At 43.7% G+C, this 288,358-nt stretch overlaps 5 protein-coding genes and 7 long non-coding RNA genes across 27 annotated transcripts in view; 10 read left to right on the top strand and 2 right to left on the bottom strand.

Moving 5' to 3' along the window:
* Window positions 1–6,067: 6,067 nt before the first annotated feature.
* On the top strand, window positions 6,068–7,354 carry LOC111835637 (uncharacterized). The gene is made up of 2 exons (XR_011985029.1): window positions 6,068–6,796; window positions 7,014–7,354. It is a non-coding gene; the product is annotated as an uncharacterized lncRNA (long non-coding RNA).
* Window positions 7,210–11,966, bottom strand: LOC111841092 (uncharacterized). The gene is made up of 11 exons (XR_011985030.1): window positions 11,822–11,966; window positions 10,937–11,243; window positions 10,772–10,851; window positions 10,631–10,677; window positions 10,408–10,440; window positions 10,179–10,242; window positions 9,975–10,085; window positions 9,236–9,867; window positions 8,934–9,106; window positions 8,636–8,850; window positions 7,210–7,649 (listed from the first exon to the last, which is right to left on the bottom strand). It is a non-coding gene; the product is annotated as an uncharacterized lncRNA (long non-coding RNA).
* A 19,595-nt stretch (window positions 11,967–31,561) lies between these two features.
* LOC140581953 (uncharacterized) lies at window positions 31,562–33,730 on the top strand. The gene is made up of 3 exons (XR_011985010.1): window positions 31,562–31,591; window positions 31,718–31,745; window positions 32,781–33,730. It is a non-coding gene; the product is annotated as an uncharacterized lncRNA (long non-coding RNA).
* A 9,549-nt stretch (window positions 33,731–43,279) lies between these two features.
* hcn3 (hyperpolarization activated cyclic nucleotide-gated potassium channel 3) lies at window positions 43,280–99,774 on the top strand. 9 transcript variants are annotated; one of them, XM_023831163.2, is made up of 13 exons: window positions 74,619–75,712; window positions 82,907–83,033; window positions 87,393–87,573; window positions 87,810–87,968; window positions 88,108–88,174; window positions 88,350–88,566; window positions 90,804–91,236; window positions 92,024–92,185; window positions 93,510–93,728; window positions 93,891–94,037; window positions 97,866–98,106; window positions 98,788–98,958; window positions 99,047–99,774. In XM_023831163.2, exons 5-13 carry the CDS (start codon window positions 88,144–88,146, stop codon window positions 99,157–99,159), a joined length of 1,734 nt encoding a protein of 577 aa, XP_023686931.1. In that variant the 5' UTR covers window positions 74,619–75,712; window positions 82,907–83,033; window positions 87,393–87,573; window positions 87,810–87,968; window positions 88,108–88,143; the 3' UTR covers window positions 99,160–99,774. The 9 variants fall into 9 exon arrangements, with proteins under 9 accessions (XP_072562222.1, XP_023686931.1, XP_023686913.1 ...); XM_072706121.1 differs by lacking the exon at window positions 74,619–75,712 and adding an exon at window positions 43,280–43,548 and having other exon boundaries at window positions 88,108–88,613; XM_023831145.2 differs by lacking the exon at window positions 88,108–88,174 and having other exon boundaries at window positions 88,175–88,613.
* LOC140581982 (uncharacterized) lies at window positions 43,544–52,184 on the top strand. Its single transcript, XM_072705999.1, has 3 exons — window positions 43,544–44,331; window positions 45,273–46,510; window positions 52,109–52,184. Exons 2-3 carry the CDS (start codon window positions 45,570–45,572, stop codon window positions 52,182–52,184), a joined length of 1,017 nt encoding a protein of 338 aa, XP_072562100.1. The 5' UTR covers window positions 43,544–44,331; window positions 45,273–45,569.
* A 56,171-nt stretch (window positions 99,775–155,945) lies between the features above and the next one.
* On the top strand, window positions 155,946–157,299 carry LOC140581941 (uncharacterized). Its single transcript, XR_011984996.1, has 3 exons — window positions 155,946–156,205; window positions 156,341–156,424; window positions 156,545–157,299. It is a non-coding gene; the product is annotated as an uncharacterized lncRNA (long non-coding RNA).
* A 5,713-nt stretch (window positions 157,300–163,012) lies between these two features.
* Window positions 163,013–164,226, top strand: LOC140581994 (uncharacterized). The gene is made up of 3 exons (XR_011985039.1): window positions 163,013–163,184; window positions 163,790–163,892; window positions 164,064–164,226. It is a non-coding gene; the product is annotated as an uncharacterized lncRNA (long non-coding RNA).
* An 18-nt stretch (window positions 164,227–164,244) lies between these two features.
* LOC140581993 (uncharacterized) lies at window positions 164,245–166,921 on the top strand. Its single transcript, XR_011985038.1, has 5 exons — window positions 164,245–164,359; window positions 164,461–164,514; window positions 164,988–165,184; window positions 166,405–166,564; window positions 166,677–166,921. It is a non-coding gene; the product is annotated as an uncharacterized lncRNA (long non-coding RNA).
* Window positions 166,922–168,164: 1,243 nt separating this feature from the next.
* On the top strand, window positions 168,165–235,168 carry LOC111837918 (uncharacterized). 4 transcript variants are annotated; one of them, XM_072706005.1, is made up of 28 exons: window positions 168,165–168,865; window positions 183,272–183,557; window positions 184,013–184,108; window positions 187,045–187,253; window positions 190,861–190,935; window positions 191,357–191,407; window positions 191,685–191,735; window positions 191,970–192,065; window positions 192,248–192,361; window positions 192,482–192,661; window positions 192,887–193,100; window positions 198,524–198,625; window positions 201,646–201,686; window positions 201,797–201,915; window positions 216,158–216,350; window positions 216,429–216,515; window positions 216,618–216,792; window positions 217,956–218,106; window positions 223,452–223,602; window positions 223,772–223,888; window positions 224,043–225,707; window positions 227,523–227,819; window positions 228,735–228,842; window positions 231,341–231,559; window positions 231,948–232,050; window positions 233,029–233,230; window positions 233,659–233,761; window positions 234,447–235,168. In XM_072706005.1, exons 1-28 carry the CDS (start codon window positions 168,728–168,730, stop codon window positions 234,555–234,557), a joined length of 5,454 nt encoding a protein of 1,817 aa, XP_072562106.1. In that variant the 5' UTR covers window positions 168,165–168,727; the 3' UTR covers window positions 234,558–235,168. The 4 variants fall into 4 exon arrangements, with proteins under 4 accessions (XP_072562106.1, XP_023656151.1, XP_023656149.1 ...); XM_023800383.2 differs by having other exon boundaries at window positions 168,166–168,662; window positions 183,307–183,557; window positions 231,948–232,059; XM_023800381.2 differs by having other exon boundaries at window positions 168,167–168,702; window positions 183,307–183,557; window positions 231,948–232,059.
* A 133-nt stretch (window positions 235,169–235,301) lies between these two features.
* On the top strand, window positions 235,302–272,027 carry LOC111837920 (protein disulfide-isomerase A3-like). 3 transcript variants are annotated; one of them, XM_023800386.2, is made up of 13 exons: window positions 235,302–235,483; window positions 235,851–235,929; window positions 241,018–241,135; window positions 241,231–241,338; window positions 242,853–242,982; window positions 243,658–243,771; window positions 243,970–244,095; window positions 245,432–245,614; window positions 245,812–245,920; window positions 252,654–252,782; window positions 252,955–253,034; window positions 253,483–253,540; window positions 271,479–272,027. In XM_023800386.2, exons 1-13 carry the CDS (start codon window positions 235,338–235,340, stop codon window positions 271,566–271,568), a joined length of 1,470 nt encoding a protein of 489 aa, XP_023656154.1. In that variant the 5' UTR covers window positions 235,302–235,337; the 3' UTR covers window positions 271,569–272,027. The 3 variants fall into 3 exon arrangements, with proteins under 3 accessions (XP_023656154.1, XP_023656153.1, XP_023656155.1); XM_023800385.2 differs by having other exon boundaries at window positions 241,216–241,338; XM_023800387.2 differs by lacking the exons at window positions 252,955–253,034; window positions 253,483–253,540; window positions 271,479–272,027 and adding an exon at window positions 251,459–251,518 and having other exon boundaries at window positions 241,216–241,338.
* LOC111837921 (uncharacterized) lies at window positions 235,945–239,212 on the top strand. Its single transcript, XR_002836764.2, has 2 exons — window positions 235,945–238,237; window positions 238,476–239,212. It is a non-coding gene; the product is annotated as an uncharacterized lncRNA (long non-coding RNA).
* A 14,841-nt stretch (window positions 272,028–286,868) lies between the features above and the next one.
* Window positions 286,869–288,358, bottom strand: part of LOC111837916 (misato mitochondrial distribution and morphology regulator 1) — a 13,324-nt gene continuing 11,834 nt past the window's right edge. For all 3 annotated transcript variants that reach the window (XM_072705513.1, XM_023800377.2, XM_072705514.1), the window contains 2 exons: window positions 287,667–287,782; window positions 286,869–287,351 (listed from right to left, as the gene is read on the bottom strand). In XM_072705513.1, coding sequence (XP_072561614.1) covers window positions 287,116–287,351; window positions 287,667–287,782 — 352 coding nt within the window. In that variant the 3' untranslated portion in view covers window positions 286,869–287,115. The remainder of the gene's footprint in view (window positions 287,352–287,666; window positions 287,783–288,358) is intronic.

Below are 288,358 nucleotides of genomic sequence, written 5' to 3'. Positions count from 1 at the left end.
CTTTATCCGAGCTTTGGACCGGTGTTCTGACGAGTTGAGCTACCTATGGAGACGTGCTATCGAGCCTTTCTGCGCATGTGCAGTTCCACTGTTTTAGGGGTTAGGGCAGGGGTGTCAAACTGCAGTCCTGGGGGGCCGGAGCCCTGTGTAGCTTAGTTCTTTCCCTGTTCCACCACAAATGATTCAGCTCAACAGCTATGTGGTAATTAGCACAAGAAGTTGAATCAGGTGTGTTAAACGAGGGGAAACCCAAAAATGTGCAGGGCTCCGGCCCTCCAGGACTGGAGTCTGACACCTGTGGGTTAGGGTTAGGGTTAAGGTAAGGGTTTTAGGGGGGTTAAGGTTAGGGTTATGGCTATCGATTAGCACTACGGTAGACTAACTCGACAAAGTATCTGAACTCGTCAGAACACCGGCAAAAGTGACCCCAAAGAGACACTCTGGCACAGTTACTTATTCTTGAAAACTGTCATTTAACTGTTTACTTGGTGGAGTTTTTGGCAATAAGCCAGGGCAGGATCAGCCAGTGGTGGCTTCGCGCGATTCAATTTGCAGTCTGGACGCGGAAAGGTCAACATCTCCTACTCCAGACATCCCAACCTGCAAAAACTAATTTCAGGGAGGTCCCCCCCGCCAAGAAGGGAAATGACTTTATTTCACACAAGAGAATTTCTACATTGGCCATATGTATAATTTTTTGTTAATTCATTTTTTCTAGTCAGCACACTAAATTTCGAAGGCTCCACTGAACCGATAACTTCGGTCCTCGAGAAGTTAAATAAAAGCCCGCCCGCACTGAAATCTGATTGGCTTATTTTGCTAAGTAGACCAATCAGGATGCTGTCTGTCTAGCACGGGCTACATGAACAGGCACACACGCAGGGATCCATACATACGCACGCTCTCTCTCTCTCTCTCTCTCTCTCTCTCTCATTCCGTCGTGCGCGCGATTTTCTCAAGTGCGCGATGGACACGTTACTGTCTGGCGCGCAAGCTCTTGTGTGCTTGCTCTAGTTTCCGGGACATTTTATTCAATTTGCAGGCATCAAGGAGTGTCACTACCGAAAATGTTACACCTACCGAAAATGTTACACCTACCGAAAATGTAACTTCCGCTACTACGCATGCGCACATTCATCACGCATGCGTCCACGAAACCACATTTTCTGGCACTTCTTTATTACGCATGCGTAATGTACACTTCCACAGGCCCGATACTGCGCATGTATTCACATTTTGTGGCAGACCGAGATTGCGTGATTCAGGCACAAGAGTGTCCAGCTGCAGACGCCTGTAGAGTGGAGCTCCACCGGAAATACGTGATTTTAAGGGGCGTAAAGTGGAGCTCCACAGGAAACACGTGACATGGAATTATTTTTACATGCCTGTGTTGACCAGCGGGGCCTCCGGGTTAATGCTGTCTGTTATGAGAAAGATTAAATTACTGGCACATGAGTGTGTTGATTGATTTTTTTTTTTAATTTAATTCTGTTTGTTGTTGCTGTCTAAATAAATTTAGCAGTTGATTGAATATAATTGTTACATGTTGATCATCATTTATACAACACATACAGTGCTGCATATAACTGGTACGCAAGTACGCATTCACCTTTAAAAGCGATACGTGCGGCAATCGATTGCTGTGACAGTGTAAATGCGTACGTATTTTATGTGCATTTGCGCTGATATGACAAGAAAATACCGTGCATTTCAACCTATATACCGCAAATGAAGTACGAATTAGCATATACAGGTTAAAATGCACAATAATTTCTTGTCATATCAGCGCAAATGCACATAAAATACGTACGCATTTGCGCTGTTCCAGCAATCGTATATAGTATATGTTTATAACAGTTAAGGCAAGACCAATATATATATTAGTAATGTGTATGGAAAGTAACATAATAGCAATTGCGTATGTATGGCATGTTTATAACTGCTCATCTTATGACCAATATATATATTCCACAAACTAGATCAGACCAGATATATATATATATATGTGTGTGTATATATATATATATAATAATTTCTCTAGCGTATAAATGAACAAAAACATACTTTTTTTACATTTTATAACTGAAATTCCGCTGTAACACACAGTTTGGTCACGTGTTTCCTGTGGAGCTCCACTTTACGCCCCTTAAAATCACGTATTTCCTGTGGAGGTGACATATTTCCGGTGGAGCTCCACTCTACAGGCGTCTGCAGCTGGACCCTTCTCGATTCAGGGCATGAACGTCGTGTATCATCATTCATTAGTCACGTACTGTATTGTGAGATGGGTCATTGATGTTTATATTTGTAGTTCAGCCGTCACTTTAGTGTGGTATTTAAACCATATTGCTTTGCCGATTGTAATATTTGCATCTGTGTGCGCGTTGTTTGTAGTGCCTGACAGTAATCTTACATAAGGTTTTTCCCAAGGGTATTGCTGAATAGATGCCTTTTCTTTAGAAAACGTAATAAAATTGGGGTGTATATCAATCTTGTGTACCCATATTGCTTATCAGGGGGCTGTGATATATGTACAGCATTTTCTAAAAAAAAAAAAAATCACACCAAAATAATAGTTAAGAACTTTTATTTGCACAACATAAACAATGTTTATGTTGTGCGGTTTGGCCCAAGAAAAAACAATCGGTCGTCTGTCAGAAACAAATATAATTTGCTTTATTTAGCACCACAAGACACAGCTGCCATAACTGACACGAGTGTGTGGTAATTACACTGATACAATTAAGAAATGAAATGACTAAGGAGAAAAAAAGCAGGCTTAGTTTAAGTAACTTCACAGCACATCGAACTGGGAGTAGTACATAATGGTAACATTAAAGTAATGTCACCTTTGACTGTAAAATTGATGGCCATACCCTGTATTTTACGTTGCTCCTTCTGAAGCACATTGGGCATTAAAGGCCTATGCGAAATAAAATCTTTTAAAGTCGAAGGACTCCATCATTATCCGGTTAAATCTTCTCTTTCTTCTCGCTGTCGACATTCTTATCAAAAATCAACAGACGATGAAATGTGACGCGATGCCGTAAAAATAGCATGCCTCCTTCCAGAAGTCGCAAGCGTGCGCATGCGTAGTAGCGGAAGTTACATGTTCGGTAGGTGTAACATTTTCGGTAGTGACAGGGACTGAGTCTGGGAGCCGCTATCAATATGCGGCAGACTCCCGGAACTTCCGGGAGACTTGGGATGTCTGCTACTCTGACTGCAGCTGGGCGGGGCTGCTGCGTGAGGACTGCCCGCCTGTGAATGCTTTGGGACGTAAGGGGAGCCCACGGCAGCACCCGCTGCTCGGTGAGAAGAGTATTAAGAACGATACGTGCTTCCACGTCAGAGTCTCCAATAACACTAGAAAAAGTCACTAGATTTGTCGCTAGTCGCTTTTTTGAAAACGAGTCGCCAGAGAGGTCTAAAAACTCGCTAAATATAGCGACAAAATCACTAAGTTGGCAACACTGCTGCAGCCATACCCTTATTTGCGCTTTCAGTTGACAGTCTCGGAAATCAGCTACCACGCCTTGAATCTCTGACTATAATTTCCTGTTTTAATTACAAAACGAGCAGAAAATTGCGAAGCGTGCAGGGATTTCAGAAGTGAGCAGAGAACTAAGAAGCGCGCAAGAAACGGTGAATCGAGCGCTCTTATCTGCGTTTCAAAGGCGCAGTGCGCGCTCGTACTGTCTGTTTTGCTTGGTTTATCTATGCGTCTGCGTTCTTGTATATTTGGCAGTGATCTCACTCCATAAGCCTGGCGTTCGCTGTGATAGCATCCTGCATGTTTACACTAACTGAATACATATATTTAGACAGTAAAAATACATTTAGACAATGATAGACAGTAACAGTAATTATTATTATATAATAAAATACATTTAAAAATAAAGATTTCTTATTCATTATTTTAATATTAATAATAAACCATTAATACATTTAATTATAATAATATTGGGACGGGACGGAGTCAAAGACGCAGACGTCAGGGTATCGGGGAATACGGGATTTAATTACAGGTAAGGCAGGCAAAACGCAGACGGACAATACAATGACCGGACTGGGGAAACAAACTTAAACGCGGACGAAATACAGAGGACTAATGAAAACAACCAGAAACAGCTGATCACACGGGGTTAACGAGGGGGCGTGGCACACGGAAGGAGCGGATAATCGGGGCAGGACACATTGTTTGGATACATTTATTTTCTTTACAAATTACTGTTTTGATAAATGTGCTTAGATGTGTTTAGTACAGTATATGCTGTTCTTGTTTTATCCGGTTCATTTTGTGTTTAAATGCTTAAAAAACATATTTAGGTGTAATTTTTTGGAACAGCTGTTGTGCCCTAATCTGCCCCCCTGCCACAGATTGCCTCCCCTGACGTCATCGTTCCATTTAAAGGCAAAGTCGCTTCTCCAGCGCAGCAGAAGCGAACGCTCGCTGTAAATTAATTTTCTTGCCCTAAACCGACTGAATAAACTCAAATTAGTTGTTTATTATGCCATTTTACAATCAAACCTCAATTCACAACCTCCTGTAATTCGTCACAAATGTGACGGTAACTTTTTCATTAAGATGCTACAGTAATGCTTTTCTTCTCGACAATGCTCGTCTGTGCAAATACAGTCTCTTTCAATCGCAAGAAAGGACTGATTTAGTTGAAAGATATTCTTGACACTTTGTTGAATCTGTTCTGCTGAAATTTTTCTTCTATTCTGTCGTCATATAATATAATACGGCGTTTAACTTCATACTCAGCACTGTCACGCCTGGAAATGATCTAACATCGATCCACAGAACAAAAGTAATCAAAAGTCACCAAAATTTCACCACTCACTCTAAACCCCGTGTGTACATTACAGCTAACAAGTCGTATTGCAAATCGTCCATCCATAAGGAAAAGATTCTAGCAGGGGGGGCATTTTATAGCAGGCCACCCTGCCACTGAATGCCCACTAATCTAACTGATCTAACATCCATCTACAGAACAAAAGTAATCAAAAGTCACCAAAATTTCACCACTCACTCTAAACCCCATGTGTACATTACAGCTAACAAGTCGTATTGCAAATCATCCATCCATAAGGAAAAGATTCTAGCTGGGGGGGCGTTTTATAGCAAGCCACCCTGCCACAGAATGCCCCCCCTGTCTAACTCTGGCTGGGAAAATGCTAAATGCACCAAACTTGCACCAGTTACTCATATGTATCCCTTATACACTCACCTAAAGGATTATTAGGAACACCATACTAATACGGTGTTTGACCCCCTTTCGCCTTCAGAACTGCCTTAATTCTACGTGGCATTGATTCAACAAGGTGCTGAAAGCATTCTTTAGAAATGTTGGCCCATATTGATAGGATAGCATCTTGCAGTTGACGGAGATTTGTGGGATGCACATCCAGGGCACGAAGCTCCCGTTCCACCACATCCCAAAGATGCTCTATTGGGTTGAGATCTGGTGAATGTGGGGGCCATTTTAGTACAGTGAACTCATTGTCATGTTCAAGAAACCAATTTGTAATGATTCGAGCTTTGTGACATGGTGCATTATCCTGCTGGAAGTAGCCATCAGAGGATGGGTACATGGTGGTCATAAAGGGATGGACATGGTCAGAAACAATGCTCAGGTAGGCCGTGGCATTTAAACGATGCCCAATTGGCACTAAGGGGCCTAAAGTGTGCCAAGAAAACATCCCCCACACCATTACACCACCACCACCAGCCTGCACAGTGGTAACAAGGCATGATGGATCCATGTTCTCATCTCTTTACGCCAAATTCTGACTCTACCATTTGAATGTCTCAACAGAAATCATCAGAGACTCATCAGACCAGGCAACATTTTTCCAGTCTTCAACTGTCCAATTTTGGTGAGCTCGTGCAAATTGTAGCCTCTTTTTCCTATTTGTAGTGGAGATGAGTGGTACCCGGTGGGGTCTTCTGCTGTTGTAGCCCATCCGCCTCAAGGTTGTGCGTGTTGTGGCTTCACAAATGCTTTGCTGCATACCTCGGTTGTAACGAATGGTTATTTCAGTCAAAGTTGCTCTTCTATCAGCTTGAATCAGTCGGCCCATTCTCCTCTGACCTCTAGCATCAACAAGGCATTTTCGCCCACAGGACTGCCGCATACTGGATGTTTTTCCCTTTGCACACCATTCTTTGTAAACCCTAGAAATGGTTGTGCGTGAAAATCCCAGTAACTGAGCAGATTGTGAAATACTCAAACCGGCCCGTCTGGCACCAACAACCATGCCACGCTCAAAATTGCTTAAATCACCTTTCTTTCCCATTCTGACATTCAGTTTGGAGTTCAGGAGATTGTCTTGATCAGGACCACACCCCTAAATGCATTGAAGCAACTGCCATGTGATTGGTTGATTAGATAATTGCATTAATGAGAAATTGAACAGGTGTTCCTAATAATCCTTTAGGTGAGTGTATATGTAGACTGCGTCATGAGCAATCTACCTGTCGGTTCATTATTCATGGAAACACTTAAAGAACAGTTGGTGGCTGACAGCGTTTGCTCTCATGTCATGGAATTGTGTGCAGAGGGATGGCCAGAGCATGCAAAGCTGGAACCTTTGCTGAGACACTTCTGGCCAGAACGAGCCATGCTGACTGTGATGGATGGATTGTTGCTGAAAGGCACTCACTTAGTTATCCCTTCAACATTGCGGAATGATGTGCTGGCCAAACTTCATGAGGGCCATCAAGGCATTGTGAAATGTAAGGCACGTGCCCTTACAGTCTGTGTGGTGGCCGGGTCTCAGTCAACAAGTGAGTGAAATGGTCTTAAAATGCAGAACATGCCTGCAGGAGCGCCACAATCACAGCGAGCCACTAACTATTCACCTGCCATGTTCTAATGTAGTTAAAATGATCAGGGAAAAAATTGCTAATCAAACTCTTCCTGACAGTTGATCTAAGAGTAAGGGGAAATGGGTATAAAATAGGAACTCGATACATTTAACACTAATTGTTATTTTTCCTCTAGATTTGGATCAAGGGATTGTGGATTTCCCATTGGAGATGAACTACAGGCTTTTTCTGTGACCAAAATGACAATTAATCCCTGTGGCAATCCAGACATGCAAGAATATTTAGAATTGGTTGTAGAAGAAAATGCACTACAATGGCCAGGAGACTGGGAGACAGCTACAGACCTATACATTACTCTTAAAGGAATTGCATGACTATAGATGTTATTTTTATTCAAGTTAAATCAAATGCTTCAGAACAGAAAAGGAAGTCACTCAGATATCACTGGAACAACTCTGTATACAGTACAATATTTGAAGAGTTTTTAACTTTAATAAAATTAGAAACTTGCATTGATTTGAAAATCTTATTTACATACGAACTCCTACAAGTCATTGATAATTTTTATATTTCAAATGCATCCAAAGCCTGGGGAATTCTGAATCCCAAAGTCCATGCGGGCCTTAAAAAGATTGTAGGAATCCAGAAGGGGCAATTTTAGAGTATTCGCACAAGTGTTAGCCATTGGAAATGGTGAGCTTGGTAGGAACTCTATATGTGGTGCTGGTGTTATTCCAGCAGGTGGAATTGTCATCAATCCCATGGCAAACATCAACACTTCTTCTAGGGAAACTCTTCTAGGGAGTTTTTTCTGTAGAGGAAAAAAACTTGCATAACGTCAGGCTGTATGACAAAATCTATTAAATATTAAAATTAGGGCTGTCAAAATTAACGCGTTAACGCGGATTAATCCATCATCATGATTAATCTGATTAAAATTTTTAACGCAATTAACCCATGTGCAGCACAGAATGATTAAAAATCCCTGAAATGTCTCTGTTAACCCATTTCGGGCAGTTTTAGTGCGTTCCATTTGCCCTCGGAACTCGTATTCCGAGTCGGATTCCGGAGTTTTGAAGCCGGAAGTGACGACATGCGCTCCAGTTTCTCGGAGATCCGAGAAATATTTCGGAGCAGCACAGAGGATCCCGAGTTCAGAATCCTAGATGGCTGCGCCCTTTATCAACAGAAGGGAAAGTTTTAGTTCTATACTGTTTAAGCACTACTTTCAACATTTGTGGCTCATTAAATCGGTCGCACACGCTATACCGTCCAAGTTATCTGTGGATGTATTGCTACGGAGTTTTATATGTAAAGCACCGCATGTAATGTGTTATCAACTGATATTGCTAACAATGGCAATTAACCAGGCTAGAATTGGACTTCATGGTTAGTTGGATTATTTGTCGGATTTACGGTAGTTCGTGCTAATTGTAAGCGAACGAAGATAAAGACCATTTAAACTGAGGTACTGTACCTTAAATCCGACAAGTTGTCCGGCTAAGCAAAAAATCTTGCTTTTTGATATGGGTACATGGTATTGCACTTCTGTGGCAGATGGAATGCATCCGACTCATGTTCAAGATGTTCAATAAACATGTTAAGTGCATATATATTCCCTTTTTTCTTGAGTGTGTTTGCTCATGCAAAATTAAATGTGATTAATATAGATTAAAAATGAATGATATTTAATCGTGATTAATCGAAATTAATCCACAGCAACCCTGTGATTAATCAGATTAAAAATTTTAATCGTTTGACAGCACTAATTAAAATGAATAATTTTAAATGACCAACCTTCACAGTCAAGAAGGTAGTCTGCCCAGAAGGACAATATTCTGTTTTCCTCCTGTTTTCTGTTGCTTCCTGGGGGGCTGAGGTCTGGCTTAAACAGATCTTCAACATATGAGGCGGTAAGTTTCTTGTTGGAGTGAAACAAAATGGAAGACAGCACATTTGGATGCTGCTGAAATGCCGTCAAGAACTGCAGGGTTGCAAGTCCATCTTTGAATCTAAAGACAAATCAAAGAATTGTTGCAAAATAAATGCATAAAAGCTTTGATAACATGTATTATACGTAGCAGGTTCAGATTACCTTTCAATAACTCCATGGTTTCTGTGGATGACATACCATTTCAGGTACTCCTGTATGACTGCATCCTTCTCTGCAAAGGTTTTAATGTGCCTAAAACATCCAGCAGTTTGGAACATACTGCTGTTTTCCAAAATACAATCTTGCACAGACTGCAAAGAAGTTGCATTTTGAATCTTTAAAAGAAAAAAAATAAAGTCACAAAACATTAAACACCCATATCCAACTTCATAAACTTGACACGTCATCTTAAATTACTACCAAAACAATAAAACTTGTTTCTTTTCTGTAATTACTTTTCCTACCTCACGTAGAACTTTCCCAATCTCTTCATCTGTAATATCATCTACAGTTGGACTGAAACAAGGCTGGCCTACAATGTGTTTCACCAAGTCCTTGGAAAGGAAATGGGGCCCAGGTCCTCCATGCACTATTGATACCGCAATTATTCTCCCTGCCAAGAAATACTCATCGTCCCTGACAGCTGTTACAAAATACAACACAAATGTCTCAATGTCACCTTGGTTTTAGAATACAGGTATCTTAAAGCAAGGCTTGATTGTTAAACCCTAATTTTTGCAACCTTGTAGTATTGATTAAAATGAAAGTGACTGCATACACACTGGCAGAATTGTATACAAGGTAACGGCTCAGTGGAGGGCCATCAAAAATTGGACGTTCCTTTAAATGACCCATCAATATTGTAAGAAATTCCCTCCTTGGTCCACCTGTATCGATACCATCTTCAAACTGTCCAGCATCGTCTGTGAACTTCACAAACATGTCATTGTTTGGCGAGTAGGAGCTGCAGTTGAATCCTCTGACAGCTCCATCCCAAACATTTGATCTGGTGATGTTAAATCTGCTGACATTTGTGTGATTTATGCCAAGTGATAAGTTCCCAATTACTTCAGCAGCTGTCACACAATTTGTCTCCCTGTAACAAGAGAAATGCATCAGTTTGTCTTATTTTTGAATGTTACAATTAAACTTCAATTACAGTATACTATTATATTCAGCTAAGCCCATGGTTTTAAGACTTACTCTACATTCCCTAAAAATTCATGACTTCCGCCAGCAGCAATGTCTTCATTCTCATTATCATCATCATCGTCGTCCTGACCATCCACAGGAGCATACAAATTTGTGTACATCCTGCAGAAGATTGTAAGAAACTATAAATACAGGCACACACAGGGCGAGGTGGGGGTGGGGCGTGAAATGAAAAGTAAAACACCACATACACACCTGTAGATGCTACTCTGATTAACACCACACCCAGAAACACTTGGGATAGCAGCATCATCTGAATCTGAAACAATTATGTGGGAAGAAAAGTAATAAATAGTGGTGCATAACACGGTAGAAAAACTACAGCCATGTAAAGGATGATACTACGGTGGATGTAACAGACTGGGAATTGAAATAATTTAAACAGACTGTGCCAATTTATATTTATTAAAAAGTTGAATACTACCTCTTGTTCTTCAGCTACAAAAGAACGCCATCACTGAAAATAAGACAATACATTTTGTAAATAAGAGTTCTAAATGACATTTTCAAGTTAAGAATTCCGTGAAATATGTACAGTACCATACAATTATGAACATACCATTGTCAAATAAATAAATTGTAGACTTCATATCTACTGAACTACACGTTACGCATTAACAATAATTAAGACAGGAAAGAATATTTACTTCGTTCTGCCTTTCGGAGTTGAACTCTCGTGATGTGGTTGCCATGGCTTAATATATTAAAGAAGAGACATTAAATCAAATTAGATGACCTTTATGATGCCAGAGATTTATTTCTTTGGGGGGGGGGGTAAATTGACTTACTAGTGTGTCAGCCAAGGAAAACTCATCTCGTGTGGCAATCACAACTTCAGTGTCAGACTCTGAACTGGAATCTTGACTACCTAAACACATTTCACATACCTGTAGTTACATTCATAACAAATCCCCCAAGAAAGAATTGTGTTAAAGGTATAAAGTTAAACTAACGTTTCTGAAATTCATCCTTGTGGCATATGTACAGAGTAATTCTGGCATATGACTTTCCTATTTCTTCTTTGTACTCTTTTAGTACAAAAAGCTTCTCTGTTCCTGGAATATTGACTATTTCTGAGCCATCTGGATACAGAAGCACATATGGGCCTTCCTTCATGTCTTTATTGAAGGTCTTCATCTTGGTTACAGCCAATATACACAGATCCCCTGCTGAGATATGAGGATCAGTGGCCAAAGGAAGGGTTTTCCCTCGAACCGGTCTCAAACTTCCACTGCTCAGTGACATCAAACCAATGTTAATCTGTAAAATGGATACAAAATAAGGTCCAAATGCTTAGATAAGGCAATCAAAATTCTCAGTTGTACGTTCCAAAATAAAAAAACCAACACAAGATTTGAAGGTTTGAATTTTTTAAGGCACTGCTGAAGTTGTATCAGGCTATACTATTCAGCGTCTCCTGGAGAACTGGCATCGTGTTTACATTTAATGAATTTCATATGGTCATACGTTGCGAAAATGTTTTGCTACATGAAGGGAAAAAAAACATCACAAATTGCGTTGCAGTACGTCCATTGTGCATTATGTAGTTTAGTACTGCGATCAGATTACACTGTGTATACATTCAAAAACTAACATGATCCCCGATTGCAGAAGGAAAATTTTCCAAAAAATAAAAAAAAGACTCCGGGATAAAGCACACATCTTGTTAAGTAAAGGACGGGAAGACCCGAGTAATCACCGCCAACGTGCAGTATCAGAGCACAAAACTGAACCGTTGAGTCCACGCCATGGGAAACGAAACACCCATCATGGTCACCATCGTTATAATGATCCGCTACAAGCTGCACCTTCAACACAAAAAACCTAAACCAACTTACCTGTACTTTCTTTTCTACCTTCTTTCCTCTTTGTCCTCCCTTACTGAATGTAAAGCTGGCTCTCTCATTACATTTCATTTTGCGGTATTCCAAAAACTGCTTGAACGTTTTAGTGCGGTCTAGAAAAGTGCACATTTTTATTATGTAAGTCATTTGCTCAGACGTACATTTTGAGTGAGTTACTCAATTCTTGAGTCACATTTTCCTTCCATTGGAATTCAGTCATTTTCAAAACCAGCAGATTTACCCTGCCTTTGAATTGATATATGAACGTTTTCGTTTAGCATATTTGTTGAATACTGTAACTTGTAAGCACTTCTGATGCTAACGTCTTAAATTTGTGGGTTTCTAACTGATAAGGTTAACGCTCGTTGGAGAAGACGGTATACGTTACAGTTCCTTTCAACATTCACATTAAACTACACAGTGTTTGTTAAAAAAGACATTTTAGAGAGATAAACATTAAAAGAAACCCAAAATATTGAACACGAAAGATCAAAAGCTATATATTATTAAGTCTGCAAGTAACGGTAGAATGCAGTTTGGGGATAGCCCGCTCTATGAGATACATACTGTAGGTATACTGTCCAATCAGTAACAAAACATTGAGATCGAATGAGTACCTACCTTTTCCGTTTTGAGTTAATGTTAAAGTGTTTTCTGATTTGTAAATTTGTTTTCTGATTTGTTAATTTGTTTTCAGTTTTTTAAGTTGTTTTCTGATTTGTAAATTTGTTTTCTGATTTGTTAATTTGTTTTCTGATTTGTAAATTTGTTTTCAGTTTGTTAATTTTGTTTTCTGATTTGTAAATTTGTTTTGCACTTCAGGGCTTCCGTACTTTATAGTTAAATACACTATATAAATTTACTGGGCTGGGAGTACGGGGTCATAGTGAGTTACTTAATTATGGGGCCGGCTCAGTGTTGCGTTTGCAAGATGTTTGCCCTTCTGGACGTTAGTGTCCAGTCGGACTTCATCTGCGAGCGATGTAAGCTAGTGGACTCACTCATGGTCAAGGTTCGCGACCTTGAGGAGCAACTGGCTCTCATCCAATGCAACAGTGAGTTAGATGAGCTAGTTGATACGCCTTTTAGGGAGATGGTGTGTACGCCACTAGCGGGGGGAGGGAGAATGAAGAGCAGATAGAGAGAGCTGGGTGACCGTAGGTCGTAGACGCAGGAAAAGGCGTACACACGTTACAGAGGCGGCATCACCTGAGGTGTCTGTGTCTAACAGGTTTCAGGTGCTTCCAGCTTTAGAGCCAGAAGGGACTGGGGAGGCAGGTGGGCCCTTGGGCACTGAGGAGCCCCTCTCCCCAGGAAGAGGGAGGTTGTGGTAGTGGGGGATTCAATTATTAGGGGAGTAGACAGTTATGTGTGCACACGTGATAGAGGGTCCCATACGGTGTCTTGCCTGCCTGGTGCCCAGGTAGGAGGCCTTCCAGATCGTGTGGACAAGCTTTTGGCCCCAGCTGGGGTGGATTCAGTTGTCGTGGTGCATGTTGGCACCAACGACATAGGCAAATTTATCCTGTTCTGCAGGATAAATTTATAGAAGTCGCCAATAAGCTTAGAAGCAGAACGTCCATGGTGGTATTTTCTGAAATACTCCCCGTGCCACGCGCAAGTCAGGCTAAGTTAGCTGAGATAAGGAGATTAAATGCGTGGCTAAAAGGATGGTGTAGGAAAGAGGGATTTAGGTTTATGGGGCACTGGAGGACCTTCTGGAACAGGTGGGACCTGTTCAAGCCGGATGGGTTGCATCTGAACCGGAGGGGAACCAGTGTACTGGGAAAGCGTATTTGTAGAGTAGTTGAGGAATGTTTAAACTAGGGACTGGGGGGGCAGGGAGGTTAGTTAAGTATGTAACTGGGGGGAAACGGAAAGCCCCAAAAAATCATATTATAAGTAGGCACTGTAATAGGCCTACCCTTTGTTGTCTGTATTTAAATGCCAGGAGTATTAGGAATAAAATTCATGATTTAGAGGCTCTTATCTCATCAGACTCTTATGATATTATAGCAATAACTGAAATGTGGTTGAGTGAAAAGGATGGACAAGAATATAATATGGATGGTTACACGTTGTTCCGTAAAGACCGTATAGGTAAGAAGGGAGGTGGTGTTCCAGTATATGTAAAGGAAAACTTGCAGGCAAGGGAGCTTACTGATATAAGTAAAAGTACGGAAGCTATATGGGTAAAATTAGATGCTAAAAACTCAAATAGCCTAATTGTCAGTGTTTGTTACAGAGCACCTAATATAGCTGCCGAGGAAAGCAGATTGTTATACAGTGATATTAGGATTATGAGCAATAAAAATGATGTGGTAGTTATGGGTGATTTTAATCTACCGGGGATGCAGTGGGACATTGTTGCTGGCTCTTCTGAAAATGAACTTGAGATGGTGGAATTAGTACAGGATTGTTTTTTTACTCAGTTTGTTAACACCCCTACCAGGGGAGATGCCATTCTTGATCTTGTTTCCTCTAATAACCAGGACAGGATTGGTAAATGAGACGTTTTAGAACCACTTGACAATAGCGATCATAACATGGTTAAATTTGAGGTTAAGTTTAGTGCCCGAAGAGCAAAGTCCAAATAAAAAATATATAATGTTTGGAAGGCTAACTTCAATTGTATGAGATTAAAACTAGAAACTGTGAACTGGATGGAGTTAAATAACAAAACTGTTGAAGAGGCATGGGAATTTTTTAAAAGCACATTATTGCAAGTGCAAGAGGACTTCATACCTGTTTCCAGCAAGAATAAATCTAGGAAATTGCAACCTAGGTGATTTACTAGGGAAATAAAGTATAAAGTAAGGAGGAAAAGGGCTTTGTTCCAGAAATGGAAAATAACTGATGATGACAGAATAAAGCAAGAGTATCTAAATCTACAGGCTGAATTAAAAAATTACATTAGACGAGCTAAAAGGAATGTCGAAAAGGAAGATCGCATTGGAGGCTAAGGATGACGTTAAAAGTTTCTTCCAGTATTTTAACTCTAAAAGAGCTCTAAAGGCTGAAATTACTAATCTGCAGGATAGTAAGGGTCTTATAATTGAAAATGACATTGATATAGTAAATGAGTTCAATGACAGTTTTGCACGGGTATTCACTGTTGAGGACACTAGTAACTTACCAGTTCTTATTACTACTACAACATCGTCTATAACTAATATATACACTCACCAGAGCATGTGAGCGGAGCGGTGAGAATTTCCGCTCCTCGCTCACGAGGCTGTTGGCTCCGCCCGCTCCTCCGCTCTAATTCGCACTAAGCCGCTCCGCTCAACACCGCTCCTCGCTCCACTAAAATGTCCTCCCGCTCCAGTCAAATCGCTCCACGCTCGCTCCAATTTAAAAGAGGAACAAATGATCTGCATGCCTAACAAATGTCACCTTAAACCGAAGCCTTATGTCATAAAGAAATATGAGCAACGGCAACATTGCCAGTCAGAACAAAAATATTTATTTTTAAGCAACCTATCGGCAACAACGGACAGGTTTGGAAATGGCATTCCACACAAAAATAGGCTTAAAAATAAAGGAATCAGTGGGTTTAATAGCCTAAAGAATATACAGACACGTTTTAAATTCCTCAATTTTTTTCTGTTGATGCAGCACGTCTCTAAAATAAAATTTGCGAATTCCATCTCGGCCAATTTGTGTAACAGTCTTGATAATTGTACAGGTGAATTCTGGGTAGATTTGGGCACGCCTCAGAATTGTAGTGTGAGCGGTATTGGAGCGAAATTGGAGCGAGACAAAGCGACCGCTCCAGCCTTAATTAGAAAACCTGCTCCGCGCTCTGACCAAATTCCGCCCGCTCCGCTCCTCACTCACGCTCCGCTCCGCTCGGCTCCGCTCACATGCTCTGACACTCACCTAAAGGATTATTAGGAACACCATACTAATACGGTGTTTGACCCCATTTCGCCTTCAGAACTGCCTTAATTCTACGTGGCATTGATTCAACAAGGTGCTGAAAGCATTCTTTAGAAATGTTGGCCCATATTGATAGGATAACATCTTGCAGTTGATGGAGATTTGTGGGATGCACATCCAGGGCACGAAGCTCCCGTTCCACCACATCCCAAAGATGCTCTATTGGGTTGAGATCTGGTGACTGTGGGGGCCATTTTAGTACAGTGAACTCATTGTCATGTTCAAGAAACCAATTTGAAATGATTCGAGCTTTATGACATGGTGCATTATCCTGCTGGAAGTAGCCATCAGAGGATGGGTACATGGTGGTCATAAAGGGATGGACATGGTCAGAAACAATGCTCAGGTAGGCCGTGGCATTTAAACGATGCCCAATTGGCACTAAGGGGCCTAAAGTGTGCCAAGAAAACATCCCCCACACCATTACACCACCACCACCAGCCTGCACAGTGGTAACAAGGCATGATGGATCCAAGTTCTCATCTCTTTACGCCAAATTCTGACTCTACCATTTGAATGTCTCAACAGAAATCATCAGAGACTCATCAGACCAGGCAACATTTTTCCAGTCTTCAACTGTCCAATTTTGGTGAGCTCGTGCAAATTGTAGCCTCTTTTTCCTATTTGTAGTGGAGATGAGTGGTACCCGGTGGGGTCTTCTGCTGTTGTAGCCCATCCGCCTCAAGGTTGTGCGTGTTGTGGCTTCACAAATGCTTTGCTGCATACCTCGGTTGTAACGAGTGGTTATTTCAGTCAAAGTTGCTCTTCTATCAGCTTGAATCAGTCGGCCCATTCTCCTCTGACCTTTAGCATCAACAAGGCATTTTCGCCCACAGGACTGCCGCATACTGGATGTTTTTCCCTTTGCACACCATTCTTTGTAAACCCTAGAAATGGTTGTGCGTGAAAATCCCAGTAACTGAGCAGAATGTGAAATACTCAGACCGGCCCGTCTGGCACCAACAACCATGCCACGCTCAAAATTGCTTAAATCACCTTTCTTTCCCATTCTGACATTCAGTTTGGAGTTCAGGAGATTGTCTTGACCAGGACCACACCCCTAAATGCATTGAAGCAACTGCTATGTGATTGGTTGATTAGATAATTGCATTAATGAGAAATTGAACAGTAATAGTCCTTTAGGTGAGTGTATATAACTGAAGCTGATGTTTTGCAAAGCCTAGCTAAGCTCAAAATAAATAAATCACAGGGCCCTGATGGCATCTTACCTATAGTGTTAAAAGAGATGAGGGATATTATTTGCCGACCCTTAACATTACTGTTTCAAAAATCCTTATCTGAAGGTGTGGTACCTTCTGATTGGAAGCATGCCAACATAACGCCCATTTTCAAAAAAGGGGATAGAAGTAATTTGTCAAACTATAGGCCAATCAGTCTAACTTGTATAACTGGTAAAGTTATGGAGGCTATAATCAAAGAGAAAATGGTAGATTACCTGGACTCAAATAACATTTTGAGGGATAGCCAGCATGGATTTAGGAGAGGTAGATTCTGTTTAACAAATCTGTTGGGTTTTTTGAGGAAGCTACTCAGGAAGTTGATGATAAGAAGGCCTATGATGTCATCTACTTAGATTTCCAAAAGGCTTTTGATGTTGTCCCCCACAAGAGGCTCTCACTTGAACTCAAAGCAACAGGTATTTTAGGAACTGTAGTGACCTGGATTGATAACTGGTTAACGGATAGGAAGCAGCGAGTAGTTATAAGCGGCTCAATGTCACAGTGGGCCTGCGTTTATAATGGGGTACCGCAGGGTTCAATTTTAGGACCACTATTGTTCCTAATTTACATAAATGATATAGATACCAATATATACAGTAAACTAGTGAAATTTGCAGATGACACCAAGGTGGGTGGTGTAGCAGATACTGAACTAGCGGCTCAGCAGCTACAGCAGGATCTTAATTTAATTAGTGACTGGGCCGACACCTGGCAGATGAAATTTAACATAGACAAATGTAAGGTACTCCATGTAGGGAGCAGAAATATAAAGTACATGTATTTTATGGGACCTACTGAAATAAAGGTAGCTGATTATGAGAAAGACCTTGGTGTGTATGTTGATGCTTCCATGTCTCATTGTCGCCAGTGAAATTGGGAAGCAATAACAAAAGCCAATAGGATGTTGGGGTATATCTCCAGGTGTGTGGAGTTTAAGTCAAGGGAGGTAATGCTAAGATTATACATTTCCTTGGTGAGACCTCACCTAGAATATTGTGTGCAGGTTTGGTCACCATATCTTAAAAAGGACATTGCGGCCTTAGAAAAGGTGCAGAGTAGGGCCACAAGAATGATTCCTGGTCTTAGAGGAATGTCATACGAGGAAAGGTTATTTGAGCTAAATCTGTTCAGCCTCAAGCAAAGGAGACTGAGGGGGGACATGATCCAGGTCTATAAGATTCTAACAGGTTTGGATGCTGTTCAACCGAATAGTTACTTCAGCATTAGTTCAAATACAAGAACTCGTGGCCATAGGTGGAAATTAGCGGGAGAACATTTCAAACTGGATTTAAGGAAGCACTTCTTTACACAGCGTGTAGTCAGAGTATGGAATAGTCTTCCTGATAACGTAGTGCAAGCTGAATCCTTGGGTTCCTTTAAATCAGAGCTAGATAAGATTTTAACAACTCTGAGCTATTAGTTAAGTTCTCCCCAAGCGAGCTCGATGGGCCGAATGGCCTCCTCTCGTTTGTATAGTTCTTATGTTCTTATGTTCTTATGTTCTTACATCTTACTTTGAAGAACTTTCATGTTACATTTTAAAACATCTTTATGTCTTACTCTGAAAAACATTCATGTTACATTTTAAAATATCTGTACATCTTACTTTGAAAAACTTTCATGTTCCATTTAAAAACATCTGTACATCTTACTTTGAAGAACTTTCATGTTACATTTTAAAACATCTTTATGTCTTACTCTGAAAAACTTTCATGTTACATTTTAAAATATCTGTACATCTTACTTTGAAGAACTTTCATGTTACATTTTAAAACATCTGATCACCTGTGTCCTGTTATTTCTGGCTGGTCTTGTGTATTTAGTCCGCGTCTGAGTACGTCTCGTCAGATCCGTCATTGTCGTGTTGTAATGTTTAGTCGCCGTCAGTCTTGTGTTCTGAATAAACCCCGTTTGCCCGTCTTACCGGCTTGACTCACCTGCTTCCCCGTTCGCCTGCCAGCAGATACAACATAATGACGGATCTCTCCAACGCACCTAAGGAGATTGCAGACCAGCGTCTCAATCTCCTTCAAGAGGTAATATACTGGCTAAACCTGCCAGAGGTCCGTGAGGACCCTGGATTACGGGACTTAGCCAGCCGGAGCGGGACACTCTTAAGTGAGATGTCGCCGTCCGGGAACGCGCACGTAATGGCGGAAGTGCGCGAAAACCTCCGGCAACCCCGCCTCAACCGACCTGCCCCAGTCGGAGAAAAAAGAAGAGGCGCAAGCGGAAAGGACCGGAGGAGACCCCGACCGTTTACCTGAGGGCTTGCTCTCTCCGTTCTGCCTCTCTCCCCACTGAATATCGGGAGGAGCCCCTCCCAACACAGAAGCCAGCTGGGATCACAGCAGCCGCGCAACCGCTGTCACCAGCGGCTTCCATATTCCAGGGTGGCCACCTGGAATATGAGGGGATCAGGGCCGTCTGGGATGCGATTCCCCAGATCCCCAAGGCCCTTAAAGGGGCAGCGCCTGCATACCCGGCGCCACTCCTGTACGTCGCGGTGTTTTTCTTTTAACTCATATTTGTACTTATGCGCAGACAATACGCTCGACCCGGGATGACCTACCGGGGTGTAAATAAAGGCTGTATCAGAAAAACCAAAACTTCAAACAAAAAAAAAAAACATGTTACATACTGTAAGACAAAATGTCCAATTTGATATGTGGCTCAATTACAGTTTGACCCGGGGGTTACCTACGGGGATGTAAATAACAGGTGCATGAGAAAAACCCAAACTTCAAACAAGAAAAAAAGGGGGGACACCCTCACTCCCTACCACTTTCACACGCACACACGGCCAAACTGCTGCTGCGGGGGAGGTGGGGGGTCAGCTTTCACAGACACACGGCCAAACTGCTGCTGCTAAGCGTTTATTGGAGGATAGCATCAGACCCACCTCCTCCTCCTCTCATTCTTAGCTCCAACTTTCTCATTTTCACACAGTTTCTTTCAGACTCGCGCAACACAGGGATTGTCACGTTCGGTGGGGAGGCGAGCAGGGAAGCAGGCGAAAGCAGCCAGGAAGTCAGGTAAATGGGGTTTATTCCACGACAGACGGACATCCACGGACAATACAATGACGGATCTGGCATACATGGGGAGACGCGGACTCATATACACAAGACTAGGCAAACGAAACAGGAAACAGCTGGGCACAATCGGGGAAGCACACGTGGATAATGAGGGGGCGTGGCACACACTAGGAGCGGACGGAGCGGGGCGTGACAGGGATAAGCTCCAACATCGCTCTCACAATCTCCGAGTCCTTTGCAGAATCTACAAGTACAACATTTACATGCTCCGGACCGACCGAGACCTTCCCACAGTACCGCACCACAGGCAGACCTGGCGTAGGCTCACGCTCCATCAGGTAACCGACCCGCTCAGCTCCGCGCTCAGCTCCGTGCTCAGCACCGTCACCCTCATAGCACGGGGCTATTCGGACAAACCACTGAAACTTCATTTCACTCTCCCCCACTAGTCAAAATAAAATAAATAATTAATAATAATAATAATAAATAAATAAATTTTAAAAACCACCTCGCAATAAACCCCCTCTCGCAACAACACTAGTCGTGACGTCACCTGAACCCAACCACGCCCACCCAGTGAACTCTTGAACCGTAACCTTTTGACCTTTAGGTCATAAATCTTTTTGAAAGAAGCGGCATTATCCATCTCTCTAGTACACTACATGGAAAATCAAGCACCTAGGCATGCAGTCAGGTTTACAAACATTTGTGAAAGAATTGGTCATTCTGAAGAGCTCAGTGAATTTAAGCATGACACTGTCATAGGATTCTATCTTTGCAATAAGTCAGTTTGTGAAATTTCTTCCCTGCTAGATATTCCACAGTCAGCTGTAAGTGGTATAATGACAAAGTGGAAGCGGTTATGAACAGAAGAAATTCAGCCACATAATGGCAGACCATGTAAGGTAACAGAGCAGGGTTGCCAAATGCTGAGGTGCATTATGCGTAAAAGTCACTAGCACTCTGTTGACTCAATAACTGCAGAGTTACATACTTCCTCTGGTCTTAAACTCAGCACAAGACTGTGTATTGGGTGCTTCGTGAAATGGGCTTCCATGGCTGAAGAGATGCATGCGACTTTCACATCACCAAGCACGATGCCAAGCACCGGTTGGAGTAGCGCAAGGCCACTAGGCTGTAGAGCAGTTGAAATGTGTTTTGTGGCATGACGAATCATGGTTCTCTGTCTGATGGAAGAGTCTGGATTTTGGCGGATGCCAGGAGAACATACTCTGCCTGATCGCATCGTGCCAACTGTAAAGATTAGAGAAGGATGGATTATGGTATAGGTTTGTTTTTAAAGGGTTGGGCTAGGTTCCAGTGAAGGGATATTTTAATGCTTTAGCATACTAAGTGTCCCAATACTTTTGTCCATATAATGTATCTATGTTATTTTTTAAGTAACTATATGTCAAATATCACCGGAATCCCATCATCATGCACGGAGAATCTTGCTCCTCGGATGCCATGCTTTGTGGGAGCATCATCTCGACACGCATCTGGGAATTCAGCTCAATGCCGTGAGTCACTCGGCCTGTGCACATCACAAAGGGTTTTGTCTTAAAGTTTCATCTGGACAAAGTTGTGTTTAATTGAACTTATGCTTATAGTCACTGAACTGAAGTGTTAGGTAAACTGTGTAATCCTTTGCTGTGTTGCTGATTAGGTCAGCTGGTTAAGCAAAGAGATCTCAGCGTTCTTATATGCATAGACACGCGAGTTATTGCATGCGATTTCCTAAATTATCTCTTTCCTTCTCTTTCTCACGTACTACACAATCTGTTTCATAGTGATTTCCAGTCAGTGCAAGTGAGCCTGAGTTAAAATAACATTTCAACTCCGATAAAGTTGATCTTAACCTCAGGTGATCTTATACAACGCTATTCCTGCAATTAGGTTGGGTAGAGTAATTTTGCTGTTTTGTCATGAAATCTTGTGCAATGGGTAAATTCAAATCTCCCTCCAGGAGACTATTTTTCCGGATAAATTCAAATTCCCCTCCAAAGTTTAGCTGCTTTGTTCTCCACCACCTGGGGAGAACAAAGAGGCTGTAAATTCCAAAGTTAATTGCGGAGACACAGATATCGGAGTTACAAAATCCAGTCACGCTGATAAGTGCTTCCTCTCCCCACGAGCACACGCATTCACATTCAGACTTACACAGATGCAGACACACCAACAGACAGCTTCAAAGACACACACACACACCTACACAGATACGCCCTACAGATACACGCACCCTCTCACATACTTAGACTGCTAATTTAATCAAGAACCAGACGGCATTGTTCAGTTGATTGTTTTTGCTCATCACTGATGGCAGCCAAGACAGTGCTCTGTGTGGATGTCAGCATTTGAAATTTGATTTTTATATTTTCTGTGTGGGTTACTCTTTGTTATTTAAGCCTGAATGAGTGATTTTGTACAATACCAACAAATTCCACGCAGTATTTGATATCTGGATGACTTTATTTTAACTCCATTTGTTATTGGATTGAGTCATAACTTCTTAAGTCTGGATTGAGAACTCAGACACTGCTAGCCTCCAGCTATCAGCCCTGCCTGCTAGCGCCCAACTATCGGCCCTGCCTGCTAGCCTCCAGCTATCAGCCCTGCCAGCTAGCCTCCAGATTTCGGCCCAGCCTGCTAGCCTCCAGATTTCGGCCCTGCCTGCTAGCCTCCAGCTATCGGCCTTGCCTGCTAGCCTCCAGATTTCGGCCCTGCCTGCTAGCCTCTATCTATCGGCCCTGCCAGCTAGCCTCCAGATTTCGGCCCAGCCTGCTAGCCTCCAGCTATCGGCCCTGCCAGCTAGCCTCCAGATTTCGGCCCAGCCTGCTAGCCTCCAGCTATCGGCCATGCCAGCTAGCCTCCAGATTTCGGCCCAGCCTGCTAGCCTCCAGCTATCCGCCCTGCCTGCAAGCCTCCAGCTAGAGGCCCTGGCTGCTAACCTCTAGCTATTGGCTTTGGCTGCTATCCCTTAGCTTTTGGTCCTACGGCACTTGATCCAGACTGCTAACCTCCTTCTCTAGGACTTGCTTTCTAGCTACATCACATGTGTTAAAGTGGGTTATCTTAATTTATTATGTCACTAATTGTTGTATTATGTTTTATATCTTTGTGAGGCTTTGCTAGAAGCCCACATGGGCCTAGTATTACTTTTTTTCTTTTTCCAGTTACTCCGTTTGAAGATACACGGTATGACAGCTTTGTCAATTTAACTTTTTTTCACTGTTGGCTGTAGACGGACCCTATCTTATCCATCTCAGTTAACAGTTATAGTGTCTATGAACATATCAAAATGGTTGCTTTTGACTAAGGAGTCTCTTCATTTTTACTGTTTATTGATTTTGAGAGAACATTTTACTACTGTTGAAACTTCCCCCTCTATGAGTATAATCTCTACCAGTGTGATGACTAATTTAAAATGCTGTAATATTAAGTTTAAATATCTAGTTTTGTTATTGCTTTTAATAATGGGAAATGTTTAAACCAATCCAGGCCCTGGTACTCCAGTACGATGTTTTACACCTGAAGATTTTAAATCTCGATCTGGTCTTGGGATTATTCACATCAATGTTAGGAGTTTACTTCCAAAATTAGATCTGATAAAGATTTGGATAAATTCAATAAATGCTGATATCGTGGTGTTATCGGAAACATGGCTTAAAAAAATCTGTGCTTAATAAGTATATTACCATTAGCGCTTGCAATGTTTATCGTACTGATCGACAAAAAAAAGGTGGTGGAGTGGCTATAAATATAAAGCAGAAATTTGATACTAAAATAGTGCTCTCTGAGTCGGTAAGTAAGGAACTTGAATTGTTGGCTCTTGAAATTGAATTATCTAAAAATCATATAATTACATTAGTGGGATGTTATAGGCCCCCATCTGCTCATAGTAAAGCATTGTCAATGCTTCTGAACATTTTATTGCAACTGAAATATAAAGAATTAATCTTGGTTGGTGATTTGAACTTGGACTGGCTTACACCTGTATCAGACGCACTGAAAGCACAGTGTAATTTTCTAAATCTTACTCAATTAATTAAATCACCCACAAGACCCAGTGTCAAATGTTTACAAAAATCTATACTCATTGACTTGATTTTAACAAATATTTAAAATATGTGACTTCAGGTGTTTTCCCTAATGATGTGAGTGATCATTGTGTGATAGCAGCAGTGAGAGACACAAGGATCCCTAAAAGTAAGCCGCGTTTTGTTGTAAAACGCTATATGAAGTTATTTCATGAGCAAGCCTTTTTGCATGATTTATATCATTTTAATTGGGATAGAATTGTTCTTTTTGATGACGTTAATCTTTCATAAAAACTTCAGTTGTTTTGCAAATAAACATGCCCCTTTTCGTAAATTTAGAATCAAAGGCCGTGAGAATCCATGGTTTACAACAGACCTGGCAGATCTACTGTATGAACGTAATGCCACTTGGGCCAGGGCTTGTAAGTCTAAAGGCTTAGCTTTTCACAACTTAGAAATAAAGTTACTCTTTTGCTTAGAAAAACTAAAGCTTGAATTTTACTTTGGAAAGTCTCAATAACCCAAAGAAATTTTGGAGAACTGTCAAGTCATTGTCCGCTAGCAATAACTAAATTAATCTTCCACCCAGTATATAAATAGAATTGGTATCTAGTTTTAAATATCTAGGATGTATAATTGATGACCACCTGTCTTGTAAGGAACACATTGTGACGCCCGGCGATCACAGACCCCAATATGCGGGAACACACTGGTTTATTTGGAGACTCGAGTACAGACAAATCCAGGGGGGCAATCCAGACGGGTGGTCGGGTCACTGGCAATGGTCGGGTTCCGGTAATGTCAGTCCTACACAAATGGACGAAACGAGTAGACGAGAGGAAGGAAGGACCAGGATCAGCCGGGCAGGGGAGCAGGACGGAGCGGGTTGGCAGGCAGGACACAGCAGGCAGGACGAACCGGGCAAATGGGAGACACACAGAATGCTTAGTAAGGCTCATTACATAATGGCAACAATACTTCGCAAAGTCTTAAGTAGCGGAGTGATCAGCTGTGGATCGCCTCCTGGTGCTCGGTCCCGCCCGCGTGGGTGTGACATTACCCCCTCCCCCGGACGGCCACCTCCCAGAGGCCGAAAGGTGCGACGGGGACGCCCCCGCGGTCGCGGAGCAGGTTTAGAAGGATGGGTAGCGTGGAAATCGGCCACCAGGCTGGGGTCCAGGATATCAGCTGCAGGCACCCAGGACTGTTCTTCCGGGCCAAAGCCGTCCCAGTCTACCAGGTAGTAGAGGCGTCCAGCACGGCGGCGTGAGTCCAGCAGAGCCCAAACCCGAAACACTGTAGATCCATCCTGTAAGGGGCTGGGAGGAGGGGTTGGCACAGTAGCAGGGGAATGCGCCATGCTATACTTCACGGGTTTCAGGAGCGAAGCATGGAAGGTAGGGCAGATTCGGTATACCCTCGGCAAGTGCAGACGAAAAGAGAAAGGACCCACCCGCTTAGCAATCCGAAAAGGTCCAATAAAACAAGCCGATAATTTATGGCAGGATGGGAGCTTCAGATTCCGTGGTTGACAACCAGACTAGCTGACCCACTCGATAGTGAGGGGTGGCGTGGCGATGCTTATCTGCCTGTACTTTCTGCCGTGAGGAGTGAGCGGAGAGGGCTAGTTGAGTCTGGCGCCACACTTCTCGGCCACCCTGGAACCACTCCTCGACTTGAGGTACGTCGCTGGTGGAGGCATCCCAAGGGAAGATCTGTGGATGATATCCCACCACACACTGGAAAGGAGATATGTGAGTAACTGGGTTCATGCGAGTGTTCAAGGCGTACTCAGCCCATATCAAGTGGGTAGCCCAATCTGCAGGCTTATCCTTACATAACAACCGCAAGGCCTTGGATATTTCCTGGTTCATTCTCTCAGCCAGGCCATTGGACTGGGGGTGATAGGCTGAGGACAGACTAAGGGAGATGTTCAGTTTAGCACAAAAGGCGCGGAACACCTGTGAGAAGAACTGTGGGCCTCGATCAGAGACTATATCTTCGGGGATACCGTAATAATGGCAGACCTAGGTGAGTAACACATCAGCCAGGTCTGTCACGGTTGGAAGCTTAGGGAGAGCAATGAGTAGACACATTTTGGAAAAACGATCGACCATATTGCCTTTGGAGAGGGGAAGATCCGTGATATAGTCCATTACAATATGTGACCAGGGGCGCCGTGCAGGAATTGGTAGTGGGTGAAGCAGGCCGGTCGGAGGCAAGTGCGAAGTCTTCATCTGGGCACATTCAGGACAAGCAGCTACATACTGTTCAACATCCCGCCTCAATCCTGTCCACCAGTATCTTCGTGTCACCAACTGTTGTGTTGCAGAAACTCCTGGGTACCCAGAACCCCGGGACGTATGCACCCACCTGAGGACCGCTGGTCGAAGTTGGGAGGGGACATATAACCTTCCTGGAGGGCAGTCGGCAGGTGGTGTTGAACGGTCGTTAGCCGCTCGCAGGGTGTCTTCTAGAGACCAGGAGATGGCGGCAGCAAAGCATGAAGGGTTCAGGATGGGGACGGTTTGATCCCTTTCAGCGGGAAGATCATATTGCCAGGAAAGGGCATCAGCTTTGCCGTTCTTTGACCCTGGAAGGTAAGACACTACAAAGTTGAACCGAGCGAAAAACATTGCCCAACGGGCCTGGCGGGGATTCAACTTCTGTAGGGGATCCCTGGCGAAGATCCACCAGACGTTCCCCCAGGCTGCGACACACGGCTGGATGATTGAATATTTATTTGAATGCCGCTTAGAAATCCCGGGCGGAATCCAGGAGAGGACTGTCATCGGATCACAAAGCCGTGGCCCACTCGCGTGCCCTCCCAGTAATCAGCAAGATGACAAAACGCACTCGCGCAGTTTCCTCAACGAAACGCTCCGGGTGTTCTTCGATATATAGTCCACACTGCATAAGAAAGGCTTTGCAGTGGTCAGGGTTGCCATCATATTTTTCTGGCATAGCCACCGGTACCGATGTGGAGGTTTGTAGGGTAGTATCCGGGAGACAGGTTCGGGCTGCTTGATTCTCCAGAAGTTGTGAGACCAGCGTGGTGAGCTGGTCGACCTGTTGCTGTAGGCGCTGGTTCTCCGCGGGGTCCATTTCATGCCGGCAAAGAATTCTGTCACGCCCCGCGATCAGGAAGAAGGCAGACCCCAATATGCGGGAACATACTGGTTTATTTGGAGACTCGAGTACAGACAAATCCAGGGGGGCAATCCAGACGGGTGGTCGGGTCACTGGCAATGGTTGGGTTCCAGGAATGTCAAACGGACGAGACGAGTAGATGAGAGGAAGGAAGGACCAGGATCAGCCGGGCAGGGGAGCAGGACGCAGCGGGTTGGCAGGCAGGACACAGCAGGCAGGAAGAACCCGGCAAACGGGATCGCCTCCCGGTGCTCGGTCCCGCCCGCGTGGATGTGACACACATTAAGTATGTAGCAAAAAAGCTGAAGTCCCTTTTAGGATTTTATTATAGAAATAAATCTTGCTTTTCTCTTTATGTAAAATTAAAACTGGTTGAATCGATGTTTTTGCCTGTTATTGACTATGGTGATGTACTGTATATGCACGCATCTGCTCATTGTTTACGCATGTTGGATAGTGTGTATCATGGAGCACTGAGATTTATTTCAAACAGTGCTTCTCTTACTCATAAGAACATAAGAACATAAGAAATTTACAAACGAGAGGAGGCCATTCGGCCCATCAAGCTCGTTTGGGGAGAACTTAACTAATAGCTCAGAGTTGTTAAAATCTTATCTAGCTCTGATTTAAAGGAACCCATGGTTTTAGCTTCCACTACACTAGCAGGAAGACTATTCCATACTCTAACTACACGCTGTGTAAAGAAGTGCTTCCTCAAATTTGTTTTAAAATGTTCACCCGCTAATTTCCACTTATGGCCACGAGTTCTAGTATTTAGACTAATATTGAAATAGTCATTTGGCTGAACAGCATCCAGACCCGTTAGAATCTTATAGACCTGAATCATATCCCCCCTTAGTCTCCTTTGCTCAAGGCTAAACAGATTCAGTTCCGCTAACCTCTCCTCATAAGACATTCCTCTAAGACCAGGAATCATTCTCGTAGCTCTTCGTTGCACCTTTTCTAAGGCAGCAATGTCCTTCTTGAGGTATGGTGACCAAACCTGCACACAGTATTCTAGGTGGGGTCTTACCAAGGAATTATATAAGTGTAACATCACCTCCCTTGACTTAAACTCCACACTTCTAGAGATATAACCCAACATTCTGTTCGCCTTTTTTATTGCTTCCCCACACTGGCGAGAGTGGGACATGGAAGCATCAACATACATACCGAGATCTTTCTCGTAATCAGCTACCTTTATTTCAGTGGAACCCATAAAATATCTGTACTTTATATTTCTGCACCCTGCATGGATTACCTTGCATTTATCTGTGTTAAATTTCATCTGCCAAGTATCAGCCCATTCGCTAATTAAATCCAGATCCCGTTGAAGCCTCTCTGCTGCTAGATCAGTATCTGCTACACCGCCCACCTTGGTGTCATCTGCAAATTTAACCAGTTTACTGTATGTATTTGTGTCAATATCATTAATGTAAATTAGGAACAATAGTGGTCCTAAAATTGAACCCTGCGGTACCCCACTATGAACGGAGGCCCACTGTGACATTGTGCCTCTAATAACTACTCGCTGCTTCCTGTCAGTTAGCCAGTTTTTGATCCAAGCTGCCACAGTTCCTAAAATCCCTGCAGCTTTAAGCTTTAGTAAGAGCCGTTTGTGGGGGACAACATCATTGTGTGCTTTATGCTAAAGTAAATTGGTCATCTTTACAAGCTCGTCGGCTTAGTCACTGGTATGTGTTTATATATAAAGCCATTCTGGGTAAAATTTCTTCTTATTTATCATCATTCCTGATCTGGATGCAAGGAGGTTGTAATCTTCGCTCGATGGACTTTTTAAAACTGGTTGTTCCAAAAGTAAGAACTGAATTGGGAAAGAAAGCTTTTAGATTCTCTGCACCTGAGGCGTGGAACACTCTTCAAGCTGAACTTCGTCTGCAAAATTTAATACCCTTGAATGAATTTAAAGCTAAAAACTCTGGAGTCTAGGTTGTCCGTGTCTAAGGCTACGTTCACACTGCCAGCCACATCGTTCAGTTCCGATTTTTTGCTCAGATCGGATTTGTCTGTCTTGACAGTTCACATTCATAAGCACAAGTGACCTGTATCTGACTGTAATGTGAACGCATCGGTCCTCTGAAACGTCACGCATGCGCACATTGATACGTTTTTACACGGGTAAAAAGCTGGTCGTAAAATTCCCCCTTCAAAAAAGAAGTCAGCTCTGGATTTTTTGTGGACAGCCTCAGTGTTCCTAGCCCAATCCAGCTTGCTGTCCAGGTGCACTCCCAGGTACCTCTAGTCCTGTACTATCGCAACTTCTGTTCCATTGATGGAGATTGGTGTCTTGAGGGATTTACATTTCCTAAAATCCACCACCAGTTCCTTTGTTTTGAGATGTTGAGCTGTGAGTATATGTAGTAAGAATGGAAGGTAAATGCTGCACAACACGTGTTATCCTGTAAACAAACTGCTCTGATTATTGCTGCTGAATAATAGTCTGGTGAAGCCCCTGCAGGGCCCCAGATCTGCTCCTCTGCTCCTACAGGAAGTGCTGATGCTGGCAGTGTCGGCTGCTAATGTGACACTGCTGTGTGTCCTGCAAGGCCCAGGTGGACAGCTTTGAATGAGGTACTACATCCACACACACAATGTACTTATCCCAAAGACTACTGGTGAAGGGTGAAGACTACTGGGCAGCAGGAATGTATTGGAAGAAGGCAGTAAACCAGGTCCTACAGTTCACACTGGGGCTTGTTATGTGAGGAAATTTTTATTTATTCCTGGAAGGATATTATAGGCTGTTAGAACAGCTCACATTTTGATAGCATGTCACACCTGTGTTTGTGATCTTTTTAATCCTGTTTAGACTGAGCAGAGAACATTGCGTGGTCATGACTGCTCTCAGAGTGTAAGATTTAGATTCAAATCTAGGATTGGTTTGGAGTTTAGTGTCTTCATTTGTGTGGCTGGATTTAGTTTTTTTTTTTTTTTTTTTAGGTTGCCAGCATTTTCATCAGCTGTATTTTTTTGTATACCGGTGTCTAATTTCTGATTATGAGGTTCTAGCTTAACAAGCATCTTATCTCAAGTTTCATGGTTGCTGTTTAGCCAGCACCTTGTTTCCATGTTTGTGGTCTTGATTACACAAACTTCCAGCATTGGTGAATTGCTAAAAGCTGATTGGTTCTTTTGCTTTTGTCTTTATTTTAAGGATCATTTCCAGGATTTCAGAATTTGGTTTTCAGAATTCGGGTTAATTTTTATTGGTTTATTAATTGATATTAATTCTTATAGAATTAATGCTTTTTCCAGTGTTTTGATAAGTTAAAAATAAATTAAATGCACAAGATCTGTCAGTTATCCAGACTGTTCCATCAAAGCAGTTAAATTAAACATAATATCCAAACATAACACCACATGCAGAATTATTATGCAGGTTTGTATTTTGCTTATATCCTATCTACTGACCAATACTTTCTGTCCAGATTAATCTCCAATTGGGCAAGGAAAGGCAGGACTCAGAGGTTGTGAGTTCCAGAGCAACCCCCTGAGGGGATTTTATTGCAGACAAAACAAAGAGTTGGGATCAGTGACACACAACAATGACCAGACTGACGAGCAACAAATGAAGATGCATCTAAATACCACAGCTAACGAGACCAAACAGGAGACAGCTGGAGACATTATACACGAGGGCAGGAATGAGCGATAAGCCAGGGAAGGGAGAGGGTATGACCGGTCAGGAGTGGAGCACAGGAGAAGCAAGACAAACAAGAAGGTATTGAGCACCAAAAAGGTGATGGAGGACTGATGACGTGGGCTGCAGTTATCAGTGATAAATTTGTAAGACCTTTCTGACTTGCTATTGGTGAAAAAATAAACTTCTAGATGTACTACCAATTTCTAGAAGATACCATATTCAAACACTAGTACAAGAAGAAGTCAGCAGCTTTCAAAAAGGTTATGATATTCATGCAGAACAATACATTTTCCCATGCATCAAAGTATTCCATAGATTAAACATAAAAAATGAGTAAGGAGAGGAGGTCATTCAGCCCATTGGCTAAGGCTTGAAAGGTGATTGAATTAGGACCAGGCCCCCATCATCACCTGACTTAACCCCCACTGAGAACTACTGGGCCTTACTAAAGTATGAGATTGAACAAGGTGGCAAGCATCACTGTATAACTAAATATTATTCAAATTTAATGTTGATGGTGAAGAGAGAAAAATCTACTTAGTACTCACCTAATAATTCTGCATGCAGTGTAGTGTATGCGTATAATACTAACAGCAGATGCTCAAAGTAGTACTTTTGAATAATATGTACTTTATCATAAGGCTTACAGAAATAAAACTGCCACATTGCACCATGATGCTGTTCTGAAGAAGGTAACTGATTTCCTTATTTTTTGTATATGTTAAGTATTTCTGTAAAATATCCATTAAACTCATTTGAGGATCCCCCTCCATCACTCATTTTCCTGTCATTGTTTTGTTCTTGTTTGTTCTTTCCAGCACATCACACCACAGCTGGAACCTGACCGTAAGTAGCTTTTGATATAACTCCGCTTTCGTACTGAATGCCTGTTTCAAATTTCATTTTACTGAAACCCATCCATCATGATCAGTCCATTTCCCAACCACTTATGTAGTGCAGTGTTTTAGTGGGACTGCAGGAGGAAGCTAGAATATCTAGGAACAACTGCATATACTCTGCATGCACAGATTGTGACAGGATTTAAACCCCAACTTGACTGAAATCTAGCACTGTGATATACCCCTATAGCAGGGCTTGTTGTTTGCTGTTGTGGTGATTAACAATTACCCTGCATCGATGATCTTGCCTTAAGCCAGGTATGGATGCCTTTGCTGACATCTTCATGCCTTAAAACTTATGTAAAAGTACAGATACCACACCAAACTGTTAGTCAAGTAAAAGTCATTCGGTAAAATACCTGGTTTTAAAAGTTCTCAAGTAAAATGTATTACACATTCGAATCTACGGAGCTTACAAAGAGCAATCTACATTTTCAAATTCACTTACAGTTTTTTACAATCACTTTTGCACTAATAACAGAACCTTCATGTCATTTTTCAAAATTCTAGACACAAAACTCAAAACAGTCATTATTTTTAACACAGGCTGTCCAGTATTCAAAACTTGGCATATTGCATTTGTATCTTTAGAGAAGCCTTGCTTTTGCAGAAGCATTGTTTCTAAAAATCAAATTTATAATGAAATATCATAGGAACATTACTTTAGATCACCCTTACACAAGATACACAATGAAGCTATGGGTATTTGTTAGTACAATCATTAAATATAGGTGTACAAAATATGTGATTCAGGTTTCATTATTTTATTGGAGACTAGAGAGAATAGTACAGACACAGTGGCATCATTGAAATCCTGTAATGTGGAATTTACTGATGAAATCAAATCACAACATAAGATTTGTAGATTACTTAAAAAACCAAAAACAACAAAAAACAATACAGTATACTGTAAACGGAAGTGTTCTTCACTGCACTATGGATCTATGTTTCCATCAACCCGGTCTTGTGGATTTGGCCACAGGTTCTCATCTACATCACAGTGGATGTTTTCATTCGCCAAACATCTGGGAAAGAATCTTCTGGCATGGCGAATCCAGGCCTGACACTGATCTGCTGTGATGTCATTGCATGCATCATCCATGGCCTGGAGAAGAGTGACTTGTTCGTGAGGGTAGACCTTTCAACTGCATGTGGAGAAAAACTCCTCAATTGGGTTAAGGAAAGGGGAGTATGGAGGTAAATGCAGGGCGAGAAACTGTGGATGGGCCTGAAACCATGCTTGGACCTTTCGAGAACGATGAAACTGAACATTATCCCAAACTATTACGTAGGTCACACCATCAGCTCTACAGACCTGATTTAGCTCATCAAGGAAGGCTATGGTGAGAGCTGCATTATATGACCCAACACAAGGTCTGCGTCCAACCACTCCATCTTCTGATATAGCTGCACACATGGTTATATTGGCTCCAGGAACTTCAACGGTTGCCCGCTGGCCAATTAAACTCCGACCTCTCCTCCTTGTCTTAGCTAGGTTGAAGCCTGCCTCATCCAAAAACAATTTTTTCACCCCCTAAAACAAGCAAATTGATCATACCTGAACATACTCAGACCTCAGTTGCTTCACTTGATCTGTATTTCGTTCAAAAGGCACACAATATAGTTGTTTTAAAGACTCCTGATGTCTTTTCAGCACCCGTGCAATAGTGGGCAAACTTATGGCATTCACATTGATGAATAAGTCATCATTGTCCAAGATGTGCTGCTGGATCTCTCTAAGGCGAATATCATTTCTGACCCGAACTATATTGACCACAGCCTGCTCTTGTTGGTCAGTCAGAATTTTGCTTCTGCCTCCCCTATTTGGCCTAATCTCTATTCTGCAGGGAGAAAGTCATAGTAAGAACAAATTTACAAAAAAAAAATCACATCACACTCTTTGGTACACACTGCCATGCTGTATATACTAATTCACTGCAACAGTTTGAAGTATCTTAAATTTGAGTAGATTCTGAAGATTTACTGGTTTTCATTGAGGAAAGTTCTGATAATGGAGGCCACAGAAGATCTTCTGAGGTTTGGTTGAAACATTGTAGCTGCTGCTGTCATCGTCATGCCATGATTTATGACATAGTCTACAACCATAGCCCTGATTTCATTTGACACCCTTTGCTGCTGCTGCCGGTGTCTAGGTCTATGGTCTTGTCCTCTACCACGTTCACCCACACCTCTCAAACGAGGTCCACGGCCAACTCTCTGGTGAGGCCTAAGCCCTCCTCTATGACGAGGCCCACGGCCACCTCTCAAAAGGGGTGCTTGTCCCCTTCTATTCCTTTGACCATTATGTATTTCTAGCCCTTCACCTTCCACTTCTGGCTCCATGTCCTCACTATGTTGAGTAGGCTACTACAGTGGGATACCACTCATCTTGCTTATATATACATACAAATATGTGAAATCAATCAGCAGTAATGAGTGGCCATTAACTCATTAAAAGCAATTATGTAAAAAAGTGACATCTTGCATACAGTAATGTTGAATATGAAAATGTGTTCTGTAAAAGTGGTACATGGGACCATAGACACTATATCTGGTAAAGAATGAAATATGACATTCATAGATAATGTAGTCCACCTGGGGTCATATTCTGTGCTAATTGGTATCCTTCCTGAAACTGTCATAATCTAAACATAAACTATTATTACAAAATTTTCATAAAAGCTATGCTTCAAGAGTAATGCAACAGTTACTTATCATTTTAAGCAGCTGTATCAATTGATAGTTGGATCTTTATAATGAAATTAATACACACCAAACTCAGATGTGATATGTGATTTGCATTTTGAAATAGTAATACTTTGATGTTAAGTTGTGTCATTTTGAACCAGTGATTTTAGTTCAATGAAAAAATTATCTTTGGCTTATATGTATTGTATCCAAGCATTTGAAAAAAAGAGTTAAGTGTTTTGAAAAATGTGCATTTTGATCATTGGTTGTGATTTATGTGTCTAAAGTTTTGAAAAATTACATGAAGGTTCTGTTATTAGTGCAAAAGTGATTGTAAAAAACTGTAAGAGGGGTCTGAATATTGTGAAACTTGCCGAGTTTATTTCTTTTTTTCCTGTGGAAAACGAAAGATTGATCTGCGGGCCAGATTTAATAATGATTGAAGCAATTCATTATGCTGTTAAAAAAACAGCAAACAGATTATGATGGGATATATATATATTATGGCATGCCAAACAGGAAATATTTAATCATCTTTGATATAGGCCTACTGTATATGGAATGAAACCCGATATATATGGAATGAATACCGATATGTATACAATGAAACTCAGAATATATTGAATGAAACCCGATATATATGGAATGAAACCTGATATATATACAATGAAACTCGGAATATATGGAATGAATGTTGATATATATACAATGAAACTCGGAATATATTGAATGAAACCCGATATATATGGAATGAAACCTGATATATATACAATGAAACTCGGAATATATTGAATGAATGTTGATATATATACAATGAAACTCGGAATATATGGAATGAAACCCGATGTATATGGAATGAAACCTGATATATATACAATGAAACTCGGAATATATTGAATGAAACCCGATATATATGGAATGAAACCTGATATATATACAATGAAATTAGATTATGATGGGATATATATATATATTATGGCATGCCAAACAGGAAATATTTAATCATCTTTGATATAGGCCTACTGTATATGGAATGAAACCCGATATATATGGAATGAAATCTGATATATATACAATGAAACTCGGAATATATGGAATGAAACCCGATATATATGGAATGAATGCCGATATATATAAAATGAAACTCAGAATATATGGAATGAAAGTCGATATATATGGAATGAAACCCAATATATATACAACGAAACTCGGAATATATGGAATGAATGTCGATATACTGTATAAATACAATGAAACCTGATATATATGGAATGAAACCTGATATATATATACAATGAAACCCGGAATATATGGAATGAAAGCTAATGGTATCGCCCTTGGTGAACAGATCGAGTGAACGCTGAAAACTGCCTAAAAAGTACTTTAAAAAAATATATATATATCTGTGTCGTTTATATGATGAACAATTTCTATCTTTACACCGAATGTCTGTAAAATTTACATTTTGAAGAACTGCTGTTCGTACGCTAAAAGCTAAGATGATATTGAATGAAAAGTATGATATATATACAATGAACGTGAAATTACAGATAGGCACTGCTTTAGTCAACTTCGTTGGGTCTTCCACTTCAAGGCGCACGATGAGGGGGGCGTGTCACTGTGATGCCTGAAGTCTAAAGTTCTAAACATAGCAGAAAGAGCGCGAGCTGTAGTGCAATGTCTTTTAAACAATTAAGGTTTTATAGAAACTGTTGCAAATGCATGCAGCAACAGCACTGTCATGCCCCGATCGTCCGCTCCTTCCGTGTGCCACGCCGCCTCGTTAACCCCGTGTGGAATCCCCATGTGATCAGTTGTTTCTTGTTGTAGTCATTAGTCTTTTGTATTTGTCTGCATTAGGTATGTTTTCCCCAGTCAGGTCATTGACGTCAGTTCTTGGTTTTGTCTTTGTTTGTGGATGTATTTCATTCAAAATCATCTTAGCTTTTAGCGTACGAACAACAGTTCTTCAAAATATAAATTTTACAGACATTCGGTGTAAAGACAGAAATTGTTCATCATATAAACGCCAAAGATAATAATAATTAAAAAAAACTTTCATTGTATACATATCGGTATTCATTCCATATATATCGGGTTTCATTCCATATATTCCGAGTTTCATTGTATATATATATCAGGTTTTATTCCATATATATCGGGTTTCATTCCATATATTCCGAGTTTCATTCCATATATATCGGGTTTCATTCAATATATTCCGAGCTTCATTGTATATATATTGGGTTTCATTCCATATATATCAAAGATGATTAAATATTTCCTGTTTGGCATGCCATTATATATATATATATATACAGTGCTTGAAGTGGGCCGGACCGCAGCGGAACGCAGTTCCGGAACTTCTGTATTTTCGTCTTTTGGGTTCCGCCACTTTTTTCTGCGTTCCGGTACTTACTGAAACTGATCCGACGCAGCGACAGTGCCCCGAGAATAGACAATATCACAAGACCGATAAAAGACTACATGTTGTTTTAATGGTTTTTCAGTATTCCATTTGTGAATTAGAAAAAAGTTGCCTATGCCTATAGGTTATTGCTTGGAAGAATGATTAAATTAAAATAGTTTTTGAACCAGCACATCCTAAAGACTTGATTTTTTTTTCACTGCACAAATGTCAAATGTCGGAAAATTAGAGTTCCTGCACTTATTTTTTCCCACTTCAAGCACTGTGTGTATATATATATATATATATATATATATATATATATAGTCATTGACAAAAGTCTTGTCACATAAGGACATAGTAACTTAAAAAGGCATATAGCTTTATTTCTAATCAATCAATTGCTACAATAAATGGATCAATTTAATGCCAAGGACAAAATGAAATAGTCAAAAAGTGTCCTGATGTTCACAGCTTGTTAAAGTCCATAAACACCTGTTTTTTGCAAGGACAAAAGTCTTGTCATGTCTTTTAATGATTCAACCAATCACAGATTAGAGGTTCACCTGTGACAAATACTGTAATTAACATAATCCCAGGTGTGTATAAAAAGATCCCCAGCACACCAGACCTTCACTTGAAGTGCAACCTGACTACTGACAACATGCCAAAGATTCAACCACATTCCAAGTCTGCTGATTTGTCAGACATCGTTAATGTATCCAAACGTGAAGTGGAGAGGATTAAAAAAAGATATGAAGAAACTGGTGATGTTCATGACAAGCTCAGGTCAGGCAGACCACGTAAGACAACTCTTCGAGAGGACCATTTGTTGCTTTGAAAGTCCAGGGCCAACCCTTTTTCAACTGCAGCAGAGCTACATCAGAACTGGTCATCAGAAACCGCTGTGTCTACAAGAACAGTTTCTCGAATTCTCGCACGCAGTGGTCTCCATGGCCGAATTAGTGCTCAGAAACCAGCATTAATGAGAACACAACAAAAAAAGCGTGTTGAATTTGCCAAGGCCCACAACTTGCAGCAAGGATGGACAGTGGCAAAGTGGCAGAAGGTTGATTTTTCTATCGAATCATCCATTGAACTGCATGCCAAATGCTGCAAATACTGCAGGAGACCTGTTGGAACCCGCATGGACCCAGGATTCACCCAGAAAACAGTCAAGTTTGGTGTAGGAAAAGTCATGGTTTGGGGTTACATCCAGTATGGGGGTGTTCGAGAGATCTGCAGAATGGATGGCAGCATCAACAGCCTGAAGTATCAAGACATTCTTGCTGCCCATTACATTCCAAACCATAAAAGGGGGCAAATTCTGCAGCAGGATGGCGCTCCTTGTCATACTTCAGCCTCCACATTGAAGTTCCTGAAACTGACGAGGATCAAGGTGCTGCAGGATTGGCCAGCCCAGTCACCAGCAGAGCATGTGAGCAGAGTGGAGCGGTGAGAATTTCCGCTCCTCGCTCACTAGGCTGTTGGCTCCGCCTGCTCCTCCGCTCTAATTCGCACTACGCTGCTCCGCTCAACACCGCTCCTCACTCCACTAAAATTTCCTCCCGCTCCAGTGAAATCGTTCCACGCTCGCTCCATTTTAAAAGAGGGACAAATAATCTGCATGCCTAGCAAATGTCACCTTAAACCGAAGCCTTATATCATAAAGAAATATGAGCAACGGCACCTCCCTCTCACCCGTTACCTCCTCCAGCTCCACCGGGGCAATACCAAGGTGTTCCCAGGCCAGATATTATCTCTCCAGCGTGTCCTGGGTCTGCCCCAGGGCTTCCTCCCAGTTGGACATGCCTGAAATACCTCCCCAGGTAGTCATCCAGGAGGCATCCTAGGCCTTCCATACTCCTGGAGCATCCCCCACAGGACCCCCAGAGGGACACAGTCATATGCCTATTCCAAATCTGTTTCAACTGGCTCTTTTTTGCCTTGTCTACCTTGACCCATGGCCGGATCTAGAAGTGTGCAATGCCCACCCAAAATACATGTAGACTGCTTGGGCAAACTCCCACAAACCCTCCAGTATCCTTGTGAGGGTGAGGTGATCCAGTGTTCGGCGACCAGGATGGAATCCGCATTGTTACTCCTGGTTCGACTGACAGATGGACCCTCCTCTCCAGTACCCTGGCATAGACCCTCCCAGGGAGGCTAGGGAGTGTGATCCCCCTAAAACTGGAACACATTTTCTGGTCCTATATCCTATATATAGCCTATTTGTTTGCAACCTTGTGACCAGGAAAGATTCTGAGCTATATTTAGCAACTTGGATTTACTTGGGAATGTAGCGTTAGCAATGTAGGTAACAGTGTAATTAGAACTATAGAAACATAATACCAAACAGTTTTCAAAAATGCTGTACTGCGGTACCTTTTCAGTACCGGCATCCTGTGCAACACTACTGCTAACTTTTAATATTGATAAAGTTTTAACAGAGCCTATCAGATGGCAATTACAGTATTTTAACTGATATAGTGTACATCTCTACATATTGTTTGTTCCATCTTCACAAAGATAATATGTAATGCAAATTAATAATGATAATAAAAAAGGAAGGTTACAACTTATGGCACAAATAATATTATTCAGTAATTCTTAACTAATTAATGACTCATGATGATTTAATGCATGATGAATACAACAGCCTTGTGTATAAGTGTCTTTTAATTCAGTATCCCTTGTCTGTTCATTGCTGACTGTTCATGTTTACTGTCTGTTTGTTAATTAATTGATTATGGTTAATTGAACATGCATGGAAAACATTGTTTAAACCCTTTACAATGAAGATCTGTAAAGTTATTTGGATTTTTACAACATTATTGTTGAAATACACAGTCCTGAAAAAGGGATGTTTCTTTTTTTGCTGAGTATATAATCTAATAAAACATTTTGGGTTTTCCTATCAAGCTAAATGTAAATTATTTTTAATAATTCATAAAAACACATCTTTTTTAAAAAAACAATTGTGAATGCCAGAGGCGAAGGACTTTGTAGGGAGGAAGACATTTCACATGACAGCTCTTTAAACTGAGTGCAAATAGACCAATGTGACTGGCTGAATACAGATCTTTGACCTTTTGTCTGAAATCCGAGAGCGGACCCATGTTATTTCTTCAGGCTTTGCCAGGCCAGGCCCCATGGGTGGAGGCCCAGCCACCAGGCGCTCGCCCACAAGCTCCTGCCCCAGACCTGGCTTCAGGCTTCCAGTCCAGGAGGGGAACCACGGTCCTTCATCGTAATCGTCATCGGTGTCTATTTGAACCACACTTAATCTGGCCAACCACCTAGGACCAATTTGACTTGGGAGACCCTACCAGGGGCAATTGCTCCTGACAACAAAGCTCCTAGGATCATAGAGGCACACAAGACACCTGTTCCGGAGGGTTTGGCCGGGGCCGCATATGTCTTTGTCCGCCATGATGCTCATCAGGGCCCACTGCGGCTGCCTTACGATGAACCCTTCCGTGTGCTACAATCTGGGGGCAAGCCGGACCGGGTTTTGGTGGACTGTCTGAAACCTGCCCATTTGGATGTGTTCTGTGACCGGGAGAACCCCTTAGATATGCATAATGATGAGCAATTGATTTTGCTTTATAAATTTGACCAGCAGTCAATTTATGATTTATCCGACTGTCTACAGTTGGATCACTCCACAATCCGAACTCTGCTCTCCCAACTGCGTTGCAGTTAATGATTGCTCTGTGGTTTTATGCTATGGGCTCGATCGTTTCGGGCTGTAATAGGCAATGAATCTCATGTCCACAAGTCAACGGTGTGCCGCGTCATTCACCGAATTCCAAACGCCATTGCCCATCTGTTGAACACCGTGGTGAAATTCCACTCTAAACAAGAAGAGGATGAAATAGCGACGCACGTCATTAATGTAGCCGGCTTCCCAAGAGTGTGCGGGGTGATAGATCATAGATGGGACCTTGTAATAACAAGGTCACGGGTTCAAACCCAGCCTCTGCATGTCTGTGGGTCCTTGAGCAAGGCCCTTAACACCCCCTCCCTGGTTGCCCTTCACAGACAACTTACTCTACAAAGAGCAAGTTGAAGGAGGTACAAAGACAATAATTATTAATGAAACATATTGAATCTTAAAGTTTGTACTCCAGTTTGTTCCTGTAGTACTATTTTCCCTTACAGCAGCGATGGCCAATCTTATCCGCAAAGGGCCGGTGTGTATGCAGGTTTTTGGGGTTACCTTTAGGTCAGCTGTTCAAGCCCAGGTGTGAGGACTCTTCAGCCAATCAGTCCTCTAATTAGTAATCTAATTAGGGAGCTGCAGCGAAAACCCGCACACACACCGGTCCTTTGTGGATAAGATTGGCCACCCCTGCCTTAGAGGGTCTTCAGATTTGACTGTGGCCACTGTAGCTCCTTTTTATCACTTTCCCTGAAAGTAGTTCAGTGGGTTATTTGTGGTCCATGGATTGTTACTGGAGGTGTTGTGTGGCTCAGCAGGCTAAACCTCTATGCTGATGAATCATATGGTTGCTGGTTCAGGCCCAGCTTCAGCAGACTAGTCACATGTCTGTGTGCCTTTGAGTAAGGGCTTTAACCCCAAACTCCCTGACCATCACAAGGTGACTGCCCCTTCACTGTATCCCCCAAGCTTGCTGTAGGGAGAGCAAGATGAGGCAAAGTGAAAAAAGAATTTCTCCATGGAGATTAATGAAGTATCACCATTTGGATTTAAAAAACTGACAGTCTCCATGGGTACTGTTATTCCCAGAAAACTGGGATACTCCATGATGGCTTGGAAGAAACAGCTTGCAGAACAGTTGAATGTAAACAGGAGGAGTTTGAGAAGAAATGCAGCTATTGAGCCCATTTGACACAGGTTACTGTGCTGGTCATCCGGGGTCTATGTATGCCTGTCCACTAGTAATCTTCTCAATATTGCAAACTATTGAGTGGACCTGTCTTTTGTGGTCTCTGAGATATCACAGTGTGTATATGCAGTTGATTTTTCAGGGATTAATGTTTGCGCACTGTTTCCTTGGTGCTACAGTCAGCCAAGTGATATAAAGAATATCAGGTATGTTTCATTTCAGTGTTACTTTGGTCTGCCTTGTTCCAGACAAGGCACACATTCACGCTCCTTACAAGTTGTGAGAATGTGATGCCAGAACCCAGGGTTTCAGTTTATAAGCACTCTCGATCCTGATATTCTCTCCCCGTTTTGTTTATCTAGACCAACGACAGTTGAGAGCTGTAATAGAGAGGAGTCTGGGACCTGTCCCTTCAAGCATGAGCAGAAGGATCAGGTGAGAGCTCATCTGTATACTGTGGACAGATGAAGTAATCAGGGCTGCTTCAGCCTTTCTCTGTGTGACTGAGTGGTTGTTGCCTGTGTGTATTACAAATATGTCTGAGTGCAAAGTTTTCATCTGTTTCAACTGGCTCTTTTTTGCCTTGTCTACCTTGACCCATGGCCGGATCTAGAAGTGTGCAATGCCCACCCAAATTTCTGCTCTGCCCATCCAATTGGTCAACTTTAGCCTGCGCCATCTGAATCTGCCAATCATGTTTATTTCATCCGTCCCCATCAGATATTGATTGCTGAACTTTTGTAATCGCCTGTGACAGTGGAGGAGAAATGTTACCTTATTAAAGCTCCTTCTTGTTAAAATATACCTTATGTTGCTGCAGTTTGCTGTAATGTTGTGTTGAATAAGGATCTTTGCTAGTAGTGGTTTAGTTAACACTTAGATAGTTAGCTAGCTAGCTAACATTACTGTTGGCTAGTAATCTCACTAGAATAATACAGTGGAACCCCTGTATCAGCTGATTTCGTAACCACAGTTTGAGTGTAATTTTTAAATTAAACATTTTCATAGGTATGTAAGTACAGGAGAACAAGTCATTTACAGTGTTCGCTACTATGCACAGTTTCGGATCTGTGCGGTAAGTCTTGGAACGTATCCCCCATGAATACGGGTGCACAACTGTATTTAACATTTGAATGTTTGCTAACGTTGATATCAGCGCAGTGTTGCCATCATTGGTCAGCTGGCTGGAGTGAGATTTTCAGTTTGAGATAAGTCTTGCACATACACACACATTTACATGTATGTAAGTTTTATTACCTTAATAAATAACAATAATAATAAATAATAGTCTGTAGGATTTGCAAACTACCCCAAAGCTTGTGATATAGCTAATTTTAGGTTTATAATGGAATAATATAGATTTGCCGTAAGACTTCTTGTGTGAGAACCTGGGGGGTATTCCACGAAGCAGGATTAAGGGAAAGTCTCGCTTATTTCGATAAGTCTGTCTTATTTAAGTGAGAGTTCCATTCCATCTGTAATGTAATAGGATTTGAGCCATGCGAGCATTCATAGTTGATGACGTAACGGGAAGGTTGCGGAGTGTATGGCTGGGTGTGGAGACATGCTAAAGTTGTAGGCACGAGCAAGTGTTCATTAAAAAAGCTTTAAAGCAACAACGGTCGTCCTGTTACCAATATATTACATGGTGTCAGAAGTGAAAGGCGGAAGAGGAGATGGCGCAGTTTCAGCCCCCTCCGAATTTGAGTTTGCAAGGCAATCTCGCAGAGAATTGGAGGAATTGGATTCAGCGCTTCGAGCTCTTCTGTACTGCCAGTGGCATCGCAGAGAAGTCCCAGAAGGTACAGTGTGCAACTTTTCTACATGTAGCGGGAGTAGAAGCGATTAAAGTATGTGATACGTTTGAATTCGGGGACGACGAAAGAGACAAAATAGACGTACTGAAGAAGAAGTTTCAGGATTACTGTGAACCGAGAAAAAAACCTACCTTACATAAAGGCACCTATTCTTTACACGAGCTCAGAATCCAACAGCGTCTTTTGAGGCATATGTCACAGATCTGAAAAACAAAGCTAAGGACTGTGAATTTGGATATTTACATGACTCCCTGGTACGTGACAGAATAGTATGTGGTATAACCAAAGACCAAGTGAAAGGCAGAGTGCTAAGAGAAGCTGATCTGACATTACAAAAGGCTACTGATATTTGCCGTGCAAGCGAGATTACAACTAACCAAGTCAAAATACTGACCGAAGAGGCAGTAGTAAACAGGATAATAACAGTGAGGCCAAAAGAGAACAGGTCTAAGACTAGTACAGAAAAGACTGAACAAAAGGAAATACGCTGCAACAGATGTGGTTTTAAACACATAACAAACAAATGTCCTACAGTGGGTTAAACATGTAGAGTTTGCCAAAAGAAAAATAATTTTGCTAAGATGTGTAAATCACGAGGACACCAGAACCAACAAGGAAAGAAAGTCCATACAGTCGAGCAGAATGAGGTTGAAAGGAACTTGTTTATTGGAACAGTCGACTTGGAGCATGAGAAACACACTGAAATGGTTGAGATACCAGTGGAAGAAACAGAGGAAAAAATGTGGACTGAAAAGCTGAGAATAACTGGTAAAGAGACAAACTTTAAACTAGATACAGGGGCAGACTGCAATGCAATGTCAGTTAAAACTCTGAAAGCATTCACAACTACAGGCAGACTCAGAGTTAGTCAAAGCAAACTTGTTGCATTCTTTGGCCAAAAGATAGCGCCATTGGGTAAGAAAACACTAAAGTGTGAGTACAAGAACAGAAAATACGACATTGAGTTTGAAATAATGAAAAAGACGTTCCAGCTATACTGGGAGGAAACACATGTGCACATCTGAGCTTAAGAAAGAGAATGCACGAGGTAGAGAAAGAATATGGATAATAGCTGCTGAAATATATATATATATACATACATACATATATATATACACACACACACACACACACATATACATATATACATATACTGTATATACACACATATGTACATATACAGGGATTATATATACTGATTATGTGGTCACTGCAGTGATGTGTTGTAAAGTCTAATAGCTGTGGGGAGGAATGATCGACGGAAGCGCTCCTTCTTGCACTGAGGGTGTAGCAGTCTTGTGCTGCTCAGAGCCTCCACAGTGTGGTGCAGGGGGTGGGAGGGGTTATCCATAATGGATGACAGTTTTAGTATCATCCTTCTGTCCGCCACCTCCTTGATGGTGTCCAGTGTGCAGCCCAGGACAGAGCCAGCTTTCTTAACAAGCTTGTTAAGTTTTTTCCTGTCTCTGTCCGAGCTACTCCCTGCCCAGCACACAACAGCGTAGAGAACTACTGAGGCCACTACCGTGTCATAAAAAGTCCGTAGGAGTTTTGTATATCCTAGCATTGTGTATATGTTTCTTTTTTTCTTACATTTTTACTTATATATTTTTACAGTTTTAGAATTTTTTTTCTATTGTTTTTATTATCTGTATTGTTATTTTTTTGCTGATCCTATGGATCCTGCTGCCGGCTCGGCTTGCTGCAAGAGGTGGTCTATTGGCTAAACCTGCCAGAGGTCCGTGAGGACCCTGGACTCCGGGACCTAGCCAGCAGAAGCGGGACCCTCCTTCAAGAGATGACCCCGCTCACGAGCGCGCACGTCGAACTTCTCCGGCAGCTTGGAGATGGAGTGACGGAGAGGCGGCTCCAGCCGCTTGTTCTCTCCGGGGCAACCCCGTCGCAACCACCCAGCCAACGCCGGAGAAAGAAGAGGCGCAAGGGGAAAGGAATGGAGGAGACCCAGACCGTCCTCCTGGGGGCCTTCTCATTACTCCCCGCCTGGGATGACACCGCCGCTGCACCGCCGGCAGCAACAGCGGCTGCTGACGCCGCACTGCCCGCGGTACCGCCTGCTGCAGCTTCGGCCGCTCTGCCCGCGGCACCGCTTGCTGCAGCTTCTGCCGCTTTGCCAGCGGCACCGCCTGCTGCAGCTACTGCCGTTTTGCCAGCGGCACCGCCTGACTCGCCTGTCCTGCCTGACTCGCCTGTCCTGCCTGACCCGCCTGTCCTGCCTGAACTGCCTGTCCTGCCTGCTGCAGCTTCGGCCGCTCTCCCCGCGGCACCGCTTGCTGCAGCTTCTGCCACTTTGCCAGCGGCACCGCCTGCTGCTGCCACCGCTCTGCCCGCGGCACCTCCTGCTGCTACTGCTGCCTCACTGCCCGTGGCGACGTCTGTCCAGCCTGACCCGCCTGTCCAGCCTGTCTGGCCTGTCGTGCCTGTGGTCCCTGCAGCTGATGGCATGCCCAAAGCGCCCTCCGGGGCGCCCCCTGCTGACCGCACGCCTGAAGAGGCCGCTCTGCCAGCGGCACAGCCTGCAGCTCCGGCCGTCGCCGCTCTGCCTGAGGTACCCGCTGGGGCGGCCCCTGCTGGTCACTCGCCTGTCTCGCCTGACCCGCCCGTCTCGCCTGACCTGCCCTGCTCGCCTGACCTGCCCGTCCTGCCCTGCTCGCTTGACCTGCCCGTCCTGCCCTGCTCGCCTGACCTGCCCGTCCTGTTCTGCTCGCCTGACCTGCCCGTCCTGCCCTGCTCACCAGCAGCCACCCCCGCGGCTCCCCCTGCTGATGCGGCCCCTGCGGACCGCTCGCTGGCCCTGCCCGTCTCGCCGGTCCAGCCCGGCTCGTCTGTCGGCACTGCAGCCACGCCCTCGACTGCCATCGCCGCTCTGCCTGCAGCTGCCGTCGCCGCTCTGCCTGCAGCACCGCCTGCAGCTGGCCGCTTGCCCGAGGTGCCCACGGAGGCGCCCCCTGCTGGCCACGTGAGGTCGGCGCCCGCTGCGGCGCCCCCTGCTGGCCACGTGATGGCGGCGCCCGCTGCGGCATCCCCTGCTGGCCACGTGATGGCGGCGCCCGCTGCGGCATCCCCTGCTGGCCACGTGATGGCGGCGCCTCCTGCTGGCCACGTGATGGCGGCGCCCGCTGCGGCATCCCCTGCTGGCCACGTGATGGCGGCGCCCGCTGCGGCATCCCCTGCTGGCCACGTGATGGCGGCGCCTCCTGCTGGCCACGTGATGGCGGCGCCCGCTGCGGCATCCCCTGCTGGCCACGTGATGGCGGCGCCCGCTGCGGCATCCCCTGCTGGCCACGTGATGGCGGCGCCTCCTGCTGGCCACGTGATGGCGGCGCCCGCTGCGGCGCCCCCTGCTGGCCGCGTGATGGTAGCGCCCGCTGCGGCGCCCCCTGCTGGCCACGTGATGGCGCCGCCCCCTGCAGTGCCGAGTGACTGCGGCGCCCGCTGAGGCGGTCCCTACTGGCCAAGTGACTGAGGCGCCCAAGGTGCCTGCAGAGGCGCCCCCTCCTCTTCTGCCTGTCTCGCCTGTCATGCCGGCGCCTGTTCTGCCTGTCTCGCCTGTCATGCCGGCGCCTGTTCTGCCTGTCATGCCGGCGCCTGTTCTGCCTGTCCGGCCGGCGCCTGAACTGTCTGTCTCGCCTGTCCGGCCGACGCCTGAACTGTCTGTCTCGCCTGTCCGGCCGACGCCTGAACTGCCCGTCTCGCCTGTCCTGCCGGCACCTGAACTGCCCGAGGTGTCCGCAGAGGCGCCCCCTGCTGGCCACGTGACGGCGGCGCCCGCTGAGGCGCCCCCTGCTGGCCGCACGACGAAGGTGCATCCTGAGGTGCCCCTTGCTGGCCACGTGACGGCCTGCCTGAGGCCGCCTCTCCCGTCATGCCCGCGGCCCTGCCTGAGGCCGCCTCTCCCGTCCTGCCCGCGGCCCTGCTTGAGGCCGCCTCTCCCGTCCAGCCTGACTCTCCTGTCCTGGCCGCAGCTTCAGCTGCACCGCCTGCGGCCACGCCCCCTGCTCTGCCCAAGCCTACACCCTCGGGCACCACCCTCTTGACTTCCTCGCCTTTACCCCAGCGAGGCCGACACCCCCCAGGACCCCGCCTTTCAGTGTCCCGTAAAGGACGGGGACACAGGCGTCGGGCCCGGGTCCCGCCCGCCCTGCCCCCTGGCTCGCCCGTGCGCCCCCTGGCCGTGGCTCGGTGGCTGCCTCCGGGTTCCCCTCCGGTGCCTCGTCGCCCACCTGCGGTCCCTCTGTCGGCGCCTCGTCGGCCGCCTCCGGGCCCCCCCGCTTTGGCTGGGTGTCGGACGGCGCCTCCCCTGGCTCCGGCTGCGCCTCCGCCTGTTGCGGCTTCCCCCTCCTGCCTGCCTGCACCGGTGTTCCCTTCTGCTCCCTCCTCGTTTCCTTTGTCGGTCCCTCCGTCTGTCTCCTTGTCCCCTGTGTGGTCCCCTCCAGCTCCGGCCTCCCATCCGCCTGTGGCCCCTGCGGCTGCCTTCCCTCGCCCGCCAGGGTTCCCTTGGGCTCCCCGTTGTCCTCCTCCCTTTGTTCCGTCTCCTCGTCCCTTTGTCCCTCCTCCGTTCCCGTCTGTCCCTCCTGCCTTTGTTCCTCGTCCCTCTCTGTCTCCTCTGTTCACTCCTCGCCCTGTTGTTCCTCCGTTCTCTGGTCCCCCTGTGTCTCCTGTTTTGGTCTGTTTGTCTGCTTTTCCTGTCCTGTGTCGTGTCTTGTCTTTCTTCTTGTCTCTTGGCCTGTTCTGTGTCTCTGTTCTGCTCCCTGTTTTTGGTTGATGGTCTTGCCTTTTGTCTTTCAGGTCCTGTTCCCTCGTCCCGTCCGTCGCCTCCTCTCAGGCGCGCTCGGAGTGCACCTTTGGGGGGGGGTCCTGTCACGCCCTGCTCCGTCCGCTCCCGATGTGTGCCACGCCCCCTCATTATCCACGTGTGCTTCCCCGATCGTGCCCAGCTGTTCCTTGTTAGTTTGGCTTGTCTTCTGTATTTAGTCCGCGTCTGAGTATGTTACCCCAGATCCGTCATTGATGTTGGTTGGTGTCTCTGTCCTGTTGTCCCGAATAAACCCCGTTTGCCTGCATTCTCGGCTTGCTTCGCCTGCTTCCCGGTTCGCTCGCTCACCCCATCACAACAATCTGCATATATATATATATATGCATATGAACCTAATTCAAAAAAGAATCCAAAGATCATTAGTGCCTTTTCCAGCCCTGCAATGAAAGTAACACAGGCAGTGATTGACAAGCTGCTGATCAGTTTTTTCTGTGAAGGAAGCCAGCCATTTTCTATTATAGAACTACCGTCATTTAGGAAAATTATAGAAACCTTGCAACCTCAGTGTACAGTCATGACAAGAAAAACACTGCGTCTCAAAGTGCAGGATACATTTGAAAACATGAAGAGTGCACTTATCCAAAAATTAAACCATGCTGATTACGTTGCTACAACTGCAAACTGCTGGTCAGCCAGGCAGCGCAGTTACTTGGGGGTCACCTGCCACTGGATAGACAGTACATCTTTAGAGAGATGTTCAGCAGCTTTGGCTTGCAGACGGATGACAGGATCACACACATTCGATGTAATTGCTGCTGCTTTAGAGGAAATACACGAAGAGTACAAAATCAGAAGAAAGATTACTAGGACAACTACAGATAGTGGCTCAAACTTCCTGAAGGCCTTTCGAATATATGGGGAGGAGAAAGAAGATGATGCTCAGGATGCACAGGAGGAGGGAGACTACATACTTGAGGATGAATCTGACGAAAGTGAATCGGAGGTGGAGTACCAAGACCTTTTTGGTATTTTAGATGAGGACTGTGGCCTGGACTACCAACTTCCCAGACATCAAAAATGTGCCTGCCATTTACTTAATCTTGTTGCTACTGTTGATGCTTCAGCAGCAGAAGCTGGAAGTGATACGTATAAGAGACTATCACGGTCAGCTTTTGCTAAATGCAGTGCACTTTGGAACAAAACCAGCAGGTCAACCTTGGCTTTTGAAACTGTGGACAGAAAAACATCTGGGTGTGTTTGAAATTTTATTGCAAATGACAGTTTATGTGTTAATGTGCCCATCACACACACATTATAAACAAAACAAAGAGACTTTCAAGGTGAGGTGTGTGGAAGCTTTCCAAACAGTTTGAAATTCAAGGTTTTCGCTTCATATCAATCAGATCAGAAGTAACTAGTAACTAGCTACTTGAGTAGTTTTTCCATCGGATACTTTTTTACTCTTACTCAAGTAACTATTGGGATTGTTACTTTTACTCTTACTTGAGTAAATATTTCCATAAGTACTTTTACTTTTACTTGAGTACAGATTTTGGGTACTCTACCCACCTCTGCATTTAACACACACATAGGAAGATACAGGTTCCTGCGGCTACCCTTCGGAATATCATCAGCACCAGAGGTGTTTCAGAGGGTAATGGCACAGATGATTGAGGACCTGGATGGCGTGGTCAACATTGTTGATGACTTGCTGGTGTGGGGAGAGTCCAAAGAGGAGCATGACAAGAAACTGAGAAGATTGTTAGACAGAGCAAGAGAATACAATCTGAAACTGAACAAAAGCAAGTGCTGTATCAGGACAACAGAAATCAAATATACAGTAAAACCGGTCTAAGTCGACACTCGCGGGACCAACTTAAAAGTGACGACTTTGAGAATTGACGAGATACACCTAAGTCGACACTTTGGCGACTTATGTCTATCTCGTCGTTTTGTCGACTAGTAAATATAACTCGCCGTTTTCCGACTTATAAAGTCGACACTTCAGCGACTTATGTCTATCTCGCCGTTTTTGCCGACTAGTAAATATAACACCATATACCTCTACTCATCACGGTAGAGGATTTTTCAGTCCCGCTCCTGCCCGCTCCCACAAGATTCTGTCCCGCTCCCGCCCGCAGTATTCAAGTTTTGTCCCGCTCCCGCCCGCAAAATACCGCAGGTAAACATATAAGTAGTTTTATTTTTACCGCTTCTTCCCGCTACTCTGTTATTTGTTTCACTTGCTTCCCTTTTGAGTATATATAAAAAAGAAATGGAAAATAAACAAATATGTTTTGTTTTATTTTAGTTTAATTAAATGGAATGATGAACATGGACACGAACGAGGAGCTTTTCAGAACATGCCATCCCGTCCAAGCACCAGGCTGATTACTTCTTGGGGTGTCCGGTTACGTCCCCCGGCACTCAGAGCGCGGCAATTGTAGTTTCTGTAGACGATTCGCCTGTAAATTGTTATTATTTTAATTTAGTCGTTCTTGTTGCTTTTGTGCAGTAGATAAATGAGTATTTGTTTTTAATAAATTAATTTTAAGATAATTACATTTTGCGGGAGTCCCGCGATTAATTCTATTCTCCCGCAACCCGCACATACATGAGGACCTTACCGCCCGCACCCGCATTCACCCATCAAATCTTGTCCCATGCCGCACTCGGTTTCTACATTGCCTTGGTGACAAGCAGGCGGCGAGAATGCAGTGATTGGGGTGTCGACTTACAGGAACGGAAATCCATTCATTTGTGTTGTTCGGGACCGGGATTTAGGTGACGACTAAGGGAATTTGACGACTTACAAGCGGCGACTTACACAAGGAATTTTAAAGGAAACATCATTAGGAAAAATCGGGACTTTTGCTTGAGCGTCGACTTGTGCACATTGACGAGTTACAAGTCGGCGACTTAGACCAGTTTTACTGTATTGGACACATACTCAGTTCAAGTGGACTCAGACCAGATGTGGAGAAAGTGAGATCAGTGACACAGCTTCCCTCACCTCAGAACAAACAGGAGCTACTGAGATTCCTGGGAATGATCCAGTATCTCAGCAAATTCATACCTAACCTCTCAAGCATCAGCGCTCCATTAAGAAAGCTGCTGGAGGGAAGTACAGAGTGGTGTTGAGAAGAAATACAGCAGAAAAGTTTTGAACAACTCAAACAATTAGTCACCAATGCCCTGACCTTAAAGTTTTATGATGCCAACAAGCCAATCACATTGTCAGTTGATGCAAGCTCAGAGGGTCTGGGAGCAGTCATACTACAGGATGGACAGCCAGTTGCTTATGGCTCAAGAGCCCTCACTGACTGTCAGCGCAGGTATGCACAGATAGAGAAAGAGTTACTAGCCATAGTCTACGGCTGTGAGAAATTTCACCAGTGTTTATGGGAAAAACATTCAGGTTGAAAGTGACCACAAGCCGTTGGAAAGCATCTTTAAAAAGCCTCTGCACCAAGCTCCAATGACGCTACAGTGGATGCTGCTGAGGCTACAAAAATTTTTTATTTTTTTTCCCAAGATGGCACCACGGTAGGCAGCTGGTTACCTCAGCTCCCAGCTCGTTTCTTTCTTTTTTTTTGTTTTAGTTTGTTTTAAGTCTTTTCTTCCCGACTATCGTGGTCGTGTTTACTTTCGATTGCAATCCGACATGGACCTACAAAATTTCTTGAGAGTAGTAGCATGCTTTCTACTTCTTTTGGGACTTTTTACCACCGCATCTGGAGAACCCGTGAGCCACCTCACTGTTTACTGCAGGGAGCAGCTATTAGCACTGCATAACAGCAGGGTACTCCCGGAGGAGCGCCCAGAGATTCCGAAGGAGGGGATGTAGGGCTGGAGCGAAGTACCGGGAGAGAAGGAGACGGTACAAACCGAGCATTCCATCTATTCTCATGGGTAATGTAAGATCTTTACTAGGGGTGCACCGATTGCAGTTTTCTGGCCGATCAACGATCACCGATCCTTAGGCAACCTTACCTGCCGATCTCGATTTTTTTTTGCCGATCTTGTTTCTTTCATAACTAAAAGACAGTTACTTCAATGTTTCCATTTTTATTGAGTAAATTGATATGAATACTCACAAAACATGAGGTAGTGTCCTCAAATATAAATGAACATATAAATGAGCATTGCTGTTTGAACTACAAAATCATATTTTTTCTTCCAGACTTTAATTTCTCTAATTTTGTAAAAAAAATATATATATATAGCTGTTATGACACACTTGTCCAAAAAATAGGGAGGGAGGCAGCCTGCACTGCACCTCTCTTGGGAATGGGAGAAAAGGCTGATTTAACCCTCTGGGGCCTAGGGGTAGGAAACACACTTTCACTGACTGGGGCATGATCACACATTTCATCACACTTAATTCATGGCAAATAAATTATTTCTTATATATTTGTTTTGCCATTACACTCATCTTTATTTTAATATATATTGTAAATATGTCAGATTTTTGTTAAGTTTGAAATTTGACATCAAAGTATAGACATTGCAAAATGCAGTTTGGAACACTTGCAGAAACATTATAAAAGTACATAGTAAGCAATGCTGGCAGTTTGTTTTGATCCCAGATATCTGATCACCAAAGTCTTGGCTACATGAAGATGACTAAATGGTGTAGATGCAACATTAATTTGGATAAATAAATAAGAAAAACCTAACTCATGTAACTATTTCTGGCTCCTTTCATTGAATATGTAGCAACTTTCATGTGTATGAATGAGCCATTGTCACCTGGCCACGTCCCCAACCCCCTTTTATGGCGCTGAAGGGGATGTATCTGGATCGCGTTTCACCGTTGCGCTGTTAATCAAATTACCATGCGAATGCGATTTGAATACGCGCTAATGCGGCTATTTAGAATGTGAATAGCGATCTTCGGGTGAGAGCGGTACTACACGCCCCCGATGCAGGTAAAACAAAGTAAGATGACATGGTTTACTTTTTTGCCGATTTAACCTAATTAAAAAAACTTTAATACTTCCGACAATGGACGTTTTGAAAAGAAGACAGATTACGGATTTAGCCAGCGTTTTTTTCATGATTATACATTAAGATTTCAGCGAGATATTTATAAACTGAAATAGACGCGAAAAGTACGCGAAAAGTACGCGATGTCGTCGACGACATACTCGATCCCAAAGAGTTAAAAGCATATAACTAAGATCGGTGGATCTCATGGGAATATGGTCGATTTCTGATCCCCTCAAATTAACGTGATCGAGGCCGATCGATCGGTGCGCCGATCGATCGGTGCACCCCTAATCTTTACTAAACAAGATGGAAGAGCTAACGGCGCTAACCAGACTGCAGTGGGAGTACCAGTAGAGCAGCCTCCTGCTGTTCACTGAGACCTGGCTCACGGACCACACACCGGACTCTGTCGTAACTTTGGATGGCTTTCAACTGGTGAGAGCGGACAGGAGCGCATGGGACAGTGGTAAGAGGAGGGGTGGGGGACTAGCCATGTACGTCAATGCGAGATGGTGTAATCCGGGACACATAACTGTGAGGGAGCAGCGCTGTACCAATGACATTGAACTGTTAGCGGTTAGCATTCGGCCATACCACCTGGCCCGAGAGTTTTCTCATGTTATTGTGCTGACTGTCTACATCCCTCCCTCGGCCGATGCTACGACAGCCTGTGAGCACATTCACTCCATGGTTTCACAGCTACAGACGGCACATCCGCAGTCCCTCATTATTATCTCTGGGGACTTCAATCATGCCTCACTACTGTTGGAGCACGGCGTCTCCACCGGGTCCGTGGATGAGAAGAGATTCACAGCTGACACGGGGAGAAGTTGCAAATCACTGGTTTATTGTCTTGACTGATTATAATCAGGGAGCGGCCGTCTGACATACATTCAGCATGTACAGGAGGAGGCTCTGCCATATGTATCAGTTGTATCCCTTTTAAAGCCCTTCGGGCATCCCCCCCCCTTTCTCGGTACCTTCCGTGTACGTAACAACCACATGTGTGGTTCCAGCCGGGTCGTACTGTTCTTGGCCTTCTGGAAGGCTAAAAGATAAGTAGGGGCCGCTGATGTTCTCTGTCGCCCCCCCTATCTGTTCCGATAGGTAGCCTTGGCTTGCCGGCGCGCCAGTCAGTTCTTGTTTTGATTAGTTACAGCCTTATAGAATCATTCCCTTTATTTTATTAATTATTCCCTCAATTCCCCCTTTTGATCTCCGCAAGGAGATCACCCTGATTATGCTGATTAGTAATATTTTCCCTTATTTATGAAATTTTGCATTCCCCCTTTTGGTCTCCGCAAAGAGATCACCCTATTGGCGGGGGAGTCGTAGGTCAAAACTGTCCAAATGACCTTTGCCCCTCTCCGGCCCGACAGGCAGGAGAGGCATCATCTGCGCATAGGTGCCATCCCGCTTCTCTATCACGGTAGTGATGAGACGAACTGACAGTGCGCGCAGGCAGGGAATACAACAACACCCGCATGTAACTAAAATCGCAGCAAAAGTAGCAAAGGATAATAAAAGCGAGCCCATCAAGCCTTTCCACTGTCCGAACGCTGAGGTCAGCCAAGCATCCCAGATGTTATTGATCCCGGAGTGTGCATGCATCGTTCTGGAGAGGGTCCGAAGACCCTCGAGTGCCCTGGTCACTGAGCCGTCTGGTGCTGTATTATTTGGAATGTAAGTACAGCATACTTCCCCGAACATAGCGCACACTCCCCCTTTTTCGGCTAGTAGCATATCTAGCGCCAGCCGGTTTTGGACCGCCATCAGAGAAGTAGGGCCTAATTGCTCAGCCAGGCCTGCCACTGCATCTCTAGTAAGGTTGGACAGGCGCAAAATGTTATAGTGCACATAGTTAATGCGGTCTACATTTTTATTGGGAGTGATGGGGAATATGGCCGCCACAACAGGGATGTTTTCAAATCCCGCAGCGACCTGGTCAGCCAATTTGAATTCATCTGGCACTCCTCTCGGGATCCCTATAGCGTCGATGTAGGTGGGTGAATCTACCGTGGGGTCAAAGTTGGGTGCCTCGCGTCTGCGTCTAATCAGTAGGCGTCCTCGTCGCCTCCCCACCAGTTTCCCACCTGGTGCACCAGTAGTGACCTGCTGTGTATTGGGACGTTCCCCTATCAGGACTAACGGTGCCATTAGCCTTACCATGGCGCATACCCCGTGACCGCTGAGAGGCATTCTAACTAGTAACTTATCCCGGCCACAGAACCAGTAGAGGCCAGAACGGGCCCAATGCCCTATGTAGTTGTTCCTGGAACCATTGTATATGATATCACGACACCACTCGCTGGGAATGTCCCCCACGCGGGGACCAGTACCCGCGAAGCTAAAGCAGAGGTATTCCGCTTTACCTGGACGGGGAGTGAATGGTCCTACTTTAGTCCTGTTATCTATGGGTGGAAATAGGGATGCCAAGGTGGTGCAGTCCCCCGGTGTGGCCTCCCTGGTCAAGGCTAACATGCAGGCATAGCCCCAGGCGTCCGAAGGATGCAATGGGGCTGGTTCCGTATAGAGCTGGGGTCTGGCTGAAGCACAGGCCACGCAGCCCTCCATCTGCTGTTCTCTGGCATTCTGCGCAATCCAGGCCAGCCAGATGTTGCCGTTCTTATACCCTGTGGCTAGTTCTAAAATGTCTAGGGGATTCAGTCTAGTGTAATCGACCTGGAGCACTATAGTATCGTTAGTGCCTTGGACCGGGGTGGTTACTTGAGCCATAGTGGGCCCTCTAGTGGGCTGTGGGGCAGTCTGAGGAGGGTCTACAAATAGGATACTCACCACGCCCCAGGGGTCCTTTCCAGACTGATCCACGCCCAGCAGGATATTCAAATCGTTTCCCTCATCCGGGGGGTGATAATACTTTCCTATCGACAACGCCAGCGGATTCAAACTGGGTTTTCCAGTATACCCTTCCCTGGAGAAGGTGATGTTAGTCCACCAGCTCCTTGCGGACCTTGGCCCATAGGGCTCCCAGGGTCCGGTGTACTTAGCAACCCTGTCCCAGCTTTCACACGGTCGGGCCACGGTCCAACCGGCGCGACACCCTAAATGATGTTGCTGGTCATAACAAAGCCATACGTCGTATCCTCGGTACGACGCGTTCTGGTACTGACAATTTATTACGTCACATAAGTCAAACAGGAAAGTGGTGGGGGTGCCTCTTATGTACTGGAGTTGCAGAGGTGCCTCTCCTCGGTAACCTACGCACATGGCCGCTCTTGTTTGGACAGTGGAAAGCAGTATTATCATATCCATAATCATTAACCCTTTAAACATTTTAAGCATCACACATAACACACTTGTTTCCCCCAACATTCCCCTTTTTATCTTGATCTCCATCCTGGTCCTAGTGTTGTCTGGCGGTGGATGAGGTGCTTTTGTTCTTTCTGGTCGTTGGAGCAGGGGTGGACTACCCTGCTCTGGTTGCTCAGGTCAGGGGATTATTCTGCCCCTTCTGTTGAGACCTGAGTTGCGTCTAGTTCAGCCGAACTGACGCACTGGATTCCTTCCCTAAGGGCCTCCTGGATCTCTGCCGTGGTTCTCCCTGGCTCCTCCGCAGCCGCGCACTGGCTCCAGTGAAACCACGTGTCGCCTTTGCCTTTCAGACGAACCGCGTGTGACGTCCTCTCAGTGACCTGGAAGGGGCCCGTCCACCTGGGCTCTGACCACTTCCGTTTGATGACTTTCAGGAGGACCCACTCCGCCGTGTGTGGTTTGGCTGGCTGGTTCTCTGGTCTCGCCTCCTGGATCTGTTTAGAGAAATCTGCAACGAGGCCTTGCAAACAATCATAATATGCCCTTGGATTTTGCTCCCCCTCCTCGTCGGGGGTCCAGGTTAACCCTTTCTGGGGTCCTGGGAACTGCCTGCCTGTCTGGAGCTCAAAGGGGGTGAACCCGGTCCCCCTGTTTATGGAACACCTCACTGACATCATTGCCAGTGGTAAAGCGTCAACCCAATTCATTTTGGTCTGCGCGCAGATTTTTGCCAATTTTTGTTTTATTGTTTGGTTCATTCTCTCCACTTTTCCCTGGGACTGCGGATGATACACAGTTCCAAACGCATGTCTCAATCCCAACGCTTTCTCTACCGTCCGGAGGTCCTCGTTCTTAAAGTGGGACCCATTGTCTGACCGAATCCTGTTGGGAAACCCGTGTCGTGGTATATACTGATTAATCAGAAACTTTATCACGGATACCCCATCCTCCTTCTTTGTGGGCCATGCTTCTGGCCACCCTGAGAATGCGTCCACACACATCAACACATATCTGAACCCTCTCACTGGAATCACCATGTCTGTATAATCTATAATGATTTCTTCCCCTGACCTGGTGCACGTTGGAAACTGCCCTTTCTCAGGCTTGACTGTGGGTCGCGAGTTATACAAGGTACAGGTAGCGCAACTCCGTACATACACCCCCACCGTCTCTTTCATAAATGGATGCCACCAGCTTGTCAGATTCTCTAACATTTGTCTCACCCCTGCATGACCCACCCCGTGGGCTTCTGCCAAGATTGTCTGGCGAAGACCTGGGGGAAGGGCTGGCTTCCCTTCCTTACTCTGCCATAGCCCCTCCTTCTTGTGCCCCCCTTTCTCTCTCCACATCGTTTTCTCCTCTGGGGAGGCCTTGTCCTGTTCGTGCTTAACTTTCTCTAGGGTCAGTCGGTAATTCTGGTGAACTTCCTCCTCTACCGTGATCATCTGTTTGGACACCACGTACCCTGCGACCCTCTTCGCTTCCTCATCTGCAGCCTGATTTCCTTTCGCTACCATTGTTCCTGACCCTTCATGTCCCTTGCACTTGACCACTGCCACTCTTTTGGGAAGCATCAAGGCCTTTGCCAATTCCCTCATTTCTGCTTCGTGTTTTATTGGCTTGTTCCCCGCGGTCAAGAATCCTGCCCTCAGCCATTGGCTGAGTTCCACATGCACTGCGCCTACAGCATATGCTGAGTCTGAGTATATGGTAACTTCTTTCCCTTCTGCTAATTTCAGGGCCTCGATAACCGCTATCACCTCGGCTCTCTGGGCTGACTGGGCTCCCCCCAGCCTGTCTGCCTTCAAGGTTACATAATCTTGGCCTTGTCTGGCCACCACTGCATACCCTGCCTGCAAACCTCCTGTGTCTGTTCTAAAACAACACCCATCTGTAAACCAATCGTCTGTCTTCTCTATCTTTTCTGCCCCTAAGTCTGGTCTGACTTTCTCCTCCTTCTGAACTCGGTACTCACACTCGTGTGGTTCTCCCCCGCTCATGTGGTCTGCCATGTTGATCCCTTCGTGAGAAAAATTCAGATTAGGTGCTTCTAGTATTTTACTAAGTCTCTGTTGCTTGAGTGACGTCATGGTAAACGTCTGTGAATTCACATAAGCCACCACACTGTGCGAGGTCAGAATGTGCAGCGGATGTCCCATCACTATGTGTGCTGTTTTCTGAATGATTTTGGCCACTCCCGCCACGTGCCTTGTGCATGCGGGGTGTCTTTTTTCTGTAGTATCGAGTTTTATGCTGACGTACATCAGCACTCTCCTCTCCCCCCCTTTTTTCTGAAACAGGATGCCGTTGACGACCTCTCCTGTTTCCGAAACATCCAAGTGAAACGGGAGAGAGTAATCTGGGAGGGCTAGGTCCGCGGCCTGTGCTAGCCTCTGCTTTAAGGTGATAAACGCCTCCTCAGATGCTTGGTCCCAGTTAAGGGGCATCCTGAGGTTACGTAGGCCATGTTCTCGGACAAGCGCCCTCAGGGGCTGTGTAAGTCCCGTGTAATCTGGAATGTAGGTGCGACTGTAACCTGTGAGCCCTAGGAAAGATAGCATGTCTTTTACTGTGATGGGCTTTGGGTAATGCAAGATAGCCGACCGATGAGCTGGGGAGAGGCCTGTTCCTGCCCCCGACAACACTCGTCCTAGGAAGGTCACTGCTGTCCTAGCAATCTGCAATTTGTCTTTACTGACCTTAAAGCCTTTTTCTGACAGAAGGCGCAGCACTTCCTGGGTGGCCTGTAGGGCCGCCTCCGCTGTTGGGGCCGCGATCAAAAGATCGTCCACGTATTGGACAAGGGTGACACCGTCCGGGAGAGGACACCCCTGCAAAGCCTGCTTCAGGACCTGGTTAAAGATACCTGGAGAAAGGGCAAACCCTTGAGGCAGGCGGGTGTACCGCAGCTGGCAGCCCCTGTAAGTGAATGAGAATATGTCCCTACACTCCTCTGCTAGGGGCAAACAGAAAAAAGCATTTGCTAGATCAATGCATGTGAACCATTTTTGTTGCGGGGTCAGATTAGTTAGGGCAACATATGGGTTTGGAACTGGAACAGTAGGGCTCAGCAGGAGGTTGTTTATGGCGCGTAAGTCGTGGGCCATCCGATATTTGCCTGTGCCGGGTTTTGCCACTGGGAGGATGGGGGTGTTCCACTGAGACGTGGAGGGCTCTAACACCCCCGCCCGCAAGAGGCCCTCTATAGTCTCCGCTATCCCTTCCTCCGCCGCCGGCTTGTGCGGGTACTGTTTGAGCCAGAGGGGACCCTCCCCTGATTGAAGTTGGAACTGCACTGGCGTGCAGGATATTAGACCTACATCTGTGGGGCTGGTGGACCACAGCGAATCTGGCAGAGACGCCAGAAGGGCCGCCGCCTTTGGGTGGTCCATCTTTTCACACCCGTGATCTCTAGCTATCTGCTCATGTTGCAGGAGGGCTGTGTCCTGTGTTGTGACCTGTATGCGATAGGTACTGCAGGAGGGCGAGAAGGAGACCTGTGGGATCTGGGTCTGTACCCAGTCCTCAGTTTCTCTGGCCCGTTTCACCATCGGGCCCAAATCCTTGGCCTGGTGTTTGGGATGGAGGGCCAGAGAGACATGTGGGACAGCTTCCTGTCCCATCATGTACCAGGGTAGCTGTTCTGGGGTGAGCAGAGTGGCTGAGGCTACTCCTTCGGGACCCACATATAAGTTCTCAGAGGTAACTTGCCACTGCCGGCCTTCTAGTTGCTCAACAAACAGTTCCTCATACCAATCAGTACTATCCCTATCGTAGGAAAGGGTCACATGAGGAGGGTCAGGTGGGGGCACATAGGGCTCTAGGAGCGAGATCCAGGGCCGCCACGTTGAGTAGGCCGCCAGGATGCCAGTCAGGTTGGGTTCCAGTAGGCCCCAATAGATGTCTGCTAGGGCCTGACTTTGGACCGGCTGTACCAGCCACTGTCCCGAGCCCGCGGTGCGGGCGTCGCACCGCAGGCGAGTGCCCTCCGGCAGGGTGACCACCAGTCCGTCTGCACTACACAGGATCGAGGCCCCCAGCTTCACCAGCATGTCCCGTCCCAGGAGGTTCACTGGAACGGAAGAAGACACCACGAACGGGTGGAGAAAGGTCTGTTTTCCCACCGCAACCTTCACCGGTTTAGTCACTGGCAGTCTCTGTTCTTCCCCCGAGAAGCCCACAACGGTCACTGTTGAGGTAGACAGATGATGTTTTTGTGGAACCACGTTAAGAGTGGAATACGTGGCTCCCGTATCTACCAGAAATGGCAGTTCTTTGTCCATGACCATAAGGGACAGCATAGGGTCTGCCTCCCCTGCGTCCCGGGCCGCTCGCGGGAACCGTCATGATGAGGAGGGGTACCAGTCCCACTCCACTGCCGGATATTGTCCTGCTGTGGGAGCCGCTTGGGGGTTGGGGGCCATCACCTGATTTCCAAGAGGGCCTCCCCTGCCGTGGACACCGGCTGGGACCGCCGCTGGGCAAGTCCTGGCCCAGTGTCCTTCCATCCCGCACCTGTAACAGACACCTGACGGCTGTCCCCCTCGCGGAGCACCCCTTCCCCAGCCCCGGCCCCTGTATCCCCGGCGCCAACCGCCTCGGCCCCTTCCCCATTGCTGGCCCCACCCTCCCTGTTGGGAGGTGGGTGGCCCGTACCAAGGGCCGGGCAGGTATATGGGTGGTCCCCCTGGGGACACCCCCGCCACCATCTGCTTTCCCTGCTCTTTCCTTTTAGCTTCATTAGCCTTTTGCCTCGCTTCGCCCACCTGCAGCTTCAGTAATTGTGTCTGTAGTTCCTTAAGGTCGCTCTTTTCCTTATCTGCCTCCTCTTGCGCCCTCTGCAAATGGTGTAGTACATGCCGGTCCCACACATGGGAGTCTGCTCCCGGGAGTTCCGGGCTGCCCAGTATAGCTGACCTAACTGCCTCTGGGACCCCCTCCATTACTGCCCGCCTAAACCACTCCCGCTGAACACCTTCCTGCCCCGGGTGGCACCCGGTTCGACGGGTCCAATCCTCTTTACATTTATCCAAATATTCTCTAGGGTGAACCTTAGGATCCCACGTAAATTTTGGGACGGCTGCTCCACTAGGGGCGGGGAACATCTCCCGCATGGCGTCACCCAAGCGCATCACCACCATCGTCAGACACATATTGTCTGCATATGTAATAGTCCCTGCTCTGTCTTCTACGCCCTGTAGGGAATGTTTAGTCAAGCAGCGGGCTGCCACCGCCCGGAAATCTCCCAGTGCAAGCGACATCCCCTGAGTGAGTTGGTCTAACTTCTCCATCCACTGTCCTCCCCCCTCTGCCGGGGGGGGCATTTTATCTGCCAAGGCCTGCACGTCTCCTATAGAGAAAGGTTTATACCTTTCCCTTCCACTGCCTGCTCCCCCCAATAGGGGGAGCTGCTTGCCTCTGGAGCGCAGGCCGTATCTATTCCCAGACGGGCCTGGCAGTCCATCTATGTATTCCTCGGTGAGTCCGTCTATCTGTAGGGCCACTTCTGTCTCCTCCTCCTCAAGTAACCCTAACAACTGGCCCAGCACCTCTACTTTCTTCTGCGTCCGGCCGCTGGGGCCTAGCTCTCTCCCTGGTGTGACGGGTTTAGCGCATCCCCCTCCCCCTAGGTTTTCTGCCTGTTCCCTCAATACTCTGTTACCAAATGCTGGCTGCTCTTGTGCCCCTGTATTTTCATGGCCATCTGACCTGTCTCTTTTCACTTGACTAGAGCACTCCAATCCTACGTCTGAGTCCCTGTCTGACTCCTCCTCTGTCTTCCTAGACCGGACACAGTCTGAAACTTCCTGAGTATCCTGTGTTCGAATGTGGAGGGTTCCTCCCGTCACATTGATCATGGGGCACATATGGGCCGGGGGCGCTGTTGAGAGCGCCTCCCTACCCTGATACGCTGAGGGAGGATCCCCATGTTTTACTTGTTTTTCTTTTACGGGAGGGAGTGACTTACCCTCCCCTTTTTTCTCACTATGGAGGTGGTCTGTCCCTTGCCAAAATATGGCTAATCTCGCCCACACTCTCCTTTCTTTCTCATGTCTCTCTGCCTCTTTCTTCCACTTCCCTTTCTGCACTATACTGGCTGTCGCCCTCTGCCTTGCTGCTTCGTCCCTTTGGCTAGCATGCTCTCTCTCCTTTTTCCACAGTAATTCTCCCAGTGAGCGCTCATCCTCTACTCGACACCCGGCGCTTCGAACCGCCCCACACATACGCTCCCCAGCATCAGCTACCTCCTTCTCTTTATCTCCTTCACCACTTGCCCTTTCTATAGCTTCCTTCACCACCTGGATCTGCTTTACTAGTGGCTTCCACACTGTATTTTCCGGGGGCGCCCATCCCCCGTCATCTAGCTCCCGATCAAACTCGCGGTCCATCTTTAATCAGTCCTGACTGTTTTGATCCCTTGTCTAACAGCCCTTCTGCCTCCGGATGTGGGTTCAGCCACCCACACTTAGTACACCTCCTTATCCTAGTCGAATGTCCTACCAACAAACACCACCAATACATAAATCAACAACTTCTAAAATACTAAGACTATATTCAAAGCAGGTTACCGCTGTGTCCCCCCCTGAACAGGGCACGTCACACAAGCCCAATCCCAGTCAAACAGGCCCGCTCCCAGCCGAAACCCCCCCGATCCCCAGCAATGTCAACTTGGAAGGGGGTGTTCTGTACGCACAACTGAGACTACCCAGGTGGGAGTCAGCTTATCGACCGCACTACCGGTGTTCTGATTCGACCAAGGCCGGCAAAATAACCTTCAGGCGTCACCCACCCTCCCGAGAGTCCAAGCTAGGGGTGTTCTTAGAACTCACCCTAGGCGAGGTCCTGCTCGGCAGTTGTAATGAACGCCCGAGGTACCTGTCGGCCCTGCCCGTACTGAGTCAGCGGGTGCGGCCGGGCTGGCCCGCTTTTGGGCGTCCAATTGCTGAGAACTCCCCTTCGGTTCTGACAAACTGTAAGACTGCAAGCAGTGACAGCAGAGCCACGGGCAAGTTCAACCAACAGAGAGCAAGCGACACGCACCCAGGACAGGAAGAACCCACAACACTGCTCACACACAAACCAGTACAACTGCACCCAAGCTGGTGCTTTGATTCACCCCTTCTTTTTTTTTTTTTTTTTTTTTTTTTTTTTTAGTTAGAGAGGGGGACCTTATTCCCTCCTCCCAATCTAGAATTCGGGGTCCTGAATTCCCTGGGTCTCCCACCCAGCTTTTCTACCGCTCGTAAAATTCTATTTCCCTGCGGGGGTTCCCGTACCCTCCGCTCCTTATAATTCTATTTCCCTGCGGGGGTTCCCGTACCCTCCGCTCCTTAAGGTTCTATTTCTCTGCGCACGATACCTAGACACAATGCATACACAATACATAGACATACCCAATATATAAACACAGTGCGTGCAACCTCTCCTCCGTCTTACTTTACCGACGGGCCACTGGACACTTCAAACTGCTCAATTTGATATATCCAATGTGCAGATTTTGATATAACAGGCTCTGCTTACCTCTTCTAGTCGGCGCCTCGCAGTTCTCTGTGTCCAAGTAGGCCGCGTCACCACTTAGCCGAATCCTGCGAATCTCCTGGGGATCCCGGACGAGCCCCCAAATTGTTGGAGCACGGCGTCTCCACCGGGTCCGTGGATGAGAAGAGATTCACAGCTGACACGGGGAGAAGTTGCAAATCACTGGTTTATTGTCTTGACTGATTATAATCAGGGAGCGGCCGTCTGACATACATTCAGCATGTACAGGAGGAGGCTCTGCCATATGTATCAGTTGTATCCCTTTTAAAGCCCTTCGGGCATCCCCCCCCCTTTCTCGGTACCTTCCGTGTACGTAACAACCACATGTGTGGTTCCAGCCGGGTCGTACTGTTCTTGGCCTTCTGGAAGGCTAAAAGATAAGTAGGGGCCGCTGATGTTCTCTGTCGCCCCCCCTATCTGTTCCGATAGGTAGCCTTGGCTTGCCGGCGCGCCAGTCAGTTCTTGTTTTGATTAGTTACAGCCTTATAGAATCATTCCCTTTATTTTATTAATTATTCCCTCACTACCTACCACTCTCCCTAACTTCTCCCAGTATGTGGACTGCCAGACAAGGAACAACAAAACCCTGGACCTATTGTTTGCCAACACAAAGCAGGTTTACAGCGCAGCTCCCCTCCCCCCGCTTGGCCACTCATATCACAACCTGGTCATCCTTCAATCTATTTACACCCCTATGGTGAAAAGGAAACTCCCCACTAGGAAGGTAATAAGGCTGTGGTCTGAGGAATGCAGTGAGGCCCTGAGAGACTGTTTTGAATGCACGGACTGGCAGGAACTCTGCAGGCCCCACGGTGAGGACATCGACACCCTCACCCACTGCGTCACGGACTACATAAATTTCTGTGTTGAGAATACTGTTCCTACCAAGAAGGTACGGTGTTTCTCTAACAATAAACCATGGGTGACCCCAGAACTGAAGGCTCTGCTGAATGAGAAGAAGAGAGCTTTCAGATCTGGAGACAAAGAAAAGCTGAGGAGAGTTCAAAAGGATCTCAAATATAAGATCCGAGGTGGCAAGAAGCACTTCAGGAAGAAGATGGAAAACCAACTCCAACAGAATAACGTCAGAGAAGTCTGGAGGAACATGAAAAAAATCTCTGGACACTTCAAAGACATTGGAGGAGCCACAGTGTCTGCTGACCAGGGGGAGGCCAACGACTCGGGGCCATCACCCACCTCCCCCACCCCCCAGCTTCCATCAACCCCCCTCGTTATGCTGCCCCCCCTTGGTCCTGGTGCAATCCCATTGTTACCTGAGCTCTCCTCACACCACCACCTAGTTTCACCCCCATCTACATATCTACCCACAAGATAGCCAGCCCCATCCCCCAACCCAGCCCAGCCTGATATCTGCCTCACAGTCGATCAGGTGAGAAGCCAGCTCAAGAGGACGAAGGCAAGGAAGGCAGCAGGTCTGGATGGAATCTGCGCCAGACTGCTCAGGGAATGTGCAGACCAGCTCTGTCAGGTGGTTCAGCATATCTTCAACCTGAGCCTGAATCTGGAGAGGACTCCTGAACTGTGGAAGACTTCCTGTGTCATCCTGGTGCCGAAAATTGCACACCCCAAGGAGCCCAACCATTTTAGACCTGTGGCCTTGACTTCTCATCTGATGAAGACCATGGAGAGGCTCATCCTGCACCACCTTCGCCCACTGATGAGCTCAGCGATTGACCCCCTGCAGTTCGCATACCGGTCTGGAATCGGGGTGGATGATGCTGTCATCTACATGTTGCACCGAGTCCTCTCTCACCTAGAGCAGGCAGGGAGCACTGTGAGGGTCATGTTTTTTTACTTCTCCAGTGCTTTCAACACTATCCAGCCTGCACTACTGAGAGGGAAGCTGGAGGGAGCCGGTGTGGGCAAGCAGCTGACTGCATGGACCATTGACTACCTAACCAACCGACCGCAGTATGTGAGGCTCCATGACTGTGTCCGAGACGGTAATCTGCAGCACTGGCGCGCCGCAGGGCACGGTTCTCTCACCTTTCCTGTTCAGCCTGTACACTTCTGACTTCCGTTATAATTCGGACCAGTGCCACCTACAAAAGTTCTTGGATGATACAGCCATCATCGGATGCGTATCAGACGGGAACGATCAGGAATACAGGGGGGTCATCAGTGACTTTGTCGGCTGGTGTGAGAAATCAACGCCAGCAAGACGAAGGAGATGGTCATAGATTTTAGGAGGAAGGCACCCCCTCCAACAGCGGTGAGCATCCAGGGAAAAGTCATTGAGGTAGTGGACTCTTACAAGTACCTGGGTGTTCACCTCAACAATAAACTGGACTGGTCTACAAATACAGATGTCCTGTATAAGAAGGACTCTACCTGCTGAGGAGACTGAGGTCCTTCGGAGTATGCAGGACCCTGTTAAGGACATTCTACGATTCTGTGGTAGCATCCGCCCTTTTCTATGCAGTGGCCTGCTGGGGGAGCGGATGCACGGAAAGGGACAGAAGCAGGATTGACAAATTGGTGCTGGGATGCCCTCTGGAGACTGTAGAGGTGGTGGGTGAGAGGAAGATGTTAGCTACTGTAAGCTGACATCCATCATGAACAACCCACATCACCCTCTGCATGAGACTGTGAGTGTGCTGAGCAGCTCCTTCAGTCAGAGACTGATACACCCTCGCTGCAGAAAGGAGCGCTTTCGCAGATCATTCATCCCGACAGCAGTTAGACTCTATAACACATCATGATGTCATGAGTCACCCAGATACTTACCTCTACGGTCACTACTACTTACCACTTCATACATAACACACCTTATAGAGGTAAATGCAGCTGTAGTAGTGAAATAGTTGTTATTTATTATTACTTGCACTTTTTCCCACAACCCACTATCCATATATTACATACTGTGTATGGGTGTACATAGGCACTACTACTGTATTTAGTGTTTTTATCTTATTTTATGTTTTATTAATTTTTTTTGTCTTGTATTCTTATTCTTGTATTACTCTTGTACTCTTTCAGGCTAACAGTCTAGAGCTGTGGTAACGCACAAATTTCCCCACTGTGGGATCAATAAAGTCCCACCTACCTACCTACCTACCTATCTACCTATCTATCTATCTAAATATAGTCTTAACGTTACCTATCTGCCAGGCAAACAGCTGCAAATAACAGACACATTAAGTCGAGCATTCCTAAATGAGCAGAAAGAAGATCTGCTGGGAACAGACTTGGAGGTGAACGCAGTTACATCTCAGCTTCCAATGTCAGATGAGAAACTGCAGAAGTTTAGAAAAGCTACAACAGAAGATCCTGAGCTACAGCAGTTGAAGGACATTACACTGAAAGGATGGCCAGATGAAAGAAGTGCTGTTCCGAAAGTCATTCAGCCCTACTGGACATTTAGGGAAGAAATCACACACATGTCTGGACTGATGTTTAAAGCAGCCAAAGTCATTGTTCCAAATCAGTTGAGGAATGAAATGCTTAACAAGATCCACGAGTCACACTTGGGAATTGTTAAATGCAAAGAAAGAGCCAGAGACGTGCTCTATTGGTCAAAAATGTGTACACACATTGAGGAAATGGTCTCTCAGTGTATCATTTGCAAAGAAAACATAAACAGTAACCTGAGAGAGCCATTAGTACTTTGTCCGATACCAGACAGACCGTGGCAGAAAGTAGGTACAGATCTCTTTCTTTACAGAAGAAGTGAGTTTCTACTGTGTGTACTTTTCAAAGTTTCAAGAAATAGTCAAACTGACAAGTACCACCAGTATCAATGTCATTGTAGCCTTGAAATCTGTATTTGCAAGGCATGGCATTCCAGATGTTGTCATTTCTGACAATGGTCCACAGTATGCCAGTTCAGAATTCAAAGACTTTGCATAGAGTTGGGAATTCAGGCACAATACGTCCAGTCCTGGTCACGCTCAGTCGAATGGTCAGGCTGAGAGGATGATACAGACTATTAAAAGTCTATTGAATAAATCCGAGGACCAGACTGGCGACCCCTACCTTTCCCTGCTGGAATATCGCAATACGCCATTGGAAGGTGTAGGATTATGTCCAGCACAGATGCTCATGGGACGGCGGCTGAAAGGGAAGCTACCTACCTCAAACATGTTGCTTACTCCTGATGGAACTGTTCAAGTGCGAGCGCCTGAGAGAGAAGCAGATGTAACAGAAACATTACTTTGACAGGCAAACATGGGAGCTGCCAGAATTACGGGCAGGAGAGAGAGTCAGGATGCAAAGAGGAGAGAGATGGGAGCCTGCGGTTGTCCTGCACAAGCATGAACAACCACGATCTTTTGTGGTACACACACCAGACGGGAGACTGTACAGAAGGAACAGAAAGTATCTGCGGAAAAGAAATGGAAAAGTCTTTACATCAACAGAAGAACAAGACACTTACAGGAAAATCGACGTGGAGATGAAAGACTTTGTCACAGACAACACACAAAAGGACAAAACACAGTCTACTGAGAGCACAGATGAGACAAAGCAAGACAGAACACCTGTTGAACAAACTGAAACATACACCTATCAAACTAGACACGGAAGACAGATTAGACCACCAATAAGATACAGAGAGTAGGTCACATGACCAAGATTGTTGTTGAATTTGTGTTTATTGATAATGCATGTTTAGGTTGCAGTAAGTACAGTAACTGAAGAATTACATGTTGTTTGTACAGAAGTTATTTCTTTGAACAATTGGTTCAGAGACATACACAATTGAATGTGCTGTAACTCCTTCATTTTTAAATGAAGTTAAACTAAACAAAAAAAGAAAATTGTTAAAAAGATTAGATTAGATTAGATTCAACTTTATTGTCATTACACATGTACAAGTACAAGGCAACGAAATGCAGTTTAGGTCTAACCAGGAGTGCAATAAGCAGTAAGTGCAGGATAAGGTATAAGTTATAAGTGCACTTAAATGGGATATGTGCAGGGAGAAAGTAAGGGTAATATTTACAGATGGATATACTGTGAGCATAATATACAGATTGCTAAGAACAGGAATTTACAAATAGACATTTACAGATATATATAATAAGAAATTTACAACTGTATTGTACAATGGATATTGCTTTCCGAATATGTATATACAGTGTAGTGCATTAAAAATTAAATAGTGCAATGATAATGGAGAGAGTATGGGAGTGTGTTAGAGGGGGCTGTAATGTAATAGGATTTGAGCCATGCGAGCATTCGTAGTTGATGACATAACCGGAAGGTTGCGGAGTGTATGGCTGGGTGTGGAGACATGCTAAAGTTGTAGGCACGAGCAAGTGTTCATTAAAAACGCTTTAAAGCAACAACGGTCGTCCTGTTACCAATATATTACACCATCAACGTGTCTTAAATGAATCCCGCTGAGTTACCATGGTAATTTACACCTGCGAACAACCAGGCTCCGGACCAGGTCAACTGTCTCGCTTAGTTAAGCATTGTCTCAAAGAACATCCGACGTGTGGGAACAGATTCCCAAAAGATAAACATAAGAACATAAGAACTATACAAACGAGAGGAGGCCATTCGGCCCATCGAGCTCGCTTGGGGAGAACTTAACTAATAGCTCAGAGTTGTTAAAATCTTATCTAGCTCTGATTTAAAGGAACCCAAGGATTCAGCTTGCACTACGTTATCAGGAAGACTATTCCATACTCTGACTACACGCTGTGTAAAGAAGTGCTTCCTTAAATCCAGTTTGAAATGTTCTCCCGCTAATTTCCACCTATGGCCACGAGTTTTTGTATTTGAACTAATGCTGAAGTAACTATTCGGTTGAACAGCATCCAAACCTGTTAGAATCTTACAGACCTGGATCATGTCCCCCCTCAGTCTCCTTTGCTTGAGGCTGAACAGATTTAGTTCAAATAACCTTTCCTCGTATGACATTCCTCTAAGACCAGTGTTACGACCCTAGTCTAGGGTTGGGGCGTAACAGAGGAAGGGAACGGGGAATGGGGAACAAGGGAAACACAGGGTGTGGTGCACAAGGGAACACACGTGGACAAAGGGGATATTTTTATAGTTTTTATATTTTATTCACGCAAGACAGACACAGAACAAATGGTCTAGGTGCAGAAAGACTCAGGAGTGATTATCGCCAAAATAAGAAACAAAAACCCACCTACCAAACACAACCCAATTCTAACTTAACTAAGTGCAAAACCAACTAACAAGTGCTACTCCTCACTCCCTATCCAAAAAGCATTCACAAAAAGTTCCAAACCAAAACCGGCAATCACTCCCAATCATTCACTGGCGAGAATGAGACATGGAAGCATCAACATACACACCAAGGTCTTTCTCATAATCAGCTACCTTTATTTCAGTAGGTCCCATAAAATACCTGTACTTTATATTTCTGCTCCCTACATGGAGTACCTTACATTTGTCTATGTTAAATTTCATCTGCCAGGTGTCAGCCCAGTCACTAATTAAATTAAGATCCCGCTGTAGCTGCTGAGCCGCTAGTTCAGTATCTGCTACACCACCCACCTTGGTGTCATCTGCAAATTTCACCAATTTACTGTATATATTGGTGTCTATATCATTTATGTAAATTAGGAACAAAAGTGGTCCTAAAATTGAACCCTGCGGTAGCCCACTATGAACGCAGGCCCACTGTGACATTGAGCCTCTTATAACTACTCGCTGCTTCCTATCCGTTAACCAGTTATCAATCCAGGTCGCTACAGTTCCTAAAATACCTGTCGCTTTGAGTTTAAGTGAGAGCCTCTTGTGGGGAACAACATCAAAAGCCTTTTGGAAATCTAAGTAGATGACATCATAGGCCTTCTTATCATCAACTTCCTGATCGTTCCGTCGGACGAAATTCTGTGATCTTACTACTCATGTAATCTGTTGAATTATTTGTCATCATCAGACATAATATTTTACATTATCTGATTGAATTATTTTGTTAATCTGTAAGGTGTACCAAAATGACATGATTTTGTTTGAGTTAGCGGGAGAGATTGTCTTGTATATACGTATATTAAAAAATGGAACCATGTATAGTCAGTGCTGTGAGTAAAAGCAAGACGAGAAAGCAGAGAATAAAAACCATCTTTTCTGAAGTAAAGCAAAGACAAGATACGGTTATTTGTGCAGAACATTTCACACGGATGTGATTTAAAGTATTTTACGGAGATCAAATAATATTATACAGTAATAATGACAGGTGAAATAAACCCAGAAGGGTCCCCGTTGGCTATGGCGATCGAACCAGCAACTTTCGCGTTATAAGGCGACAGCATAAACCACGGTATCACCGTGCCACTGACCGAGGTGATACCATGGTTTATGCTGTCGCCTTATAACGCGAAAGTTGCTGGTGTGAAATGTTCGGCACAAATAACCGGTCTTGTCTTTGCTATTTTAGTAATAAACTTTCAAAGTAGACAGTGACTAAACAAAATATAAAAATATCTTCCTGTTCATATTATTTTAACGGATTTTTTTTCCAAATACAGTCATTACATTTCATGTTTCACCTTTGTAATATGCGTACGCTTTTATTTTACAGTAAATTAACGTTATAATGGACTTCCGGGGACCTGGCAAAACAATCCGTTATATCCAGAGTTGCTGTTTGCCCAGAACACAACTACAGGACACCATTTACTCATGCCACACCTCAGCAGACACACTTGTGGTATAGATTATTATATTGTACATGTCTTAATCCAACTTTACCTGACTAGATGCGTGACTATTAATAATCCCGACTACGTCTGTATCGAGAAGGGTCTGGCTGCAGACATCCACTGAGGCTCACGTCCACTGAGACGCAGGAAGTCCACTGAGCGCCCGGAAATGACGTCACGCATAAAGTTTGGTGGATACTTTACTCACGAGCATTAGCAGCGCGTCCATTGTTTAGCAAGACATTGGCGAAGGAAAGTAGAACGGTAAGTTCAGTTTTAATTGTTTATATATGTTCAGTTATTAGTTATTCAGGAAGGATGGGAACTTTGTTTGCTATGTTTAGAAGTGGAATGGTTTTTGTTCGTTATGTTTAGAACGGTTGGAATTGTTTTTTTGTTCGCTATTGTTTGGCTGCTATAAAACACAATTCGTGCTTAGGTTGTTGCTACATTAACTTAATAACTTATTTTCATGCGTGGATTACTCTGATCAGTTGAATGGTGTTTTCATGCAACTGAAATGCATATATACAGTAAATGTAAGTTAGCCAGACTCAAATCGCTGTGTTGCTTAATTGCATTCAAGTACTCTAACTCCTTCAAAAGCCCATAAATGCATACACAATCGTTTTCACGGTGCTTTGTTTTTCATTTTGACCAACAGATGCACAGGTCAATTTGTCGAAGGAATGCCGTGCCTCAGTTAGCAAGATGTGCTAACTGTTGCAATAGTTTCCATTGCCCTTTGTGCCCAGTAACGATGTTTAAACCGACAACGTTACTGCGAGCCCAGGTGCATTTAGATTCACACGCAAAGAATGGAATTTCATTCCAAGGTATGTAATCTATAGGAATTTCTGGTTTGTAAAATCATATTAACATAACTGGATTTTCCTAAACTCTGGTGTATGAAGTAGATATGTTCTCAGAACAGTGTTTATTTAACTACATCTTACTAACATTTAGCATTCCTTGGTACCCATTTGTGTTGTACCATTTCATGCATCGTATGTTTCTATTGGAAACAACTGTCCTTAGTATCATGCATTGTATTTTGCAGGATGTTCCAAAACAGATTGGATCTGTGGACTGTGGTGTGTTCATGTTGATGGTAAGAAGGACCACCTTGAATTGTCGGGTGTAACACTTGTGATATACTTTCAATTGATGTTTTTGTCAGTATGCACTCTGCATGGCCTTGGGGGAACCATTCCACTTTACTGCTGTAAGTACGTCATTAAGAAGATATTCTTTGCGACGCTGTAGAATGTTGCATAGTTATCTATACGAGAAAAAGGTGCCCTTTCTAACATTCTGAATGCATGGTTTTTGTCTTTTTATATTCAGTCTAACATGCAAAGGATAAGGAAATGGTGGTGCCTAACAGTGGTCTGGAAAAGTATGTATGGAAAGCATCGTGTTTTACATTGAGATGCATTCAGATGCAGAATCACGTGCCCTTTCTTTGCAGTGAAGGAGGTTTGTCAGATACCAGGTAAAGCTCAGCAGGGAGGTTTTTTAAGGTGATATTCCATTAATTCATCAGTGGTAGTGCATTCAGCTAATGGAGAGGTTTTGCATATATGGGTAATTCACCATTGATACATTGAGATATTGAAACATTATGTCTTGGTAGTGTAAATGATGTGTACTTGTACTACTCAGACATGGACTGAGGAAGACTGAGGAAGCTTCACACCTGCTGAAAGCAAACTTGGAGCCTCTCTCGAGGGTGAGACTGCTCTACAAAGTGTAATAGAATAGAATGCTAGTGGTGTGTGTGTGTGTGTGTGTCCCTCATTTTTCTTAGGTGGTTTCCTGTTGATTACCAGCTGCACCTGATTAACTTATTCGATCCCTGATATTCACTTCCAATGTCATATAGGAGTCGTGCATCATGAGGGACCTCTGCAGTGCCGTGTGCTGGATTCGCAAGAGGTCCTGGAGGGTCAAAGTGACAACAGGAATGATCCATTCATGTTTATTTTTAATAATAAGGAGGACATGGAAACCTTGCTCTCCAATTGCGTTGATAGGATGGGTCTTAAAATTCATGCCATGTTTACATAAGGAAAAATTTGTATTCTTTTTATTCTGTTCCATATACTTTTTTTTTTTGCACGTTTGTTCAAATTTATATATAAATACACTACAAGAAATGTTTGCCAAATTATCTATGTATAGTGATTTATTTATGTAACACTTACATTATCTTCGAATAACAGAGGTATGGAGTAAAGCTCTGCGAGAAGCATAATTCTGCAGTCTTTAAGGCTTCAATATAATACTCTGAGGGGGGAAAAAATCTGGTCACCATTGACAGTCACAATCAGGACTACAGGTGATATAATTTGTTAAGTACACAATTTTATTAAATTTTAAGTTATGCAATTCTTAATTATACGTACAAACTACTTTTATAAATGTATAATTCAAATGTGATAAGCACAAACTATTTTTAAAATAATCTATGATTTAGTAATACAGTGGTCCCTCGTTAATCGCGGGAGTTACGTTCTAAAAATAACCCGCAATAGGCGAAATCCGCGAAATAGGATTCTTTAGAAATCGAATATTTTCGTAGTATGAGCATTGGAAACCTGTTTACGACCTTCTAAATACGGATTTTAACATTATTAGAGCCCTCTAGAGATGGAATAACATCCTTTAGTCACCAATAGTTTATGACTGCTGGACAGGGAAGCAGGAACGGGGACACGAGGAGTCAGGATTGAAGGATTTATTTGGAATCACTCCACATGCGGGACAGGAACATGTAACATCAAAACGTCAACGACAGACCTGGGGTTATAGACACTGACAGAAACAGAATCAAATTGACAGAAAACAACTGGTCACAATCAGGGCTGCATATGTGGTTAATAAGGGGCCGTGGCACACAAGAGGATCGGACAGGTAGGTCATGAAAATTACACTCGTATTACCCAAAATATTAGAAAAAATAATAGAAAATAAATATTAGACATTATAATTGTTATTATTATACATCTAATTACGAAGAGCAAAGATGCTTCCGGTGCGTAGCGATGTATCATTTTCATTGTCTCGATCAACTTTTTAATCAATAGACAAAAAACCGCGATGGAGTGAAGCCGCGAAGTGGCGAGGGACGACTGTATATGCATACAAACAAGTGATAACTGCGAACCATTTTTAAATTAACTAAAAGTAAGATGTATAATAGAAGATATCTATGGCTGCGTCTCAGTGGATTAGTGATGCCACTTCCTGCGTGTCAGTGGACGTGATGTCACTTCCTGCGTCTCAGTGGACATGAGTCTCAGTGGATCTGCAGCCAGACTCTATTGCGGGTGTAAATTACCATGGTAACTCAGCGGGGATTTAAGACACGTTGATGGAACGTAACTCTCACTTAAATAAGACAGACTTATCGAAATAAGCGAGACTTTCCCTTAATCCTGCTTCGTGGAATAGCCCCCAGATACTTGGACTTATACCAAACGTTTTGCGAAGGAACGCAAAATTATATCAAGAAATATTTTCCCTCCCTGACCTCTTAGGGGCTCCGTACATACGGAGCATACATTAACAGTACGTTGTACGTACTGTTAATAAAGGAATGGATTCTGTGTTGCGGTTTTTTTTGGGGGGGGGGGGGGTGTGGGCAGCTACAGATATTTTAATATGTCCCAGCGAATTGCGTGACATTTTAAATTCGTTCGAACTTGATTTTTTAAAAGAGTGATAGGCCTACGAAGACATTGGAAGCTGATGTACATTATATTGAAAGATTACGTTACATACAGTGGGGATTAAATACGAATTGCCGACTTGCATGTTGCACATGAATGACCCCTCATCTCGTACTTTTGAGTTGAAACTTTGGAAATACTTTTGATACCCGAGTTCCCGAGTTTGGAGAGGACACTTTCAGTTATAAATGGTATGTAATTATTTATTTTTAGCAATACACCAATCGTTATAGCTGCTGCTTGTGTACATCTGAAATCTGTGTACCCTTTATTGGTATGAAACAATGCTATTTATCATAATTTTTCTAATGTAGCATGTATGTTATGAAATCAACATAGGATTTTCCCAAGAAACAGGTGAGAAAAAAATGTATCCGTATTTTTTTCATTTTGCTTCAACCAACAAAGCACTTGAATAATATATGATATACTTGTAATTCCGATTTAACAATTCTATGGCGTGACACTATAATCAACTGGCTGATTGAAACCTAAATCTTGGTCTGGATTTTTACTTTCTGGACATTAAATGTCCACCTCTGAGTAGGACCCTCCAAGTAACACATGAAGGGAGTATAAGGCTTCAATTTTCACATGATATGACAAATTAATTATGATACCATTAATTATGAAATCACTGTTCACTGGTCAAGACAGGCTTGTTACATCAGCAGTGGGGCACAAAACAACAAAGAACATCATTCGGAATGTGAGGCTGCTGGGATTGCTGCACTATGAGGGAGTGGTGTAGACTATGGGCGTTGCCGCCATTACGTGTCCCACTCACGTTTCATAATTATTAATTTGGACATCCCCCCACCACCCCCACTTAACATAAAATATTAGTTCACCTAGCGCTGTTTTCCAGTGCGCCCCCCCCCCCCCCCCATTCAAAATGCTTCTGATACCCCTGGTGTAGACCAGGGTTCTTCAAATCTGGACCTCGATTCCTAATCCAGGCCATGTTTTCAGTTCTCCCAGGTAGTTATTTTAGGAATTACTGATTCTGATTGGTCAGAAGCTTCACACCTGACTGACAGGTAAAGGAAGCCTGGAAGACCAGCAGTACTCGGACCTCGAGGACCGAGATTTGAATAACCCTGGTGTAGACTCTGTGTCCACTTGTGTTGTGCACCTGTTGAAGCAGTTGATTGGAATTATTTGGAAGTATATTTGAGTGTTTGTGTGCCAGTACGGTTACGTGGGTGGTTGTTGCTTCATTTTTTATTTTTTTTCGGTCGGCGTGAGTGCTTGTCTGTCCTTGATAATAAACAGCGCGAGTGTTATTGATAGCTGCAGGTGTCGCGTGAGCGGCGTTTTTGTCCGCTTACCTTCGCAACAAACACCCGCGGGGTAATATTACCTAACGTCGGTAACATTAACTCTAAAGGGACAGTTGCTCCTGAGCTTTGCTCGGTCGCCGGTCTGGACCGGGAGGACATTTTCCACTTTTTTCCCCGCTCCGGCAGTAGCCTGCTTTGAGAGGGTTTTTTGTGGTTTATCGGCCTCCCAAGAGCAACTTCGCTTTATTTTAGTTAAACGTGGTTCAGCAGGAAGTTAGTCTCTGGTAGGTAATTGTTAATTTGGTTATTTTAAAAGTGTAATTTCAAAGGTTCTTATCTCTGACGCTATCAGATCATTTGAAAAGTTCCGTTTTAATACAAGTGTTAATTTAGTCTTTTATTGTACTCGGCACTTTATTGTTTTAACTATACGTTAATTAAATCAACTAAAAGTTAAATACGCTATATAAATATACTGGGCAGGGAGTAAAGGACGGGGTCATAGTGAGCTAGGTAAGTATGGGGCCAGCTCAGTGTTGTGTGTGCAGGATGTTTGCCCTTCTGGCTGTTTGCGTCCAGTCGGACTAAATCTGCGAGCGATGTAAGTTAGTGGACTTACTCGTGGTCAAGGTTCGTGACCTCGAGGAGCAACTGGCTCTCATCCGACACAACAAGGAGTTAGAGGAGAGAGTTAATATGCCTTTTAGGGAGATTGTGTGTACGTCACAAGTGGGGAGGGGGGAGAATGAAGAACATATGGGTCGAGAGAGCTGGGTGAACGTATGTCATAAACGTAGAAAAGGGCGTACACAGTTTACAGAGGCGGCATCACCTGAAGTGACGGTGTCTAACTGCTTTCAGGTGCTTCCAGCTTTAGAGCTGGAAGAGACTGGGGAGGCAGGTGGGCCGTTAGGCACCAAGGAGCCGCCTATACCCCCAGGGGGAGGGAGGCTGTAGTGGTAGGGGATTCAATTGTTAGAGGTGTAGATAGTTATGTGTGCACCCGTGATAGAGGGTCCCGTACGGTGTCTTGCCTGCCTGGTGCCCAGGTAGGGGACCTTCCGAATCGTGTGGACAGGCTTTTGGCCCCAATCGGGGTGGATCCAGTGGTCATGGTGCATGTTGGCACCAACGACATAGGCAAGGGCAGGAGGGCTGTTCTGCAGGATAAATTCGTGGACAAGCTTAGAAGCAGAACATCCACGGTGGTATTCTCTGGAATACTTCCCGTGCCATGTGCAAGGCTAAGTTAGCTGAGATAAGGAGATTAAATGCGTGGCTAAAAGGCTGGTGTAGGAAAGAGGGGTTTAGGTTTATGGGGCACTGGAAGACCTTCTGTAACAGGTGGCACCTGCTTAAGCTGGACAGGTTGCATCTGAACCAGAGGGGAACCAGTGTATTGGGGAGGCGTATGTGTAGAGTAGTTGTCTAATGTTTAAATGTTTAAACTAAGGACGGGGGGGCGGCAGAATATAGTTAAGAATATAGGTGGGGAGAGATGGAAAGCCCCAATTAATAATAAAAGTGGGCACTGTAAAAGGCCTACCCTTTGCAGTCTACATTTAAACGCTAGGAGTTTTAGAAACAAAATGCATGATTTAGAGGCTTTAATTTCATCAGACACTTACGACATTATAGGAATAACAGAAACATGGATGAGTGACAATGATGGAGAAGAATATAATATGGATGGTTACAAGTTGTTCCGTAGAAACCGGATAGACAAGAAGGGAGGTGGTGTAAAAGAAAACTTGCATGCAAGGGATCTCACTGATAAAAATAAAAGTACAGAAGCTATATGGGTAGAACTAGATGCTAAAAACTCAAATGGCCTAATTGTTGGTGTTTGTTATAGATCACCTAATGTAGCTGCAGAGGAAAGCAGAATGTTATATGACCATATCAGGATTATGAGTAATAAAAATGATGTGGTGGTTATGGGTGATTTTAATTTACCTGGGATACAGTGGGACACAGCCTCTGGCTCTTCTGTAAATGAACTTGAGATGGTGGAATTAGTACAGGATTGTTTTTTTGCTCAGTTTAATACCCCTACCAGGGGAGAAGCCCTTCTTGATCTTGTTTTCTCTAATAACCAGGATAGGATTGGAAATTTAGAACCATTGTACGGTAGTGATCATAACATGGTTAAATTTGAGGTTAATTTTAGTGCCTGTAGAGCAAAGTCCAGAACAAAAATGTACAATGATAGGAAGGCTAATTTTAATGGTATGAGACTGAAACTAGAAACTGTAAACTGGAAGGAGTTAAATAGCAAAACTCTTGATGAGGCATGGGAATTTTTTAAAAGCACATTGTTGCAAGTGCAAGAGGACTTCATACCTGTTTCCAGCAAAACTAAATCTAGGAAACTGCAACCAAGGTGGTTTACTACGGAAATTAAGAATAAAGTCAGGAGGAAAAGGGCTCTTTTCCAGAAATGGAACATAACTAATGATTTCAAAATAAATTAGGAGTAACATTAGACTATAGAAAGGAAGATTGCATTGGAGGCAAAGGATGACATTAAAAGTTTTTCCCAATTTTTTAACTCCAAAAGAGCTCTAAAAGCTGAAATCACTAATTTGCAGGATAGTAAGGGCCTAATAATTGAAAATGAAATTGATATAGTAAATGATTTTAATGATTATTTTACACAGGTGTTCACAGTAGAGAACACAAGTAATTTACCACCATTCAGTACGAATACAGCGTCATCTATGACCAATATATGTATATTGTTTATGAACTGTGTTCATAGTGGGGTACCGCAGGGTTCAATTTTAGGACCACATTAATGATATTGACACCAATACATACAGTAAACTGCTTAAATTTGCAGACAACACCAAGGTGGGTGGTGTAGCAGATACTGATCTAGCAGCACAGAGGCTAATCTTGATTTAATTAGCGACTGGGCTGATACCTGGCAGATGAAATTTAACATAGATAAATGTAAGGTAATCCATGCAGGGAGCAGAAATATAAAGTACAGATTTTTTTTGGGTTCCACTGAAATAAAGGTAGCTGATTATGAGAAAGACCTTGCTGTGTATGTTGATGCTTCCATGTCACACTCTCACCAGTGTGGGGAAGCAATAAAAAAGGCCAATAGGATGTTGGGTTACATCTCTAGGTGTGTGGAGTTTAAGTCAAGGGAGGTGATGCTACGATTATATAATTAATTGGTAAGACCCCACCTAGAATATTGTGTGCAGGTTTGGTCACCATACCTTAAAAAGGACATTGCTGCCTTGGAAAGGGTGCAACGTAGGGCTACAAGAATGATTCCTGGTCTTAGAGGAATGTCTTATGAAGTGAGGTTAGCGGAGCTGTATTTGTTTAGCCTCAAGCAAAGGAGACTAAGGGGGGACATGATCCAGGTATATAAGATTCTAACAGGTCTGGATGCTGTTCAATCAAATAGTTGCTTCAATATTAGTTCAAATACTAGAACTTGTGGCTATAGGTGGAAATTAGCAGGAAAACATTTTAAAATGGATTTGAGAAAGCACTTCTTTACACAGCATGTAGTTAGAGAGTGGAATAGTCTTCCTGCTAGTGTAGCGCAAGCTAGAACCCTGGATTTCTTTAAAACAGAGCTGGATAAGATTTTAACAACTCTGAGCTATTAGTTAAGTTCTCCCCAAATGAGCTTGATGGGCAGATTGGCCTTCTCTCGTTTGTAAATTTCTTATGTTCTTATATTCAGCCTTGATCATTGACATTGTCTCCATAAAGGTTCACTAGGAACCTTGGGATAATGATAGATATCCTTTGCTGATCATATTGCATCTCCTGGTCTTGTAGATTTGTTTTATATAACTTCAGGAAGGACACACCTTATTTATGAGAATGTAGTATGCTCCTGTAGCTGGATAAGCAACACATTTTTCTAACAATGCAAAAGTTTTGGGTTCTAATCTCTGGAGGCACATTTAAATCATTACCCTTTTCTCTTCTGTAAGTTGCTTTGAATAAAAGGTTCAGATGAATAAATTGTAAATGTAGAAAAGGCAGCTTAACTCCGAGTCTAGTCACTTATTAAAATTAAAATCTCTTTTTGCAATTAGACCATTAACTGTTTACTGACAGGGCTGCCAGGTTGTGCAGCAGCATGTCTGATATTCAAGCAGCCAAAACACACTCACGTCACACCTCACCTTGTCTGTCTTATTTGGATTCATTGGTGCTGGCTTTTAGAGCCATTAATGCAATGGCAGCTAATCTCATTTGAACCTGCATTCCATCTCACGTTCAGTCACCTGGTCATCCCACCACCATGATGCCTGATGCTGTGTTTCTCATGTGTGGTCCCTCAGTGATGGAATGAGTGACCCATCTACCTGCAGTCACCTGCAGTCCCTCCTTCATGAAATTCTTCAAGGCCCATTTTTGCAGCAACACATCAGAAAAACTCTTCCAACCACTGACCCATTGGCTATTCCTTAGTTATGGTCCCTTAGCAACACTGAATACTCTTCTAATTTTCTAGTGAAATTCCTTAGGGAATTATTTGTAAAATAATGTTTTGTATAGCTGTGTTCCAAAACTAAACGATACTTGTTGTGGGAAGACCAGCCTAGCAGAACTTATTTGCACTATATGACCAGAAGTATGGGGACACCTGGATGTCTCACTTTTGCGACATCCCATTCTAAATCCATAGGCATCAATATGGAGTTGGTGGTGTAGTGGTGTACTCTACACCAGGGTTTCTCAACCCAGTCCCCAGGGACCACCAAATGGTCCATGTTTTTGCTATCTTCCAATTCCCTGGCAATTGAAAAGTTCCGTTTTAACACAAGTGTTAATTTAGTGCTTCCCTTTCCGTCATGCTCTCCTACTGATGCTTGGCATTGCCCTTGGTGATAAGAGGCTTGAGTGCAGCTGCTTGGTCATGAAAGTCCATTCCATGAAACTCCTGCCACACAGTTTTTCTGCTGGGGTTAATGCTAGAGCAAGTTTGGAACTCTGCAGTTATTGAGTCAACAGAGCGTTGCAGACTTTCTGTTATTCCTTTGCAACAATACCACTTAAGTTAACTGTGGAATATCTATTATCAAATAAAAAACAGAAGTGGCACAGTCAAAAGGCTCAACACATTATACAAAATATATAAGATTATTACTGTATAGGTAATAAGGTTTTAGTGTAAGGCACTGATAACCCACATGACATGGAGCTCTGAATGCTATTCCACTTATAAACATACAAACACACAGAATCAGAACTATAGATAGAGCAGGCAGAGGTTAAGAAGCTCCAACAACAAACAGGTAAATCAATAACACGATAGGTAGATCAGCCATGAAGCAGAGAAAAACTGAAGCAGGGGGGTTAGGGTGGGGGTGTTCAGGAGACTTGGTGACTCAGCACACCTAGCACTCGATGTCAGAAGATAATGCCAAGGATGATGATCGCTGTAGTCATATACCGGATTAAATGGCCATGTTCGTCAGCCTGCATCTCAACCATTATAAGCCTCCCTGCTGAAGAGCCTTGCACAGATGACGTCAGCCACAGCACAACACTGCAAGGGTCCATCATAGATATGTGTCTTAAACACCAATTAATCATTTAACAGCATAATGAGCAGCTAATGTCACTGATACCTTGGCAGTTTGTGAGTTTGTTTATGCTTCCGGGCTTGGATTACTTTGAAAGCGTTGCCAAAAAAATCGCCTGACTCCAGTGTGCCTTGTCTCAGGCTTCAGCACACAGTGGATGTAAAAAGCACAGGCAGCCTGTCAAGATGGCAAGTTCCTGTGTAGTAAAAAAAGGAATCAAGATAATTAATGTCAGAACCTTTTCCACTTTTAAAATTGCAACCTATCCAAACAAGGTCAAAATAAAACAGAAACATTTTCCTGACATTATTTACCCCCTCTTCCTTGAAAAAATGTTTTAGATCCATCACATTGTGAGTGCACAGCACTCTTCAGATCACCTCATAAATCTTTAATTGGATTCGGGTCTTGGCTGTGGCTGTGGCCATTCCAAAATGTTGCTCTTCTTTTGGTGAAACCGTCCCTTTGGTGATTTGGATGCATGCTTTGGGTCATCATCATGCTGAATTGTGAAATTTCTCTTCATTTTCAGCTTTCAATCAACAGGTATTTAGAGGCATTCAGGACACTTTGCTAAACCTTCAATAAAGCTCCAGTTACCGCTGAAGAAAAGCAGCCTGCACCACATTTGGAGACAACTGCCTGCACCACACCTCACAGTGGGTATGCTGTTATTTTGGTGGTGTGCTGTGGTATTATCATGCTCAAAGGTTCATTTCAGAATCTTGGCCCAAACGTATGAAAATAATGGCAGATTGTTATCACATGTAAGAAGTAACCAGAACTTGCCAGCAATTCCTACAGCTCCTTAAATGTTGCCCTAGGCCCTTTGGCAGCCTCACTGAACAGTTTTCTCCTTATATTCTCATCAGTTTTGCAGGGATGTCCTATTCTTGGTAGTTTCACTGTGGTGCAGTGATTTCTCCACTTGTTGATGATCGTCCTCCCTGTGCGCAATGGTATATGTAATGCCTTTGATATTATTTAGTACTGCCCTCCAGATCAATACCTTACAAGAATGAGATCCAGTTCTTGCTGAAAGTTCTTTGCAGGCCATGACTTTTGCAGTAGGATGCAACCAAGAAGATATCAGGAAAATCTTAAAGGAACAGCAGAACTTTATTTGGACCTACTTTAATTGCAGAGTGGTGGCTTTGAGGCTAGGGATCTATGCCTGTCATTGGAAGGTTGCTGGTTTGAATCCTGTGAATGTCAGGAATGATTCTTCTCTGTTGGGCCCTTGAGCAAGGCCCTTAACCTGCAATTGCTTTGTCCTGGGTATGATGTTAATCTACATCCAGTCCTGCAAGCAGGTTGTCCAACTTCCAAGGAAAATTTGGGGGTTGGTAGCAGGATTGGTGCTCCAGCCCCCAGGAGAATCTTCACACTGTTCCATTCTGACTAGTGCAGTGCTGAGGTATCACCTGCTGCATGGCTGCACTCATGTTCTCATCCTTGAGGTGGATTGTCATGTGGTGGGTGTGGCAACACACTGTATCAGCATGTGCTCCTTACCTCCTTAACTGATGGCAGGTGTAGACTAACTAGTATTTCACATGAGACTGAATGTGATTGGTTGATTCTGAACACAGCCACATTTCAGTTATAAAAAGATGTATGCACCTATGCAACCAGGCTATTGTGAGTTTTTAATTTTAGTTTTTTTCCCTAAAAGGTTTCTGATTTTCCACCTTATTTGTATAGGCTGCAATTTTGCATTAAAGGTAGAACAAGATCTGACATGATTAATCTTAATTTTGTTTCTTTTCATTACAAAATCATTGTAGCCACGGTGTGTATAAATTTATATCTACTCTACTACATCTGTGCTGTTGTCTGTGCTGTTGGGTGTTATTTATTGTCCAGTTAATCCCTATTTCTCGAGTTGCAGAACTTTCACTCCAGTGTTCCCATTACAGTGTTCACACCAGTACTACAGCAGGCTTTGCCATGCATGTGCTACTAATGGACTGACTCATCCTACTGTGAGCATTCCTGCCACTTGCATAGGCCATCCCTATCTTTTATTTATCAGAAGAGTCCGCAAAATATATGGCATCAAAACTGAAATAAAATCCCCTTTTCACCAAAGCTGGGAAAATCTTTATGACATCAAGATATGATCCAAGAGTCAGACCCAGAGGACATGAGAAGTGTCTCTGTGACACGCACACGCGCACACACACACACATACACATGTTGGTGTACCTATCTAAATGGGGACCGTCCATTCATTTCTATGGGAAAAACCCTAATCCCAATCACAACACCCTTAACCTCCTCCCATCCCTAACCTTAACTACAAGTAATCAACCCAAATACAAGACTTTTGGCATTTTTACTTTTTTATTGTATTCACCGATTTTTATAAAATTGAGGTTATCCAATTGTATGGGGACAGTTTGGTCCTCATATATGATCTATGCAAATACACACACACACATATATGCTGATGCCATGCACACCTTATACCTTGCTTCCCTTTCAGTCATGCTCTCCTACTCTCTCTACCTAGACACTGCTGGATGACATTCTGGGACTCATCCCAGCAAATTCCCCAGGTTTCTCAGCTTCAGGCCCTCTTTCTGGCATCACTCAAAACAAGTAGACAGACAGAAGTACAGACATACAGATAGATAGATGGATAGATGGATAGATGGATGGATGGATGGATGATAGGTTGATAGATGTGTCTACTCACCCAGCTCTAACCCCACCCGGAACAAACCTGCATGTCTGTGGGCACAGTGCCTCCTCTGTCTACCCATCTAGCTCTAACCCCACCCAAACAGACCTGCCTGTCTATGGCACAGTGCCTCCTCTGTCCATCTATTCATCTCTAACCCCACCCGAGCAGACCTGCCAGTCTGTGGGCATGGTGCCTCCTCTGTCCACTCACCTTGCTCTAACCCCACCCGAACAGACCTGCCTGTCTGTGGCACAGTGCCTCCTCTGTCCACCCACCCAGCTCTAACCCCACCCAAGCAGACCTGCCTGTCTGTGGGCACAGTGCCTCCTCTGTCCATCCATTCAGTACACTCTCTGCCCTGTTGGCTGTGCAAACCAGCAGGCCTCAGGTCTCTGCATGCATGTCAGTGTGACAGCTTTTTTCAAATAATCTGCACAAGGGTGTAGGTAGGTAGATAGGTAGGGAGGTAAGACACAGACAGACAGACAGACAGATAGATAGATAGAATGTAGTAGTGTGAGCTGAAGACACTCTGCACACATATCACTTCTTTGACTCATGCTGAACAGTTCTTCCTCTAGTCTTGTCAGTAGCACATGCTGTCATTTCCCAGCTGTTAACTCGTGTGTACTGACACCACAGTAAAATGAGATCACTCCCATCATCCCATTCAATAACTCCGGCACATTAACTCTTTCTTGCTTATACAATGTAATCGGATCCACAACACTGACTGACAGAGTGAAACACCATAACCTGTGTAGTCACAGCTACTGCCTGACTGGAATTGAGAACTATGGCATCAAGCTTTTGTACAAAGTGTGCAGTGACCCTGACCATATAGCTTGTGAATTACTTATAGTGTGGAGGCATAAGAGAAAGGTTGTTACCTTAGATACACATCACTGTTGTCTTTTTGCATTATTCTGTCAGAACGTCTGGTTCATAACCCCTAATTCTAAATAATAAATATAATATCTAATTTTATTTACATCTTCCTGCTCTGTTTTCCATTTTTCCTTATCTTGTGCAAATATTCTCGCCTTTGTGATAACGTTTATCCCACAACACAGGTCATTTACAAGAGGGATGGATGATGACTTTGTCAAAACATAAGACTCTGGTCATTGTGCACATTCTTAGAGCTACTACTTAACAGCTACCAATCAACAGTCTCTCAAAACTTATCCAAAAAACTATGAAAACTATCAAAACATTTACCCACAACAGGAGTATTTATTAATTTATTTATTAATCTATAAAGCACCTTAATTACAGTACAGTCAAAGAAATTGATGTTTAAATGATGTTCAAGTTGAACTATGATATTGCCTGTCAAAGTGTGTCAGCTTAGCCATTTCATAACCTCTCCTAAAGTCACCCCAGTATCTGCAGTAACCATCCAATAAACTGTTGTATTTTTTTTTTTACTTTACCACTACCACACCATGTTTGGCGAATCAATACCTCACTGAGTTATTTAACCAGTTATGTTAATTAGTTAATTGAGCCAGTGATGAAATTAACCAAATACATGGAATGGCTGGGTGCCCCTGGGGAGAGGTTTGGGAAGTGAAGCAGTTCTTCCAGCCAGCTAAGACAATAGTATCTATATGGAGAAGAAATTCTAGTTAGTTTTTATTGTGTTACGTTTAATTTGCATATGTTATAATGTATTTTTTCTATAAATATATAGTTGCCACCTAGTTAAATAGCTTTAAGCATTTTCTTTCACTGCTTGAGACTTTTGCACAGTAATATATAGACCTCAGTACTTACAGGTATGTGATGTGTAAATGATTGGGGGTCCTGTTTCTCCCTACACTCGTCCACACAGCTCCCAGTTAGGAACACTGTATTTTAATATTTCAAAAACCTGAATTATAAGGTTCTGAATTATAACGGGCCCCTGACGTAAGTCATAATAGATCCAACTCAAGATAACTGATCCTGGAGTTGTTTTCCCATATTGCGAAAATTATGTCAAAATTGAGTGGTTATATCACGTTTTAAATTATATAAAGGCAGATGTTGTTTTATGTGTGAACATGGGGATAAATATAGGTTAGAAGGCAGGCTTTTAAAACATGCCAGCCTGGGTATCCTTCCCCATCCTACGTAGTTCACCCTTTACTTTTTCAGTTCCCTGCCTCCTCCCACTTTTACAAACGTGCCATAAGCGGTGCTCTAAATGGCACGACCTTAGGCTACGGAAGGTGGTGATACGGCAATACGCACCACGTATTTATCATATTACTATAATATTACTACCATTTTAGCATTTATTGCAGGTCTTCATATTTTTATTTTGTTTTTCATTTTTCTTCAGTCACTTTGGTGTTTTACTAAAAGCTTCCTAAAAGAAAGACTCAGGAGTTTGGGTGATTCAGCTGGAGGACTTCTTGAACATTCTGAGGGGTAATCAAAGAAATGAAGAGCAAAATAAAACAAGTACCAGAAGAGTTACACAGATTTTTTAGACTAAATTACCTCTTTTAATTTGACTTCTGGTGAGTCCCTGATCTTGGTTTCAGCAAATAATACATTACTTTACATTTGAAATGTAAGCTCATCTCAAGCTGGTGTCTCTCCTTAATTTCTTGATGTGCTTCGCCGACCACCTGTCTTTTTTCTTTCTTGGATGTGCATATGTGCTGTGGCCTTCGCATTTTTGTGATCTTTGATGCCTTTTTTACCTTTAATTGGATGCATAGGTTAAGTTTAATAGAAATATATCACCCATCAGACACACCGAGTGCTGCAGCGCAAGAGGCAACGGCTTAGAGTGTCGCTGTCTGGGGAACAATTTATTTTTGGCATTTTTTTGGAGGATATTTTTCTGCATCTTTAAGGAAATAACAACTACAAAACAGAAGTAGGACTTCCAGTAGGATTTCCTTCTGAGGTATGTTGAAACATGTTATTTAGGAAAGATCATATCTCTCCTATGAGAATAGTTTGCGTACGTTGTGTTGATGACTTCACTTGACGATAATCATCTAATATTGATGAATAATCATTTGCTTCCTGCTTCACTGTTCAAGGAAAGAAACCAGGTACAGCACCATTCTTGTGATGCTATGGACACCATGGTGACTGTTTCATCAACAGGTGAGGACAACTCCTCTACAAATGTGGCCTCCCACCGCAGATATGGCAATTCCCGCACAGCAAACGCAAACCACTTCCACTTGGACACCATGAGGAACTATTCTGAGCCAACTCGGAGGCTCTCAGGGAACTCTCTTGCTGCTGTCAAATCTGGTGAATCAATGGACTCTTCCAGAAAGGCAAGCAGTGCTACTAATGAGCCCCTGGCTGGAACCAGAGGCATCCCTGTGGCCTCCCAGGGTGATGTCACACAAGATGGGGAGGGACACACCTACGTCGACAACTCTGGCTGCATCTATAGGCGTATCTCACCCATGCTGGTGCCGTCGATCAACAAGTTCTCCCTGCGCATGTTTGGCAGCCAGAAGGGGGTGCTCATGGAGCAGGAGAGGGTGAGGTCCCTCGGCATATGGATCATCCACCCATTCAGTGAATTCAGGTATCTGGGGGTGGGGGCAGGGCTCAGCTGAAACACAAGGGATACCTTGCATGGGCAGCATGTGTCTCCCAAGCCACTTCTTTACCAGAGGCCATTGAGTACATCTGTTTGCTTACACGTTACTTTACAATGGTCTTTCACTTTTTGGGAAACTGAAATGTAGTAAAAGGTGCTGCTGTTCCTTTTGAAAATGGTCACAGAAAGTCTACCATCACTGACCCTGAATCGTTTAGTATAACAGAAAACATCTCCTTCATTGGTGAAATCTACTCAATTGGTCAGTCTCCAGAACCCTTGATCAACCCTTGATGATGCTGAGATCACAGCAGGTGAATGAATGACTAAGACTTGGCTCTGAGGGTGAGATAGAGCACCGCACAGTGTCATGCTTCCTCTTTGAGTACTACTTGTAAAAGCACACACAGCCTCTACATGGATGGCTGCCCTTCACTATGTTCCCCTGCATAACGGAATGTTAATGACCCTTTGGATTCATCTTAGTCTTTAGATGAGGAAGAAGGGATGAATTTGAGTCTTTTACATTCTGATATGTTTGAAATATAAGCTGTCATGTATTTCAGATATACTTCAGTTAAATTACCATCTTGAAGTATCCCAAAAAGCCATACATCCATAAAATTCAAACTGTTTTCCCTCTGTGGAGTTCTGATTCTTTTAATAAATACCCTCTGTTTTTCCAATAGTTTAACAACATGATGGGAACAAGATTTGGGTTTTAGGTTGTGTCCAGGGTTTCTCAGTCACTGGTCTGCGGCCCATAGTGGGGCCACCAGCACCCTGCAGTGGGCCGCACATCTATATTAGGTAAATGTAGTTTGACCTGTATTGGGCTGCCGCAGGGACCCAGTGGATTGTCGACACTTTGTAATAGTCAACAGCTGGGCCTTGAGGTTGATAATCCCTGCTTTAGAGTACCATTACATTGGTGCACTGTAAGACCAGCTCCGTCCAACAGAGGGCACTAAAGCCCATAATTGATGCATGCTTTTATTCTTTTTCTTCAATCCACCATTTCCATTCAAAGTTCATTTCCAAACATACATACAAAAATTAAACCAATAAAAAAATATTCTTCTGGACATAGCCTCAATTAGAACTACAACAGTTCACAGTCCAGAGTTGAAGCAGGCTTTGTGCTCTTTTTTGAACAGAAAGCACCATCTAATGGGGTAAAAAACATACAGCAAATGTTTCATGAAGTGTCATTTTGTTCACATCAAATTATGTTAGGGTTGGGCGATATGGCAAAATTTATTATGATAATTTAATACAATATATTTCTTTATTTCTTTACTTACATTTTTTGCTCCATTTTTGCTTAAAAATCCCTTAGAATTTCCCTTCAGATCCAGAACACAAAAAACAGATTGAATTGACTGTAAACTGAAATCTAATTATCATAAGTCACACAAAAAATATATATTTTTTTGTAGTAGAACATAAGACTAGAAAATTCCTACAGGACATTTCATTACTAGGTTTTTTCTCTGACTGCCACACTTTTTGTTCCAGAGAATGGAGTTGACTAAGGCTGGGCAATATGCCCTAAAAATGTCTTATAATATTTTCAGAGATTTTCACAATATTGATATTGTTCGCAATATTCTAAAATTCATAGAAAACAGTAAAATATAACAAACAGGTGGTTATATAGATGACCAAATTGTTTTACTAATAGATATGAAGTTTGTGAAAGGTATAATGATAAATTACACCAGCAAGAGACTCTTACCTCAATATAATTTGTGTAAAAATAGTGCATTAAAACTGAAATTATGCAAGGAAATTAGTGTTTAGAAATAACAATATTCAAATTGATAATAATATTAATAGTTCATCGTCACAATACAATATTTTCTCAATATATCACCCAGCCCTACATTACACTGATTTTTTTTAACTTGTGCTTTTGTCCAAAGTGATACAAGTGAAGAAAGCGTGGGATTAGAGAGCAGGATGAAATTGTGATTAAGGGCCTTGTTCAAGAGCACCAGTGGTGATGAGGTTATTCCTTTGGCCATGAGATTCAACCCAGTCTTCCAGACATGGGCACAGGGCTACACACCACTCATGAGGCTGTTATATATACTACTGTATAAAGGCTTAGACTCCTGTGAATATGTATTGCCAGTCAGGCACCCTCACTTTTTACCTATCCCATCTCACCAGGTTCTCCTGGGACTTCTTGATGCTGGTCCTGATGATTATAAACTTGATAACCTTGCCATTTGGAATCACATTCTTTGACGGTGATGACAGCTCATGGTTTGGAATCATTTTTGGTGTCATTAGTGACATTCTCTTCCTGTTTGACCTGATATTCAACTTCCGTACTGGCCTCCTGAAAGAGGATACCTCCGAGGTTGTGTTGGATCTAACTGCCATCCGCCAGAACTACTTCCAGACCTGGTTCGCTGTGGACCTTGTGTCTTCCATGCCTGTGGACTACATTTTCCTCTTTGTGGACTTGGACGACCATATGGACTCAGACATGTACAAAACAGCTCGTGCACTGCGCGCCATGCGTTTCACAAAGGTCCTCAGCCTGCTTCGTCTGCTGCGGCTGTCTCGACTGATCCGATACCTTCGCCAATGGGAGGAGGTGAGGGGTGTGCCTGAGGAAATGGGGGGGTGGGATCTCATGGCAGTGGATCAGCACCGCAGTTGATGGGAAGATGGTAAGAAGTGAGAGGGTAGACATAGTTCTGCTTATCCTGAGCAGGAGGTAGCATGTAATTTAGGGAAAGAAATCTTATTCTGTAGGGTCCCCAGTCCTGGTAGCTGGCATATATTCAGGATTTCAGCATTATATCCCTAAAGTGACCAAATGAAACTAGTTTATGTGCTTTTCTCTAAACAAAAGAAAACACAAATAATAAATCACTGTACTAGGGAACTAATAAGGTAGTAGCCACTACTGTACATGGTACACTGTACATGGTGTACTTCAGAATTATGAAGTCATGTGCACAGACTTAGTAAAAGATTGACTGATTCTCTATTTCTGTCTTCATAGCCATTGCCCATCCACTTTCATTTAAATGACAGAGTGATACTCAGCTCAGAAATGAAATTTGATTTCAAATAAAACCATTTTTACAGGCAGATGATATAAAAAATAAGAGATTCGAGTTTAAAGTCATTGTTTCCCTGGGATGTCTTTTGAGGTTTTAGCATTGTTATGGGGATGTGTGCTCATAACCTGTGCACATCTTTCTCTCTCGCTCCATCTCTACCTTCCTCTCTCTCCACTTCCCTCTCTCACTCTCTTACTCCTTCAATCTCTTGCTCTCTCCACTTTCCACTCCCTCACTCTATCTCTCTGTCTCCTTCCCTCTCTCTCGCTCTCCCTCCCTCTATCGCTTACTCTCCCTCTCTCACTCTTCCAGATCCTCAATACAAAGTATGACAAGGCCAGCGCACTGCTGCGCATCACCAACCTCATTGGCATGATGCTACTGCTGTGTCACTGGGATGGCTGTCTGCAGTTCCTGGTGCCCAGCATGCAGGACTTCCCGTCCCACTGCTGGGTGGTCAAGAATGACTTGGTGGTAAGGGGGCGTTGTCTCTACACACGTGTGGGTATGTAGTAAGGGGGCGCTGTCTCTGCACGTTTGTGTGGTAAGGAGGTGCTGCCTCTGCATATGTGTGTATGTGCATGGTAAAGAGGCGGTGTTTATTGCATGTGTGTGTGGGTGTGTGGTAAGGAGATGCTGTCTGTATATGTGTGTGGGTGTGTGGTAAGAAAGAACTGTCTCTGTACGTTTATGTGGTTGTGTGATAAGGGAGCACTATCTCTGCATGTGGGTGTGTGGTAAGGAGGTCCTGTCTCTGCGGGTGTGAGAGGGTGTGTGATAAGGAGGCGCTGTCTCTGCATATGTGTTTTGTTGTGTGGTCTGATGACACTGTCTCTGCATGTGTGTTTGAGTTTGTGGTAAGGAAGCATTGTCAGTGCATATGTGTGTGCGTGGGTGTGTGGTAAGGGGTGCTACTTCTCTATGTGTGTGTTGGTTTGTGCAAGGAAGCGTTGTCAGTGCACGTGTGTGTGTGGTGCTTGTGGAATGCTAATAACGCTGTTCCCAGAAAAGGGTTGCAAATGGGTGGAAAATTTCTGGATAGTTTCCATGGAAATTTTAACATGGGAAATTTGGGAATTGATAATGCATCGCCAACTGATGGTCATTTTGGAGAATGCCGTGTTATAGCTACTTTCGCTTTCTACTTTTACTGCTAACAAAGGCATTTGGTTGACATTTCTTTTTGTTATTGTTTTAAATGTAAAATTGAAAAACTGTAAAAGTGGATATATAGTGTTCAGGAAAAAAATCAGTTACTCCAAGTGATCCATCAAACAGGCTAGCTCATTTATGTTCCTTATATTTAATAACTTTTATTCTGATGTAACTCAGCATCAACCTGCTGGAAGGGTCTTTGCTCATCCAAGCCCCTGTTACCGACTGCAGAAAGGATCTCTCAACATCAGCTGCCTTTGAATGCAAATAGACAAATTAAATGTCTTCAATACCTCTCTTCTTATTATGAATATGCTTAATTTTTGTATGTATGACAAATGTTCATACACAGGAAAATACAAATTTCCCAAAAATCCCCATGGAAGATTTTCCTCTGAAAATCCCCAGCATTTTCATCCCTAACCCAGGGAAAATCGAGTTTCTCCGTCATCAGTGTGTGGTTTATAAAAATAAATACATGCAAGATCATAACAACCAGAGGAATATGCAATAATCTGCTCTTGTATTCTCTGATAATAAGCAAAAACCCTTTTGTCAAATACACTGCAGAGTCTGTTTCATGGCCCATGCTGAAGGCGGAATGCTAATTGTATAACTCCCTCTGTCACTGTCCCTGTCTCAGAACCAGACCTGGGTCGCACAATACTCATTTGCCCTGTTCAAGTCCATCAGCCACATGCTGTGTATTGGCTATGGTGTCCACGCTCCAGAGGGCTTAGTGGAGGTCTGGCTCACCATGCTCAGCATGATGGTGGGAGCGACCTGCTATGCTATGTTCCTGGGCCACGCCACCACACTCATTCAGTCACTAGACGCGTCCCGTCGGCAGTACGATGAGAAGGTATCAGCCTATGCCAGTGCCTCTGTCATGCCTTACATACTTAGCCTGCCAACCAAAATCAGTGACTACTTGTGCCCATTAATAAAAAGCTCAAAATCACTGTGTTGTTCCCTGAGCTTTGAGAATGAATTATTAATGGAATTTTCTGCAATTCTGTCCTAGTACAAGCAGGTGGAGCAGTACATGGCATATCATAAGCTGCCAGCAGACCTAAGACAAAGGATCCATGATTATTATGAGCACCGATTCCAGGGGAAGATGTTTGAAGAAAGCAGAATCCTACGGGAGCTGAGCGACCCACTTAGAGAGGTCTGTGTCACCCTCTATCTGTCAATCACCAACCTATCTGCACATTTCTGTGGTGAGGCTGCGCTGGCTGAGCCTGATCTGGAGCATGATTGGTATCTGTCTGTGTCCATGATACTCTGGCATTTGTTTTCTACTTGGTACCTTGTTTACTGTGAGTTTTAATATTGAGTATGGGTGAGTTGTCTACTGGTAGTGCTGGCCTCTAACTGGTTGAAATTATTATTATAAGCTCTTTTCTGGGCTGAGTTTTTGTGTGTTTAAGCTATTGTTTTGCATTCATTCACTGAATTTGGACTTGGCTGTAGGTGGTCATGGGGGTAGGTGGACCCTGTACAGTATGTAACTACCAAAGAGCAAGATTGGTTTGGACAGAACTGTTTTGTGGTGGCTTAATGGTTAGGGAAGTGCACTTGTAATTGAAAGATTGCAGGTTCAAATCCCTGACCAGCAAAGCACCACTGAGGTACCCTGAGCAAAGTACCGTCCCTGGGCACTGAATTAGCTGACCCCTGCTATGTCACATTTTGTCACATATGGGTTAAATGCAGAGAACACATTTCGCTGTTGTGCACTGTGTGCTGTGGTGTGTCAACAATGACAATTAATCACTAAATTCAAATTCAATTAATGTTCTTTTTCATTTACCATTTTTGTTTATTATTGTTCTGTCTGGGCCCCAGGCATTTTTATGCTACAGTGTGTTCAGTTTCTCTGTAAGTTTTCTCAGAGTAAATAGGTGGGTGGCTGGCCTGTGCTCTTATTTAATTCTACATTCAAATCTTTTAGAGTCTGAATTAATTTTCTGGTTGTTTTAGCATTTAGTTTTATTGTCTGAGATTTTTCTCATCATACCATATTTCTTTCCCATTAATCTTGGAATGGGTTCTTTTACATGTTACTTGGAATAAATGCTTTATACCTTGAATTTCCAGACTATACTCTCTGCAATCATCTGGTACTGTATTCATGTAAATATTAGCAATCCAGGTTTCAAAAGAATTTATTTTTCTGATAAAATGTGTGTTAAATGCCTGCATGTCTATTCAGTAGATCTGCTCCAGAAACTGCCCTTGAGTGCTTAAGTCTCCATAAAATAGCAAAATACCAAAATACCTTGTGCTGGGAAGCGGTTAATTTATGCAGCTAAAATATGCAGATTTTTATGGTAAGATATGGTAAGATTTTGAAGTTTCTAAATCCATTCTGAATGATGTGTGTTTGGCCTTCCATGGCAACACTGATGTGAATGATGCAGCAGTCACTGCCTTGTGTTTTCTCTGGGATGCTTCAGGACCTCATGGAATGCTTCACAGTCTTAGGGATGCTTCACAGTCTCTGAGATGATTCATGGCACTCAGTTTCACTTAGGACATAGTAACTTAAAAAGGCATATAACTTTATTTCAAATCAATCAATTGTTACAATGAATGGATCAATTTAATGCCAAGGGCTTTCACATTAATAACTGGGTGCAAAATGAAACAGTCAAAAAGTGTCCTGATGTTCACAGCTTGTTAAAGTCCATAACACCTGTTTTAGCAAGGACAAAAGTCTTGTCATGTCTCTTAATGATTCAACCAATCACAGATTAGAGGTTCACCTGTGACAAATATTGTAATGAACATAATCCCAGGTGTGTATAAAAAGAACCCCAAGAACACCAGACCTTCACTTGAAGTGCAACCTGACTTCTGACAACATGCCAAAGATTCAACCACAGACCAAGTCTGCTGCTGAGGTGGCAGACATCGTTAATGTATCCAAACGTCAAGTGGAGAGGATTAAAAAAAAGATATGAAGAAACTGGTGATGTTCATGACCAGCCCAGGTCAGGCAGACCCCGCAAGACAACTCTTTGAGAGGACCGTTTGTTGCTTTCGAAAGTCCAGGGCCAACCCTTTTTCAATTGCAGCAGAGCTACATCAGAACTGGTCACCAGAAACCGCTGTGTCTACAAGAACAGTTTCTTGAATTCTCGCACGCAGTGGTCTCCATGGCCAAATTAGTGCTCAGAAACCAGCATTAACGAGAACGCAACAAAAAAAGCATGTTGAATTTGCCAAGGCCCACAGCTTGCAGCAAGGATGGACAGTGGCAAAGTGGCAGAAGGTTGATTTTTCTGACGAATCATCCATTGAACTACATACCAAATGCCGCAAATACTGCAGGAGACCTGTTGGAACCCGTATGAACTCAAAATTCACCAGAAAACAGTCAAGTTTGGTGGAGGAAAAATCATGGTTTGGGGTTACATCCAGCATGGGGGTGTTTGAGAGATCTGCAGAGTGGATGGTAACATCAACAGCCTGAAGTATCAAGATATTCTTGCTGCCCATTACATTCCAAACCATAAGAGAGGGCAAATTCTGCAGAAGGATGGCGCTCCTTCTCATACTTCAGCCTCCACATTGAAGTTCCTGAAACTGAAGAGGATCAAGGTGCTCCAGGATTGGCCAGCCCAGTCACCAGACATGAACATTATTGAGCATGTCTGGGGTAAGATGAAGGAGGAGGCTTGGAAGACGAAACCAAAGAATCTAGGCGAACCCTGGGAGTCCTGCAAAACTGCTTTCTTTGCCATTCCAGATGACTTCATCAACAAGTTATTTCAGTCATTGCCAAGACGTATGGATGTGGTCCTCCAAGCTCATGGGAGTCATACACATTATTAATTTTTTTTCCAAGGCACCATGACTTTATGTTCTGATGTTATTGTACCATGTTTGTGTATTCTAAATGAAGTATATGTATAATTTCTACATTATATTTGTTTATGACAAGACTTTTGTCCAGGCAAAAGTTGACCTTTCTGTCCTAATTCCATGACAAAACTCAATGAATGATGCAAAGCTTTATTTTGGTATAATAAGCATAATCTAGAGGGCTTTGCCTTTTCTTATAAGCCATTTCTGATTCCAACTGATTAACTACAGGTCAAGTTGTTTGTTGTTCCTACAACTTGGTTAAGTGACAAGACTTTTGTCAGGCACTGTAGAATAGCCTATGGACACCATGTTGTTTGTTCATAGAGACTATTGCTGGCTCTTGCTACCAGTGGAGTTGGATGGACTGTTATGATTTTGACCAAGCAACATGTTATTCAAAGACCAAACACAGTGACAACTTTCATGCTTGAGATGGACCTGATACTAGAGATTGGCAGTGTGTGTAGTGCATGGTGGGCAGACTGGAGTATGACCTCCTGATCTTGTATGCTGTTGCTTTTTATGGTGAATATGTTGGTGTCAGCCCTGGATAACAGTGTACAGAAGACTCTCCAAGAGTCTCCAATGATGTTGTCACTGCTGCTCAGTTCAAAACCTTTCAAGTCGCTTAGTGCAGCACTGCTTTATGGTCAATGAACCCATACCCACCACGTTTCTGCTTACAGTTATGGCTATTCATTGCATTTATTTGTTCTAATTTGCACACTTGTTTTTCCACTGTTCCATATGACCATTTTAATGTATACTTCCTATTTGTGCTACTGTTTTTATTTCCACTACTTTGTTCCTGCTGTTGTGAAATTTTCACTAACCTGTACTTATCAACTGTTAAGCAATGAGATTTGATTTGATCTGATTTGGCATCCCAGTCAGGATGCTCCTTATGTTGTGCTTTGTGAAATAGGTTGCATGGTTTTTTTTGTTTTTCGCTCATTTACTTCTGCCACACATGAACAGGGATTATTCTAAAAATACAGCATGTCAGTTGCACTCTTAGTGCTTATGTCTCTCTCTAGTGGATGGACGGTGCACCATGCAGGGGACAGACATCCATTTGTCTTATCCCTGCCTTCCAAACCATCTCATCTCTTCCCTTCTCTAGGAGATTGTGAACCATAACTGCCGCCACTTGGTGACCAATGTGCCACTATTTGTTTCTGCGGACCCAAATTTCGTGTTTGCTGTGATGACCAAGCTCTGCCTCGAGATCTTCCTACCTGGGGATATCATCATACGCGAGAGTTCGGCGGCACGCAAAATGTACTTCATCCAGCATGGAACTATCAACGTGACCACCTCCGAGAATGAGGAGCTGAGCCTCACTGATGGGGCTTATTATGGCGGTAGGCTGCCAAGGGGAGCAATGCTCCTCACAATGGGGGGGGGGGGGGGGGGGGGTTGTGCAGTTAATACTGCAGTTTTTTGGCTCTGCTTCTAATTTTCTCTTATTTAATAAGGACAACAGGTAGCAAGGTAATTAAAGACACAAACTTCATTTAAAATTGCTGGTTTAGTTACTGGGAGGTGATTTACTCAAGTATTCTTAACTTGAAAATATCACAATTTTAATTGTGAATACTGTTTAAAAATACTGTTTAACTGTAATACTGTACCTGTTTTAACTGCTAAAAATTGGGTTTATTTTTATGGCTTTGACTAAATAACTAAGGGTTAATAACTGTTTGACTCATAACATAAAAGTGAGTGCTCCGCTGTTCCCATTCCCCATTCATGCCCATTTACTAGTAAGAACAGAAAGGAAGCTTGTAAATGCAGTTTTGTGGATTTAGCGCTCATCCAATCAGCTACTTCATTGCTTGTGATTGACAGAATACAGTGACCCCGGCCCACTGTTGTGACTGGCTTAAATGACTGACAGCAGTGACCCCTGCCCACTGTTGTGATTGGCATAAATGACCCTTGCCCACTGTTGCTTCCCAACCCTCGTTTCTTCCATCACTAACTTTTTAATGTGCCATTTTCTGTCTACCACACCTCCACCCTGACGTCTCATACTGCCCCAGAGATGTGTCTGCTGACCCGAGAAGACAGCACAGCCACTGTCCTGGCCGAGACCTACTGCCGCCTTTACTCCCTGTCAGCAGATCACTTCCATGAGGTGCTGGAAGAGTACCCCTTCATGAAACCGATCTATGGGATTGATGATGAGGATAACCCAAGGCACAATGATAAAAGTAGGATGTTAAGAAAGGAGGATGTGTGATTCTTTGTGCATGATGGAGTAGTGCTCTTCTGCTTTATTCTTACTATTTTTTCTCCCAGGAGAGGAGCAGTTGCTGCAGAAGAATAGCATGACAGGAGAAGGCACTATGACATCTCCAGACTCATCCCAGTGTGACACTGAGTTAGGTGGACAGGCCAGCAAATATGGTTAATGAATGTTATATTTCTAAATTAAAACTGACTCCAGCCAAACCAGTGGAGCACAAGGATTAGCATAAGCACCCCTAACCCAAACCCAACCTGCCTCCTGCCTGCAGTTCTCCTCCTCCAGACCTTTTCCAGAATGTATACAGTCCCACTCTCAGCCCCTCCTCTGTTAGGTCCAGGTCTCTTCCTAGACAGTTTTGTCCTTAAACCCCACTTATTTAATACCATGTTTTTGTGTTTAACACATTGACCTACGTTTCATTATCCTAACTTTTATATGCGAGCAAATTGCCTTTAGACACCATAATGACAACATGACACATGTTATTTCATTATATGTAACATAATATTAAAAATAAATATTTATACACCTTATAAGAAAGCAAGTGTTTCTGTCTTTCTTAATTTAAAGTTAGAATCAATTCTAAAATTGAAAGCATCTCTGCACATCCCTACTACCCTGTCTTAATTGATGACAAGAGACATGTTAAGCTGTTTGCAGCTATTCTGGTTGCTTGTGTTTATGTTGGTTTCCCTTAATTTTTGTAAGGTTTTGTAATATGCCTATTGGATTATATTAAACTGTGGCTATTTAATAATATTTTTTATTTTTGCTTGATTTATAGACCTATCTGTATAAAATCAAAATCCAATAAAAATCCATATAAAAAATCTGTTTTCTCTGTTACTTTAGATAATAGATGATGTTCTTAATATTAATTTTGCTTTTCCTGAAGCAGAGTCTGAAATGTCCCTGAAGGGACCTGTGCAAAAAAATAAAATGTTCTTACGTTCTCGTGCATACAATACTTTTGAAATTAAATTCTTCCGATGCTTGATAATGGTGATGTCATTTATAGGTCAGCTTGTAAAAGTCTGCTTCAGAAGCTTGATGTTCTTTATCAACCATTTTGCTATAAATACCCCTTTCAACAAGAGCCGGTTTTGCTGATTCAGTAATAGTAGAATGAATTCTATACAAAAAAATGAGTCTAACTTTGTACAGTAAACAGTTGATATGGTGTGAAAAGGATAGAGAGCGATCTAGCCAGATACCCAGGTATTTGTACTCTGTGACACAGTCTAGAAAAGCATCATAAATAACAGAAAATTTATGGGATTGGGGAGGAGGGACAACACCTTTTCTACAAAACCACATAGCCGTAGTCTTTATTATATTTAGCACAAGGTGAAGAGTAGAAACACCTGTTGGACCCTAAAAAAAACTTGAAGTGTTGTAAATACTGTATCAGGAGATGAACCAGAGGGATAAATGACAATATCATCAGCATAAAGATGAATAGATGAATCTCCAATAAAACTAGCAACTTCATTTATATAACTAGAAAAATAATGTGGGACTAGGACTGAACCCTGTGGAACCCCTTTAGTGACAAATAGGGTTTGGAGAGTGTTCAGATTTTACCTGTTGTACCCTGGCTTTAAAATAATCTGAGAACCATGTTAATGAAAGACCAGAGACTCCAAAGTTGCTCAATCTGTCAAGAAGAACAGCTTTGGCAAAATTTATAAAAATAGCTGCACAATATTCTTTAGAATCAAGAGCAGTAGTGATGTCATTTAAAACCTCAACGGTTGTTGAGACAACCAAAACCAGTTCGGAAACCAGACTGGACTCCAGACAAGATTTTATAAACAATCAGATAATCTGTAAGTTGCTTATTAACATCTTTGATACGCAGGGAAGAATAGAAATTGGTCTATAACAGCTTGGGTCAGCTTGATCTCCACTCTTAAAAAATGGATGTACTACAGCAGATTTCCATGACTGTGGTAATTCAGCTGTACAAAAACATAAATTAAAAACATTTGTGATAGGAGCAGCAATGATTGGGGCAGAAATCTTAAAGAATGGGTCCAACTCATCAGACCCAGCTGGTTTTTTAGTATCCAGCCTAAGCAGCTCATCCAAAACCTCACCTTTTGAAACCAGGCCAGGATCTAGACTGCTCAGGTTGGGGGTGCAATTAGAAATTTTGGGTGGGCAGCATTTCACACAATGGACTATACTGCAGTACAGTAGCGGCTTGTGAAATAGGTGGGGCACATGGACATTTTCTTATTTTATGTTTGAACTATTTATGAACTCTACATTATGCTTTCATGGTCAATTCTCTAATCAGGAAAGACATCATCATCATCATCATCATTATTATTATTAAGGGTCCAAAGGACGAAGTCCTTATGGACCATTATTGTTTTTCTTAGGATTTTTCTCTTTTATTATTATTTTTTTCCTGCCCTAAAACTGAATGTACAGCCTAAACTGTAAGAGCTAGACCAACCAAACTTGGTCAGATGATGTCAATTCCTACCCACTACTCAGGTTGTCCTACCCAGTCCTGCCAGCCAGATGGGACGTTTTGGTCGATATCTCCTGTCCTGTTAGTCCTACAATCGAAATTCTTTGTTCTACATATACAGACAGCAAAGCCCTACCAACTTGCCATTTGGACTATGAAGCTCCGCCTACTTAGATTTTTTGCTAATTTGCATAATTTGCAAATCCTACTTTTCCCTTCAAGTCCTAGCTTGTTCTACCAAATCAGACAAATGAGGTGTCAAACGAATCAGAACTCTGAGCTGATCAAGAATCATCAACAAAATTCAGACATTTTTATACCCTACGGCCATTAGCCACGCCCAAACAATGGCCAAATTTCGCCCATTTTGGTCTGACGGCTATAACTTGCCTATTCCTTGGCCTACCTTGACCAAATTTGAAATCCTACCTCGCAACACCATCCTGGGGACACGGTCCAAGGCGGGCCGCATTTCGTCAATAGGGGGCGCTACAACTAAAAACTGGCAGTATCTCCTGACTGCCTTGGCCAATCTAACTGAAATTTGGCAGATATGTACTAGGACGCAGCCTGTGGTCAGTCACATAAAATGGCAGTAATTCGTCCTTAAAGAGTGGCCGCCATCATCCAATCAAAATCAAGCAGTCATTTGACAGGCTTATCAATGACCAATCTAAATCAAATTTTTGGTGATACATTTGTGCTCTCACCCTCTGCCTACCCTGTAAAGGACACCTCACTCGGCCAGATGGGGGCGCTACAGTGACAACTTTTGCGTTTCTGCCTATTTCTCGAGAATGGTGAAGCCTACAATCAACATTTACTGCCAGGTCAATTCAGTACGACATGCCAAATCAAACAACATGTAGAACTTGCTTCTGCAACTTAGCATTTTTGCATAATTCATATTGGTCTGAAAACAAGACATTTCGTTAGCCTCCTAGGATTTTCACCAAACCTACACAAATCTGGTATCATTTAAATCAGGAGACAGTCATAATAAATAAATATTTAAAAAATCCTAAACTTTCCATGAGGTTCGGCCACCAGCCACATTTACTGGCACAATCTGGCCATTTACTATAGAATGTCAGTGTGTTTTTCCTTAAATGTTGCTTAGGACATTGTAATACTTTTTGTATGTATATTTCCTTTACTGCCTGTTTCACCTACCGTAATTGAAATTTATTCTGACATTTACATGTATATTTAACATGCTTAAGAATGATGACTGTATTAATGATTATAATATGTATTATTATTCATTAGAGACATAATAGAAAACACATTATACACATTGTAAAATTGTTATTACCTACATTTGTCTTAGCCAAACATTTAGGTTTGTGTCATTGTTTGAGGAGGCTGAAAAAGTAGATTGAGGCCACAATAATTGAGCTAGCACAATTGACATAATATTTTGCATATGATGTGCATACCATTCTTACATAAACAGTGTATAAAGACTACAAAGTGTGATAGTAGCACTGATATATATATACTACAAAACTCCCAACATGGCAATCTTCTTTTGAATATACAATTTAGTGTAAGTCAACACAGGCATCACAAACAAAGCTGGATCGTTATTTTGACATCAATTTAACCATGGCATCATGACTGTAAATTACATAACATATTATGTAGTACAGAACTGTTACAACACATCATTAATGTTTTGTTATTGCAGAGTAAAACTGAAAATAACTAAATAAATACTACAAAAAAAATTGTGAGACATCACAGCAAGAAATATCCACAAGCAACAGCACATTTTACTCAAAGTACCTTTGCTGTCAGACTATAGTGTGTGGAGATGATTTCTGGTGCATTTCACTTCAGGTATCTGTTTGTAGTTCATACTGTCTGTGTGCAGTCTCTGAGTTCTTTAGAGAACGCTTTGGTTGTCGAAAAAATTGGCGCAGGGAAACTTGATGTGGTGAGTATGGTGTCACTGATATGAAGATAAGGCACTGGAAAAGAGAGTAAAACCAGAAAGCTGCATGTTCATAGTAGCATTTCCTATTTTCTGACTATTTAAATGCATTGGCTATCAGTTACAGTCTGTACTTCATTTCCAATTTAGCCACTGTCCTAATATGTCTAAGACCAACCTTGGTTAATGCAGCTGACATCTCCTTATTGTTTATTTAAACATTTAAAAATTAATCACCTTTCCCTTCATCTAAGTCCATATTTTTAATCTGCTTATATATTTCTGCCATTTAATTTTTAGAAATCTATCAAACTTCAATGTTACTTCAGCCTGTGTACACTGCAGCAATTACAATATTTCTCCAACAGCTAGTCACCACATTTCCCTTCTGTTTCTCATCTACCTTTTTCCCTTTATCGTACCTTGATAAACATTTCTATAGAAATGATCAAATGTTAGCTATCATCTCATAGTAGCATTTCCTATTTTCTGACTATTTAAATGCATTGCTCATCAATTACAATCTGTACTTCATTTCAAAAATTTAGTGAACTTCTAATTTTATGCCATTCATTTCATTCCTCTTCATTGCTTCTGTCCATTAGCTTTGGACCCGATTGTCACTGCTTGCAGTTATCTTTATTATTGTTATTATTATTATTATTATTATTATTATTATTATTATGTGATTCCTGTAAGGTGTTTTGGATAGAAATGCCTGCTAACAAAACATAAACTTCAAATAAACATCAGCTTATCTACTGGCATATTAAAGGCAAATTTGGACCTCAAACTAAGCTTTGATTTGGGAACCAAAAATTGTTGCATGTTGGTTATAAGAACATAAGACATTTACAAACGAGAGGAAGCCATTCGTCCCATCAAGCTCATTTGGGGAGAACTTAACTAATAGCTTTTAAATGTTCTTCTGCTAATTTCCATCTATAGCCACGAGTTCTAGTATTTGAACTAATATTGAAGTAACTATTTGGTTGAACAGCATCCAGACCTGTTAGAATCTTATATATCTGGATCATGTCCCCCCTTAGTCTCCTTTGCTCGAGGCTAAACAAATACAGCTCCGCTAACCTCTCTTCCTCTCTTCTAAGACCAGGAATCATTCTTGTAGCCCTACGTTGCACCCTTTCCAAGGCAGCAATGTCCTTTTTAGGGTATGGTGACCAAACCTGCACACAATATTCTAGGTGGTGTCCAGTGATGGGAATAACGGCACTATAAATAAATGGCATTACTAACGTCGATACTTTTTTCAGTAACAAGTAATCAAACGAATTACTGTTTCCCCCGTTACAACGCCGTTACCGTTACTGACAATAAAATGCACGTTACTATAACTGAGAACACTGAAGTGGTTTTCATGCGAGCAGCGTCTCTCTCAGCCATAGGACCTCTCTTTCACTGGGGTGTGTGTGTTTGTGTGTGTTCGGGGCCAGGGCGGGACACATAACCAGTGATGATGATTGGTGTGTAAACGTGGTGTAACTGAGAACGCGATGATTGGCTTAGATTGAGTAAATTTCCATTGTTTGCCAATCAGAGGCAGAGTAGTGCGGGTGTTCACATACAAGCACACGCATGGTCAGTCGCATCCAGGAATCACAACGATGGCAAGTCCAACAAGTTCAAAGGTAGCTTTTGCAAACTGGAAGTATAAGCACTACTTTTCCCTCGCTGAGGTGAAAGGCAAAAATGTTTATGTAACGTGCAACTTATGCCCAGGAAAAAAGAGTCTCTCTGCGTCGGTGACAAGTAATTCTAATCTACTGAAGCACCTCACATCGTCACATGCCGCCACTAAATTAGTGGCTAAGAACGCAGGTGATAATGTGAGCTCTGCTTCCAAAGGAGGAGACGAAGCCACGACATCAAAGCAACTAAAACTTGATTTTTTTCCACCGCAAACACTTATTACTCAGACAGAATTAAACAAAATAATATCTACATACACTCACCTAAAGGATTATTAGGAACACCTGTTCAATTTCTCATTAATGCAATTTTCTAATCAACCAATCACATGGCAGTTGCTTCAATGCATTTAGGGGTGTGGTCCTGGTCAAGACAATATCCTGAACTCCAAACTGAATGTCAGAATGGGAAAGAAAGGTGATTTAAGCAATTTTGAGCGTGGCATGGTTGTTGGTGCCAGTTGGGGCCGGTCTGAGTATTTCACAATCTGCTCAGTTACTGGGATTTTCACGCACAACCATTTCTAGGGTTTACAAAGAATGGTGTGCAAAGGGAAAAACATCCAGTATGCGGCAGTCCTGTGGGCGAAAATGCCTTGTTGATGCTAGAGGTCAGAGGAGAATGGGCCGACTGATTCAAGCTGATAGAAGAGCAACTTTGACTGAAATAACCACTCCTTACAACCAAGGTATGCAGCAAAGCATTTGTGAAGCCACAACGCGCACAACCTTGAGGCGGATGGGCTACAACAGCAGAAGACCCCACCATGTACCACTCATCTCCACTACAAATAGGAAAAAGAGGCTACAATTTGCACAAGCTCACCAAAATTGGACAGTTGAAGACTGGAAAAATGTTGCCTGGTCTGATGAATCTCGATTTCTGTTGAGACATTCAAATGGTAGAGTCAGAATTTGGCGTAAACAGAATGAGAACATGGATCCATCATGCCTTGTTACCACTGTGCAGGCTGGTGGTGGTGGTGTAATGGTGTGGGGGATGTTTTCTTGGCACACTTTAGGCCCCTTAGTGCCAATTGGGCATCGTTTAAATGCCACGGCCTACCTGAGCATTGTTTCTGACCATGTCCATCCCTTTATGACCACCATGTACCCATCCTCTGATGGCTACTTCCAGCAGGATAATGCACCATGTCACAAAGCTCAAATCATTTCAAATTGGTTTCTTGAACATGACAATGAGTTCACTGTACTACAATGGCCCCCACAGTCACCAGATCTCAACCCAATAGAGCATCTTTGGGATGTGGTGGAACAGGAGCTTCGTGCCCTGGATGTGCATCCCACAAATCTCCATCAACTGCAAGATGCTATTCTATCAATATGGGCCAACATTTCTAAAGAATGCTTTCAGCACCTTGTTGAATCAATGCCACGTAGAATTAAGGCAGTTCTGAAGGTGAAAGGGGGTCAAACACCGTATTAGTATGGTGTTCCTAATAATCCTTTAGGTGAGTGTATATACCTCAGCCTTAATGTCAAAGTAGTATGCGGTAGCGTCCCTCACTCTGACTAACACAAAGGTTACTCCGCCAATCAAACACTGGAGATTTAATACATCATTACTTAAAGATCAAAATTTTATAAATTATTTCAAACAGGAGTGGGCACTATACTTGGAGGACAATGACACACCAGGAATCTCAGCTTGTGTTCTTTGGGAGGCAGGGAAAGCAGTCATGCGAGGTAAGATAATTTCTTATTCCTCACATAAGAAAAGAGCAGAGAATTCACTAATATTAGAACTAGAGCAAAAGATTAAAACTTTAGAAAGTGAATATGCTGCCGTATCTGTCATGATCCGCTCCGTCCGCTCCTGATGTGTGCCACGCCCACCTCGTTACCTCGTGTTCAGCCCTGATTGTGATCACCTGAGTCCTGTTATGTCTAGCTTGTCTTCTGTATTTAGTCCGTGTCTGAGTACGTTACCCCAGATCCGTCATTGTATTGTCCGTGGATGTCCGTGCCTGTTCGTCGTTCGTGCAATAAAACCCCTTTACCGGACTTCCTGGCTGCTCTCGTCAGCTTCCCTGCTCACCTGCCTGTCAGTACGTGACAGAATGACGGATCTCTCAAACGAAATACCGGAGCCGGACGAAGCTGAATACCTCGCCCTTGTGGATGAGGTTCTGTACTAGCTTCGTCAGCCCGAAGTCCAGGACGATCCCCTGCTTCTGGCTATGGTCAGCCGGAGCAGGGACGTGTTGGAGACGTCTCTCCCCGGAGACGCGCACCACGCAGGAAAGGTGCGCGAAGACTTGCGGCAGCTGAGACGAGGGGTGGCCGAAGCAAAAATGCGGAAGGTAGCCCTCGCCAGCGGACTGCCTTTCGGTCCGCTCTGTGAGCTGCCAGAGGCACCCCAAACGCCGCCGCCCGCTGCAGGAGGGCGGCAGAAGAAGAGGCGGAAGAAACGCAGGCAGGAGGAGGCGCAGGAGGTACGGCTGGGAGCCTGCTCTCTGCTTCCTGCCTGGGATGACACCGCCGCTACCCGCCTGGCCAGCTCCCATCCGGAGAAGCCACCTCCGATGGAAGCATACCATTACCGGCCAGCGCGCCTGGGTCATGGCGGGATACGCGCCGTTAGGAACGCTATTCCCCGGGTCCCTCGAGCCCTTAAAGGGGCAGCACCAGCTCACTCGGCGTTCCTCCTGGCGCCCGTTCCAGATCTGCCCGTCGTTCCGGACCTGCCAGCAGCGACTGCTGCTACTGCCGCCGCGCTGCCCGCGGCACCGCCTGTTCTGCCTGCAGCACCCCCTGTTGGCCCGGAGTCGGCGGCGCCCCCCGAGGTTCCAGTGGCGCCGGCAGCGCCCCCCGAGGCGCCCACGGCCCCTACTCAGCTCCCCGTGATTCCAGTGCCTTCCGCAGCGTTCCCCGAGGCCCCAGCCGAGGCGCCCCCTGCTGGCCGCGTGTCCGAGGTGCCAGCCGAGGCGCCCCCTGCTGGTCGCGCGTCCGAGGCCCCTGCTCCAGCGCCCCCTGTGGTTCCTGAGTCTGCAGCGCCCCCCGAGGTTCCTGTGCCGCTTGCAGCACCCCCCGAGGTTCCTGTGCCGCCTGCAGCGCCCCCGCTCCCAGCTCAGGTCCCTGCTGCTGCTGCTACGGCGCCCACGGCCCCTGCTGCTGCTGCTACGGCGCCCACGGCCCCTGCTGCTGCTGCTACGGCGCCCACGGCCCCTGCTCAGCTCCCCGTGACTCCCACGCTCCCCGTGACTCTCCTGCTCCCCGTGCTCCCAGTGACTCCCGTGCCGGCCGCTGGCCGCACGCCTGCCGAGGCGCCCCCTGCTGGCCGCACGCCTGCCGAGGCGCCCCCTGCTGGCCGCACGCCTGCCGAGGCACTCCCACCTGACCTGCCCGTCTCGCCTGTCCTGCCTGGCCAGCCCTGCTCAATTGCAGCCACACCGCTGGAGTAGGACGCCGCTTTGCCCGCGGCACCCCCTGCTGGCCGCGTGACGGCGGTGCCCCCTGCTGGCCGCGTGACGGCGGCGCCCGTTGCGGCGCCCCCTGCTGGTCGAACGCCCAAGGTGCCCGCCGAGGCGTCCCCTGCTGGCCAAGGGACTGAGGCGCCCAAGGTGCCTGCAGAGGCGCTCCCTCCTGTCTCGCCTGTCCAGCCGGCCCAGCCCTGCTCGCCTGTCCAGCCGGCCGCCGTTCCTGTCCTGCCCGCGGCCCCGCCTGAGGCCGCCGTTCCTGTCCTGCCCGTGGCCCCGCCTGAGGCCGCCGCTCTGGCTGTCCTGCCCGCGGCTCTGACTGCCCCGCCTGCGGCCACGCCCGCAGCTCTGACTGCCCCGCCTGCGGCCACGCCCGCAGCTCTGACTGCCACGCCCGCGGCTCTGACTGCCCCGCCTGCGGCCACGCCCGTGGCTCTGACTGCCCCGCCTGTTGCCTCTTTAGAGGCCTTGACTCCCTCACCCTTACCCCGGCAAAGCCGACGCCCCCCAGGACCCCGCCTTTCGGTGTCCCGTAAGGGACGGGGACACAGGCGTCGGGCCCGGGTCCCGCCCGCCCTGCCCCCTGGCTCGCCCGTTCGGCCCCTGGCTGTGGCTCGATGGCTGCCTGCGGGTCCTCCGGCTCGGGGTCGGCGGTCGCCTCCGGGTCCCCCCCTGGTTCCTCGGTGCCGGTCCTCAGTCCCGCCTCCGGCTCCGTGTCGGCCGCCTCCGGGCCCCCCTTGCTCCGGCTTGGCGGTGTGCGCCCGGTGTGCGCGCCTTTGGGGGGGGGTTCTGTCATGATCCGCTCCGTCCGCTCCTGATGTGTGCCACGCCCACCTCGTTACCTCGTGTTCAGCCCTGATTGTGATCACCTGAGTCCTGTTATGTCTAGCTTGTCTTCTGTATTTAGTCCGTGTCTGAGTACGTTACCCCAGATCCGTCATTGTATTGTCCGTGGATGTCCGTGCCTGTTCGTCGTTCGTGCAATAAAACCCCTTTACTGGACTTCCTGGCTGCTCTCGTCAGCTTCCCTGCTCACCTGCCTGTCAGTACGTGACAGTATCCCAGGATTGCATTCTGAATGAATTAAGGAGAACAAGACTTAAATTAAACGAGATTAACGATAAAGAAACACAGTTCTTGGTGCAAAGGCTTAGACTGGAAAATTTCGAACTAAGCAACAGATCAGGTAGATTTTTAGCCAACCAATTAAAACTGAACAAGGAAAAAACAACAATCTCTTCCGTAAAAGACCGATTAGGTAACATTACACATGACCCAAATGAAATAAACAACACCTTTAGAAATTTCTATGAAAATTTATATAAGTCACAGATTGATCCACCACAGGCTGATATTGATACATTCTTTAACAATATAAATCTTCCAAAATTACAGGAAGATCAGGTAATGGCACTGGAGGCACCCATTTCAGTAGCAGAACTCCATGATGCCCTTCAGCATATGGCCAACAATAAGGCTCCGGGACCAGATGGTTTTCCAGCAGAATTCTATAAAGAATTTTGGACTATGTTAGAGCCCACTTTCCATAGAATGGTATGTCATATTAGGGAAAGCGGCAAATTACCTTTAAATATGAACTCGGCCAATATTAGTTTACTCCTAAAACCAGGTAAGGACCCCACGCTCCCATCTAGTTATCGTCCCATATCACTAATAAACACAGATCTTAAATTAATATGTAAAGCTTTAGCAAAAAAACTGGAGAAAGTTACCCCTTTTATAATACACCCAGATCAAACAGGCTTCATCAAAGGTAGACAGTCGGCAGCCAACATACGCAGGTTAATTAACTTAATGGATTACTCTACCATCAACAAACTAGAAACTACAATTATTTCTTTAGATGCAGAAAAGGCTTTCGACAGGGTAAATTGGAAATTTCTTATAGCAGCACTAAATAAATTTGGGTTTGGATCATCTTTTATTAACTGGATTAAAATTCTATATAGCTCTCCTAATGCATCAGTCAGGACAAACGACCAAACTTCACCAAGCTTTCTTCTCCAGAGGGGTACTAGACAAGGATGCCCACTCTCCCCCTCTCTCTTCGCTATTTTTATTGAACCTCTAGCAGCCAATGTTATGCTTCATGCGTGCGGGCGAGCGGACGAGCGGGCAAACAGGCAAGCGAAGCCGGAAATGCAGGCAAACGGGTTTTACTGGGGAAGGGACAGATCCAACACAGCAAACAACACCAAGAAACATTAACGAACATTAATGACGGATCTGGGGAAGACTGACTCAGACACGGACTAAATACAGAAGACAAGCCGAAATAACAAGGAACAGCTGGGCACGATCGGGGAAGCACACGTGGATAATGAGGGGGCGTGGCACACATCGGGATCGAACGGAGCGGATCGTGACAGAACCCCCCCCAAAGGCGCGCACACTGGGCGCGCCCGAGAGGAGGCGACGGACGAGACCGGGGAACAGGACCTGGAAGACAAAAGCAAAACATCAACGAGACACCGGAAACAGGACAGAGACACAGAACAGGAACAAGGACCAGAAAAACGACAAGACCTGACAGAGGACAGGGAACGCGGACAGGCAGACAAAGAAAGGAGACAGAGAGGGGACAGAAAATGGAGGAACAAAAGGGACGGGAGTGAACACGGGAGGCACAGAGGGACGAGCAGCAAAAACCGGAGGGACAAAGGGACCAGGAGGGGACGGAGGAGACACAGAGGGACGAGGAACCGAGACAGGAGGAACAAAGGGACGAGGAGACGGAACAAAGGGAGGAGGAAGAACAGGGCGAGCTCGAGGGAACCCAGGCGGGCGAGGGAAGGCAGCCACAGGGGCCACAGGCAGAAGGGAGGCCGGAGCAGGAGGGGACCACACAGGGGACAAGGAGACAGACGTAGGGACTGACAAAGGAAACAAGGAGGGAGCAGGAGGGAACACTGGCGCAGGCAGGCAGGAGGGGGAAGCCGCAGCAGGCGGAGGCGCAGGACGGGAGAGGCGGCCTCGGACGGGGCCGCGGGCGTGTAGCCAGCAGGAGGCGCCTTGGCGGGCACCTCAGGAAGAGCGGAGGCAGCTGCAGGCGTGCGACCAGCAGGGGCCGCCTGGGCAGGCGCCTCGGGCATCCGGTCAGCAGGGGGCGCCGCCCGCACGCGACCAGCAGGGAGCGCCACAGCGGGCGCCGCCATCACACGGCCAACAGGGGGCGCAACCGCCGCCACCTCAGGCAGTTCGGGTGCCGGCAGGACAGGCCAGACAGGCAGTTCGGGTGCCGGCAGGACAGGCCAGACAGGCAGTTCGGGTGCCGGCAGGACAGGCGAGACAGGCAGGTCAAGAGCCGGCAGGACAGGCGAGACAGGCAGTTCAGGTGCCGGCAGGACAGGCGAGACAGGCAGTTCAGGTGCCGGCAGGACGGGCGCCGCCGTCACGTGGCCAGCAAGGGGCACCTCGGGATGCACCTTCGTCGTGCGGCCAGCAGGGGCGCCTCAGCGGGCACCTCCATCGTGCGGCCAGCAGGGGGCGCCTCGGCGTGCGCCTCCGTCACGCGGCCAGCAGGGGGCGCCGCCATCACGCGGCCAGCAGGGGGCGCCGCAGCGGGTGCCGCAGCCTGAGTGGTGGCAGCTGCAGGGACTGCAGGCAGAGCAGGAAGGACAGGCGGGTCAGGTCGGACAGGCGGGTCAGGCAGGACAGGCGGGTCAGGCGGTGCTGCTGGCAAAGCGGCAGCAGGCGGTGCCGCTGGCAAAGCGGCAGGAGCTGCAGCAGGCGGTGCCGCGGGCAGAGCGGCGACGGCAGCAGCAGCAGCAGCAGGCGGTGCCGCGGGCAGAGCGGCGGCAGCAGCAGCAGGCGGTGCCGCGGGCAGAGCGGCGGCAGCAGCAGCAGGCGGTGCCGCGGGCAGAGCAGCGGCGGCAGCAGCAGCAGGCGGTGCCGCTGGCAGAGCAGCGGCGGCAGCAGCAGCAGGCAGGACAGGCAGGACGGGCGGAGCAGGCAGGTCCGCGATAGGCGCCAGGATCGGCGCCGGGCGTACAGGCGCTGCCCCTTTAAGGGCCTTGGGGATCCGGGGAATAGCATCCCATACGGCCCTGATCCCCTCATATTCCTGGTGGCAACCCTCGAATACGGAGGCTGCTGGTGATGGCAGCTGCGCAGCTGCAGTGATCCCCGCTGAGTTCTGTGTCGGGAGGGGCTCCTCCCGATAATCAGCGGGGAGAGAGGCAAAACGGAGAGAACAAGCCCCCAGATAAACGGTCGGGGTCTCCTCCCGTTCTTTCCCCTTGCGCTTCTTTTTCCTCTGGCGGGTGGTTGTTGACGGGGGCTCGGAGAGGACGGTTGACGTGACCAGCTGGGTCCTCAACTCCGTTACCCTCTCCATCAGCCGCCGAAGGTTTTCGCGTACCTCCCGTAAAGGGTACGCGTCTCCGGGCGGGTTTATCTCACTCAGGAGGTTCCCACTCCGGCTGGCTAAATCCCGGGCGACAGGGTCCTCCTGGACCTCTGGTTGATTTAGCCAGTATAGCACCTCCTGCAGCAGACCGAGGCGTTGGTCCTCGATCTGCCGTGGTGCGTTTCGGAGATCCGTCATTCTGTTATGCTTCGTGCGTGCGGGCGAGCGGGCAAACAGGCAAGCGAAGCTGGAAATGCAGGCAAACGGATTTTAATGGGGAAGGGACAGATCCAACACAGCAAACAACACCAAGAAACATTAACGAACATTAATGACGGATCTGGGGAAGACTGACTCAGACACGGACTAAATACAGAAGACAAGCCGAAATAACAAGGAACAGCTGGGCACGATCGGGGAAGCACACGTGGATAATGAGGGGGCGTGGCACACATCGGGATCGAACGGAGCGGATCGTGACAGCCAAGATAAGACAAAATAGAGATATTACAGGTATTCAAATTAAAAATGAGCTTCATAAGATAAGTCTTTATGCAGATGATGTATTAATTTTCCTTCCAAACTCTCAATCCTCCCTATCTCACACAATTTCAGTCATAGAAAGATTTTCTTCAATCTCTGAGTATTCCATTAACTGGTCAAAATCCACAGTCCTGCCTATAAACTGCGATTTTCAAAATGCGGCAACTACTACATTACAATCAGGAAATATCAAATATTTAGGTATAAATATTTCCCCCAGGCTGTCAGACCTGCAAAAATTAAACTTTGCTCCACTTATTAAAACAATAGAAGACGATCTTATACAGTGGAAAACCCAGCCCATGTCACTCATGGGGAGGGTGGTCTCTATCAAAATGATGGTTCTACCCAAAATTAACTATTTGTTCTCAATGACCCCCTATAAACCCTCTTCTGCCTGGTTCAATTCATTAAATTCACACATTTCCAAATTTTTATGGCAGGATAAACCACCAAGAATTAGTATAAAAACCTTACAAAATACTAAACAATGCGGAGGTTTAGATTTGCCAAATTTTTACTACTACTTTCTTGCCAATAGATTACAATATGTTTTGAAATGGATTAATCCTAGCCCGCTAGACAGACTATGGCTAAATATAGAACAGGAGTTCTGTGATAATTTAGATATCTCCGATTTGCCATTTATCAGCTCTAGTATCAAACACCATAAATGTTTCCTAAGTACTAATATTAGAACATCTCTGACAGCCTGGTGGGACTTTCTTAAATTAAACAAATCCAGACATCCTACTGAACAAGAAAGTGTTAAATTTCACTGTATGGAGGGATAAAGGCATACGGTATCTAGAGCATATTATCCAAAATGGACAATTTATTCCATTTGAAGAACTTGTCTCAGAGTACAATATTCAGAGAAGCAAGTTTCTAGAGTATCAGCAACTTAAATCTATAATAAAGGGTAAATACAGACATGATGAATTAAATCTACAATTACCTACAAAGGTAACCCTACTACTCAGAATACATGCGCCTAAAACAATGTCAAAAATATATAGATCAGTGTCAGATTTAAACGACTCAATATCTCTTCCAACCTCAAAATGGGAAATTGATTTATCGATTAATATAGACCAGAACATCTGGACACAAATATGTTTAAATACTTTTAGAATGACCAAAAAACCCAATCTGCAACTCATACAATATAAGACTCTCCATAGAACACACTACACAGGACAAAGGATGTTCAAGATGGGCCTCATAGATTCCGACACCTGCCCTTACTGCACAAATAATACACCAGACAACTATATGCACGCTATGTGGGAATGCACAGCTGTTCACCCATTTTGGCAGAGGATATGCGAAGACTTATCTACGTATTTAGGGTATAATATTCCGGCCTCCCCGAGATTATGCTTGCTAGGCGATGTAAGTAATATGGATCTGGAGGGTAGTGCAACACAAATGGTTCTCACCGCCTTGTGCATCACCAAGAAAACTATTCTTGTGAATTGGAAATCAAAAAACAATCTGAGTATTAATCAGTACAAAGGTCTCTTGTTGGACCACATTAGTATGGAGCGAATGTCTGCTTCCTCCAAGAATCAATTGGCCAATTTCAACTCTGTCTGGTCCCCAATAATTGACTCCATCACTTAGTAGGTGTGTGGCGTCATGACTTTGTTGTTCCTTGTGTCCCTTGAGTGTTGGGGGGGGCTCGGGCTCCGGGGGGCCCGCTAGTGGGGTGGGGGCCTCGTCCGTGCCGGGGGGGGCGGTCTCCCCCTGGGCGCCCCTTCCCATGTGGGACTGATTAGGGTGTCGCTCTGGGAGCCTCTGGGCATGCTGGCGTCTGGGGGGAGGGCACTGGGGCAGGGTACAGAGGGTACAGGTCCCAGGTCAGTCTGTCTGGCGAGTGTAGGTGTTTGTATGAGAGCGGCTCGTCAACGAGGCCTTCGCAGATGAGGCTCCGGATACCCCCCTCAGGTTGGGGCAGGGGTGCTGCGGCGGCGGGGGGTAGCGCCCCGTGGGCGTTGGCGCCGCGCATCCGGGCGCGTCGTGCTGGATGCCCGCTGCCCTGCTGCATTACCACCTATTCCCCCACAGCCCCCTACAGCCCACACCCACCTACACCACACTCCATATAGGTACTGGGGGGTGATCAGCTAGTCACCCCCCATCTCTTTTAATTCCACTTTAGACACCACACCCACAACACCACACTGCATCACACATAGGAAAGGGGGGGGGTGACTAGCTCTGTATTATTTTAATTGCACTTTAGACATACATTTATGTCACACCACTCTTTCACATAGGGTATTGGAGGGTGGGGGGAGCTGTGCAGGTCCTGGGTCGGCTGCTTTAGCAGCCCACAGCTGGACAGCGCGACTCCCTTCCCCTCTATTTTAACTCCACTTTAGACATTGAGGGCCTGTGGGGGCTGGGGGGGGAGGCCCGCAGCTCTGGCTGGGGTATCCATCCCCCACTTGAGTCCCCCCACATTTTAACTGCACCCTAGCTCCACACACACCCATTCCCACTGACCAAGGGGGGTGGTGGGCGAACCAGGGGAGTTGGGGGATGGGGGGGGCGGCGGGCTTTGGCGTCCGCGAGGGGGCTGCCGGCCTTCGGCGGGGTGTCGCTAGCCTGCGACCTGGGGGGTAGGGGAACATCTTCTGGAGCCGACCACTGGACAATTCCAGGGCATCTGCTGTTGGGCCTCGAGATGAGTGTCTGCGTGTGGGCGTGCGTGTCTGTGCGTGTATCTGGTGAGTGTGTGCATGTGAGCGTGCGTGTCTGTGGGTGTATCTGGTGAGTGTGTGCGTGTGGACGTGCGTCTCTGTGTGTGTATCCGGTGAGTATGCATGCTCTGTTTGTCTGCATGTATGGCCTGGGACGGGGGAGCACGTCGGGGTTGGGGTGGTGCGGGTGTGGTGGGGTGCGACTGTTTGGTGAATGTGGGTATCTGGGTATGAACGGCTCGTCGGCGATGCCGGCGCAGATGAGGCCCCAGACACCTCCTTGGGTTGGGGCGGGGGGGCGCTGCGGCGGGGGGCGGTGGTGCCCCCTGGGTGTTGGCGGCGTGCGTCTGGGCGCGCCTTGCCTGGCACCCGCTGCCTTGCGGCACTGTCGACTATCACCGCGCGCCCCCCCTGCCGGCCCGCATCCACCTACACCACACATAGGTAATGGGGGGTGATCAGCTATTCACCCACCATCTCTCCTAATTACACGTTAGACGCCACACCTAGACATCACACCGCACCACACAGAGGGAAGGGGGGGCGATTAGCCACTCATCCCCCCCTCATTATCTTAACTGCATTTTAGACAATACATCCACGTCACACCACTAATCCACATAGGTCCTCCTGTGTGCCACGCCCCCCTCGTTACCTCGTGTTACTTCCCGATTGTTATCACCTGTTGCCTGTTATTTTCTGCCTATCCTGTGTATTTAGTCCGCGTCTGAGTCAGTGTTCCCCAGATCCGTCATTAATGTTTAGTAGTTGTTTTTCCCCGTGTGCTTCCTGTTCCTGGAATAAACCCCATTTTACCTTCATTCCTGGCTGGCTTCGCTTGTTCGTCTGCTCGCATGCATGCACAGCGCAACAGAATGATGGATCTTGCCAACGCACCTACACGGATCGAGGACCAACGTCTCTGTCTGCTACGCGAGGTGATATACTGGCTGAACCTGCCAGAGGTCTGTGAGGACCTCAGACTGTGGGATCTAGCCAGCAAGAGCGGGACCCTCCCTGAGGAGATGAACCCCACTCACGGGCGCGCACGTCATAGCCGACGTGCACGTAAACCTCCGGCAGCTTATGGAAGGTGTAACGGAGAAGTGGCTCCAGCTGTTCGTTTGCTCCGGAGCAACCCCGCTTCAACCAGCCAAAAAAAGCAGGAGAAAGAAGAAGTGCAGGGAGACCAAAGCAGAGGAAGACCCAACCATGTACCTGAGGGCTTGCTCTCTCCCTGCAGCCTCTCTCCCCACTGAATATCGGGAAGAGCCCCTCCCGATACAGACACTAGCAGGGATCAACGTAGCCTCGCAGCCGCCGTCACCAGTAGCCTCCATATTCCAAGGTGGCCACCTGGAATATGTGGGCATCAGGGCTGTTTGGGACGCTATCCCGCAGGTCCCGTGATCCCTTAAAGGGACCACGCATAACTGGGAAGCACCAACCCTGGACGCGCTGGCTGAGGTGCTCGACCTCCCGCCAGCTGCCGCTGCTCTTCCCGCGAACCTCCTGCTTGCTGCCGCCGTTCTGCCCGCGGCACCGCCTTCTGCTGCTGCTCGGCCCGCGCTCTGCCCGCGGCACTGCCTGCGGCCACCGCTACGCCCGTCCTGTCTGCCTCGCCCGTCCTGCCAGCCCGAGCCGCCTGCTGCACCGCCCGAGTTGCACCGCCTGCAGCCCAACCTCCGCCTGCAGCCACGCCCGGGGCTCCTGCGACGGCCCCGTCTCCTGCTGCGGCCGAGGTAGCTGCGCCTTCTCTGCCTGCCGCCACGCCCGAGGTAGCTGTGCCTTCTCCGCCTGCCGCCATGCCCGAGACTCCGGCTGCGCCTCCTGCTTCGCCAGAGGCCCCCCCTCTGGCTGCTGCTCCGCCCCCTGCAGCACCAGAGCTCTCGGTGCTGCCTGCAGCTCCGCCCGTGCCTGTAACTCCAACCCCTGTGACTCTTGCCCCGGTGTTCGTGACCTCAGTCCATGTCCCCGTGGAGGTCCCAGACCTCTCAGCCATTGCTCCCTTTCCCTTGGTGGAGGAGCTTGAGTGGGACCCATCGGGTACCTCCCTGATGACTCCTCTGCCCTCGCCCTGGCGAGGTCGATCCCGGCCCGAACCCCGCCTTTCGTTGTCCCACACCTCCGCAGGGGTCGAGTCCCGCCCGCCCTGCCCCCTGGCTCACCCTCGGTCGCCTTGGCTGGGGCTCAGGGGACGCCTGCAGGTGCTGTGGCTCCAGGTCGGTGGTCGCCTGCGGGTCCCCCTCCGACGCCTCGTCGCCTGGCCTTGGTCCTGCCTCCAACACCTCGTCGGTCGCCTGCGGGATCCACCGCTTCAGCTCTTCAGTCACCTGCGGGTCCCCCCGCTCCAGCGCGTTGTCGGATGGTGCCTTCCCCGGCTCTGGCTGCCCCATCACCTGCTGCGGCTTCCCCCTCCTCCTTGCCTTCGCCAGTGTCCCCTCCAGCTTCCTCGTTGCCTCCCCTGGTGCCCCCTCCTACTCCCTCCTCATCCTCTTCATCTGTCCCTTGGCTTGTCTTCTTGCCCCCTGTGTGGCCCCCTCCTGCTCCTGTCTCCCTGTTGCCTGCGGCCCCTCCGGCCGCCACCCGCCTTGACTCCCTCGGGCTCCCCTTTGTCCCCCATCCATTCCTGTCTGGCCTCCCTTGTCTGCTCCTTGTCCCTTTGTCCCTCCTGTCTCTGCTCCTCGTCCCCCTCTGGTTCCTCCGTTCCCTCCTGGTCCTATTGTTCCTCCGGTATTTGCTCCTCGTCCCTCAGTGTCTCCCGTGTTCACTCCTCGCCCTGTTGTTCCTCCATTTTCTGTTCCCTCTGTGTCTTCCTTCTTGGTTTGTCTGTCCGTGTTTCCCATTCTGTGTCAGGTCTTGTTTTGGTTTCTGCCCCTGTGCCTGTTCTGTGTTTCTGTCCTGTTCCCTGTGCCCCATTGATGTTTTGCCTTTTGTTTTCCAGGTCCCGTGTCCCCTGTCTCGTCTATCGTCCGGAGTGCGCGCCTTTAGTGGGGGGGAGGTTCTGTCATGACCTGCTCGTCCGATCCTCCTGTGTGCCACGCCCCCCTCGTTACTTCGTGTTACTTCCCAATTGTCATCACCTGTTGCTTCTTATTTTCTGCCTATTCTGTGTCTTTAGTCCGTGTCTTAGTCAGTGTTCCCCAGATCCGTCATTAATGTTTAGTTGTCGTTTTTCCCTGTGTGCTTCCTGTTCCTGGAATAAACCCCGTTTTTTACCTTCATTCCTGGCTGGCTTCGCTTGTTCGTCCGCTCGCATGCACGCACAGTGCAACACTATGCTGATCCATGATCAGATTACCCAGGCCAGTCTTAGAATTAACCTATATAAACCGATCTTGGGTCTGCAAATGCTTAGCACAAAACTAGCAAACACTCAACCAATCCAAAAATTACAGACGCTTAATTTAAAATGCACTGGCATATCCAAACAGATTTGTGCAATAGGCATTGATTGGCGTAAATTGCAGTGGACTGTGTGCTTGATCGTATCATTAAATTAACCTATACTTCATATGAGGTTGCGACTGAGCTGTCATGGTAAAAATTAGGTTGTGGTGCAAAAATACTGAGAACCACTGGGTTATGGTACTGTATGCGGAGGAGCACTGAAGACAACATGGCTACAAATAGTTTACGAAAAGCAAATGCAAGTTCATTTAAAAGCATGGTTCTGTTTTTATATGCCAAATTGTCAAATATTTTTAGTTTTTAGAATCCAAGACTTTGACCTGTGTAATATGTTGATGTACAAAAATCCAGTTATTTTAGATTTGAAAACCTGTTTGACTGATTCATTGAAAATAACCGGTTCAGAGGAACAATTCATTTATTAATTAGACATCACTGTTCTTCACTAGTACAGCTGTATTTGCATGCAAGGAGAATTTCTTCCTAAGACCATATTGTGTTGTAGTTGGCGTCGTGCTTTTCCCTCCAAATGAAAATCGTGTAAATATAAATGCGCTGTGACAGTTGTCACGTGTCGGCAGGAAGGTGAGCAGGGAAGCAGGAGAGCGAGCCGTACTCACGGGTAATCAGGGGTTTATTTGGCAAGAAACAAACACACAGAGACATTCACGGACACTACAATGACTAATCTGGGGAAGACTGACTGAGACTAGGACTAAATACATAAGACAAGGCTAACGGAATAGGGAACAGGTAACGACAATCAGGATTCGACAGGAGGTAATGAGGGGGCGTGGCACACAAGAGGAGCGTTCGGAGCTGAACGTGACAAAAGTGATATAATTCTTGTAGCAGGACTGACTGTACATGAGTAAATGTTTGTCTGTTGCTTTTTAAATTAAATTACACTGAAATTTACATCTAAAATCCATGTGTAAATTATTTAGTCTTGTTAACAATTATTCTGACCATGTGTTTTATCCATGAATGCAAATGTGTAGAATATAATGCTGGCTGGCATTTAAAAATTAACTGAAATTATGATTCAACTCCTTGATGTAGGCCTATAAGTAGTGGAGGAATGCAGACATTAATGTAACCTCTATCGATAGTTTATTTTCTCCCTGCTGTTTCCCCTTGTTATTTAACTTTTTAAATTTGTAAGTACAGTAAAACCTTGGATTGCGAGCATAATTCATTCCGGATACTCGTACATCAAAGCGAATTTTCCCATTAGATCAATGGAAACTCAGATGATTCGTTCCACAACCCAAGCATATTCATATAAAAATGATTAATACAAAATATAAAGTAAAAGTACATAAAACAAATTAATCTGCACTTTACCTTTGAAAAGAATCGTGGATGGTGTGAGGGAGACGAGAGAGAGAAGTGGAGGGTTATTTTGTAGGACGACTTTATAACTAACGGAATCACTGCTATCTGTTGGCTCACTGGAATCTTGTTCTTTTTGTGCAACTTTAACAAGGAACCTATCCAATGACAGCCGCTTTTGCCTCCTTTTCGATTTCGCAGAAATGTGGACATTGCATTGTCGTTAAACAGATTCATCACTCGCACTGCTACACCCTTATTCGGGTGGTGCTTTCCAAATTTTGACTATACGAGTGAGGCACACCGACTGAGACCAAGCATGGGAAAAGATTCTGCTGCATTCCATTTGCCTCGGGATCCGATTTTCGAATTCCGAGATTACATCACATCCGCAAAAAACTCGGGAAAACCGAGTCGGATGCATTCCATTTCCCACAGAAGTAGCAATACCATGGATCCATATGAAAAAGCAAGATTTTTTGCTTAGCCGGACAACTTGTCGGATTTAAGGTACCTCAGTTTAAATGGCCTTTATCTTCGTCCACTTACAATTAGCCCGAACTACGTTAATCTGACAAATAATCCAACTAATCATGAAATCCAATTCAAGCCCGGTTAATTGGTAGCCATTGTTAGCAATATCACTAATTGATAACACATTACGCGCGGTGCTTGATGTATAAAACTCCATAGCAACAAGTCCACAGATAATTTGGACGGTATAGTGTGTGCGACCGATTTAATGAGCCACAAATAAGAACATACAGGATAAAACTACAACTTTCCCTTCTGTTGATAAAGGACACAGTAGTGCTTTTCCCTCCAAATGAACATCGTGTAAATATAAATGCGATGTGAAAGTGATATAATTCTTGTAGCAGGACTGACTGTACATGAGTAAATAATGTTTGTCTGTCGCTTTTTAAATTATTCTGAACTTCTGTGTTATCCAAGATATTTCTCAGATCTCCGAGAAACGGGAGCGCGCATGTTGTCACTTCCGGCTTCAAAACTCGGAATCCGAGTTCCGAGGGCAAATGGAATGCAGCATTACCCACAATCCCACAGCATGAGAGAGAGAAGAACCATCGCTCAGTTGTGACGCTCGGGAGACAAAGCATATACATAATACTCGTATTGCAAGACCTCTTGTTTATAAAGTTAAAATTTATTTTAAAATTTTGCTCATCTTGCAAAACACTCGCAAACCAACTTACTCGCAATCCGAGGCTTGACTGTAACATGCATGCTCAGCCCTATTCGCTTCTTTCCCTTAAAGAGATTATATAAGTAAGTACTGTAACTAAGTGAGGCCTGTTATAGATTATCTACCAGGCAAAATAATGTAACTGTTGCCTTATTTGCTCGATAATTTATTAGTGGATCTGGCCAGCGATGATGTTTTTTTCCTATAGGTGAACATAATCACATGTATTTTCAACAGATAACATGCTTGAATATGCGATTAATTTCAATTAAGATAATTAATCAACCATGCAACCAACCCTTACTATGTATATTTAAATTTCTGGGCTGTCTGACCATACATTGTACCACGGTATTTTTCATGTTTCACTGTATATTAAGGTATTTTATTTTTTAAGTTTATCCATACTGCAGTAGCAAGTCATGACATCAAAAAAATACACTCACCAAAAGGATTATTAGGAACACCTGTTCAATTTCTCATTAATGCAATTATCTAATCAACCAATCACATGGCAGTTGCTTCAATGCATTTAGGGGTGTGGTCCTGGTCAAGACAATCTCCTGAACTCCAAACTGAATGTCAGAATGGGAAAGAAAGGTGATTTAAGCAATTTTGAGCGTGGCATGGTTGTTGGTGCCAGACGGGCCGGTCTGAGTATTTCACAATCTGCTCAGTTACTGGGATTTTCACACACAACCATTTCTAGGGTTTACAAAGAATGGTGTGCAAAGGGAAAAACATCCAGTATGCGGCAGTCCTGTGGGCGAAAATGCCTTGTTGATGCTAGAGGTCAGAGGAGAATGGGCCGACTGATTCAAGCTGATAGAAGAGCAACTTTGACTGAAATAACCACTCGTTACAACCGAGGTATGCAGCAAAGCATTTGTGAAGCCACAACACGCACAACCTTGAGGCGGATGGGCTACAACAGCAGAAGACCCCACCGGGTACCACTCATCTCCACTACAAATAGGAAAAAGAGGCTACAATTTGCACGAGCTCACTCAAATTCCAGTTGAAGACTGGAAAAATGTTGCCTGGTCTGATGAGTCTCGATTTCTGTTGAGACATTCAAATGGTAGAGTCAGAATTTGGCATAAACAGAATGAGAACATGGATCCATCATGCCTTGTTAGCACTGTGCAGGCTGGTGGTGGTGGTGTAATGGTGTGGGGGATGTTTTCTTGGCACACTTTAGGCCCCTTAGTGCCAATTGGGCATCGTTTAAATGCCACGGCCTACCTGAGCATTGTTTCTGACCATGTCCATCCCTTTATGACCACCATGTACCCATCCTCTGATGGCTACTTCCAGCAGGATAATGCACCATGTCACAAAGCTCGAATCATTTCAAATTGGTTTCTTGAACATGACAATGAGTTCACTGTACTACAATGGCCCCCACAGTCACCAGATCTCAACCCAATAGAGCATCTTTGGGATGTGGTGGAACGGGAGCTTCGTGCCCTGGATGTGCATCCCACAAATCTCCATCAACTGCAAGATGCTATCCTATCAATATGGGCCAACATTTCTAAAGAATGCTTTCAGCACCTTGTTGAATCAATGCCACATAGAATTAAGGCAGTTCTGAAGGCAAAAGGGGGTCAAACACCATATTAGTATGGTGTTCCTAATAATCCTTTAGGTGGCAAACCAATGGTTCAAAACAAGTTTTAGCTAAAGTGCAATCTGACAAGGCAAAAAAGATGCTTGTAAGTGAGATGGCAGACCACGCCATTGTAAACACTTTTAGAAACTTGTAAAAACTTTTAGCATGTTAATGAATCCCGGCTTTTCCACAGTATGTATGGGTACCATGTCTTTTGCAATATACATCGCGACAGCGTTTGTTATTGCCTTCCACCGTGCCCCATTCTTGTATGGCACACAGTTCGAAAACGTGTTAAGGATGGTTGCTTGCATAACTTTGGATGTTGTGCTGGTGCTGCGGGTATTTTCATTTCACTGGGAGCTGCACTTCTCCCACTATGCTGTGTGCCTCTGCTTTAGGTGCTGGAATAAATTTGTCGTGCTGCTTCCTTTGGTTGCAACAGTTTTTAAACAGACTTTGCAAGGAGGACTTGTTTGGTCTGTGTCCGATGGCGCAAAACCGAACCATTGCCATGTTGTTTGTGAATTCACTACAGTGTACCCGTGAAGAACGGTGCGTCGCATTAGTTCCGCTATTGGCGCTCACGTGTAAAATACACTACTCACATTAAGTTAGGGATATTGTGAGAGACTTAGTGGATGTCATACATACGGTGTTTGTTTCACTTCAGACATTTTTGGGATAGGGAGGCAATTGTATTTGGGTGATAGACACACCTCATTTTGTGTTTTCCATGTAATGGTCTCATTGTGTACAGGTGTGCCTTAAATTGGGGCCAATACCAAAAGACAACCCTTTTCAATGTGGCATCAATTTCAACATTCTGTGGGTGGACGCTCTTTTACTCTGGAGTTGCGGTGGGTGAGCGACGCTGGGCTGGGGTGGGGCTATTGGTGGCCGCACAGCTCGGTGCATTAACAACGGAGTTTACCCCGGTGAACGAGAGGGCTGTTTCCCTGCGCCTTCGGGTCAGGGATAGGTCTCTGACTGTCATCTGCGCTTATGCGCCGAATGTCAGTTCAGAGTACCTGGCCTTCTTGGATTCCCTTAGCGGTATGCTATTTGGCGTGCCGCGGGGGGATTCCATCGTTTTGCTGAGGGACTTCAACGCTCACGTGGGCAATGACAGTGTGACCTGGAAGGGGGTGATTGGGAGGAACGGCCTCCCTGATCTGAATCCGAGTGGTGTTCTGTTATTGGACTTCTGTGCAATGCATGGTTTGTCCATAACGAACACCATGTTCGAGCATAACGGTGTCCATAAGTGGACATGGTACGAACATGCCCGGGGCTACAGGTCGATGATCGATTTCATAATCGTATCATCTGATCTGCGGCCTTCTGTCTTGGACACTCGGGTAAAGAGAGGGGCAGAGCTGTCAAGTGATCACCACCTGGTGATGAGTTGGCTCAGGTGGCGGGGGAGGAAGCCGGTCAGACCTGATAGGCCCAAGCGCATAGTGAGGGTATGCTGGGAACGTCTGGCAGAGGCTCCTGTTCGCTGGAGCTTTAACTTGTGCCGCCGGCAGAATTCCAACTGCATGCCGGGGGAGGTTGGGGACATTGAGTCTGAATGGACACTGTTCCGGACCTCCATTGTGGAAGCGGCCGTACGGAGCTGTGGCTGCAGGGTGGTCGGTGCCAGTCGTGGCAGTAACCCCCGTACCCGATGGTGGACACCAGAGGTGAGGGGGGCCGTGAAGCTGAAGAAGGAGGCTTACCGGGAATTATTAGCCCGGGGGTCTCCGGAGGCAGCTGACGGGTACCGGCGGGCCAGGCGGAATGCAGGTTGGGCGGTCGCAGAAGCAAAAACCCGGGCGTGGGAGGAGTTCAGTGAGGCCATGGAAAGTGACTTTCGGTCGGCCTCAAAAAGGTTCTGGCAAACCATCCGGAGTATCAGGAGGGGGAAGCAGCTCCTGGTTACTACTATTTATAGTGGGGGGGAGGGGTGCTGTTCACCTCACCTGGGGACATCACCCGGAGGTGGAAGGAATACTTTGAGGACCTCCTCAACCCTGCCTCAGATACATCTACGCACACTGCCTTTGAGACATCTGAGGGCACAGAGCCCGAGGGTGCTGGGGGGGGCTTGCACATCACTGGGGCTGAAGTGGCCAGGGTGGTTAAAGAGCTCCGTGGTGGCCGGGCCCCGGGGGTGGACGAGATCCGCCCGGAGTACCTGAAGGCTCTGGATGTTGTGGGGCTGTCGTGGCTGACACGCCTTCTCAACAGTGCGTGGAGGTCAGGGACGGTGCCGCTGGATTGGGTGGTGGTCCCCTTATTTAAGAAAGGGGACCGGAGGGTGTGTTCCAACTACAGGGGGATCACACTTCTCAGCCTCCCTGGGAAAGTTTATTCCGGGGTACTGGAGAAGAGGGTGAGATCGATAGTCGAATCTCGGATTCAGGAGGAACAATGCGGTTTTCGTCCTGGCCGTGGAACACTGGACCAGCTTTATACCCTTGCAAGGGTACTGGAGGGGGCCTGGGAGTTTGCCTATCCAGTCTACATGTGCTTTGTGGATTTGGAAAAGGTTACGACTGGGTACCCCGAGGTGCTCTGTGGGGGGTGCTTCGAGAGTATGGGGTCCGTGGTCCGCTGTTGTGGGCGATTCGGTCCCTGTACGAACGGAGCAGAAGCTTGGCCCGCATTGCCGGTAATAAGAACATAAGAACATAAGAACTATACAAACGAGAGGAGGCCATTCGGCCCATCGAGCTCGCTTGGGGAGAACTTAACTAATAGCTCAGAGTTGTTAAAATCTTATCTAGCTCTGATTTAAAGGAACCCAAGGATTCAGCTTGCACTACGTTATCAGGAAGACTATTCCATACTCTGACTACACGCTGTGTAAAGAAGTGCTTCCTTAAATCCAGTTTGAAATGTTCTCCCGCTAATTTCCACCTATGGCCACGAGTTCTTGTATTTGAACTAATGCTGAAGTAACTATTCGGTTGAACAGCATCCAAACCTGTTAGAATCTTATAGACCTGGATCATGTCCCCCCTCAGTCTCCTTTGCTTGAGGCTGAACAGATTTAGCTCAAATAACCTTTCCTCGTATGACATTCCTCTAAGACCAGGAATCATTCTTGTGGCCCTACGCTGCACCTTTTCTAAGGCCGCTATGTCCTTTTTAAGATATGGTGACCAAACCTGTACACAATATTCTAGGTGAGGTCTCACCAAGGAATTGTATAATCTTAGCATTACCTCCCTTGACTTAAACTCCACACACCTGGAGATGTACCCCAACATCCTATTGGCCTTTTTTATTGCTTCCCCACACTGGCGAGAATGAGACATGGAAGCATCAACATACACACCAAGGTCTTTCTCATAATCAGCTACCTTTATTTCAGTAGGTCCCATAAAATACCTGTACTTTATATTTCTGCTCCCTACATGGAGTACCTTACATTTGTCTATGTTAAATTTCATCTGCCAGGTGTCAGCCCAGTCACTAATTAAATTAAGATCCCGCTGTAGCTGCTGAGCCGCTAGTTCAGTATCTGCTACACCACCCACCTTGGTGTCATCTGCAAATTTCACCAGTTTACTGTATATATTGGTGTCTATATCATTTATGTAAATTAGGAACAAAAGTGGTCCTAAAATTGAACCCTGCGGTACCCCACTATGAACGCAGGCCCACTGTGACATCGAGCCTCTTATAACTACTCGCTGCTTCCTATCCGTTAACCAGTTATCAATCCAAGTCGCTACAGTTCCTAAAATACCTGTCGCTTTGAGTTTAAGTGAGAGCCTCTTGTGGGGAACAACATCAAAAGCCTTTTGGAAATCTAAATAGATGACATCATAGGCCTTCTTATCATCAACTTCCTGAGTAGCTTCCTCAAAAAACTCCAACAGATTTGTTAAACAGGATCTACCTCTCCTAAATCCATGCTGGCTATCCCTCAAAATGTTATTTGAGTCCAGGTAATCTACCATTTTCTCTTTGATTATAGCCTCCATAACTTTACCAGTTATACAAGTTAGACTGATTGGCCTATAGTTTGACAAATTACTTCTATCCCCTTTTTTGAAAATGGGCGTTATGTTGGCATGCTTCCAATCAGAAGGTACCACACCTTCAGATAAGGATTTTTGAAACAGTAATGTTAAGGGTCGGCAAATAATATCCCTCATCTCTTTTAACACTATAGGTAAGATGCCATCAGGGCCCTGTGATTTATTTATTTTGAGCTTAGCTAGGCTTTGCAAAACATCAGCTTCAGTTATATATATATTAGTTATAGACGATGTTGAATTAGTAATAAGAACTGGTAAGTTACTAGTGTCCTCGACAGTGAATACCCGTGCAAAACTATCATTGAACTCATTTACTATGTCAATGTCGTTTTCAATTATAAGACCCTTACTATCCTGCAGATTAGTAATTTCAGCTTTTAGAGCTCTTTTAGAGTTAAAATACTGGAAGAAACTTTTAACGTCATCCTTAGCCTCCAATGCGATCTTCCTTTCGACATTCCTTTTAGCTCGTCTAATGTCATTTTTTAATTCAGCCTGTAGATTTAGATACTCTTGCTTTATTATGTCATCATCAGTTATTTTCCATCTCTGGAACAAAGCCCTTTTCCTCCTTACTTTATACTTTATGTCCCTATTAAACCACCTAGGTTGCAATTTCCTAGATTTATTCTTGCTAGAAACAGGTATGAAGTCCTCTTGTACTTGCAATAATGTGCTTTTAAAAAATTCCCATGCCTCTTCAACAGTTTTGTTATTTAACTCCATCCAGTTCACGGTTTCTAGTTTTAATCTCATACAATTGAAGTTAGCCTTCCTAACATTATATATTTTTGATTTGGACTTTGCTCTTCGGGCACTAAACTTAACCTCAAATTTAACCATGTTATGATCGCTACTGTCAAGTGGTTCTAAAACATCTAATTTACCAATCCTGTCCTGGTTATTAGACAAAACAAGATCAAGAATGGCATCTCCCCTGGTAGGGGTGTTAACAAACTGAGTAAAAAAACAATCCTGTACTAATTCCACCATCTCAAGTTCATTTTCAGAAGAGCCAGCAACAATGTCCCACTGTATCCCCGGTAGATTAAAATCACCCATAACTACCACATCATTTTTATTGCTCATAATCCTAATATCACTGTATAACAATCTGCTTTCCTCAGCAGCTACATTGGGTGCTCTGTAACAAACACCGACAATTAGGCTATTTGAGTTTGTAGCATCTAATTTTACCCATATAGCTTCCGTACTTTTACTTATATCAGTAAGCTCCCTTGCCTGCAAGATTTCCTTTACATATACTGCAACACCACCTCCCTTCTTACCTATACGGTCTTTACGGAACAATGTGTAACCATCCATATTATATTCTTGTCCATCCTTATCACTCAACCACGTTTCAGTTATTGCTATAATATCATAAGAGTCCAATGAGATAAGAGCCTCTAAATCATGAATTTTATTCCTAATACTCCTGGCGTTTAAATACAGACAACAAAGGGTAGGCTTATTACAGTGCCTACTTATAATATGATTTTTTTGGGCTTTCCGTTTCCCCCCAGTTACATACTTAACTAACCTCCCTGCCCCCCCAGTCCCTAGTTTAAACATTCCTCAACTACTCTACAAATACGCCTTCCCAGTACACTGGTTCCCCTCCGGTTCAGATGCAACCCATCCGGCTTGAACAGGTCCCACCTGTTCCAGAAGGTCCTCCAGTGCCCCATAAACCTAAACCCCTCTTTCCTACACCATCCTTTTAGCCACGCATTTAATCTCCTTATCTCAGCTAACTTAGCCTCACTTGCGCGTGGCACGGGGAGTATTTCGGAAAATACTACCATGGACGTTCTGCTTCTAAGCTTATTGGCGACTTCTATAAATTTATCCTGCAGAACAGCCCTTCTACCCTTGCCTATGTCGTTGGTGCCAACATGCACCACGACAACTGGATCCACCCCAGCTGGGGCCAAAAGCTTGTCCACACGATCTGGAAGGTCTCCTACCTGGGCACCAGGCAGGCAAGACACCGTACGGGACCCTCTATCACGCGTGCACACATAACTGTCTACTCCCCTAATAATTGAATCCCCCACTACCACAACCTCCCTCTTTCTGGGGGGAGGGGGCTCCTCAGTGCCCAAGGGCCCACCTGCTTCCCCAGTCCCTTCCGGCTCTAAAGCTGGAAGCACCTGAAACCTGTTAGACACAGACACCTCAGGTGATGCCGCCTCTGTAACGTGTGTACGCCTTTTCCTGCGTCTACGACCTACGGTCACCCAGCTCTCTCGACCTCTCTGCTCTTCATTCTCCCTCCCCCCCGTTAGTGGCGTACACACCGTCTCCCTAAACGGCGTATCAACTAGCTCATCTAACTCACTGTTGCATTGGATGCGAGCCAGTTGCTCCTCAAGGTCGCGAACCTTGACCATGAGTGAGTCCACTAGCTTACATCGCTCGCAGATGAAGTCCGACTGGACACTAACGTCCAGAAGGGCAAACATCTTGCAAACGCAACACTGAGCTGGCCCCATAATTAACTAACTCACTATGACCCCGTACTCCCAGCCCAGTAAATTTATATAGTGTATTTAACTATAAAGATTAATTTGCGTAACAATAAATGCAGTAACGTGCGGAGTACACTAAAATAAGTTATTACTTGTGTTAAAACGGAACTTAATTATTATTTTATTAAAAATTTTAAACCTGATAAACTTACTACTACTTACCAGAAGAACTTCTGCCTGAACCAAGTATGAACTAAAAACAAGGCGAAATCGAAGTTGCTCTTGGGAGGTCGAAAAACCACAAAAACCCCCTCACAGCAGGCTACTGCCGGAGCGGGAAAAAAGTGGAAAATGTCCTCCCGGCCCCGACTGGCGACCGAGCAAAGCTCAGGAGCAACTGTCCTTTTCCGACGCTTGGTAGCGATACCGACGTTAGATGTTGTTAGTTATAATCGCCCCGCGGGTGTTCGTTACGGAGTTTAAACGCGGACAGAAAAACGCCGCGCACGCGACACCCGCAGCTCTCCGTCGGTAATAATCGCGCTGTTGATTAACAGACAGGACAGACAAGCACTCACGCTGACCGAAATAAGAACAATAAATAGAAATAAACAGCCACCCACGTAAACAGGTAAAGCACACAAACACTCAAAACACTCCAAAAAAAAACAATCCCAAACAATCGCTGCAGCTCAACACCACTCTCTCGCAGCAATCCCAGCAATCCTCGCAGCAATCCCAGCAATCCCTGCGCCTCTATCGAGGTAAAGGTACTCTGGGCAGGGAGGGGGGTCCAGAATATTTTCAGGTGCGGACAAAAGGGGGGAGACAAGCTGTCAATAAGTCAGACGTGTTCCCAGTGCGGGTTGGGCTCCGCCAGGGCTGCCCTTTGTCATCGGTCCTGTTTATATTATTTATGGACAGGATTTCTAGGCGCAGCCAAGGTGTTAAGGATGTCCAGTTTGGTGGCCTCAGGATTGCCTCGCTGCTTTTTGCAGACGATGTCGTCCTGTTGGCTTCATCTGCGGGGATCTCCAGCATACACTGGGGCGGTTCGCAGCCGAGTGCGAAGCGGCAGGTGTCACACCCCGATCGTGCTGATCCTTCTGTGCCACGCCCCCCTTGTTAACCTCATGTCGATTCCCAGTGTTTCACGGCTGTTTTCAATTGTCTGTATTAGTTCGATGTATTTAAGTCCACGTCAGAGTTTGTTTCCCTAGTTCTGTCATTGTAGTGTTGTGCTGTAATGTTTGCTGGGGATCAGAGGTGATGAGCTGGGTGGGGATCGGTGTCATTGGCTTTGGATAAACTGAGGCGTCAGTGCTGTCACTCTAGCTCTACACTAGAGTGCTGATGTTCAGGGAGTCCCCATGCCTGTGTTCCCGCCTGTCTCTCCCTCTTTCTCATGCTGCTATACCCAGATCTGCCGGAGCCTAGATGAATATTGCACTCGATCAGTTTGCTTGCACTGCCTCTGGTTTCCTCAACTGTGACTAATACACAATTTTTTCTTACTTCCTCCCTCACCCCTTCTGGGGTGTGCTCCCTGGAGCACAATGTCGTTGAAGGATTTATGCCTCTGCTGCCTACAAGACAATTACCTCCACCACCGGCAACTACTCTCCAACCTGCCTGCCCTTGGCTCAACACAATGCCTCGCCATCCTTCCCTGCGGCTGTGCCTCTATTAATCCTGCCATCGTTCATCAAGCACCACGTGCCTGCACCGGTCGGCCGCTGCATTGAGACATATATTTCAACCCCTGTATTAGCTTAGTCATTTCATCTTGTTTGTTTGACTCATCTGCCGGCCCCTGGAGGATGGGCTCCCCCTTTGGGTCTGGTTCCTCCCAAGGTTTCTTCCTCTTAGGGAGTTTTTCCTTGCCACCGTTGCCTTTGGCTTACTCAATGGGGGGTCCTTACGAGGCAGAAATGTAAAGCGCATTGAGACAATGTAATGTTGTGATAATGCGCTATATAAATAAAATTGAATTGAATAATGTTATGTTTGGTTGTACCGTCTTGTAGCTCCGTTTTGTTGTTTTCTCCCTATGCCCTTACGTTTTCCCATTAAACCCTTTTATTTAACCCCGTTCCTGATTTCGTCCGCCTGTTTCCCTGGTCCGTGTTCTCCGTGTCATGACAGAATGACAGAACTCACTAAAATGACTTCGACCGTGACCGAGGAGCAGTACCTCGGTTTTGTCAACGAAACCCTGCATTGGCTTGAGCGATCAGAGGTAAGGGAGGACCCTGTGCTGCAAGCCCTTGCTATTCGGGCTAGGGATACCCTCGAAGAGCTGTCCCTACCCGAGGACGCGCACCTCGCAGACGCGGTGCGTGAGGACCTGCGGCAGCTGAGACATGGGGTAGCAGAGGCCAACATGAAGCAAGTAGCGATGGATTGCGGCATGCCTTTTGGTCCCTTGTCCCCACTTCCTGAGGTGTCCCAGGCTCCGCAACCGGCTACAGCAAGCAGGAAGAAAAGACGGAGGAGCCGAAAAAAGGAAGACGCAACGGAGGTCTTCCTGGGGGCTGTGTCGCTCTCCACCTCCTGCCCTGCTGCGTGTCGGGAGGACCCGCTCCCGATTCTGAACCTGGCGGTGTTCGCTCCGGAGATAACCATGGCCACCACCTCACAGCAGCCGCTCGCCGCTTCGCTGCCCTCATTAGCAGTGCACCCCTTCTCCAGGACTCGCCTGGCCCTTAAAGGGGCCAGGTCCGTTTGGGACGCTATACCGTGGGTTCCGTGGTTTCGGAGGCGGGCGACGCCTCCCATGGTTCCTGTGCCCGCAGCTGCTTCCCCAGTGACTCCTGTACCTGTAACTCCGCCTGCCGAGGTGCCCCCTGCTGGCCACACGCTCGCGGACCTGCCTGCTTTGGACGTGCCTGCGGCACCGCCTGCTGCTACCGCCGCACTGCCCGCGGCACCGCCTGCTGCTGCAGCTGCGCCCCCAGTGACTCCCGTGCCTGCAGCTCCGCTCTCTGTGGTGTCTCCTGCGGCACCCTCAGAAGCGCCTGTGTCCCCTGCTGCAGCTGGTGTCGCCGTCACGCCCGAGGTGCCAGCCATGGCGCCCCCTGCTGGCCGCACGTCCGAGGTCCACGTGCCATCCCCTGCTCCTGCGCCGGCCATCCAGACTCCAGTGCTCCCCGTGACTCCAGTGCTCCCCGTGACTCCAGTGCCTGAATTCCCAGCCCAGTCCCCTGCTGCGGCTACGGCGCCCGTAGCCCCTGCTTTGCCCCCTGAGGCCCCTGCTGCTGTGCCGCCCGAGATCGCGGTCTGCCAGGCCGACGCTCCTTCCTCCGTGGTGGAGACTGAGGAGGAGCTGGAGTGGGATCCCTCAGGGATCTCCCTGACCTCCTTCGGGACTCTTTCCCCCGTGTTTTCCCCAGTGACTTCCCCCTTACCCTCCCTGGTGACCCCTCCACCCTTGCCCCAGAACAGCAAGTTCCGGCCGGGTCCCCGCCTTTCCTTCTCCCGAAAAGGGAGGGGACACCGGCGCCGTGGTCGGGTTCCGCCCGCCCTGCCCCCTGGCTCGCCTTTGGTCCCCCTGGTTGTGGCTCGGCGGTCGCCTGCGGGTCCTCCTGCTCCCGCTCGACTGTCGCCTGTGGCCCCCCTGGCTTCAGCTCGGGGGTCGCCTCCAGTTCCGCCTCTGGTGCTTCGTCGGTCGCCTGCGGGTCCCCCATCTCCGTGTCGGTCGCCTCCGGGCCCCCCTGCCTTCGCTGGCGTTCCCTCCTGCTCCCTCCATGTCCCCTCCGTCTCTCCCTCGTCCCGTTCCCTCGGTCCCTGTGTGGTTCCCTCCTGCTCCCTTCTCCCCTTTGCCTGGGTCCCCTTCTTCTCCCTCCTTGCCCCGTCCGTCCGTCCCTCTGCCCTCCTCCTCGCCGCCTGCGGCATTTCCTCCAGCTCCCCCCTCACGCTTGCCTAGGGTGCCTTCGGCTTCGACCTCGCGGTCACCTGCTGCCCCTGCGGCTTCCGCCCCTCGCTTGCCTGGGTTCCCTGCGGCTCCCCGTTTCCCCCTGCCCTTCTCCTCTGTGCCCCCTGCCTTTGTGCCTCCTGTGTTTGTCCCCAGTCCCTCTGTACCTTTCGGTCCTTTTGTGTCCCCTGTGTCTGCTCCTTGTCCTCCTGTTTCTTCTTCGTTTGCCCCTGGCCCCTTTGTTCCCCCCGTTGGTGGTTCCCCTGTGTCTCCCGTGTTGTTGCCCCTGTGCTTTTGGCTTTTCCTGTGGTTTGTCGTTTGTTGTCTGAGTTCCTGTCTTTGTGTCTGTTCTGTGTGTCTGTCTTGTGCCCTGTGTCTGGTTGATTTTTTTGCTTTTGTTTTCCGGGTCCTGTGTCCCCGGTCCCGTCTGTCCGCTTCCCTGGGGCGCGCCCGGTGTGCGCGCCTTTGGGGGGGGTTCTGTCACACCCCGATCGTGCTGATCCTTCTGTGCCATGCCCCCCTCGTTAACCTCATGTCGATTCCCTGTTTTCACGGCTGTTTTCAATTGTCTGTATTAGTTCGATGTATTTAAGTCCACGTCAGAGTTTGTTTCCCTAGTTCTGTCATTGTAGTGTCGTGCTGTAATGTTATGCTTGGTTGTACCGTCTTGTAGCTCCGTTTTGTTTGTTTTCTCCCTATGCCCTTACGTTTTCCCATTAAACCCTTTTATTTAACCCCGTTCCTGATTTCGTCCGCCTGTTTCCCAGGTCCGTGTTCTCCGTGTCATGACAGCAGGGATGAGGATTAGCACCTCCAAGTCTGAGACCATGGTTCTCAGCCGGAAACGGGTGGTTTGCCTTCTTCGGGTCGGGGAAGACGTACTGCCTCAAGTGGAGGAGTTTAAGTATCTCGGGGTCTTGTTCACGAGTGAGGGTAGGCGAGATCGGGAGCTGGACAGATGAATCGGAGTGGCATCTACAGTTTTGCAGGCGCTTAACCGGTCCGTCGTGGCTAAGAAAGAACTGAGCCAAAAAGTAAAGCTCTCGATCTATTGGTCCATCTTCGTCCCTACCCTCACCTATGGTCATGAGCTATGGGTAATGACCGAAAGAATGAGATCGCGAATACAGGCGGGCGAAATGAGGTTTCTCCGCAGGGTGTCTGGGCTCTCCCTTAGGGATAGGGTGAGAAGTTCGGATATCCGGGAGGGCCCCAGAGTAGAACCGCTGCTTCTTCACATCGAAAGGAGCCAGTTGAGGTGGTTTGGACATCTGGTGCGGATGCCTCCTGGGCGGCTACCCGGAGAGGTTTTCCGTGCATGTCCTATAGGGAGGAGGCCCTGGGGCAGACCCAGGGCTCGCTGGAGGGATTATATCTCTCGGCTAGCCTGGGGACGCCTCGGTGTCCTCCCCGAGGAGCTGGTAGAGGTAGCTGGGGAGAGGGAGGTCTGGGTGTGCCCCGGGGCCTCCTCCCTATAGGACATGCACGGAAAACCTCTCCTGAAGCTGCTGCCCCCACGACCCGAACCTCGGACAAGCGGCAGATGATAGATGGATGGATGGTGGGTATAAAAAGCTGGTATTGTCAGTAAGACATTCCAAGTTCATCATTCAAACAGCCATGAAAACACGACGTCACTTAACGGACAAGCAGCGCCACCTGGCCATGGCGCGCCTTCGGGTCGGTGGCAGGCAGTCAGATGTTGCTCGTGAACTTGGTGTGTCTCAAAGTGTCATCAGCAGACTTGCATCAAGACACAGAACTACTGGCAGAGTTCAGGACAGACCCAGGAGTGGAGCCCCACGAGTGACAGACCGCAACGATGACCAGTACCTAAGGACCTATGCACTCAGACATCGTCATGCAACTGCCACACAGCTGCAGGCCAGTTTACGAGATGCACGGTGTACTAGGGTTTCCAGACAAACCATCCGACTCCACCGCTTTGGCTTGAATGCCAGACGACCGTTGCAGGTGACTCGACTGACACCAAGACACTGCCGAGAACGTTTGCAGTGGGCACAAGACCATGTAACCTGGACAATGCAGCAGTGGTCTACTGTCCTGTTCACTGATGAGTGTCGGGTCACCTTGCGTTGCTGGAGAAGGCGAGGTGAGCGATACACTGAGGTCAACATGGTCCCCTGGGTTTGCTTTGGTGGAGGAGGTGCAACAGTCTGGGCAGGCATCACCAGTCAGCGCAAAACAGATTTGGTTATTGTATATGGCTCAGTCACTGCACGTTCTTACCTCAGAGACATCATAGAACCCATCATCATCCCCCAATTCTGCCAGCACACCCCCAACTTTCTGTTCATGGATGATAATACTCCACATCGTGGCAGAATTGTCACAGCTTGACTTCAGGAAGTTGGAGTGCCTCATATGGTATGGCCATCAATGTCCCCTGACCTGAACCCCATAGAGCACGTCTGGGACCAGTTGAAGCAGAGACTAGATGATCGTACCCCACCCCCACGTGACCTGGCAGAACTGCATGTAGCACTTGTGGAAAAGTGGAACGCATTGCCTCAGGACAACATCATGAGGCTAGTGAGGAGTATGAGACGTTGCTGTCAAGCTGTCATTGCGGCAAATGGTGGAAACACCCGCTACTGACATTGTCAGTTTTTATTATTTGGGGCTGTCCCTGTTATTGTCTAAATTTTTGGGGTAATAAATATTAAGCTAATGACAATGATGTTTCTTCTCATACATTATTAGTAATACCAAAGGGAACTTTTACATATTTCATTAACATTCAGAGCAAATTGGAAAAGCACTCATGTACATTACAATATCCCTAACTTATTGTGAGTAGTGTATATATATGAGCTGGCCCACAGCATATGACACAGTACTGCACAGAATATGGCATAAAGCATTACCTTCTCCGGCTGTCTTCCATATGTCAACCGCGGGTTATTCCTCCTTTTATATAAAGCCTGTAAAATAAAGGTAGCCAGGTTAAAATAGACAGGATTTATCTGTCCCATATGAATAAGCCTCAAACAAACAGCCCATGCTCCTCATTTCTTGGCCTGAACTTTACATTTTCTCCTGCCCCTTCCTCTTTCAGCATGGAGGTGAGTCAACACCCCTATTCTTTTTCAACATGCCAACAGAGAAAGCTGGCCCATCACCAGGGCCATGGATTCACCACCACTAAGAAACCAATGGGAAAATGACCGCTGGCCTGTGATAAGATGCTTCTCTTACCGTCCATTAGCCAGTGATGTTCACAGGAGACACATTAATGCCTCACACAGCATCACTAAATAAAGCATTAGCACTTCATTCTCGTCACCTGATTTGGAATTTATGTGTATAACACGTTAATGCATGCAATCAATTTTTAAATAATATTGCGCTATTATTTTTAATTATGTTAACACACACTTGCAGACTCTGCCCGTAGAGCCCTGTTTGGGGTCAGGACATTTATTGAGTTTATTGTACCACATTGCTCCATCTGCTCCCATCATGTTTTTTAGCCTGTTGAAGTTACCATAGTTTCTGACTGGAATCCCCAATTGGGACAACGCATGTGCAGGAACACCAATGTTGATTTGCGAGGCTATATAAAAAAAATCTAAAAGCAAAGAGCAACAGACAAATACTTTAATGACAAAATGAATTCCTTTGCTTTTTATTGCTCATTACATGACACATTACAAATCTTTTAAATATTGAATTTCACTACCATGTGGAATATTGAGCATGAAAATTTCAGATTAGAATCTTCAAATTCTTGAAACCGCATCCAGATTTCTTAGAATCTTATATACCTGGATCATGTCCCCCCTTAGTCTCCTTTGCTCGAGGCTAAACAGATTCAGCTCAGCTAACCTCTCCTCATAAGACATTCCTTTAAGACCAGGAATCATTCTCACAGCCCTATGTTGCAGCAATGTCCTTCTTAAGGTATGGTGACCAAACCTGCACACAATTTTCTAGGTGGGGTCTTACCAAGGAATTATATAATTGTAGCATCACTTCCCTTGACTTAAACTCCACACACCTAAAGATGTAACCCAACATTCTATTGGCCTTATTATTGCTTCCCCACACTGGCGAGAGTGGGACATGGAAGCATCAACATACACACCGAGATCTTTCTCGTAATCAGCTACCTTTATTTCAGTGGAACCCATTAAACATCTGTACTTTATATTTCTGCTCCCTGCATGGATTACCTTACATTTATCTGCATTAAATTTCATCTGCCAGGTATCATCTGCCCAGTCGCTAATTAAATCCAGATCCCGTTGTAGCCTCTCTGCTGCTAGATCAATATCTGCTACACCACCCACCTTGGTGTCATCTGCAAATTTAACCAGTTTACTATATGTATTGGTGTCAATATCATTAATGTAAATTAGGAACAATAGTGGTTCTAAAATTGAACCCTGCGGTACCCCACTATGAACGCAGGCCCACTGTGACATTGTGCAGCAACTACTCGCTGCTTCCTGTCAGTTAACCAGTTTTCGATCCAAGCTGCTACAATTCCTAAAATCCCTGCAGCTTTGAGCTTAAGCAAGAGCCGTTAGTGGGGGACAACATCAAACGTCTTTTGGAAATCTAAGTAGATCAAGTAGGCCTTTTTGTGGTCAATTTCTCTTGTAGCTTCCACAAAGAACTCAAGTAAATTCATTAAACAGGATCTACCTATCCGAAATCCATGTTGGCTATCCCTCAGAATGTCATTTGCATCCAGGTAATCTACCATTTTCACTTGCATTATAGCTTCCATTATTTTTCCAGTAATGCTAGTTAACCCTCTGGGGTCTAGGGGTAGGAAAGACACTTTCACTGACTGGGACATGATCACACATTTCTTCAAATATCGTAAACTTAATTCATGCCAAATTATTTCTTATATATATTTGTTTTTCCATTACATTTTAATGTACAGTGGTACCTCGGTTCTCGAACTTAATCCGTTCCGGACTCCGGATCGAATCCTAAAAAGTTCGAGTTCTGATCGAATTTTTCCCATAAGAAATAATGGAAAACCAATTAATTGGTTCCCAGCCCCACAAAATTACACCTAAATATGTTTTTTTTTTTTAAGCATTTAAACACAAAATGAGCAGGACAAAACAAGAAGAGCATTTTTTTCTTAATGGCTTCCAAAACGATAAAGATCTTATCCCAATATTACCACTGTCCTGCCCCGATCGTCCGCTCCTTCCGTGTGTCATGCCCCCTCGTTAACTTTGTGTAGGATCCCCATGTGATCAGCTGTTTCTGGTTGTTGTCATTAGTCCTCTGTATTAAGTCCGCATTTCAGTTTGTTTCCCCAGTCCGGTCATTGGGTACGTTCGACTTGCTTACAGCGCTGGCTTAAAGCAACGCATTCTGATCCTGACCCAATGCATTATGGTTAGATGCATTGCGACCTCACACCCGGCTGCACAAACTGGAACCGCCTCCGTGACGACACACCTTTGCCCTTTTTAGCTGAAGAGTTTAGTTACACGCATGACGTTTGTATCCCAGGCAGTTCCGATGCGTAATCTGCTATTTCTCCTGAATATCACATAAAGCAGTGAGAACTGGTTTTCAGTTAATTTACCTGGTAAAATAAAGTTTAAATAAATGGCATAAATGCTCTAATAGTACACGTAAGTTAGTGGTTTATTTATTGTTAGTTACTGTAATGTTGCGCTGCTTTATTTGGTTAATCGTCCAGTCTGTGAAGAAGGCATTCAAGTAAGAATTGCATTGTAGTATGACTAATTTCCTGGCGACCTGCAGCAGCTTTGTCCTGTGAGGAAGAGGAGCTGGAGTGGGACCCCTCGGGGACCTCCCTTTGGACTCCCGCTCCCTTGCCCTGCCAGGAACAACGGCCTGTAGGACCCCGCCTGTCAGTGTCCCATAAAGGACGGGGCCACAGGCGTCGGGCCTGGTTCCCGCCCGCCCTGCCCCCTGGCTCGCCCGCCTTGGCTGGGGCTCCGGGGTCGCCTGCTGCGCCTCAGGGTCGGCGGTTGCCTTCGGTCCCCCCTCGGTGCCGGTCCTCGGCATCGCCTCCGGCTCCATGTCAGTCGCCTCCGGGCCCCCCTGCTTCGGCGGGGCGTCGGACGGCGCCTTCGCCGGCTCCGGCTGCACCGTCGCCTGCCGCGGCTTCCCCCTCCTGCCTGCCTTCACCGCTGTTGCCTCCTGCTCCCTCTGTGTCCCCTCCGTCTCTCCCTCGTCCTGTTCCCTTGGCCCCTGTGTGGTTCCCTCCTGCTCCTTTGTCCCTCTTGCCTACGGCCCCTTCGGCCGCCTCCCGTCGCCCGCCTGGGCTCCCTCGGGCTCCCTTTTGTCCCCCGTCCCTGCCGGTTTGGTCTCCCCTGTCTGCTCTTCGTCCCGCCTGTGTCTGTTCCTCGTCCCTCTGTTCCTCCTCCGTTCACTCCTGGCCCCTTCGTGTCGCCTGTGGGTGTTTTCCCTGTGTCTCCCTTCCTGGTTTGTCTGTCACCGTTTCCCGTTCTTTGTCGGGTCCTGTCTTTCTTTTCGTCCTTGTTCCTGTTCTGTGTCTCTGTCTTGTTTCCTGTTCCTCGTTAATGTTCTGGTTTTGTTTTTCAGCTCCTGCCTCTCGTCTCGTCCGTCGCCTCCCCTCGGGCACGCCCGGTGTGCGCGCCCCCCCCCCCCCCCCGGTTATGTCACGTTCAGCTCTGAACGATCCTCGTGGGTGCCACGCCCTCTCATTACCTCATGTCGACTGCTGATTGTTTCCACCTATGTCTAGTTAATTCCAACCTGTCCTGTGTATATTAGTCTGCGTCTCCCACTATCCCCGAGATCCATCATTGTACTGTCATGCTGTGTGCTTGTTCGTCGATTGTCTTTCCGGAATAAACCCCCTTTTGCGTATTCCTGGCTCACTCTCCTGCTTCCCCGCTCGCCTGCTTGCCGGACCGTGACAGGTACCACTGTATATTGTAAATTTGTCAGATTTTTGTTAAGTTTGCAATTTGACATCAAAGTATACACCTTGCAAAATGCAGTTTTGAACACTTGCAGTACATTATAAAAGTACATAGTAAGCAATGCTGGCAGTTTGTTTTGATCCCAGATATCTGATCACCAAAGTCTTGGCTACGTGAAGATGACTAAATGGTGTAGTTGCAACATTCAGTTGGATAAATAAATAAAAGCTAACTCATGTCACTATTTCTGACTCCTTTCATTGAATATGTAGCAACTTTCATGTGTATGAATGAGCCATTGACACCTGGCCACATCCTCCCCTCATTTTATGGCGCTGATGGGGATCTGCGGATCGCGTTTCACCGCTGCATTGTTCATCAATTTACCATGCGAATGCGATTTGAATACGCGGTAATGCAGCTATTCAATGTGAATAGCGATCTTCGGGTGACAGAGCTACTACACGAACCCTGATGCAGGTAAAACAAAGTATGGTGACATAGTTGATTTTTTGCCAATTTAACCTAATTTTAAAAACTTTAATACTTCCGACAATGGACATTTTGTAAAGAAGACAGATTACGGATTTAGTCAGCATTTTTTTCATGATTCAACAAAAAAATTTCAGCGAGATATAAACTGAAATAGATGCGAATAATATGCTGCATCGACGACGACACACTCTACCCCAGAGGGTTAAACTGATTGGCATATAGTTATATTAGCATGCTTCCAATCAGAAGGTACCACACCCACAGATAATGATTTCTGGAATATTAAAGTTAAAGGTTGGCTAATAATATCCCTCATCTCTTTTAAAACTATAGGTAAGATGCCATCAGGGCTCTGCGATTTATTTATTTTGAGCTCAGCTAGGCTTAGTACCACATCAGCCTCAGTTATACATACACTCACCTAAAGGATTATTAGGAACACCTGTTCAATTTCTCATTAATGCAATTATCTAATCAACCAATCACATGGCAGTTGCTTCGATGCATTTAGGGGTGTGGTCCTGGTCAAGACAATCTCCTGAACTCCAAACTGAATGTCAGAATGGGAAAGAAAGGTGATTTAAGCAATTTTGAGCGTGGCATGGTTGTTGGTGCCAGACGGGCCAGTCTGAGTATTTCACAATCTGCTCAGTTACTGGGATTTTCACGCACAACCATTTCTAGGGTTTACAAAGAATGGTGTGCAAAGGGAAAAACATCCAGTATGCGGCAGTCCTGTGGGCGAAAATGCCTTGTTGATGCTAGAGGTCAGAGGAGAATGGGCCGACTGATTCAAGCTGATAGAAGAGCAACTTTGACTGAAATAACCACTCGTTACAACCGAGGTATGCAGCAAAGCATTTGTGAAGCCACAACATGCACAACCTTGAGGCGGATTCGCTACAACAGCAGAAGACCCCACCGGGTACCACTCATCTCCACTACAAATAGGAAAAAGAGGCTACAATTTGCACGAGCTCACCAAAATTGGACAGTTGAAGACTGGAAAAATGTTGCCTGGTCTGATGAGTCTCGATTTCTGTTGAGACATTCAAATGGTAGAGTCAGAATTTGGCGTAAACAGAATGAGAACATGGATCCATCATGCCTTGTTACCACTGTGCAGGCTGGTGGTGGTGGTGTAATGGTGTAGGGGATGTTTTCTTGGCACACTTTAGGCCCCTTAGTGCCAAATGGGCATTGTTTAAATGCCACGGCCTACCTGAGCATTGTTTCTGACCATGTCCATCCCTTTATGACCACCATGTACCCATCCTCTGATGGCTACTTCCAGCAGGATAATGCACCATGTCACAAAGCTCGAATCATTTCAAATTGGTTTCTTGAACATGACAATGAGTTCACTGTACTAAAATGGCCCCCACAGTCACCAGATCTCAACCCAATAGAGCATCTTTGGGATGTGGTGGAACGGGAGCTTCGTGCCCTGGATGTGCATCCTACAAATCTCCATCAACTGCAAGATGCTATCCTATCAATATGGGCCAACATTTCTAAAGAATGCTTTCAGCACCTTGTTGAATCAATGCCACGTAGAATTAAGGCAGTTCTGAAGGCGAAAGGGGGTCAAACACCATATTAGTATGGTGTTCCTAATAATCCTTTAGGTGAGTGTATATTGGTCAAAGACAACGCTGTATTCGCACTAAATGGTGGTAAGTTACTCATCTTCTCTACTGTGAACACCTGTGTAAAACAATCATTAAACTCATTTACTATATCAATTTCATGTTGTGTCGTGTCGTGTCGTCGTGGGGTTTCCTCCGGGCACTCCAGTTCCCCCCCCACAGTCCAAAGACATGCTGAGGCTAATTGGAGTTGCCCATAGGTGTGCTTGTGTGAGTGAATGGTGTGTGAGTGTGCCCTGTGATGGGCTGGCCCCCTGTCCAGGGTTGTTCCCTGCCTCGTGCCCATTGCTTCCGGGATAGGCTCCGGACCCCCTTCAACCCAATAGGATAAGCGGGTTGGTAGATGGATGGATGGATTTCATTTTCAATTATAAGGCCCTTACTATCCTGCAAATTAGTGATTTCAGCTTTTAGAGCTCTTCTGGAGTTAAAATATTGGAAGAAACTTTTATAATAATATATAATGATAAATAAATTCATTTTTGTATAGCGCGTTATTGCAACATTACATTGTCTCAAAGCGCTTTACAGCATCCCCACCCAAAGCCCCCAGTGAGTACGCCATAGGCAACAGTGGCAAGGAAAAACTCCCTAGAAGGAAGAAACCTTGGGAGGGACCAGACTCAAAGGGGGAGCCCATCCTCCTGGGGCCGGCAGGGAGAGCCAAATAGTAGAGATGGCTAAGTGCTGAGTCATACTGTCCAAATCATAAAATTTGAGATACAACCGGGGAGCAGTGGGGAGATGACAATCCGGTGCCGAAGCTCCTTCCAAACGGCAGGCAACCAGAAGTAAGGTCATACATGGAAGATGACACAGGCAGAACGGCGAACTGGATGCAAGGACGTCATGGGTGTAGTGGCGACGTCACATGTAGCAGGGTGTGCTGGACATCTTGATTGATTGATTGAGGTCTCCAGGCACTCCCCAGGAGGAGTAGGGGAAATAAAATGCGCAATTAGTCAAAGTAGAAGAGACTATAGGCAGTGCTAACAGTTAGGTGAGTGCAATATGAAGTGCAATGTGCAAGCTCCAGCTGATATGGCTATGGCAGCATAAGTAGGAGGGAGAGGCAAGTGGGAATGCAGGCATGGGGAATCTCTGAAATGTCAGCACTCCAATTCCACAAGCGATTGTGAAGCTAGTGTAGTACCCCTGGCAATTGCATTGTATTTATTTTAATAAAATGGTTATATGTAATGGCAGAGTTAGTAAATTTATGAAGTTTAGTTTTAATGCTTAACAGTGGTTTTGATTTTATATACGTTCAGCATGGAGACAATAAGGCTGTTTAAAATTAGTTCAGGGAAGAAATAAATAAATAAATATATATATATATATATATATATATATATATATAACAACGTGTGATTGGTTAGGGGTTAGCCTGTCAAAACGCTTGGAATTGGGAGGGGGCGGGGCTGAAAAAAAAGGAGAAGGAGTGGGGAGCGCGGGAAGGAAGGAAGGCTCTCTGTATTTTAAGTTATTAGCTAGATGAGTTTAAAATTTACAGTTAAGTAAAAAGGTTGTGCGGTCGTCTGTTTTTTTTCTTTTTGTTTCCATTTTCTGGGACTGTAATGGCAGCTCAGTAAGCGTTCGGCTGAGCGCCGAAGACTTGTTTCAGCAGCTAACTACACGTTGCCGAGTTTGCTCGGGACACAGTGCGCGGGGAAACCGGAGGGTGTACAGGGTGAGGGTAAAATGCGGACCGTTTACAAACAATGGATTCCGTGTTTATAAACAGGCGTGTCGCAAAAGACGCACGACGCGTAGACAGATCACGTGGCAAGAGTGTCCAGCTGCAGACGCCTGTAGAGTGGAGCTCCACCGGAAATACGTCACCTCCACAGGAAATACGTGATTTTAAGGGGCGTAAAGTGGAGCTCCACAGGAAACACGTGACCAAACTGTGTGTTACAGCGGAATTTCAGTTGTAAAATTCTCAAAAAGTATGTTTTTGTTCATTTATACGCTAGAGAAATTATATATATATATATATATATATATATATATATATATATATATATATATATATCTGGTCTGATCTAGTTTGTGGAATATATATATTGGTCATAAGATGAGCAGTTATAAACATGCCATACATACGCAATTGCTATTATGTTACTTTCCATACACATTACTAATGAGGAGGAGGCAAGATGGCGGAATGAGCACACGCGTAATGCAGGCTACAGTATGAAAAGTTTTGTTTTTTGTCCTTAAAAGTAAATCCTTTGACATGCAGTTTGCACCCTGAAATATTGATTTGAAAGACATTCACGAAGTGAGTTGGAACTATAATTACATTGTTTTTACTGTGCTTGCCAAAGTACCGAAGTTACCTGAGCTAGCCTGCAAGTTGCAACAATGGCAGACCATGAGTACAGCTTGAGTGGTCCGGTGGGCAATGAAGATTTTGGAGAGGAATTTGGGGTTGACGAGCTGATTTCGAAAGAAAAGATGATTAACCTGGATCACACTCCTGTGAAAGCACCCAACCCAAAAAAGAAGAAAAAGGATAAGTCAGTCGATGAAACAATGGACTCTATTTTGGAAGCGATGTCTGATCTTATGGGAAAAATGGATCGACAGACAGAAAAGTTGGATGCCCAAACCGATCTCCTGCGAAAATTTGAGACGAAGATTGAAAGTAACACTGAAAGCATCAAAGCCAATAAGCAGGAAATTACTGAGCTGCAAACAAAAGTAGATAAGCTTAAAACTGAAAACAAGCGCCTAAACGAAGCAATACTTGAACAAGCCAGATTTAAACGACGTTGGAATCTGAGATTGAACGGTTTGGTTGAAAAAGCGGGAGAAGACACCAGAGACACTGTCATTGGGATTCTAACCAGAGTGGTTCCCATTTCAGTGGAAAAGCTTCGTGAGGATGTGGACATGGTGCATCGCCTGGGCATAAAAGGTACTGTAGCAACCTCCAATAATCGTCCGCGGTCCATAATCATACAGTTTGCTAGGAGAACGCTCAAAGATGACGTCTGGAAAAGATCTAGAGATGCCCTTGTCTGCAAGGAGCTGCACATCCACTTCAAGAAAGATTACATCAAAGAAGACAGAGAGGCACGTGCCAAACTGTACCCATTGGTCCAAGAAGCTAGGAAGAAAAACTTGAGAGCATACCTGTTGGAAGGATATGCTATGATTGATGGTCGACGTGTGGACCCTCCAACTTGAACAGGCACAGATAACTAAAGAACTGCACTGTAATACAAAAATGTTTAAAAGGACACAAATTGTCTCATTCCTGCGCATCAGAAGGTTCTTGCGCTTTACCTAAGTTTACTAGGTATGTTATCTTTCCTTTCTTTAAATGCTAGGGGGCTTAAAAACAATGTTAAGCGAAAAGCAATTTTTTTATTTTGTAAGGAGCAAAAAACAAATTGTGTTTTTTTACAAGAAACTCACTCCACTGTGGAAGATGTTAATTTTTGGAAAATGCAATGGGGTGACTCTATTTTTGTTAGTCATGGTACTTCACATTCTGCTGGTGTGATGATTTTGCTGAATAGATTTCCGGGAAATATTATTAATTACATGGGTGACACAAATGGCCATTGGTTGGTAGTGATTGCCGAAATTAATGATGAAAAATATATTTTGATTTGTGTTTATGGCTACAATGAAAGAGTTAGAAATAAAGCACTGATTGGTGACTTATGCGAGCAGATAAATGACTGTAGGAATACTTACTTAACTGATAAAATAATAGTTGGTGGTGACTTTAATTTAGCGCCAGATCTATGGTTGGATAGAAACCCTCCTAAAGCTCAATGCCATAAATATGATGATCTTCTTCTCACATTGATGAATAACGCAAACTTAATTGATTACTGGAGAGTTAAAAACCCACAAACATCTTGTTTTTCTTGGTTTAGTGCATCTGGAAATGGGCATAGCTCAAGAATAGACCTTTGGCTGATCTCTATGGCCTTGATCAATTTTATTAAGGATTGTATTATTTCTGCTTCTCCATTAACTGATCATTGTGTTATTACAATTTCTCTTCAAATTACAAAAACTGATCCTAGACTGACTCAAATTTGGAAATTCAATAATACTCTATTAGATAATTCTTTTTTTTTGTAAAAAAGTTAAACAGTTGATAATTGAAACTGATGCCTTGGACATGTTGTCAGCTAGTAAGTGGGACTGGTTAAAGTTTAAAATCAAAGAATTAGCTATCCAAACTAGTAAATATTTGGCAAGACTAAAAAAGCAAATACAACTGGAAATTATAAATCAAATTAATAATCTGTCAGGAAAAAAACAACTGTCAGACAGTGAAACTACTGAGCTAAATAAACTACAATCTGATTTGGACTCTCTGTACTTGGATAAAGCGAAAGGAGCATTTGTTCGATCCCGTGCTCGATGGCTGGAAGAGGGAGAAAAAAATACTTCTTATTTTTTCAATCTGGAAAAACATAGACAAGTCAAAAAGAAAATTACTAAAATGAATATAAATGATTATGTCACTGAAGACCTTAACTTGATTAACGAAGAAATTCATAGTTTTTATTCCAAGCTATACAGTATAAGTCAAATTACTCTGAAACTGACTGTCAAATGTTCCTGAATGCTTTAAAAGATCTTAAAAAAATTGATTTAGACTTCAAACAGTTCTTGGACCAACCATTAAGCATTGACGAAATGGATAAAGCTATTAAAAAAATGTCCTTGGGTAAATCTCCTGGTATGGATGGATTAACTGTCGAATTCTATAGGCATTTTTGGCAAGATCTCAGGAGTCTGTTGTATAAGGTTTTTTTGGAATGCATTTCTGCTGGGACTCTTTCTAATTCTATGAAGTTGGGGATCATCACTTTAATTCCAAAGCCAAAGAAAGATGCTCTGCATTTGGACAATTGGAGACCGATCACCTTATTATGCAATGATTATAAGATCCTAGCACACATTTTTGCTGAACGTTTGAACAGAGGACTGGAGAGCATAATTGATGAAAGCCAGTCTGCTTTTATTAAAGGGAGAAATATTCATAATCATATAAGGCTAATTTTTGATCTGTTGGATTATAACAATTTGATTGATGAAGATAATCTTATACTATTTTTAGATTTTTATAAGGCTTTTGATACGTTAGAGCATTCTTTCTTATTTCAAGCCCTAAATTACTTGGGATTTGGAGACTATTTTTGTGCAGTGATCAAAATGTTTTATAATGGTATATTCAGTGTGGTATCTCTTAATCCAGGATTTACTCCCAGATTCGAAGTGAGGCGTGGTATTCGTCAAGGATGTCCGATTTCCCCAAAATTATTTATCTTAGCAACACATCTTTTAGCTTCAGTTATTATAAATGACCCCACAATACAAAGAATCAATGTTCTTAACAGACAATTTAAAATAAGCCAATTTGCTGACGACACGGTTTTGTTTCTTGAAAATAGTCTGGTGGTTGGAAATGCTCTTGACTCGATCACTATGTTTTCGAAAGCGTCAGGTTTAAAGCTGAACTTTAAGAAGTGTGAAATTCTTCCTATTCATGCTTGTCACCTTGATATTATTTCATCAATAAGGGTTGTAGAAGAAGTTAAATATTTGGGTATATTGCTTTCTAAAAATGTTATCAGAAGGGAGCATGTTAATATTACTGAACGGTTAATGAACATGAAAAAAGGTCTAAGTCATTGGTTGACTAGAGATTTAACTTTATTTGGCAGAAACTTATTAACTAAAGCAGAAGGTGTTTCTAGGGTCATCTACCCTTGCCACTCCATGTACATCTCACCAAAAAATATTAAGAAGGCTAATTCCATTATATTCCAGTGTCTATGGAGAAACAAAACTCATTACATTAAAAGATCACAATTGGTTAAAAGTTACGATAATGGTGGAATTAATGCCTTAGATTTTGAAGCCATGGTAGGCACATTTAAAATTAAATGGCTAAAATCCTTTTTAATGAACAAAAATTCAATGTGGTTTCACATCCCGAATTCTCTATTTAAAAATCTAGGAGGAATTGATTTTTTATTAAGTTGTGATTTTGAGACTACCAAAATACCATTAAGTCTATCGAAGTTTCGCAAACAAATATTGCTATTTTGGAAAATGATTTTCAACCATAACTTTTCACCTCATAATTCAACTCTTTGGAATAACAGATCAATTTTAGCTGGAAGGAAATCATTATTTATACAGGAATGGTTTGATAAAAATATTATATTTGTTGGTGATATGTTAGATAATAATGGTAATTTTCTGAATTTTACATCCTTTGTGGACAAGTATAAGGTAGTTTGTGAATCTAAAATTTTTGATAAAGTATGTAAATCAATTCCAAAATCACTTCTTCAACTAATCCAAAATACACTTTTGTATTCCCAGGTAACAATATCACTTCCTAAACTGACGATAAATGGTTGTGAATTAACTGCTTTCAAATGTAAAAATAAGGTTGTTAATGAAGGTTTGCGACAAGTAATATACCATGATTATCACGGAGCTTCTTTCAGGACATTGGGCTGTTCAAACGATTACTCAATTAAAGTTAAAGCTCATTCAGCTTTTGTTAAATGGCCGATTTCGCCAAAAGTTAAAGAAACCCACTTTAAAATTATTAATAATATATACCCTGTAAGCCAATTTCTTGAAAGAAGATTTAAATTTGAAGTTGATCCATGTGTTTTTTGCAACCAGGAAAATGAAACTATAAATCATTTGTTTGCTGACTGCTTTTTTTCACAAATTTTTTGGAAAGATGTCCATAGTTGGGTTAACCTTAAAAAAGAAATTCCCCCTTTTAACGCCTCTCATATTTTGTATTACATGGAAAATTTGGACTCTTCATCAATAAATGTTATTAATGTGATACTGCTGTTAGCCAAATATCATATTCACTGCTGTAAGTGGAAGGGGAGAAAGCCATCCTTCATTTGTTTTATGAAAGAATTTAAATTGTATTATGGCTCCTTAAGGACTTTAAAAGATTGGAAAAATGCACGAATCCTTAGTCACCGAATGTCTAAGTTGCTCCTATTTTGATTTTTGTTTGATATGTGCTCAAATATGTGTGTCTTTGTTGCCCCCTAGCATTATTTCGTTTTGTTGGTTTGTTTTTTATTCTCCTCTATGAGAGTTTGTATATGTTTGTATTGTGTCTTTTCTTGCAATTAAAAAAAAAAAAAAAAAAAACACATTACTAATATATATATTGGTCTTGCCTTAACTGTTATAAACATATACTATATACGATTGCTGGAACAGCGCAAATGCGTACGTATTTTATGTGCATTTGCGCTGATATGACAAGAAATTATTGTGCATTTTAACCTGTATATGCTAATTCGTACTTCATTTGCGGTATATAGGTTGAAATGCACGGTATTTTCTTGTCATATCAGCGCAAATGCACATAAAATACGTACGCATTTACACTGTCACAGCAATCGATTGCCGCACGTATCGCTTTTAAAGGTGAATGCGTACTTGCGTACCAGTTATATGCAGCCCTGTATGTGTTGTATAAATGATGATCAACATGTAACAATTATATTCAATCAACTGCTAAATTTATTTAGACAGCAACAACAAACAGAATGAAATTTAAAAAAAAATCTATCAACACACTCATGTGCCAGTAATTTAATCTTTCTCATAACAGACAGCATTAACCCGGAGGCTCCGCTGGTCAACACAGGCATGTAAAAATAATTCCATGTCACGTGTTTCCTGTGGAGCTCCACTTTACGCCCCTTAAAATCACGTATTTCCTGTGGAGGTGACGTATTTCCGGTGGAGCTCCACTCTACAGGCGTCTGCAGCTGGACCCTTCTCAACCCAGGACTTTCTTGTTGTGAAGCAGCAGTGCTAACCACAGCGCCACCCATAGGTGGTAATATGTAATTGAAAATTATATTATAGTATTTAATATTAGTTTTTTAAATATTTATTTTGAGTATTCTTATACTTTAGCGTACGATACAGTAGATGTAGCACATCGATTATGAGTTTAATGAGAAATGTCAGTCTTATGCTAGCTAATTTTAGTCAGATGAAGCATTAAGAAAAAAAATAATATATTTAAAAAAAAAGATTAAGCCTTAAGAAAAATATGGATTTTATAACGTTAGTAGTCCTGAACAGGGATAATGCAGTACGTCACTAGCAAGCTAACACTTACAAGTTTGTCTTACAAAGATAGGCTGAGTGGTGATGGTAGCATCAGAACAGCCTGTCACATGGCTACACTTAAAAAAATTATTTGTGACCCTAGTAAACATTAAGAAATAGTTTTAAGTAAAACATAACTAGAATATCTGAAATCAAACGTGTATTAATGGAAAGCACACACATAATGTGAATTTAGTTAACTCTTACTAAATCCAAATAAACCAGGTAAACTACACTCACCTAAAGGATTATTAGGAACACCTGTTCAATTTCTCATTAATGCAATTATCTAATCAACCAATCACATGGCAGTTGCTTCAATGCATTTAGGGGTGTGGTCCTGGTCAAGACAATCTCCTGAACTCCAAACTGAATGTCAGAATGGGAAAGAAAGGTGATTTAAGCAATTTTGAGCGTGGCATGGTTGTTGGTGCCAGATGGGCCGGTCTGAGTATTTCACAATCTGCTCAGTTACTGGGATTTTCACGCACAACCATTTCTAGGGTTTACAAAGAATGGTGTGCAAAGGGAAAAACATCCAGTATGCGGCAGTCCTGTGGGCGAAAATGCCTTGTTGATGCTAGAGGTCAGAGGAGAATGGGCCAACTGATTCAAGCTGATAGAAGAGCAACTTTGACTGAAATAACCACTCGTTACAACCGAGGTATGCAGCAAAGCATTTGTGAAGCCACAACACGCACAACCTTGAGGCGGATGGGCTACAACAGCAGAAGACCCCACCGGGTACCACTCATTTCCAATACAAATAGGAAAAAGAGGCTACAATTTGCACGAGCTCACCAAAATTGGACAGTTGAAGACTGGAAAAATGTTGCCTGGTCTGATGAGTCTCGATTTCTGTTGAGACATTCAAATGGTAGAGTCAGAATTTGGCGTAAAGAGATGAGAACATGGATCCATCATGCCTTGTTACCACTGTGCAGGCTGGTGGTGGTGGTGGTGGTGTAATGGTGTGGGGGATGTTTTCTTGGCACACTTTAGGCCCCTTAGTGCCAATTGGGCATCATTTAAATGCCACTGTCATGATCCGCTCCGTCCGCTCCTGATGTGTGCCACGCCCACCTCGTTACCTCGTGTTCAGCCCTAATTGTGATCGCCTGTGTCCTGTTAAGTCTAGCTTGTCTCTTGTATTTAGTCCGTGTCTGAGTCAGTAGTCCCCAGTTCTGTCATTGACGTTGCTGTCGTGTTTTCCCCGGTCCTGTCTGCGTGCAATAAAGCCACGTTAACCCTGCTTCCTTGGTCAGCTCGTCTGCTTGCCTGCACCACCGATCGTGACAGAATGACAGAACTCGCGAACAAGACGCCGGAGCTGAACGAGGCGGAATACCTCGCCCTCGTGGACGAGGTTGTTTATTGGCTTCACCAGCCCGAAATCCGGGAGGATCCCCTGCTTCTGGCTATGGCCAGCCGGAGCAGGGACGCGTTGGAGGAGACGTCCCTGCCTGGAGACGCGCACCTCGCAATGGAGGTGCGCGAAGATTTGAGGCGGCTAAGACGTGGGGTGGCTGAAGCCAAAATGCGGAAGGTAGCCCTCGCCAGCGGACTGCCTTTTGGTCCCCTCTCTGAGCTGCCAGAGGCATCCCAATCGCCGCTGCCCGCTGCAGGAGGGCGACGGAAGAAGAGGCGGAAGAAACGCGGACAGGAAGAGGCGCAGGAGGTACGTCTGGGGGCTGCTTCTGTCTCCGTTGCTGCCTTGGCTGGGTATCGGGAGGACCCCCTTCCTGTTCTGAACCCTGCAGTGTTTGCGCCTGCCACTGTCTGCCCTGCCTTTCCGCCCGCCGCTTCGTTGTCCACGTCCGCAGCTGGCCCCTGTTCCGGGTCGCGCCTGGTCCTTAAAGGGGCCAGGGCCGTTTTGGACTCCATTCCGCGGGTTCCCAAGTGTCCGACCCGGGCAGCGCCCCCCGCGGATCCTGAGGCTGCAGCGCCCCCCGCGGATCCTGAGGCTGCAGCGCCCCCCGCGGATCCTGAGGCTGCAGCGCCCCCCGCGGATCCTGAGGCTGCAGCGCCCCCTGTGTTTCCTGAGGCTGCAGCTCCCCCCGCGGTGCCACAGGCTGCAGCGCCCCCCGAGGTTCCTGTGCCGCCTGCAGCGCCCCCCGAGGTTCCTGTGCCGCCTGCAGCGCCCCCCGAGGTTCCTGTGCCGCCTGCAGCGCCCCCCGTGACTCCAGTGCTCCCCGTGCCTCCAGTGCTCCCCGTGACTCCAGTGCTCCCCGGAACTCCCGCGCCCGCTGAGGCGCCACCTGCGACTCCCGCGCCCGCTGAGGCGCCCCCTGCGACTCCCGCGCCCGCTGCGGCGCCCCCTACTGGCCGCGTGAGGGCGGCGCCCCCTGCTGGCTGCGTGACGGCGGCGCCCGTTGCGGCGCCCCCTGCTGGTCGAACGCCCAAGGCGCCCACCGAGGCGTCCCCTGCTGGCCAAGGGACTGAGGCGCCCAAGGTGCCTGCAGAGGCGCTCCCTCCTGTTTTGCCTGTCCTGCCGGCTCCTGAACTGCCTGTCTCGCCTGTCCTGCCGGCACCTGAACTGCCTGTATCGCCGGCTCCTGTCCTGCCTGTCTCGCCGGTCCTGCCGGCGCCTGACCCTCCTGAGGTTGCCACGGTTGCGCCCCCTGCTGCCCGCGTGTTGGCGGCGCTCGCTGAGGCGCCCCCTGCGGGCCGCACGCCTGAGGTGCCTGCTCTACCTGCGGCACCTCCTGCTGGCCGCACGCCCGAGCCCGTCTCGCCTGACCTGCTCGTCTCGCCTGTCCAGCCAGCCCAGCCCTGCTCGCCTGTCCAACCGGCCGCCGTTCTTGTCCTGCCCGCGGCCCCGCCTGAGGCCGCCGTTCCTGTCCTGTCCGTGGCCCCGCCTGAGGCCGCCGTTCCTGTCCTGCCCGCGGCCCCGCCTGAGGCCGCCGTTCCTGTCCTGTCCGTGGCCCCGCCTGAGGCCGCCGTTCCTGTCCTGCCCGCGGCCCTGCCTGAGGCCGCCGCTCTGGCAGTCCTGCCCGCGGCCCCGCCTGAGGCCGCCGTTCCTGTCCTGCCCGCGGCCCCGCCTGAGGCCGCCGCTCTGGCTGTCCTGCCCGCGGCTCTGACTGCCCCGCCTGCGGCCACGCCCGCGGCTCTGACTGCCCCGCCTGTTGCCTCTTTAGAGGCCTTGACTCCCTCACCCTTACCCCGGCAAAGCCGACGCCCCCCAGGACCCCGCCTTTCGGTGTCCCGTAAGGGACGGGGACACAGGCGTCGGGCCCGGGTCCCGCCCGCCCTGCCCCCTGGCTCGCCCGTTCGGCCCCTGGCTGTGGCTCGGTGGCTGCCTGCGGGTCCTCCGGCTCGGGGTCGGCGGTCGCCTCCGGGTCCCCCCCTGGTTCCTCGGTGCCGGTCCTCGGTCCCGCCTCCGGCTCCGTGTCGGCCGCCTCCGGGCCCCCCTGCTCCGGCTGCGCCTCCGCCTGCCGCGGCTTCCCCCTCCTGCCTGCCTGCACGGGTGTTCCCTCCTGCTTCCTCCGTGTCCCCTCCGTCACTCCCTCGTCCCGTTCCCTTGGCCCCTGGGTGGTCCCCTCCTGCTCCCTCCTCCCTCTCGCCTGCGGGTTCCTTCGGGCTCCCCTGGTTCCTCCTCCCTTTCCCTCCGTCCCGCCTGTTTTTGCTCCTCGTCCCTCTGTGTCTCCTCCGTTCCCTCCTGGTCCCTTTGTCCCTCCGGTTTTTGCTCCTCGTCCCTCAGTGTCTCCTGTGTTCACTCCTCGTCCTGTTCCTCCGTTTTCTGTCCCCTCTGTGTCTCCTTTCTCTGTCTGCCTGTCTGCATTTCCTGTTCTTTGTCAGGTCCTGTCTTTCTGTTGGTCCTTGTTCCTGTTCTGTGTCTCTGTCCTGTTTCCAGTGTCTCGTTGATGTTTTTGCTTTTGTCTTCCAGGTCTTGTTCCCCGGTCTCGTCCCGTCCGTCGCCTCCTCTCGGGCGCGCCCGGTGTGCGCGCCTTTGGGGGGGGGTTCTGTCATGATCCGCTCCGTCCGCTCCTGATGTGTGCCACGCCCACCTCGTTACCTCGTGTTCAGCCCTAATTGTGATCGCCTGTGTCCTGTTAAGTCTAGCTTGTCTCTTGTATTTAGTCCGTGTCTGAGTCAGTAGTCCCCAGTTCTGTCATTGACGTTGCTGTCGTGTTTTCCCCGGTCCTGTCTGCGTGCAATAAAGCCACGTTAACCCTGCTTCCTTGGTCAGCTCGTCTGCTTGCCTGCTCGTCTGCACCACCGATCGTGACAGCCACGGCCTACCTGAGCATTGTTTCTGACCATGTCCATCCCTTTATGACCACCATGTACCCATCCTCTGATGGATACTTCCAGCAGGATAATGCACCATGTCACAAAGCTCGAATCATTTCAAATTGGTTTCTTGAACATGACAATGAGTTCACTGTACTAAAATGGCCCCCACAGTCACCAGATCTCAACCCAATAGAGCATCTTTGGGATGTGGTGGAACGGGAGCTTCGTGCCCTGGATGTGCATCCCACAAATCTCCATCAACTGCAAGATGCTATCCTATGAATATGGGCCAACATTTCTAAAGAATGCTTTCAGCACCTTGTTGAATCAATGCCACGTAGAATTAAGGCAGTTCTGAAGGCGAAAGGGGGTCAAACACCGTATTAGTATGGTGTTCCTAATAATCCTTTAGGTGAGTGTATATTTGACTAGATCACATAAGGAGTGACATGTATTACACTCCAGCACAGTAGGTGGCGATAATGCAGCAATTTTGCGGTAAAATAATTATTATTGCCATGCCTCCACGAACGTCGGACATGATTAGGGCTGAAGCAGACGGATGTCAAGGAGTTTGAATCGGTGAGTTTTTTAATAACCTATAGTCCTTGTCTTTTTGTGTTAATATGTTTGTTATTTATGATGTAGCTTACAATAATTATTATGGACAGTGTGCTGGAAAATATCAAATATTGTCATTTTATATGCCTTTTGCAGAGTGAGAGCATTTAACTCAAAAGGGACTCTGTCATTAGAAGGCTGTGTCTACCTCAATGAAGACGGCAACACGCTCATCAAGCGGTACTTGATCAGTAGTACCATGTTCCTGTGCGATTTTAAGATTTAACTTGTAATATATTTGTTCTGTGTGTTGTGTTTGCTTGTTTTCTCCATGACCGTGTTCGTTTTTTCCACCATTAGGATGTCAATGGTGAGGAAGCTGAGAGGGAGATCTCTCAGACCACAGTGGGGATTTCTGTGATTCGCAGTGAAGGTGCTGGTGAAGAGGATAAACCAGAGGATGTTGGAGTCGTGATTGAGGGTGTGGAGCTGCTTAGCAAACCGAGAATTATTTCCTCTGGGTGTGTCATGCTTTTTGGAATCATTTAGATATAATAGAATATATAAGATTACCAGTTTTACTAAAAATGGTGAAATATCCTTGTGCTGTTATTGTAGCGCTGGCGGGGCGCATGTCCCAGCATACCCCCCGTGCAGTTGTAAAAAGCCCTTGTATTTTTGCTGTTACTGTTAATGGTTATATTTCCTTATTGTTGCGCGTGTGTTTACCTGTGTCTTGTGTGTTCCCGGTCTGATCCTCGTGTGTAATTAGCTTGCATAAATCTCCCACCGTGTATGCGTCTTACAGTTCGGCGTCTGACAACCCTGTGTTTCCTTTGTGTAGCTGGGGGTCGGTGCTCTTTGGGTGCCTGATGTAGGGCTTGTAAGGACTGGTAATAAAGACTGTATTTCCCCGGCAATCGAGTGTCCGTGTCTCTTTGCTTCTCGCGATGTCTCGGTCCGCCCATCGCCACGATATATTACTGTTGAGTTTGCTGTACTTGGAAAGTGTGTTTTTAATTGTTTTTCATATATCTGGCGGTGCAGAACTGTAAATGTTTTTTTGTGATTTATTACAGGAGACCGCCTCATAGGTTCATAGAAAAATACATTAACTTTACTCAGTAACTACATATAAACACTTACGTTTTATGTAAAAGTTAATCTTAATAATTACATGTAAACACATAGGTTAATGTAAACTTCACATTAACTGTATGTGCAACACATAATGATTAAGTTATGTTAAGGTGAAGTTTTAAATAACCCTTATGTGTCTATTTAATTATTACACAAAGTTTACATAGGAATGTACATTAAGTTTATTTAATTTACTTAAGTATACTCAACATTATAGAAACAAGACCCTTTAGATTAAACTTATGTAATAAAATTACATGGAAAATTGTCATGTAATTAAAATACAGTTTTGACATAATTGTTTTTTTGAGTGTATGAGGAAAAGCATGTAGCCACACAGCCTGAGAGTAACTTTAGGGACGTGTTTGGTGTTCTGTTGGAGTTCTCAGTCTTTTCCTGTTAAGGGACAGTATTTATCAAGCCTCTCAGGATATGAGTAGGAGTAGAATAATCAGTGATCAGTACCCGGTCCCCTCCACTAATCATATTATGGCTCTTTATGGCATATTTGTGGTTCTACCCTATTTAGAAATTCATGTCTCATATTATATATCTATAACATCCAAAGGTTTCATTCTTTTGCAAAGTGATGGAAACTTACAGTGGAGTTGAAATTCCCTGATATTGTGCATTGTAACATACAGCAAAAATCACTGTTAGAATTGTCCCACTCCTAGTACGTTACTGGTCACGACAAGTACATTTCCTCCTTCTCACTAATATTTGGATATTTAAATGAACAAAATGCCAACAATAAAAAGCCATAGCTTTCTCATGGATGTAATGAGACTTGTTTTCCAGTTCGGTCATGTGCTTTGATATAACCTCTATTAAAATGCACAGCTTGTTATTAATGTGGCATTTGTGTGTTTGATGTTGATTTCTCATTTGTCTCGTTCCTTAGGGTGAAGAAAGAAAACTATTCCAGGTACAATACACATTAGAGTAAGAACATGGATAGGCGTAGTCTTAGAAAGCGAGCAGTGAAAAAAGTGAATGCTATACTTGCTGCCTTTCATGATAAGGATGACTTGCGTGCCTCTGGTCCTGAGTTTGCTGCAGTTAACCTCTGTAAGGCAGTAGAAGGGGGATGAGGGACAAATTTATGACAGTGATGAGGAGTCCCAGAATGATGATAAGGCAGGCAATGTCAGCACATCGCTTACAGAGTCTTTGTGTGATTGGGCAGTTCATTTTAGGGTGTCTTTGATAGCTTTGACTGCCCTTCTCACCATCTTGAGGGTTCATCATCCTTTGCTACCAAAGGATGCCAGAACTCTTCTGAAAACCACAACCTCCTACAACATTCAAGTTCTTGCTCGTGGCACTTACTACTACTTTGGCATTTTGAAAGCATTTGCAAAAAGCATTAAACAATTCTGGTCTCATGTTCCAAACAAGTATGTATTCAAAATGCAGCTAAACATAGATGGATTACCTTTGTTTAAGAGTTCCTCGGTGCAATTTTGGCCAGTCCTTGGCTTGCTAAAGGGTGTTGTGATGAAGCCTGTTGTTATTGCTCTGTTTTGTGGCAACTCGAAACCAGATTGTCTTGTTGAATATTTAAGAGATTTAGTCAGTGAATTACGTGAGCTGAGAAGAGGATTTCTTGTCAATGGGAAGCAGTGCTTCATAAAAGTGACCTCTATTATCTGTGATGCTCCAGCCAGAGCTTTCATTAAAGGAACAAAATCTCACACTGGTTACTCTGGTTGTGATAAGTGTGTCCAAACAGGTGTGTATCTTAAACATAGGATGACATTTCCAGAGGTCAACAGCTCACGCCGCACTGATCTGTCTTTTGAAAGGATGTCTGATGAGGAACATCATGTGATAAATTCACCATTAAGGGATGTTGGTATAGGCATGGTGTCATGCTTTCCCCATGACTATATGCATCTTGTCTGTCTTGGGGTGGTGCGAAGACTGTTGGATTTGTGGTTTACATCAGCGCCCTTGTCTTGCCGCTTATCCTCTCATCAAATGGATAAAATCTCTAGTGAACTCATAGGCTCAAGACATTTCATTCCCATGGATTTTGCTCGTAAACCAAGGGGGCTTTCGGAAAGGCTGAGGAGGAAGGCCACAGAGCTGCGACAGTTCTTGCTGTATACAGGGCCAGTGTTTCTCCGTAATGTTTTGTCAACTTCAGTTTATGACAACTTCATGTTGTTATCTGTTGCCATTTTCATTCTTGCAAGTCCTTCATTGTCTGTTGCTCTTCATGATTTTGCACACACCCTGCTTGTGTCTTTTGTAACACATTTCAGTGAATTGTATGGTCCTGAATTTGTTACTTACAATGTTCATGGACTAACCCATCTTGCTGAGGATGTACAATTACATGGACATCTGGATTCAATATCAGGATTTCCATTTGAAGATTATTTGGGTAAGATTAAAAAGATGGTAAGAACTCCGCACCATCCACTGGCTCAGGTTATTCGGCGAATCTCTGAAATGGATCTTTCCAGAGAGAATGAGCCTTTACATGGGAAGAGGATGTTGCAAAAGGAGCATATCCATGGACCAGTTCCTCCTCCTATTGTAGATGTACCAGTAGTTCAGTTTCAGGAGCTTGTAATTAGTGGTACCAAAATTAATATATTGAGTGAGGGAGACAGGTGTTTAAAGATTGGTGACAGAATTGCTTTGATTGAAAACATCCTTCAGTCTCTGGACAAGATTTACCTTGTCTTCAGGGAATATGAATTAATGGAAAGTTTTTTTGACTATCCTCTAAATTCATGCGAGTTGGGTATTTACCTGGTTGGCAAAATCTCATCGCAACTGAAGTCAATTGAGCTACTTGGACACGTTGAGAAATATCTAAGGTTACCAAATCATGACAACTTTGTTGCAGTGCCACTACTGCACATGAGTCAATGATGCAATTTATCCTTTTTTCTTGTGCAGTTCATTTGGTTCATCTTTACTCTTTTCATTTTTTATGGCTCACAACCAACTTTGCTAGCTTCTTTTGGGGAAATTCCACACGTTTTGCATATCAGTACCATCCAAAATCATTGGAACAGCATGTGGAAAAGCGGCAAGACAAGGGCCCTGATGTAAACCATATGTTAATTTGTTTTTTCTGTACACTGCAGACATTTGTGTGTGTGAGATTAAAAGATGAATATCAGAAGAGAGATCAGAGCTTTTATTCACTGGTATTTATTTCCATACTTTTGGCCTTTCCATCGGTTTAGTAGATGTTAATGTTTGTCTTGTCCTTCTGTAAAACTTTGTTCCCGAACTTCAAAAATCCAGATGATTTTCACTGCTGATGAGTGGTTTGCACCTTGCAGTACGGCCTCTGTTACGTGCCGTAAGGGAATCCTGTGTTGTGTCTGTATGTGGTCCGGTTCTGCCTTCGGCCAGCTGCCACTTCAGCTCTGCCCTGCGCTCCGCCTCCCTGATTCCAGCCCCGCCTTTTCCAGAACTCTGCATCGTTCCTGCATTCCTGACTTCCGGTTCCTGGAGTGAAAACCTCGAGGTCACCAACCTCGAGAACTCTGCTCATTGCTTTGATTATTGTCAAAGCAGAGCAATTTGCTTTTTTGGTTTTGGATTTATTATTTATGACAGTTTTGGTTATTGGTTTTCTGATTTTGTAATTTTGCTTTGGTTTAATTGCATTCCTGGTTTTTGATCTCCCGCCTTACTACTGATTACACTTTTGCTCACCCCCTCGGACACTGTATTTTCGGATTGTGTATTTGTTGTGTCTGTGTGAATCGGTGCATACGGAGTGGCTGCCATCTTTGTTCTTGAGAAGCATGTTGGTTTGTTGTTCGTTTGGTTAAGGAGTCAGGTTTAGGATTGTTGTTTTGTTTCCACTTTGTTTCGCTGCTCTTAGGTTTAGATTAGATTTGGGACATGTTCAGTAGGTGTTTTTGTTTGTTGTTTTGGCCTTGGACTCCCGAAGTCTTGTTGCACCAGGTGATTTGTGAAGTGTCCATGTGGCATAAATAAAATATAAAAAATACCCCTTAGTTTACTTGTGTTCCCTTTTTGTGTTCCCTGTCTCGTCCTCCCCTTACCCTTTCCTTTCTGTCAGGCTCCAACCCTAGACTGGAGCTCGTAACACCTCTATTTTGTTGTTCTCAACAAACCAGTCTACCTCAACCAGTGGACTGATATTTCCACCCTTGCTCTTTGGAGGTTGTTCATGCTGTTGCAGGCTGTTGTTTTGGGCTTTTTCTTTACTGCTCTCACCATTTGTCTGTCATCAGTTTTCCTTGGACGATCGGTTCGATGCCTGTTGCTCAGTACGCCAGTTGTTTCCTTCCTTTTCAGGACATTCCAAATTGTGGTACTAGCTATGCCCAATGTCTTTGAAATACCTCTGAGGGATTTTTCTCTATTCTCAGCTTCAGAATGACATGCTTTTCTCCCATAGACAGCTCTCTGGGCTTCATGTTGGTCTACCCTTCTTAACTACAAATGCAGTCTTCACAGGTGACACCCAAAGCCTAAACTGAGACTAGATATCCAGGGCCACTTAAGCATTTAACCATCAATTTATCTCTCTTCTGATATTCATCTTTTGATCTCACACACAAATGTCTTCAGTGCACAGCAAAAACAAATTGGCCTTGCTGTTATAATATTGTTGGACTGTGCATGCTATTTTTAACTTACTAAGAACAAGCAGTGGTAGGGCATTTTGGTAATTTCACCTTTCAGGAGAAGGTTAGGTGAACGTTTACCAGTTTGGAATGCCCTGGAATGGACCCCCATGTGACGGAATGGCAAATGGTCTCTGAAAGCAGTGTGGTGTGTAATATTTTAACCTACCTACCAACACAATTTTAGTGTTAGATTTTATGTATTTGCTTAACAAAAATTAGTTTGAATTGCTGTTCAGTGTGATGGCCAGAGATGGCCACACAATGGTAATATGGTAACCCCGCCTTGACCCGGTGGTACCAACGAGAGCCCACAGTAGGGGGATGGGGAGTTGGGTTTTGGCGTAGTTGTTTATTATATTCTAGTTAACATTTTTGATTTAGTTTTCCTTTATACAATTGTTTGTATAATTTGATGGGCTAAATATGTTATGGGGTTTATGGAGTTATTGGCATGTAGGTATAAATGTTATGGTAGTGTTTCACCCTTTTGTGTATTGCTGGACTGATCACCCAGTATATATGTTTCCCCAGCGTGTTATTTGTGAGGTCAGTTATGTTCAGTGTAGGTTGGGTTATGTTGTGCTTTAATTTTGGTTTCATTCTGTTTGGGTGACCTAATTTTATTGGGCCCAGGATTTTCCTTTGTTGTATGTTCTTTTGTATTTTGATGATTTTTGGATTTTCTGTAAATTTTGGGTTAGTAATAAATTCTGTGCCCCTGTGTCTGCTTGCTGGTCCCTCACATTCAGTCACATAGGAGTCCATTCAAAGGTCTGCTGACCTGGAAAGTGATTTCATAACGTTCTCCTAAATGGTGGAATTGCCAAAAACGACTTTCAAGATCTTTGTTTGCTCATAATAAGCTCAAAATAGCATGTAATGTGCACACACTTTGGTGACAGTCAGTATTCAGACAGTAACGCCAAATCATAACTCATAATTTCAAGACATTTTTAAATCATATATATGTAAATGTTTACATATGTGACATTGATGTGTTTTGCATCTTTATAACCTTCATAACCATGTTCTTGTTCAGATGTTTAAGGTTGTAGAATTTTTGGAAACTCATGAGGTTGAGTTGGTCCCAACCCTTTGGGTCAAGGATGGCCAGTGCTATTGGCCTGATTCTTTGAGGGGAATGGCACTCCACCAGGCCATCAAAAACAGCATAGCTCCCGACCCCAGCTGGGACCGCTGGGAAGTCCGCACTATGTTTTCAACTGGTAGGTGTTACATTATTTGTGCAATCCACAATACTATCCCAATACACTTTCAGCCAAATTCAGCAAATTTCTCTTCACAATTCCCTAGCTGTATGTTTCATGAGTGCTCTTAAAAAATTTAAAATAATAAAAAAAAAACCTTTAGTGCTCGTAGACAGTCAAGGCCCGGAACATACTGGCACGGCCCAAGCCATAAATAGTTACAGCCAATCGACACATTGCATGAGCAGGAAGGAAGGAAGTAGTGTACTTTGGCTGTTGAGCTCAAATATCAGCGACCTCAGAAACACAGATTCTACCTTTTATTTCACCTACAGTGGTACTTGAAAGATCGTGAACCCCTTAAAATATTCTATATTTTAGAATATTTTTTATATGATCTAAAAGTAGATAGGGAACTAAAGGGTTTGCAAACTTCTAAGCACCACTCTATTCTAATTTATTATTGTATGCATGACCATTGGCTAAGATATGTGATCATTGTTTGGCTGTAGTGGAGGCTGACTGATATTCCGCAAAGTACTCAATTTCAGTAAATCAACAGAGTGTCTTGCTGAGTGATTCTAAAGGGATTCAATAATGTTTATTGCATCTGTATTTTACAGACAGCTATGAAGAGGGCAGGAGGAAGGCCAAAGAGGCAGAGATAATGTCTGACCTCAAGTCTGAAGCAGAGGTGTCTGGACAAAGGCCACCAAGGCGTAAAAGGTGTGTCAGTTTGTTCAGCACATCACTATTACTTTTCCCGTTCACATGCTGTTTAAAATCTTGTTTTCTATTAAACTTCACTGAATTGAATTGATACGGGTCGAGGTTTGTGTTTTATTTTACACAGTTTTCCATTCAATGTTGATGAGTTGTGTTGATTCATTAAAACAGGAAGAATGTCAGGCTTGGTTCCCTGGGGGGTCTGGAGCTCTCATCCATGGACTCAGCAGAGGACTGTTCCCCCCCACCCAAAAAAAACCTTCCTCCTGCCCCTTTCATAAACTTCCCTGTCGCCACAACAGCAGCTAGTTTCCTCCCTGTCCCTAACGTAACCATTGTCACAGCCACCCCACATCCCAATTTATCCTCTGCCCCAATCACCACATTACCAGCAGCAGCACCCCCAGCATCACACGGGTCCCTTACAAACATGCTCGAGACCTGGGAGGCAGGAGATGATATTCCATGTGAGTGTGTCCTTTAGCTTTCTGATTGACTGTGTATGTACGGATACATTTCATAGGACATTTTCCATCGTTCACTTAAAACTGTATATATACTCTTGTAGCACTGGCAAGTTATCAGACCTTCAGCTGGGCTCCTGAGCAGTCATCAGAACCAGGTAAGGCCAATACCAATTCCCGCTCAGCTGCCTTACTGGTATTTTTTCAAGCCTTTAGCTTCGGTCATCATGGCCAGATTTTTGTTACCCCCACCTCTTTTACATATCCATTGGCCAGGGGACACACTTAAAGCATGTATTTAATACAACTAAGTGGTTTTTGTTGCAATTTTATTTGCCTAGATCAGGGGTCTCCAACTCCGGTCCTGGAGAGCTACTATCCAGTAGGTTTTCTGTCCCACTTGGCTTCTGATGAGCCACACCTATTCCTGGTATTTACCTGAGAACAGGTGTCGCTCATCAGAAGCCAGGTAGGATAGAAAACCTAATGGATAGTAGCTCTCCAGGACCAGAGTTGGAGCCCCCTGGCCTAGACATTGCTGGGTTGACTGTACTTTAAGATGACTCCTATCATAGGGCATTCTGGTGTGTGAATGCATTTCATTTTAATATATGAAACTTATTTTTCATAGCATTGCTTAGGGAAGTCCTCACAAAACTTGAAATGGTGCTTGACCAACAAAAGACCATTATTGGTCTTCTTCAACAACGTGAGGCTAAGTTGTTGGACCTAAGCATTGAAGAAGGTCTGCTGCCCCTGCAAGACCTTCCTCAACTCCTCAGTCTGGAGCAGAGGATGCAGCAGGATCCAGAACTTCAACTAAAAATGGTGAGCATTTCTCAGGGTTTTTCTTTATATAAGAAACTGATTGCACTCTATTGCTGACAGTGCTCCTGAAACTGGAAGTGATAGTGAAGTCTTATCCATCCATCCATCCGTCTTATATTTTCTCAAAATAATATATGCAAATTCAAAACATGCGATAGGACTATGGTAGGACAATGATGATTTAATCTGTGGTACAGAGGAGAAGATGGGAGATGTGTAGGACAGGGTTACTGCAGGAGTTGCTTTGAGTAGCACTGACAGTCTATAAATTTATGGGTCATTCCATGTAAGATCAACGCAGGCATCCTAGCTGACCATCTTGGATGTGCTTCATACTTGATATAAATGATATCATTGTGTCCAACCACTATTGTGTAAAATGTTTGGAGGCTTTAAAAAGGAGTCATTGCCCTAATAAACAAGTGTTGCTTAAAAAAATTTAAAAGTTCCGTAAGTCATTACTTTTGAATGGTTTATGCTACTTGTAAAAGCTGAAGTTTTTGCACATTAGTTGCTGGGTACAATAACATAATTTACATAAAGTATGAAGCAAATCCAACATGGGTAGTTAGGAAAATTTGTTAAAATATTTTGGTTTGGACATGGAATTACCCTTAAGTCAGGCAGCCCCACAGGGTTATAGGGTTGGGTATTGCTTATCAGGTCAGGTTCCAATTCTCCTTGTAGATTCCAGATGTTAATGATTCACAGTTTTAAAATGTTAAAAAAGATGGTGAGTCTTTATATGATAAAACATCATCTGACTTTTAATTAACATACCACTTTTAATGACGAGACGTACACATCACTTTAAATTAAAACTAATGGAATGACTAATGAGTCGCTGCAGGGGCTTTTATTTTGAAACCCCCTGGTGCCATTGGGAGCTCTGCACCCCTGAGCAAATGGCCAAGCCACCAGTCGCCTGTTCTTAGTCTAATTGGCTATACTCTTGGATAACTTGTGTATTTGCATTATAAGTTTGCTGGGTTTTTTATGGGTACCTGGTACTTAGCATATTGGCTTCAGTTTTAGTTTGTAACAGAGTTTCAGATCCAAACCCTGCCCATGGCCAGATAGAAACAATTTGATGGCAGGAGCAGTAAGCTAGGCTCACTGGCATGGCAGTCACAGTGCATAACAGCATTAATGCTACTTTTGTCACACATTTGGTGATAAATAATTGAATCCCTTTTGTTTTCTTTTAAAATCTGTTTCAGGTAAACTTTTTGGGGCTTATTGGTGGGGCTGATGTGCGTGACTGCACTTGGCGTATATTGAAGAAAGTGTTCTCTAACACTTTGGCAAAAAAGCTCAACTGGAGGGGGGTCAATGGAAAGACTTCCTTGGCCTCCCTTAAACTGAGAGAGGTAGTGATTGGTAAGTATATTTGTCTGGACATACAGTACAGAAGGTCTCTCTCTGATGACATGTTTAACTGATGCTTAAGACCTCCATAATGGCCTTACAATGTGTTTTCATTTATACCTAGCTGCAGTTCGGAGAAACCCCTTAACTGCTAGCGCAGCAGAAGTGGACATTGAAGCCACAATAAAGCGGTGGCTCCAGCTGGCAGCTGACCGAGAAGGCGGGCGGAAAAGAAGGCTACTTATGAAAGAAAGTGTTTAGTGAGTGTGTGTGTGTGTGAGTGAGACAGAAAGTTTCAGTAATGTTTAAATATTTTAAAAAGTGCGCAAATTTGTTGTTTTATTGAAAAGTTTGTTATTGGTTTTGTAATGTAGGTTGTTTGTTATAACTATTTATTTTTGTTAATTGTTTATTATGTTTGTTATAATTAAATAAAAAATACCTTGTATTTTTAAATGGATTACTAATTTTGAATTTGTGTTTCATTTCAAGCACTTTATGACAGTTTATGGGCCACATCTGGCCCGGGGACCAAGCCGGCACTCAGCCGACACTCAGTCAGATCAGTTTTACAGTGTTTGGGCCAGATCTGGACCAAAATAGACAATAGGAGTCATTTTATGGTGTGTGGGCCAGATCTGGGCCAAAAGAAACAATAGGAGTCATTTTATGGTGTGTGGGCCAGATCTGGGCCAAAAGAAACAATAGGAGTCATTTTACTGTGTGTGGGCCAGATCTGGGCCAAAGCAAATTATTAGTCTCGGTTTTCATTGTTTGGGCCAGTTTTGGGCCGGGGACCCAGCCAGACTTGGGCCAGAACTGAGGCAAGGGTGTGGCCCACAAGTGGGCCAGACAAATTTTGTTATGTGGGCCAGGTCATAAATGCGGAGGTTAAAATGGCAATACTGTGTGCCAAAAACAACGTTACTTTCACCTTCTGTAACGACTTCAACAAGGATACAAAGTCTGCAACAAATCTGTATAATAAGTCATTAGTGAATGCCAGAGAGTCACGTACATGACTGAACATGAGAAATTAAAAGAAAATGTGTAATGAAAATAAAATGTAAATGACAAGTGGTTATTTTAGTTTTCTTGTACACATAACATATAAGGGATACTGGAGCTTGGTTGGGGTGGCTCGCGGTGGGTGCCGGAAAATTTCCCTTGTTTTCAAATCCAAAACTTGACAGGTATGAGAATAGTGTTAGCTTTGTACTGACGTTTTTAGAGTTTCTGAAGGAAATGCAATCAGTTCAAAAACCAGACTAAGCAAATCGCTTGATACTAATGACGGCGGCAAAAAACACACACACCCAAAGTCCTGGTATTAAATAATAAACATCTCTATATGAACAAATATAGAGTTGTTTATGATTTAATACCAGGACTCATCGAAACGATCACTAAACACATTCTACCAACACTTACTTGCGAAAGAGAGAGAGTCAGATAAACAACATAAAAACTGAAGGGAAGGGGGAAAGGAAGATCAACAAACAGCAGCCAGCCCCAGGACACGCTTGTACACTTTGCGTATTACGTCAACATACGTCACCACATCTTGTGCTGCAGACTGCTCTGCAGGACCGGAATTGACGAACAATAGTTCAGTCTGTTTTATTTTATTTTATTTTATTAAGCAAACAGCAAGTATACAGCATATAAACAGATGAAGTATACAACAGAATACAATAATATAAACAGCCGGGGGTGTTAATTATTGAGGGAATAATTAAATACGCCCACCTTACTTCCATAAAGATATTAATAAAATAAAGGGAATGATTCTATAATGCTGTAACTAATCAAAACGAGAACTGACTGGCGCGCCGGCAAGGCAAGGCTACCTAATCGGAACAGATAGGGAGGGCGACAGAGAATATCAGCGGCCCGTACTTTTGGTTGGTATAGTCTGATAGTCTGTTTTATCCTGATTAAACTACATAGGAACGTTCCGCTGGTATGGGATCGTCGGACACTTTTGACAGTGACACCCGGAAACTGATATCTTTAATTTGTTTTTTTTTTAGTTTTTTTTTTTTTTACAAGATTTGTAACTGGAATTAAACTTATGTCTCATCGACATGAAGGAAATCTACTAAAGGAAGTGAGTGCGGAGTAATAGAATAGTGCGGACAGATTACCTTGTAAGTCTTAAAAACAAACTCTTTAATGGTTTCTAGCTGGCGGGCAGAAAACGCAGTCCCTGGCTGCATGCTTGTACTGTTATGGAACTGCCTTGTTGAAGTATCAGACCAGGGATTCTCAACCTTTTCAACCGCAAGGACTTTTACAAGTATCTACGGCAAAGTAGGTAACCTCGGTATTTTCACCGACCAGGGCGGGAGCTCCCTTCGGTTAGTTTTTAGTGTTTACAATCGGGCGTGCATTTTCCAAAAGCACAATTGGAACTAATGTGGGCATGGGGCTTCATAGAATGGGAAAACGTACTCGATTACCCGAAAGTATACCCGAGTAGAGGACAGTTGAAGCGGTGATATATTACAGTATTTGTACACTGAAATTCCAATCACTTTTAATACGCACCAAACGATACATTTTTATGGGCAAATCACGATGCAGTTCAATTGGCGTCCCTTACAAAAAAGTACTGCAGTATTATCATCAAGGTAATGGTATAGTAGTACCACTATGGTAAAACCATTGTAATTTGGCCACCTATATACCATGGTATGCTACCTAGCATTACAGTGTATCTTAAGATACAACGGTGATTTGTTAAGCTTTTTGTATTGTACCATGGTAATAACATTTTTAAATATGTTATATAATGGATATATATGCTTATTTTCTATAGTATTTTACGTAATGCTTACCATAGCTTTGTAATGATACAGTACTGCAATTAGACAGTACATTTCAGTGCAGTTGAAATGATCAGAGTGCAGTGTTTATAATACAGTAACTTTATTGTAACGAAACTATACGTACTTCTTGGCAGTACCATTAGTACTAAATATAGTATCGATGCAGGTTGGAAATAAATACCATGGGGTGTAACAGAATACCATGGTACCTGAACAAGGTAGCATAGTATATTGAAGTATCTATCGCAACAAGTGGAACTTTTTCCAGTATCATGCAGCGATAACGCGAAGTATAAAATGCTGCTATGATATATTGTTAGATAAATAATGCAACATTCAACATGAGGTAGCAAACTTATATGTGGCAGAGCAAAGTGCCAATAGGAAGTTGAGCAGTGGGTAGAATATAAAGAATGCTGTCATGCCAGCATGGCTCCTTCTCAAGATATTTGACAGTTTTGAACATGGAGGCAACTTTGTTAGTGAGTTAACTACAAAAAAAACACAACTTTCACAGAAGATTACACAAATGCCCAAACTCAACAACTCAACGGTCAGCACGTTGGTGGAATAGTGAAAGTTACTGAACTGGATGGGTTGGTGACATTTTATGAACGTGAAATATGTGTTGCATACACAGATTCCTAATAAAAGTACACTGTTATAGAACTACAATCATGCAATTCCATGCTGTAAACTGGCTCCGGAGCTTCCTGCCATGTTGCGATGTTCTGAAGCGTCATGGAGTTGGCTTGTACTGCTCAGATGGTTAAAGGCGTGTTCACTCCAAATTCCAGCTGACCAATAGACGTGTAAGCTGCTAAGACCCACCCACCCGTTAAAACAGTGCCAAAAGTCAGAAGCAAAAAAAAAATTCAGAAGCAAAACAAATTAGAGAAGAAGAAGGAAAAAAAATGATTTTATTCGACTTTTTTTGATATTTCGAAAACATATTTTCATTCTAATACTTAATGATTTGCTTGCGGTTTTCAAAATTGATTAATACTTTTGGCACAAAATTAACTCCATATACCTCAGAACTCGAATTTAATCCCTTCAGAACTCCGGATTGAATCCTAAAAAGTTCGAGTTGTGATCGAATTTTCCCCATAAGAAATAATGGAAAACCAATTAATTGGTTCCCGGTCCCAAAAAAATTACACCAAAATGTGTTTTTTAAGCATTTAAACACAAAATGAACCGGATAAAACAAGAAGAGCATATACTGTAACACATCTAAGCACATTTATCAAAACAGTAATTTGTAAAGTAAGAAAATTAATGTATCCAAACAATGTGTCCTGCCCTGAATGTCCGCTCCTTCCGTGTGCCACGCTCCCTCATTAACCTCGTGTGATCAGCTGTTTCTGGTTGTTGTCATTAGTCCTCTGTATTTCGTCCGTGTTTCAGTTTGTTTCCCCAGTCCGGTCATTGTATTGTCCGTCTGCGTTTTGCCTGCCTTACCTGTAATTAAACCCCGTATTCCCCGATACCCTGACATCTGTGCCTTTGTCTCTGTTCTGTCCCCGCTCGGCACAACAATATTATTATAATTAAACTTATTAATGGTTTATTACTAATATTAAAATAATGAATAAGAAATCTTTATTTTTAAATGTATTTTATTATGTAATAATAATTACTGTTACTGTCTATCATTGTCTAAATGTATTTTTACTGTCTAAATACATGTATTCAGGTAGTGTAAACATGCACGATGCTGTCACAGCTAATGCGAGGCTGAGACTGAAGCATTGCCCTTTGTTTCCACTGAGAGACATCCAGCGTAACTCATTTCCCCGCCCGTACAAGTAGGTCGGCGTTCACGGTTTGACTTCTGAGATTCAGATCGAGCTCTAGGTAATTTTTTTTCGACCTGGTTGGTTCAACTTTTAAGAAATTTCAGTTCTAATGAGTTTCAGAACTGAGATACCACTGTATATGAAATAATAGACTGTCATTCTGAGTTGCAAAAAAACGTTACCATGGTGTTGCCAACAAATTTTCAGGGGAAGTTGCTATAGTGGGTTAATTTAACTCAAATATGATACGAGCGCTAGCCACCCCTCTTCAGGCTGTTGTGCTGCTTGGCTGAAAAACAGACTGTGTGTTGTGATTGTGTGACAGAGAAAATATTTTTGTCCTTTAGAGGGAAAATGCATGCATTTTAGTATTTGAGTGACTTATCAAAAATTGTTAAAAGTTGCAAGATAAATTTGAAAAGTAGCTAGATTTGTGTCTAGTTGTCTTTTGAAGAAAAAATTCTAGGGAGATCTGAAAAGCTGCAAAATCTAGCAATAAAAATGCTAAGTTGGCAACACTGCTTCTGCGTGCAACAGATTGAATACTGCATGTTAAACTTGTCATCTGTGAGCATTGATGTTATTGGTAGTTTATTCTGTCTTGTCAAGATGTCTCTCAAACACCATGCAGAGAAGCTTGGCTTACAGGCGGGTGTAAAATATCTGACTACAAGTCTGTCGACCAGTTTATACTCAATGCTCACAATGCGTTTGTTTACACATCATGGCCACCCGGCGTATTCTGGATTCCTGCCCCATGTCGTTTGAGCACCTGTGGGTGGAAGTAACTCTACATGTATGTGAGATGCATTACCAAAATTCTTGGGTGCCGTTTGGTCACCTTTTGTCACGGGACTATGTGTTTATATATGGTTCAGTTATTATTAAAGTAGCATTTGATTGTTTTTTATGAATGAGTGGCTGGAAGATACTCAAAACTGAATATTTATAGAAACAAAAGAAAAAATATAATGAATACTATTGTGTGCCACTGGGTACAGCTCCTTATCTTCATGCCATTATACTGTGGTATGGGGTATTTTCATAAGCTATAATATTTTTTACTTAGAAATATTTATTTAGGTACAGTGGTACCTCAATTCTTGAACTCATTAGAACGCAAATTTCTTAAAAGTCGAACGAACCAGTTCGAAAAAATGACCTTGAACTCGATCTGAATCTCAGAAGTCAAACCGTGGACACCAACCTAAGATAACTTGTACACGCCGGGAAATGAGTCATGCGGCACGTCTCTCAGCGGAAACAAAGGGTAACGCTTCAGTCTCAGCCTCGCATCCGCTGTGATAGCATCGTGCATGTTTACACTAACTGAATACATATATTTAGACAGTAAAAATACATTTAGACAATGATAGACAGTAACGGTAATTATTATATAATAAAATACATTTAAAATAAAGATTTCTTATTCATTATTTTAATATCATTAATAATAAACCATTAATACATTTAATTATAATAAGATTGTTGTGCGGCGCGTGGATGGAACGGAGACAAAGGCGCAGACGTCAGGGTGTCGGGGAATACGGAGTTTAATTACAGGTAAGGCAGGCAAAACGCAGATGGACAATACAGTGACCGAACTGGGGAAACAAACTGAAGCACGGACTAAATACAGAGGACTAATGACAACCAGAAACAGCTGATAACATGTTATTCCACACGGGGTTAACAAGGGGGCGTGGCACACGGAAGGATCGGACGATCGGGGCAGGACACATTTTTTTTTTTTTAAACTTTACACATTGTTTGGATACATTTATTTTCTTACTTTACAAATTACTGTTTTGATAAATGTGTTTAGTACAGAATATGCTCTTATTTTGTCCTATTCATTTTGTGTTTAAATGCTTTAAAAAAATATATATATATATTTAGGTGTACTTTTTGGGGGCCGGGAACCAATTAATTGGTTTTCCATTATTTCTTATGGGGAAAATTCGAACCCGAAACTTGAACTTTTTAGGATTCGAACCCGAGTTCTGAACAGATTGATGCCTTGTCCACGCGTACACGGGTATGTTTTAAAACGGTTCTAAAATGCACTGTCAAAAGCAAGCCCAAACAACAGGTGGCATTATAACTCTAACCGTACTGCCATGTTAGCCAATCAGAAGCCTAATTGTCAGTCCTGTTAAATTGAAAACCATGGCGCAAATTCCGACGCCTGTGTTGATCAATATAATGCGAGAGTGACTCAACATTTATCTGTACACATGTAAGGAGTCCTGTCAGCAAGGTTAGCACAAGCACTCTTTCGGCTAAGTCCGCCATTGCTCAAACTTGCCTAATGTATATAGCAAACAGCGCACGCTCTGACGTTAAACAAAGTGGACAACGTCACACAATCTGACGTTTCGAGCCAAAAACTCCGTTTTCCCTGTCTACATGTCGACGCTGAAACGGAGATTTTTAAAATCTTTACCCTGAGATGCCGTTTACGTGTGGACAAAAGCCCAAACGTATAGAAAAAGGTAGTGATCGACAGATATTGATTTTTTATTACCGATACCAATTATTTGCATGTTTATGTGCCTGATAACCGATTTTCAGAACCAATATTTATTTACTATTATACTTCTATTTTTGACACAATGATTACAACACCATTGAACTGAACAAACTCTTTTATTTATAACAATCACTCTCTCCTTGCATACAAATCAAAACTCTTATTTATACACCAATAAATAGAGGGGCCTGAAAGTGCAAAAAATACAAGAAGTGCACTGTTACTAAAGTGTTTTTCTTCAAAAATAAAATCTTCAATGAGGTAAAAAAAAAACAGAAAACAGGTAACATTCTTAGCCACCTGAAAAAAAAAATAACATTGCTGTTTTAATGCAGTTTAATACTCCCAGTTGAGCAGAACTAGGTTGTAGTGTAGAAAACAGAGTCTACAGAGAAAAACATGAGCAGCAACACTAACATTACCAATAAGCAAAATAAATATAGAATGTCTGTTTTCAAGCACAGGAGTCATATCAACTTTGCAGAAATGTAACTTCATTTTAAACTACAGTTTTATTAAGTTTATAAAACTGTTTATAGGCCAAAGAGTGAAGAATAATTTGCTGGATAATGTTAATTTACTGAATAATATTCTGAAATATTGAAATACAACAAACAAAACAGTTTTTTATTGCTTTTCTGATATGTTATATCACAATTACATTTTTGGAAAAAAAAACGTAGATTTTTCTAGATTATGAAATGCGTGCTGACAAAGCGCATTCAATTTCTTAGTTATATTTATTTAGAAGATGTTTATTAGCGGAATGATGGTTATATAGTAAATGTTAATATAATTCGGGATGTTTTAGTGAATCTTGTTAAAAGTTATATGCGGTGGCTGTGCTGGAGCATTTCATGAGCATCAACCCGCTGAGTGAACAGCAAAATGGAAGCGACTTCACGAGATGAATGATGAGCATATAGACGCTCGTTAGTGGCTGTATTTCATTCAGGCAAGTTACGTCTTTATTGGAACAGGACATGATGGTTTATCTTAGCATTCGTGACTCCGACTTCACAAGACTAATGATGAGCATGTAGACAACAGAGAGAGAATTAAATTCAGCGCTTTTATTTACTATATGCACTCATCCATTATTGTGAATGATTTAATTCATACAAAGTTACATATTTATTGGGATAGGACTTGATGGGTTATTTTAGCCGACCAACTTCACGAGACTAATGATGAGCATATAGACAACATGAGAGAGAATTAAATTCAGCGCTTTTATTTACAACATGTGCTTATTAATGGCTGTATATTATTTAATTCAGGCAAAGTTACGTCTTTATTGTGACAGGATTTGACGGATTCTCTTACGTGACTGTGAGTTTTTTTTTATTTCTTAGAGCCAAGCTGCGTAAACTACATATCAGTCATTTATGTAACACATCTAATTTGTGCATTAATAGCTGTTATGTTAAATAAAGTTTACTAAATATAGCAAAGCAAGTAAGTATACTTTACCTGTGCACGCAGTTGTTGTTTCCCCTCAGATGCCGTGCTGCAATGGCAATCATGCTCGTAATTCTGAAAACACCCACAAGATGGCGGCGTTTTTCGGTGAGCCCGATATTATAAAACCGATAACCGATTATGGTAAAATGCTTAAATATCGGGAAAAATATTGGTAAGTCGATATATTGGTATGTTTTAAAATATACCCGTGTACGTGTGGACAAGGCATAAGTTCAAGAATGGAGGTACTATTGTACTTAGAAATTAGAGCCCGACCGCAAAAGGATTTTGAAGGCCGATACCGATACAAATATTTGTTGGTTTTAAAATCCAATATTCCAATATATATATATATATATATATATATATATATATATATATATATATATATATATATATATATATATATATAAATAAATAAAATTTCAGAAACGCGCAACAAAACATTAACAGATTTCCCTAACATTAGTTATTTGTAGTTATTTATGAGTTTTAACTAACATAATATGATAATGCATTTTAAAAAGAAACTTGTTTCTTTTATTGTCACAACAGACCAGAGGAACATCAAAATATATTAAAGTTCTGATAAATAAAATGTATAAAAATACAAACTTAAGATATGAAACGTAAAGTCCTTTGAACAAAAACACAAAAACAACAACAACCAAATCAAAGTTACCAGTTTTAAAAGACTTGGTAAGCTTCATAAATATAACTTTGAATAGCACAAGCAATAGAACCTTTATGCACAAGCTACGTTTGATACTTTTTCTCTATGTCTAAATGTTCATTCCTTGCAAATGTCTAACTTACATTTTACAATGCAGGGACTGTAACTAGAGATATGCTAGTTATAAATACAGTAATCATTACTTTATTTAGGCAGAATAAGTTCGTTGTGGTTTCCAAGCTCATTAATGTTAACGTTAGCGGTCTTCCACTGATAGTGGCATTAGCTAGCTTTGTGGTTAGCTAGTCTATGATGAGCCATAATTTAGCAATGGATAACGTCATACTGCAAATTGTAAAACATACATTTTCAATATAACAGACCAAGGAGAGATGATACGTCTCACTGCTATAACTGTCACGCTATTAAAGAAATACTTCAGTCTCATTGTCAAAAGTTAAAAGGACAGTCAGTCAACTACACTGTAACAACGTAACGTAATTACTAGCTAATTCCGCTTCACTCTCGGCTTATTTAACAGCAGCAAAACTGGACATGATAGTCACGAATTTTGTCATGCTTATTTGAGTTAAGAGAACTGATGGGGATGTTCTTTTAATTGTTATTCAAGCAATGTATGTCTCGTGACCAACTCACCATGAACACACTTCACCGATGATCTCACTCGCGGATAACTGGTTCTCTCTGCCCGACTCTGGCTGGATCAGCAGGTTGCAGGATGTGTGGCGCGTTATACATGAGTGTTGCCAACAGGGACGGTGTAGAGTGCCCTCTGGTGGACAAATTATACAACGCCAACACTCATGACATGGTTGAAGTGTGTTTCGTCCGTTTTTATTTTATTTTTGAAATATTCATTTATCGGCCATTATAAATGCCGATACCGATAGTTTGGAAAATGCCTAATATCGGCCGATAATATCGGCCTGCCGATAAATCGGTCAGGCTCTATTAGAAATCTTGGCAAAACTTAGCAAGCTTTGCAATGTTAATGATCGTTCCTTTTCAAGATTATCTAGTATATGTTTAAAATTAGTTATTGCTTACTGCTGCTACTTTTGCATGAGCTCTGCATGTGCTTTCCGAGCCTGTCATAATCATTTTCTTCTTTGCTATTTAATTCATTCATAGACGTGTTTGTGGGAAATTTATTTATTTTGAAGTTTTTTTTTTTTTTTTTTACTTTAAAATACTGCAATAATTATCGCAAAAAATTTGATTTTTTTTCCTATATTGTGCAGGTGTAATGCCAAGTACAAAATACTATTATGAGATATTTGACATCATATTATGCAACATTCAACATGAAGTAGTAAAGTTATATGTGGCAGAGTAAAGTACCAATATGAAGTGGAGCAGTGGGTAGAATATAAAGAATGCTGCAGCAGTATTACAAAATTGGCAACTCGCTGTGGAGGCAGCGAGTGGAAGATATTTCATGCCACAACCTCATACAAACAAGTGAGACTGAAAACGAAGGAGCTGAGCAAGATGATTTTCTCGCACTGCCCTCTGGTGGACATAACTTTTAATCTTTTTTATCCTTTAATACTTCTTGCATTGTAACAGCACGCGTTAATGTATGTATTGAAAGCGTGAAGTATAAACTGTAGTATATAATGCTTGATGTTTTTTAATTAGTGTTTACGGTGGCCCCTAGAGACAAAACACACGCAAAAGAAAAAGCAGAAACAAAATGAAAATGCGCTGCAAATTAAAAAAACACACGCAAAAGAAAAAGCAGAAACAAAATGAAAATGCGCTGCAAATTAAAAAAACACGCAAAAGAAAAAGCAGAAACAATGAAAATGCGCTGCTAATTAAAAAAACACGCAAAAGAAAAAGCAGAAACAAAATGAAAATGCGCTGCAAATTAAAAAAACACACGCCAAAGAAAAAGCAGAAACAAAATGAAAATGCACAGCAAGTAGACAATCCCAAACCAGAAGTGCTCCACCACGCTAGGGGGCGTGGTGAGCTCATGTGGCCCAGTCGCTACACAGTAGTGATGGGAAGTTCGACTGAATTAACTGATTGATGCAAATCATGCAAATTATCGAGTAATTCATTACTCAATAGTTGTTTCATCTTATCGATCGATGATCGATTAATTGCTAAGCGGCAATTTTTCTGAGAAGCTGAATTTCCCTCTGAATAGGTTCCATCTACTGTATACGTAACATAGAATGCTATCTTCTATATGATATGAAGAAAAAATGCAAATCATATTCCTTAATCAAAGGTTTATTCTGAGTTCACTTGAGGGCAGGGAATAACATTTGTTGTCGTCATTGACCAACTTGAAGTGGCTCCATACTGCACTCTGTTTTGCCCTCTTCATCCTCTGTGTACCGTTTCTCTTTTATCTGTTGTTTTATCTGTTGTTTGCTTGTGTTCCCACGTGTGCGTCAAGTACGTCTGGCGTCAAGTGCGCCCCACGAGGACTGGCAAGGAATTATGGATTCAAAATACAATTAATTGCAATTAATTAATTTTAATCGAGCAATTTCTTATCGACAATTAATTGATAATCGATTAATTGCTTACATCCCTAGTCGAAACATTTCTAAATTTGGCCAAATTATAAAAGCCAGTAGTGGTACTAAATGAAGAGCCATTTGGGATCTGAAAGTGTCGGCTGTCATTGTCAAATGATCTGGCTCACTAAAAGGAGCTGGAATTCCCATCACTAAAGTATTTCATAAACGAGCCACTTTAAGAGCGCTTAACAGTTACAGTTCAGACTGATCATAGTTTTTCAAATATGGTTCTGACACTCGTGTAACAGGCCACAATGAATGATGGTCCAAGTCGATTGATGTAGAATGCAGCTTCTGTACACTACATTTGACCTTGACAATTTTGTAGTGAATGGAATTTAAAGTTGAAAATTTGAACAGCACTACAAAATGGTTGATTCACTATAGACTGGAGTATATTGTGGGTGAGTGGACATTCTGAACACAGCCATAGATGCCCAGTGAAGCACCGTGTCTGAGTGTGCTCCAAAATGCGTCATGAAAACCTATTGACCGATAGCTTTCATCTGTTCTCCATTTAGGCAAAGTGTACAAAAGTCTTCTGTAGAGTTTCAGTAAAGCACGGCATCAATGGGCTGTATTTATCGTGCCTTCAAAGGGAAAATTAATATATTGGCTGTTGAAAGCAACTCCTGTGAAACAATCAGTGTTGTGGTTCAACTACTAAGAGATTACACGTTTAATTGCAAAAAAATGAATCTACATTAATGCATTGATTAATTCAATTTTGTTTAAATTTTCTGGAGGAAGCTGAACTTCCCGTGGAGTCTTAGAGCAATTGCTTGTGGTGTGTACTTATTTTTTTCTACTGGGTGAGATATTTGGGGACAGGTATTATTCTCCATTCTCCAGGACCAGCAGCAAAACAATGTTCAGACAAAATGAAATCTATCACAGATCTCCAGAACAATCTTTCACATACTTAGCTGACTGTATACTTCAGGCGAGGTCCCCAGCGGATTTAGGTATGGGTGACAAATTCAGAATGGTGACATTTGCACAATTGGTTTTCTATTGGTCATTTGCATGTCACATCAATAATATACCTCCGTGTGGGTCAGTTAACCTGGACAGAGTGGGTGCCCTGATTCTTGTTTGTGAGCTGGGCATGCTGCCATACCAGAAGTATGGGATGGGGAAAGGGCTGGGTTGACCTCTGGTTGCCCCACTGGAAGTCCAAGGTAGACGGAGTGGGGGAATTCATCAAGTAGTGTACCTCTAACTTTGTACAGTACTAATGCACTTAGTAAAATCAGTCAAACTACAAAATGTTGCCAAATAAATCACAATTCATTCCTAATACTGGAAATATATAATTGGTTGACAGTGTTTTGATACTCAAGTGTCAAATTAATAGATAAGTAAAGGTCTAAGCCATCAGGTGTCCAGTTCATAAAAAAGAAAAAAAAAAGAAGATGTGAAATGCTAAAGATAAAGATATGCAGCTATTTCATCTCTTTATGAGTACACTCACCTAAAGGATGATTAGGAACACCTGTTCAATTTCTCATTAATGCAATTATCTAATCAACCAATCACATGGCAGTTGCTTCAATGCATTTAGGGGTGTGGTCCTGGTCAAGACAATCTCCTGAACTCCAAACTGAATGTCAGAATGGGAAAGAAAGGTGATTTAAGCAATTTTGAGCGTGGCATGGTTGTTGGTGCCAGACGGGCCGCTCTGAGTATTTCACAATCTGCTCAGTTACTGGGATTTTCACGCACAACCATTTCTAGGGTTTACAAAGAATGGTGTGCAAAGGGAAAAACATCCAGTATGCGGCAGTCCTGTGAGCGAAAATGCCTTGTTGATGCTAGAGGTCAGAGGAGAATGGGCCGACTGATTCAAGCTGATAGAAGAGCAACTTTGACTGAAATAACCACTCGTTACAACCGAGGTATGCAGCAAAGCATTTGTGAAGCCACAACACGCACAACCTTGAGGCGGATGGGCTACAACAGCAGAAGACCCCACCGGGTACCACTCATCTCCACTACAAATAGGAAAAAGGTGCTACAATTTGCACGAGCTCACCCAAATTGGACAGTTGAAGACTGGAAAAATGTTGCCTGGTCTGATGAGTCTCGATTTCTGTTGTTCTGCCAGGATCGAGTACAAGATCTCTCTCCTCACCCACCAGTGCATTTGGAAACACTCCTCTTTACTTAAAAGAACTGATAACAACTCAAACCACAACATGACCCCTCCGCTCTTCACAGTTAAATTGCCTCCATCCCCCCAGAACTAAACTCAGCACGATGGACAATCGGGCCTCTGTGCTGCTGCGCCTTGCCTGTGGAATGCCCTTCCTGACACACTCAGGGCAGCCCAGTCTACTGACAGTTTTAAAAAAGGATTTAAATCCTTCCTTTTTATTAGATTTTATCATTCCTAACTTTTTGCTTTATAGCTTTTTTTTTTTTTAGATTGTTGAGGTTTTGTAGCACTTAGAGATTTTCTCCGAAAATGTAAAGTGCGTTATAAATAAAATGTATTATTATTATTATTATTATTATTATTATTTGGATGATGGTTTTCAATGTTACACGCTACCATATGGGATGTGGCAGTTTTTTGGAAGTTTTTATTGGATTTTATTATTTATAACCCTCAGAAGACAATCCACAAATATTTACCATGATCCACAAGTATTTAACTATCCACAAATATGTATTTTTAAATTTTCTGTTGTGTAAAATCATATCCACAAGAATGTGTAATATTTAGTGTTATGTACACATGAAATGTGTTTTGCACATTTGTGAATCATTTCTTGTCTATTTGTGGATCGTTACATTTGTGACTTCCCTTCTATTTATTTGCGGATTTTTGCCCAGTTCGTACTGCTACGGAGCCCCTAAGAGGTCAGGGTAGTTAAATATTCTTTAAAATAATTTTGTGTTCCCATAGCACTACACTTGCCCACTTGCTATTTGCTGCAATGTGACCACAGGGATAAACCAAAATAATACAGAAATTTCCTGTAAAGTGTGCTTTAAGCTTTGGGGGACAATGTACACCATGTAACTTTAATAGCATGTTTTTTTATATGTATTCATTAATATTTGCACTTTGTCCATTCACCAACCTTAACTATGACACAGTGGTAAAGTTAGCTTCATATTCAGTTTTCCGGCTGTAATATCTTTCAACAAAAACAAGCAATACCCCGTGGTTTTCCAGATTTCTTTACATGCAAGTTTTAATTAATATTTAAATTTTTGTCTCTGCACTTCATATTCAATAGGCCAGTTGTTTTATTTACAGTTACTGTTTAAAGGAATATGTTTAAAAACACATATATGAAAGTTAGATGATGTGCATTGTCACCCATAATTTAATGCTTAAAGCATATTTAACTGGACATGTCTGTATTGTTTAGGTTTAGGTTTATACTTATTAGTCCATTAATTCTATCTTTTGTACTTCAAATGGGTGTAGTCAATGTCAATTTATTTATATAGCACATTTAAAACAACAGCAGAAGTGCTGTAACCAAAGTGCAGTTATTAGTAACAGAGAAGTGTTGCAAGGGAACTTGAAACTATTTCAAAAAATATTTTCCCACTCTGACCTCTTAGGGGATCCTGACCTGTAGAAACAAATCACAAATACATCACTATCCACAAATATATGTATTTTTATTTGTGTTGCGTAAAATCATATCCACAAAAATGTGGAGCAATTTGTACGTGAAAAAAGGTTTTGCATATTTGTGGATCATGTCATGATTTGTGATTTCCACTCTATTTGCAGATTTTTGTCCATACATAGCATACTCTTCCACCTCGCTTGTACATTTTGTGTTAAGCATTTATGAGGTATTTGCAGTTCAATTTGAATATGTGCAAGTGGTAAATGCTTAAAATGCCCCACAGTTTTTCTCCCAATGACAACTGCTGCGATGGCAGCCCCTTGTATATCACAAGCTGTAGTGATTGTGCAAATGCATTTGCTGTTTTAATGTTACTTGCATTATCTTTCAGAATTGTTTGAGTTTTTTTGGGGGGATTTTCCACTAAACACTGCTCAAAACTTTGTTTTTACAAAGATTGCAAATCACTGTGCCACTAGTTGTTGATAAAAGCGTAAAATACTTCCAGATCATCACTCGTCCAATGTCCAATGCTCCTCGTATTGCAAAGGGTATGCACATAATGCCACAGCAGGTGGAAGTCACCACGCTCACACCCACTGAGTGGCAAATAGACTGAGAGGCAGCTTTTGCGTTCAGCTTGAATGCTACAAAAAATACATCTACAATGAGAAAGAGCTGTTATTCGATGCGATTGATTGTACAAATCGATTTCACAAGTCTGTGGTGTGTTGGCGCCCACCCAGGTTTGGTTCCCGCCTGCGCCCGTTGTTCCCGGAATAGGCTCCAGACCCCCCGCGACCCCAGTGGGGATTAAGCGGTCACGATAATGGATGGATGGATAATGGATGGATCGGTGGATTTAACAAGAAATAGGGACTGTCTTTTTACAAACTGCCGAAAACTAAATAAGTAATTATCGCACATGAATCAGTCACATATGGCTGATACCCGATCTGTCTAGATCGGTGCTGATACCGATATGATTATCAAATCAGTGCACCTTTAATATTTTTTTTTTATTATTATTTGAGTGGAGTGTCCCTTTAAACTTAAGTAGGACCTCCCAAACAATTGGTATTGGTATTGGTCAGAAGTTACCTAATCAGTTCATCACTACTCTTTATCGATGTAGTAACCATGTAAAGTTTGTCATGGAATGTGTGTGTTTTATTGCTGTATTACTGTGAGTGTTTAAATTATTATCTTCTGTGCTGCCTGCACTGTATGGGCAAAAAAGTGTTTTTGTCTTCTTATAGGTGATAAGGTACAGTCATCATCTCTTGTCAAACAGGTTCTTCCTTGTAATGAGTCAAGCCCAGAAGCGCAAGTCGAACTGCCTGAAAGCAGGTCTGTCATGGTCGAAAAACAAGAAGAAAGTACAATCTAGGGGTACAGCATCCCACAATGTGTCATCTGCCTCGCAAAGGAGTGCCATGTCCACATCTAACACAGAAAGGATTTTCCAAGATTTATCATTACCAAGGAGGCTGCTGTGTAAAGGTCAGGCAGTAATGCAGGATCATAATACTGCATGTAATTTAGGTAAGTAAAGTCCTATGTAGTTGGATAATTTTTAAAATTAGCATGCATTGGATTTCTGAAGTCATGCTTTTGACCAGACTGGGTAGGATTGTTTTTAGGTTATCAGAATTACAATTGAAACTCCTCAGTAACATCACAAACTTTACCAGCTGAATTATTTTTTTAGTAACTAAATTATTAATAAGTTAATTTTTAAAATACAGTCCTTGTCTCTAAACTAAAGTGTTAGACTATAATATTTTAATTTTCTTGTCTTTAAGTAGTTTTGTTTCTGGTATTATTCTGGACTTCTTGTTACCTTGTAACTGCAGTCAATGTATGGAATTATGACACGTGTATCCTAAAAGCAATTTTTTTTCAGTCCCAATCGCGAAGCCTCAGTTTTTACCTGAATCAATAGTGGGAGCAAAAGAGAATTGCAATACACAGATAAGTGCTTTTATCATCTGTATTAGGACATAATGGAGAGACATCCAAGCAATGCAGCAACACTGCACAGTATGACCTACTGCCCGAGGAGGATACTGAGCAGGGTTTGGTCATCACTTTGGGTAAGCTACCCCTTAATGCCTCTAGGGGTCTCGTAAACTACCCATACCCATCAGTCATGTTAATAGCCAACCATTTCCTGTTTCTGAAACTGAAGTTTAGATTTGGTTTTTACTATACACTGATTCACTTATATAATCAAGAGAAAAAAGTAAACACATCCCCAGGAATGCACTATAATTTTCAGATATATTTAAATTCTGTCAGTGACTTGACAAAGTTTGTATTTTGATTCTGTTTGAAATACATCTCGACATTGCATTTTTTCCCCTGTAGATGTGGTATTTTCCCACACAGCACTTTCATAAGGAGCATTGGCATTAAAATATGCCTTTAAAAACTGGCAGTAACATGCACTTTTATACCGTGTCAACATAGTACAAATGTACGTGTTGAAAAAGGTCTTTCAGTACTAAGATATACCTAGACTGATACTTTTCTATTCAAGGGCAAAAGGGTTCAGTTTGTAATGCATTATTTTGGTTGCTATATCATGTTGTATTCTTCTTACCAAATGATAACATTTTGGCTTTTAGTCATAACCACTGATACTCGACATTTGTAAAAATTGCAATGAAGCGGTTGGTTGTTTTATCTGATATGCTGAATATGTCTAAATTGGAACAACTGAAGTAAAAGGTAAGTCTGTGTCAATTTAACTTGAAGAGTCTAACTGTTAACTTGAAGAGTAGAACATGTAAAGACCATATGAAGTCCAAATACCAGATGGTGTAAAAGAAAGATGTGAACATGCATGTGTATGCAATTGTGTTTTGAGATGCCACAGTGCACTGTGCATATAAACTGTTACCTTTGAAAAACATTGTTCTGCTATGAGTACAAGCTAGCAGAGAAATTTTGATACAGAATGTGCGCAGTTCAATTTCAAGTATCAGACAGTGTCAAAACGAAGGTACAGTAGGTATAAAGTTCACGCAGATGCTAATAGCTGCAGCACACACCCAAAGACCTTCCTACATGTTTACATACAAAGTGCACTGTGGCATTATTTATGCCATTATTATTATTGTTATTATTATCATTATTTTGTCTGATATTTCAGCTTTTCACATTCTATAACATGTGGGTACAACATGTTATAGAATGCTGAGAACATTATTTCAATCTTATTTTTATGACGCGTATATCGCCCTTATGTCACATTATGGTAATTGTAATGACACGCACAAATAACTTGTCTTTTGGCACTAACTTCTATATCTCAAAAATTCTTTCTTCTTATTGCAAATGTAAGGAATAGATTAATAACTTTGTATGTAGTGATAACTAGAAAAGTGTAGTGTGGTTAATAATTGTTCAGTTCACCGTTATTATATCAAATGGAAATTAAATGCAACATTTTGTGTGTCTGAACAAAAGAGAAAAGCAACACACATACACTATACTGCAAAAAGCACTGTGACACCACTCCAAATAATTGAATTCAGGTGTTCCAATCACTTCCATAGCCACAGCTGTATAAAATCAAGCACCTAGGCATGCAGACTGCTTCTACAAACATTTGCGAAAGAATGGGTCGCTCTTAGGAGCTCAGTGAATTCAAGCATGGTACCATGATAGGATGCCAAATGTGCAATGAGTCCATTCGTGAAATTTCCTTGCTGCTAAATATTCCACAGTCAAATATTAGTCGTATTATAACAAAGTGGAAGCAATTGGGAACAACAGCAACTCAGCCACAAAGTGGTAGGCCACATAAAATCAGACAGCAGGGACAACGCATGCTGAGGCGCACAGTGTGCAGAAGTCGCCAGCTGTCTGCAGAGTCAGTAGCTACAGACCTCCAAACTTTGTGTGGCCTTCAGATTAGCTCTAGAACAGTGCGCAGAGAACTTCATGGAATGGGTTTCCATGGCCAAGCAGCTGCATCCAAACCTTACATCACCAAGTGCAATGCACATCATCGGATGCAGTGGTGTAAAGCACACTGCGACTGGACTCTAGAGCAGTGGAGACGTGTTCTCTGGAGTGACGAATCATGCTTCTTTGTCTGGCAATCCGATGGACGAGTCTGGGGTTTGCAGTTGTGAGAACAACAGTATTTACCTGACTGCATTGTGCCAAGTGTAAAGTTTGTTGGAGGGGGACTATGGTGTTGGGTTGTTTTTCAATGGTTGGGCTTGGCCCCTTAGTTCCAGTGAAAGGAACTCTTAATGCTGCAGCATTCATAGCCATTTTTGATCATTTCTTGCTCCCAACTTTGTGAGAACAGTTTGGGCATGGACCCTTCCTATTCCAACGTGACTGCACAGTAGTGCACAAAGCAAGGTCCATAAGAAACTTGGAAATTTAGCTTGACGTCCTGGAGAAGTCATGAAAAGATCATGGAAATTCATTAATTAAAAAATGTATGAACCCTGAATGGCATCTGTCTAATTATTGAAACTGTACATTAAATATTGAGTGAATACACAACCGAATGGCTCAAAAAGAAGAAATTCTGGGGGTTCCCAAGTCACAGTAAATCCAAATGAAATGTTGTATGGCTGCTCAAAGTGAGCTGCACATTCAAGGAAGTCTTCAAACATTATCCATTCTCTTTGAATTGCCATTTAACGTAATTTTTTTCTGCCAAAGGGAGCAACAGGTACTATTGAGTCTAGGTATGTATGTTTTTTGCACTAGTAACTACAATGTGTTGAATATATAACTGCTAACAAATCACTATATAAATTTGCTATAACCCACTATGAAATTTAATTGAAGATCAAACATCTGATGTCAGAATATATTTATCAACACTATCCTGGGGTTTCTCCTGACCATAGAAATTCATACCATATCACCAGCCTCAGAGAGTGTGATGCATTATATCGATTGAAGTAGTTGTTTGTTTTTGCCTTAGGATGGATCTTTGTTTAGTAGTTAAACTGTGACTTAACACCGACTTCTTATTTGTTTGCCTGCTTCTTCTTAGATGATGAGCAGCCTAGTGACCATAAAACACTCAGGAAGAAAAGTGGGGGGAGGAGGAGGAGGGATGAGGAGGTCAATGAAGCCCCTAGGCCTCATCCAGATGAGGCGCACCCCATGGAGGTGGAGATCGACCAGCAGCTAGACCGGGAGCTAGAGAGCAAGTCCAGGCAGCACAACCTAACAACAGTCAATGTGCGCAACATCATCCATGTGAGTGACTCTGTGGCACATTGCACATCCTTCACCATGCATGCATACTGTCAGCTGTCTGGTTATCAGCAAGTCCAGTGCCACCAGAATTCTTGTCACCAAGCACCTTAGCCACAGTCCCACAAACTGCAAGCCTTCATAAGAGCAGGACTGTCTGCTGTCGGTGCCTGTGGGTTTAGAGTTTAGTTTAGGAGATAAAATCAGACTCACCACAACCTAAATTTAAATTTATTTACCTGAATTTGAATGTGTTAACCTGAACTTGAATTTCATTACCTCAATATCAGAACCTGAATTTGAATGTATACTTGAACTTGAATTAAAGACTCCAAACTTGAAATCCATTACCTTTACTTGAATTAAAGAAATCCAATGAGTTTATTTCCTGAACTTCAAATTATGTTGCTTTTGTGGTAATAAAAATTCAAGTTCAGGTTGTAAAATTCAGTTCTTGAAATTTCGGGTTGTCAGATTCAGGTTGAGAAATTCAGGTTCAGAAAAACAGAGAAAACAGCCGGGATACTCAAGGAAGGGCAAACGAGCATAGATCTAATTGAGCACAATACTGGCCAATTACACCTAGAGATAGGAATTGGGGATATAGCATAAAATTCATATTGCGGTATAATTTGAACCATAGACGGTAGACAGTATATATTGCGGTATATGATTTGATCTGTAAATTTCAATATAACTATTTTTGAAAGGGTAACATATGTCCATAGCAAAGGCATTGCAGCAGGAAGTTGTATAATAAACTGTTAACACATTTCAAAGTAGTCATGAACGTAGAATATTTATTGTGCAAATCTGCAATTATAGAAAAAATATGAAAACATTTCAAGTGACTTCCGTGGTTTTATCTTATATTAATAACACAGGTTGGTTTTGTAAACTGTAGGTAAGCAGAAAACGAGACACAACCAAAAGCTACAAAACTAATACAATTAGGGCGCTTTTCCACCGCACAAAGTATGGTACTTTTGCTTTTCCATTGACTTCCGGTCGAGTACCATTACCGAAAGTTCGAGTACCGAAAGTGCCAAAACAGCTGGGGTACTTCTTTGGTACTTCGGTACTTTGGTGTGGGACTTACAATTGTATTTGCTGTCGATTGGTTATGCAAATAGCCTGCCGCTGAAACACAAAATACACACAGTGAACAGCGAGAAATGAAATAAAAAGCAGTAGAAACACAGATATAAAATAGTAAAACGGAAGGATGGATAAACGGGGAAACACAGGCTTTAATCGCCATATGGTCGGATAAACAGATCCAGCGGGATTTGGATGCCACGACTCGAAATAAAAAAGTTTTTGCCGTTCCGGGCAGTTTCCCTGTTTCCCCTGTCGCACGCTGCTTTGTACACGGTTTCGCTGTTGTTTTCATGTCTTTTCACGAAACTCTTGAGGTAAACAAGCCATATTTTAAAACATCACATGCCTTTTCGATGTTTTTTGTTTTTACAGATAATACATTATAATACAAAAATGCGTGACGATCTACTGTATTCACATGTAATGTATCTGAGTGATTTTATGCATTTCACATACATATTTGCCTAAATATTAGGAGAAACATTATTTCCTGACATCTAGGATATTTGGTTAAAACAGGTATACAGCAACTCTGGGCGTCGGTACTAATAACAATACTGTATTCACATGTAATAATGTACCTGAGTGATTTTCAGACATTTCACATACCTCTGCTTTAATATTAGGGGAAACATTATTTCACAATACAACATAACATGTCTAACACCACACCACTTAAGAGTAAACCTTTATTTAAAAGTACATTTTAAAAGAGTAAGACATTGTGCTTTATAAGGGTATGTTCATTATTAGTAAGGTTCATGTGTAAAAAGTGTTTTATTCCCACCAGCTGCCTAATACATACACTGACCTATGACTGACTGACCACATTTGATTTGTGAAAAAATTCACAAATCAGACTGATCAATTTGAGCCTAGTTTGGTCCTTCTGGGCCACTTTGTTTGGATGTTTTGGCCACTAGGATGTGATGTAGCCCATATATTGCTATGGCATGTGTTTTTAATCCCTTCTGTCTCAGCGCTTATCAGTCACTGGCAGATGAACTGAGGACTGTGAAAAAATTCACAAATCAGACTGGTCAGAATGAGCCTGCCTGGACTTGTTTATATGTGAAGTTTTTTTATTATTCACGTTTGCCAATAAAAAGGCAAAGTATAATATCGGCAGATTTCGGGGTGGGGAATGGCGTCATCCAAATTCACAAATCATGAATAACAAAATGCCACTGTGTTTACTAGTTTACCTCACCGCACTGTCGAGAGAAACTCAAAGGAATCGCAAATCGCAAACTGAAAACTCTTTACCGCGGGCGAGTGCAGTTTGTCAAAATCATGCTGCGTTCGTTTTTCTCTCGGAACTCGGAAATTCCGAGTTGAGTGACATCACGTCCGACGATCTCCCGTTCGAGCTACCCACATCTCGGAACAAACATGGCTGCCTCCATGAACACGTTGCTGTGTGTTGTTGCTTTATATTTTAGCAGATTTGGAGTTTTCCAAATGGAGAAAATGGAGAAATGGAGATTTTTCCAAGATACAAACAAGAAACACGAACTAGTCAAACCACATTAAAAGCTTTATAAAATATTTTAGTACATTCATAGCGATATTCTTTTTTCGAACGGCAAACTACAAAGAAACCAAGTCGCCATGTTGAAATTACATCACAGGGGCAACTCGGACAAAAAATCTTGTCATAAAAGAAGCGTGTTTCCGACGGGAAGTGACGTTTTTCGTGACGTTTTCATCCGAGTACCGACTTAGAGAGAAATAATCGAATGCACCATCAGACCCGTGCAGGACTCTGCTGCCAGGTGCAGCAATAATCATATAAATAATAAATTATTTATTTGACGAGACTTGATAATGTCATTTTGATTTGAGGTGCCCTTATTGCAATGTCAGTGCAGCTGACCACCCCAATTGCATTTGGAATGTTGGATATCAGTGCAAATGTAGCTTTTACGTTTATCTGTTCACCCACAGCATAGGGAAACGTACATTTAATGCAAAACAGACAACATGCAAAGACATTACACATAGTGCAAACAGTAAACAAATCAGTAAAAATAAGCTTGATGATCTATGAAAAGTCATTCCCTTCTGATCTTTCCATTTACGTAGTCACTAGCACTTTTATAAGGCAATCCACGCAGAAATAAGAAATTAATTATCAAAGATCATGGTTTGCTTGCTGTTCCCCTCTTTAAAATGGGTGTCACTTTTTCCCGATTTGTCCAAAATTTTTTCCCGATTTCGTAATTATATGCATTGGTTCCCCTCATGTTTTGTTTGATAAATATAGGGTTTTGTGTAAAAATTGTACATACAATTTGTGCATACTCAACTGATAAATGAGGCCAGTGGACTTGTATGAAAAGTCCCAGGTTTAACCCAGTGGAAGGGCTGTTCAGTCACTTCCATTGCTCTAAGATGCATAAATTGTTCATCAGTTCACAAGAAGACCACAAAAATGGTTTAGGTTAACTGCAATGTCTGTTCTGCCATCTACTAGTATTCAGTGTGCATCTGTGCTCTTTACCTACAGGAAGTGATCACCAACGAGCATGTTGTTGCCATGATGAAAGCAGCCATCACTGAGTCAGAGGCCATACCCATTTTTGTGAGTTTTCCCTAACTTTAGGATGAAAACTAGTGATGCAGAAGAATATGTGATATACAGCACTCATCATTACTGCATGTGTCCGGTATATGGAGCCATGTGTAATATGAAACAAATGAGATGCTTTATTTGCCCTTTCTACATGTACAGGTAAATCGGAATGCTATTTGCACTTTCCATCTTGGTCTCCTTTTTTAAAGTGAGTGAAGTTTGGGCTCACAGCACAGGGTCAGCCATTTAACGGCACCCCTGGAGCATTTTTCAGGGCGTTAAGGGGATGTGACTATTCTTCTGAGCATGGGATTTGAACTGGACACCTTCTGATGTCAGGCACAGAGGTCTAACCACTGAGCCACACAGTTCCCAAGTGATACGTGTACTATGGAGGTCCTTAGATAATATGGAAATGTGTCCATGTTAGGAGCCGAAGATGACACGCTCCAAACTGAAGGAAGTGGTGGAAAGAGGCGTGGTGAGTGCCCTGCAAGTCAATGTAACTGTCCTTGCTTAACACAACACTTAGAATATTCTTATTGCGGTTATTTCTGTGAAAACACTTCCCCTTTAAGATTATTTTCTATGCCAGGCAACTGCCCACTGTCCGCTAAGTTTGACTCATCTACCCTTTCAGATGCTACTTGATATACCTGTTTTGGGTAAATTAATGCTAAATGAGTTTGTGTAACACTTTGTCTTTCATGTTAGCTTGTTTTTGAAGCTTGTTAGTGTATTAAAAACACTGTTTTTAGGTTATTCCTACATGGAACATCTCCCCTATAAAGAAACCTGAGAGGGATAAGGTAAGCAAGATTAGGTTCCTCCAGTTCTGTGTGCATGCTTTCATAATCCTGCAGTAGTGTTTAGTTTTCACCTTCACAGTCCTGCTGTAGTACTTAGTGTTCACGCCTTCACAGTCCTGTAGCGGTGCTCAATTTTCACCTTCACAGTCCTGCAGTAATGCTGAAGTAGCTGCACTCGCTTGTGTGTTGCAGCTTTCTGAAGAGTTCATGACTTATTTTTTTGGGATTTTCCAGCCTCCCCAGTTTGTAGACATTCCTCTGGAGGAAGAGGATTCTTCTGATGAAGAATATTGCCCTGATGAGGAAGAGGAAGATGAGACTGCAGAAGAGGTGAGTGGACCAAGTGTTTCCTGGTTTCCGGTTCATCATTCAAAATGAAAATGTTGTGCTATAGCACATTTTTATGCTGAACTAATCAGAACTTTACTGTCCCACTAATATCTGCTATATATACGTATGTCCATGTAACATTTAGTGAGGCACTGTGAATAACGTTGTGCTGCTGGCTTCAGACACTCCTAGAGAGTGACATGGAGAGCACCGCCTCCTCTCCACGGGGCAGCCGAGCAGGACCACCCAGGGCTGTAATCGAGTATGATGAGGAGTGCAGCAGCAGCCCACCACAGGTGACCTGGTACTCCTCTGTGCTATCAACATAGAAACACTGCATTTTGAGCTCGGTGTCCTGTCTAGATGTTGTTTTAAAAAGATGTGGCCCATCCCCCATGACATAACTCTTCATTAAGGGAGAACACCAGTCAAGGCACCTCCAGGTGGAGGTGGTTCCCATGGGCCCCCCGCCTCCCCCACAGCCACTGAGCTCCCCATCCCTTCCCATGGCCTTGTCCGAATGCAGCTTCATGGAGAAGCTTCACGCAGTAGAACAGGAACTGGCTACTGGACCAGTATCTATGGAGCCCTTCCAGGTGTGCTGACTGTGTTACCGTGACATGGATCGAATTATGATTAATGTTGCAAAGTCACCACCCAGGCTACTCTCCGGGCTGTAGGCTTGATTCTTTGAAGTGTAGTACATCTGCTGAAGTTGAATTTTATTCATTAATTTGAATGTGTAATAAAGATGTGAATTTCATCTCAACTCATGTTTCATTTCAACTCATGTTCCCCCTGCTGCTTCCCCGATTTCACAGGCCCTGAATAGCAATGCCGGCCATGGGAACAGCCTAATGGCCTTCCGCACACGCTCCAAGCGCCCCTTGCGGGATGTCCCACTGGGTCAGCTGGAGGCAGAGCTCCGTGCCCCTGACATCACCCCGGACATGTACGAGTATGACTCTGGCCCTGAGGACAGGGAGTGGACCCAGTGGCTGCAGGGTCTCATGGCATCAGATGTGGAGAATGAGGGTGAGACTGAATGGTCCTACGGGCACTGTTGCTGTGTGCTTTTTGGTGAAGAGCTTTTTGGTAAGGCTGGGTATTGGCAATTAGATTTGATTCCGATCCGGTTGAAAGGAATGAGTTATGAAATACTACATAGTAGATTTCCATATTTGGAGAGATGGAACACAAATTTACAAATGCAGAGTCACTGGAAACAAATTGTGAAAAGCACTAAAGAAAGGCCAAAGACTATATATATATATATCTCAAAATATTTTTATTTGAGGAACGTATTGTTTAGGGCTGGGAATGGACCCTGACCTCACAGTTTGATTCGATTTCGATTCCCAAGTGCCAAATCGGATTACATTCTATCCAAAATAATCTTGCAAAAATAATATAATAATGAAATTTATTCTTATACAGTACTTACCTGTGATTACACCACAATATTTCGTCCACACTTTTCCCTCTGCAGTTCTTGTATCTAGCCAAAAATAAATTCTACCTTCATACTTTTAGTTGCTTTCAGTTGCTTCAGTGTTACCCATGTTTGAAAAAACACATCATTAACGATATTCTCATAAATGACAGCAGGTCACATTCAATAATATGTGTTTTCTGTTAACATGGTTTGCTTTTGTTTCATTTTTATCTTGCTTTTCTATAGCATTATTTTGCATTACTATAATCAGTGTACTGAAAATCATTGATGTGAGAATAGAGCCCTACTTAACTTGCTTACATTCACGTGCTTGGAATACTCTATTACCATGACTTAAAGTGCACCAAGATAGTGGGGTGAGGCGGTTGTGCAATACTATTGCAACCCTCCTACAAGTGAGAAAGAAAGTAGTGCCATCGATAAGATAAGAGGACTGATACTAGTAAAATTTAGCAAAAAGTCACTGGTAAAAGGAACAAATTTACTACATCAATTATGACATTTTGTGAATCGATTCCGAATCTTCAAAACCAGGGTCACGATTATTCATAAAATCAATATTTGTCCCCACCTTTCCTTTTTATAGGCCCTTGCGAATCGGGTGAGGGTTACCAGCAGTGAGACTTGGTGAGCTGGCCAGAGCAGAATATCAGCATTACATTTAGGGGCGTAACGGTATACATTCACAGCTTGGTTACAAACCTTAGTTTTAGGTGCAGTTTCGGTACAGCAGGGAAAACGGAATTTGTTTTGAAATGATGTCTTTATTATTATAACTGTATATACAAACAGAATTAGAAATGGTTGTAAACCAACACCAATGTGTCTGAATAACAAAACCTCAGAAACATTTATTTGCATATTATAAAAATATTATATAACAATCATGAACTAAGTGAACTGAATCCCATCTAAATCCCATGTTCTATACTTTAGGCAGAAAAGTTGGGGTAGTAACCAAAAGACAGTCATTTCAGTTCAATTCATTTCAGTTCAATTGTAATTGAGAAATTGTAATATGTAGCATATTCATATTACAGTTTCTCAAAGCACTTTACATTATCCCCGCCCAAAGCCCAGTGATCAAGCAAGAAGCAACAGTGGCAAGAAGAACTCCCTAGAAGGAAGAAATCTTGGGAGGAACCAGACTCAAAGTGGGAACCCGTCCTCCAGGGGCTGAGAGAGGAAGTCAAATGAACAAGATGGCAAAATCCTAATTTACATAGTCCAAATTTTAAGATGTTGATGTTAATATGTGGGGGGGATAGGCAGGTAATGGCAGGCAGGTGCTGTTGCTGCTTCTGATGGCAGGATGAACAGTGGTACAGCAGCAGGGAAGGAAGGGGAAATGTCATAGGCAGAAAGGGGGTTAGGCTGGAAGGATGTCACGGGTAGTAGGGGCGTCCCAGGCAGCAGGGTAGGCAGAATATCTTAATTTTTATTTTTGGTCTCCAAGCAGCACACTCAAGGAGGGGTGGAGGGAAAAAGTACTTTAGCCAAAGTAGGGGAGACTAGGGGCAATGAAAAAGTTAGGTGAGTGCAATATGTAAGCTCCGGCAGATATGGCTATGGCAGCGTAAGTAGGAGCAAGAGGTAAATAAGAATGCAGGCATGGGGAGTCCCTGAACATCAGCACTCCAGTTCCATAAGGGAGTGTGAAGTTAGAGTAACAGCACTGGCAGTTCAGTTCATCCAAAGCCAATGGCACCGATCCCCACCCAGCTCATTCTGTAGGCCTGACTGGGGATGAGCAGTTAGTTAAACCAGATTATGCAGTTACGCAGTCAGCTACTGTCCATTAGGTTTTCTATCCTACATGGTTTCTTATCAGCCATACCTGTTCTCAGGAAAATACCAGAAGCAGGTATGGCTCATCAGAAGCCAGGTAGAATATAAAACCTACTGGATAGTAGCTCTCCAGGGCTAGAGTTGGAGACCTCTGCCCTATAAATTTGACCAAAAAAGTGTGTTTTTAGCCTGGACTTGAATATTGAGAGTGAGAATCTCGCACATCCACTGGGAGACTATTCCACTTCTGCAGAACTCTGTAAGAGAATGCTCTGCAGCCTTCCGTAGTTCATCTACTCTAGGTACTAATATCCTGCTTCTTGAGATGAGGCAAGCTCAAAAAAAAAAAATCTCTAAGATATTCTGGTGCAAGACCATTCAGTGCTTTATAAGTTAATAGTACTATTTTGTAATCAATCCGAAACTTAACTGGAATCCAGTGAAGGGAGCATAGAACAGGCTTATTATGATAACATTTTTTTTTGTTTTTGTAAGAACTTTGGCTGCCGCACTTTCTCAGCTGAAGTTTATTTAAGGATCCAGATGGACAACCAGAAAGGAGGGCATTACAGTAGTCCAGTCTGGAAGTTGTAAAGGCATGTATTAGTGTTCTGCATTATGGAAAAAGAGCATTCCCGGATGTTTGGCTATGTTCTGTACATGGTATAATGCAGTTCTAGTAATACTTCTTATGTGAGCATTGAAACATGGTCTCCTGGTTCACTCAGTTGTAAGATCTCTGACCTCTGTTAAGCTGAGTAGGTTGACTGTCAAGGTTGAGGTTGTCAAACTTATTTCGAGCAGCGTTAGGACCAACTACCAGTACTTCCATTTTTTCTGTGATTAACATAAGGACATTTTTTGCCATCCGACACAGGATGTCTAGTAGACAGTCATCTAACCAAGAGAGTTGGGATGCATAATCTGGTTTAACAGACATATTTGGGTATCATCAAAGCTGGTCTAGTGTTCTATGACCAGGATGTTCCTCCCAGATCCGAGGTTAGACCAATGGACAGACCCACCTGTCCAGGTCACAGGCACATACTTTCCCAGAGAGGCTGAGGATTGTGATCCCCCTAAAGTTGGAGCACATCCTCCAGTCCCCTTAAAGATTGGGACCCGCCCACCCCAGTCTATCTATCCAAAGGCACTGTCCCCAATCTCTACGCAATGTTGAAGCCCAACAACATCAAGAGCTTTCACAAACTCAGGGTGAATTTCATCCACTCCCGGAGCCTTACTGCTGAAGTGTTTTTTTTTACTATTTCAGAGACCTCCTCTGAGTCTTCCAGCTTTACTTCCTCAGAGGAAGGCGTGTCAGTGGGATTCAGGAGATCCTCAAATATTCTTTCCACCACCTGACTATATCCCCATTTGAAGTTAACAGTTCTCCCTCCCTTTGGTAAACAGGTAAAGCCCTACTACCCCCTCCTGAGTTACCTGACAAGTTGAAAATACCTTTTCCATGGCCTCACCAAACTCCTCCCACGCCTGTGTTTTTGCATCAGCAGCTGCCAAAGCTGCATTCTGCTTAGCCTGCCAGTACCCGTCACTTGCTTTAGGAGTCCCACCAGCTCAGAATGTCTACTTCTTCAGCCTACCTGCTGCCCTTTACTGCTGGTGTCCACTACTGGGTTTGGGGATTGCCACCACGACAGCCACCAACAACCTGTTGTCTACATCTCTGCACAGCCACCTAAACAATGGAGTCCCAGAAGATCACTTACTCAAGCCCAATGTCCCCTGTCTCCCTCGGGATACAATAGAAGTTCTGCCAAAGGTGCGAGTTGATGATCTCGCAGACCTCCTCATCCACTCCCAGCACACTTCTTCTTTGTGTTTGGGTGTAACTGGTCTGTCCAGCATTTTCCCCCACCATCTGATCCAATTCACCTCCGGATGGGCATCAGTTGACAGCTCCTCTTAGGCCAAAACATTTGGACGCAGATCTTATGATACAATTACAAAATTGCTCATTGAGCTGTGGCCTAGGGTACTCTGGTGCTAGGTACACTTATGAAAACCAGTGGTGTTTGTTATGGACTAACTGTGATTAGCACAATGTCCAGTAACAGCACACTGCTCAGGTTCAGATTGGGCAGGCCATTTCTCTCCATCACATCCTTCCAGGTATCACTGGCATTACCAAATTGAGCATTAAAGTCCCCCAGCAGAACAATGAAGTCCCCATTGGGGGTGTCTTCCAGCATCCCATCCAAGTCTAAGAAGGCTGAATACTCTGAACTAGTGTTCGGTGAATATGCACAGACAATAGTCATAGCCCGTCTCCTGACTTGAAGTCAAAAGGACGCCACCCTCTTGTTCACCTGGGTAAACTGCAACGTACTGACCCTGAACTGGGGGCTAGTAATAGACTCACACCTGCTTGGCACTTGTCATGGAGAGCAACTCTAGAGTGCAGTAGAGTCCAACCCCTCTCCAGGAGTTCTAGGGCTTGAACCGTGTGTTGAGGTGACCCTGACTGTACCTGCCTCATCAGCTCAGGCTCCTTTCCCACCCAAGAGGATACATTCATGTCCCTAAAGCTAGATTTAGTAGCCAACAATTGGTCTGCCAAGGAACTCGCCTTTGACTCTCACCCGATCTACACCACACCTGACCCTCATGGCCCCTTTTGCAGGTGGTAGACCCATAGGAAAGTGGACCCAGGTTACCTTTTCAGGCTATGCCCAGCTAGGCTTCATGGATGGAGGTACAGCCAACAGACGTTTGCCCTTGAGCTCCTTCAGGCCTGGGTTCAGGGTGGGGTCCCCAGTCTCCCCAATCAGGGTCTTTTGTGGCCATTTTTATGGGGCCCTATGTGAATCACACTTAGTTTGACCGCTCACCTAGGACCAGTTTCCCTTGGGAGACCCTTCCCGGGGCAAATCCTGAGAACATAGCTCCAAGGATTATTGAGGCACACAAACCCTTCCGCTACTATAAGGTGGTGATTCATGAAGGGGGTTTTGATTCTGTGGTGTATATACAAACTTTGTTTTTATTAATGTACATCTTGATAGTCAGTTGCTGATTTACTGTTAAATTATAATCACCACTTGATTGGTTGGCACTACGTGTGCGGTTATACAAAATTAATCAGCATTCTTCAGATTCAAGAATTCAGCAGTGTTGTGGTATGATGTACTTTAGCAAACACTCTGACTGAGTGTGCTAACCACTACATCCTCTCTTTATTGTGCCCTTTCAGAGGAGGCAGATGATGATGATGACCCAGAATACAACTTTCTGGAGGACATAGACGAACCGGACCTGGAGGACTACCGTAATGACCGGGCAGTCCGCATCACCAGTGCGTATCTCTGCATCAAGAGTTCTTTGTTTTGAATGACCATACAAGATAGGCCAGGAGACAAGAGAAATGAATAATGTTTTAAAACATATGGATTCCACAAAATTTCTATATGCACACATTGTTTATTTCAGATATAAACATGTCATAAGTGCCCAGAGAAAACTGTTACATTAGAATTATGAATATTCAAAAGTAGCTACCAACCAAAGATTTTAAAAGACCCAAATGAAATATTTATGGAATACTGATCACTTCAATACCTCGTTTCCGCCAACGTGATGCTGGTGCTGGGTTTTTTCCCCAATCTGGAACTGATCCCAATGCATTTCCACCGCAATAAACTAGCCCTGTGTCAGAGAAAACAGCACCAGCATGTAACCACAGAAAAGCTTGTCTCAGAATTCGGAACTGTAGCGGAAGAGAGAGTGCGACTGGCTAATGTGTCCAAATCTTCTGCAAATTTTCTGCATACCCAGAAAATTCAGTCCATAACCGATATAATTTTGTCTAATGTTGCTAGTGTTGGCAGTGAGTCAGTTTGCCAACTTGAATAGCAGAATAATGTTACATTGTTTTTTCATTCTGTGGAAAACAAAAGATCAATCTACTGGCCAGATTTAATAATAAATTATGAATGTAGTAAGTTGCATAAATGAACTATTGTGGTGCTTGAGTGGTAAAGAGATCATGGGGTGGACAGCAAAGTTCAATGTTTTGCACACTATTTTAATTTGCGATCTTTAAAAGGACAGTGGTAAACGGACACCCACAGGATTCATGGTGTTCATATGTTTCTTTTAATGACAGCAGTTAATATAACATAAGAAAACATCAGAACATTTTTTATGACAATTATCCACAAAGTGTGCAGCTTTTGTTACTGCAGTGTATCTTTCTGGGCTTAAAAAAAATGCAGATATTTTTGTCTGCTTTTCAGGTGGTTGACGTGACATATTTTCCGATGCGTGCTCTCTGTTCGCTGGTGGGAGTGTTCTCACCTGTGTGTGCGCTCGCATATCTGTGTGTACGCATTGGGGCGGAACTCCGCCATGCGCAATACAGAGAGCAGAGGAAAATCATAAACGTGCAACCGTGTAGAGACCAGGGTGTCCACGGGGTTTTAAAAAGTATTAAAAGGTAGTAAATCATATAAGCAAAAATTAAAGCCATTAAAAAGTATTAAAAGGTATTACACGCAAATTTACGAGGTATTAAATTTTAGATTTTTTTTAACTACAAATTGTCCATTTGTGTTTTAAAGTTTATCTGCAAAATTTCTCGCAAATTATTTTAAATGTGGATTAGCTCATTCCTTCATTCACAGATGATCTCTGTGATGCTGACGTCATATTCGCTGGTCGAGCGACGTCTTAAACAGTTTGCGCGCTGAAGTACATGTTGGCTGCTTACACTCAGAAAAAAAAGTCATAGTCATCATGGGTAAGTGCAAATTTGCACGTTAGTGGTTAGAGGACCCAGCGTTTAATGACTATGGAACTAAATTAATGACAAAAGTCGTTGATGGAAAAAAAACACGTTGAATTACACTTATCGAATAAAAACGCATTGCATTAATGACGCTTTGAATTTTTGGGGACTGTAATTTAATATGTGCATACATTTAAACATTGAACATTTCAATCGTAATTTCATTGCTTAAATATTCAGTACAAAAATATTCGGCTTCCAAAATTCAGTTCCAAAAGATACGTATTTTAAAGTGCATGTTTATAATTCAACCACATGAATTCAGTTAATTTAATTTCGCCTCAAAATAAATTTCAAAAGAACAAATTCAGTTGAAAATATTCCATGTGTTTTATTCGCATCTTTATTATTCAAGCAGTAACATTCAGTCCTCTTATTTCTGCTTTACAATATTCAGTCCCGTTATTTTCGCTGTTTCAAATACGCTGCCACAATTTCAGGTTTAAAATACGATCCGAAATTCAACCCTCTACATCCGGGACTAGCAGGATGAGCCATAGATTGCCGATAGAGTTCTCTTCGGGAACCGCGATCAAAATGGAGCAAGCGATCAGTACAAGTACTGATTGACTTGGCAGCAGATTTTTGTTGATTGTGTTATTTATGTTTCTTGTCGTTTACTGGTCAATACGATAACTTATTGCAACCCCAACTAGTAGGTTTTTATGTAAGTAATTCGCTAGCTGCATTAATTATCACCAAACGTATCTTGCTAACGTAATATGCCTGCAGGCAACTACAAGGTTTACACACCAAGAGTTTAAATCAGCGTGATAAATTTATGATAATGACAGTCAGCGCTCTCTTTTCGCATATGCGATGCACAACTCATAAATCAGGAATGCATGAATGAGAGCAGTTAGTCAACTGGTGCAAATTGACAAACTCATTGAAGAAAAAGCCAAACAATTAAGGCACTTGCCATGAATAGCCTAGTGGATAAAGATATGGACTTGTGACTGAAGAAGTTAAATGCAAGATGTTTTCAAAATCACAGTCACTAAATTTATTCTGTTGACCCATGTTCGCTATTTAAATTCTGTTGTACAGGCCAAAATTGTGTAACATTATAAATCTTTAAATCAGTTTGAAACTTGTTTAAAAACGGTTGCAACTCAATGCCGTGCGGGTTTTAAAAAATATTGAGAAAGTATTAAAAAAGGTATTAAAAAGTGTTAAATTTAACCTCTGGATTTCTGTATATACCCTGAGAGACAAAAATGACAAACTGTTGTGTAAATAAGATAAATAACATAAGGCTATTTACTTTGTTTAATAAAAGGACAATGTATAGACCTGTTCTATAGGAAAGATAACCTTAAATGATTTCTGTTGTGATCTGGCACTATATAGAAGATAAAATTTACTTGACCTTCAAGGGGGGGTGGGAGGTGCTGTTGGGGGGGCGGGGTGCCCCCCTAATATAATGGTCGGGGAAACACTGGTATGGAATGAAGTTGGCTGGTTTATCTCCATGTTGACAACTTTGTTTTTCATGATGTCATACCTCTTTTATCCTACTCATACAGAAAAGGAGGTAAATAAGCTGATGGAGGAGCTGTTTGAAACGGTAAGGTTCAGCAATAATAATGTTTTATTGTTATAGTGCCTTTCTCAAACTCAAGGATGCTTCACAATATGTTCCATGTTATATGTTAAGGTCTTTCTATGCTTTTTTAGTTCCATGATGATCTTGGGGTCCAGGATGTTGATGAAGAGTTGCATGAAGAAGAACAAGAAAAGGATGAAGCAGTATCAGCAGCAGGGTCCCCAAAATTCAACATCCCACAAGCCATCAGGTAAGGCTTCCTAAATTCTGTAGCTAGCCTCGTAGCTTAGGCAATAGCCTACCCACAAAGTTGGGAACATGAAATTGTCCAAAATGGCTTTGAATGCTGCAGCATTGACTTCCTTTCACTGCAACTAAGACAAGCCCAACCCTTGAAAAACAACCTCACACTATAATCCCCCCTCCACCAAACTTTACACTTGGCACAATGCAGTCAGGCAAGTACCATCCTCCTGGCAACCGCCAAACCCAAACTCGTCCATCGGATTGCCAGACAGAGAAGTGTGATTCATCACTCCAGAGAACAGGTCTCCCTTGCTCTAGAGTCCAGTGGCGGCGTGCTTTGCATCACTGTATCTGGCGCTTTGCATTGCACTTGGTGATGTAAGGTTTGGATGCAGCTGCTTGGCCATGGAAACCCATTCCATGAAGTTCTCTGCGCACTGTTCTAGAGCTAATCTGAAGGCCACACAAAGTTTGGAGGTCTGTAGCTATTGACTCTGCCGACAGTTGATGACTTCTGCACACTATGCACCTCAGCATGCACTGTCCCCACTCTCTGATTTTACGTGGCCTGCCACTTTGTAGCTGAGTTGCTGTTCCCAATTGCTTCCACTTTGTTATAATACCACCAACAGTCGACCGTGGAATATTTAGTAGTGAATTTTACGAATGGACTTCGCATCCTATCATGGTACCATGCTTGAATTCACTGAGCTCCTGAGAGTGACCCATTCTTGTTTGTAGAAGCAGCATGGTGCTTGATTTTATATACCTGTGGCTATGGAAGTGATCGGAACGCCTGAATTCAATTATTTGGAGGGGTGTCCCAATACTTTTGGCAATATAGTTTATATAGGTCGAAATTAAATATATTTTTAGAGCAACATAAGGAGAATAAAAAGAACAAGAGTGACTGATTCGAGTGCCTGTGTCACAAAGCAGCGCTGACTGCCCACCTATATATATAATGTTACAATAATCCCGCGGTTGTTACTTGCTCAAGAAAACGCATAAAAACTCTCAGAAATAAGATTGACTAGCTGCAACCTTTTATTTTGTGATGTGAGAGAGTTTTCACTGAGGAAATGCAGTAAAATACATCATTCATGGATAACTGCAAATTTGGGTAAGCAGTAACTCTGCAAATTACAAAATAGCGCTTGTTTTCTAATTTTGATCGCTACTGTAAATACTTCTTTATAAATATATGCTAACTGTTGGTAACTAGGTTCTTTTAGTATTTTTCTCTACCTTTATGGAGTTTTTTTTGCATGTTTAAGACTAAAAAGCAATAGTTTTATTTAACTTACATTTCTCAAAATATATATTATTGCTTAAAATAGTATAGATTGTATTTGTAGGAAATAACTTAAGTGCATGAAACACTTGAAATAGTAAATATGGCTCTGCTTAAATTTACAATGCATTGTAGCACTTGCCCACATGCCAGCGTGTCATGGGTTTTCAGTCAGATCTGATAGTTTTTTAAACCAGCACAAAACAAGCTGATTGTTCTTAATCATGCTAGAATAGCCCATTGACAGGCTAATTTGGGTATGGTTTAGGGGTGCACCGATTGCAGTTTTCTGACCGATCAACGATCACCGATCCTTAGGCAACCTTACCTGCCGATCTCGATTTTTTTTTGCCGATCTTGTTTCTTTCATAACTAAAAGACAGTTACTTCAATGTTTCCATTTTTATTGAGTAAATTGATATGAATACTCACAAAACATGAGGTAGTGTCCTCAAATATAAATGAACATATAAATGAGCATTGCTGTTTGAAGTACAAAATCATATTTTTTCTTCCAGACTTTAATTTCTCTAATTTTGTAAAAAAAATATATATATATAGCTGTTATGACACACTTGTCCAAAAAATAGGGAGGGAGGCAGCCTGCACTGCACCTCTCTCGGGAATGGGAGAAAAGGCTGATTTAAAAGCATATAACTAAGATCGGTGGATCTCATGGGAATATGGTCGATTTCTGATCCCCTCAAATTAACGTGATCGAGGCCGATCGATCGGTGCGCCGATCGATCGGTGCACCCCTAGTATGGTTAGTTCCCAAAGTGACACTCATTCATATTCATGACCACAGCTGTTTGCTCAGGTAGAGACAATTGAACAGAAACAGTGACCTACTTAAGTTATAGTTCTCTTTTTATTAAACTAAAAGGAATTTGTAAATGACTTGCAGGCAGGTGTTGTGCATCGCACTGAATGCACTTTAGTTATAATTTTACTCTCATTGCTGCTGGGACATTCTGAATGTTTAGAATAAAGATATTTTTGTTAAACATTTGTGCTCCTTTTTTTACCTTTATGAAATCAAAATGGAAATTGATTAGAACCAGAACCTTAGTGGCACATGGACAGCCACAGTTCTGGTGAACCTAATTACATTGAAACATGTCACAAAGAGGTGGGCTTTTAATAAAGATTGTTTTTTATGAAGTGGGGGGAGTGTGAAAGGGGTGAACGGTGGGTGTGTCTGGGAGGAGTAGGGATTTCACTGGGGGGAGAGGATAGTGGGACCATACAGTAAATGCATTAATTTCATTCTGACAGCATCCAGTTCCTAAAAGTTTGTTATATTGTTTCTGGATTTGGCTGGACAATAAGAAGAGAGTAGTGTGAGTAAACCTTGTAATAACAGAACACATTTCATCTTGTCAACATTGTAGGAAATCCTCCAGAGTAGGTTCCAGACCCCTCGCAACCCTGAATAGGATAAGCGATTACAAAGAGTAGTTCGTTACGCATATATCAGAGGGACGTTCTCCACCAAATACATATGATATAATATCTCTTAAATAGATGAGGAAATTATGATTATTGTTTTACATAACCGATTAATCAAGTTAAGTATAGAGTTCCGTAATTCCCGGTCTCACTCAGGGGGCCAACCAGGACGGAGTGGTTATGAGGCTGTTTTTGTACAGAGCAGGGAGTTTAGATTGCATATTCCAGTGAAGAACAATGCAAACATAATTAGGCACTACAAACTTTTGTAGACATTGACACAAAATATTTATTATTTATCATTACCCTGCTATTTGCCCAAAACTAACTTTTGACTGACTGACAAAACAGTAAGCAGTGTTGGGAAGATTACTCTGGAAATGTAATTTGTTACAATTACAAGTTACTCTATTTAAAATGTAATAGTAGTGTAACTATTTCAATTACTATATGAAAGTAATGTAACTTGTTGTGTATGGCCACTAACAAAGAGATACACGGACTCAGAGTTGCCGTTCCTACTGCTCTCTTTAATGCAATTGCAACAGGTAGATAAACAGTACAACTTCCCGCGCGCTCTGCACATACAGATCTCCCCGGTATATATATGAACCACATTACCCATAAAGCAATGGTAACTAATACGGTGGCTTCACCAGCCGTAATACACAACATAACTAATTACATTTGATTACTTTTCTAAACTATGAATGAATATTCTCAACCGTTAACCATTTTAAAATTTTGTAACCTGGTAGTGTTTACCTTACAGCAGTACTAAACACTGACTACTGTCAAACTCCTTTCAATACATGAATTAACATGATTATAATTGATCAATTTAATAAAGATACCAAACATACCATATAGGCCTAATAATGATTTTAAACAACGGGTAAGAATAGATCCTCGCTTCATACTAAGTGAAAACCCAGTCATAACATTAATGTTACATAAAATGTACCTAAAATGTCAAAAAAAAAATGTTAAAACTCAGCCTTCAGTTATTAAATTCTAATGTGTTCATAATATACACTTTTTGGGAGTCAAAACAAGATAAACTACGAGTGATTTGACCACTCCGTGACGCTTCAGGATTACATTATGATACAAACATTTTATATACTTGCGAAAATAAATGGTTCCATTTTACTTCTGATCTGAACAGTTCTTGCATCAGAGAGGATATGAAATTTCAGCTGATTGCGTAATCACTTACTCTGTTTTGAAACATTTTTCAATCACAAATCACGGAGTAGCCTAAAACTGTCTTCGCAGCACTGTAAAATAAAATGGTTTAGTAATAAATATTAAAATATTAAAAATATTTCAGGTGGAAAACTGACTATAAAGATAACTTTACTGCGGTGTCATAGGCCCTGTTCACACCTGGTATTAGCATGCGTCCTAGGTGATCCAATCACAAGTGGGTAGTGCTAAATACAGGTGTAAATGCATTGAAAATGCATTAAGATCCGATCGCTCAAACCACATTCGGAGATGGCCTGGGACACATATGGACACATTCTTATAGCAGTGTGAATGCGAATGTGTCCAGGGCTGCATTGAAGGACCACCAACTCAGCTGACATTCTTGTGTAGGCGCAATACGTACATACTCATTAGACGCGCAAATGGTATTTGACATATGATTTATGTCAGAACGTATGTGAGTGCAGAATGGGCCACTGTGTATGTGAATAACAATGCATCTTTTTTTCTAGAACACCAAAAAATAAGTTTGAATCTACTGGGAAGTTGGTTTTATATCAGACTGTCGCGACCCATTCGCATGGAAACGTCAAAGTGTGCATCATTAATGTTACACGCAAATTCGGGAAAAATTAATTGTGTGAAAAGTGATTTATTAAAGATAATTTGAAATTTGCACAGATCATGTATTTAGTGCGCACTTTGATGAAGCTTCCTTATTTATATCAAAGCTGCTCCACACTTTAATTAATATTAGTGAAACGTGCCAGTAAAAATTACATGAATGCAAAATTAAGGCATGTAGGTAAGAACGTGTGTTCAGGAGCCTAGATAATGGATATGTTAATAGAAACATATAATAGTGTGATTTACCATATAGTTTTATATTGGGCTGTCCAGGAATTTGAACTCCTGGTCAGAAATTCAGTCCCACTCCAGTCCTGACTACTTCACTTCTTTTACTTAACTTGCTCCAAGTCAGATATACAATTCAGGGTATCAGACAAAACAATGAACCTCTTCGTTGAAATTTTCACAAATTTTCAGCTTCATTAGTTATGATTAAAAGACGAAACATCATATGGCAACCAGCATAATGCATTACAGACAACCCTTTGCCACTCAATAAGAAGTACTAACTGAAAGACCTTTTAACACATATTTGTATTGTGTTGATGCGGTATAAAAATGCCTAGCTACAATGGGAAAAGTTGAACGTTATTATGAAATACAGTTTGAATTATTTAAGAAGTACATTTGCATTATGTGCAATAATATTTTATAATAATGACTGTCGAACGAAAATCACAACATTATTACAAAATACAATTTAATTTTAGTTATAAGAAACACCTTAGTGATGCAGCTTGGACACATCCTCAGTGATGAACCCAGGGTCACAGGGTGTTTCGGGTCTTAGATTATCAGACACCCTCACCTGAGCGACCAAGCAGTGCACTAAGCCATATGTCGCCCCTTTTGATCCACAGCCACCTAGAGGCTTTCTCCGCTGCCTCGCAGATGTTTCTGGTGGCTTTCCTTTCTTGAGCACCTCTGATTCCAAGCAACCTGAGTGATCGGTGCAGGCTCTGTCCTGGGAATCCTCTACAGCCAACCTCGATTGGCTCGCAGCGGGCCCTCCACCCCTTCCGCCTGCAGTCCTCCACCAGTTCCAGATACTTTTTCCGCTCAAAAGCTTCCTCAATCCTGTCTTCTCAGGGGACTGTGAGTTCCAGTAGCACCACTTGCTTTGTACTCTCTGATGTTAGGACCATGTCTGGCCTGAGTGTTGTGCTGATGATGTGGTCTGGAAACTTCAGTTGCCTCCCCAGGTCCGCCTTCAGCTGCCAGTCACCTGCTGAGGATAGCAGACCAGCTGGGGCCTTTGACTGTGACTGAAGCTTCTCCCCGGCCCTGACGAAAACAATGTTTGGCCTTGCTATGGGCTGGCGCTTGCTTTGCTGGATTCCGGCACAGACGGTGTCAGCTACTGCCTTCAGCACCTGGTCATGGTGCCATCGGTACCTCCCCTCTCCCAGTGCTTTCGGGCAGCAGCTCAAGATGTGCTCCAGCGACCCTCTTGCAGGGCACAGAGGACAAGATGGTGCTTCCGCTAGCCCCCAGCAATGCAGATTGGCTGGGCTCGGTAGGACATCATACACTGACTGGATCAGAAACTTGAGTCTTGCTGGCTCTGACCTCCAAAGTTCTGACCAGGTGATTTTCCGAGTCAGTGCATGTTCCCAATTTATCCAAGCTCCCTGCTGATGCATAGCCGCCGTTTTACTGCGCCGCTCCTCTTCCACCTCTGCTCGAACCTCGTCCTGAATCATCTGCCGTCTGTCCCTCCCCTGCGCTTTGTCATAGTGCGGCGTTTTATGGCAGCCGAGTCCTGCTCGCCCAACCGCCACAGACCCTACTAGCACACCATGCCGCAACCTTGCCTCTGCCAGCTGGACTGCCTCCTGCGCCCTCCACTTCCTTCCAGTCCTGACCTCTATGCCTGCAGAGGAGACTCTGGTGTCGGATGAGTCTCTGTACAGTAACACCTCCCTGGCTCTTGTTACTTTGAATTCCTCTGTGAGGCCTGAGAACGGGAGCTGGAGCTTGTTGGTGTGCCCATACAGGGCAATGCAGCTCAGGCTCTTCGGCAGGCCCAGCCACCTGCGCAGGAACTGGCTGATTTTCCTCTCCAGGGTCTCCACCGTCGTTATTGGGACCTGGTACATCAACAGTGGCCACAAAAGCCTTGGCAGAATGCCATGCTGATATATCCAGGCTTTAAATTTCCCGGGGAGGCCTGCCCTGTCCACTGCTGCAAGCCAGGTTTCCAGCTCTGCGTGCATGGCCTGGATTGCTACTGTGTCTCTCAAAGTCACGTCAAAGAGCTTCCCCAAGCTCTTCACCGGCTTCTCCGTCAATGATGATATTTGGAGACCGTTCATGTGGAAGCGGAATTTGTCCCCAACTCTCCCCTTCCTCAACACAAGGGACCGGCATTTAGCTGGCTTAAATGTCATTCTCGCCCAAGATGTTAGCCTTTCTAGACCTTTAAGGAGCCAGCGACACCCTGGCACTGATGTTGCTGTGACTGTTAGGTCATCCATAAAGGCTCTGATTGGCGGTTGGCGAGTACCAGATCTGGAGAGAGGCCCTCTGCATTCCACTTCTGCCGCCTTGACAAGCATGGTCATCGCTAGGGCAAACAGCGTCACTGATATAGTGCACCCAGTGATGATGCCTTTTTCTAGACAGTGCCATGCTGATGTTATAGATCCAGATGTGAATCTCATACTAAAACTACTGTAATAGTCCTGTATGAGATCTGATCTTCTGCAGAACATGGTGCATCGTCAAGGCTTTTGTCACCAGCTTGTGGGGAATTGATCCGTAGGCATTTGCCAGGTCCAGCCAGATGACTGACAAATCTCCTCGGTTCTCTCTGGCCTCTCGGATCAACTGGGTGACCACTCCAGTGTGTTCAATGCAGCCTGGGAAACCTGGAACTCCTCCCTTCTGCACGCTAGTGTCAATGTAGGAATTCCTCAGGAGGAAATTGGTCATGCGATTGGCGAGGATCTTGAAGAAGATCTTGCCCTCTACGCTAAGCAGTGAGATGGTACGAAACTGCGTTTTCCTCCTTTGGTATCCACACACCTTCAGCATGCCTGCTTGGCTACCCTGCCTCTTCGCCATACTACCCTGATGATTCTCCACAGCCTCTGTAGAAGTCTTGGGCAGTGCTTGTACACTTTGTATGGCACGCCACTCGGCCCTGGTGCTGCACTGGTCCGTGCTGCCCTGACCGTGTTCTTGACCTCTGCCAGCATTGGCTCTTCGGTGGTGAACTGGCTGGATGGTAGTGGTGGTGAAATTAGTTCTCTGCAGGGGCCCAGGTCTTCCTCCCTCTGCCGGTCGCTGTATGTTTCAGATAGATGGCGGTTGATGTCGTCTTCTGGGCACATGAGGGTCCCACTCCGCTTCTGCCCTAGCAGCTTCTTCGTAAACCCAAAAGGGTTAGCTATGAAGGCAGTGCGCTTGCGGGCCCTCTCTCTACCCTTCCTCCTGTGCCACTCAGCACGCCGTAGGGAGATGAGCTTTTTCCTGAGGATGTCCCGGAGCTCAGCCAGGGCGGGCTTTTCTTCCCCACTCGCCTTCTTAAAACGTTGTTTCAGGGACTTCAAGTCTCTCCTGAGTGCAGTGATCTTGTTCTCTCGCCTATTGGGTCTAGCTGTGGTCTTGGCCTTTGGCTGTTTGATACCAAACCGCTTAGCACTGATGCAGATGATGAAGTTGCACATCGTTTGGAGCTGCTGGTCCACATTCCCTTTCGATGATGCTTCCAAGGCACCATCTACATCTTCGTCGAACTGGCGTCACTCAGGGTCCTTGTGTGCTGCTGGCCACAAGACCCTGCGATGTTCGGATGGATTGTTGGGTGGAGCACGCTGAGCTTGGAGGTTCTGAACACTGTGGGTTGACTCCGGGTCCTGCTCCTCCTCCGTCTCACCAGGGGCCATGCTTTGCACTGCCTCTGTGCGTTGTTCAGCTTGCTCCCTCCTCATACAGCCCATCTTCGTCTGATGGATCTTCAGACCTTTCAGGTTCTTGCAGCTTTTGCCACACATACAGGTTACTCTCATTGTCGTTAGTCCATTGCTCATGTTCTGCACCAGAAGGTCCGTCCGTGTGGGGTGCTCATCCTCCCCCCCTCTCGGGCACCCCTGGGGGTATCTTTCATTAGGGCTTTCTGTAGCTTAGTTGGGTGCTCCCTCACGGGAGCTGCAGCTTGGGGTGCTAACCCTCGCTGCCCCGGTTGCCGTCTCTCCGAGCTGTTCACTGTCTCTCCAGCCGTCACTACACTGTTCGTAGTCGTCATCCAGCCTTTCCTGGATGTCACTGGCTGTGCCAGAAGGATAGTTATAAGAAACACCTTAGTGATGCAGCTTGGACACATCCTCAGTGATGAACCCAGGGTCACAGGGTGTTTCGGGTCTTAGATCATCAGACACCCTCACCTGAGCGATTATATTTTATATTTATATTTATTTTGTTTCTCGTTGTTCGCTGTGTGTATTTTGTGTTTCAGCGGATTGCATAACCAATCGACAGCAAATACTTTTGCAAGTCCCACCCCAAAGTACCAAAGTACCAAAGAAGTACCCAGCTGGTTTGGCATTTTTGGTACTGGAACTTTCGGTACTGGTACTCGACCGGAAGTCAATGGAAAAGCGAAAGTACCGTACTTTGTGCAGTGGAAAAGTCTCCTTAGACATCCCTCCAAATCATTGAATTCAGGTGTTCGAATCACATCCTTAGCCGCAGGCAGACCACTTCTACAAACATTTGCGAAAGAATGGGTCACTCTCAGGAGCTCAGTGAATTCAAGCATGGTACCATGATAGGATGCCAACTGTGCAATGAGTCCATTCGTGAAATTTCCTTGCTACTAAATATTCCATGGTCAACTGTTAGTGGTAGTTTAACAAAGTGGAAGCAACTGGGAACAACACCAACTCAGCAATGAAGTGATAAGACACATAAAATCACAGAGCGAGGGCAATGCATGCTGAGGTGCACAGTTTGCAGAAGTTTCCAACTGTCTGCAGAGTCAACAGCTACAGACTTCCGAACTTTGTGTGGCCTTCAGATTAGCTCAAGAACAGTGCGTAGGGAACTTCATGGAATGGGTTTCCATGGCTGGGCAGCTGCATCCAAGCCTTACATTAACAAGTGCAATACAAAGTGCCGGATGCAGTGGTGTAAAGCACGCCACCATTGGACTATAGAGCAGGGGAGATATGTTCCCTGGAGTGACAAATCACACTTTGTCTGGCAATCCGATGGGCGAGTCTGGGTTTGGCAGTTGCCAGGAGAACAGTACTTACCTGACTGCATTGTGCTATGTGTAGAGTTTGGTGGAGGGGAGATTATGGTGTGGGGTTGTTTTTCAGGGGTTGGGCTTGGCCCCTTGGTTCCAGTGAAAGAAACACTTAATGCTGCAGCATTCATACCCATTTTGGATAATTTCATGCTCCCAATTTTGTGAGAACAGTTTAGGATGGCCCCTTCCTGTTCCAACATGACTGCACATCAGTGCACAAAGCAAGATCCATAAGGACATGGAGTCTGTGGTGAAGGAACTTGACTGGCCTGCACAGAGCCCTGACCTCAACCCAATAGAACACCTTTGGGATGAATTAAAGCGGAGACTGTGAACCAGGCCTTCTCGTCCAACATTAGTGCCTGACCTCACAAATGCTCTCCTGGAAGAATAGTCAAAAATTCCCATAAACACAGTCCTAAATCTTGTGGACAGCCTTCCCAGAAGAGTTGAAGCTGTTATAGCTGCACAGGGTGGGCCAACTCCATATTAAAGCCTTTGTATTAAGAATGGGATGTCATTAAAGTTCTTGTGCGTGTAATGGCCGGTATCCCAGTACTTTTGGTAATATTGTGTATATCGTCATATCGCACAGACCTAGTGTAGAGTACTGCAGTACAGCTTAGAGTTGATGCAGAAGCTTAAATCAGCCTTATAACATTCAGAAGGACAATGTGCTATGAATTCTCCGACAGACTGTCTCTGTTTTGGAAACCTTATCTCGCAGTTCACACTACTTGTGCATTAATAAATCATAGGGAATTTCTATCATTTAAATGTCATAATAATATTCTCTGCCACAGTCGAAGATGGTTGCTCAATCACAAAGGTGATTATTCATTAAGCCGGCTTATTCATTGGACAGACAGATACATAATGAACATAAACTCTGTGAGTGATAATCAAGTCTAGTGTATTGTGAACATGCGCTGGTCCAGTTACATGTTTGCAGTGGTGGAATGTAACAAAGTATTTGTACTTCATTACTGTACTGAAGTACATTTTTACGTATCTGTACTTTACTTAAGTAATAATAATAATGCATACTTTTTATTTTACTCCATTACATTTTGCGGCAATTATCTGTACTTTTCTACTCCACTACATTTCTACAATTTATGCTGTTAGTCGTTACATTTTATGAAAACAATTTCCTCAAAATCTTGCATGAAAAAATAGTTAGCCTATTGTGTTCTGGCGCTGTTTGCCATTTCCTACCAATCAGGTGGCTTTATTAATTCCAATGATGGCTGATGTGTTGAATAGTTTTGCAAGTACATAAATGATTTAAAGATATATCATGTCCTGATTGGTTTATCTTAATGGTATATTAGTGGGTAATACCTAGTAGATAACTTGTCATCCACATAATTCTAAGTTAGGGTACACACAGCATTGCACAGTGCACACACAATAAGCACACCAAACTTTCCAATACACATATAGTTGCTTGTAATTTTTACGAGCAATGACATCGGTAGAGGCGTAAGTCAGTATATCTACTATTCTTTTACAAAATGACACACCCCTGACGTTGAGACAAACCATTGTTTGGGTACTTTTACTTAAAAAAAATACTTTAAAGTAAATTTAAAAGTAAGTACTTAGTACTTTCACTTAAGTAAGATTGTTGATGTAGCACTTCTACTTTTACTTGAGTACATACACTCACCTAAAGGATTATTAGGAACACCTGTTCAATTTCTCATTAATGCAATTATCTAATCAACCAATCACATGGCAGTTGCTTCAATGCATTTAGGGGTGTGGTCCTGGTCAAGACAATCTCCTGAACTCCAAACTGAATGTCAGAATGGGAAAGAAAGGTGATTTAAGCAATTTTGAGCGTGGCATGGTTGTTGGTGCCAGACGGGCCGGTCTGAGTATTTCACAATCTGCTCAGTTACTGGGATTTTCACGCACAACCATTTCTAGGGTTTACAAAGAATGGTGTGCAAAGGGAAAAACATCCAGTATGCGGCAGTCCTGTGGCCGAAAATGCCTTGTTGATGCTAGAGGTCAGAGGAGAATGGGCCGACTGATTCAAGCTGATAGAAGAGCAACTTTGGCTGAAATAACCACTCGTTACAACCGAGGTATGCAGCAAAGCATTTGTGAAGCCACAACACGCACAACCTTGAGGCGGATGGGCTACAACAGCAGAAGACCCCACCGGGTACCACTCATCTCCACTACAAATAGGAAAAAGAGGCTACAATTTGCACGAGCTCACCAAAATTGGACAGTTGAAGACTGGAAAAATGTTGCCTGGTCTGATGAGTCTCGATTTCTGTTGAGACATTCAAATGGTAGAGTCAGAATTTGGCGTAAACAGAATGAGAACATGGATCCATCATGCCTTGTTACCACTGTGCAGGCTGGTGGTGGTGGTGTAATGGTGTGGGGGATGTTTTCTTGGCACACTTTTGGCCCCTTAGTGCCAATTAGGCATCGTTTAAATGCCACGGCCTACCTGAGCATTGTTTCTGACCATGTCCATCCCTTTATGACCACCATGTACCCATCCTCTGATGGCTACTTCCAGCAGGATAATGCACCATGTCACAAAGCTCGAATCATTTCAAATTGGTTTCTTGAACATGACAATGAGTTCACTGTACTACAATGGCCCCCACAGTCACCAGATCTCAACCCAATAGAGCATCTTTGGGATGTGGTGGAACGGGAGCTTCGTGCCCTGGATGTGCATCCCACAAATCTCCATCAACTGCAAGATGCTATCCTATCAATATGGGCCAACATTTCTAAAGAATGCTTTCAGCACCTTGTTGAATCAATGCCACGTAGAATTAAGGCAGTTCTGAAGGCGAAAGGGGGTCAAACACCATATTAGTATGGTGTTCCTAATAATCCTTTAGGTGAGTGTATTTTGCAGGATATTTGTACTTTTACTTAAGTACTAAGCTTCAGTACTTCCTCCACCACTGCATGTTTGTAACATTTAACGGAGTCCAGGAGGGACAGGAAACTTTTGCTGAAGTTCAGTCTCTATGTCCACCTATATATAGAAATCTCTAAGTATTACAATATTCTCTAAGTTAATTATTAAGTCAAAGTTTCTCGAATTCAGTCAGCAATTAACTGTATGACTCCGTTGGTCTGAACTAAAGAATATAGATGGGCAGGTTGCACACCATGTGAATTAGCATTGCTACAAAAGTAAAATCTTTTATAAACTTGGGTTAAATTTTTAACAGTGAGTTAAAAATTGATGCCAAGCTGCCTCCACGACCAAATATGTTCATACTATTTTAGCATATTTGTAAAATAAACAACAAATCATTTCTTTTTCTATTAAAATTTTTCATTTCAATTTTATTGGTTTACTCTATCACATACTAAAGGCATGCAGGTATACATTAGACAATTGCTTTTAATTGAATCACTTTTCAGGAGAAATGAAGCATTGTTTCAATGAGCTGTAAGGGTGGCAACAAATTTGTCCACGTTTGTAAAAGTGAAAAACTTAAAACTGTGAAAAACAAGGCATATTTCTTCCTACGTCAATGAACAAGTTTAAATCCTGGGAGCAGTGCTCCCCTGATACTAGTTATATCTCGGGCTAGTGTTAACCCAATTTCATCAGTTCTAATATCGCACTTTCAGTGCACGTTGACAAGGTAATGTTGTCAAAGTGTGCAGCATTAATATGTATCATTTTCTGTTTTGAGTATAGAGCATATGTACAGAATGTCCAAATGGAATATTTGTAGGATTAAGCATGTTATAACAAGCAAAACTTCCATAGATAGGTTTCCAGCACTTTTCATCACCCCTTGTACAGTTCTCTATTGCAGACCTGATGACGTCTATTACTCTTTTGTTTTGCAAGTTGCCTGTTTTGAAAGTCTATTTATTTATTGAAATGTGTATGCAAATCTGAAGTGGAAGAAAAACCCCCTTTATTCATGTTGGTGTGTGTATCAGCCAGTATCAACAAATCATTAAGTAATATATTCTGAATCATATGTGTATGATTCTGATTACTACCTTGAATGTGCATTATTAAAATAGGAAAGATGTTAATTTCCTTGCTCCAACATCATGACAGAGCATGAAACTGGTTGTTCTCTATCGACTGGTCAATGATAATCATCTTCATCTTCTTCCAAAGCAATCAGCCAATCACAGGATTCCACTGTCCCCACCTCTAAAGTCTCAAAACTAAACCTGTAAAGTGATTGAGTGATGCGTAGAGAGGATACGTGCATGTGGTCTGGGAATTTGAGACTAATTTAAAGCTGAGCAAGTGAGTGTTGTGCAGATGTGAGTGTGTAGTGAGTATGGGTTTTCTGCTCATGAGAGCATATGCGCATGTGGTTTTTATGTGTATGAGTTTTAATTAAACACCATAAATAGAACTGGTGTGTCTGCTGACCACAGATTCGAGGAGCCTCTGGTCCACCTGCTCAAGGAGCAGCACCGCACAGTGAAGGAGCAGCTAGAGGCCCTGCGGAAGCGTCGGGCTCAGCTGGGGAGTCAGGCTCCGCCCCTTCCAATTGTGCCCCCAGCCCCATCCCGCCCCCTCATACTAAGCCGCGTTCAGAAACAGCAGCTGCAGCAGCAGGTGCAGCAGGTAGGTCCTGAATTTGTCGCGTGATTAGGTGATCAGTCATCATCACATGCCAGTGACTGTATCTCTGGTGTCTGAAAGCACACACAGCTGCTGCTTCAGGTGCACATGCTGAGCCGGCAAGTGGTGGCCCTACAGAGTGAGGCAGACACTACGAGCGTCTTCCTGGTGGGTGTCTGCCCTCTGCCACTGTACACTCCTTTCCACGTTAATTTGTGTTAACAGTGACATTAAAACATTATGGTATCTGTTCCAACTCTTGTTGGCCAGTCAGAACTCCAGATGTTTGCACAGCGCAGTGAGCAGGCTCAGGGTACGATGAAGACTGGCTTTGTTAGTGCCTTCAGAGCCTGCAACCTGCAAGGGGCATTATCCCTGCTGGAGGAGCTGACAGACCTTGTTCCCCTTGACACCGCCTTGTCCCAGCCACGGCACGCCACCTCTGGTAAGGAGCTCTGTGTTGCTGTGTCTGTTGTGAGTCCTTTATGAAACACATCTGTAAATAAACTGTTTTGGTAAACCTGGGATGACAAATGAGGATTTGCTGAAAAGCAAAAAATATGGTGGCGGTGTGATCAAGAGAGTCTTGCAAGAGAGTAGAAACATTTTACACCCTTTAGGCTAAACTTTAAGTGCATTTCAGGTATACTTTAGGGTATTTTTTAGGAAGAAGGGGATTAAAATAGAGTGTGATTAGTGTCTAGTTTCAGTGATATTATTATTATTATTTTATATAAATTCAGAGCCTTGTAACTCCTAAACCCCTTTGAATCAAAGCACCCCTTTGGGATGCGTATCTCATGAAGTGGACTACAGAACAGGACAGTGTTTTATATACAAGTAGTACACATGTGTATTTCAATACAAAAAAATTGAATTTCTTACTCCAAGCCTTTCTACTGCTTTTTAATAACCAGAGGTAGTAAAAAAATAAATGCAGTTTGCATAACCTTGAAAAAAGATATGTAGACTTTGACTATGTCATGAAAAAGTACTCTGGAAGGCATGCATAATTCACATGGCAAATGTAATCAAAATCAAAAATAGTGAGGGAAAAATTATTTTGCCATTTTGTGGAATTAAAATGGAACATTCAGGTAAGTGACAGTTGTATTATGTATTTAATTCTGCCACAGACTGATAAAAAGTTTTTCTTCAGGACCAACAGATTGCAGCATTTGATTCAATTCTTTCCTGCTAGAATGTTTGCTTAGGAGTGATATGCTTTGAAATATTAGTTGCAGTAATATCTTTAATCTGCTTACAGGGTGGGGCGGAAGGTGATGCATCTGTTAGGTACATTCATCATTAGCAATTAAGTTACTGGTCCTAGTTCAATAACTTTTCTAAGATTAATATTGTTCATTTTATTGGTAGAAGTTCCCCCGGCACTCCAGATAGTGACTGATTGTGTGTGTGTGTCCTGTGATAGACTGGTATCTCATCCAGTGTGTACTCCAGGCTTCTGTCACATATTCCTTTTTTGCACCTTGAGATGTTGTTGATTGATTGATTTCCCTTTATGAGATGGAATGAGCAGAAACGGGTATATCTATATGAGAATGGTTGAATAAGGTAGCGGCTTGCTGCTGTCTCTTCTCCGCCCAGCTTGCTCATACCCTGTGTTGCCTGCCCAGCTAGCCTGGCTGCTGGCCACCCGGCCAGTCTTCCTCTACCCTGAACTCCTTCCAAACCGCAGTCTGGACCCCAGCCAGCACCCACCTCGCTTAAACACCATCTACACCCGGGGCGAGGAGAGGTACACCAACTGTCTCTATACTAGCAGTCAAAGGGGAAGCACAACAGAACTTGACTAGCTGCTCATGTGTAAGAATTTTTATGAACTCAAGGCACTTGCTGCTCATGGATTGTTTCAGATGCTTTTTGAGATTTTCAGGACTAATTTAGGGCAGTTACAGTGCCTCGCAAAAGTATTCACCCCCCTTGGCATTTTTCATGTTTTATAGCCTCACAACCTGGAATTAAAATGGTTTGTTTGACAGTTTGCACCATTTCATTTACAGAACATGCCTACAACTTTGAAAATGTATTTCTTTTTAATTAGGACAAAATAACAGAAAATTTCAGTGAGAATAACTGTTCAACTCCCCTACAGTCAGTACTTTGTAGAGCCACCTTTTGTGGCAATTACAGCTGCAAGTCGCTTTGGATAAGTCTCTATGAGCTTGCCACATCTTGCCACTGGGATTTTTGCCCATTCTTCAAGGCAAAACTGCTCCAGCTCCTTCATGTTGGATGGTTTTCGCTTGTGAACAGCAATCTTCAAGTCTGACAGATTCTCAATTGGATTGAGGACTTTGATTAGGCCACTCCAACACATTTAAATGTTTCCCCTTAAACCACTCGAGTGTTGCTTTAGCAGTATGCTTCAGGTCATTGTGCTGCTGGAAGGTGAACCTCTGTCCCAGTCTCAAATCACAGGCAGACTGACACAGGTTTTGCTGTAGAATATCCCTGTAGCTGTAGATGGTTTAGCACCATCCATCTTTCCCTCGACTCGGACCAGTTTACCCAATCCCTGCATCCCCACAGTATGATGCTCCCACCACCATGTTTCACTGTCGCGATGGTGTTCTGGGAGTGGTGGGATGTGTTAGGTTTGCACCAGACATAGCATTTTCCTTGGTGGCCGAAAAGTTCAATTTTAGTCTCATCTGTTTTTGGCGGCCTGTCTTAATTTCAGTTTTAGTCTAGTCTTTGCGTCAAGCTGTCATTTTAGTTATTATTAGTCTTAGTCACGTCCATACTCATTTTAGTCTAGTCAAGTTTCAGTCGACTAAAAGTCTGAGCATTTTAGTCAGAATTATCCATAACTATTTGTCTAGTTTTAATCAACAAAAACTGATGACATTTTAGTCTAGTTTTAGTCAACGAAAACTGATGACATTTTAGTCTAGTTTTAGTCAATGAAAATTGTATTTTAGTCTCTTTATTTTAGTAATGCAATTCTATTTTACCTAGTCAATATAGTACAAGTACCTAGTAGAATAGACAAAAACTAAATTTTCTTTTAGTCAAATGCATTTCACAATTAAAACAACTTATTATTATATTATTGTTACCTTATAGACTGAAGAATACTCTACATCCATTCCAGACACGGAAGACACTGAATTTATAACATTTATTTCGCCAACCAAACATGTTTGAACTTAGAAGTACACACAAATTTAAATAAAATAAATAAATAAAATAATGTCCATCTTCTTGCACGGGACTTGCTTCACTGAAGCTGTTTCTGGAATCTAGCACACGAATAGATACAATGTCAGGACAGATGCAGCCTCTGGAAAATCGAACTGTTGTAAATATTAAGTAACATAAATCCTTGCTATCAGGCCTATTTTGCCCTCAATGACTGAAACTATTGGTTGTACTGTTTATTTTCAGCTACAATTGTTTAACAAAAAAAATAGGCCTCATAATACCATAAGGGATGCCAATCAAAGTGCATCATGCTCTGAATCATTCACGAACATCCTTTCCACAAGAACATTATTTCAGTTAGCAGGTATTTACATGAGCTGTAGCCAGAGCGTATACCTCTACGTGGATTTTTAACTAGCCTGGCAAGCCAGACCTACGCATGATGTTCCAAAAAACGCTTTCAATGTTTCAAACACTACCCCTTTAGACATATATCTAGTCACACAGTAATGAAAGCTTGAAAGTTTAGATCGCCAGGATTCGAGACAACTGAGCTCATTCTCAGTTTGCTACTTAGCTTTAGTTTGCTAAAATGCCTACATAACTTCAAAGTGTTCCCTTTACCCACGTATTCTTATCAGACATCTTATCAGAAAGGATGTTTTGTACAGATCGCCAAGTGTCCATGCTTAAGAAATATAATTTTCTCCAAAACATCTAAAGCAAGCAGGCTAACATCTATTGCTAACGATAACATGTTAACCACAGTTGGCATGAGCTTTCTAAAATAGAAAGTAACGTCACGTTAATGTCTTTATTTACCTCAGTGTCATTGTGGAATGCCTTGAGATGTCTTTTAAGGTTTTAAGGTTTGTGGTGTTTTTTCCCAATATTTTGTGGCCGCATTTCTCCTCCATCTGTGCGCCCGAATGGGAGACACAGGAAACAGAAATACTGCATAATAATAATAACGCATCAACGAAAATGAAGACACATTTTAGTATAGTTTTTATTTTGTAAACCAAATTTAGTCTCGTTTTTATTCGTCAACAATATTACATGGTATATTTCGTTATAGTTATCGTCACATTACCAGCATTTACATTGCGTCTCGTCTCCGTCACGTCAAAAAGGTTCGTTGACGAACATATTTTCACAAAAACAACACTGCATCTGACCAGAGCACCTTCCTCCATACATTTGGGGAGCCGCCCACATGCCTTTTGGCAAACTCAAAACGTGCCTTCTTATTTTTTCTGGCCACTCTTCCATAAAGCCCAGCTCTATGGTGTGTATGGCTTATTGTGGTCCTATGGACAGATACTCCAGTCTCTGCAACTCCTTCAGGGTTACCTTTGGTCTCTGTGCTGTCCTCTCTGATTTTTGCCCTCCTTGCCTAGTCTGTGAGTTTTGGTGGGCGGCCCTCTCTTGGCAGGTTTGTTGTGGTACCATGTTCTTTCCATTTGAAGATGATTTAATGGTGTTCCAGGGGATCATCAAAGATTTGGATATTTTCTTATAACCCAACCTTGACTTGTACTTCTCAGTAACTTTGTCCCTGACTTGTTTGGAGAACTCCTTGATCTTCATGGTGTGATGCCTCTTGCTTAGTGGTGTTCAGAAAAGGTGTGTTTATACTGACAAATCATGTGACACTTAGATTGCACACAGGTGGACTTCATTTCACTAATAATGTGACTTTTGAAGGTAATTGGTTGTACCAGGACTTTTTAGGGGCTTCATGAATACATATGCACATGCCAATTTTAATTTTTTAATTTTTATTTTATTCTTTTTTATATATTTTTTTTCTCATTTCACTTCACCAACTTAGACTGTTTTGTGCAGATCCATCACATAAAATAAGATTAAGAAACATTTAAATTCCAAGTTGTGAGGCAACAAAACATGAAAAATACCAAGGGGGATGATTACTTTTGCAAGGCACTGTACATGTTCAGGGAGTTTGTGAATAAATACTGCTGAAAGGAAGATAATAAAAATGGATATTACATTCACTGTAATATTCAGTTACCAAGCTGATGTTTTTGTTCAATGTGACACAGTTTTTTTTTGTTTGTTTTTAAGACTATAATGGGCGTACCACAATTAGGACACCACCTTAGCAGCTATGTGTATACAGTGCCTGACAAAAATCTTGTCGCTTAACCAAGTTGTAGGAACAACAAATAATAACTTGACCTGTAGTTAATCAGTTGGAATCAGAAATGGCTTATAAGAAAAGGCAAAGCCCTCTAGATTATGCTTATTATACCAAAATAAAGCTTTGCATCATTCATTGAGTTTTGTCATGGAATTAGGACAGAAAGGTCAACTTTTGCCTGGACAAAAGTCTTGTCATATACAAAAATAATGTAGAAATTATACATATACTTCATTTAGAATACACAAACATGCTACAATAACATCAGAACATAAAGCCATGGTGCCTTGGAAAAAAAAATAATAATGTGTATGACTCCCATGAGCTTGGAGGACCACATCCATACGTCTTGGCAATGACTGAAATAACTTGTTGATTAAGTCATCTGGAATGGCAAAGAAAGCAGTTTTGCAGGACTCCCAGGGTTCGTCTAGATTCTTTGGTTTCGTCTTCCAAGCCTCCTCCTTCATCTTACCCCAGACATGCTGAATAATGTTCATGTCTGGTGACTGGGCTGGCCAATCCTGGAGCACCTTGATCCTCTTCAGTTTCAGGAACTTCAATGTGGAGGCTGAAGTATGAGAAGGAGCACCATCCTGCTGCAGAATTTGCCCTCTCTTATGGTTTGGAATGTAATGGGCAGCAAGAATATCTTGATACTTCAGGCTGTTGATGTTTCCATCTACTCTGCAGATCTCTCGAACACCCCCATGGATGTAACCCCAAACCATGATTTTTCCTCCACCAAACTTGACTGTTTTCTGGGTGAATTTTGAGTTCATGCGGGTTCCAACAGGTCTCCTGCAGTATTTGCGGCATTTGGTATGTAGTTCAATGGATGATTCGTCAGAAAAATCAACCTTCTGCCACTTTGCCTCTGTCCATCCTTGCTGCAAGCTGTGGGCCTTGGCAAATTCAACATGCTTTTTTTTGTTGTGTTCTTGTTAATGCTGGTTTCTGAGCACTAATTTGGCCATGGAGCCCACTGCGTGCGAGAATTCGAGAAACTGTTCTTGTAGACACAGCGGTTTCTGGTGATCAGTTCTGATGTAGCTCTGCTGCAGTCGAAAAAGGGTTGGCCCTGGACTTTCGAAGCAACAAACGGTCCTCTCAAAGAGTTGTCTTACGGGGTCTGCCTGACCTGGGCTTGTCATGAACATCACCAGTTTCTTCATATCTTTTTTTTAATCCTCTCCACTTGATGTTTGGATACATTAACGATGTCTGCCACCTCAGCAGCAGACTTGGTCTGTGGTTGAATCTTTGGCATGTTGTCAGAAGTCAGGTTGCACTTCAAGTGAAGGTCTGGTGTTCTTAGGGTTCTTTTTATACACACCTGGGATTATGTTAATTACAATATTTGTCACAGGTGAACCTCTAATCTGTGATTGTTTGAATCATTAAAAGACATGACAAGACTTTTGTCCTTGCAAAAACAGGTGTTATGGACTTTAACAAGCTGTGAACATCAGGACACTTTTTGACTGTTTCATTTTGCACCCAGTCATTAATGTGAACGCCCTTGGCATTAAATTGATCCATTCATTGTAACAATTGATTGATTAGAAATAAAGTTATATGCCTTTTTAAGTTACTATGTCCTTATGTGACGAGACTTTTGTCAATGACTGTATAGACACACACACACACACACACACTCTGTATTGCATACAGAACATGAAGATACACTGTGGTTGCTCTTGTGCACATGGCCAAGGGTGAGGCACTGATTCTGAGCTATGGGACCCTCATTCTGTCCTCCTTCCCAAAAGCCTCTTGGCGCAAAGTCTGAGAAACTTCAGTGAGACAGTGAACCCCTACCAGCTCATGTGCCAGTATCTTCTCATCACCAAATCTCCCAGACAAATCCGCAGGCGCATCCACGACATGTGCCAGCCTACTTCCCCTGCCAACATCGTGAAGGTGTGTCACCTGGGTATCACTGCTTTCTTTTTTTGTGGGTTCTCCTATGATCAGAGGTCTGTGTTGCGGTATAGTACAGCATTTCCCTTGAGAGTTAGTAGTGAAGGTTTTCCTTTGTGAAGTCTGTTCGGCACAAACTGAACCCTGCTTTTCTCTCTTTCATCTCAAGTTCTTTTATCAGCACAAGAAGGTTCCACGTATGTTGCTGTCTTGTAGCAGAGTGACACCGGAAGAACAGTGCCCCCCAGTGGAGAGAGAGGAGATGGTGCTTCCCATGTGGCTGAGGGTATGGAGGATTTTAAGCGTGCTTCAGAATGAGGTTAATTAGAGTTCCATGAGTAGTCTATCTATTCAGCTGAGGTGCTCATTTCTAGTATGTGCTATAGACCTATCAGATGCTTACAGTATGTGCTGTGTGAACTATTCCTCTCTTTTCACAGAAGAGCTTGCCTCACATCTTTAAAGTAGTAGAAGAGTACAACCACCGATCAGCTGAGGACATAACTCTGGAAAGTCAAAGAAAGGGCTCTTACACTTTCCCTAGTGGTACTCGCTATCCACCTTCCCTCCCAGAGACCCTCACCCTACGGCCTGCTGGCTTCAGATGCCTACGACAATCGGCCCCCATTCCTAAAGCTAGTGTCTGCCAAATTTCAGCCCCTGCTTCTGTGAACAGTGCCACCTTGAGCTCAGAAAGACAAATAGTGCCATCTTGTGCAGAGGATCGTGTCCAGCAAATGCCCCAACGTAAATTGTGCCCCATCCAGCCTGCCCCACCTAAACCTCAGCATCAGTTCCTCACTATGGCTGTGAGTGGAGCACTGAATGTGTTTGATCTGACAGGGAGAGCCACTGTGGGAAATGTCTGTGCATCCAGTGGAAGTGAAATGCTGGGTTTGGCACCTGGCCAGGGCTGTGTCAGTGGTTCTCCTGCTGTTGTCATCAGTCTGGTCACACCTGTAAGTGCCCCCATCATTAGTTCTGCTCCTGCTGACAGCAGATTGACAGGGACTGAGTCTGCTTTGCTTATCCAGGAGCCAGTGTCTTGCTTTTCAGGTTCCCTGGACCAGTCCTATAAGCTTCCTAGACCAATATTCCCAGTTCCCCAAAATACCCGTCCCTCCAGCCTAGGTCTTCCTACTCAAACGCTGCTCTTCTCTCCCTTGCCACTTGTTTCTCCTGCTGCTACCCTACAGTCAAACCCAAACCTAATCCCTTCCACAGTCCCCATGTGCAACAAGGCTGAACTCCCAGTGACTCCCAGCCTTCATTCGGTCCATGCCATTTCTACTCCTGCACAGAGGTGTAGCAAAAACAGCCCCACCCATTCAATCACTGATGAGGTTGTGGCTTCTCCTGGCAGAATTTGGCCTAGTTGCACAGCCTTTTTGGGTCAAACTGACGTACTAGATGTTCCTGATGCCAGAGTGGATTACACAGAAGGACCCTGTACACCAGGGCCTCCATCCCAGGACTGCTACATTTTATCTGGGCCCCGATCTAGCATGGCATCAGAAGCCATAGGCCTGAAGCAGGCTGTGAATCAGGCAAAGGTCCAGCACATTTCAGCATTGCAGGGTACTAGGGAGCACCGGATCTCAGCTGCAACAGCCAGTCCAAGAAACCGTGGGATCTCTCATACCCCTGATACACTGGGCTACAGGAAATTGTCACTGACTGCGGGGTCTCCATCCAAAGACTCTTCTCATTGGGAAGACAAAGGATGGGATGAAAAGGAAATAAGAGAGGAGGAGGACGGACATGATTATGGAGGTCTGCTGCTGGCTTTATCAGAATCATCCATGAGCCCACACTCCAGTCTGGACAGCCATAGTGACACCTTGCAGAGGACAAGTGATGCAAAATGGCGAGAAAATAGAAGACAGAGGGGCAGTGACAGAAACAGAAAAACAGCCAGGGAGCAGGAGGGAATGCAGTGGAAAGAGAACAGTGCACGGGACACGATAGAGGAGGATGGGCAGAGTGGGAGGGGCGGTCATAACCATGGTCAAATAGAGGACTGTGAAGATCAGCCAGAAGATGAAGATGAGGAGGCAATGTCTTCAGCCTCAGAAAAGTCTGTGCTCTCTGTGCCTGAGTTGCAGGTTTGTGTTTTCCTGTTTATCAGAGTTGTCCAGGTAATTTCATTCCTTGATTTTGGACAATGGCATGGACCTACATATCAGAGCATGTGAGCGGAGTGGAGCAGTGAGAATTTCCGCTCCTCGCTCACGAGGCTGTTGGCTCCACCCCGATCAATACCGCTCCTCGATCCACTAAAATTTCCTCCCGCTCCAGTCAAATCGCTCCACGCTCGCTCCAGTTTAAAAGAGGGATAAATTAGGGTGAACAGATAATCCGTGTCAGGGAGGACACTCTGAGCTAGGACAGGAATTGTAAATTACCATTTCAATTAAACGGACCTGGATTTCACTTGAGCACTGAGCTCTTGCTGTGTGCTGATTGGTCAGTCTCCTATAATCATGCATGTGTCACTAATGCTAATGTGAAACAGCTGGATGAGTCTTTCAGTCAAGGAAACAAACCAGTCAAAGCACAAGAAGAGCTGAACTATTTAGCCGAGCACAGGAGCCTTTCAATTTGAAAGTAGTTTGTAAAACCCGAAGTAGCTCAAAGTGTCCTCCCTGACATGGATTATCTGGTCACCCTAGATAAATAATCTGCGTGCCTAACAAATGTCACGTTAAACCGAAGCCTTATATCATAAGCAATGGCAACACTGTCACTCAGAACAGAAAATATTTATTTTTTAAAAACATACAGGCAGCAACGGACAGGTTTGGCAATGGCATTCCACACAAAAATAAGCATAAAAATAAAGGAATCAGTGGGCTTAATAGCCTAAATAATTTGCAGGCTAAGCATCCACGTTTTAAATTCCTCAATTTTTTTTCTGTTGATGCTGCTGCTGCGACTCTCTATAAAATAAAATTTCACTGACAGCGTTGCGTGAATGTAAAAAATCATATTAGACCTACTTTGAATAATTTATTTGATTACCAATATTTGCTTTATAGGCTTTTATACTTTTATTTGCTACAACCATATAAAACTTGCTCACGGTTTGCTCTGGCCTCCGCGTGTTCGCGTAGCACACACTCATGTTTCCGAGAAAGGCCTTTTTAGATTCCAAAGTGAATCTTTACTCACTGAAAGTTTCACCACATTGTTGTTCTTGCTCTACATTATTGTCATCTATTTGTTTGATAAGAATAGTACACTTGTATGACCTATCAGTTTCCTTTGTGAAATACTTTGTGAATTCCATCTCGGCCAATTTGTGTAACAGTCTTGATAATTATACAGATGAATTCTGGATAGATTTGGGCACGCCTCAGAGTAGTGTGAGCGGTATTGGAGCGAAATTAATTTAAAAACCGCTCCGCGCTCTGACCAAATTCTGTACGCTCAACTCCTCGCTCAAGCTCCGCTCCACTCCGCTCACATGCTCTGCTACATATTAGCTTAAGCCCAGGAAGATGTATAACATAATTTTATCACCTTAATTGTCAAGTGCTTCTGATGAAACATTTACTGGTATTTAACCAGCTAGATAAACCTGGATACCTAAGTCATAAAACCAGAAACAGGAATGGTGACTACTGATGTGTATGTGACTAAGATAGCGATGTTTTGCAGAATAATTTCTAGAATTCCTCATTGACAGTGCAGTGACGGTGCTTATATTCCCTATGTGGACCCTTATATAATGAATCTCTAGAGTCATAATTAATCACTGTAATAATAGTGGGGGTTTTTTTTTATTTAAATGTGGTAAAAACAGGCCTGGGTACTTTATTATGTAAGTGTTTTTTTTAATGCTGCTTTGGTTTCACCTGTGTGTCTATATAAAGTTTACAGAAACACTATAGTATTCATGAAGCTACTGTACCTCACAGGAGACCATGGACAAGTTGAGCTGGCTAGCTTCGGAGAGCAGGTTACAGGAGGACAAGTACCCACAATCCTCCAGTCCCCACAGCACTTCCTGCGCAATCACTACTTCTATTAACCAGAACTTCCAGCTGGAGGAAGAGGTGGAGCTTAATGAGGGAGGGCCTGTACTCTTGCCAGTTAGAGAGGATTCCCTGGTAGCAGACCTGGCCCACACCTTTGACAGGGAAAAAGATTATGTGGATAACTCCCCCCTGATGGAGAGGAAAGATGTGGCCTTAGCTCAAGTCAGCCTTAACCAGGTAAGACACTCCGCCCCTGCTCCTGTTAAACAGATTGAGGAATTCATATTGCAGCTTAGATTTAAATAATTTCTGGGTCGTCGTCTTCTGTTGTAACTATCAAGTATTTATCATCATCTGCTCCTGTAACACATCCACTTCAGGGATCGGTTTTTATATTCTGTGATTTCATGATTGTTTGAAATACTTTTTCATGGAGGTGGTGGCAGTTGGGGGGGGGGGGGGGGCATGCAGTCTAAATGGACTGCATGTGAAGCCCAAATTTTGGGTCTAGTGGATATTTTGTGCAGTGTGTGTCGACTGCACTCATGCAAAAGAAGTTGATAGGTGGAATGTCATTGCTGTACACATGCGCCGATCGTGGCTGTATGCAAACACAGACATGCCCCAAAATGTAGTATATATGCAAAAAGGAGTGTAACAGAGCACTGATGAATGGAATATGAACTATTTAATGCGCTGTGCCTTGCTGCTGCCTGCCAAGGTATGTGTGGCCCTGCAGGACATTCCAGGCAAGCTAGAACAGTTTCTGCATATCCTAGGAGAGTCTGAGCAGAGCAGCACAGGCCATGGTGAAGTGCAGCTCTTCTTGCCGCTGTAGCCCATGCTGTGGGCGTAGCCACCGTCCTGCAGCCTGAGCAGGCCCATCAATGCGGCCTGGTACAAATGGTCAGGTCATGCCTAAAAAGCACCTATCACTAAATCTGTCCATCTCTCTATTTATATAAGTGACATACAAGCAAGGCAAATAGTACATAACAAACATATAGCTGTCAAGGAGTCAACCTATTTCATTTAACAGCATTAAAGTAAAATAATGCTGTTGTATGCCCAAGCAGCCTATAACGTAATTAGTGATAACAGGCTTGAATGATGTCCTGTATTCTAATATCAACTGCTGCCCCCTCTGATCAGTTTGAGCAGCAGCTGGAGAGCAGCATTGGAGATGCACCTTCTTGCTACCAGGAGGTGCTAGCTGTCCTGCAGGGGAGCCACAAGCTCAGCAGCACAGGCCAAAAGGAGGTACAGAGAGGAGAGTTGGGGCTCTCCATGACTCATTCACCTTCAGTATACTTAACAACACCTATCATCACAGTTACTTATCATCATAGTTAATCTTCATTAGTTGTGGCTGAGAACCTTTTGAAGTTCTGCATTAATGCTCTCTAAAGAAAAACTAAAATTAATAAAAAAACGCTAAGCACTGCTCCTAGCCGTGTCGCTCATTCATGCTGTTAATTTCAGCTAACACCTTGCCCCATACATTTATTTGGCAAAATTGGACACTAAACACTCAATGAAATTTTAGATAGATATCTAGATCGCTAGCATTGTTACACTACAATGAAATGCTAGAGAAAGAGAAAAAACTTTTTCATTGGACCAAAAATCATTCATTGTGCCAACACAATGTGAAGTTAAGGATTGTTAATTCGTAAAGCAGGTATACCACCCTTGTCATGTCATTTCATATGTGTTAGCCAATAAAGGATTAGCAGATGAAAAATATTTTGAAAAACTATTACATTGATTTGTATGAGATGACTAGAGAAGACCCACCCATTTTGAGGAAGCTTAACTTCTGCCTCCCCTGGCCTCACCAGACAAGCTGGCCATTCCTTCTGGCCTCTAGGTGTCGCTGTTTACAATATTGGAAAACAATTACAATATTACAACAGTGATTTTTTTCCAAAGAAGACATGAAATGTGTTTTTAAACGGCAAAAAGATTTAGTAATGAGTCATTTCAAAGTTGTTTGTAAGTTGTTTGTAATCAGTGCATGCTCCTTACTACCTTACTACTACAAACACAAACAAACAAATTTATTTTTGTATAGCGCATTATCACAACATTACATAAAGTGCTTTACAGCATCCCCACCCAAAGCCCCCAGTGAGTAAGCCATAGGTGACAGTGGCAAGGAAAAACTCCCTAGAAGGAAGAAACCTTGGGAGGGACCAGACTCAAAGGGGGAGCCCATCCTCCTGGGTCCGGCAGGGAGAGTCAAATTGGTGAGATGGCTAAGTGCCAAGTCATACTGTCCAAATCATAAAATTTGAGAGACAACTGGGGGGCAGGGGGGAGATGACAAGCCGGTGCCAAGCTCTCCAATCGCCAGGCAACCAGAAGTAAGGCAGCGGGTCATACATGGAAGATGACACAGGCAGAACGGCGAGCTGGATGCAGGGATGTCATTGGTAGTGGCGACGTCACATGTAGCAGGGTGTGCTGGACATCTTGATATATTGAGGTCTCCAGGCAGCACCCCCCAGGAGGTGTAGGGGAAATAAAATGTGCAATTAGTCAAAGTAGGGGAGACTATAGGCAGTGCTAACAGTTAGGTGAGTGCAATATGTAAGTGCAATGTACAAGCTCCGGCAGATATGGCTATGGCAGCATAAGTAGGAGGGAGAGGCAAGTGGGAATGCAGGCATGGGGAGTCCCTGAAATGACAGCACTGACAATTCAGTTTATCCAAAGCCAATGGCACCGATCCCCACCCAGCTCTACACCTCACACTTTAGGTTTGACTGGGAGTGAGGAGTTAGTTAGAGCTAGAACTAGTGTCCCTATAAGCTAAACTAAACGGGTGCGTTTTTAGTCCAGACTTGAATATTGAGAGTGAGCCTGAAACCCGCACATCCGGTGAAAGACCATTCCACAGCTGAGAGCTCTATAGGAGAAAGCTCTGCAGCCTGCCGTAGCTATTTCTACTAAGAGATATCCTGCGCCTTGAGAACGAAGCAAGCGCGGAGGGTTGTATGAGGTCAGCAGATCACTAAGGTATTCTGGTGCAAGGCCATTCAGTGCTTTATAGGGTAATAGCAGTATTTTATAGTCAATCCGAGACTTAACTGGTAGCCAATAAAGGGAGGATAAGACCGGTGTAACGCGATCAAATTTTTTAGTCTACTTGTGTGTGTGTGTGTGTGTGTGTGTGTGTGTGTGTGTGTGTGTGTGTGTGTGTGTGTGTGTGTGTGTGTGTGTGTGTGTGTGTGTGTGTATGGGCATGGGCATGTATGTATTACATTATGGAGACATTTGGTCCCCACAATGTGATAGAATCTGTTCCTCCTGACCCCGTCAAAGTGTCCTTGAGCAAGACACTGAACCCCAAATTGCTCCCGGTGTGCAGGTTGGCGCCTTGCATGGCAGCCTTCGCCACCGGTGTATGAATGTGAGTGTGAATGGGTGAATGTGAGGCATGTATTGTAAAGCACTTTGAGTACTTGTAGGAGTAGAAAAGCGCTATATAAATGCAGTCCATTTACCATTTTGACATTGTGGGGACCATTTTTTGGTCCCCACAAGGGGGAAACTCAACTTTGTAAACATCTGTGACTAAGAAATGTGCCATCAAAAGAATACAGAAGCCAAAGATTTTTTCCCCATTGAAATGAATTGATGGTCCCCACAAACACATGAATACAGGTGCGTGTGCATGTGTGTGTATGTATGTATGTATATAAATTCACATACATACATTTGTGTATATAATTATTTTCCTGGTCTCTCTATAGATGAAGGCACACATCTCCAAGCATTTAAAAGGCTGCCCTTGTCTGCAGAAAGAATTCTGGATGTTTTTTAATAAGCACCATCCAAGCCCCTCACACCAGAGCCAGCCTGAGGAGGCCACTGAACACTTGAACCTGGAGGGAACAAAGGGATTTTTCAAGCTTTCACCTGTAATATCAAGGAGTAACATGGAGAAACTCAGTATCCACAGGAAAAACAAGGTTTGGAGTTGTGTCAATGAGGCACACCTTTACTGGCTCATGTTTTTCATACTACGATTTAATGAGTACATGTTACTTCATATTCAAGTTAATTATCTATGCCTCTATTGGTGGTATGACAGAACTACTTGGAGCTTCTGTTGCTACTATGACTCTGTCTAGAGTATAGTCACTAAAATACAAAGGAAAGTGTTTACTTAATGGTTTATTTACAAGGGCACTGACACCCGTAATAACAAAGTTAAAAGAAAAGCCATCAGTGTTAAAAGCTGTCTTTTTTTTATTCCAGGAAGGGTAGGAGTAATTTTATGATGACAGTGTTGAATGATCCCAATTAAAAACTGAAATGTGTAATGTCATAGCAATAACATAGCTTCTCTGTCAAAAGTCTTCCAGGGTGGTGAACAGTCATTATATCACATCCATCCCAACAAAGGCCCCTCCAGCCCATACTCACCCAGGAGAAGGAAAGTGGGGCACAGAGCTCAAGGGTGAGAGAGGTTAGAACAAAGTGCACTTCAGTGTGGGTTGACTGGTGAAGAAATCCATCCAATAAGCAAACTTATTCATACTCTACAATTACAGATACCATTTCACTCTTTGGGAACTGGTTGGATACACACATGGCTCTAAGGGAGCTTTTCCACTGCACCAGGTACCATACTTTTGGTATGGGTACTTTCGGTACTTTTCCTTTTCCCTTAAGTACCAGTACCAAAAGTTCCAGTACCCAAAGTACTAAAGCAGGGGAGTGCTTCATTATTGATTGGTTATCAAATAGCCTGCCTCTGAAACACAGTGCAACTGCTGTCTTGAAAAAAATTACCATCTCAGAAAAACAACGATAAAAGAAAGTAATTATAATATATTTGTGGACAAATTATGAGACCCAAGCTTTAATTGTGATCTGGTGAGAAGAACCAGAAGACCTGGATAGCATGGAAGAAAAAAAATGCTATAATATACTAGGGCTGCATGATATTGGAAAAATACAAATATCTTGATGTGATTTTGTTGTAATAAATACTGGGATATTTATAAAGCAAAAATAAATTTCTTGCCAACCCATCTATGAGTGATTTAAACAGCAAGGATGAAAATGATTGATTCACTCAGAGAACACATGTAGTGTTCATGCAGAAGTAGTGGAGGTGAATTTTAAACTGATTTTTTAAACATACTAGATAATCTTGAAAAGCTGCGAACAATCGTTAAAATTGCAATGCTTGCTAAGTTTTGTTTTCTATGACAAAGTAAGAATGATTTAGTGAAACTTAGACCCACCACACTATAATATCTGGTATGTAGGTATGAGTAAGTCTGATCTCAACCCAGCTGACTATCACAATCCTTGCGATATGAAAATTGCATGTGCATAACATATGATGCTGGTATATATCACACATTGCTCAGCCCTAAAATATAACATAGGCATTTATCAAATTAAGTATGAAATATTGATCCTAAAGACAGAGTCCTCCAACACACAGAAAAAAACAAGGAGGAGGAGCGAATGGAGCAAGTGGATGGAAAAGTCAGCGAGGGCAGAGGAGAGAGTGAGAACCCCCCAGGTCCCAAGCAGGCCCACAGCAGCCCACTCGCAGATCCTGTACTTCCTGCTAAAAACATTTCCCTCACACCAAGTGGTGAGAAAGTCATTGTGTGGACAAGGTAAGCCAAACTAGTATCTACCTGTAGGGAATTTTCAGATCTTCTGATTAAGAATAAATTAAAGGTTATGCATGAAAATTATTTAAACATAAGACATAATGGGGTTAAGTAAATGTATATTAGTAAAATGCTGTCATTATGGAAGTACATTGAAAATTTCTGAGATATCTTCTGACACTCAAGCCATATGATTAACTTGATATGTGGTACCATCTGACCCAGGAGAGTGTTTTTTTTTTTTTTCAAGAAAATTGCTCAGTTATGTACTGAACTTCCAGCTGCAGGGCAAAATAACTAGAAATGCAGATGGAAGAGAAGTAGTGAATATTGCCATGGTAGCTCTCATCTGGGACACTGCTGTCTATTAAATGAAACATGGCATTGTATGCATATAATGAAGCACTATATGACGTGTCTTTGTCCATCAGGGAAACCGACCGTTTGATTTTACTCACTTGTCAAAAGCAAGGAGCCAACTGGAACACTTTTCAAGCACTCTCAGCTCAGCTGGGCAATAAATCAGCCAGTGAGGTAAAAAGATATTCTTTCATCAGACAGAATACGTTGAAATTATATTGTGTCATGTCATCATTTTTTTATCAATGTTTTAATAGAATGCTATTTCATTTTAATTATCTTGTATTCTGTTTACAATGAAATGGGTAGAAGGAGCTGTTGCATAACGGCATTTCATCAACAACGGTCTTCATACAGTATATGATGGTGGTCCCATAAAATTATAACGGAGTTGAAAAATTCCTGTCACCTTATGATGTCATAGCCATCATAACCCAACGCATTACATAAGTGGTTGTGGTGATGCTGGTGTAAACAGACGTACTGCACTGCCAGCTGTACAATAGTATAGCACATACAATTATTTTCAGTACTTGATATGATAACTGTTACTGGTTTATGTATTTACCATGGGCATCATTAGGTCCTTTCAGTGGGGGCTATAGACCTGAGTATTTTACTATAGTTTTTATTGTTATTTAGACTACACCATATAGCCCAGCTGTGTAGTAGGTTATAGATTTGTGTAAGTACACTCTGATGTTTGCACAACGATGAAATCGACTAATGGCACATTTCTTAGAATGTATCCCAGTCGTTAAGCGACGGATGACTAATACTTGTATAGCCTGGTGTCCTGTCCTGAATGTACCTCTCCCTATGTTGTAAGTATTGCTGTTCACTCCTCTCCATTCTTCAGGTTGCTAAGCGCTTCCGCAATCTCCTGCACCTTTTCCATGCCATATCCAAACTGGCTTGCTCAGAGAACCAGCCTACTACTGAAGAAAGGCCACAGAAGGAGCCTGACTGAGCAAAGGCAAAGACAAGCCACGGAGGACTCTTAAGACACTTGGTACTCAGGGAGGATGTTGCTCTGCGCATTTGGGCCGACTGCCCAGTTTTGAAATCCAGATACTGCATCAGAGGTGTGGCTGGACTCTACCACTAGAGAACATCTGAACACTCAGTTCTAAACAGTCATGAACACGAGAAGCCTTCTTGTTGTTCATTTGATTTCATTATCAATATTAAAAAGAATTTGGGGTGTACATGAAAGTAACTGAACAATGATTTTAACAATGGAAATAGCATGCAATCATAAACCTTGTATTAATTGTACCTGGTTCTCCATAATTACTGGTCAAGTGAAAAAATGCAGGTGAAAAATTGGAGTTTCAACCAAAAAAAACCCAAATGAGTAACCCAAGTGAAGAAGACTAACAAGGAATTGTGCAGTTGTAAGTTATCTCAGTTATCAAGAAAACATTGTATATATTACTTTACTGTAAATCACTAAGTAGACGCTGAATATAATTTATTTTTGTATATATGTATGTGATTGTATATAATTCCTAAATGGAAGAAGACTGCTAATATGAAACCTGCATTAAAAATATTACGCGTGTCATGGTACAAAGCAAAGAGTGTACAGTTGTCATATTAGCAAGGTCTCCATCAGTGGCCGCTGCAATGAAGGAGCGACGGTGCACGCTAACAGAATGGAACGGCGTCTTGACCAATAGGAGGGCGCCTTTCAGCACGCTTTGCGCACCGTGCTTTAGTAAAGCGTGGCTCCCCTTCCCAAGCAGATATGGCTGACGTTTCGTCCGCTCTGATCGCCCTGCTCATCCTGAGCCCTATGGGCCTTGGTATAGACGTACTGCAGCTCCAAAACACCGACTTCGACTACTGGGTGTCCGAGCAGGATATGATGCTGGTGAAATTCTTTGCCCCTTGGTAAGGGAAAAATATGCATATAACAATTATTTTTTAAATGCCGGCATGTTCTGTGTAGTCGATATCCAGGTGTTATGACATAAAATTACCAGTAAGGTGGATTTTACGTTGTTTCGGGGGATTGGCGGTTTAGGGCTGGTATGTTAGATTGGGAAAAAAATACATGAAAGTGGATTATGCATGCGCTGGAGACACGAATTATGGCTGCACGCTGAATTTCTGGTTAGTTTTAATTTGGAAATGGATAAATGCGATTGTGTTTTGGGTACGTATTAATAAATGGTAAGTGACTAGAAAGCTGCGATTAAAATTTGTGGTGTGTATTACTGTTCATCGTAATAACAGCCGGTCATCGTTTGTTTGCCAGGTGCAAAAAATGTCAGAAATTAGCTCCTGAGTATGAAAATGCAGCAACGCGCCTGAAGGGGACTGTCACTTTAGCAGAGGTAATAATTGTTTATATCCGTATTTTTTTTTTGTTGTAATTAGGAACCTCGTGCTTTCCAGTAGGCTATTAGTTAATAGTATTGTATCGCCAGCGGGGATTATCATATCCCGGCATGCTCGCGGGGAATTGCCCCTTGTTGTACTGTTATTAATGTATTTCCCGATTGTGGCGTGTATGTTTGCCCATATCTTATGTGAGCCCTGTCCGATCCTCGCGTGTCCTTAACTGTGTATAAATCTCCCACCGTGTATGTACCTTACAGTACGGCTTCTGACGACCTTGTGTTTCTATAACTCAAGGTGCTTCGGTCTCCCGAATAGTACGGTAAAACTGCTTCAATCAGTTACAGACCATGTGTAAATCAAGCATTATACACTCACCTAAAGGATTATTAGGAACACCATACTAATACGGTGTTTGACCCCCTTTCGCCTTCAGAACTGCCTTAATTCTACGTGGCATTGATTCAACAAGGTGCTGAAAGCATTCTTTAGAAAAGTTAGCCCTAGCATCTTGCAGTTGATGGAGATTTGTGGGATGCACATCCAGGGCACGAAGCTCCCGTTCCACCACATCCCAAAGATGCTCTATTGGGTTGAGATCTGGTGACTGTGGGGGCCATTTTAGTACAGTGAACTCATTGGCATGTTCAAGAAACCAATTTGAAATGATTCGAGCTTTGTGACATGGTGCATTATCCTGCTGGAAGTAGCCATCAGAGGATGGGTACATGGTGGTCATAAAGGGATGGACATGGTCAGAAACAATGCTCAGGTAGGCCGTGGCATTTAAACGATGCCCAATTGGCACTAAGGGGCCTAAAGTGTGCCAAGAAAACATCCCCCACACCATTACACCACCACCACCAGCCTGCACAGTGGTAACAAGGCATGATGGATCCATGTTCTCATTCTGTTTACGCCAAATTCTGACTATTTGAATGTCCCTTTGAATGTCTCAACAGAAATCGAGACTCATCAGACCAGGCAACATTTTTCCAGTCTTCAACTGTCCAATTTTGGTGAGCTCGTGCAAATTGTAGCCTCTTTTTCCTATTTGTAGTGGAGATGAGTGGTACCCGGTGGGGTCTTCTGCTGTTGTAGCCCATCCGCCTCAAGGTTGTGCGTGTTGTGGCTTCACAAATGCTTTGCTGCATACCTCGGTTGTAACGAGTGGTTATTTCAGTCAAAGTTGCTCTTCTATCAGCTTGAATCAGTTGGCCCATTCTCCTCTGACCTCTAGCATCAACAAGGCATTTTCGCCCACAGGACTGCCGCATACTGGATGTTTTTCCCTTTGCACACCATTCTTTGTAAACCCTAGAAATGGTTGTGCGTGAAAATCCCAGTAACCGAGCAGATTGTGAAATACTCAGACCGGCCCGTCTGGCACCAACAACCATGCCACGCTCAAAATTGCTTAAATCACCTTTCTTTCCCATTCTGACATTCAGTTTGGAGTTCAGGAGATTGTCTTGACCAGGACCACACCCCTAAATGCATTGAAGCAACTGCCATGTGATTGGTTGATTATATAATTGCATTAATGAGAAATTCAACAGGTGTTCCTAATAATCCTTTAGGTGAGTGTATGTCTACAAGATCTGAAAGCTTTTAGCTACCCTTGATTGTTAACGTGGATTATCTCAGGCATTATTCATAGTTTGTTGATATTTGTGTTTATCATGTGCATTAAACGAAGCAAGGTCAGGTCAGGTTGGGGAGCATGCATTAGTACAGCCCGTTGTTACACCCACTACACGATGAAACACCTTGGAATCCTGGTTGGTGACCTCCCCCAGGCTGACATGCAGTCGAGTCGCACCCCCTGGAAATGGACATCTACATGGGCGTCCCCTTGGCCTGGTCCAGCTACTCAGATCCTCAGCAATAACGATCCTGCGAGCTGGATGACTCTCAGGGAAACGAGCCTCATGGCTGTAGTGTCATAATGCTGTAACTGATGCTCCGTCACAATGCAGGTAATGTGCCTCATTCAGAACCCCGTGAGCAACTGCTTGATCACCAGTCAAACCAGTGGTTCTCCGAAGAGACACGGTACTAAAGGAGTCCAGTCTTCATCTCAGGTCACTGGATATCATCCATGTCTCGCAGCCATACAGCAAAACAGGGAGCATGAGGACTCTAAAGACTTGGACTCTTGTCCTCTTACAAAAATGTTGGGAGCACCACACATTCCTTTTCCAGTGACCTCATGACCCCCCCCCCCCCCCCCCCCAATGCTCTCCCAGTCCGTCTACTGACCTAATAGGAAGAATCACCAGAGACATGAATATTGCTGCTGAGGTAAGTGAACATTTCAACATGGTCAATATTATCCCTGCAGAAAGATGCACTGCTGATGGCTGTGCCCAAGGGGTCATTAAAATCCTGGATCTTGGGTTTTATCCAGGACACTCACAAAGCCCAGACTTAGACTCCTCGCTCCTTTTCTAGTGAGCCCCGATCGGAGCCTCCATTGATTCTGCGAAAATTACAGCATCATTGGCAAAGTTAAGATCAGTGAATCTTTCCTCACCAACAGATGCCCCACTGCCGCTGAACCCCACGACCCTGCTCAGCACACAGTCCATGCAAGCATTGAACAGAGTAGGAGCAAGAACACACCTCTGATGAATCACAGAATCAACTGGGAAGAATGCAGAGGTTCTCCCTCCATTCTGCACAAGACTCACAGTACCAATGTACAATCCAGTCATGATACCCATGATCCCTCAAAGTGTCAGGATGTCCCACAGGGCAGCTTGATCAACTAAGTCGAACATTTTAAAAATATCAACAAAGGCTGCAAAGAGACTTTGCCAATATTTGCATTTGTACTCGATGAGAACCCTTAGTGCCAGGATGCAGTCAATGGTAGATGACTTGGGTGTAAAACCAGATTGCTGTGATTATTATTATGTTATTGTTATTCTAATTTTACGGATTCTGAATTCTTTAAATATGGGACCAGGTTTTACCATTAAACTTGATGATACATGTGTATTTGTTTTTCTTGTTGAGATTGTTTTATATTGTGATCTTTGCTTTAATTGAAGTAATATTTAATTTAAATAACAACTAAACTGTTTCTAAACTGTTTCTGTTTTACCTGGAACTGAACTTGTTTGATACAAAAGCATTAGACCTACATTGTGTTTTGGGAGGTCTCCGTCTTCACTTTTTATTACCTGATATATACAGTATATTTTGTTTTAAAGAAAGCAATAACTTTCCTAATCATTACTAAATGCCACTAACATAAAATGAATGTAAGCATATTCTGACAATGCATTTTTACTTGTTCTTTACAGAAAGTAATGGTCTGTAATGACTCATTTAAAGCCATTCAGCTACATATTTATGCTACTGATATGATATTAAGCTTGATTTTCAGGAGAAAAAAATAGGCATTTTTTTAAATCACTTTTTTCCAAATATATGCATATTATTTTGGCCAAATAATTAATTTAGTAAGTTCAGTGTCTCTTTTTGATACATCATCACTATTGTGAAGTTAATCCTTGTATATTTTGTACAGTAAGTCTTGAAACTGAATGTAAAATTCAGCAGAAATACCCCGAGCTTAAGAAGTTAATTATATAACTACTTTGCCAATTACAGTAAGAGGACAGTTTTACATTGCAGGGTGGCATGGTGGTTAGCACTGTTGCCTCGCACCTTTGGGACCTGGGTTTGAGTCTTTGCCTGGGTCACATGTGTGTGGAGTTTGCATGTTCTCCCTGTGTCGTCGTGGGGTTTCCTCTGGGTACTCCGGTTTCCTCCCACAGTCCAAAGACATGCTGCGGCTAATTGGCGTTGCTACATTGCCCTTAGGTGTGCATGTGTGAGTGAATGGTGTGTGAGTGTGCCCTGTGATGGGCTGGCCCCCCATCCAGGGTTGTTCCCTGCCTTGTGCCCATTGCTTCTGGGATAGGCTCCGGACCCAGTAGGATAAGCGGGTTGTACGATGGATGGATGGATGGTTTTACATTACATTCTTACCCTCACATTGAACTTCCTTATAAAAAAAAACTGTTACCCCACTGAAAACTACGGGTAGCAGTTTCTGGCAGCATAAAACTACATGTAAGAACTTGGTACCCCCATTTAAAGTATCGGAAAGTTTTATTTTGATAATATAAATCCTTATACAAATATAATTTCAAATCTATGGGTAGGATATTTTGACAAAGTAGACAAAAATGACTGGTATACCTCCATTCACACTAGTGTGGTTTTGCGGTATCACCCACTGCAGAGCTACAATTGCGTTCTCATCCCTGAGGTGGATTGTCATGGGGTGGGTGCAGCAACATGCTGTATCACTGTGCTGTATCACTGTGTGTATCACCTATAACTGAAAATTTCTGGTATGGTATCAAATTCTGGCAAGGCAGCAAAAAACGTCCGCCTAAGTGCTGTAAGCCTATGTATTTATGATAAACCATGCCTATAAAATGTCTTTCTAGATCACTTAAAAATAATTTCTCCTGTGCTTTACAGGATTTCCATGTAGAAAAGATACTTCTAGAAGTAGTTTAGGTATTTTTCAAATCATTACATTTCTTGTTATATTATCAAATCAGACTTGTAGCACCGTTACAGTCTAAGGACCAGGTTAATTTGTGTGAATGAAAGGGAAAAAGGAGAAAATCTATAAGCTCATCTCATAGATAAGTGTACTGACAAACTATTGTACAGTATAAGCAAAAAAAAAAAACACAGAATCATACAAGGAAAAAGGAGGAAAATTAATTCATTATAGCCAAGAACACTACTACTCACCCACCTGGAAACACAATTACAGCACAGCCAAAAAAAACTCTTCCTCTGATTGACTGCCTCCAGCTTTCCTAACCACACAAATCAGACAATGAAGATGGCTATTAAACAACATAACCCTAAACTCACCATATGACAGCTGAAGAATCGCAATTGACAGAAAATTCTATCAGTCACAGTGGTTGCGCTCACAAACAGCAGGATAAAGGAAACAAGTACTGCAAACATGGTACCTAGTTCACAGCATGGATAGTGAGATGTGGTGTTTCTCAATAATGCCACATATTTCCATTTCTGACCAGGTGGATTGCTCAGCAAACTCAGGAATGTGTGGACGCTTTGGAGTGAATGGGTACCCCACTCTCAAAATATTCCGAAATGGGAAGGAAGCTGCTATCTACAATGGACCACACACGGCAGGTGATTGGCTTTCTGTGGGCCTTTGTCATAAGTGAATGTGGCATTGCGTGTGTATGCTGCTATTATCGTTGTGTGACCAGTGTTTACACATGCAGAGGGCATCGTGCAATATATGCAGAAGCAGGTTGGACCCAGCTCTGTGAGCCTACATAGCAAGGCTGACCTGGATGCCTTCATTGATAACTTTGATGCCAGCATAGTGGGTAAGTGTTCATTTATATTGTTCTAACACCTGAAGCCAGGAGGTCATTCATTTTACATTTACATTTACAGCATTTGGCAGACGCCCTTAGCCAGAGCGACTTACATAAGACTCTACAATGATTTTTTCCCAATACTAGCTCAATAAAACCAAAGCTATGAATACCATCGATCTAATACTCTGTTGGAAAAGTGCATTTTTATTTATTTATTTATTTTTTTGTTAAGGAATGGCAGAAGTGCTAATTCAGGTATTTCTGGAAAAGGTGTGTTTTAAGTCATCTTTTGAAGACACTCAGTGACTCAGCTGTTCGGACTTCTAGGGGGAGTTCATTCCACCAACTTGGTGCCAGAACATCATCACAGCTGACACTAACTAAAAGCTGATTTTAGAATTTACCATTTTTTTAGATTGTTGTCTAGTTAAGAGGCAGTGATGATGAGGCACAGTATGTCAACTTGAAGTGCTTTACCAGTTCCACATGAGATGTCACCCGCTGTTCTCTCATCTCTTCTTATTTCTGCCCTTTTATCTGCCTGATATCTAACACCTAATATATTATACCATATATTCTATGTCACCAGTCTGCTTGTTTTGGGTAATTATGACTCTGATGATTAATATCAGGGAGAACACAAATACAAAAGTGATGAACAGTCCTACACAGGGCGCATAACATCATGGGAGGTACCGCACACAGAGAGTCATTGGTCTCCGTCGTGTTCTCCACACTTTATTAATGTCCTTTACATTGCTTTACACTCACCAGTTCTTCAACTGACACCTTTCTCAATTTGTTTATTTGACATTTTCAAAATGCTGCAAGTAAAAATCTTTGCCTGCTCAGGTAAACATGGTTGAGGCACCCTCCTATGTCTATGAGACTCTGGTTTACTGACAACAGTTTACATTTGTTAAGTTTCCGAATAGAGAAAATTGGCTACGGTCAGGGTAAAATCAGGGCAGCTGCAACCTATAACTTTTATATATTGAAAGTAATAATAAACTGTGCACATAAAATATAACTCAGACCAAAGTCTGCCGCTCATCTCCAATGTTTGTCATCTACAAGTCCAGAATGCATAAAAATCACATTTCAAAATATATAGAGAAAAAGGCAATATACACTGTCCTTGTTTATAGTTGTCACAGTAAGCTGTTGGCGCAAGCCTGCTAGCAGTCAAGTTTCGTGGTTTATGGAGGGACTGTGTTCAGCCGTGTTTTAACCTGATAACTCACTTGAATGAAGTGAAAGGAAGAGCTGAATGGTAGATAACGACGTCAGGCAGCATTTCAACTTGAGAACTCCCATAGTGCATGTTCAGTTTTGCATTGTACAATTTTTTCTTTTAATCAAGTTGAAATGTTCCCAAACTTTGAATAATTTCTATTCACTGAAATGAATGAGAGATGGGCATGTTAGAATTGTTTTTTTTTTTTTTGTATGTTTACCTGTACCGCTGACATAGTGACAGCAGTGTAATAAGGCAAATCACCTTTCTGCCTCCCCAATAGGCTTCTTTCCTGGGCACGGCTCTACACAGCTAGCGGAATTCCTGAAGGCTGCCGCCACCCTGAGGGAGAGCTACCGCTTTGCCCACACAACGAAGGCTGAGTTGGGCGTCATGCACGACCTGCACACAGAGTGAGGGGGCATTGAGGGCCAGCCTGTGCGTCTGGGGCAGGGGGCGCTGGAACACTGGGCTTAAGAAAGTTGCTGCTTGAAATCCCTGGAGTGCTTCAGCTGCATCTGTCCTGATATTGCAGATCTGCTTTCATTATGCTATCATTATGAAGTTCTGCAGCTACTATTACAAATTCATGGAAACCTTGTGTAAACCATGCTAAATAGAAGTGTAATGCTGTACTTTTAATTAGAAATGTGATGCCGTGTTCATGCTTTGTACCACAATGCTTTTAGGTCATAGTATTGCAATACTAAGCAATACTATTATTGGCATGTTGCTCAGTGGGCTACGTCTCTGTGCCTGTGCTCAGAAGATCGCCAGTTCGAGCCCAGCCTCAGCATGTCTGCAGGTCCTTCAGCAAGGCCCTTAATTCCCAGCTCCCTGGGCGCTGCTATATGTGGCTGCCCTTCACAGCCAGCTTGCTCTTACCTACAGAGAGCAAGTTGGGGGAGGAGTAAAGAGAATTTTCCCAAGGGGATCAATAAAAAGTATCAACTGTTATTACTAGCTAAAAGGAAGCTGGATAATGGAGCGAATGGGGACTCCTTCCCAGAGCGTTGTCACTCAGCTTTCCCTTCTCTGGCTTCTTCTTGTCGCTCAGCCTTCCCTAATTCTTGGCTTCTGTCTTGCAGGACTGTTCTGCTCTTCCGACCACCACGGCTCCACAGCACATTTGAGACAAGCATAGAAAAGTATGATGGTCCTATTAATATCTCTGGACTACGCAAGTTCATCAAGGACAACATGTGAGTGCGTGTGTGTGAGTGACTGGGTGCGTGTGTCTATGTTTCTCTGCTATTCTTTTGCGATATGGTTTACCTTTTTCTGTTTTCTATCCATCCATTCATACTTCAGTGAAGGGTGGGCATGTCTGTCTCCATCTCATGCCTGAGCGCTTTAGATTTCTACAGACATTAGTACAATTTTCCCCCTTCTGCCTGCAGCTTTGGAATTTGCCCTCATGTGACCCAGGATAACAGAGATAAACTGAAGGGGCGAGACTTGCTGACCGCTTTCTATGATCTGGATTATGTGCGGGATCCTAAGGGATCCAAGTACTGGAGGAACAGGTGAGCACCCTGTGTGTGTGTGTGTGTGTGTGTGTGTGTGTGTGTGTGAGAGAGAGAGAGAGAGAGAGACCTGCTTACATGGACATTCTTGCATACTATTTTCATTGGGTAGTAGACAGATTATATTTCTAGATTGAGCTACACCATGTACACCAGATATGACTGCCCGGCCAAAAAAAAGAGTCGCCTTTTGAATTTTTCGTTGGACGCCTTTAGCTTTGATTATGGCACACATTTGTCATGACATTGTCTCTACAGGCTTATGCAACATCTCACCCTTTATTTTCATCCAGATTTGCATTCATTTCTCACCGAGATCCTGTATTGACAAGTGAGTTTAACCACTCCATAAAGCCTCCTTTATCACATCCCAAAGACCTTCAATGAGGTCAAGGTCACAATTCTGTGGTGACCAAGTCATGCGTGAAAATGATTCCTCATGCTCCCTGAACCTCACTTTGACAGTTCGAACCCATAAAATCTTGGCATTCTTGTCCTGGAATATGCCCATGCAAACAGGGAAGAAAAAAATCCATTGATATTGGATGGAGGTGTAACCTGGCCATTCAGTAGATTCAGGTACCCAGCTGACTTTACTTTATTGCTGCATAACGTTGCTGAGCTGTAATAATGATCCAGTCATTGGCTTTTAATTATTTGCTGATATAAATTCAAACAGCGACTTTTTTTTGGCCGGGCAGTGTTTATCAAGTGCTGTCTTAAGAGTGCACATGTCATTATGCCAGGTACACAGAATCTCAAAATCTGAAGTGTATGTAATGGGAATCCAGTCATATTGAAAATAAGAAATTTAATTATTTTCATTATGGAGCATTTATTTATTATATAATATGAATAATATAAAATAATAATGTTAAATAATAATATAAAATATTGAATTGTTCTCAGTGATTTTATAACTCACCCATGTAAAGCACCTTGGGGTAACTGTTATGAAAGGCACTATGTCGCTGTACAAAAGTAAATTGAATTGAATTATATAAAAGCTCAAATTTGGGGGTTGCAGTTACACAGCCACCATTCAACTGAACTGTCTTCATTTGCTATATTTATTGTCGATACATTTGTTTTCAATAGCCACTCATCCATAAGGGTTTGCAGTTGTTTGAATCTTATATTTAAAATATGCACGGCATAAGACATGGTACACCTTGTATGTACTAGTAAGTCAAAGGGCTTTTGTATCTGGACAAAAAGGATATAGTATTTCCTGCTGCCTCTTAAAATTTCAGCAGATAGACAATATATTGATGCTAAGCTGTTCTTTCTCTCCTTGCTGATGCTGAAGCTCTCGTTTATGCTCTGCCTCTGTTAGAGTGCTGAAAGTGGCATCTCAGTTCCAGTCTCGGAGCCTTAGCTTTGCAGTGGCCGACAGGAGAGAGTTCTGGAAAGAGCTAGAGCAGGAGTTTGGCCTGGGCCTGTCAGACAGTGGGGGGCCGCCTGTTGTCACCATCAGGACACGGGAGGGACATAAGTATACCATGCGTGAGGAGTTCACGTGAGTATTGAGGAGACTAGTGTGCAGTATGTTTCTGTATTGGCTATAATATTTTAAACATAGTAACAAATGAATAAATGTGATTGTAGATGATTTTCCCTGTGTACCTCAATATTATGTTGACTTTACAGATTTTATCACGTCTGTTTCTTCGATGCAGTGCTCGTGTTTATGCCCATGTTTGTGTCTGTGTTCAGTCGTGATGGAAAGGCACTCGAGCGCTTCCTGGAGGATTATTTTGCTGGATACCTGAAGCGCTTTATTAAATCCCAGCCTGCTCCTGAGCGCAATAATGGCCCCATCAAGGTATGCGTGCCTATGTTGCATACACACTGATGTGCCAGAACATTATGACTATGCCCCACTTGAAGTGAATTTTGTTGACTGTGGTGAAAATGGTGTCTTTGAAGTCTGGGATGTATTACATAGCTGGGGTGAGCAATATGATGATTTTATATTGTGATTGATCTTGAAGACGTCCACAATCTGCTTTTCATGCGAATTGTAAAAACTGTGATCTTTTATGTTCTCCTACTAATATTTCCAAACTTCATATAATACTTTGATTACCAGTAGTAACGCATCACTACCCAATCCATACCACATTATCTGCCATGCCAGTAGCTCACTTTGAATTTTCATGTCTGAAAGAGAACCTGTGACAGAGACACATGATATAATTTGGCCAGTCAACACAGCGTCTAGTAGGAAGTCATTCTGTTTTGGCTTGTGATCCGACATGCAACTACCCGATTCGTACCATCTGCTCGATTTGTACCTCGCACGTTTGTGCATGTACAACAATTCCAAGCATACGTGCACAGCATTATATTTTCTGGCACTGCCCGATCTGTTCATCCTACCATTTTACAGCAAACTACATAGTTTATATTTACAGCAAACTACAGTGGTCACTTTATTGAATCCACTGACTAAAAAAAATCTGTTTCTTTGCTTGTATATTTAAGTGTTCACTGCCGAAGTTTGTAGTCTTTTGATCAACATTATTACCTAAATATCCCATATCTGAAATAGTAGTTTATTTTCCAATAGCTTTGGTCCCCTCTGAACTACAGGAATATAAACGGTTACCCAACCATGACTGGGGTACCTATTGAGTCCTATAAACACAAACTGAGACATAAGTGCAGGTCCTATGCAGAATTTTCATTAAACAGACAGAGAACGCAAAGTATCTAAAAGCAGAATATCTGGCTTAATAACCTATTCTGGGCTGGTGGAGATCACTCACGAGGAATCCATAAAATGAACCTGATATAGTGAAAAGAAATATTAATAGAATGTGTTGTGAAAATGTTGTGAAGTGAAGTAGTACATATCAGGCACCGTCAGGCAAGGAACAAATCGGGGCATGCACAGTCAGATATTACACAAAGCGAAAACTTTGTAAACTTTGTCAGGCCACGGTTGGCACATCCAGAGGTAATACGACAGATCTATATAAAGACTGTAAATGGAAGCATCTGACACAACTTTGTTCAATATTTAAAATAAAGTTTAACTCAGGATTTAATTACCATTTTGAAAGCAGTGTCTTTTAATGTAATATTGTGTTTTAAATGGTGCTAAGAGGTTAGTCCTTAGGCTTGTTCCAGTCTGAATATTCTTGACAGCACATTTCAAAATTGGAAAGAAAGATATGAATTCAGATCGTGGATTGTGATTGTATGTTATAAAGATTTTTTTAGCAAGATCACCCACCCCTATAAGACAGTAAGCTCACATTCGGTACTCATAGTCGACATGTTGAATGCAGAAGAAATGGGCAGGGATAAAGACTGGAGTGACTTTGACAAGGGCCAAATTGCTGTGGCCGGATGACTGGATCAGAGTGTCTCTGAAACGGCAAGACTTGTGGGGTGCTCATGGTCCGCCATGGTGGGTACCTCCTGAGAATGGTCCAAGGAGGGAAAAACCACAAACTGCTGGCAGAGCATTGGGCTGCCAGGACTCATTGATGTAGGATGTGATTGACGGTACAAACCAACAGAAGAGCTATTGTGTCATAAATGGCAGATAATATTAATGATGATCACAGCAGTAATGTGCCACAACACATAGGCCTGTATTTGTTGAGTGAAAGCAGAACATTGTTAAATCTCTTTTCATCATTAGACCCTACATAACTCATTGTCAGCTTGTTTATAAAGAAAAGAAAGTTTGTTCATATTTGGCATAACCGAAAACTATAAGGTTACATTTACATTACAAGCCTCATTGTTCAATTACAGTTTTTGCTCAGATCAGATTTGCCTCTCTTAACAGTTGAACCTATTCATAATTACAAGTGACCTGTTTCTAACTGTACTGAGAATCCATCTGTCCTCCTTAACAGCACACATTGATATGTTTTTGCATCTGTGTCTCCAATAAGAAAAAATGGTATATTTGTGAGACAGCTCATGGTATTAAACCTGACAAAATGGATGTTTTTACCATTTCTTTGTCAGTTGTTTAGATCACCATTTGATTTTAATAAGTTCAACAAGTCCCTTCCAGTTTGGCTTGAACTGATTCATTTCCCCAAATATCGAGTAAATCGGCATTTTTCCCATCCTTCCCGTCCATTTTTTACTGTGCTGCCGCTGCTGGATGAAGACACCAATGCTCATACATATGAGCAAAAAGAAAACAGACTAATTCCAATTTGACCATTCTCATTCATATTGCATGGCTATGAATCAGATGAGTATCTGGAACCACATATGAAAGTGACTCAAATCTGATTTGAAAGGATCAGATTTCTGTGTCCACACAGCCCTGAAGATCTGTGTCACATTAAGACAATAAAAAAAATCAGATTTGAGTTACATTAGCCTGGTAATGTGAACATAGCTTTATGCTGCTTACAGGTATTTTTTGGAAGTTCAGCTTAGCTGCAGTTATGCCGAGTCAACTCCTTACCAGCCTGATAGCCATATGTTTGTAATATGCCATTTGTCTCATATATATATATATATATATACACAGTATATATATATTAGGGGTGGAGCCGAACCCGAATACGGTATTCGGAAAGGCACAAATAATGTGTTTTTTACGAATACTTATTTCGAACAAATACTTTAAAAAATATTTGTATTCGGGAACAAGAAAAACTTTATATCAAAAAGCTGCGTTTCCTCTTGAGACCGCAGTGCATGCCCGGATGAGTGAGTGAGTGAGTGAGTTCAGGAGTCGGGGGGGGGGGGGAGTAAAAGAGGTGACTGACACAGGCTGCTCCACACAGCAACAGAGAAGGCTCTGAAAAAAAGACTTAACTGTATCACTATTTTTGTACCTTAACTGGGTTCCGGAGGCAGTTTATAACTTTCGGGAAGCGGAGTTTGATCGGGAGATTATTCCATTATGCTGCATTATTGACGTCTGCAGTCAGGTGCTCTCATGTTCGCTCTGTTTACGTAGCTCTGTTAGCTCAGTAATTTAGACAATAGGCTGTTGACAGAGTAACGTTAACGTTTGGTTAAAAAGGTTAAAACAATGCTTGTGTAGTTGTGTCGAATTGTATGCTCTTGTAGGAGTTATATGGTACGTTTAAGTTACTCTGTCTACTGCATATCCATAATTATTATAATGGATATAATTAAAGAATACTTACACTGTAACATAAATTAGAAGTGCAACGCAAAAAAACTGGATTTTTCCAATTTTGGTGAGCTCATGCAAATTGTAGCCTCTTTTTCCTATTTGTAGTGGAGATGAGTGGTACCCGGTGGGGTCTTCTGCTGTTGTAGCCCATCCGCCTCAAGGTTGTGCGTGTTGTGGCTTCACAAATGCTTTGCTGCATACCTCGGTTGTAACGAGTGGTTATTTCAGTCAAAGTTGCTCTTCTATCAGCTTGAATCAGTCGGCCCATTCTCTTCTGACCTCCAGCATCAACAAGGCATTTTCGCCCACAGGACTGCCGCATACTGGATGTTTTTCCCTTTGCACACCATTCTTTGTAAACCCTAGAAATGGTTGTACTCGAACTCATTAGAACTCGAATTTCTTAAAAGTCGAACCAAGCAGTTCGAAAAAAAAAAAAGACCTAGGACTCCATCTTAATCTCAGAAGTCGAACCGTGAACGCCGACCTAAGATAACTTGTATGTGCGGGGAAATGAGTCACGCGGCACGTCTCTCAGTGGAAACAAAGGGTAACGCTTCAGTGTCAGCCTCGCATTCGCTGTGATAGCATCGTTTGTTGGTGATAGTGCTTCTTTTTATTGAAAATATCAGGTAATACTGTACTTTATATCATTTTGGTAGCCATTGCTCACCAAAATGTTATGCAATAGTTGTACAAATGTTACAACCTAAAAGTTTGCGATTTATGAACAAATTAATGAATAGAGAGTAATAATAGAAATAAACAATGGACCGCATGGCATAGTCTAGTGTTGCCGCAGTGTCGGGGCATGGCTTGGGGTAGTATTGGGGTACATTCTTTAACGTTTTGGACGCCATTTTGTGTTTAAATGCTAAAAAAAAGCTGGCAGGCGGTGCAGCCGGAGCCGCGGGCGTGGCGGCAGGCGGTGCAGCCGGGCTGGACGGGCGAGCCGGGCTGGATGGCGGCATCAGGCAGGGCCCCTGGCCGCAAACGGAGCAGTTCCCTCAGGGTCTCCTCCACCTGGGCTAGCTGCTGGAGCGGGGAATCAGGGTCGGCGGTAGCAAACTCCCTCCGGAGCTGCTCCCGGAGCGGAGCTGCCTCTAGGGAGTCTCTCACGGCGGGTTCCTCAACCACCCGCCAGTACAGTTCCTGCAGGAGGCGAAACCTGCTTACAGCCTCCAGGCAGGGCTGTGGCTCAGGAACCCTGGGGGGTGCTGCAGCAGGCACCTCGGCCATGCGGCCAGCAGGGGGCGCCTCGTCGGGCGCCGCCGACACGTGGCCAGCAGGGGGCGCCGCAGCAGGCGGTGCCGCGGGCAGTGCGGCGGCAGCAGCAGCAGGCGGAGCTGCCCCTTTAAAGGCTTTAGGGATCTGGGGAATTGCGTCTCTTATGGCGTGTATCCCTCCTAGACCCAGGTGCACTGGCCGGTAGTTGTAAGCCTCCATGGGGGGTGGCTTCTCACCGGCGCTGAGCAGATGGGCAGCAGCGGTTTCCTCCCAGGTGGGGAGCAAGGAACAGGCTCCCAGGAAGAGCGTGGAAGCTTCTTCCGGTTGTTCCCTGCTTTTCCTCCGCTTCTCCCAGCTGCTTGTCAGGCTTTGGCTCAGGCGGCGGAGGCATTTCCGTGCCCTTCGGAGGGGATAGTCCTGTCCGGGCGGGTGCCCCTCCGTGAGGAGGTCCGTGCCCCGGTTAGCCAGAGCCACGGCTACGGGGTCTTCTTGGACCTCGGGCTGGGACCGCCAGTACACAAAGTCTTGCAGCAGACCGAGCCGGTGGTGCTCGGTCTGCCGCTTTGTGCTTTCTCCGAGATCTGTCATTCTGTCACGTTGGGTGATCCGGCGAGCGGGTAAGCAGGCGAGTAGATGGCAGTATGGGGCAAACGGGGTTTATTGACAGGTCTGGAGGCACATCAGGGAAACGAGCACGAGACATAACAATGACAGATCTGGGGAGACTCACTCAGACGCGGACTAAATACACCGGACAAGGCAAGAGAAACAGGAAACAAGTGATGACAATCCGGGAATCACACAAAGTAACGAGGTGGGCGCGGCACACACGAGGATCGGACGGAGCTCAGCGTGACAGATAGACAGTAGCAGTAATTATTATTATATAATAATATACATTTAAATATAAATGTACATAAATTACATAAAGATTTCTTATTCATTATTTTAATATTAATAATAAACCATTCGTGCGTTTAATTATAATAATATTGTTGTGCCAAGCAGGGACGGAACGGAGACAGGCGCAGACGTCAGGGTTTCGGGGAATGCGGGGTTTAAATACAGGTAAGGCAGGCAAAACGCAGACGGACAATACATTGACCGAACTGGGGAAACAAATTGAAACGTGGGCGAAATACAGAGGGCTAATGACAACAACCAGAAACAGCTGATCACACAAGGTTAATGAGGGGGCGTGGCACACGGAAGGAGCGGACGATCGGGGCAGGACATATTGTTTGGATACATTTATTGACTTACTTTACAAATTACTGTTTTGATAAATGTGCTTAGATGTGTTTAGTACAGTATATGCTCTTGTTTTATTCGGTTCATTTTGTGTTTAAATGCTAAAAAAACATATTTAGGTGTAATTTTTTGGGGCCGGGAACCAATTGGTTTTCCATTATTTCTTATGGGGAATATTCGATCACAACTCGAACTTTTTAAGATTCGAACTTGAGTTCTGAATGGATTAAGTTCGAGTTTTGAGGTACCACTGTACATAGAGGTAAGGAGCACACGCAGATTATAACACCTTACCATACCCACCACACAACGAAACACCTCAGGGATGAGAACCATTGTGCAGCAGGTGATAGCTCAGCACCACACTAGTCCAAAAGGAACAGTGTGAGTTTTCTTTCAGTGGCTGAAGTGCCAATACTGCGACCAAATTTTCCATGTTAGTTGGAGGACCTGCTTGCAGGGCTGGATGTAAATTAATATCATACCCAAGATGGAGCAATTACAGGTTAAGGGCCTTGCTGAAGGGCCCAATGGAGTATGATTACTCTTGGCAAACCTTTAGATTGCTGGCACACATCCCCAGCCTCAGAGCCACTACTCCGCATATCACATTTGGTAAAAGTGTCTGATAAATAAAGCAAAGGTAAATGAAAATTGAAAAAGAATGGAGTTATTGAGATTGTCATAATCTTGTCTTCTTGCCACATTCTCATCCCATTTGCTGCTATCAAGAAGTCACATTTGTCTTTGAAGTTAGTTGGTTAGGACAAATATAATCCTACATGGATTATTTTGGCCTTCAACATTCTATTCTTCCTGAAGTCTACCTAGATTCAATATTTGTTTAGAAATTTTCCTCAGACCTCCAGTTTGTTGAGGTAGTACAGCAATAACATGTGAAGGGATTTAATAGTTTGAGTGTCTTTGTGACAGGGTTTGTGTCTTTGTGCAGGTGGTGGTAGCAGAGACGTTTGAGGAGATTGTCAATGATCCAGACAAGGATGTGCTGATTGAGTTTTATGCCCCCTCATGTAGACACTGCAAGAACCTAGAACCCAAGTATGTGGGGCTGGGCCAGAAGGTGAGTATCATGCACTCCTGAATTGTGTAGGTTATTGACGTGTTTCATGCATCTGACAGAGCACAAACACATCTGATTGATAATCATCATCTGTCTATAATGGTGTTTAGCTGCCTTTTATTGAGGGTAACTAAGCAGTGGTGTTTTTGGTCCCTTTCCCCATTCTCTGTAGCTATTGGGTAACCCCAGGATCATCATTGCCAAGATGGATGCCACTGCAAATGATGTCCCAAATGGATATGATGTGCAGGGGTCAGCTGCCTTTATTTCAGCATATATGTTTTCATGTATGTGGAGTTTGCATGTTCTCCCAGTGTCGTCGTGGGGTTTCCTCCGGGTATTCCGGTTCCCCCCCACAGTCCAAAAACATGCTGAGACTAATTGGAGTTACCAAATTGCCCATACTGTAGGTGTGCATGTGCGAGTGACTGGTGTGTGAGTGTGCCCTTGAAATGGGTTAGCTCCCCATCCTAGGTGGTTCCCTGTCTTGAGCCTGTAGCCTCCGAGCTCCAAACCCCCAGTGACCCTAAACAGGATAACCGCATACCGGAGGTGGATGGCTAAATATAAAATATAGTGTGTTTGTGTGTGTGACTCTTACAAAAAAACACTGCACAGTGCAGACCCTGTTGTGTAAGGTCATATTTCCACCTGACTTGGTGGACATTATTACCTTATTACCTTTTTCTTTTCTTTCCAGCTTTCCCACTATTTACTTTGCACGAGTTGGGAAGAAGGACCTGCCACTTAAATATGAGGTTAGCTAATCTTTTTTTTGTTTCAAGAAAAACAAAAAAGGAGCGGCACGGTGGCACAGTGGTTAGCACTGCTGCCTCACAGCAAGAAGGTCATGGGTCTGGTCCTGGGTCCTTTCTGTGTGCAGTTCACATGCACTCCCCATTTTCATGTGGGTTTCCCCCAGGGGCTCTGGTTTCCTCCCATTAATCCTTTCCCTGTGATTAGTTCCACTGAGAGATAATCTGTTAGCAGATTATGCAACAGCGATATTGAGATTCCATACTTCCAATTAAGGAGAATTTTTTTTTTTAGCTATGATCAAGGTGATAAGTATGATCCTGTGATATTTGCACATATGGCTGATGGGTGTAATATCTCCATGGAAGACAAAGAGATGGACGCAGTGGAATGCTGTGACCCAGATATTGGGAGAGTTCAAAGATTACAGTTTGCTAGGAATTTTGGGTTAGTGTACCTTGCCAGAAGGAGTGGTAATAACATTGTGTTGTGTTGAGAGTCCATTGTGAATATCTGTACTGGTGAAGCCCATAACATGCATTCTGCAATTAGTGATGTGTGTTCTATGCATTACCTTATATTGGATTAGTCGTAGTTGTTCGCACTGGAGAAGATATTACTAATTCTGAACTCAGGATCCACTGTGCTCTTCCTAGATATTTCTCGGATGTCTGAGAAATGGGAGCGCGCATGTCGTCACTTCCGGCTTCAAAACTCAGAATCCGACTCAGAATACGAGTTCCGAGGGCAAATGGAATGCAGAAAAACTGCCCGAAATGGGTTGACAGAGACATTTCAGGGATTTTGAGTCATTCTGCGCTGCAGATTGGTTAATTGCGTTAAAAATTTTAATCAGATTAATCATGATGATGGATTAATCCGCATTATCACAGAATCACAGAAGTGCAAGGTACCTTTGCCAAGGGCACTGACACAACCCCATACCATGACAGACCCTGGCTTTTGGACTTGTTGCTGGTAACAGTCTGGATGATCCTTTTCTTCTTTGGTCCGGAGCACACGGCGTCCATTTCTCCCAAAAAATACCTGAAATACTGATTCATCTGACCACAGTACACGTTTCCACTGTGTGATGGTCCATCCCAGATGCCTCCGAGCCCAGAGACGTCAACGGCGCTTCTGGACACTGTTAACATAGGGCTTCCTTTTGGCACAGTACTTTTTTTACTGGTATTTGTGGATGTAACTATGTATTGTGGTACTTGACAAAGGTTTGCCAAAGTAGTCCTGAGCCCATGTGGTCATATCGCTTATAGATGAATGACGAACCTTGATGCAGTGCCACCTGAGGGATCGGAGATCACGGTTGTTCAGCTTAGGCTTGTGCCCTTGTCCTTTACACACTGAAATTCCTCCAGATTCCTTGAATCTTTTAATTATGTTATGCACTGTTGAAGGTGAAATATTCTAATCTCTTCCTATCTTTCTATGAGGAACATTGTTTTTAAACATTTCAATAATTTTCTCACGTATTTCTTGGCAAACTGGCGATCCTCGGCCCATCTTTGCTCCTAAAGGACTAGACCTTTCTTGGATGCTGCTTTTGTACCAAATCATAATTACAATCACCTGTTGACATCACATGTTTCAAATCACATCATTATTTAACCAATGTACCTCATTACTAGCCCTAAATTGCTCCTGTCCCAACCTTTTTTGGAATGAGTTGCAGGTCTGAATGACAGGAAAGGATGTACACTCACCTAAAGGATTATTAGGAACACCATACTAATACGGTGTTTGACCCCCTTTCACCTTCAGAACTGCCTTAATTCTACGTGGCATTGATTCAACAAGGTGCTGAAAGCATTCTTTAGAAATGTTGGCCCATATTGATAGGATAGCATCTTGCAGTTGATGGAGATTTGTGGGATGCACATTCAGGGCACGAAGCTCACCACATCTCAAAGATGCTCTATTGGGTTGAGATCTGGTGACTGTGGGGGCCATTTTGACCTTATATCTTCCTCTGGTTTGCAAGATGTCCATGCTTCTGGCTCTCTCTTGGGTGATTCAGATCATAAATTCATTGAATTCTTGGACAGTTGACTGGAAAAATGTTGCCTGGTCTGATGAGTCTCGATTTCTGTTGAGACATTCAAATGGTAGAGTCAGAATTTGGCGTAAACAGAATGAGAACATGGATCCATCATGCCTTGTTACCACTGTTCAGGCTGGTGGTGGTGGTAACCATGCCACGCTCAAAATTGCTTAAATCACCCTTTCTTTCCCATTCTGACATTCAGTTTGGAGTTCAGGAGATTGTCTTGACCAGCACCACACCCCTAAATGCATTGAAGCAACTGCCATGTGTGTCACGATTCGCGGGTAGGCGAGCAGGGAAGCAGTCGAGAGCAGCCAGGTAGTTAGGGAAACGGGGGTTTATTTGGAGGCAGACGGACATCGACGGACACTGCACATGACAATACAATGACGAGTCTGGGGAAGACTGACTCAGACGAGGACTAAATACAAAAGACAAGCTAGACTTAACAGGACACAGGCAATCACAATTAGGGCTGAACATGAGGTAACGAGGTGGGCGTGGCACACATCGGGAGCGGACGGAGCGGGGCGTGACATAACCCCCCCCCAAAGGCGCGCACACCGGGCGCGCCCGAGAGGAGGCGACGGACGAGACGGAACCGGGGAACAGGACCTGGAAGACAAAGCAAAACATCAACCAAAAACAGGGAACAAGACAGAGACACAAAACAGGAACAGGGACGAGACGAAGGACAGAACCCGACAAAGAACAGGGAAAGCGGACAGACAGACCTGGAAGGGAGACACAGAAGGGGAGAAAGGCGGAACAAAAGGGCCAGGAGTGAACGGAGGAGGAACAAAAGGACGAAGAGCAGAAACAGGCGGGACCAAAGGAAAGGGAGGAGGAAGAAGGGGAGCACGAGGGAGCCCAAGCGGTCGACGGGCAGCGGCCGGAGGGGCCGCAGGGGAGAGGGAGGAGGGAGCAGGAGGGGACCACCCAGGGGCCAAGGGAACGGGACGAAGGAGTGACGGAGGGGACACGGAGGGAGCAGGAGGGAACACCAGTGAAGGCAGGCAGGAGGGGGAAGCCGCGGCAGGCGGAGGCGCAGCCGAAGCCGGGGAAGGCGCCGTCCGACGCCCAGCCGGAGCAGGGGGCCCCGGAGGCGACCGACATGGAGCCGGAGGCGCGACCGAGGACCGGCACCGCGGATCCAGGGGGGGACCCGAAGGCGACCGCCGACCCCGAGCCGGAGGAACCGCAGGCGGCCCCGGAGCCCCAGCCAAGGCGAGCGAGGGCGAGCCAGGGGGCAGGGCGGGCGGGAACCGGGCCCCACGCTTATGGCCCCGTCCCTTTCGGGACACTGACAGGCGGGGTCCTGGGGGGCGTCGGCCTTGCCGGGGTAAGGGCGCGGGAGTCAGGAGGGAGGCAGCAAGCAGCGCAGCCGCGGGCAGAGGGGCGGCAGCAGCAGCAGGCGGTGCCGCGGGCAGATCGGCGGCGGCGGCAGGCAGCGCAGCCGCGGGCAGATCGGCGGCGGCGGCAGGCAGCGCAGCCGCGGGCAGGTCCGGAGCATGCAGGTCCGGAGCAGGCAGGAGGGATGCCGAGCGTGTTGGCGCTGTTCCTTTAAGGGCTCTCGGCACCCGGGGAACAGCGTCTCTCACGGCGCGTATTCCTCCGTGTCCCAGACGCTCCGGCCGGTAGAAGTACGCTTCTAAGGGAGGCGGCTTCTCCGGCGGGAAGCTGGCCAGGCTGGTTGCGGCGGTGTCCTCCCAGGCGGGGAGCAGAGAGTAGGCTCCTAGGTAGAGCGTGGGAGCTGCTTCCGCCAGCTCTCTGCTCCGCTTCTCCCGGCTGCTAACCAAGCGCTGGCTCAGGCGGCGAAGGCACTTACGTGCCCTCTGCAGCGGGTACTGTTGTCCGGGCGGGCGCTCTTCCTTGAGGAGGTCCACGCCCCGGGTGGCCAGCCCCAGGGCTACCGGATCCTCCAGGACCTCGGGCTGGGATTGCCAATACACGAAATCTTGCAGGAGACCGAGCCGGTGGTGCTCGGTCTCCCGCGTCATGTTGTCGTGGAGACTCGTCATTCTGTCACGATTCGCGGGTAGGCGAGCAGGGAAGCAGTCGAGAGCAGCCAGGTAGTTAGGGAAACGGGGGTTTATTTGGAGGCAGACGGACATCGACGGACACTGCACATGACAATACAATGACGAGTCTGGGGAAGACTGACTCAGACGAGGACTAAATACAAAAGACAAGCTAGACTTAACAGGACACAGGCAATCACAATTAGGGCTGAACACGAGGTAACGAGGTGGGCGTGGCACACATCGGGAGCGGACGGAGCGGGGCGTGACAATGTGATTGGTTGATTATATAATTGCATTAATGAGAAATTCAACAGGTGTTCCTAATAATCCTTTAGGTGAGTGTATATATATAGTATTAAAATTCATGAGAGAGGGATATAGGATAGCATATATCATACGAACTAAGGTATATAAAAAATAAATAATAAAATATAGACAATGCAAATTATCATCACGAGCGGTGATAATTAATCCCCATTAATCAATTAAACACATAAGCAGCTGCAGAACTATTTGCACTCGGACGTGCTATCATCACCCACCTTCACACACGGACTGGGGAGCCCTTTTCAGTCCTGGCAGGAGACCAACACGTGAGTTCCGAGAAATGCCGGGCGATGCTCGCTTTATCCCATGGCTGAGCTCCGGTCAGTACTGGGATCTCCCCCTTCCTTTATCCTTTATCCTAGATGTGTGAGGCAACAGTGCTGACCACTGTACCACTATGCCACCCCCAGTTTCCGCATTTATAAGATTATACTTGTAGTGCATGCTAATTCCTATATTAGATGAGACTAAACATTGAGAAATTTCAATAGATAAATGTAGTTTTTCCACACAGTACTGTGATTGTGTGTAAAATAATAATAAGTCTTATTTATATAGCGCCTTTCTCACACTCAAGGACGCTTTACAATGCAAACAATGATACAGAAAACAATGCACACGCAACAGCAACAATAACAACAGAACAACAACATCAGTGTTACATAGTAACAGTTACATTATAGCATTCGTGGAATAAATGAGTTTTCAACTGAACCTTGAAAATGGTAAATGACTGTATCTCTCGCAGACTGCGTTCCTGAATTTAGGTACGGTAAGAAGGTTGGAGCCCGATGATCTTAGTGTGTGAGCAGAGGTGTATGAAAGAAGAAGGTCAGACAGATAGTGAGGGGCAAGTCCATGGAGAGCTTTGTAGGTGATCAGTAAAATCTTATATTTGATTCTGTAAGTGACAGGTAACCAATCATGAAAAATCGGGGTGATGTGGGCGGATCTTCTCGTATGTGTTAGCAAACGGGCAGCAGAGTTCTGAACATATTGTAGTTTGTTCAGAAGTTTTGATGGGAGGCCAGAAAGCAATGCATTACAATAGTCAATGCGGGTAGTGATGAAGGCATGGATTAGTGTTGTAGTATCCGCAACACTGAGGGATCGACAGAGGCGAGAGATATTCGGAGTTGGAAAAATGCAGTCTGTACCAGAGAGCTAACATGTGACTGAAAGATGAGAAACTGATAAAAAATTATGCCCAGATTATGAACCGTACTTGGTGGTTCTACTAAGACTCCATTAACATTAATTTTTATCTTAGGCAGAGTGGATAGCAGTGTTTTAGTGCCCACCAGCAGAATTTCCGTTTTATCAGCGTTAAGCTGTAAAAAATTTTGACTCATCCAGTGTGTGATTTCGCAGAGACAGTTAGTGAAGATGGTGGCATGGATGTACTAGTGTCAGGACTTACATATAATTGAGTGTCGTCAGCGTAGCAATGGAAGCTGAGACCATAGTGACATATAATTTGACCTAAGGGAAGCATATATATGGTGAAAATTGTTGGGCCTCGAACTGATCCCTGGGGGACACCCTGTGTGAGAGGAGTATTATCAGATTTATGTGACTTGATGGAAACAAAATACTGTTGGTCACTGAGGTGCGATGTAAACAAGGTAAGAGCAGGACCAGTAATACCAATATCAGTGAGGAGGGAGAGAAGGATTTTATGGTTAACAGTGTCAAATGCAGAGCTTAGGTCAAGAGGGAGAAGAATGCTGGCCTTTCCAGAGTCTGCAGCCATGAGAAGATCATTTGTCACCTTAAGTAAAGCCGTTTCTGTACTGTGTAGGGTTCTGAAACCAGATTGAAATGGGTCATACAAATTATAAGAGTTTAAGTGATCAATCAGTTGAACAGCAACAACCTTTTCTAATGCCTTAGCCAGGAAGGGAAGATTAGAGATTGGCCTGTAAAACTTTAGCTGAGATGAGTCTAGACCAGGCTTTTTAAGAACAGGTGTAATAGTTGCAATTTTCAATTCTGGTGGGACAGTACAAATAGCAAGACTACAGTTTATTAAATGTGAGATGGGTGCCAACAGAGTGTCTTAACAGTTCTTTATAAGTGTAGTAGGAGCAGGGTCCAACTGACACATAGATAGACTCAATTTCCTGATTAATAGAACATAAGAACATAAGAACATAAGAACTATACAAACGAGAGGAGGCCATTCGGCCCATCGAGCTCGCTTGGGGAGAACTTAACTAATAGCTCAGAGTTGTTAAAATCTTATCTAGCTCTGATTTAAAGGAACCCAAGGATTCAGCTTGCACTACGTTATCAGGAAGACTATTCCATACTCTGACTACACGCTGTGTAAAGAAGTGCTTCCTTAAATCCAGTTTGAAATGTTCTCCCGCTAATTTCCACCTATGGCCACGAGTTCTTGTATTTGAACTAATGCTGAAGTAACTATTCGGTTGAACAGCATCCAAACCTGTTAGAATCTTATAGACCTGGATCATGTCCCCCCTCAGTCTCCTTTGCTTGAGGCTGAACAGATTTAGCTCAAATAACCTTTCCTCGTATGACATTCCTCTAAGACCAGGAATCATTCTTGTGGCCCTACGCTGCACCTTTTCTAAGGCCGCTATGTCCTTTTTAAGATATGGTGACCAAACCTGTACACAATATTCTAGGTGAGGTCTCACCAAGGAATTGTATAATCTTAGCATTACCTCCCTTGACTTAAACTCCACACACCTGGAGATGTACCCCAACATCCTATTGGCCTTTTTTATTGCTTCCCCACACTGGCGAGAATGAGACATGGAAGCATCAACATACACACCAAGGTCTTTCTCATAATCAGCTACCTTTATTTCAGTAGGTCCCATAAAATACCTGTACTTTATATTTCTGCTCCCTACATGGAGTACCTTACATTTGTCTATGTTAAATTTCATCTGCCAGGTGTCAGCCCAGTCACTAATTAAATTAAGATCCCGCTGTAGCTGCTGAGCCGCTAGTTCAGTATCTGCTACACCACCCACCTTGGTGTCATCTGCAAATTTCACCAGTTTACTGTATATATTGGTGTCTATATCATTTATGTAAATTAGGAACAAAAGTGGTCCTAAAATTGAACCCTGCGGTACCCCACTATGAACGCAGGCCCACTGTGACATCGAGCCTCTTATAACTACTCGCTGCTTCCTATCCGTTAACCAGTTATCAATCCAAGTCGCTACAGTTCCTAAAATACCTGTCGCTTTGAGTTTAAGTGAGAGCCTCTTGTGGGGAACAACAAAAGCCTTTTGGAAATCTAAATAGATGACATCATAGGCCTTCTTATCATCAACTTCCTGAGTAGCTTCCTCAAAAAACTCCAACAGATTTGTTAAACAGGATCTACCTCTCCTAAATCCATGCTGGCTATCCCTCAAAATGTTATTTGAGTCCAGGTAATCTACCATTTTCTCTTTGATTATAGCCTCCATAACTTTACCAGTTATACAAGTTAGACTGATTGGCCTATAGTTTGACAAATTACTTCTATCCCCTTTTTTGAAAATGGGCGTTATGTTGGCATGCTTCCAATCAGAAGGTACCACACCTTCAGATAAGGATTTTTGAAACAGTAATGTTAAGGGTCGGCAAATAATATCCCTCATCTCTTTTAACACTATAGGTAAGATGCCATCAGGGCCCTGTGATTTATTTATTTTGAGCTTAGCTAGGCTTTGCAAAACATCAGCTTCAGTTATATATATATTAGTTATAGACGATGTTGAATTAGTAATAAGAACTGGTAAGTTACTAGTGTCCTCGACAGTGAATACCCGTGCAAAACTATCATTGAACTCATTTACTAAGCAGGAGAGGAGGGAATAAGTTCTGATAATGAGTGGGCAGGGGGTTGTGCTATGAGGGTGGTTGATGGAGGTGGGTGAGGGGTTGCAGAAAAGGAATCATACAAAGTTTCAATTTTAGACTGAAAATATTTCATAAATGAGTTACAGCGTTCATCAGAAGCAATGATAGTTTAAACAGGAGACTGACATAACTTATTTACTGTAGAAAAGAGTATTCTATGTCGGCTTGAAGCACTGTTAATAAGAGTAGAGTAGTATGATGAGCGTGCAGCCGTAAGAGCAGAGCTGTAAGCCGTCAGGTGTTCAGCGTAGGCTAGGGTATGGACTGTCAGACATGTTTTCTTACATAGCCTCTCAAGACGGCGGCCTGTCTGTTTCATGGTGCGGAACTCTGGTGTGAACCAGGGGGAGGTGCGAGTAGTAGGGACTAGTATGGATTTAACAGGTGCATCAGTGTCCAGAACTTGTGAAATTATAGTTATACACTGAAAGTATCTGCATGGGACAGTTCAGGTCAAGAGTATCATGGAGACGAGATGCATGGAGAGCATCTGAAAAGGATGACCGATCAGTTGACTTAAATTTGCGGTAGTTAATCATAGTTTTTTTACATGTTCTAGGCATAGAGTAATTAAAATAGAATTCAATGAATTTATGATCTGAATCACCCAAGAGAGAGCCAGAAGCATGGACATCTTGCAAACCAGAGGAAGATATAAGGTCAAGTGTATGACCCTTGGTGTGAGTTGGAAAATCAACATGCTGTACGAAACAGAAACAGTCCAATATTGAGCCCAGCTCACGAGCAGACGAACAATCAGTGTCAATATGAATATTCAGATCACCAAGTAAGATGATTCCCGGAGACATACCAGAAACAAGAGTAAGCAGTTCATTGAGGTCCGAGAAAAAATTTGGAAGGAGCTTGGATGGTCTGTACAGCAATGTATGGCCAATGATTTTAAAAAACAATTATTCAAATGATGAGCTGTTTAGTTATTCAACAACACTTAAATTAATGCTGTCACGATAGACCACCGCCAAACCACCACCCCTGCCTGTTAACTAGGCTTAGACAAAAAGCTATAGGCATTAGGGGTGAGCAGGTTCAGTTGTAAATAGTCATTTGGAGTTTGCCAAGTTTCAACGAGAAGTAGCATGTCCAGATTCTTCGCAACAGACAGTTCATTTAGCAAGGTTGCTTTATTCGTCAAGGACCGACAGTTAAAGAGAGCACATTGAAGATTTAAATCGGCAACTTTGCCTTGGTTATTCCGCTCCGTAGCGATCGGCAGATAACTCAACGTGCACCTTGATCTAATCCGGGGTCTTGATGTGCCATTTGACGACTCGGGTCTCTAAGTCTAAATTGTCAGAACAGCATTGGAGGAAGTACAGTTTATATGAAAACGATGACGTGGGGAGCGGTGAATGAGCAATGCCAAGCTCCTTACACCAGGTATATATTGTTTCTCCGAGCCGGGAGTGACTGCGTCAGGCACGAAGTTGCAGTGAGGAGTAGGTGTTCATACTCTGGGACAGCACCACTGACCACCGCATTAGCCAGAACCCATAAGTTGCACCCAACTGAGCAATCAACATAGTAAACGAGAAAGTGGAGGCTGACTCATCGACTATGCTGACACTGGGGAACCAAAGGGAGAGAACTTGTGGAGTACTGTAGGTGAAGTAATCAACAGGATGCGAGAGTTCAAGTAGAAAATACGCCCAAACAGTGGCAGTTCTGAAGCTGAGAAAGTGGCAATCCAGAAATTAAAATCCAAAATTTAGACTGACAAACGTGGAAAAGAATAATAAACACCGGTGAGAAGCGGCAGCCAAAACGCGCACAGCGTTCTCTCAACCGGAACTGATGTATGTGATCTTCTTTGAAAAAATGTTACATTTGTACAGAAGCATTTATATTAAAATTTTAAGAAAAAATGTCCATGGTCCAAATATACTGTGACATAAATTTTAGGCCAGTCTGATTTTAGGCACATGCAATCTGATCGTGGATCAGTATAGGAACTTGCTGCTAGAGCATGCAGACGCAGATGAGGATAAGCTGTAACAGAACCTACCGAAGAGCTCTTTTCCTTTCTGCTTGATGCTTTTAAGAATGGGATACAGTCTCTTACGGTGTTCATTTATTTTGTGAGGGAATTTATCATTGAGGCCATAGTAGGTTCCTTTTAATTCTCTGCCTCTGCTTTTCACCAGCTCCTTTTGTTGGTAATATTCAAACTTTGCAATGATGGGCCAAGGTTCCCTCTGTGCTGTTCCTCCAAGGCAGTGAGGTCCGAGAAATATAAGAGTTTAAGTGATCCATGCTGTCTACAGTTTCTGAGTCAAGTTTTAGTTCAGTATGCAAGAAATCTATGTGTTTACCGGGTTTTTGGATTTATTTTCGGGGTTCCCGGAGAAAATTGAGTTATCACGTGTGCTGAGCATTTGTATGGTCAGTATAACTTCATGGTCTTATTTTATCTGACAGTATTGTCCATTCCCTTGGTCAGTGTTTCAACAGTGATTTTCAAATACTCATTGTCTCATTTTAAATCCTTGATTTCCTAGTGATTGAATTCATTTCAGCACTTAGTGATTCTAAGACGCAGTCTTGCATTAATTGAACAAAGCCCACTAACCTCTGATGTTGGCGGGTATAAGTCCTTGGTGTTGGTGGAGGATTCCCAGTAGCGTTTCTTAGGTTTCTCATTCTTGGGTGAGCCATTTGTATGCTGGTTGAGCTTCAGTTCCAACATCTCACACAGATTGTAATGAAACCTGTCAGTGAAATCTCTTCAGTTTCCTCCATGGTTGATTTTCAGTGAGGACCTCTATCAATGTTTTTTTTTTTTTTTTTTAAAGATTTAAAAAAACAGAGGTTTGTTTTCTTGGAAACAAAAAATACATGACTCGGTGATCGATTGGATACACCATCATGCCTGGTGACTTTGTGCATGCTCTCCTTTGCTTGAACTCTTTTGTTGCAAAAATCTGTTTGGTGGTAAAAAGTCCACAGTTGACAGCATATGTATAAATCATACTTCATATGAATTAGTGTTTATTTTGATAAGTTAAATTACGGATTCCCCAGTATAAACACATAAACTTGAAGGTTAAGAATTAAACTTTATAATTGCACATTATTTACTGATATGATTACTCTTGGCTGGCAGTTCCAGAAAATCAATCAACATCCTTCAGATTCAAGAATGCAGCGGTACTATGGCTTAAGTACAAATAATTGGATTAATAGGTTGGCCACATACAGGGCCTACCCAAAGCATAAGTGAACTAATCGGCTGCTATGGCCAAGCGGCCACCCCCCCCCCATCAGTCTGTCAGAATAGGAAAGGAAATTAGGCAAATAAAATTTTGCTTAGGGTCTCTGAAAGGGTTGGGTTAGCCCTGAGCATGTAGGTTAATTGTCACTGGCATCAAAATCGAGGTATTTCACTTATGAATATATACACTACTGTTCAGAAGTTTGGGGTCACTTAGAAATTTAATTGTTTTCCATGAAAACATACATAAAAAAAGTTGGAATAGGAAATATATCTAAATAAATAGGAAGTAGTCATTGACTAAGTTAGAAATAATCTTTTTTGAAACTAAAATAATAATTGTCTTCTTCAAACTTTGCTTTTGTCAAAGAGTCCTCCATTTGCAGCAATTACATCCTTGGCATTCTAGATGTCAGTTTGTTGACGTAATCTGATGAGATTTCATCCCGTGCTTGCTGAAGCATCTCCCACAAGTTGGATTGGCTTCTTTCGTACCATTCGGTCCAGCTGCTCCCATAACAGCTCAATAGAGTTGAAATCCGGTGACTGTGCTGGCCACTCCATTATACACAAAATGCCAGTTGACTGCTTCTTCCCTAATATTCCGAAACACAGGATGAGATGTTACTATCCTTTGTGCAAGCACGTACAATAGGTTCAATGTTAAGCTTGTCGGTAAATGGTGAATGTTAGACTTGGACAAGTTTGGTGTAGGTTGAAACTTTGGGATGTATCATCAGTAGTGCTCCTTTGGCTCATGGGGTGTTTCGGCCTTTCACACTATACACCCTCACCAGAGGCGGCCAGCTATAGGGTGATCAGCCCTGCGTTTGCGTCCCATGCCCAATTAGTCATGAGAGTCGCCTTGGTGTCAAATGATGGACCTCTCATGAAACTATATATGACAGCCTAAGCTTGTTACTTGGGGGCCCAGCAGGGGGCATTCCTCTTCAACCAGAGCCACTGGCTGCTTCTTTCTGCTGCCTCTGATGCAGCTTTGACGGCTGCACACTGGCTCTGGCCCCTGATTCCCAGGTCTCTCAGCAGTTTGATGGCAGATGTTGCTACAAACCCTCTGCATCCAACTTCCACTGGGCAAACTTCCATGGTCCAGCCGCGATGTTGTGCTTCAGTAGCTAATTCAACATAGTGTAGATATTTTCACTCGTATGCCATATCCACTGAATCCTCTCAGGGTAGAGTGAGCTCGATAATGTAACCCTTCCTTAAGGAAGGGGACCAGAGTATATTGCCCTTGGGTGAGACTGGTCTTGCACCCTGTGAGTATATGCGGGAGGGAGGCTGGCCTGGAGCAAAGGGCACACCCTGGATCTTCACCAACCCACTGATGGAAATTGGTTGGTGTTGGCAGGACGTCATAAGTGGCTTTGATGGTAAAGCTCAAACTCCTTGCCTCCATAAGCCACACATCAATCCAGGTTCCTCCTTTTGACACTGTCCCACCATGTCCATTGCCCCTGTTTGCCAAGGGAGACTGCCTTGATCCACCTTGCAGCCTCCTCCTGACAGCACACTTCCTTCACCACCATCTTCCTCCGTGCTGGAGCAGTGGCCTTACTCCAGGCTGGGAGGCTAGTTGTTAGCCCATGCCTCCTCTTCCGTGCTGAACTTTCCCCACGATGTCAGCAAATCTGAGAGCTGATATTTCCTCTTTCACCGCTGTTGCTGGTCTCCATTTTCGCCCAGCAGCCAAGGTTGGTGCATTGCTCTTCATCACTTTGTCTTGAGAATTGTTCAGTGTAATCTGCAGTTGTGTTTTAGTGCACTTGTACTCCTCAGTGAGGCTGGTGAGGGGTAGCTTGAGGACGCCATCTCCGTAGAGGCCTATGGTGGTGAGGCATCGCAGAACTCAGAGCGACTTCTTGATGTAGGCTGTGACTGCTCTTTCCAACTACTCTACTATTGAGATGGGGACCTCATAAACTGAAAGAGGCCACAATGCCCGGGGTAGGAGACCAAACTGGAAGCACCAGGTCTCTAATTTCCCAGGAAGTTGGGTGTTTTCGATGGACCGTAGGCCACCATTAATGTCCTTGCGCAGTTGTTTCACCTCGTCTCTGTCTTTCAGGCTTGCATCGTAGCACCTTCCGAGGCTTTTTACAGGCTATTCAGATACTGTGGGGATTGGATCATCTCCGATGAAGAACCTCTGGTCAGCAAGCACTCCCTTCACCACTGAGATGCTGCACGACTTAGATGGCTTTCTTCATCCGGGCCCAACTGATGTTCTCCTCCAGTTTTCTGAGCAGTCTCCTGGCACATGGGACGGTGGTAGTTAGGGTGGTAATGTTGTCCATGTAGGTTTTGAGGGGAGGGAGGCACAGACAAGAGCTGACTGGTTGTCCACCAACGACCCATTTTGCGACTTGAATGATGATCTCCATTGCCATGGTAAATGCCAAGGGAGAGACTGTGCATCCAGCCATGATGCCTACCTCCAAGCGCTGCCATGAAGTGGTAAATTCCAGAGTTGAGAAGCAGAACTGCAAGTCCTGAAATTAGGCTCTAACCAAAGTTGTAATGTTGTCTGGGATGTTAAAGAAGCTGAAGGCAGACCAAAGGAGCTTGTGGGGCACAGAGCCAAAGGCATTAGCGAGATCTAAGAAGATTACATTGAGGTCATGCTAGCATGTTCTAGACACCCAGAGAAGCCCGATATCCCTGCCTTCTGTACAGATACTGCGCAGATACTCGGCCATCCTCCGTGCAATGACACTTTAGAAGACTTTACCCTCCACATTAAGCAGGGTTCTTGCATATTTTGGAGCTGTATTTGGGTCATTGTCCTGTTGTAGGACAAAATTGGCTCCAATTAAGCACCAAGTGCGCCTCAGCATTTGTTGTCCCCGCTCTGTGATTTTATGTGTCCTACCACTTCGTGGATGAGTTGCTGTTGTTCCCAATTGCTTCCACTTTGTTATAATGCCACTAACAGGTGATTGTGGAATATTTAGTAGCGAGGAAACTTCACGAATGGGTTTACTGCACAGTTGGCATTCTATCACGGTACTACGCTTGAATTCACTGAGCTCCTGAGTCAACCCATTCTTTCGCAAATGTTTGTAGAAGCAGTCTGCCTGCCTAGGTGCTTGATTTTATACAATGATTTGGAGGGGTATCCCAATACTTTTGGTAATATTGTGTGTGTGTGTGTGTGTGTGTGCGTGCGAGCGAGCGAGTGGGTATACCTATCCTTATGGGGACACAATGTCCCCATAACATGATAAATATTTGGGGGTTTTTTTCCCTTATGGGGACCAGTTTCCTGGTCCACAAAAGGGAAAACTCTATTTTATAAAAAATTTGTGACTGCTATGAAAAAGACTAAAAATGCAAAAACTCTTGGATTTTGTTTAGTTACTTATGGTTATGGTTAGGGCAGGGTGGGGGTAAAGGTTGTCATAGTTAGCGTTAGCATTTTTCCCATAGAAGTGAATGAGGTGGCCCCATAAGGATAGGTATACCCGACATGTGCGTGTGTGTGTGTGTGTGTGTGTGTGTGCGAGCGGGTTTACCTATCCTTATGGGGACACAATGTCCCCATAACGTGATAAATATCTGTTTTTTTTTCCCTTATGGGGACCGGTTTCCTCGTCTCCATAAGGGAAAACTCTATTTAATAAAAATCGGTGACTGCTATGAAAAAACTAAAAATGCAAAATCTCTTGTATTTTGTTTGGTTTGTTTGATTGCGTGTGTGTGTGTGTGTGTGTGTGTGTAACATGATTTATCCAAGCCTAGGCACATTACATGCAGTCTGCGTGAACTGGCAGAAAATGTCAGTAATGGTTCTGATTTTACCTACAAGATAACTAGAATACAGTCTTCTTACAATAGATGCACCTACCTGTGTTACACGGTGTTGGGCTCTAGCATCACTACAAATAGCAAAGCTATTGGTTTAATTACATTTTCCAGTACTGAGGTTATGGAATGGCTACTTTCAAAAGCAAATAGTATTTATATAGGGAAATGTTGAGGTAGCTCTTAGAAGCATCACATTGCTGCAAGTCCCCAGATTGACCCATATTTATTCAACCAAATCGTGTATTTGTGCTGTTGCTAGCTCAGTGTATGCCTCTGCCCAATTACAATCTAACATTATGCCCACAACCTACTCAAAACCAGCTGTATTTTTGGAACTGCCATTTTCAATTAATTTCAATTCATCATGACTGAGGAAGCTATCGTAACACCTTGGCCATACCTTGATAAACAGAAATAAATAAATAAACAGAAATGACCAGACTACAAAGTTCGGATTTGAATACATCAAATTTTTCAACAATAAAGCTATTGTCCGCTTTGAGGACTGCAAACATGAACTTCAGAACATGTTCTGACTAAAGAGGAATTGGCTTGCCAATACAAATTTTCTTCAGTGTTGTGTGTTCAGTTACCTCGTTAAGGCCACATTCTGTTTACATCATAGCATTCAGTTTGGCATGGTTATGTTTTCTCTGTACTTTTGTGCAAATGTGCAGTCAGAATCATTGATGTTGTTGGTGCCTGTTTTACTTTTCATTCAGTGCTTATTCTCAATGAATGCAGTAATTTTTCTCCTTTCCAAACAAATCAAAATGATTGACTGATCATTGAATAAGTTTATTATTAAATTATTTGAAAAAATTTGGTTGGTGAATATCATTTTTAAGTTAGTTTCAATGATTACATTTTAATGATTCAATGATTACTTCAATGTAGTTAGGCTACTTTTGCTAAGTAGTAGTGTAACTTGCCTCATTTCTCTGATGTACACTCACCTAAAGGATTATTAGGAACACCATACTAATACGGTGTTTGACCCCCTTTCGCCTTCAGAACTGCCTTAATTCTACGTGCCATTGATTCAACAAGGTGCTGAAAGCATTCTTTAGAAATGTTGGCCCATACTGATAGGATAGCATCTTGCAGTTGATGGAGATTTGTGGGATGCACATCCAGGGCACGAAGCTCCCGTTCCACCACATCCCAAAGATGCTCTATTGGGTTGAGATCTGGTGACTGTGGGGGCCATTTTAGTACAGTGAACTCATTGTCATGTTCAAGAAACCAGTTTGAAATGATTCAAGCTTTGTGACATGGTGCATTATCCTGCTGGAAGTAGCCATCAGAGGATGGGTACATGGTGGTCATAAAGGGATGGACATGGTCAGAAACAATGCTCAGGTAGGCCGTGGCATTTAAACGATGCCCAATTGGCACTAAGGGGCCTAAAGTGTGCCAAGAAAACATCCCCCACACCATTACACCACCACCACCAGCCTGCACAGTGGTAACAAGGCATGATGGATCCATGTTCTCATTCTGTTTACGCCAAATTCTGACTCTACCATTTGAATGTCTCAACAAAAATCGAGACTCATCAGACCAGGCAACATTTTTCCAGTCTTCAACTGTCCAATTTTGGTGAGCTCGTGCAAATTGTAGCCTCTTTTTCCTATTTGTAGTGGAGATGAGTGGTACCCGGTGGGGTCTTCTGCTGTTGTAGCCCATCCGCCTCAAGGTTGTGCGTGTTGTGGCTTCACAAATGCTTTGCTGCATACCTCGGTTGTAACGAGTGGTTATTTCAGTCAAAGTTGCTCTTCTATCAGCTTGAATCAGTCGGCCCATTCTCCTCTGACCTCTATCATCAACAAGGCATTTTCGCCCACAGGACTGCCGCATACTGGATGTTTTTCCCTTTGCACACCATTCTTTGTAAACCCTAGAAATGGTTGTGCGTGAAAATCCCAGTAGCTGAGCAGATTGTGAAATACTCAGACCGGCCCGTCTGGCACCAACAATCATGCCACGCTCAAAATTGCTTAAATCACCTTTCTTTCCCATTCTGACATTCAGTTTGGAGTTCAGGAGATTGTTTTGACCAGGACCACACCCCTAAATGCATTGAAGCAACTGCCATGTGATTGGTTGATTAGATAATTTCATTAATGAGAAATTGAACAGGTGTTCCTAATAATCCTTTAGGTGAGTGTATAGCCTTCATGTTGCTCAGCTATGTTTTTTTGTAGAATAACTAGTAGCATAGCTTACTACATTTTTTAAGTAGCTTGTCCAACACTGGTATTACAGATTGCTACAAGATATCGTTAATCTTTTGATTGAATTGCAATCTTCCCTAGTTGCTTGTGATGGTAGCCTGTGTGCTAACTGTGTCCTAACCATCTGGTAGCTTATAACTGGCATTACTCTGTCCTGTATCCAAAAGTAAAAGGCTGCATCATTAAGCTCACATGACCTGAACAAAAACAAATGTCTGATTTATGATTTATCTGTTTTATGTCTTGAAGGCAGAAAATGTATGTTACTCAAAAATTATTCAACAGCAGAGCAGCATTGTGTGTTACACAATATTAAAGCTGAGTGATTTGCTTAATCTCCAGGGCCCCCGTGAAGTGAAAGACATTCTGAAATTCCTAGAGAGAGAGGCCACCCACAGACTTGGGCAGAGGAGCACCAAGGATGAGTTATGAATAGGGACCAACAGGCTGAGGCATGGATGAAACATGGATGGGAAACCACGAACCATCACAGGAAGATTAACAGGTGACTTTCACAGAGCCGAAACAGAAGCTGCAAGTTGGAAAGTGGCCTTTCATGACCATCGCTGCTCCCCCTGAAGTAGGAAAGGGAGGAGCTGCTGCATGGAGCCATGGTAACAGTGTTACACCATGCTGGCTGTATGGCTATATTTATACTCTGACAAACTGAAAACATGAAGGAAAAGACAGCCTAGCCACTTTTCTGGGATATGTTTTATGTAAAATTTGAGTGTGTTACTTTACCCTCTTACAGATTATGTAGGGTATGAATGAATTTAAACCCTGATTCATGGGGAGGTGGGCTGCATCTTGTGAAATATTTTGGTAATCCACTTTGTTTGACTAAAGGAAATGGATTAATAAAAACACAAACATGACTGTTCTCACCCTCATCTGTCTGGCCTTGCATTGCTACACTCCATTCTATCTAAACCCATAGAACCCTTATATGCTTTTGAAAACCATATTGGTATCTTCAATCCACCAGTGGGTGCAGTGATGCTTCCAGGTGCACTAAAAGTCAACAGCACTCTTCTTGAAGGCATATTTATACTTCTTTATACATAGATTCTACGCTGTTAGTAGCTGAGTAGCCGTGTACCTTATGCCATAGCCTGACGCACACCTCCCCACAAATGTAACTAGGCGTCAGGCTATGATGTAGGGAACATGGCATTGTGGCTATCTGTGGCATACACTCTACGCAGAAGCATAAATCAGTCTCTTCCCTCCAACCACATTATGGTGCTTTTTTCACTGGCATACAGGAACCTACAGAAGCCCATTTCCACCACAAAAATTAAAAAATAGATCAGATACTGTCACAATTATGAGAAGCAAAATTGAAATTATCCATCCATCCATCCATCATCTGCCGCTTGTCCAGGGTTCGGGTCGCGGGGGCAGCAGCTTTAGTAGAGGCACCCAGACCTCCCTCTCCCCAGCTAACCCCACCAGCTCCTCGGGGAAGACACCGAGGCGTTCCCAGGCCAGCCGAGAGATATAATCCCTCCAGCGAGTCCTGGGCCTGCCCCGGGGCCTCCTCCCTGTAGGACATGCACGGAAAACCTCTCCGGGTAGCCGCCCAGGAGGCATCCGCACCAGATGTCCAAACCACCTCAACTGGCTCCTTTCGACGTGAAGAAGCAGCGGTTCTACTCTGAGGCCCTCCCGGATATCCGAACTTCTCACCCTATCCCTAAGGGAGAGCCCAGACACCCTGCGGAGAAACCTCATTTCGGCCGCTTGTATTCGCGATCTCGTTCTTTCGGTCATTACCCATAGCTCATGACCATAGGTGAGGGTAGGGACAAAGATGGACCAATAGATCGAGAGCTTGGCTTTTTGGCTCAGTTCTTTCTTAGCCACGACGGACCGGTTAAGCGCCTGCAGAACTGCAGACGCCGCTCCGATCCGTCTATCCAGCTCCCGATCTCGCCCACCCTCACTCGTGAACAAGACCCTGAGATACTTAAACTCCTCCACTTGAGGCAGTACGTCTTCCCCAACCCGAAGGGGGCAAACCACCCGTTTCCGGCTGAGAACCATGGTCTCGGACTTGGAGGTGCTAATCCTCATCCCTGCCGCTTCGCACTCGGCTGCGAACCGCCCCAGTGCATGCTGGAGATCCCCAGCAGATGAAGCCAACAGGACGACATCGTCTGCAAAAAGCAGCGAGGCAATCCTGAGGTCACCAAACTGGACACCCTCGACACCTTGGCTGCGCCTAGAAATCCTGTCCATAAATATTATAAACAGGACCGATGACAAAGGGCAGCCCTGGCGGAGCCCAACACGCACCGGGAACACGTCCGACTTATTGCCGGCAATGCGGACCAAGCTTCTGCTCCGTTCGTACAGGGACCGTATCGCCCACAACAGCGGACCCCGGACCCCATACTCTCGAAGCACCCCCCACAGAGCACCTCGGGGAACCCGGTCGTAAGCCTTTTCCAAATCCACAAAACACATGTAGACCGGATAGGCAAACTCCCAGGCCCCCTCCAGTACCCTTGCAAGGGTATAAAGCTGGTCCAGTGTTCCACGACCAGGACGAAAACCGCATTGTTCCTCCTGAATCCGAGATTCGACTATCGATCTCACCCTCCTCTCCAGTACCCCGGAATAGACTTTCCCAGGGAGGGTGAGAAGTGTGATCCCCCTGTAGTTGGAACACACCCTCCGATCCCCTTTCTTAAATAAGGGGACCACCACCCCGGTCTGCCAATCCAGTGGCACTGTCCCTGACCTCCACGCACTGTTGAGAAGGCGTGTCAGCCACAACAGCCCCACAACATCCAGAGCCTTCAGGTACTCCGGGCAGATCTCGTCCACCCCCGGGGCCCGGCCACCACGGAGTTGTTTAACCACCCTGGCCACCTCAGCCTCAGTGATGGGCAAGCCCCCCCCCAGCACGCTCAGGCTCTGTGCCCTCAGATGTCTCAAAGGCAGTGTGCGTAGATGTATTTGAGGCAGGGTTGAGGAGGTCCTCAAAGTACTCCTTCCACCTCCGGGTGATGTCCCCAGGTGAGGTCAACAGCCCCCCCCCCCCCACTATAAATAGTAGGAACCAGGAGCTGCTTCCCCCTCCTGATACTCCGGATGGTTTGCCAGAACCTTTTTGAGGCCGACCGAAAGTCACTTTCCATGGCCTCACCGAACTGCTCCCACGCCCGGGTTTTTGCATCTGCGACCGCCCGAGCCGCGTTCCGCCTGGCCCGGCGGTACCCGTCAGCTGCCTCCGGAGACCCCCGGGCTAATAATTCCCGGTAAGCCTCCTTCTTCAGCTTCACGGCCCCCCTCACCTCTGGTGTCCACCATCGGGTACGGGGGTTACCGCCACGACTGGCACCGACCACCCTGCAGCCACAGCTCCGAACGGCCGCTTCCACAATGGAGGTCCGGAACAGGGTCCATTCAGACTCAATGTCCCCAACCTCCCCCGGCATGCAGTTGGAATTCTGCTGGAGGCACGAGTTAAAGCTCCAGCGAACAGGAGCCTCTGCCAGACGTTCCCAGCATACCCTCACTATGCGCTTGGGTCTACCAGGTCTGACCGGCTTCCTCCCCTGCCACCTGAGCCAACTCATCACCAGGTGGTGATGAGTTTACCCGAGTGTCCAAGATGGAAGACCGCAGATCAGACGATACGATTATAAAATCGATCATCGACCTGTAGCCCCAGGCATGTTCGTACCATGTCCACTTATGGACACCCTTATGCTCGAACATGGTGTTCGTTATGGACAAACCATGCATTGCACAGAAGTCTAATAACAGAATACCACTCGGGTTCAGATCAGGGAGGCCGTTCCTCCCAATCACCCCTTTCCAGGTCACACTGTCATTGCCCACGTGAGCGTTGAAGTCCCCCAGCAAAACGATGAAATCCCCCCGTGGCACGCCAAATAGCATACCGCTAAGGGAATCCAAGAAGGCCGGGTACTCCGAACTGACATTCGGCGCATAAGCGCAGATGACAGTCAGAGACCTATCCCCGACCCGAAGGCGCAGAGAGACAGCCCTCTCGTTCACCGGGGTAAACTCCGTTGTTAATGCACCGAGCTGTGGGGCCACCAATAGCCCCACCCCAGCCCGGCGTCGCTCACCCGCCGCAACTCCAGAGTAAAAGAGCGTCCAGCCCCTCTCCAGGAGATTGGTTCCAGAACCCAAGCCATGTGTTGAGGTGAGCCCGACTATATCTAGTCGATACCTCTCAACCTCCCGCACAAGCTCAGGCTCCTTCCCCACCAGAGAGGTGACATTCCATGTCCCGAAAGCCAGTTTTGTCAGCCGGGGATCGGACCGCCAGGGCCTCTTTGTCTGGCCCCTCCCCCGGGACCTTTTTGCCTTGGGAGACCCTACCAGGGGCTATTGCCCCGGACAACATAGCCCCCAGGTTCACGGAGGCAGGCAAACCCCTCCACCACGATAAGGTGGCAATCCAAGGAGGAGAAACTAAATTAAGAATCATTGAAATTATGAGAAACTAAATCATAATTGATATGCTAAGTCATAATTATGAGATACTAAGCTGAAAGTATGAGATAAGTCAAAATTATAAGATGCTAAGTCAATTACAAGATACTAAGTCATAATTATGAGATGTTAAGTGATAATTATGATATTCTAAATCGAAATTATGAGATAACCTAGACCAGTCACTGCTTCATATACACAACTCACACCTCAGACTCCAAATTCAATATTCCAGCTGTAATATCTTTTTAACAAAAGCAAGCCAGGCAGTTCCTCTTGATGTCCAGTACACAGGCAGCCATGCACAACAATCATTCTTGCGGTTCAAACCCTTTCCCCATCTGTGCTTAATCTAGTTAGTATCTAGGAAAATAGATATCAGCTGTAGCCTACTGAGATAGGCTGCTGGTTCAGCATTTTGAGTTGATGGTGACTCTTGCACATTCCTTGGTTTCCCAGATTTCTGTATGGGCAAATCTGAATTAATATTTGAATGTTCGCATGTTCTCTTCACGTTCATTTGCAGTCAGTGGTGCCCTGAGTCTCCATTCATAGCATGAATTGTGAAATAAATGGTCTATACATGTTTGTCATACATGCTTATTACACTGTAATCATTAATGTACAATGGAGTACATATGGTGTAATAATTCTAAAACTGAGACAAACATCTAGTAAAATGTGCTTTGAGCAGTAGAGTATGCACACACTTTGACTTTCATATTATGTAATTCCATTCAATATTCATTTTACATATTCCCTATAGTATTGTTTAACAGAAGCAAGCCAGACAGTTTTTAACCACAGGTTTTTGATGTCCAGTACAGAGGCAGCCATGCACACTGATCATTCTTAAGGTTCAAGTCCTGTGTACTGGTCATTAAAAGTCATTGGTTAAAAACCACCTGTCGGAGAGAGTGATCAGCCCCCCCCCCCCCCCCCCCCCCCCGGCTGCTGGCCCACAGAGTATGAGACACGCGCTGTTTCACTTGTACAAGGGGAGCCACACCTTCTACAGTGAGTTACAGTGGCCCCTGACAGAGTTTATTTATACTATAAGGTAAACATACTGATCAGGTTACATTGTGGGTGTGAACAACATTTGGAATGGGATAGGATGCAATGGGAAAGTGGGAGTGGGAACAGGAACAACAGAACGTGTCAAAGGTGGCCTCGTCTGCTGCACGTGGTGGAAAATTACTGTTAAGCATTTACACAGTTGCTGCATGGAACAAGTTATGCATTCTTCAGAATACACGTGAGTGATAATAAATACAGTTATGCATTCTTCAGAATACACGTGAGTGATAATATATATACAATTTCAACCCAACACCGCCTGGCTTGCTTTTGTTAAAACTATATTACTGTCTTCCTGAAACTGAATATGGAATATGAGGTGCAAGCTGTGTATATGAAGCATGGTTGTAGGTTTCATATTAACATTGTGAGGCACGGGTATATCAAGGTCGGACATGTGACATCACGTTGCATTATAGGGTGATTCTGTTGTGCTATATACAGTTCCCTTTTTTATTCGTAAACTATTGCTGTTAAAGTTACAATATATAAAGTGAAATTTACCTTTCATTATTTTTTTACTGTTATTCATCTTCATTAATATAGCAGTTTAAGTGCGTTAATGTCCCACATTAAGTACGCCGAACTTGAGGGAATTATTGAAATTATGCACAAATCTCTAGATTCTGCCACGAATGTCAGGTCCTGTACTGTGGAAAAATTACCTCACTCAAGGCTACACCCTGACTTCCTGTCAGTGCCCTATGTGTGCCGGCTGCACGATTGGTTCCACGCATGTTGGAAAGATGCCATGTTGCTGAACCATAGGTACTAGGTCATAAAAGACTGTCGTACGAGACTTTATAACACAGACGGATCCACGTTATCTGTCACGGCATTCGAATATGTCCTATATATATGTCCTATATATATATACAGTGGTACCTCAGTTCTCGAACTCATTATAACTTGAATTTCTTAAAAGTCGAACCAACCAGTTCGAAAAAAAAATTACCTAGAACTCAATCAGAATCTCAGAAGTCAAACCGTGAACACAGACCTAAGAACTTGTACGCACTGGGAAATGAGTCACGCAGCACGTCTCTCAGCGGAAACAAAGGGTAAAGCTTCAGTCTCAGCCTCGCATTGGCTGTGATACCATCATGCATGTTTACACTAGCTGAATACATATATTTAGACAGTAAAAATACATTTAGACAATGAGACAGTAACAGTAATTATTATTATTATATAATAAAATACATTTAAAAATAAAGATTTCTTATTCATTATTTTAATATTAATAATAAACCATTTATACATTTAATTATAATAATATTGTTATTGCCCAGCGGGGATGGAACGGAGACAAAGGCACAGACGTCAGGGTATCGGGGAATACGGGGTTTAATTACAGGTAAGGCAGGCAAAACGCAGACGGACAATACAATGACCGGACTAGGGAAACAAACTGAAACGTGGACTAAATACAGAGGACTAATGACAACAACCAGAAACAGCTAATGACACGGGGATTCCGCATGGGGTTAACGAGGGGGCGTGGCACATGGAAGGAGCGGACAATCGGGGCAGGACACATTGTTTGGATACATTTATTTTCTTTCTTTAAAAATTACTGTTTTGATAAATGTGCTTAGATGTGTTTAATACAGTATATGCTCCTCTTATTTTACTTGGTTCATTTTGTGTTTAAATGCTTAAAAAAAACATATTTCGGTGTAATTTTTTGGGGCTGGGAACCAATTAATTGGTTTTCCATTATTTCGATCAGAACTCGAACTTTTTAGGATTCGATCCGGAGTTCTGAACGGATTAAGTTCGAGTTATAAGGTACCACTGTATATATATACAGTATATATATACAGTAAAACCGGTTTAAGTCGACACTCGCAGGACCAGCTTAAAAGTGACGACTTAGGTGTATCTCATCAATTCTCTAAGTCGACGACTTATAAAATCGACACTTCGGCGACTTATGTCTATCTCACCATTTTGCCAACTAGTAAATATAACACCATACCTCTACTACACCACACTATACACGCGAAACTTAAGACCAGGGAGCGACTAGTGCGATAGGTGGGGATTCCCCGTTTCTACATTGCCGTGGTGACAAGCAGGCGGCGGGAATGCAGTGATTAGGCTGTCGACTTACAGGTAGGAAAATCCATTCATTTGTGTTGTTCGGGACCGGGATTTAGGTGACGACTAAGGGAATTTGACGACTTACAAGCGGCGATTTACACAAGGAATTTTAAAGGAAACCTCATTAGGAAAAATCGGGACTTTTGCTTGAGCGTCGACTTGTGCACATTGACGAGTTACAAGCCGGCGACTTATAGCAGTTTTACTGTATGTCCTTTTTGTCATCTCCCCCTGCTCCCCGGTTGTGTCTCAAATTTTATGATTTGGACAGTATGACTCGGCACTTAGCCATCTCTCCAATTTGACTTTCCCTGCCGGCCACTGGAGGATGGGCTCACCCTTTGAGTCTGGTCCCTCCCAAGGTTTCTTCCTTCTTGGGAGTTTTTCCTTGCCATTGTCGCCTATGGCTTACTCACTGGGGGCTTTGGGTGGGGATGCTGTAAAGCGCTTTGAGACGATAATATGATAATGCGCTATAGAAAAATAAAGTTGTTTATTTCTTAAATCCATTTTTTTTTGTTTTTTTATGAACTATTTAAATTATATTTTAAAATGTAATTATAGTAAATATATATATATATATATAATATTACATATATAATGATATATATTTAATTTTAAAAACTAATAAAATAGGAATTTAAGAAATAAAAAAGACACTCAAATCAGGCCATTTAGAAAAGGTAAGTAGTTTAAAAATAAATAATACACAGAAAAAACTACATAAACATAACGCATGTGTCCATATAAAGAAATTATATATATTTTTATTTTTTTAACTGTTTAAATACAGTGATGCTACAAAGGTATACATACATATATTGCACAGACACAATTTCTATTTAAACGCTGTCAAAAATTATACAGTATATACATTGCTTTTAAAGTTTCACTATAAACCAGTGTTTTTCAACCTTGGGATCGTGACCCCACGTGGGGTAGCCTGGAATTCAAATGGGGTCCCCTGTAATGTCTAGTAATTGATAAAAAAAAATTACTGATAAAAATATTTTTTCAACTAATTATCATTCTTTTAAAAAATATTATTAGAACACCACATACAATCTTAAACAATTGTATTCTTTGACTTCCGCCTGCTGTGATGTCATGTGCATACCCTTCGCAGTACGAGGAGCATAAGATGTGATGATCTCTGAGTATTTTACGCTTTTAACAGAAACCAGTAGCTGATTCCATAGTAGCACAGCAATTTGCAATCTTTGCAACAAAGTGTAACTGAGCTGATGCCAATGGGAGAAAAATTGTGTTAAAATTTTAACTATTCGCCACTTGTGTATACTTGTTTTGAAAATATTCATATTGAACTGCAAATCCCTCAAAAACGCTTAAAACAAGACGTACAAACAAGGTGGAACAGTATGTACGTTAGGTATGTTTGTAGTAGCCTAATTATTTTTTCCATCTGTATTTACTAGCTTAATATATACTGTAAAGTATAACAAAGTAAAAAGTGCTCTTGTATCGGTATCAGCAGTTGTTTATCGGCATCAGATCATAACTGAAAAAATGTGGATCGGCTTATCTCCAATAAATATTAATGAGTTCAAATAAAATGATTGCGATCACCTTCAGCCTTGTAATGACAAGCTCACCTAACTGTACTTGTGATCAGGGAAAATAAAATGTGACTTTGTGCACTAATCTGGCTACTCTGTATTTGCAACATGGTATAACAAACATGATTAAAAACTAATTCTAGAAAAAAAATGTCTATGGGGTCACCAGAAATTTGTGATGTCAAAATGGGGTCACGGGCCAAAAAAGGTTGGGAACTGTCACTTCCGAAAATGTTACACCTACCGATAAGGCCTGTCTTTAAATTGACAGAATCTCTCAGTTATCTTCCAAACATTGCTTTCAACATCCTGATGCACATATCTTAACAGTACATTCTGTTCAGTGTGAGAGATGTCTGGTGTTGAGTCACATATCAGATTGCATATCAGATTAATAGATTGCAGTTTCTCTTTCTGCCAGGATGGTGTTCAGCACTCTTTTGCCCCAGACATCAATGAACTCATTCTGTGTCTCAGGACTCAGATAATGTGTTAACCTTGAACCTTCCTTCTTTTGCCTTACTTTCTTCAAGTGCTCTTCTAAAATGGAATCAGAACGTGCAAGCAACTCTAAAGTGCCTAGAAAGTTTCCATTGTGTACATCATCTAGATTTGAAGTTTTGCCTCTGAATGGAAAGTTTCTTGATGCTAAATGAAGGATCACATCCAAAAGCCTCTCAAGAATCATTCTATTCTTTTCTATTTCTGTCTGTCAACTCCTTTTCCAGACAATAATGAATGCTGAAGGCTCTTCCATTTCAAATAGCATTCCTTATGAGGCATGTGTTTCATGTTCTGGAAATTTTCTGTACATTTTTTTGCCATTTAATGTGTGATAATTTCACACCATCCTTGCTGTTGAGAGTACTTTTAGATGGCTTTTTCAGCTCATGAGAAAACAGAAGGCATGGGATGCAATACAGAGCCTCTGCACTTTCACTGTAGATTAGCCAATCTCTTGATTTTCTCACGGCCATTGGCCAACTTTGCAAATTGGAGGTAGTTAGGAAATGGCTTGCCTTCCTTGTCTTTTGCTGTAATTTTATTGTTTTTTCTTTGCTTACCAATCTGCGTACTACTTTGTCTCTCTCTTCATTAGTCAATTTCTCTGGCCATAGTGCTGGATCCTCTGGCATACACTCCTTGGTGCTGCCCTGACTATTTTCTGACCTTTCTTCATCCCTTTCACTTTTCTCAGAACCTTTTCTGCTTTCACTTCCTTCACTTGCATCATCCTCTATCACATCTTCTCTATGTACCTGGACAGACCCCTCTACATGCATGAAGCATATCATAGATATTAGCAGGCAACTCCAATTTAGCCTAATGGATGCGCATGCTTAATATTTTAATATTTTGTGTAAAACTTCATTAATGATCATATGATCATTTGCATCATAAAAACTGTGGCATTTTATTTTTCTGATGGATGTGACAATTACACATTACACTATAAATAGCTAAAACAATGTGCTTCATTTTAAACCATAGGCTCACCTTGTCTCAAGTCCACATTATCAGAGGTTGAGGGGTCTGTTGCTGCATCACCCTCTGTGACAGTTTCTGAAACTGAGTGGCATGTTTCACAAGTTAGCTTTGCTACTAATTTGACAGCCTATCCTTATGAACCTATTAGGCTACATTGAGCCTAGGAAAGTTACGCTATTAGCCCAATTATATTATAGCCCAGTAATAAATATTAATATTCACATGGAGAATGACCGTGCTCCTTTAACAACAATGTTTGCTGCTATTCTCGACTCTGTAGGTGTATGTCAGAATGTAATCAGGCCTACTCATGCTTATAACCATACCCTTAATTTGATTCTTAGCCATGGTATCCTGGTGGAACACATATCTATTATACCTCAGAATCCTCTGGTTTCAGATCATTACTTGTTAACATTTTATATACAGTATAGCCTCCCTTCGGCCCCAGCTCGAAAGTACAGTATCAGACGTTCCATTACCTCATTAAGTACTACAGCATTTCTCAACCAAATTCCACAGTCTTTCAACTTTACACCTGAAGCCTCATGTGATAATGAACTGGAACAGGTAACTGTGAACATGGAGAAATCGCTTTGCAGCATTCTAGATCTTGTCGCTCCACTTAAGAAGATAAAACATAGAGATAAGAACCCTTCCCCCGGTACTCTGATCATACACATGAACCTAAACAGACTTTACGCAAGCTAGAGCGCAAACGGTGCTCAACTAAACTAGAAGTTTTCAGATCTGCCTGGAATGATAGCCTCTAAGTATAGACAAGCACTAGTGACCGTGAGATCTGTGTACCTCGCCAAACTTATTGAAGAGAACAAAAATAATCCTAAATTCCTATTTGAATCTGTGTCTAAGTTAACACAAAATTATTCAACATTAAACTCGCAAGTCTCACAAGCATTTAAGAGCGTTAACTTCAGTACACTTTTTAATGGTAAAAGAACTAAGATTAGACTTAGTCTTAGATTAGGATTGATGGTAGCGCTCACTTTTTTCCAAATGCTCCAAACAATCAGAAAGGGGATTCATCAGAGAAAATGACTTCACCCCAGTCCTCAGCAGTCCAATCCTTGCACCTTTTGCAGAATATCAGTTTGTCCTTGATGTTTTTCTTGGAGAGAAGTGACTTCTTTGCTGCCCTTCTTGACATCAGGCCATCCTCCAAAAGTCCTTGCTTCATTGTGCGTGCAGATGCACTCACATCTGCCTGCTGCCATTCCTGAGCAAGCTCTGCTCTGGTGGTGCCCCGGTCCCATAGCTGAATCAACTTTTGGAGACGGTTCTGGAGTTTGCTGGACTTTCTTGGGTGCCCTAAAGTCTTCTTCACAACAATTGAACCTCTCAACCTTGAAGTTCTTGATAATCTGATAAAAGGTTGATTTAGGTGCAATCTTACTAGCAGCAACATCCTTACCTGTAAAGCCCTTTTTGTGTAAAGCAATGATGGTGTTTCCTTGCAGGTAACCATGCTTAACAGAAGAGGAATAATGATTTCAACCACCACCCTCCTTATAAAGCATCCAGTCTGCTATTCTAACTAATTCAGCATGACAGAGTGATCTCCAGCCTTGTCCTCGTCAACACCGTCACCTATGTTAATGAGAGAATCACTGAAATGGTATCAGCAGGTCCTTTTGTGGCAGGGCTGAATTGCAGTGGAAATGGGTTTTTTGGGATTAAGTTCATTTTCATGGCAAAGAGGGACTTTGCAATTAATTGCAATTCATCTTATCACACTTCATAACATTCTGGAGTATATGCAAATTGACATCATAAAAACTTAGGCAGCAGACTTTGTGAAAACCAATTTTTGTGTCATTCATAAAACTTTTGGGCACAGCTGTAATTGGTGAATTCTGTCTTGCCCCTTCACCACCTTAACTACTAAGTAGTGAGCTTACTAACACAAAATAGCTGCCATCACATAATCCAGGTGGGTGCCATACAGTGGTGGTGGTTGATGGGAGTGCCCATTGGTTCTGTAAAGCATTTAGGGTGTTTTGAAAAGCGCTATATAAATGCTACTTTCATTCATTCATAGTATTTTAATCATGTTGTCAGTTATTAGTCCAGAAGTGAAAGAAATTGAAGTCCAGAAACATTGATATCTGTCCCACAGACAGCTGTCCCATTCCCACCCTAATCACTTGGGATACACTTATTTGGACTGTAATGGCAGCTTTAATCCTATCCTAGGATTTATGAGTAGTTGTAAATTATTTCCAGTTCAGTTTTTCACTTCATAGACCTACATGATTACATACTTTAGAAGTGATATGCTTCTTTTTTTGAATATCACTTCTGTTCTTTTGGGCACTTTGGGGAATATGTGTGGTTTTAGCACCGGTCCGCAGATGCTTTTGTATGTAAGACGATACTTCACACAGTTATTGTGTTATCCACAGTTATATTTTAGATATCCATAATAGCATTTCTCATAGTTAAAATTGTACTTTCAGTCAGAATGATACATTTTGTAATTGAAAGTCCCATACACTGACAGCGAATGGCTGACCAGTACCTCAATACGTCACTCACGCTCTGTTTGTCAGTGGACCGACTGGGTGACCAAAAACAAAAAAGGAGCAAAACTGGTAAATACAGAAACTATTGATTTAACTGCGCTTCAGCCTGGATTTTATGGAACACCATAATACTTAAAATGAAGTCAATATCTGTAAATAAGTAAATGAATAAATACACTCAGTGACAAAAAAAGTTAAACACCCAGATGGAGTGGTGAAAATGAAATGAATCTGCACATGGTGAAAGGTCATGAGACATTGTGTCACAATTACTATTATGTTAGATCAAACAGACAACAAAGTTAGCAGTATGGGCACACTGCTGGTCCCATATCAGTATGGTGTGTCACCCCCCTGGCCTGGATACATGCCGCGATACAGTGCAGAAGGGAGTCGTACAGCTGTTGTATCCTCTCCTGCGGCAACAGCTATTGCAACTGGCCCTTGAGATCCTGCAGTCTGAGTTGACGTTCGAGCTGATCCCACACATGGTCAATCGGGGAAAGATCGGGGGACCTGGCTGGCCACAGGAGGACCTCAACATGACGCAGGTAGTCCATAGACACACGTGCCATGTGTGGTCGGGCTTTGTGTTGTTGAAAGACTGTACCAGGGTGCTGCCTCAGGAGAGGTAAGACATGCGGATTCAGGATGTCACTGATGTAACACTGCCATCAGGGTCCCCCGAATCACTACCAGAGATGACCTGAAGTCATACCCTATGGCTCCCCACACCATGATGCCAGGAGGAACGCTGGTGTGTCTCTCCACAACATTGACAGGATTGGTCCTCTCCCATTGGTGCCGCCATACACTCGCACGACTGTCATCTGTAGTAATGCAGAATCAAGATTCATTGATGAACATGGTATGACGCCACTCTTCATTAGTCCATGTCTCCCGGTTACAGCACCACTGGCAGGTGCAGATGTCATGGGGTTCTGTAATGCTTAGTGGACAATATGATGATCCTCAGTAAGTGAGGTCTGTCTTGGGTGACCAGAACCTTCACGACATGTGTGGGTGCCCTCACGTGTCCATTGGTCCCAACATTGAGTGACTGAGACAACTGCATGGCCCACATGCTGGGCAATTGCAAGATATGACCACCCAGCCTCATGCCACCCCTATCAAACTCCATCAAGTGCCAGTAATGCTGTCTAATGCGTTTATGAGGCATCCTCTGTATTTGGTGATTAGACATGCCAGCTTCTTGCAAATCAAATCATTTACATACCCATCATTGGTCTGCACCTGTAGCAAATTACATCCAAATCGCACCATTACTTCTGAGTGCTTAACTTTTTTGTCACCGAGTATAAATCTTTCAATGATTATGTCCTTTTATTTTTAAATAATTCGATAAAAGGTATTTCATAATGTCTTCTATGTATAATCTCTAAACAGTATATCATAATGTTGTGATTTTCATTAGTTATTAAATATCATTTTACATAATGCACATATGATTAAGTAATTTGAATTATGTTTCACAATAAAGTTCAACTTTTCACAGTGATGTGTTTACAAATGACAGTTTTCTGAAACAGATTTTTATTTCATGATGCTTCTTTTCATAATAATGGGGCGTTCTGTCAGTCACTTTGAGGGGAGTGGGATCAAGCTTGTGATTGTATCAAGTGTCGCATGAATGTCTTCACAGTGATTGAAGTTAGAACTAGTTGCATATCAGAAACACTAAGCATATGGAACACCGTCAGGGTATAAACCGTGAGACAGAATACATCTCCACACAGCCTTTCTTTAGCCTGGAACAGATGGTACAGATTAGATGGGGTTCTCCGGGAATACAGTGCTGTCCATTCTGACAACACCAAATCTAGTTTATATACTAACATGTAGTATGTTCTATGTTGTCAGGATGAGTGAAGTTAGTGTTTTTAACTTGACTATTTTTCCATTTTAAATTTTGAGAACTCACTCTCTAAAACTTAAGGGGGGATTGTGTGGCTCATAGGGTAAGGATTGTATCACTGGTTCGAATCCCAGGGGCTGCTCCACTGATGCTGCCACTGGACCTCTGATCAAGGCCCTTAACTCCAAGGTCCAGGAATGTTGCACAATGGTGTGCCAAACCATTACCGCTGCAGTACCTCCAAAGCTTTAACCTTTTCCCAATCTCTAGCATCATTTCACTTAGCCAATAAAAAGCATTCAGTGAGACAATACTGCCTGCCGGATCTAACACGTACTGTGCCTAGGGGTCCCACATCACAAGAGATGCCCACCTTGCTAGCTCTGCTGACAAGCCCCTGTAGTCTGCTAAGGGGGTGGTGAGGATGCCATCCATGTTCTGAGAGAGAGAGCACAAAACCAGCTGCTGTGGTTCACTCATGATGAGGCTTTTAAAAAAGAGCTTGTGACAGGTGTGGCAGTCCATGTATTGGTATTGATGTTGCTGAAGCGTGGCCATGAAGCTTTAAAAACCAATGAACATCTCAAAATGGAACGCCCTATTTAATCAGAAAGGGCATTCAGAGCATTTAATAAAACTTATGTACACATCCACAGGTCTCTGAAGGAGTCTTACAGTAATTCATATAAAAAACTCATTCCCTCCATCAGTCTCTGTTTTACACCTCCCAGTTCTTCATCCTCACTGGATCCTCCTATTCTATATCCTCATATTTCCACCCCTCTGGGCATTTCTTCATACTGCACATTGGACGTTCCTCATAGTTCCAATTAGTCATCATCATCATCAGAGGAGGTCCCACTGTTGTCATGGTGATAACAGTGGGCAAGGTTGATCAGCTGTTCCAGGGTCTCCTGCATCTCCACATGCTCAGGCCCCTGGGACAAGAAGCTGGGAGCCACGCGGCGAAGATCGAGCGCACATGCCCCCTGCTGCAATGCAGCCAGCCAGGGCCCCAGAGCTGGAGAAGATTGGAGGGAGGAGAGCACTGGGACGGAGGCAACCACTAGAGGGCAAAAGAGAAACAAGAACACACTAGGTCTGGCACTTGCTAAAGCCTTTACAGACTCAGTCTGATTCTAAATACCCAGACTGGTGGAGCATGGCTATTATTTTCCAGTTCTTTTTCTTGTCCCAGTTCTACTGGTGATTTAGAAAGTGACATGGCACTAATTCTAAAGTATTTTTAAAATACTGTAACATGCAGAAATGTGTAATCAGTGAATGATATGGCTTCTGCTTCATGACACTGCTGACCTGCAGCAGTACAACCCAGCAGAAGAGTCAGTTTGTCACAGAGGGGGATCTCTCCTGAGCTCACCAGATGGAGAAGATGTGGTCTCACTCTGCAGAAATCCCTTTGGGCTTAGAGTTTGGTGGAAAAGCTGAGGGAAGGGAGAGGTGAGTTTACTGGGGCTGGACACGAGCTGCACAGCACTAGAAATAGAGAGACATAGAGAACAAGCATGAGTGAACAGAGAGGACTCAGCTAATGATAACTTTCAGCTTCAAAAACATACCAAAAGTATAGTACTTCAATTAATTTCAATGTATTTTTTGTAGTGCCATGGTACAACACCATTGAGATGGAATACTGCAGAAACAGGTGAGGGAGGGAGAGAGAGAGAAAGAAAGAAAGAAGACAACAGAGGAGAGGATCCAAAAACTCCCAAATAAGGAAATAAAAACCTCTGGGGGTCCAAGGTCAACTGATTGCTCAGCCCCACCAAGGCATGCGAACATTATAGAAAGAGTAGGCTTGCTTGCTAAAAGCAAAATGTAGACTATGGTCAAGGGCAAAGCCAATGTCCATCAATTAGTTCTCCACGCCGGCCTGCGTAGGGTGGTAAATTGAAGGCTGCACCCACGATGTTACAGTTTGTAAGTCACTTTATTTATATATGGAATGACAAAGAAACCTGCGTTCTGTGATCTGAGTGGATGATGCAGCTGGAACAAATTAAGTTTGTGTTCCACTGTATATGGGGGAAAAAAAGTTTGAAATTTACTGCT

Source organism: Paramormyrops kingsleyae, chromosome 23 (assembly GCF_048594095.1).
Source record: "Paramormyrops kingsleyae isolate MSU_618 chromosome 23, PKINGS_0.4, whole genome shotgun sequence".
NCBI lineage: Eukaryota > Metazoa > Chordata > Actinopteri > Osteoglossiformes > Mormyridae > Paramormyrops > Paramormyrops kingsleyae.
Note: the sequence above shows the minus strand (reverse complement) of the source record. Positions and strands in the feature narration are given on the sequence as shown.

What these genes read in the sequence shown, in the direction of transcription:
- LOC111837920 (XM_023800385.2), top strand. Translation starts at nt 235,338, where the DNA reads ATGGCTGACGTTTCGTCCGCTCTGATCGCCCTGCTCATCCTGAGCCCT. An exon ending in GTGAAATTCTTTGCCCCTTG is followed by an intron (nt 235,484 to 235,850) that starts GTAAGGGAAAAA and finishes TTTGTTTGCCAG; the next exon opens with GTGCAAAAAATGTCAGAAAT. An exon ending in TCCAAGTACTGGAGGAACAG is followed by an intron (nt 244,096 to 245,431) that starts GTGAGCACCCTG and finishes TGCCTCTGTTAG; the next exon opens with AGTGCTGAAAGTGGCATCTC.
- LOC140581982 (XM_072705999.1), top strand. Translation starts at nt 45,570, where the DNA reads ATGACACCGCCGCTGCACCGCCGGCAGCAACAGCGGCTGCTGACGCCG. An exon ending in CAGCTGGCCGCTTGCCCGAG is followed by an intron (nt 46,511 to 52,108) that starts GTGCCCACGGAG and finishes TGTTTACTGCAG; the next exon opens with GGAGCAGCTATTAGCACTGC.
- LOC111837918 (XM_072706005.1), top strand. Translation starts at nt 168,728, where the DNA reads ATGGTTTCTAGCTGGCGGGCAGAAAACGCAGTCCCTGGCTGCATGCTT. An exon ending in TAATACTGCATGTAATTTAG is followed by an intron (nt 183,558 to 184,012) that starts GTAAGTAAAGTC and finishes CATCTGTATTAG; the next exon opens with GACATAATGGAGAGACATCC. An exon ending in GTGGGGCACAGAGCTCAAGG is followed by an intron (nt 232,051 to 233,028) that starts GTGAGAGAGGTT and finishes TTGATCCTAAAG; the next exon opens with ACAGAGTCCTCCAACACACA.
- hcn3 (XM_072706121.1), top strand. Translation starts at nt 88,144, where the DNA reads ATGGACACCATGGTGACTGTTTCATCAACAGGTGAGGACAACTCCTCT. An exon ending in CACCCATTCAGTGAATTCAG is followed by an intron (nt 88,614 to 90,803) that starts GTATCTGGGGGT and finishes CCATCTCACCAG; the next exon opens with GTTCTCCTGGGACTTCTTGA. An exon ending in TGAGCGACCCACTTAGAGAG is followed by an intron (nt 94,038 to 97,865) that starts GTCTGTGTCACC and finishes TCCCTTCTCTAG; the next exon opens with GAGATTGTGAACCATAACTG.